The sequence below is a fragment of the Lepidochelys kempii genome, chromosome 7, assembly GCF_965140265.1.
Source record: "Lepidochelys kempii isolate rLepKem1 chromosome 7, rLepKem1.hap2, whole genome shotgun sequence".
Lineage (NCBI taxonomy): Eukaryota > Metazoa > Chordata > Testudines > Cheloniidae > Lepidochelys > Lepidochelys kempii.
Genome location: NC_133262.1, coordinates 65,563,955 through 65,852,312, shown reverse-complemented (window position 1 = coordinate 65,852,312; position 288,358 = coordinate 65,563,955). Strand labels below are relative to the sequence as shown.

The 288,358-nt window shown below is 41.2% G+C and overlaps 3 protein-coding genes across 10 annotated transcripts; 2 read left to right on the top strand and 1 right to left on the bottom strand.

Moving 5' to 3' along the window:
- Positions 1-6,637: 6,637 nt before the first annotated feature.
- On the bottom strand, positions 6,638-17,061 carry RPS24 (ribosomal protein S24). 2 transcript variants are annotated; one of them, XM_073353231.1, is made up of 7 exons: positions 16,962-17,061; positions 15,441-15,506; positions 14,563-14,772; positions 13,921-14,031; positions 12,649-12,666; positions 7,765-7,788; positions 6,638-6,723 (listed from the first exon to the last, which is right to left on the bottom strand). In XM_073353231.1, the coding sequence occupies exons 1-5, from the start codon at positions 16,962-16,964 to the stop codon at positions 12,661-12,663; spliced, it is 396 nt and encodes a 131-aa protein (XP_073209332.1). In that variant the 5' UTR covers positions 16,965-17,061; the 3' UTR covers positions 6,638-6,723; positions 7,765-7,788; positions 12,649-12,660. The 2 variants fall into 2 exon arrangements, with proteins under 2 accessions (XP_073209332.1, XP_073209333.1); XM_073353232.1 differs by lacking the exon at positions 12,649-12,666 and having other exon boundaries at positions 16,962-17,060.
- Positions 17,062-18,479: 1,418 nt separating this feature from the next.
- Positions 18,480-71,910, top strand: POLR3A (RNA polymerase III subunit A). 3 transcript variants are annotated; one of them, XM_073353229.1, is made up of 31 exons: positions 18,480-18,656; positions 20,290-20,425; positions 21,353-21,490; positions 26,206-26,377; positions 28,877-29,031; positions 30,265-30,504; positions 32,220-32,382; positions 32,625-32,761; positions 35,502-35,605; positions 36,272-36,413; positions 36,987-37,127; positions 38,818-38,887; positions 39,509-39,636; positions 41,544-41,682; positions 44,218-44,382; positions 44,679-44,851; positions 46,243-46,354; positions 47,516-47,634; positions 49,153-49,290; positions 52,059-52,229; positions 52,891-53,004; positions 57,666-57,752; positions 57,847-57,929; positions 60,005-60,175; positions 60,834-60,927; positions 61,061-61,153; positions 62,868-63,032; positions 63,770-63,934; positions 64,318-64,449; positions 65,889-66,021; positions 68,578-71,910. In XM_073353229.1, the coding sequence occupies exons 1-31, from the start codon at positions 18,613-18,615 to the stop codon at positions 68,721-68,723; spliced, it is 4,170 nt and encodes a 1,389-aa protein (XP_073209330.1). In that variant the 5' UTR covers positions 18,480-18,612; the 3' UTR covers positions 68,724-71,910. The 3 variants fall into 3 exon arrangements, with proteins under 3 accessions (XP_073209330.1, XP_073209329.1, XP_073209331.1); XM_073353228.1 differs by having other exon boundaries at positions 26,182-26,377; XM_073353230.1 differs by lacking the exon at positions 52,891-53,004 and having other exon boundaries at positions 26,182-26,377.
- Positions 71,911-106,466: 34,556 nt separating this feature from the next.
- On the top strand, positions 106,467-287,568 carry DLG5 (discs large MAGUK scaffold protein 5). Of its 5 annotated transcripts, XM_073353222.1 has the most exons (34): positions 106,469-107,647; positions 179,693-179,761; positions 204,243-204,408; positions 216,744-216,887; positions 220,573-220,756; positions 227,389-227,648; positions 232,815-233,127; positions 237,849-238,079; positions 241,395-241,579; positions 242,172-242,297; positions 243,376-243,508; positions 244,188-244,315; positions 245,784-245,959; positions 246,422-246,525; positions 247,523-247,615; positions 248,609-249,628; positions 253,307-253,445; positions 255,777-255,921; positions 257,325-257,446; positions 258,630-258,719; positions 260,154-260,322; positions 263,368-263,445; positions 264,099-264,261; positions 265,172-265,305; positions 266,797-266,961; positions 267,317-267,500; positions 270,200-270,348; positions 270,748-270,918; positions 272,167-272,363; positions 272,710-272,853; positions 273,088-273,215; positions 274,158-274,267; positions 283,010-283,119; positions 285,931-287,568. In XM_073353222.1, the coding sequence occupies exons 1-34, from the start codon at positions 107,332-107,334 to the stop codon at positions 286,032-286,034; spliced, it is 6,150 nt and encodes a 2,049-aa protein (XP_073209323.1). In that variant the 5' UTR covers positions 106,469-107,331; the 3' UTR covers positions 286,035-287,568. The 5 variants fall into 5 exon arrangements, with proteins under 5 accessions (XP_073209326.1, XP_073209328.1, XP_073209323.1 ...); XM_073353225.1 differs by lacking the exon at positions 237,849-238,079 and having other exon boundaries at positions 106,467-107,647; XM_073353224.1 differs by lacking the exon at positions 258,630-258,719.
- The last annotated feature ends 790 nt before the right edge of the window (positions 287,569-288,358 follow it).

The following is a 288,358-nucleotide window of genomic DNA, read 5'->3' as shown; positions in this document are numbered from 1 at the left end:
TCTACCCCATAAATCTCTCATTGGTTTTAATTTGGCCTCCATAAAGGTTATAAGAAAGATACTCATGGTTGAAGATGGCCTATTAAGGAAATCCCCTATCTTTAAAAAATACTAGGTAGATTATATTGAAGCCAGGGCAAAGGAGAGTCCAAAAGCAGGTAGCTATTGCTAAAACTGTGGCTTCTACAGAGGACAGGACACATTAAGATCAGCTGGAGCCACACAAAGGTGTCTTCAGTACACAGCAGGGATGGCATAAAGATTCCTCTCTCCCTCTATGCCTTCTATATAATTGTTTTACCTCCCATAGGAAAAGGAGTTATCTTAGAGTATCATCACAGCACAAAGTGTGTGCGCGCATGTGTGTTAAATTTCAAGTTACAGAACAGCTGCTACTCCTAGCTAAGATTGTGATGCAGGAAGGAAAAATGTTGCCAGCATAAAATATCACATTTTTTAAAAAAATGGGAGAGCGCTGCTTATTTCTGAAGAATTTAAAAGCAAAGTTTTCAGTTAACAAATCAGTTGCCTGCCATATTCCACCATGGGTGGCAGAGAACATCCCCACAGACCACATATTTTCAACTCAAAAAAGACCCTAAAAAATTGAAGATAAACTGAAGTAACAGTCTGATGGGTCATCAGTCTGATATGGTAAGTTCATTTCAAACTACCTGTACTTCAAAATGACCTGCTATATTTTCCCTAAAGGTGAGCCCATGGGAAATGCTTAGTGTCCCAAACCGATGGATAATTTTCAAATAATGATTATAAACGAAACCTTTAGATGGAAAAAATCTATTTCTCCCTTAATTCACTGGCCAGCTCATCTCTGTAGTGACAACTCAGAATATATCACACTGGCACATCACAGATACATACCACAAGGTATGCTGGAGGAATGGTGCTGGGCTATAGATAGAGCCCTACCAAATTCATGGTTGTGAAAAAAAATGCATCACAGACCATGAAATCTCATCTCCCCAGTGAAATCTGCTCTTTTGTGTACTTTTACCCTTAACTACACAGATTTCACAGGGGAGACCAACATTTCTCAAATTGGGGGTCCAGACCCAAAAAGGTGTTGTGGGGGGGGGGGGTCACAAGGTTATGAGGGGTCACAGTATTGCCACCCTTATTCCTGCTGTGCTCCCTTCAGAGCTAGTGGCCAGAGTGGCAGTTGCTGGCTAAGGGCCCAGCTCTGAAGGGAGCAGTGCAGAAATAAAGGTGGCAATACTGCACCTCCCCCCAGCTTCCTTTTGCGTCAGGACCCCTACAATTACGACACAGTGAAATTTCAGGTTTAAATATCTGAAATCATGAAATTTATTATTTTTTAAAGCTTAAGACCATGAAATTGACCAAAATGGACTGTGAATTTGGTAGGGCCCTAGCTTGCGGTAGACAAAGAAATGGCAATGTTTATACAGGGTTTTATATATATATATACATATACACATACACACACACTGCCCTGCTTTGAAATTTTATTTTTCATAAAAATGATTTCATAAAAAATCCTGGAATTTAACAACAAAAAATTACCAAACTGCTCTTTCAGTGAGAGATGCCATCCTAAAACTCTGGATTTAATCCTGCTGTGAACTATAGATGTATTCCTTCTGCAACTTCTGTTCTTCTAGAAAAGTCACAGGAGAATTTTTGCCACAATGACAGCTACACTACTGCAAAAGGGTTTTGTTTTTTTGTTAATAATTGTACAATCACCTTTATCAAAAAGCTTTTTTTTTTTCCCTTACAGCTAAAGTAAGGAGACAAAGGAGGAGTCAGAACAGGATAAGCAATATAGATTTACATCCTTGCTCTAGTGGTGTCTAACTATTTGGACTGCCTAGTACATTTCATTTTTTATATACTTCTCTTGAAACATGGTTAAGGCTGATTGCTGATTTATTACCCCTCACCCACAACTACTGCCTTCTCCTTTACTTCTATAAAGCTTCTATAAAGAGTTTGCACTCTTCTGTTCAGCAGATGTAGCTTCTCTTAGGTTTTTGTTTTAAGGAAATCTTTCAGGTATTTGTATTGCTGTGTTCACACTACCTTCTCGTGATGGTTCTAATGTATTTGATAGGAAGGCTCCTCTTTGCGCTTCATAGTGCTAAACAAGAGGCCAGGGGAGGAGGCTTAGGAAGGGAGCCTTACAGCTTTTACAATACATAATATAATATCCAATCCAAGCCCAATGAAGTTAATGGGTGTAATTCCATGACTGGAACAAGCTTTGGGTAAGGCTCCTTTACATTCCTTTGCTCTCCGATATTTCATCTTACAAAATTCACTAGGGCTAGGAAATTAATTAAATGTGTATGCAATACCATTCCCACAGCAAATCCCACACCTTTTATGGCACAGAGGTAGCTCCCACATCCACATGGATCCATGTTTCCTTCATTGCTACTCATGAAACTTTCCTCTCCCTCATATCCTGCTCATTCCTCTTTCCTTAAGAGGTTCTCTCACAGAAGTTTGCAACGGCTTGAGGTAGGGCACTCTTAATACTCACACAGGAGGTCTCCTACAAGGGGATACAGCTTAACAGGTGAGATGCATCCATCATTCAATAGTTCATTCTTAGACAAGCAGTGAAATAGAAAAAAAGGCATCCAGACTGATTGATTAAAGGCAACGCCCACTAACTTCAATTACATAGATTTTTTTCATATTATCTTAATGGCTTTATTTCTTATTAACAGCATTTATATTAGTGTGTGATATTATAAATGAGCCTAAAGCAAACATTTTTTTTTAAACAACCCTTTTCTGTGTATCTACCTAGGCAGGGGTGCCCAAGTAAAAATGGCATCTTACTTTGATGTGCACTCAGCTTTTAAAAAAAAAAAAAAAAAAAAAAAGTCTTCCCTGCTTTCCACTCACCTTAGTCTGATAGGTAGGGTGACCAGACATCAAATGTGAAAAATCAGGATTTTGGGGAGGAGGGGAGAAAGAAGAAATAGGAGCCTATATAAGACTGACCCAAAAATCAGGCCTGTCCCTATAAAATCGGGACATCTGGTCACCCTACCTGTAGAGAGGGTCACTCTCTCTCTCTCTGCTGCAAACACCATTGCATCAGCATAGTTTAGTATCAGTTATTCCTGCTGGCAAGGGCTTTTTAACAGGTGGTAGCAAAGAGAATAAAAGAGAATGATAATACAACTAATTTATACTACAGAAGCATTACTACTTATTTCCAATGAGGCTGATAAGCACAAGGCCCAGCTCCACAGAAGTGTTTGGGCACCCAGCTTTGCCTGAAATCCAAGGAAATTAAGAACTCAGATCAACTGGGAACCTGAGCCTAAAAATCTGACAAGGACCCCAACATTAATTTACAGAACTGGTAGTTAAAAAAAAAAAAAAAAAAAAGCTCTACATGTAAACTGAGTACATTTGACAGGGAAGTCACCAAGACACTGAATAGGAAACCACACAGTGCTACTTTTATGTATTAGGCACTGTTCAGTTAAGACGGTTTAGAGAAATCTTCAGAAGTTAACAAACAGGAGGATGCTGCTATCCTCTGGTCACCCAGCACCCGGGGATATAACATTGTGTTTGAATTCTAATATTCTAGGTAGTAGACGGCAAGATTTTAACACTGTAAGGCCAGGGCCTTCACCTCCATTTGGACAGCGTACTGCGCACACGCTCAGCACTCAAATGAAGTCTGAAAGTCTGTACCTAAGTATCTTAACTCCTGCTGTAGGCAAGCACTATTTCCAAATAGCTATTCACAATTAACTCCATGCAAGAAGAAGGAGGGCCTTATTCAAGTGACAAGCATCCACCCCTGGAGTTAATCAAGTTATTCTAGAATGCAGGTACAGAGGGAGTCAATCTCCCCCAGAAAGCCCCACCTCCTGTCACCTTCAATTTAAACCAGACAAATTGTCAGACCCCTCCAAATTTGAGGTCAGCTGACAAATACAGGAGATCACGGTGCAGCCTCGGACATCATTACCTTGACAACTCTTCGAATTGCATCTGGAAACAAGCCCTTAAAAATGAATCTGGATCCAAACTTTAAAGATATTGGGACCTAGAATCTTAGGTCACAGCACTGGAAACTGAGGGAGAGCAGCTCTATTTGCATTTATAGCTAAACTTCCCCAGTAGTCACGGTAGTGGGTATGGCTTTTTAAAATGGGACTACTGCTCCTTTGCACTCTACAAGTGAAAAACTGGCATTTATAAGGTACTTTATAAAGAAAAGCCCATATAAGCCCTATTTTATAATTGGGGAAACTGAGGCACAAAGGGTCCCTGTGACTTCAGCAAAATAGTGCCCAAAAAAACCAACCCACCCCATAGCCACTAACTGAAGCTGCCCACCTCCTGTTGCTACATAAACTAGTTTAGTGACATTCCTTCACCCTCATCCAAAATCTACACAGCAGCAGTCAGTGCAGATTGCATCAAGCATACAGAGGTTTTTCAAATAATTATAGGCGGGATATTTATCAATGTTTCTGAAGAATGACAAGTTTTTCGGGGGAGGGGAAGAAGAGAGGGAACCAAATGAATCATAACCCTCACATTCAAAGGTTTTAAGCAATAGTGGACCCTTTTAAAAAAAGCCAGCTACAATATTTTAATAAATCACACTAAAGACTATTAGCAGTACTAACAGAACAGAAAGCAGTGTTTTCAGTATGTAAAGTCATCAGCTTTTCCATTTGAAAGCACTGGCAAGAGATTTTAAAGACAGCTATTTAATATTAGGCTTGACTTACACTTATAGTGAATGGAACATGGGTTTAAAATTTCATCTCTAGCCTTTCAAAGAATAAAGCTTTTTTTGTCTTGCTCTGAATGAAGCGCATGGGCTGGAGCTATTGCAGAAAAGCATGAAGTCCTGTTTAAGAGACATGGCCACATTGAGACAGCAATCCCAATCAGTGTGGAGAAAGTGATGCGTACTACCAGCAGCAGCTTTAAGTGTTTCATGACCAGTTCTCAGAAATGAATAGATTTAGCTCTTTTAAAAACAGCCAGAGAGGAGTTACCCTGGATTAAATAAATGGTGCCAGCTAGTGTAGCAATGTGTTCTGTATTACCAGGTCAAGACGCATTTTTAAACAGAAGAGTATTTTTCATCATTACCAAAATATACTGAAAGCAAGACTTCATTTTTCCGGGGAAACCCAAAGCTTCTAAACTTCACTGCACGGAACTTGCTGTACTCAATAAAATCCACCCACCTTTGGAGCATGAGAAGGCAGTGACAGCACACCCCAAGCCTTCAGAGGAATGCTAGCTGGATGAATACATCTCACTGTATCTACAGACAGAATTCAGGCTAGCAGAAGAGAAATTTTGCTAACATGCAGCTACTTTGGGGAGACTACTCCCATTCTCCATCCTCAGCCTATGTAGGACTATTTCACTATGCAATTAAAGTTTAAGAGCAAGTTGGGAGCATATGGGTTAGACTTGCGAGCATGAAAACAGACCCTTTTTCCACGCTACAAGTTGTAGGAAATTTTGTTCCAAGTGTTCTTTCACTCATTTCCCCAAACCAGGGGGCTTGTTCTCTACTGTGGACTGGTGGGTGAGGGAGAAGAAAAAAAAGAGTACCATCTTCCAACTAACTTTAGCATTCATGTTTTCCTTGGAGAACCCTAGTCCAACTTTTGATCAGCCCTAAACATGCTTGGCACAGGAGAGCCAGTCACCACCTAAGTGCAATTACCAAAAAGAGATGTATCAAAATTTAACCTAAACGTTTGCTTACTTTCTAGATTTTACTTAGCCTTTAACAGCCACCTCTTCCTACACACCAGAACCCAATTTTATGCTTTTATTCCAATGTACATATTGTCTGAGCTCAGTGGGGTTACTGCAATATTCTTCAAGCCCCTCCAAATAGTGAAGTGTCTTCTCTGCAGCAACATGTTTGTTCCTCAGCTTTGTTGTGTGTTTCTTGGGATAGATACTCAAGTGTTGAATTTTCAAAGTCCATTATGTATTAATACAGGAGCTACAAGACAGTCTGGATAAGGTTTTGATAAAAGCTGGATCTGACCCGATTGATAGCCCGCACTCACACACACTTCTAGTCTGCTTGACAGGTAAGTCTAAAAATATGGCTGACTTCCATGAGGGGCAAGAATAGGTCATTATATGTCAATACAGTGATCTATACATTTATGCAAACACAGTAAACTCGGACCTGAGTATAAACAAAAGAATACTTAAACACCTATTAATAAAGGCCAGCAACTGGCTAGTAGATTAATCTTGCTTGCAAAGTTCTAGCCCAGGAATTAAGTTTTACCACTTATCAAACACCTGAAAAGAGAGCTTGGTAAAGTTTCACAGCTGTCAAAAGACCAGCTTTCAAAACATTTGAAGTATAAAAGACCACTTCATTAAGCATGTTGATCTAGTTCCTACTGTTTATGAATCAATAAAATATTTGGATGCGACTGTCTTGAAGTAAAAATACTGAGATGCTGAAACAATGCTTATACCAAAAGGGTTATTAATGCAGTGTAAACAATGCACCTGATCTGAACAATTCTGGATCTTTCAAATTCAGTTTATAAAATCTTTATTGTACATTTAAACCTGGGGGGGGGGGGGGGGGGAAGAGAGAAGAAAGAACAAAGCATTTCAGTTTATATAGTTTATTTGACAAGCTTCTGATAGACCATCATCATCATCTTCTCTTGTTACCTTTGCAGGATAATTTAGTCTCTGTAAAAGGAGGGTAGAAAAAAGTCAGCCCTGTAATATCTTTGCAATGGAATGTAGTCATCTTATTTTACATTGCAGGATAAGGGCCTTTAGAAAAGTAACAATTAGTCCTGTGCAGAAAAAGGCCACAGCAAGATCAGGGCTTCAGACACTCTATTCTTTAGAAATGCTATGAACAATTATTAAACCATAAGATGAGAAGCAACTGCTTTGTTAGCCAGCTAAGTAAGATTATCAGAATATTCAAGCCGTATAAAGACCAAGGATAGCAGATGTCTTGTTTTAGTTAAATTCTGCTTTGTTTTAAATACATACTGCTCAGGCTGCTTTTAAAAAGTTGCTCCAGTAGCTATAGCAGAGGGTTGGGTTTGCTCTGCACCAGCTACCACAACAAAGCACATTCATTTAAGTAGCCTTGGTACTGAAATGAGAACAAACAGCAGGACTTAAAGTATGTTTGATGGCCTTTTAGTTAAGTCTCATCAGTCCACTTGAGAGACTTCTTGCTGGTATTAAGATAGAAATTGACTGCTTTATAATTGTAACTTCTATCAGTGAAACAAACATACTGCTTTGTAATTTGAGATACATTCTGATAAATATTTTTGTCATTTAAGCAGTAGTAAAAACACTCATCCCATTATATTAGTTATTAATGAAATGTAAAGGACAATTTTTGAGAAGTCACAATTTTTCTATTATGAGAGATTAAAAGAAATCTACATTTTCAGTGTTACTCTAAGCATTAGAGTCTTTGTTTATGGTAGGTTACATGAGTTCCTTGTTATTTGGGTCTTCCACACAGCAGAGGTGTGGGTGAGGCCACAGGGAACATGTCCACAAAAACTGGCAGTTGATACCATATGCAAAAACAGAGTGTTCCCTTAAAATTAAAAAAAACTGTGTTAAAACTTACTTGTCCTGACTTTGAACATAAGGCCACAGCATGATAAAATGTTAAAGTCATTTCATTAAGATTAATTCTTAGAGAAAAGCCAAATCACCAGCATAGCAGAACGCCAAACATTTAAGAAGTTATACCTGTTATTTCCATTTGCCAGCTCACTGAAACAAGAAAACAGAAAGTCAGTAAATGCTTAAGAAAAAACAAAAACACCACCCACAAATTACAGTCATTATTACACATAGTCATGTTACGCTAGAAAATCCAACCTGTTTGGTGTGAGTGTGTCCTAAAGAGTGCTAATGGCACTGTTGGGTTTCATGCTTATTTTCAGTAACTTTCCTAAAAAGCCCATATAGCTAATCAAAGCCAAACTTGTCAAAGATACAATCAGATATAACTTTGAATACAAACAATCAAAGGGGAAAGGAGGTAACTAAAGTGTCCATTTTTACATGCTTTATTTCTTGAGTGCATCTGCACTTAAAAGCAAACACCAGGGTTTACATACCTGGTAGGATTAGGTATAGCAAAATAAGGTTACGGCAGGCTTAAAACCATGATCCTGCAAGCCCTCCACATTCAGAGCTACTGCAGTCAACTAGAGTGCCACATATAAAGGACTTACAAGACTTGTGTATTGCCACGGCCCAAATAACGTTTAATATTTATTTATTCCAATAGCAAACAATATGCTAGGTGCTGTCCATATATAAAAGCAGCTCCTATCATGGACAGCTAATAAGAATACAAGTAACAGAAATAAAAGGTGGAGTGTGTAAGAAAAAGGAATATCACAAAAGACTTTCAAAATTGTAATAGAAGAAATGGATCTTGGAGGGTTCTGCAGAAGGATAGTGGCTGCAAAAGAGTGGGACAAATTTCTTGGAGGGGGAAAGGAGAGTTACGGCTGAATGCCAACTCCTTAAAAAATAGTCAAAGGTGTGATGAGGCAGGGTGATAAGGCTTCTTACCAGAGTCTTCTGCACTTTATTAGTTACAAACATCAGGGGACCAATTTTCACAATTATAAACTGAGTATTTCCACAGATGGCTAGTTAGGCCATTCATGTGTTTGAATGTGAGTGCTAATTTACATATGTTATAAAAAATCAAGCTAATATCTTTAAACATAATGAAAGCTGTCAATGTAAAAAAAGCACTCAAATCAGATACAAGAGAGTGGTTAATGCAGTTTAACTATAAGGGTAGCTTTTTGGTACCCAGAGATGGGGTAGATTTATGTGCCGTAAGGAGCAGTAAAAATAGCCATGTGACAATGCAAGGAAAGGCACATTGCTATTAAGATTTTAGATGTTCAGAGGTTATGTGTACAACTGTCAAGACACGAAAAGTGAGGAGTTAAGTGACCATCAAGGGAAAGCAGGCTACGTTGTCAGTTACTTAGCTTTCTGCCTTAGTCACGTAGAAACAAGAGTACGGCCATGTCTACATTAGCACTTATGTCAGCAAAACTTTTTTCACACCCTTGAGTAACGTAAGTTTTAGCAGCATAATTGCTTGTGTGCACACAAGCAATGTTGGCAGGAGATGCTTTCCCACCAACACAGCTACCGCCACTTGTTTAGCTGATTTTATGAAGTCAACAGGAGAGCTCTCTCCCATCGGCATAACACGGCTACACGAGTGATCTTACAGTAGCACAGCTGTATTGGTACAGCTGTACAAGCTTATAGCAGTAAGTATAGACATGGTCTGAAAGACTTGAAGTGAAGATGGCACAGCCTTCCCCTAACTCCAGGCAACAGTTGCCATCCACATATAGATGCACCAGAGCCAACAGGATCAGCTGTAAGTTTACAATAGTGGATGCAACTTACCCCATTTTCAAGGGGTAAACTCCATATCTGCAAATGGCAGTTTTCCCCCGTGCAGCCACACCAGTGTCCGATCACCAAAGTCTGAAACCTAGACTATTTCCCAGTGTAAACAAGGCCTTACAATGGATGTATAAAGGTATAGCCCAAAAAAACACAGACGCCCCAATTCAAACAACCAAAAGTGAGAGAAAGTGGTATGGTATGAACCCTACGTTCACAACAAGAAGGGCTAACGAAAGTAATTCAATGTGTATATGATTTACTTCATATATAATATATTTCAGATATACTTCACACACTTCAGACATGCATTTTCAAAATGGAAATGTAAAGTATATACAAAGGCAAAGAACGGATTTAGCAACAACTCTATTTCCATGCAAGTTAAGACTATTACAAGTGACGAGACTTAATCAGAAATAGGAGTTTCCTTTAGTTACCAATGCACCTATAGTAATTAATGTTTCAATTATAGTGATTATTCCGCTCTGCTTTTTGTTCCTCCTAAGAACTCTGCAGCCAAATGAAGATGTGGACATCTACTTCTCTACCCAATGCTTCATTTCTTGTTATTCCTTCATCCATAAGCCTCCTCAAAAGAAGTTATACAGAAATATCACAACACTTCAGTTTTTCTAGGAGTTAATTTAAAAGATTTATGTCTGTCTATTTCAGGGGTGGGCAAACTTTTTGGCCCGAGGGCCACATCTGGGTATGGAAATTGTATGGCAGGCCATGAATGCTCACGAAATTGGGAGTTCAGGGTGTGGGAGGGGGCTCCAGACTGGGACAGGGGGGTTTGAAGGCTCCAGCTGAGGGTATGGGCTCTGGGGTTGGGATGCGGGGTTTGGGATGCAGGAGGGTGTTCTGGGCTGAGACTGAAGAGCTCAGAGGGCAGGAGGGGGATCAGGGCTAGGACAGGAGGTCAGGAGTGCAGGCTCCAGGCAGCGCTTACCTCAAGTAACTCCCGGTAGCAGTGGCATGTTTCCCCCCCCCCAGCTCCTACATGGAGGCACAGCCAGGCTGTTTTGCACACTGCCCCATCCTTAGGCACCTCCCCTGCAGCTCCCATTGGCGCGCAGTTCCTGGCCAATGGGAGCTGTGGGGGGAGTGCTTGAGGCAGGGGCAGCATGCAGTGCCCCTTAGCCCCCCCTACGCATAGGAGCTGGAAGTGGGACATGCCACTGCTTTGAGAGCCATGCAGAGCCATAGCATGAGTGGAAGCAGGGCAAGTCTTGGACCCTGCTCCCCAGCAGGAGCTCTAGGGCCAGCTTAAAACGTCTGAAGGGCCAGATGGGGCCCCCATCTATTTAAATTATGTAAACTTTAAGTAATATAGTACACTTCAAACCGATCCCTTAATTGAGAAGTCATTACATTATTTTGAGTAGAGTGTATGCATAACCACCGTGGGGCCTTGATCATGGCCTCTAGAGACACCATAGTAATAAAAATTGGCCATGTGTTTTATAAGTTAGAAAGACTAATCCATGTGGACTAGGATGTTAAATTAGTCAGACCTAGATCCTTTAAGTCAGGGGTGCCCAACCTATGGCCCACTAGAGCATTCTGTAAGGCCCAGGGCCTGCTTCAACACTATATACTAAAGGCAGATTCATTAGCATTTTGCCATCATGTTTATATATTCTTAATTTAATGATGTGTTCTTTACTTTTTCCCCCCATTTTCTATCATTCTGACATAGATTTTATGCACTAATCTCTTGGTTTTTAACTAGGAAATACTGTACCTAACCTGTTTGGCCCTCACAAGGCGGTGCTTAGGTTTGTGTGGCCCTCCTGTATAGCTTAGTGGTTTTGAGTATTGGCCTGCTAAATCCAGGGTTCCGAGTTCAATCCTTGAGGGGGCCATTTAGGGATCTGGGGCAAAAATTGGGGATTGGTCCTGCTTTGAGCAGGAGGTTGGACTAGATGGCCCTCTTGAGGTCCCCTCCAACCCTGATATTCTATGAATAAGGTTGATCACTGCTGTTAAATGATGCCCCCTAGCCAATTTTTAACACTGGTCAACCTCAAATGAGAACAAAATCAGTCAAGAGAACAATTACTTCATTTCAAGGATTATACACCACATCACAGAACTATTCAGACAGGTAGCATATCTGTCAAAAGAGTAGCATTAAACTATTTTATCCTCTACTTGTCCTACCTAGACTGAGATGCATTATAAGTAGGGCCCTGTGTAAATCATGAGGTTTGGGGGTTTTGAGGAAACTCATGAGGGTAAATGGCAAAGTAGAGACTTTCACAGAGCTTGCAGGGAATGAATTTAGTCAGCAAATTTGATCAATGAGTATACAACAAATACACTGATTAAGCTTGCAGATTCAATTCATTCCGCCCTTGAAACTAAGTTTGCACACAAAGTGGTGAGGTAATATCTTATTGGACCAACTTCTGTTGGTTAAAGACATGCTTTCAAACTACAAACCACTAAGAGCTCTTGTTAAATTGCCTTCATCTTTACTATTATGCAGTTAATATTTGCAGGGCTTCATCTTTATTAACCAGCATATTACAGTGTTTAAACAAAAAGAATGGCTTAAATCCAGAAAAGCATGGTGCATTTGTGGTAAGCACAAGTTACACATGCAGCTGTTTTTTTTAATCAATACACCGGACCCTTTCTAGAACACAGGATTTGGTATCCATACGCAATACCATGTTAAAATGAATTGTAATTAAAATAATTAAATTGGGGATCCATGGCCATGACCGCATTATATGCGAATTTGTGCTCTATAGACACGCGTTCTAGAGAGGGTTCGTTGTATGCAGTTTTTAAAAAAAACTGGGCCAATGTTTCTCTCTTCATGCCTCAATACATACTGTTGAGGCATTATCCTTCACCCCATTTATTGGTATTTCATAACAATATGCACAAGAGCTTGTCAAGATCCACTGGGTGTATTTGGATGAGCAGTGTCAGAAAACCAGATTTCACTTCTGCACTAGTTTTAAGTTAGCCACCCTCTGTTTCTGTAGCAGTATTTGGACTGTAGCAGAATACTGTCTACTGAAGGGCAGAAATGAATTCAGGTTCAAAGTGAGAGCATAGGCATGCAAAGCAATACACAAGGTGTTTCTATTAAACACGTCTCAAGCATGTAAGTGATGCATAATTCATACAGCCACCACCACATCCATGCTCACTCAGTACCTGCTAGTCACTTCACTTCTGTTGAAGAATTCCAAGAAAGAAAGAAAGGTTAAAGTAAAGAAAGGTTACTAAGAGATTCAAGAAAGGATATTTGGTTATTTATAGCATTTTAGCAACTACAACTATTTACCAGAAAAATCAGCTTTTTCTATTACCCACCACCTTCACTCTACCTCCAAAACAGTGCAAAAATCAGATTTTACTGTTTTTAAGTATGCTTAGTATATTTTGCACCTCTCAAATCCCTTGAGTACCACTGATCTGTCTTTAAGCTTTCATTTCTACACTGTACCTCAGTTTTTCATTCTGCTTGAGAACATCCCAAGACCCCCTCCAACCTTCACATCAGGATGGCTTGCCCTCCCCTCTGAGGGATGACACAGCTCCCACCAGAAGTCGAGCATCAGTAACTGACTAGGTAGAAGAGACCAGCAGTGCCAGATAAACATCCTACCTCCCCATAGCCTGCAGAGGTGGAGGGCACTGCCTCAAACACATGACTCCTAACTCTAAAGTTCCTTTGTGGGAGGGAGCATATTACAATACCAGCAGCCCACCAGGCTGGCTGGAGTTCTCTATCATGTTGGGGGGAATCTAATGAACAAAACTCAAGTCCGGGGAGAACTTAAAGTTTTATTGTCCATCATCGGAGTTATCTAGTAATTCAAGTGAGGTATCCATACGTTGATGGGAACAAAGTACAGTTTTTACAAGACTTAAAAAAGAAACAGAATACATACCACTTAAATCTTCACATTAAGCTACCTACCAAACAGCAACCAGGAGAGCAAAACTACATTAGAAACTCAGAGTTACAAACATCTTGGGAACGGAGGCTGTTCATTACTCTGAAATGTTCATAACTCTAAACAAAACATTAGGGCTGTTCTTCCAAAAGCTTGTAACTGAACATTGATTTAATGCAGTATTGAAACTTTACTATGCAGAAGAAAAAAACCTGCGCTTTCCTTTTTGTAAGTACTTCATATTTAACACAGTATTTGGTGTGGGGGTTTTTTGGTCTCTGTTCCTGCCTGATTTCATACTTCTAGTTCAAAACGATGCGTGTGGTTGACTGGTCAGTTTGTAACACTGAGGTTCTACTGTAAACTACTGAGTTAAAACTACACAGGATCTCATAAGTTAACTTCTGTTATCCAGTAGGAAAGGTAAAAAAATTAAAGAAAATATTATTTTGTTGAGGAAGAAAACTGTCTAGCAAAGAAACTAAAATCCAGCATCTATGCTCTAGCCTGCAGGTTTCCATCATACCTTCTTGCCAGCACCAACGTTTGCCTTGGCTGTGCCCCTGACTTTCTTCATTCTGTTCTTACGCTCCTTCCGCTGTTTTCTCGAAGTCTTCTTCTTTTCATACAAGCCATGCTAGTAGTAAGAGAATTATGCCCACAATTATTAAAGTGAACTCAATATCTAAAAAGTGTTTCTATATTAAATATTTCAAATGCTTTAATAACTAAAAGTATTATTACTAATGTAAGCCCTAAAAAGTTATTTAAAAGTTCTGTAGGCAACCGCTAATATAAAAGTGAGGCAACTTTATGTGCTGAAAGTGTAGAGAGGAAGTGGAGTATATTTTTAAGAACATATATACTACGCATGCTCATCCCATGATCTTGTGCCCCTTCCATTAACCATTACATTGTACTGCTAAAACCCACAGCTGATCATAAATCATTTCATCCTCCTTCATCTGCATTACAACAAAAAGCTTGTTTCCACGCTGTAAATTCATGAATATAGAGAAGGGATTTCTATTTATAGATCTCATTTTTGTACCAATAGTTTAACTTTGCTGCAATGTTTTAAGTTTTGGACCCTAACTATATGCAAGATACCTTTTAGAACAAACAGCAACCTTCTTAGCACTGTAAAAACTGCAAGCAAGAAACTTACCCTGGCCAGTCTGTGCTTTGGTTCATTCTTCTTTGCATAGTCCAGGGAATCATAAATCATGCCAAAGCCTGTTGTCTTGCCACCACCAAAATGGGTTCTGAAGCCAAAGACGAAAATTACATCTGGCGTTGTTTTGTACATTTTTGCCAGCTTTTCCCTGATTTCAGTTTTGGGAACTGTGGCCTTTCCAGGATGAAGAACATCAATGACCTACAGATGCAAGTTTTTCCCGTTAGAAATATCCGTACTTTATAATAGTATAAAGATATTCCATACATAACGATGATATCTAAACAGCCTTATAACAGCTAATAAGGAAAATATCACTACCCACACTTGGCATCTAAATTAACACACATCACAGCAACAACGGAGGCCAGCAGTTCCTATTTGATGTACATCTCACTATATAGAGACTCAAGCAAAAATTAAAGAGTCAAAGATCAAGTTAAAGCTACTATCATTGAAGAGTTCTCATAAGCTCTCCGCCCCTATTATTCTCCCCATATCACTCACAGTAGCTTTGGCTACATCTTTAGAAGTAAAGTAAAGCAAAGCAATTAGTGGGCAGTTTAGTATTTTCAAGTTTTAACAAGGATCATAGAGAATACTTACGTCCTATTCCCTAACTAGAATCTTCGTGCACATCTAATGGTCTAGCAAATCATTACAAATTAATTTAAATGGCAACCATAGACAGCCTACCCACTAGGAAGCAGTATCTTGAAAAAAATCTACCCTATCTAGAAGTCTTTTAGCTAGGGTCATTCTAAAGAGTAAAAGTTACAAGCTTTAAAAATGAAAAATACAGTAATATAAAACACATAACCCAACATAAGCAGATACAGAAAACCAAGGTAGTACCCAATATATCTTACCATCTGCTTACGCTGAAGCAGTCTATTAGTCATGAACTTCCTGGTTCTGATGGTCACCGTGTCATTCTATAAGATAATTCAGAAAAACAATTAATATGCATTTAAGTTCTTCCATGAGCTTTCACACCATCTACACAATTCCTCAAATAACTCATCAGCTGGTTTGCAAAAACTGATTAAAAACCTGGTCTGAAACTCATGGCAAGATGCTGCTACAATACAACCCCAACCTGTGCTAGGAGAGCTATTCCAAGGATGAAGAAAAAAAACTGTCATGATAATAGTTATGGAATTCATGCAGTTTGCAGCCCACAGAATAGAAGATTTTTTATATAAATAAAGAATGAATGGATTCAAAACAATAGGGACTTTATTTCCTGTTACAGCTGTGGTCAAAAGTGGGAGGTCAAAAGTGGGAGGTGGGGATTGGTTTACACGGAAGTACATTCACCAAAGGGGGAAGCTTTGCATCAAGGACAAACACACACAACTGTCACACCATGGCCTGGTCAATCATGAAACTGTTTTTCAAAGCCTCTCTGATGCACAGTGCACCTCCGTGTGCTCTTCTAATTGCCCTGGTGTCTGGCTGCTCAAAATTGGTCACCAGGCAATTTGCCTCAATCTCACCCCACCATAAATGTCTCCTCCTTACTCTCATAGATATTATGTCCACTCGCTGTCCAACACTGAGCATCCACCAATATGCAATATTATTTGTCAAAAAATGGGAAACTGGACCTGGGTTATGGGGCACTAACTGGGATGCAAGTCATGTTTGTAACATGACCAGTTCAGATTTGACCCATCTGTAAATCAAGAATTTTTTGTACCAAAGTCTAATTTAAACCTCGTGTGTAAAGCGAATACAATCCCTAAATATGAAAGGAAAGTGCATCCACCAGTTACACGGCAACACTTGGCGTGAAGCCTGTGGACAAACATGCCTCGGCAGCAGAAGCTGGCTACTAACTCCTATGCTAGGGTGCAAAGGGAAACCATCACTTGCCTGAGCACACCCGGCCGCTGTAATTGTGCCCAGTTCCAGCCCCCGGGAAGCGCTGGGTTTGGGGCAGAGCCGCAGCGGAAGGCGAAATGGGACTGAATGCACGTGCAGGGGCGATGCGCAGAGCCCAGGGCGGCTCCAGCCGAGCTGCTAGCGGGCGGCTTGTCACATTCCCGCCCGCCCCCCACGCACACACACACGCCGCGCCGGCCAGGCTGGGGAAAGCCCGCAGCCGCGCCGGAAAGAGCCGAGCAGTGCGGGGAGCCAGAGCCCAGCGCTGCCTGGGGAGCTCAGGGAGTCGCATCCCAGAGGCCTGGGGGGGGGGGGAGGGAGGGAGGGAGGGGGCGCCGTGAAGAGGCCCCACCACTACCCTGACTCCCGCCCGGGCTCCCCAATGCCCGCGCAGGCGCCCCAACCAATGGGCCCGGAGAGGCCACAGGGTCCCGCGAGCCCGGCGGCAGCAGGATGGCAGCGGCGCAAGGCGGATAGAAACGGGCCGCTCTGCGGACACTCACCATCTCGGCGGTTAGCTCTACTCCAAGGGAGCGAGGAAAGGAAGAAGGACCCCGCCGCAGCCAACCATATCCCGGCGCCCGGGGGCTTAGTGAGGGGGCGGAGCAGAACGCGAAGGCGCCCTATCAGAGCCTGAGTAAAAGTGCAGGAGAGAGGCGACTTGCCCAGCGCCTGACTGAAAATACACGGTTGGGGCATCCTGCTTGGCCGGACTTTGCCAACCTGGGGGCTGGAGGGGGAAGAAACTTAATCATTTATTCATTTATGTTGGATGCAGTGGTGATTATAAACAGGAAATTCTCGGAGTTTCCACGCCCCCCCCCGCATTATATTATACATTCCCCATTAAAGTATTAGTTATTTCTTATTTAATTGTATTATGGTAGCACCAACAAGCCCCAGTCATGGACCAGGACCCCACCGTGCAGAGCACTGTACAAACACACACCAAAAAGATTGTCAAGTACAGGGAGGTAGGTGATGGAACCTTGCAGTATTGTTTTTTCTCTGAAAGACACGTGATAATACACTCTGAGTTTACATATCCATTTTCTGCACAACCTGAAAACCTTTACTCGGTTAAATAATAATTATTGTAGAAAAAATTACTTCATTCAATAAGAGTTAGGCACTGTGTAAACTAGGGTATTGGTTTTGTTCCATATGTCCTGACTTATTCCACCATCGGGTGGTGGGGGCCCTTGGAGCTTCAAACCGGGCCCCAGCAGCTGCTGCGGGCACTGTGGAAACTCCACAGCTCCCCATTTTGTCACACATATTTTAGTAAAAGTCACGGACAGGTCACAGGCTTTTGTGAATTTTTCTTTATAGCCCTGTCCGTGACTTTTACTAAAAACATGTGTGACAAAATCTTAGCTTTAACCATTACATATAATTATGTAGGCGTACCATTGGCTATTAGTGGCATTTTAAACACCATTGATGAGACCTTCTCAGAGCAACTAAGTATGTGAGTTGGGAGGGGGAGAGAGGAATTATGAGAGACTGTACTAAGCAGAAATGGTAAATAAGTTATTTGGAAGGAGTGCACTGGCGGTAGGTGATGGGGGTTATTCTGGGGTGCTCCATTTGAGCAACAATGTTGTGGGTTATTCTCGGGGCTGCACTAGAGGGAGATGCGGAAGTTATTGGGGAAAGCACTGGGGATGTTGGGGGTTATCCTGGGAGATGCACTAGAGAGGGTTTGGGGAGTTATCCTGGGGAATGCGGATACATTAGAGGGGTGTGTTGAGGATTATCTTGGGGAATGCAGTAGGGGGCCGTTGGGGATTATTCTGGGGCCTGCACTGCGAGGGGTGCTGTGGGTTTTCCTTGGGCTGCACTAGGGATTGAGGTGAGGTGAGGGGATTGTTTCGGGGTCTACAGTAGTTGACCCCATCGCAGCCCGCCCCGAGCGGCCTGGGCGGGGCTGCCCCTTTTAGCCGGCAGGTGTCGCTGCAGGGAGCGGCCGCAGCGCTGCGACTCGCTCTGTGCCGGTCCCCAGCTCCCCGCGCGGCTCTGGCGGTGGGCGGGGCGAGGAGGAGGACGCTGAGCGGCCGGTGCCGTGAGTTCTGCAGTGCGGCGCGGCGCGGCGCGCGGCCCCGGCTCCCCTCTCTCCTCCGTGCGGGCAGCGCCCCGCGCCCCGCCGCCATCATGGTGAAGGAGCAGTTCAGGGAGACCGACGTGGCCAAGAAAATGTGAGTGGCGGGGGCTGTGCGGCCTTGGCGAGAGCCCCGCTGCCGGGGGCCCCTGTGCCCCTGAGGGGGAGAGTTGGTGGCGGGGGTCTGTGCCCCTGGAGGGGATGCTGGATTGGGGGGCGGTGTCCAGCCTTGGGGTCAGACCCAGATAGGAGCGGGGCCCTGTGCCCCTGGGGCTGGGGGGGGAGGCTGGATGAGAGGCTGAATGAGGGGGTTCAGCCCCAGGGACGTGGGTCAGACCCAAGGAGGGGACCCCGCTGGGATGGAAGGATTCAACCCCCCCCCCCAGCGATTCCGGGGGAATGTTTAGGTGACGGAGGGGAGTCAGCCCACCTGCAAATACAATCTGCAAATACAGATTTATGTCTGGACGCTCTCTAAAGGGCACCTGTCTTTGTGCTCCAAGTACATTTGACGGTGCTTAAGAAATACAGCAACATTAATGCATAATTGAAAGAAACCAGCCCCCACAATGGAGACGTGGTTAATCTCGTTAACTTTTGTGTTTTATATCTGTATTTTAAAAAAAGTTGATCATATCGGGTACCTAACAGTGTTGGTACATTGGTATACGTGTCTAGTCTGACATTGGGATCAGCTTCATGAAAGTTAGAATCAGCTCTCCTGACCCTTTGGTTCTTGTTGACCATGGTGGTTTCTAAATTATTTTATATAATGTATCTGCACTTAATCTGGTTTATAGAGGTGGTCTTGTTTAGTTAGAAAAGAAACCAAACACTGGTTGACGTAACATTTCTTTTGTCACTCCTTCTGTGACAGATAATGTTAGCTAATGGGAAAGGCTAAGGGTTTTATCTAAAATTGACTATAGTATCAGTTTAATGTAAAACCTCCTTCTTTGGAAGCAGAATTCAGCTGCTTTTGCAATGGAATAGATGGACTCAATCTAATCAACCTTTCCCTTTTCTAACTGTTAGAATCCCCCCCATGTTTCCTGCAAGCTAACCTTATATGGACTTGGTAATTCCTTTTCACTAATACTGCTGGAAAAAGCTAGTATTTAGTGTCTGCATTTGGAGTATATCCATGTGATAAACTCTGTAGCAGTGGTCCCCAAAGTTTTTCTGTCTCCCCCCCCCACCAGTAATGGAATCTGTCCCCCACCCCACAGGAGCTGCAGTCCAGGGCTGGGGCTGCGGTTGGAGCAGGGCCTGGAGCCGGGGCGGTTGCAGAGCCATGACAGGATGAGCGGGAGCCAGAGCGGAGCAGGGGGCAGAACAGGGCTGAGTTGGCACTGCTTCCTCGCCACTCTGAGAGCTGGCCCGGGCCCTATCATGACCCCCTGAATGATCTTATGGGTGCCTCACAGTTTGGGAACTGCTGCTCTATATTCTGATGATCCTTAAATAACCTTTAGTTGCATCTGAAGAAGTGGGTTTTTTACTCACGAAAACTTATGCCCAAATAAATCTGTTGGTCTTTAAGGTGCCACCGGACTTCTTGTTTTTGTTTTTTTAAATAATTATTAGCTGTAATGCAAAAATCTAATACATAGATTCATGCTTTTTTCCCAGAGAGGGAAGTATAATTTTGCTTTGGCTTTATTGTAACTCAGATCGGCTTCTTGTGTATCTTTTTTAAAATCAAGTTTTGTAATTTTTCCCTTTGCTAGAAGCCACATCTGCTTTGGCATGAAATCTCCAGAAGAGATGCGCCAGCAAGCTCACATTCAGGTGGTTAGTAAGAACTTGTATAGCCAGGACAACCACCACGCTCCACTGCAGTATGGAGTGCTGGACCATCGTATGGTAAGGATCCTATTTCCTGTTGTTGTTGGGGTTTTTTTTAGTGGAAATATTTTTAATGCGTATCAACAATGCTGAAATGAAAACTGAATTCCACTATACAGCCACAGCACAGGTGTGCCTATGGAATGTTCAGCTTAAACTACATGAGCTGAAGAGAAATAAGGTAATTATGTGTCCTTGGCTCTTCTGCTGAAATTGCCAGTTGCAATGGTGTCTTGTGATACAAGCAGCTCTTTAATTGGAACGTGACTTGTGCCATCAACCATTTCACACTGTTGGACAGATCAGTCTGACTCGCTTTTGAGGTTGAACACACATTTCTCCTCATGCTTTTCACATGACCATAAAATAGCTACCCTCGCTGGGTATGTCTGCCCTGTATCTGGGGGCGGGGGCGTGATTTGTTGCTTGTGTAGACAGCAGCATGGGTTTCAGCATGTGCTGTCACTGCAAGTATGTACTCAAGGGGATCAGGTGGGGTTGTGCAAGCTGCATTGAAACCCATGCTGGTGTGTCCTCACTCTGCCGTTAGCGAGCTAACTACATTAAAGCCAGTGTGGGTACAGCTACACAAGCTTTAAATCACATTAGCTGTAGTGTGGACATACAGTTAGTACCACGTCACTATAGTAGTCTTTCCAGGTGAATAGGGCTGAATGAATTAACAGCACTTGCATCAGCAGGAGCAATGCAAGATGCTCTGTTTCTATGGGGATTGGGTTTTGAGTATGATGCTTTCAGAGTGTTACCAGCTCTTACTGACTGAGAACAAGTGTTCAGAGTTGAAATAATCTAGAAGTCTTTCATGCGAGTGTACAGTGTACTGTCCACAGGCATGCTGACTAATTTAAGAGCAGCTGTGGTAGCTTCTTTTGTTTCCCACAATTTGGTAATTGTTGCTATAATGTTTTTGTGTCCTTTTCAAAGGGTACCAGTGAAAAGGACCGTCCATGTGAAACCTGTGGGAAGAATCTAGCTGACTGTTTAGGGCATTATGGCTACATTGACTTGGAGCTGCCGTGTTTCCATGTTGGGTACTTTAAAGCTGTCATAGGCATCTTACAGGTAAAATAATTTTCCTTAATTGCGAGAGACAGCAATTATTATACCCAGCCTAAGGAGGGGGAAGAGGTCAGAAAAGCTAAAATGTCACTTCATTTGGATTATCCGTCTGGGACCATGAAAGAGATGGTGGTGGTTTATGCAGAACACTTTATATTGTATGGCTTTATGTATTACATCAGGATTCTATCAAAGGGGAAGGGTTAGTAAACATAAGAATGGCCATTCTGGGTCGGACCAAAGGTCCATCTAGCTCCGTATCCTGTCTTCCGACAGCGGCCAATGCCAGGTGTCCCAGAGGGAATGAATAGAACACGTAATGATCAAGTGATCCATTTCCTGTCGCCCATTCCTAACTTCTGGCAAACAGAGGCTAGGGACGCCATCCCTGCCAATCCTGGCTAATAGCCACTGATAGACAAGTTCATGGAGGATAGTTCTTGTTCCTTTTGAACCCTATTATAGTCTTGGCCTTCACAACATCCTTTGGCAAGGAATTCCACAAACTGGCTGTGAGGTGTGTGAAGAAACCTGCTGCCTATTAATTTCATTTGATGACCCCTAGTTCTTGTCTTATGAGAAGGAGTAAATAACCCTTCTTTATTTACTTTCTCCACACCAGTCATGATTTTATAGACCTCTGTCATATCCCCCCTTAGTCATCTTTTTTCCAAGCTGAAAAGTCCCAGTCTTATTAATCTCTCCTCATATGGTAGCCATTCCATATCCCTAATAATTTTTGTTGCCCTTTTCTGAATCTTTTCCAATTCCAATATATCTTTTTTGAGATGGGGTGACCACATCTGCACGCAGTAATGAAGATGTGGGTGCACCGTGGATTTATACAGAGGAAATATGTTATTCGTGGCCACGTAAAATGCATCACGGCCTATGCGTCTCCCCCTGTGAAATAGTCTTTTGTGTGCTTTTACACTATACTATATAGAGTTGATGGGGGACACCAGCGTTTCTCATATTGGGGTCCTGACCCAAGAGAGACTTGCAGGGGGTCACAAGGTTATTTTAGGGGGCTCGTGGTGTTGCTACCCTCACTTCTGCAGTGCCTTCAGAGCTGGCTGGCCAGAGAGTGGCAACTGTTGGCTGGGTGTCCAGCTGTGAAGGCAGTGCCCCGCCAGCAGTAGTGTAGAAGTAAGGGTGACAATACCATACTATGCCACCCTTACTTCTGCGCTGCTGTCTTCAGAGCTGGGTGGCCAGGGAGTGGTGGCTGCTGACTGAGGACCCAGCTCTGCAGTCAGCAGCAGAGACATAAGGGTGGCAGTACCATACCATGGCATCCTTACTTCTGCGCTCCTGCTGGCGGCAACTCTGCCTTCAGAGCTGGGCTCCCAACCAGCAGCCACCCATCTCTGAAAGCTATGCTGCCGCCAGCAGCAGTGTGAAGTAAAGATGCCATGGTATAGTCCTGTTGCAGTACTGTAACCACCTCCACAATAACCTTGCCCCACCCCACCCCCATAACTCCTTTTGGGTCAGGACCCCTACAATTACAACACCACGAAATTTCAGATTTAAATAGCTGAAATCATGACATTTATGATTTTTAAAATCACATGACCATGAAATTGACCAAATGGACTGTGCATTTGGTAGGGCCCTACTTATTATCTTTCTTAACGATTCCCAACATTGTTTGCTTTTTTGACTGCCAGTGCACATTGAGTGGATGTTTTCAGAGAACTATCCACAGTGACTCCAAGATTTATTTAAGTGGTAACAGCTAATTTAGACCCCATTATTTTGTATGTATAGTTGGGATTATGTTTTCCAATGTGCATTACTTTGCAATTATCAACATTGAATTTCATCTGCTATTTTGTTGCCCAGTCACCCAGTTTTGAGAGATCCTTTTGTAGCTGTTCTCAGTCTGCTTTGGGCTTAACTATCTTGAGTAGTTTTGTATCATCTGCAAATTTTGCCACCTCACTGTTATATCCCATTTTCCAGATCATTTGTGAATATATTGAATAGGACTGGGCCCAGTACAGACTCCTGGGGGACACCACTATTTACCTCTCTCCATTCTGAAAACTGACCATTTATTTCCACCCTTTGTTTCCTATCTTTTAACCAGTTACCAATCCATGAGAGGACCTTCCCTCGTGTCCCATGACAGCTTACTTTGCTTAAGAGCCTTTGGTGAGGGACCTTGTCAAAGGCTTTTTGAAAATCTAAGTACGCTATATCCACTGGATCCCCGTTGTCCAAATGCTTGTTGACACTCTCAAAGAATTCTAGTAGATTGGTGAGGTTGATTTCCCTTTCGAAAAAACAGGTTGACTCTTCCCCAACAAATTATATTCATCTGTGTGTCTGACAATTTTGTTCTTTGCTATGGTTTCAACCAGTTTGCCCAGTACTGAAGTCACACTTTGTGGCCTGTAATTGCCGACGTCACTTCTGGAGCCCTTTTTAAAAATTGGCATCACACTAGCTGTTCTCCAGTCATTTGGTTTAGAAGCTGATTTAAATGATAGGTTACAAACCACAGTTGTTAGTTCTGCATTTTCACATTTGAATTCCTTCAGAACTCTTTGGTGAATATCATCTGGTCTTGGGGATTTATTACTGTTTAGTTGAGCAACTCGTTCCAAAATCTCCTCGAATGATACCTCAATCTGGGACAGTTCCTCAGACTTGTCACCTAAAAAGAATGGCTCAAGTTTGGGAATCTCCCTCACATCCTCAGCCGTGAAGACCGATGCAAAGAATTCATTTAGTTTCTCCCAATGGCCTTATCATCCTTGAGTGCTCCTTTACAATCTCAGTCGTCTTGTGGCCCTACTGGTTGTTTAGCAGGCTTTCTGCTTTTGATGACTTTGGTTAGCTGTTCTTCAAATTCTCTTTTGGCCCTCCTAATTATATTTTTACACTTCATTTGCCAGAATGTATGCTCCTTTCTATTTTCATCATTAGGATTTAACTTCTACTTTTTAAAGGATGCCTTTTTTGTCTCTCAGTGCTTCATTTACTTTGTTTAGCCATGATGGCATTTTTTTTTCCGTTCTCTTATGCTGTGTTTTTAATTTGGGGTATACGTTTAAGTTGAGCCTCTATTATGGTGTCTTTAAAAAGTTTCCATGCAGCTTGCAGGGATTTTACTTTTGGTACTGTACTTTTTATTTTTTGTTTAACTAACTTCCTCATTTTTGTGTAGTCCCCCTTTCTGAAATTAAATGCTACACTGCTGTAGTGTTTTGCCACCATAGGGATATTAAATTTTAATATATTATGATCACTATTACCAAGTGGTCCAGCTACGTTCACCTCTTGGACCATTCAGGATTAAATCAAGAATTGCCTCTCCTCTCATGGGTTCCAGGACTAGCTGCTCCAAGAAGCAGTCATTTAGTGTGTCAAGAAACTTTATCTCTGCATCGTGTCCGGAGGTGACATGTACCCAGTTGTTGAAATCCCCCATTATTATTGAGGGTTTTTTTATTTTTATAGCCTCCCTAATCTCCCTGAGCATTTCACAGTCACTGTCACCATCTTGGTCAGGTGGTCAGTAATGTATCCCTGATATTCTTATTAGAGCAAGCAATTACTATCCATAGAGATTGTATGGTACAGTTTGGTTCATTTAAGATTTTTACTTCATTTGATTCTACGCTTTCTTTCACATATGGTGCTACTCCCCCACCAGCACGACCTGTTCTGTCCTTCCGATATATTTTGTACCCTGGTATTACTGTGTCCCATTGATTATCCTCATTGCACCAAGTTTCTGTGATGCCTATTATATCAATAACCTCATTTAATATGAGGCACTCTAGTTCACCCATTTTATTATTTAGATTTATAGCATTTGTATGTAAGCACTTTAAAAACTTGTCACTTTTTAGCTGTCTGCCATTACATGATGTAATTGAATGGGACTCTTTTTCATTTGACTGCTTCTTATCCGATCCTACCTGTATTTTATCATCTTCTATCCTCTCCTCCTTACTAGGAGATAGAGAATCTCCCTTCATAGATACTCCCCAAAGGAATATCTCTGTCCAAACCACGTGCTCCTTCACATCTGTCAGCTTTCCCCCAGCCCTTAGTTTAAAAACTGCTCTATGATCTTTTTAATTTTAAGTGTCAGCAATCTGGTTCCATTTTGTTCCGGTGGAGCCCATCCTTCCTGTATAGGCTACCCCTTTCCCAAAAGTTTCCCCACTTCCGAATAAATCTAAACCTCTCATCCATGCATTGAGACCCTGCAGTTCTGCCTGTCTAACTAGCCCTGTGCATGGAACTGGAAGCATTCCACAGAATGCTACCCTGGAGGTCCTAGACTTCACTCTCTTACCTAGCAGCCTAAATTTGGCCTCTAGGACCTCTAAGTAGCAGTGATCTAAGTACCAGATTTGCAATGCTAATAGTCACCTCATTCCAAGTTGCAAAATTTATTCCAAGTTTGTCTTTAGTGATGCCAGTAAACCTAAGTTGTCTCTTTGCATGGATATTTAATTTCCTGCTGAACTTTTCTTAAGAAGAGCAAAGATTTGTCCTGTTGGCCAGAGTTTCCCAACTTGCTCATATTTGTTGGGCAGTGTGCTGTGTAATAATTGGGTTCCCCCACTAAGGCAGTAGTATTTCATTCATGAAACTCCATGTGTGTGAAGAACTGTGGTATCCCTTATCATAATTTGTCCCTAATGACATTTATTTCTCATTAACAAAAGAACAATCAATTGTTTATGTTTAAGATGATCTGCAAGACCTGTTGCCGTATCCTGTTGTCTTCAGAGGAGAGGAAACAGTTTTTGGATTATCTGAAGAGGCCTGGTCTGACCTACCTGCAGAAACGGGGATTGAAAAAGAAAGTCTCTGAAAAATGCAGAAAGAAAAACACCTGTCCTTATTGTGGTGCTTTCAATGGTGAGTGTGGAAATTAGCAGATGGTGGTTGGTATTTAGCATGACTCTTTTTTTTTTTTTTTTTTTTTCACTAGTGCCCAGCCCGTGAAGAGCATCACAATGTTGTGTTGTCTTTTCATCATTCAACAATCACTGATGTTTTTTCTAGATCTTAACCTATAGCTGACACATAAACATAGGCTAAAAACCAAAAACCCTCTTGAGTGTACTAGACAATTGTTCAAAGCTTTGTTACAAGGAGTGGCGTGAATGTACCTGATGATTATCCTCTTCCTGCAAATATGAGGATTGATAGGTCAAAATTGGGACTAACTGAAGATCCTGTTGTTCATAATTGTGCTTAATCATCTTTGTGAAGAGTAATATGCTATTGACCATTTCCTGCAGTCATGAGTTAGACAAATCAGTAATACTTAGCATATAAGTGTTCCAGATGGAGTTGCGATAATTGCGGATCATACTGATATTTGATTGTTTGGTCAGTTATTGGCCAGAAAACCTTATGTGATAGACTTTTTGATTCTTTTAGAAAAAAATGAATTGTGATTACTCTTACTCATTATTTTGTGTTAACATTGCTGTTAACTATCTTGTTAATATTGCTATAGTATTATAGCTTTGCAATTTTATAGTGACAATCTGGATTAGAATAGTCAGCGTACATATTCTCTTTAATGTAATGTGTCCAGCAACCCTCACTATTTGCATTGTGGTAATAACTGAAGGTCTCACTTAGAGGACTGGGCTTGATAATACTAGGAACTGTACAAATGCATAGGAAGGCAGAGATTTAATAAGAGCACTCCAATCCATGCATTTAGTTCTGTATTTTTTTTTGTCATGAATGCATTCATGTTTGTGAATGTGTTACCAGTAGTGGCAGCTACAAGACATTAAAATCATGTTTTTGTGACTATCTTTTTTTTTTTAAATTTCACTTCAGATCCAGTATGGTTTTTGGAAGCTAATATTTCATGACTGTCTAAAGTTAGAAGTTACTTACATGAATTAAAAGCTATGTCTCTAAGCCAAGCTTTCAGATGATACAAAGCTCTCTGAGGACCTGCTAAAACCAAGGCTTTTAAAAGTTGTTTTGGAAATAACTTGGGAAGGGAGGGAGCAAGGTAGTAATCAGAATGTGATTTTTATTTCTTTAAGGTCTAGTGTGTCTCAGCTTTCTAGGGTAGAAATGAATACCCTGTGCTATTGGAAAAACAAAATATTTGCTTTCCAGCAGTATAAAGCATTCAATTTCAGCCATAGCAGTTTATGCAATGTCAGACTTAATGTTATTACTAGTCCCTCATTTTAGCAGTATTTAAGTCCCACACCTTGTGCAAGTAAAAATCAGTCCCTGAAATTGTACTTAAACTCTAGAGCCTCTATTTTCCCATCTCTAAAAAGAAGGTAATATTTGCCTCAAGGGTGTTGTAAGGAATGTTTTTACAACATTTCAAAAACATCAGGCCATATTCTGGTTTCAGGTGTGTATATGTGGGGTTTCCTATATAAGTCAATATGTAGAGTCTGTTACAGTTTTTGAAGCTAGATATGGCCCTAAAAAAACCCTCAAAAACTTGAGGAAATCTTTTAAATTTCTTTGTGTTGTGTATTCTATCATCCAGAGACACAATACATTGCTGCTCATCTTGCAGAACCACCTATTTCCTTTAACACATACACAGTAACAGGTTCTGAAAAGATGAAATGGTCATCAAATGAGCATCTCAATCTGCTGGACATGCAAAAACATTTTAAAAAGAAAAGAAAAACCGTATCTGCATTGTGAAGGTTTGGAGAGGTTAATTGAAGTGTTGGGGAAATAGGTTAATATGATGTCCTTTCCCTTGTGGGATCAAATGCTCATGAGTCAGAAGTAGAAATTGGCTTTTGGGGGGATTTCTTGTTCTTTGAACTTATTCCAGCTAATGCAGCATCTAACTGATTTGGTGGTTATTTTTGGTATTTTTCTGTTTTGTTTTCTAAATCAGTTTATCCACATTTTCAATGAGCGCGGTAGAACACAATTTGAGAGGACTAGCTGGTTCAAGGACAAATAATGGTTATAATGTCCTGCACAGTTAGGTCACTGGCTAAAATCCACTCTGGGTTAGTAATGATCAAAAGTTACTATCTGAATGACTTATGAATGAAATGAGTTGGTGCACTCTGGTCCAGTTCCTAGTGCAAGAGCATCTACGTTGCAAAAATCCTGTACCACTGTTGAGAAGAGATTGAATGGACATGTAGAATGAGCCACCCTCTCATCCTTAGAAGTAGTCCAGGTCACAGCTGAGGTGCACTGAACAGGCAACATGGGCAAACTTTCATTGCTGTGGCTGCTGCTCCTCCTGTTCTGTGAACAGAGGCATCTGGTATCTAAAGGTGACCAGAGCCAGCACCTTTCCCTAATACTACATTCACAAAAAAGTGTTTTTTAAAAATTTAGAAGAATAGCTCAAGAGTTGAGGTTTATTTAACAAAATTTGTCATCTTGTAGGTACTGTAAAGAAGTGTGGCTTATTGAAGATAATCCATGAGAAGTACAAGACCAATAAGAAAGTGGTGGATCCAATAGTATCAAGTTTTCTTCAGTCCTTTGAAACTGCCATAGAACATAACAAAGAAGTAGAATCCTTGCTGGGGAGAGCTCAGGTGAATTAGTGTGTCTACCAGTGCTTGTTTTGCCAGTGCTTGAATTTTCTGCTAATTTTGATGCATAAATTCCTGAATGATGAGCTGAAGTATTTAGTATAGGGGTAAAGGGTGGGTGCTGGTCCAGCCTTTGAATATGTGGAGAGGAGAATTTGAAGAACAATTATACTACCTGGCTGAGGGAGATGTTAATGGTTTCTGCAAAAAGCAGCATCTTTACTCTAACCAGTCAATAAATTGTGGTACACAGTTTTCTGCATGCAAAGGATAGGGATACCCCTGGTATAGGATCAGTGGTGGTCAGTGAAGAAAGCTTAGTGGTGAAATCATGGGGACAGGAAGCAGAGAAGAAATTTAGGCTACTGGAGGCTATCTCTGGGGACAGTTACCTTCAGTCACTGTCTTGAATATTTGTAATACTCATAAACCCCACCTATGATTGGAAGAGCTGAGAACTGGACAGGAAGGAGTGACCAAAGTGTAGTACAAGAATATATATAGTTTTTGTGGTTTTGCTGAGCTTTGCATTTTTGTATGGAGATTTTTCCTTGGATTTTAACAGATCAGTCAGTTCTTAGTATAGATGTTTGGAAAATGCAATAGAAAACATTTGATGCAGATTTTGTGTCTCTCTTCAATTGCGTTAGATCAGCTTTATAAAGACAGGCACTTCTTGCAAACTTTGGATTTATTGATGAATCATGATATGTCAGCAATATATTCATCATTCAGGAAAAAAAGGTTAAATTTTAAAACAACTTGCTAAACCTAATGAAATTATGTAGGATATAATGCTGTAATCTATGTGAGCTCTTGTAAATGAAATTGGTGGTAATTATACCTTACTGCAAGCACCTTATAAGCTGTTTACGTTGCTTTGGCAAGTAATTATGAAATATCCATATTGCTATAAAAAACAGACAACTGTAACAGCTAATCTAAAGAGACAAATCTAAACTGAAAATAGTGTAAGAGGAGAAGCTTGGGGGAAAGCATCAATGAGCCAGAGTTTACGGGGACTGTTATTCTAAATAAATCAAAAGACACATTTGTTTTTGTTTGCCTTAAGAATAACTTCCTCTACATATGCTTTTTTGTTTTAAATCCGTCTTTTTACTTGAACAATTGGCAGAGAAGGGTGGCAAATGAAGTAAACAGTATTAAGATGTAGCCAAAAATGAGCTGTTATGCCCTTGAAGGTTGCAGTATGACTTTCTTCATTTAATTTTTTAGGAGAACTTGACTCCTTTAATGGTGTTGAACCTCTTTAAAAGGATCCCAGCGGAAGATATACCTCTGCTTCTGATGAATCCAGAAGCAGGAAAGCCTTCAGACTTGATCCTGACACGACTCCTGGTACCTCCATTGTGCATCAGACCCTCTGTTGTGAGCGACTTGAAGTCTGGCACCAACGAAGATGACTTGACGATGAAGCTTACAGAGATAATTTTCCTCAATGATGTAATCAAAAAGGTGAGCCTGCCTGCCTGAAACTGCTGCTCTATTTAAAAATAAATAAATAAAAGGCTGGATTAAACTTTGGGGGGGTAATTGGTTTTACTTATTGCTGCAAGGCCTGATGTTGCATTCATTCTGACTTCAGCTGCAATATTTGGCCTTATGTGAAATGGCATAGGAATGGTGGACTCAGCTTGAGCTCTCTATTTGGCTCTTGGTGTTACACCAGTGTGTTAGCGACCTGCTAAACGTGGACTGGACTAACTGCTTTTCCTGAAGTATTTCTCAATTTCAGTTCATATTATGCTACATTTAGCATGTTTTGGGATGACTGTTGCACTTGATGGAAGCACAAGAACATAATAGTTCATGGGCCCAGAAATTCACACACCCCTCTTTACCCATCTGGTTTCTTATTTTATCTCTCTGTCTGTCTCTGCCAAGAGGCCCTTCCAACTCTTCCATGTAGTCTTAAAAGCCTACCCAAAATGAGCAGCTTATTGGGCTTGTCTGCATGTAGAGTTGCACCAATTTAATTTTTTTTAAACCGCTGCAAAAGATTGTGCGCACATTCTTTTTTGGGTTAAACCAGATTTACTTGGGTTTAGCTTAAATTGATTAGGAACAGGTTTAAGTTAAATGGGAAGAAGTGATTTAACCCAATGCAACTATATCTGTTAAGAAAACTGCATAGATAAAGGGAGTTAGCACCCATTGAAATCAATGGGGCACTTCCCAGCTCAGAGCTATTTCAGCTCTCTGCAAACTCAGACACTAGTTACATTCAGGTCATGCTTTCAAGGTTGTAGTTGCAACAGTAACCACTAGAAACTTTTTTTTAAACAAAAACTGAAACTGAAGAACAATTGAGAAGGCTTGTTCGCCACCCCAAAAGCTAGTCCTTTGTATCTCCTATTTTTCTTCCACATTGGGAAATGCTGCTCTAGGTTGTGTGTGCTGTCTCCTGGGAAGCAGAGAAACTAGCACTGGGTTTATAACCTGCTTCTCTGCAAGATGTTGTGCAACAGAACTATATCCTCAGCTTGGCTTAACCTGTTCCGTTTTAGTTCCTGCCACAGAGATGCAGGAGTGAAACCTTGAGTGATGGAGAAGGCTAAACACAATGGAATTTTGTATGCCACCACTCTGATAAGTTAATGAATGTTTAATGAATCATATGTTTAAAGATATGTTTAATGAATCATAATGTGTCTCCACAGCATGGTCATTGTATTATACATTCAGGTATTAAAATGGTCAGAAAATCAAACAAGCACACATCCTGTAGTTTGCAAAAAGAAAAGGAGTACTTGTGGCACCTTAGAGACTAACCAATTTATTTGAGCATGAGCTTTCGTGAGCTCATGCTCACTAAACTAATAAATAAATAAACTAATAAACTAATAAATTGGTTAGTCTCTAAGGTGCCACAAGTACTCCTTTTCTTTTTGCGAATACAGACTAACACGGCTGTTCCTCTGAATCCTGTAGTTTGTCATTAATCAGAAGCTGATCTTTCAGAAGGAAAATGTGTTTTGCTAGGTTCTGCTCGGTTACATCCATGCATGAACAGAATGTGCCTCCCTTATGGCTGTTACTTATGGTGAAGGTGCCAATCTCTTGTTGCCTTTGCGATTTAGTGTGGTGCACAGCTTTCTGAAAAAATTGCTCCGTGCCAATTTTGTGTGTCACTGCATTTGTTTTCTGAAATCGGTAATTGTCTTGTTTAGCATAGGATATCGGGAGCCAAAACACAGATGATTATGGAAGACTGGGACTTCCTACAGCTACAGTGTGCCCTCTACATTAACAGTGAGCTCTCTGGAATTCCTCTTAACATGGCACCCAAGAAATGGACCAGAGGTTTTGTTCAAAGACTCAAAGGGAAGCAGGGTATGTCTAAACTCTTCCTTTTCCACCTCCCCAAAGTGTGTGTTTTTTTTTCATTTGTTTGGCTTTTTTAGCCATGTTTGCCATTGCATAGTGACCAGATCAGTGTTTGTAGATCAAGCTAGCAAGGCTTTCCCTGTATGATGTGCGTACTATGCTATATTAACACTTTACTATTTTCTGAAGTACCATTTTGTATAATGGTATCCTTTTCCCAAATAGTTTTAACTTGCTTTATTTGTTAGGTCGGTTTAGAGGCAATCTGTCTGGAAAGCGAGTGGACTTCTCGGGCAGAACAGTCATTTCACCTGATCCCAACTTACGAATAGATGAAGTGGCTGTGCCTGTTCATGTTGCCAAAATATTAACATTCCCTGAAAAAGTAAGTAGTGTAAGACTGAAATTCTTTACATGCATTTTTCTCCAGACACCTGCATTGTGGTGTTCAAATCACTGGAGAAAAAGGGCGTCAATAGTGTGTGTGTGTGTGTGTGCACGTGGGCGTACGTATGTACGTACATACAAGGGAAGAATGGCATGCAGCTTGAGGTGCTCAGTGCCCTCAGTCAGCACCAGAAGGTCATAGTGGCATAGGTTCATTGTCCATTGTAAAGCTGACTTGTTTCACAGAGCAAGACAATAGGAATGCTTGATGTAGACTGTGAGGGGGGAGGCCTGAAGGGACAATCATGAAAAACAGTTAGTTTTGCCCAACCCATTTTAAATGACATAAATTTCATATATGTTACTGTGTGTCACAGTGAAAACTGGATTTATAATGTATTTCTAAAAAATCACGCCTTTCACATCTTACTCTTTCTGTGATCCTGTCTGTACTTTTTCTCATTGCTCTGGTTCCTTGTGTACCACAAAATAGACCAGTTGTGTAATGAGGTTGAGTCAGCTTTGCTAAAGAAAACTCTTCGTTTCTTCTTTAAAATTCTAATTTTATTACTTTACTTTTGTGTTTAACATAGACTTTTGCATTTTAACTAGGGCTGTGTTGATTAATCACAGTTAACTCACGCTATTAATTCAAAAGAATTAATCTCAATTTAAAAAATTAATCACGATTAATTGCACTGTTAAACAATAGACTACCAATTGAAATGTATTAAATATTTTGGATGGTTTTCCTACATTTTCAAATATATTGATTTCTAGTGCAACACAGAATACAAAAAGAAAAGGAGGACTTGTGGCACCTTAGAGACTAACCAATTTATTAGAGCATAAGCTTTCGTGAGCTACAGCTCACTTCTTCAGATGCATATCGTGGAAACTGCAGCAGGCTTTATATATACACAGAGAAGGTGCCACAAGTCCTCCTTTTCTTTTTGCGAATACAGACTAACACGGCTGTTACACAGAATACAAAGTGTACAAGGCTCACTTTATATTTTTATTACAAATATTTTCACTATAAAAATAATAAACAAGAAATACTATTTTTCAATTCACCTCATACAAGTAATGTAGTGCAATCTCTTTATTGTAAAAGTGTAACTTACAAATGTAAATTTTTTTTGTTACATAACTGTACTCAAAAACAAAACAATATCTAACTTTAGAGCCTACAAGTCCACTCAGTCCTCCTTTTTATTCTGCCAGTCGCTAAAACAAACAAGTTTGTTCACATTTACGTGAGATACTGTTGCCTGCTTCTTATTTACAGTGTCACTTGAAAGTGAGAATAAGTGTTCACATGGCACTTTTGTAGCTGGCATTGCAAGGTATTTACGTGCCAGATATGCTAAACACTCGTATGCCCCTTCATACTTCGGCCACCATTCCAGAGGACATGCTTCCATGCTGATGATGCTCGTTAAAAAAGTGCGTTAATTAAATTTGTGACTTAACTCCTTGGGGGATAATTGTGTCTCTTGTTCTGTTTTACCCACATTCTGCCATATATTTCATGTTATAGCAGTTTCGGAGGATGACCCAGCACATGTTTGTTTTAAGAACACTTTCACTATAAAAACTTTTCTTTCACAAAAGATTTGACAAAACACAAAGAAGGTACCAAGGTGACATTTCTAAAAATAGCTACAGTGCTCGACCCAAGGTTTAAGAATCTGAAGTGCTGTCCCAAAATCTGAGAAGGACAAGGTGTGGAGCATGCTTTCAGAAGTCTTAAAAGAGCAACACTCAGATGTGGAAACTGCAGAACCCAAACCACCAAAAAAGAAAATCAGCCATCTGCTGGTGGCATCTGACTCAGACGATGAAAATGAACATGCATCAGTCTGCTCTGCTTTGGATCGTTATTGAGCAGAACCGATCATCAGCGTGGACGCCTGTCCTCTGGAATGGTGGATGAAACATGAATGGACATATGAATCTTTAGTGCATCTGGCACATAAATATCTTGCGATGCTGGGTACGAGGTGACAGGCGAACGCCTGTGTTCATTTTCAGGTGACGTAAACAAGAAGCGGGCAGCATTATCTCCTGCAAATGTAAACAAATTTGTTTACGTGATTGGCAGAATAAGAAGTAGGACTGAATGGACTTGTAGGCTTTACAATTTTACATTTATTTTTGAATGCGGTTATTTTTTTGTACATAATTCTACATTTGTAAGTTCAATGTTCATGATAGAGATTGCACTACAGTACTTCTATTAGGTGAATTGAAAAATACTTTTTTTTCACAGTCCAAATATTTGTAATAAAAAAAAATAACGTGAGCACTGTACACTTCGTATCCTGTGTTGTAACTGAAATCAATATATTTGAAAATGTAGAAAACATCCAAAAAATTAAATGGTATTCTGTTACTGTTTAACAGTGCGATTAATCGTGGTTAATTTTTTTAATCGCTTGACGGCCCTAATTTTATCATGGGGGATCCCAGTATTTTTAGAGAGCTTCTCAAGCTTCCCTCTATGTGTGAATTTGGCCAGCAAGCTATTCATTCCAGTTCTGTCAACAGTCTTACCTCCATAAGGTCAAGATTGGCTTGTATTTTTCTTCTCTTCCCCTTTCTCCAGCAGCTTAAAATAAGAGGGGATAACCACCATTGAAATTGAGCCTGAAAATCCCAAAGCACAAACCCAAGGAATAGTGAGTGGTGTTAAAATGTCTCACTTTTTTCTAACTGATACAGTCATGTTGCAGGTGAATAAAGCTAACCTAAATTTTATGAGGAAACTTGTACGGAATGGTCCCGAAGTTCACCCTGGAGCCAATTTCATTCAACAGAGGCACACACAAATGAAAAGGTACTTATCTGTAAAGGTTCACTTTCCACCTACCACCACTACCTGGTCTTATTGCTGAAGTGAAATCCAGCAGATTATTCATCATAGGGACTCCTCTGGGGTTTTTTGTTTTATGTAATCTTCAATAAAGGATAAAAACAATATTCCATGACCTAAAGGTAGCTTGTGCAAGCAAACATGAACATAGATAAATCCTTCTGTTAGAACATTTTGGTAGGCATAGATGCAATGTCATTGCTAGTAAGCTACAGTTGGATGACATACCCATATTTCCTGATAACTTAAAACTAATTCACATTTTTTCTTTAAGAACCTTGATTTTCACGAATGTGCGGTGTTTGCTGACTGCTCTACATTTGCTGTGGAGAATGATGTAGCTATTTGCTAATTGTTTGGTTAACATAACTCTATCTTTTGATATTAAACTGACCTCAGTCCTTATCTAAAACTTTTGTGAAAAACATTGTCCCTCAGTTCCACTCAGTGACAGAGACACTCTGTTAATATTTAATAAATTTGCAGAATGCATGTCTCGTTCGAAGTGGCTGTGTCACTGGAGGCTCTTTAAGAAATCAGAGTACAAATAAGAGGATGCTCTTTAGTTGTCTATTTTTCTGTTTTTATTTTCCATGAAATTTTGACTCTATTGACGTGTTTTATTTCAAGGTTTTTGAAATATGGAAACCGTGAGAAGATGGCTCAGGAGCTCAAGTATGGTGACATTGTAGAGAGGCATCTCATAGATGGGGATATAGTTCTGTTCAACCGACAGCCCTCTCTGCACAAGCTGAGCATCATGGCTCACATAGTGAGTATACACATAGCCTAACATCTGGCTATCATGCAACTTTAACCTTTAGTTTTGTTTGTTAATCTCTCACTCACTGTGTTGATCTTTTTTGCGTCTTAAAACAACACTACATGGAAATGATCCAAACAAAATAGTTCTACGCTTGTGCATAGAAATCAAGGTGGAAACTGAGCAGTCTTTTGTTCAAATTCCACCTATTTTACATTTGTGCATGTATATATGCATATCGATAGATGTAAAAATAAAAAAAATTGCAGTGTTAGTAAGAACCCGGATGCCTAAGAATATGCTGCATCTTGTACTGTGCAAGTAATGTTGCAAGGTTAAGGGGTTAGTAAATAAATTCACTCAACTTTGGTTGAGTGACTTGGTGAGCCTCCACCAATTATACAATTCTGTGTAAATTAAAATAAGTAATTTAGATGTAGCGTCTCAAGTGTCTTTTTATTTTTTAAAAATGTAAAAGCACAGTTTGCAAGGAAACCACTCTCAAAACTTGTAGATTCTGGAACCTCGTAAATTCGATGTGATACTTTGTGTCTGCGGCATCACTTCTTATCTCTTTTGCAGGCGAGAGTAAAGCCCCACAGGACCTTCAGGTTTAATGAATGTGTCTGTACACCATACAATGCTGATTTCGATGGAGATGAAATGAACCTTCATCTTCCTCAAACAGAGGAGGCCAAAGCAGAAGCACTGATTCTCATGGGGGTAAATGGAGTATCTTACTGTCCGGCTTGTGGTAATGTGATATTGCATTTCTGTATGAACAGCACCCTGTATTTTTCAGTTGCTGGTGAGATCTGCATCCTTCAGATAGGCCGCTTGACTGTTTCAAGAGACCAATGCTAAATGCTGCATCCAGCTGAATGTTTGGTGCTAGTGTTATGGCATGTTCAGAAAACAAGGTTTTGTTTTGTTTTTAACAGAATTAGAGGCATCACAGTGATACCTACTTAATATTCTGTGAAAATGTGGTTTGTTCTGGGTACATGTCTTCCTATAGTGACATGCTGCAGAAATGAGGGGCTTTTGCTGTGCAACGTAGGGTATTTTATCTTATGCCGCCACACATAATCTCCCCTCCCAACTCATAAGGCAACAGTGGGGCAGTAAGTTCCCTTTTCAAAAGTAAGTTGGGACTTCACACCCGTAGTGTAGACATGGCCTACAGCACCATTGCTTTGCTGCTGTAACCCCCAGTGTAGATGCAGACTATAGCAGTGTGGGAGGGTTTTCAGTCACTCGGAACTCCATATCTCTGAGTGACTGTTGATGGATGTATTCTTCCATCTACTTATCTATGTCTACACTGGGGATTAGCTTGGCATAGCTGTGGTGCTCAGGTGTGGATTTTTCACCCCAAGGGCTGTTGGTATCTCCACCAAATTTTGAGTGTAGACCAGACCTCAGGAGCTGATTGAGTTTTATGTAAAGCAGTGGTAGGTCATCTGATAAGACCCTACTGGGAGGATTCACGCTGTACCCTGACACTGGCTCCAGATATATGGGAGACCACTGGCATCTACTTCACCTCCAGGCTAGCAGTTACTCATACTAGGGGATTGAAGGTATAGGTGTCCAGTATCTCCAGGCTGCCAAGACTACAGTCAGACAGGACCCAGGTCAGATTTAAGAAGTGAGGAGGTAACCAATATAAGCACTTGATGAAAGTCAGATCAATGGCGGATCACCAAACTCACAACTTCACAAGAGCCACCAGCAATCCTATCCCTTGTACTTGTAACATGACTAACAACTTGACCAATCAATTCAACTACTACATCAGTAGAAACTCCTCCTCCCCTTCTGACCAAAGATGTATTACGGTTAGACTCAACAGTTTTGCTAAACAGCCTTGTGATATAGGTTTGTTATTAATGTTACTCTCTCTCTGAGGTTTTACTTGTGTGTTTTGGAATCTACCTTTCCAGCATCTGTTGGTTTTCCCCCTGTCCCACAAATGATTGGAAAGTAATCTCCCAAACGTGCCAGGTTCAGTTGCCATTTTTCTTTTACGAGTAAAACTTGTTTGTATATATGCCATCCCTCGGGTTCCCCAGATCTGGTGGCTGGTGCTGAGCACACAGCTTGCAAGGGAGTACGTATCTCCCCACATCTTTTCCTTACCTAATCCATAGCTTAGATGTGTAGGTGCATTAGCTGTAGGGATAGGATAGGGTCTAGAACTAGGGTTTCCTCCAGTTTACAGGATTTGTCCTACATACGAGAGTAAATCCTAACACGTAAACTATGGGATTGGGCCCTTAATGTCTGTGTTGCAAGCTCTGTCTTAAAAGGTTTGTTCTTTCAAATGTATTGCAATAGTAAGGTATGTTAAGTTAATCTTCTCTACAGAATATTTCAAGTAATATTCATTTTTCATTCTTACGTTTTACAGACCAAAGCGAACTTGGTAACACCAAGAAATGGAGAGCCTTTGATTGCTGCTATTCAAGATTTTCTTACAGGTCTGTATGTAAAGCTCGTTTTAGAGATGTGTGTGTTTGACTTAAAAATTATTTCCTTTTTTTTTAAATCGATAATATCCCATGCTAATATATAAATGAACTTTGTGTTTTTGTTTTTCTTTTGCTCTGTTGCAATACGTATCAAAATGGATTCCCTGACTATGAAGCAATTAAATTGATGCTACACAGTGCTTTTCAGTTATGATTTGGCCTAAAGGGGTTAATTGTAATAATAGTAGGGTTAAAAATATATTATCTTTAAATTGATGGTGTCATTTGTGACTGCAAGGTTATTTAATGTTATAGGAAATGTTCAGTGAGTATATCAGTGGCCAGAGACTTCATAAGGAAGAGGATGTTTGATAGCAATACTCAGATGGTCTTTTAGACTTTAAATCTAATAGGAGAAAAAATAATTTTTCTCCTTTTTATAAATTGCTGGTACAGGCTTTCATTTAAAAAATCATAAGTGCAGGGAAAGAACTTAAAGCTAATATTACATCTGCATTGCTGTCATCTGTATCAAGTGGATAGCACGTTTTCAGAGTAATACTTAACATGCAATCATTTTTAAATTTTACTTCAGGTTTACTGTCAGGTTAACCTTTTTTCACGTTCCAGGTGCCTATCTTCTCACACTAAAAGACACCTTTTTTGACCGAGCCAAGGCCTGTCAAATTATTGCTTCTATCCTGGTTGGCAAGGATGAGAAGATTAAAGTTCGCCTTCCACCCCCAGCAATCCTAAAGGTGTGTGGTCCTATTTAGTTTTTTTTAACTGTTGTAAAGATTTTTGGCCGTGATTTCTCTTGGATGTCATGCATACTTGACCCATTCTCATAGCCACCAAAAGACAGAATTTTAGCGACATTTGTTCTTAGAGTGGTTACTTGTGCTGTAAACCTATTGTGCATGGGGATGGAGACAGAAGCCGGGCTTGATGCTGATGCTGCTTTAACTTCGCAATGGATCAGACAGCAGTGCTGTGTGAGGGTCATAAGTCAGGGCCATGGGGAGAGAAAAGTAGTGGAATCTAGGGAGGGTAACTAGAGCACTGCAGACGACCTGTCATAGCACAGTGTGCAGTCCATCTGCCCCAAACCATCAGTGCTTTGGCTCTCCACTACGCTGAGTCAGCTATGCATATTGGCATGATGAAGGTTCCTTATGGTCCTGCTGCCTCCACATATCTACTGTGGTTTGGAAGAGGGGAAACCTAATCTGATATACCTGAGCAATCTTCTTAAACCAGGAATATAGATGCTGGTGAAGTTCTCCACAGATATGAGGGGTTGGAATGCAGGTGATTGTCACCTCAGAGCCTGTACTTTCCAATATTCACTGACCCCAGTCCTGATGGGATTTGACGCAGGAGTTGGTGGGGGCTGCATATTGGTGCATCAGAACTTGAATGGGCATCTAGTACTGATGCTTTAGTTGCTGCCACCTCTGTGCATTGAGGAGTCCTGTGGGTTCAACACAGATGGTTTAGTGAAAAGGAACTTTATTCTCAACTTTCCCATTCAATCTCCTGCCTCCCTCCTCACATTTCTACTGACTTGTCCTCAGCTCCTACACCACAATACACAGAAGTACCATGGGGAGTCTAGAGCATTTAAAGCCGAGAAAATGTCCTAGGGATCATGGGGGATTATTGAGGGTAGTGGAGCTTGAGCTTGGGGAGCAGGATCTGGGATGGAAGAAATGGAGCAGGGAAGAGCTCTGCTCCATAGCTGCCTATAGTCCTATTTCATATTCTGCTGCACAATCTTCATTCTGATGACATAATTTAAATTTATAACATGGTGTTTATACATAACCAGTGTACATGTGTCCGGAGAAAATAGTTGTGCACTTTTTATTGTGATGTAGAGGAATTAGATGTATGCATTGTGGTTATCTTCTGAATCAAATATTAAGTAAATGACTTGCAAATGAACATGTGTACTGATACCTAGAGTGATCTTAAAACTGATAAATATCCATGTGCTGGAGAGTGTAATTATTAATGTGTTCAGAGGATAGTGGAATTGGAGCATCAAAGGATAATAGTCATCTAAAGCAAAGGCCAAAGCATTTATGGGCAGTCAACCTTTACCTCACCTCAAAACTTTCCTTTGTAACAAGAAACTGAGTATGACAATAACAGTTTTCATTTTGCCAAATGACAGTAGATTTAGTAGTTTGTGTCAACTGCTTATATTGGCTAGCTGTGTTTTTCATGTGGCTGAAGTACACAATAATGTGATCTCTAAGCCAAATGCACACTTATTTACAAAAGCACTGTATATTGAACAAGAGAAACTAGATTCATAGCAAAGTAAATGTGGGGAATGAAGTGGAGATAGCAGTCATCTACATTTTAACTTTTTTACTTTTATTTCAACCAGTGTCTGAGAGAAGTGGCAGCGTGGAGGGACGTCTGCCCTCTATCCTTCATCCAAAAATATTGAAGTTCCGATTCCTCGGGTAATGGGGTTTCTGGTCTCACTTAAGTGAATAATGGCAGCCATCTCAGCAAGCTGACTGTCACAGGTGGTTCCACCAAGATATTAACCACAGTTTTAGAGCAGCATATTGAAGTTGGCTGTTTTGGTACTATAATCCTATCGAAAACATTCTGATTGTTTCTGATTCTTTCCCTTTGTTGCCTTCAGCCTGTAACCCTGTGGACAGGAAAGCAGGTCTTCAGCATCATTCTCAAACCTAGTGATGACTGTGCTGTGAAAGCCAATCTCCGAACCAAAGGAAAACAATACTGTGGCAGAGGAGAGGATCTGTGTGTCAATGATTCTTGTGAGTGACCTTGCCTGCTCAACTGCTCCTCAATTACGAGTTCATAACAAATCTGCGCCAGTGACTGTTTCTATTCCTAGTCCGTAATTGAGTTCACAGCAGGGAAATGTGACTGAAGAAAATGCTGTTAAATGCTATTTTTCACTGTTAAACATGAAAATGCGAGTAAAAAATGCAAGAATGTGATGAATATTTGATTCACATACAAAATAGGCAATTTCTCAAAAATTGGTGTTTTCTCAGACATAAACACGACAGAAAAATCATGATCTTTATTAGTAAAACATTTATATAACACTTAACTTGTCATGACACCTTACAGAGATTTAAAAAAAACAGTCTCTGCCCCAAAAAACTTAGCATTTTAAATTTGACAAATGTAGAACTTGAAGCTAGACAAAGGAAGGTGATGGTGCAAAAACAGAGTTGCTATACAGGGAGCATATTACACATTCTCTGATATTTTTAAAATTGGGATCAAGGTAGAAGGCAGTGGAGAAAAGTGGTCTTTGAAGTGACAGTGCATTGATAGAGAGCAGTGGGGTGGAAGGCACAGCAAGTGTGGGTGGAGAATGACAAAGCACCAAGGTGAAGGGGCTGGTGGGAGATAGGAGCAGGGCTTGAGGAGCCTTGAAATTGCGGAGAGGGAATTGAATACCTTGTGGTAACACAGAGCTGGCAAAGGGGCTTTAGCAGAAAGGGAAGATGGGTTTGGCTGCTCATCTTACCCAAAAGGGAGAGTCATGGAAGCTAGAAAGGAGGAGATGGCTGTAGGAGCCCAGGCAGAGAGGATCTTGGTGTGAAAGGGCTTCGGCAGTGGGGACTGAGATCTATTGGATGTGTAGGGACACTGACAAAACTTGATGAAACCATGGTAGTGAGAAGGCAAGAGAGGAGTCAAAGATTCGATTCAAGATTGCAACACTGGGTGACTAGGTATAAGCATTGTGAGTTTTTGGAAGGAGTAATCAGCTCGCTATGGTCCTTAGAGGTACAGAAACTCTCCATCCTTATCCTCTTTGGCTTCTGTAAAAGCTTGGGACTCGGGTGAGTGGGGGATCAATTCTTTATCCTCCTCAGGACCTAGTATATCTGTCTAGCTGCAAGGGGGTGCTATTAAACCAGCAGTCCATAGCTAACCATTTCTGTAACCAGAAAAATCCTTCCTCAGTTTTAGTGAGGTTTTTATCCCTTGCCCCTGCCACCTTTTTCTTCAGCATGAACTAGCTGCAGGGGAGCAGAGCAGTGTAAACCCAAGAAATATGAAGACATTGCAGAGGGATGTGACAGGTCTCAGAAGGTGCTGGTGGAAACCCCAGTTTCTCGGTGTCGGCAGCCTCAGTGGAAGTGACAATTCCTCTGAGTTTCTCTGAAATTAGTGTTGCAGTCTCTGGCATACTTGCTCTTTTGTGAAGCAATAACAGTCTCAACTGGAAAAGGTCTTCTGCAAGATCTCATGAAATCCCAACATGGCTTTTACAGTGTATTCAGCCATTTAATGAATATCAATGGTTATTACCTACTGTTCAGCAAGTAGGTTTTTGCATCCTTTTAAAAAATAAATAAATCATTAAGTCAGGTCTGCTGGTAGAGCTATGTCAGTTGGGGAAAGAGAAGTGTGGTACCTGACCCACAAAGTTGTGCTGGCTTAAGCCCTAATAAAGATGTAGTTATGCCAGCAAAACTGCTTTCACTGGTATAGCTTGTTTGATGGGGGGGAAGACAGTTACTATAGGGGGTTACTATATCAGTACAGAGCACAGCTTTGCAGATATAGCTGTGTCCACACTAGGAGCACTTAATAGACCAGCTTACCAATTCCTACTGTACATGTAACTATGGTGTACCTTTAGGGAGCAAAGACAGTGCAGTGATTTAAGTCCATCTATATACCCAAGCCTTCCTTGAATGGAGCATATTGGAGTTTGAGTGCTCACACATTAAGTTGCTTACTTTCTAGTGCTATTATGCCCAATTACTGACTTGTTCCTAAATAAAATAACTCATCAATGATTCTTTGCTTACTATAGTCACTTAACATTTTTATCAAAGTTAAGTGTGGCTTTTGGCTGGGAAACTGCTTGCACTGATTTGCCCTACTGTGTTTTAAACTATGTGAACAAAAATGGACTAATTTAAGATATTCAGAAGACCTAAAATTGCTTTTTATCACATTTAATTCTTCCGTGGGAGTTAGAAAATTAAAATTTGCAGTGTTAAGGTTGCTTTGAGTTATGGGCTACAGCTGTTTCTTAAAAGAAAATCTGGCAATTGAAGCATTTGCCTGGGGAAAGGATGGGAAATAGACTTAAAAGTGTTTGGGAAATGGAGTTGTGGGGGAGGATTGTTTTGGAGACACTTTCACTGCATCCTCTTTATTCAGTGTTCCGCTTCTACAGGCATAACGTGTGTGTTTTGGAGCTTTTTTGTTTTGACAGCCCGCACTCTTAGGTTACTAGTAATTTAATAGAGTTTAAGTTAAGCTCTTGGTCTCTTCGGGTATCAGGCTTTCAGTATTTTTCTTTGTGCCTCCAGATGTTACAATCCAGAATAGCCAGTTGATGAGTGGCAGTATGGACAAAGGAACCTTAGGATCTGGATCCAAGAACAATATCTTTTACATTCTGCTGAGAGACTGGGGGCAGGTAGAGGCTGCGGATGCTATGTCACGGCTAGCCAGACTTGCTCCTGTTTACCTCTGTAAGTAACCAGGGAGGTGCCTTTTGTTGTAGAATGATATTTTAATGTAAAAATGTAACCTAAATCCAGGAATGTTTCTATTAAAAATGTAGCCTATTTAGACAAGGAAAAATCAATAAGATACAAAATTGATGGAAATGGAGAAAAGTGCATCTGTTCACAGCTTTGTCTTGAATTTCAGAGATGCATTTGCAAATGTCATATAATGGAAAGAAATTCTGTGATGGTTACCTGAATAGAACTCAATGAACTGAACTTCTTTATATGTCAATATATTTTTTGTAATTTTACTGTAGCTAACCGTGGGTTCTCAATTGGGATTGGTGATGTAACTCCGGGACAGGGGCTGCTAAAGGCTAAATATGAACTTCTGAATGATGGCTATAAGAAATGTGATGAGTACATTGAAGCTTTGAACACTGGTAAGCTGCAGCAGCAGCCTGGCTGTACTGCAGAAGAGACATTAGAGGTGAGCGGTGCTTCGCGTGTTGAATATGAGTGCCATTCACTCAGGCCAAGACACTCAGGTTTATTAAATTAAACCTTTATTTTAACTAAAAGCATACCTTGCTGTTACAAATACTATTCAAGTACAAAACAGCAGACATACAGAAAAACGCCATGGATAGTTGCCTTCTCCTGGGGCTTAGGATGTCATAGTGGATTTTTTCTGTGAAGCTCTGGCTGCCCCTTACAACCTATCACATTTTATTACACATACATATTCATTACTTATTTCCAATCACCGTTGTGTCCTGAATGTTAAGTATCTTATGTAACTCATACAATACTCGTGTGAACTTTCATTGGCATGTAACTTTCTGCTGTCATTTTTGTGGTGGTCTCTTCTCTGGTTGATTGTGCGCTATTGTGCATATTTTGGCCAGGTTACTTTGACCTGTTTCTCTGCATAGGGGTTTTTTGCGACCTTCCAGTCCATTTTTCTAACTGCTTTTGACAACAGAATTTATAGATACATTATTCTTCAATTTAAGCACATCCTGTTTTAAAAATGTCATCCTCTGTCCTATATAGTTGTTGGAAACAAGTTTACTTGATGACAAGATCATTTAAAGCAACATTTCGCTCATGTCAGACAAGCTGCAAACTAGGCCAAAGGCAGCCTTACTTACAGACAGAACTGCTAAAAATAAGTCAAATACTAGCCTATTACAAGGTAGTTATCAGTGATATTTGATTAAAAGATTGTAAAATATGCAGTGGATTCTAAATATGACTGTGTCTGAAAACTATGGGGAATGAATCGTTGTACTTAAATATGTGCCTAACATGAAGAACCTGGATAGTCGTGTAGACATCATCTCTTTAACAGTTTCAAGCCTTTATCCTCTTATCTAGTATATTTCTAGAAATGCTCAATCACTGTTTTTCTTAAGATCTATAAAACTAAAATAAGATCTCACTTTGGTAGTCATCAAGTCTGATGCTGGTCACAAAAAGCAGTAGTTTCGCCATACTTCTCAAAGTAGAGAGTAGTAGTAAGATCTCTTGTTACTACATCTAATGCTTGCACCAAATACATTTATAGAACATACATAAATAGACTTGACACATGAACAAAGTACATTTTGTGGTGCAATATCTTTTAAATACATTTGCTTACTGTCTTGACAATTTGCCAGTCTATAGTGGGTCTCCCATTCTTAGTTCATTTCACGAAGATTCTCATGCATTTCAAAAAGCAGATTTTCTTTTTTACTCTTAACTATGTTCTTGTTGGCCTTCCTGATGCTATTTTAGACTTCATATTACTGAAGGTTTTTGGTGGCTAGCCTTAGTATATTGCTGTGTGCATATTATCTGTTACTAATGCTAAATATCTAAACTCTCTGGTTCTAGGCCTTAATCCTTAAAGAACTCTCTGTGATCAGAGACCATGCTGGCAGTGCCTGTCTCAGAGAACTAGATAAGAGTAACAGTCCACTTATCATGGCTCTCTGTGGTTCTAAAGGTAAGATTAGTCAAGTTTTGGAATTGTGTGAAGTTGCTGCCTACATCATTTGCTCTTAATTACTTGTTCTGCCTTTGTGCTAATCATTATGTAGTCTGTTTTGTGTAAAACATGCCGTTGTGTAAGCATTGGATTTATAGCATGTATCATGGCTATCAATTCCTTTTGAGAGGGTAAAGCTAGCTTCTTTTTAAATTGACTTGTAAATAATCACACTTTGTTTTATTTATTTAGATGTTTATTGCTCTACAATAAGAGCATCCATCCAGCACTCCAGGTGTCCTGGGGAATCTTGTAGAAATACACAAATAAAGACATGTTAATTACCCCAAGGTCAAATAACCCAGCAAAAATATAAGTATGTCAGAAAAAGTAATAATTGGGAAGACTTTCCACTTCCATTATCAAGTCATTCCATGTCATGTTCTGTGTTCCTGGTCTCTACTTCTACAAGATCAATTGAATAATTGTTTTTCTTTTTTTGTTTGGAGGTTGTCTGATCTTTGCCATTAATTTCCTGTGTGACCTTGGGCAAGTCAGTTGCACTCTCTGCTTACATTTCTCCATCTGTACTGGATAGGGGTAATACTTCACAGAGGTGAAGTTTTTTTTAATATTTGTAAAACACTTTGGGATCCTGAAGTGAAAGCTATAGCAAGTGTGTGGTGTTCTGCTTGTTTTCAGAAGGAGTTAATCAAATGATGCTATGTCTGTTGAGAAACTAAAGATTCTAAATTCAAGATGGGTTTTTAAAGCAGTTGATATTGCATCTGTCAACAGCAAAAGACATATTGAGCAATGAAATAATAACAAATGGCATTAACAGACATGGATTATGTGCTGTAGATAATATGATAAAAATACCAAACAAGTTAACTTAAGGTCTGTAATCAAATAATAATGTCACAAAGATCCATGATCCACAGAAAACTAGACTGATTGATTGACAGAGGGGGAGTTCCTTGCAGGGATTATTTACTTAATTTTGATTGGTATCTCCAGCCTGTGAATGTAAGTTTGACTGAATAGGAGAAATAACTGAAGAGTTTAATTAATTGACTAATTTTTTTATGACTTAGTAAGTGGTGCACCATTCATCTCCAGTTTGAACAAGCATCCTTCACAGAGGATTACTAATTTTAATGTCTCCTGTTTCTCCAGGTTCCTTCATCAACATATCCCAGATGATTGCCTGTGTAGGACAGCAGGCTATCAGTGGGTCACGCGTGCCTGATGGATTTGAAAATAGGTCTCTGCCTCACTTCGAGAAGCACTGTAAGGTCAGTAGCCTTGCACTCAACAGGATTTAATGAAATCAATCCATGAACTGGGAATAAGTTCAGATGAGTCACTACTAGGTCCTTCACTAATGGATCTAAGGATCAGGGTAACACCATAAAGTTCAAGTACAACATTTTGAATGGGGAAGTAGGGACAAGGAGCTGATTCTCTTTGCCTTCATTTGTTTTTAGGAATCTTCATTAGCCTGAACCTTAACCGCTAAACTTTTAACTTCTGGTTGCCCTTTTCTGCCAAATAGTCCCTTCCTTTATTTAAACAATACTTTAATATGTTAAATTAATATTTGTTGAAATAACATTAAGATAACACTGAGGATACATTCATAGTTCTTATATTGCTTACAAACAATAAGATTTTCTTAATCTTTGCCTTTTTTCCTTTCTTTTGAATACTTATTCACTGCACTAAGGTGTCTCATGGGTGCTGTGCTGCTGGTTTTGTTTTTATGATGGATTTCAAGAATTTTAGTGCTTGTAAAATATATCCGCTGGGTCACTCTGGAGTCTGAAATTCTCTATGGAACAGATACAGCATGACAAATAGTATTGCTAACTTCATATCAATGTTTCTCAATTTTGTTGTGCAGGGACAAGTTTCCAGGGTCAATAGACTAGAACTGTCTCCATGTTAATACAGTCCTATCTGTTAAAAAATGGTATTCATTTCCTAGTAAAAAAAGTGTCAATATAGCCACCCTCAAACACCGCCCTAAGCTCACCAGATCATGTCATTCAGGTCACTGAAGACCTGTCTAGTGGTAATTCTCAATCACTACCTGCCAGGACTCCGCTGCAATTTCTGAACTAATGGAGAAAGTTGCTTACTGCTGTTCAGTAGCCTAAACCTGCACTTCCCTTTTTATTAAGAAAATGCTCCAGGTAATTTTTGTTTATGGGAGAAATACACACGATGACATAAATTCCATGAACTTTACCAAGAGAAAATGTCCTAACTTTAATTCCCCAACCTTGTCCATCTTGTCTGTTACTAGTTAAATGATGGTACAAAGTAGCCTGCTTTAAGGGTCAGTGCCTTTTACCCTCTCCATCCACTGTTCTGCTTCACCGAACATGGGAATGACTTTTCAGTTGGATGCTAGTGACGGGATTAGGAATAGTATAGAGAAGGTTTCAGTCAATCCTCTAGTTACTCAGTTGGCTTAATAAACTTGTAAATTGGCTTTGAGCAGTTTGTTTAAAGTCTATTGAGCAGACACTCATCAATGGCCAAAACAAGCTATTCAAAAGAACTTAGAAGCTCCAGCCATGTACCATACTCCATGTTCCATAGGCCCAGGTTTGGAAGATTCCAGTAGAAGTAATGTCTCTGTCATTCTTCCTCCTCCCCACTCAGAAATGAGTATTCATTGTCCTCCAACCAGGTTGCAACTCAGAAGAGTGTGCATAGACTGAATGTTCTTCTGTATGTAAATGTTTTTCTATTGCAGACTTACAGAATGTGTAGTATATCTTTAGAATTTTTTCCCTTCCCTCTAGCTTCCAGCTGCAAAAGGTTTTGTTGCCAATAGCTTCTATTCTGGCTTGACTCCAACTGAGTTCTTCTTCCATACAATGGCTGGTCGGGAAGGTCTAGTGGATACAGCTGTAAAAACAGCCGAAACTGGATATATGCAGGTAATGCTCAACAGGAGTATAAAGATGTATAACAATCTTGCTGTTGCAAGAGGGTTATGGTTGTCAGTCATATCGTTTAATGTGAGATGCTGTTAGACCTCATCGATCTAGTGCTGGATGTTGAAAAGTATAATCATTCATCTTTTAAAGTGGGCTTTCATTAAGTGACACAGGAGTGTAACTGTCTTTGTATCTTCTGAGTACAGTGACCAATCCTTGTTCATACGTGTCCCGATTTGCTGAGCACCTCCTGCAATGTGGCAAGTGCCTTCAATTTCTCTTGAAGTTAATGAAGGTCTGAGGGCATGGAACATCTGAGTGGATCCGGCTGACAGTGTCTTTTAATCACACGCCTGTGATGATGCTTTGGTCACTTAGCCTTCATTCCAGTAAAAAACAAAGACGATACCGGTGAAACTTTAAACACTTGGTTTGAACCATCAAAACAAAAGGGACGTTGTCTCCATTACCCATATGTAAGCATGGACTGTCCTGGGGCAAACCTGCTTGCCCTACTTGTGTGAGCAATCTCAGGGTCTTCAGTGGGACTACTCAAGTAAGGCAAGCAGAATTTTGCCCCTTCTTCAAGAATGAAAACGTATTTTAAGGTGGTGTGATCTTATTCAAAAGTAGCTTAAGGCTGGCCTAACTTTTTGCTCTATTTAGGTAAACAGGAATTTTCCCATTGATTTTAATCAGAGGGCAGGCCCAATGTGAGTGTTCTTGAAATTCACATACTTAAATACTTAATATCGTATTGATGTTCTTATGTAGAGGCTTTATTTAATATATTTGGGTGCAATCTCTGACCCCATTTAGACGTTTTAACATTCTGGGGTGCAGTCCAGACCAGTGAGGGGCTGTGTCACCACTGGCCCTCTAACCTTGGGTGCCTCACAATGCTTTGCTGCTGTAGCTCCCACCGAGGCCACTCACAAACAGCATGCAGGTTACCCTCTGAATGTCTGTGTCTTGCCATAGCCCAAGTCCAGCAACTCTGACCCCGGAAGCCTGGCAGCAAACCAGCCACACTCTGGCTTCCAGCAGCCTTGGTAACTACTTGCGGTGTGACCCCCAACACACTTCCAGTCCCAGATTAAGCATGTTCTGCACTGTCCAGCCCTCTCCTGGACAGTCAAGCTACATTAGGTCCATTGCCCCTCCAGGGGCTTAGTATACAACAGTTTGCTACCATAAATGGAATTACCCACACAGTTCAGTTTCAAGACAACACTTGATTGTAAAACTACAAAAAGAGATTTTTAAGTCAGTACAAATGTAAGGCATTAAAGTTAGAAATGGTTACAAGAGAAATAAAGATAAAACGCTTTCTAAACTTAGAATCATAGAATATCAGGGTTAGATGACCTCCTTCCTGTCCCTTCCTGTCCAACCCCCCGCTCAAAGCAGGACCAGTCCCCAACTAAATCATCCCAGCCAGGGCTTTGTCAAGCCTGACCTTAAAAGCCTCTAAGAAAGGAGATTCCACCACCTCCCTAGGTAACCCATTCCAGTGCTTCACCACCCTCCTAGTGAAAAAGTTATTTCTAATATCCAACCTAAACCTCCCCCACTGCAACTTGAGACCATTACTCCTTGTTCTGTCATCTGCTACCACTGAGAACAGTCTAGAGCCATCCTCTTTGGAACCCCCTTCCAGGTAATTGAAAGCAGCTATCAAATCCCCCTCCTTCTTCTCTTCTGCAGACTAAATAAACCCAGTTCCCTCAGCCTCTCCTCATAAGTCATGTGCTCCAGCCCCCTAATCATTTTTGTTGCCTTCCGCTGGACTCTTTCCAATTTGTCCACATCCTCCTTGTGGTGTGAGGCCCAAAACTGGACACAGTACTCCAGATGACGCTTCACCAATGTCGAATAGAGGGGAACGATCACGTCCCTCGATCTGCTGGCAATGCTCCTACTTACACAGCCCAAAATGCCATTAGCCTTCTTGGCAGCAAGGGCACACTGTTAACTCATATCCAGCTTCTCGTCCACTGTAACCCTTAGGTCCTTTTCTGCAGAACTGCTGCCTAGCCACTCGGTCCCTAGTCTGCTGCTGTTTGCTTAAAATGCCGATTTGTGTTTTCAAGGACCTTGTTACTATTTCTAAATTGAAGTAAACACATGTTCCTTTGAGACCTGTTTGTCCAGTCCTGCCTAATCGCAGCTATGTGGGTTGAACATGTGCCCCACACACCTTGAAAGCTAACTCATAAATTTAGAAAACTATATTTTTTTTAAAAGGTCAGCTTCAGAGGCTGATGTTCAGTGGTGATATTTTTAACTGTCTCTGCTCTTTTCTTCTCCTCCCTACAAGACAGTATACGTGGTAATGTGTCTCCTGTGTTCTTGCTTTTTTAAAAAAAAATACCAGGAAGCAAAGCTGGTTAGAGAAACCATATGATTGAAAAGGCATTTCCTTGAAAACATGTTTGTATTTTTAAAATCCAGATAAATTGGGCTGTATCAGGTTCTAATGGTGGTAAATTTGTGTGTGTGTGTGCGCGCGAGCCAAAATTAAATGATATGAGGTGCAGGAAGGAAAGCTTGCAGACCTTCATGTTGCTTTGAATTTTTTATTGCTGCTGAGGTTGATTTTTTTTTTTTTTTTGGTCCTCTCAGGGGAATATAAAATGAAATCTTATGGATGGTGTATGAATTAAAAAGTTCTATTTTCTCAGTCCACATTCCATAGGTTTTTGTAACTCAAATGCATGGATATTCCTAAAAACCAGTTGTCTTTACTTTCCCCTCCTTTGTTTCAGAGACGGCTGGTGAAATCTCTTGAAGATCTTTGCTCTCAATATGATCTCACTGTCAGAAGTTCTACTGGTGACATTATACAGTTCATTTATGGGGGAGATGGCTTAGATCCTGCTGCGATGGAAGGGAAAGATGAACCTTTGGAATTCAAGCGAGTCCTGGACAACATCAGGGTAAGATTTTTCTGAAATCATCTGTTTTGAAATACATTTAGGCTCTCTAGTTGTCAGAGGCATGAAATACTATTTGGGACATGAAGAAAAGTGTCATGATACAACATGGAGCATCATTCTAATGTAAGGATTTATTTGAAATTGAGTGACTAGTTTATCATTTGGGGTTTTTTAAGATGTTCATGCCTGATCCAGAGCCCATTGAAGTCAGTGGCTGGACTACTGTTGATTTAATTGGATGATTGACTGGGCCCTTATTGCACACAGTAATGTTTGGAAAATTATTCTTCTGCTGGATTTCTCAGCTCAGGAAGAGAGCCTGGTTTGCTGTCTCTAAGCCTAGCATGGTATTGTGAAACACTTGAATGCTAAACATGCTGAACATCTCTTTTCAGAATGTTCATATGTTATCTTGCCTAAGACTAATGGTTTTCTGTGGAAGTGGCAATTTGGACTTAAGTGACTGGCTCTGATTTGATTTGTATAATCAAAAACATATGGATTGATTTTCCAAGTACATATATTTGGGACACTATTCAGTGAAGTGTTAAGGGACTCTGTTGTCCATGTGGAACACAGAACTAATCTCTAAAGTGTTTAATGTCATGGCCCTGTGGTCTCTATATATGTAGAAGTATAACTCTTTATGTTGTTGCTTAAGGCGGTATATCCATGTCAAAGTGAACCAGCTCTTAGTAAAAATGAATTGGTGTTAACTGCTGAGTCCATCATGAAGAAAGTTGAATTCCTTTGCTGTCAAGACAGTTTCCTACAGGTAATACTTTAATCTTAATAATCATGAAATATCACTTCCCTCATAAATCAAGGATACTAAACACATTGAGAGAGCTTTTATTTAAAAACTGATGCAGAGCTTTTCCAAAGGAAAGTTTTATCCGCTACGAGCAGCAACACCTACTGTACTACTGTCTTTAAGATATTTCTGATTATTGCGTTCACAGTGGGGTGATACTAGCACTTCAGTGTGGATAATTAATTTCTTCCTTTGTTGTCTTGTGTAAATCTGTGTTTGCTACAATCACTTTATAAAGGAAAGAAAGTCTACTGGTTTGAGCAGGGGCCAACCATAGGCCTGCTGAGACACCTTCATCAAATCTCTTAGTAAAAATGAGGTCTAGAGCAACCATCTGCAAAATAGTTCTAGTAATTCGCTATCTCTGAGGAGTGTTAAGGAATAATGTGATATTTGACATATAACTGTGAAAGTACTAATATCAAGAGCTCTTCCCTTTTATCCATCTTTTGTGTAACTATCTTTTATCATTTTCCCTGCTCCCTTCGTAAACACTCATTTTCTTATGGTTCCCAATCCAACAAAGCACTTCAAGTACATGCTTTGCTATATTGGGGCCTGTTTCCTGAGGCTTATCCACACTCCTAAAAAAAAAATGGTGTGACTGCTTGCAAAAGGATTTCACAAAATATAATGTACAAGTTTTACGAAAGTACTAGGTAACTTAAATATTGAGAGAGATGAGTAGATGTACACTGTCTCCTAATTTGAGTTTTATCCTTCGGTGACAAATGCTAATGTCTACACTTCCCTGCAGTTTGGACTATTCGGGTGTATATAGCAGTGCACACCGAAGTACTGCATTGTCACTCCCCCCGTGTGGATGCTGCAGGCATGAACTAAAAGGTTCTTAGTTCACATTAACATAATCCTGAAGAGAGACCTTTTCGTTCATGCCTGCGACATTCGCAAAGGGGAGTGACAGCACAGCACTTTGGTGCGTGTTGCTGTTCACACCCCCTTAGACCAAACTGCAGGGCAATATAGATGAGTCCTAAGAAAATGAAGAATTAACCTGGACTGATAAGCTTGAAATGGCCTCTGGGTTATCAGTGATGAGACTATGAATTTCAGTGACTGGCTCTAGTGGCTCTTTGCTATTTATGATGGATCACTATGCTCCAGAGCAGAAGGTGACAAGATTTGTAAACAGTTCTTTATATACATGACTTGCTATCCAAATGCCAGTGCTGAGTCAGTAGACTACTGTGGATACAAATAGAAATGTATACAAATCTTAACTTCATGGGCTGGTAAACAGTTTCTTCACAGCTCCTAGAAATAAATTCTGATCTGATAGCGTCATAAAGTTCAAAGTTAATTTTCTTTATTTTATAACTGCGCTAAATTTTAATGTTCCTTTCAGAAGTCAAACTAAGATGTATAGATATAGCTACATCATCTTAGCATTAACTTTTTTGAAAGATTTCTTTCTGACCAGTAAATTGCAAACATTGTTACTTTTTCTTCTGTCCTTTTACCTTCCCCCCCCCCATTCATTCTTGAAGGCATTAACTGAGACAGGTTATGAAAAGTATAATGAGGTAATTATAGCATGCGTGTGCACTGTATGAGCATTAATGTTAGTGCTATTTAACTTAAGATACTTGTGCAAGATCTTACAGTAACAAATGGGACAATATACTACTGTCTGGCAAATTATAATTAAGATTTCTCCTGCCTTAATCCACTGCATCTTTTTTAATTTTTGGATGAAAACAAAGCTCAGATGCGATGAGAAGGTTCCTGCTAACTAAATTCCAAGAATTAGTCACCTAAGGTTTTATTTCGGCACACCGCTTTTTTCTCTCCTCTCTCATATCGGTCATCTTAACCACTAAGGTTATTAACTCAGTCTAATAGCTTGAAACTCCAGCTTGTTTCAGAAGTACTAGTATATGGCAATTGGAAGTAACTTAGCATCATTTCCCATTGACACTTGGAAAGGTCTTGGGAACTTTGGTTGTCATTTTCCCTTCTCATGCATGTGGAAGACCCTTGAAAAGAATAAATCTCTCTCCAGTGCTTCACTTTGCATTCTGTACCAACATTTCTTTGTTATGATAGTTAAAACTAGCTTTTAATTGAGAATATTAGAAATGTAGGTGTGGAAGGGACCTCAAGAGGTCACCAAGTCTAGCTTCCTGCACTGAGGCTAGACCAAGTAAACCTAGACCATTCTTGGCAGATTTGTCCAACATGTTAAAAACTTCCAGTGATGGGGATTTTACAATCTCCCTCGGAAGCCTATTCCAGTGCATGATTTGCCTTCTAGTTAGAACGTTTTTCCTAATATCTAACCTAATTGTTCTTGCTGCTGATTATGCCCATTACTACTTCTCCTACCTTCAGTAGACATGGGGAACAGTTCATCACAGTCCTCTTTATAATGGTACTTAACATTTTTGAAGACAGTTATCAGGTTCTCTTCCTCCCCCCCTCTTCTTCCTCTCCCACCCCCCCCCCCAGGTTGTTTTTTCTCAAAACTACATATGCCTCGTTCTTTTAACCTTTCCTCAAAGGTCGGGTTTTCTAAGCCTTTTATCATTTTTGTTGCTCTCCTTTGGACTCTCTCTCCAGTTTGTCCATGTCTGTCCTAAAGTGTGGCACCTAAAACTGGACATAGTATCCAGCTGAGGCCTCCCCAGTGATGAATAGAGTAGAACAGTTACCTCCCATGTCTGACATACAATGTTCCTGTTAATACACCCCAGAGTGATATTAGCATTTTTCACAACTGCATCACATTGTTGGTATTCAGTTGATGATCCATTGCAGCAGCCAGATCCTTTACGGTATTATTACCTCCAAATCAGTTATTCATTCATCAGTTTTGTGGTTGTGCATTTGATTTTTTTTTCCTTCCTAAGTGAAGTACTTTGCACTTCTCATACTGAATTTCATCTTGTTGAGTTCAGACTAATTCTCCAGTTGAATCACCTAGGATTTGCAGCTCAGATGCCTGTATACAGAAGCATTCCAATTCCTGTTTTGAAAGCTGTTTAGGTATTCAGGAACAGTTAAAGCAAACGGATTGTCAGTAAATGAGTTTGCTTGTCTGGGTCCTAATCCTGTCTCTGTCAAAGACTCTCACTGTTGCTAACTCTTGCCATTTCATTGCAAGTCTTAGAATGCTTGATTTATTTTCAAATAGCCCAGCTCTGGGAGGCATGTGCTTAGGTAAAAATCTAGGCTTTCATTTTTTAATAAGTAAATTTCTAGCCCTCCTGGTTAGAGTAGCAATTGAAATGTGGCTCAAAAAGTTCACAAAGTTGTATAGTTAAAAACCATCTCATGATTTTTGGTACCTTAGGGTTGGAAGTACTGTTTCCTTTGTAACCTTACCAAATCATTTAACCTCCCTTTCCATTTGCTCATCTGTAGTAGGGAGATGATGCTTACTTATCATGTGGTTATTTAATACTTCGCTGTTAAGGAGTAACATATGCTTGAGGTTTGAGATGCTCTGGTGGAAGAATCTGTAAAAGTGAAAAGAATACTTTTCAGTGAACCTGATTAAAGGGAGAAAAGTATATTGCAAGGTGAAACTAGGCAGAAATAACTTATTACATTTGTAATCTTGTAAATGGGGATAAACTGAAGCACCAATTCCTGTGGCATACTTTTATTATCTAAGTCTTCCGTTTTGACCTTGTCTGCAAATTCTGATTTACAGTAGTGGACTGTTGTTAAACTAAAAATGTCTTGAATGTTGAACAAAACATCCACATCTAGGATTCAACCTGCAGAGTCTGCTGTGACAAATATACTCTGTTGACAGTGTTTTATTAATGGTGAGTGCTGTGGTTATGAAATGGCTAGGAATTTATTTATCCTGATATTTATGTAGTGGATGGAGTAACTTTTAAATGCCCAGTTACTGAGGACATTGGATGGCTCTGCAGATTTTGATCACCTCAGAGAGTTGGTGGGATTAGTGCTGTACCTAGTGGATAAGTGTCCACATCACACAGTCACCACAACAATTGGCTGCCTCAGCAAAGAGGCCATGGATTTGAATGGACTCTGAAAACTGAATTGTCCTCTGCTGTAGAAATAGTTCTCCCAAGTCACTGTTGAGGTACATTGACATAGTAGCAGAGTTTGGAGAAGGTTTCTTTGTTGCTGCTTATGCTGATCCTGTCTGTGTGCAAATGGAGGACTTAACTCTGCAGGAACCATTAACTTTTAAAATATAACCAGGCGAGCCTGTCACTAATATTGGCATTGCATAACTAAAACGCAACAGCTGGGGAGCAGGAAAAAGAGGGTAAGTGGGAAGCAGAAGGATCCTCCAAAGTGGAAAATCTTAGGTCAGCAAAGTCAAAACTATTTTTGTCAGTTTCTAGGAGAATGCTGAGGAAGGATACTTTATATGTATTGGTACAAATTCCTGATGTACTGTGGTTGGGTTTTTTTCAGTTACGCCAAGGGTGAATTTGGTTTGTGGTACCCACATACTGTGTGTCTAGGTTTTGCTGTCTTCCTTCTCATAGTGTGCATTTCTGATTTAGTATTGTAAAAAAGTTCTTCCAGATCTGTAACCAAATAGCATTTACCATAGTAAGGCTGGAGTATGAGACTCAGATATTGCATAATTACATTTATTTTTTTAATTTCAGGAGATTAAAAAGTTCATCAAAAGCGTTTCTGAAAAGATCAAAAAAACCAGGGACAAGTATGGCATTAATGACAATGGCACAACAGAGGTAACTGCCTTCAGAGGGGTAACAACAAATGCACTTACAGTAAAGCTCCATAGCCCATTGGATATCTAACATTTCTGTCTCATTGTCTCTTCAGCCACGTGTCTTGTACCAATTGGATCGAATTACCCCAACGCAGCTAGAGAAGTTTCTAGAGACCTGTAGGGACAAATACATGAGGTACAAGTTTCAGGTCTTGTTTTCTTCTAATTGGCTTATATCAATCTAGTGTTCACCATTTATTATACAAACTAGGGGTAGGGCTTGTAACTGATTGACTTAAATCTGAGAATGTAATTGTTGCTACAATAGTGCTTTCTGTCGCTTCTGTTGGTGTGACTTATGTCGCTCTGGGGTGTGGGGTTTTTTTCCAAACCTCTGAGCAACATAAGTTATACTGACAAAAGTGTTAGTGTAGACATGGCCTTAGTGTTGGGATACTGTTCAAGTTAGGTCAATTTGAAGGCCATTACAACCTTGACTGTTACTCTTGATCTATAAACAGACTGTAGACAATCATTATCTTTAGTTTCACACAACATTGGTCCACAGTCTGACCCTCATTTCTGGGAGACCGCTTCTGTGCTGTAAGAAAACGCTGATAGTCTGGAGGCTCTTCTCTCTCTGTTATTCATTGTGAGTTGATTCATATATACAGAAAAGGTTCATAATGCCTTGGGATTGGTTCATTGGGATATAAATGAGGGTGATAGCTATCCTCTGGTCTCCTACGTGCACTCACTGCATTGGTTATTTGCTAAGCTTATTGCTGCTGTCGCTTAATGCTTCTAGAACAGTGGTTTTCAACCTTTTTTCATTTGCTGACCCCTAAAAAATTTCAAATGGAGGTGCAGACCTCTTTGGAAATCTTAGATATAGTCTGTGGACCCCCAGTTGAAAACCACTGTTCTAAAAGCACTAGATTTATGTTGAAGATAATTAACAAGTCTGCTGTAAATTAACTGACTTGTTGGTTTTCTTTGCTTACACTCACATGGGTAATATTTTTCAGTGCAAAGCATATTACCTGTTACCTGTTCCACAGCTTCCTTTTTGGTGTTAACATGTTTGTATAGCCTTGGATGGTGTTCGAGATACACTGGTAAATTCTGGTTTTAATTAAGGTTTTGATGTAGTAATCTTCTCCTTGTGATTTTTGGAAGGGACTTACTTGCTGTGAAACATTTCTTTGCTTAGTTACATTGTAGTTTGAGCAGGAGTGGCACCACCGAGAACTCCTACCAAGACTGAGGTACTCTCTCTGTCAGAGAGAGACGTAGCTATACCAGTGTAAGTTTTGAGTGTAGACCAGCCCTAATTTAAATAACTGTTGTTTGCTGCCATACAACCTAGTTGTTGATTGCATCAGATCTCACAGGCTAACGTCTGTAAGGCCTGGTTGTATTGGAAAGGATGTTCTCCAAGGAAAACCCAGGGTTATGCTGAAGGTTGCACTGCTGATTTAGCAGGTGGCATTCTCCCTTGACTTTGGTGTTAGGGGAAGATGTGTTCCTGGAGTGCTGATCCCATTTCACTCTTTGCAAAAATAGAAGTGTTAATTCCAATGTCCTGACAAAACTGCAGTTTAAAATGTAACTTCTGATCAGAACCTCTCTTCTTCTTTGTAGCTTCATGTTGCATATGGTGGGATACTTCACTTCCTGTGCTGTTGCTGTTATCTGTTTGATTAGCTGATTTATTGATGCTATAATAAAGCAATAACATGATCTGATTTTATTCTCATTAGAGGCTCTCCCTCTCTCAAAAATTAGACTTCTCTAAGGTGACCCATGATACAGAACTTTTTCTCTTGAAAAGCCAAAAAAAGAGCTGCTATAATGTACTGAAATCCAGTATGGAGAATTTGTATTTGGAAAATGAGAATTGCCAGTGTGTTGGTTCACAATAGTCCATCTGATGACAAATTCTGAGCAATGACCAGTACCTAATACTTCAGAAGAAGATGAACTTTTTTAGTTGACCTGACCAGTTGTGGAATGTTTTACACCTGGGGCAGAGGAATTTCTCTATGCCCCTGGCAGTCGTTCAGATTGCATGAGATTGGTGTTTGTCTCTTTTCCTGCCAGCCCCAGTGCTGGCAAAGAAAATACAGTTTAAAAACTCTTATTAGCACTCCTGGAATAATGCTTAACTTTGCTCAGCCTAGATTTAGTGTCTTAATGAGCAATTTGTTTTATACGTGTTTTTGATCAGAAGTTTGTTTGGTTTTTTTTAACCCCTGGCTTTCTTCTTAGGGCACAGATGGAGCCTGGCTCTGCAGTAGGAGCTCTGTGTGCTCAGAGTATTGGTGAGCCTGGCACACAGATGACTCTGAAAACCTTCCACTTTGCTGGTGTTGCCTCAATGAACATCACTCTGGGTGTTCCTAGAATCAAAGAAATTATTAATGCCTCCAAAGCAATCAGGTACTGAAACCTTTTTTTTATTTCTCTCCTTTAGTGAGAAGTGATTAACCTGCAGCCCAAAGTAGGATCTGTCTTACAGGAATATGAGAGGCTTACACTGTCAGATAGCCAAACAAGATGAACTAGGTTACTCATCAAATTTATATCTTAATTGGCAGAAAATCACATATTTCATTCCATCCAAATAATGACTTTTCTAGTGGCCAAAACACAAGGTTAGGTGTTCATTTCCTTTGAAACATTCACTTAAAGACTACAGACTGTCAAGAGATTAGTCTACATCAGATGAGTCTAGCTCAAGCAGTAGTTAAAGCACTTGAATATTTCTGATGTGCAACTGGAGCCATATTTAAGCACTGCTCAGTAAACTAAGCCATAAAAACTTACTATAACCTCTTGGAGTATGTGTACGTTGGAGTTTGAATTCCAATAACTGTCTTATTCCTTCAAGCTTGAGTTATTTAAAGAATAATTTTCTTAGAGATTGTCAATTTTGGGGTACTATTATTTCCTAGCAAGCAGCAGTCTTTTACAGCCTGTCCTATTTGTCCCTGTAGTGAATGGTAGTTGAGACAGTCCACAGAAGCTAGGATGTACAGAAAGCTGCTATTTTATAATCTAGCTAGTAAATTTTATAGCTGTGTCTTATTCTGCGTAGCACACCTATTATCACAGCACACTTGGACAAGGATGATGATTCTGATTTTGCCCGTCTGGTTAAGGGAAGAATTGAGAAAACCCTATTAGGAGAGGTAGGAAAATCTTCACTGTTGGTACTAGATTAAATTTAAAAACTCTAGTCTGTATTATTGCAGACTCTTTGTAGTGGACAGTAACCATTCTGAGGGAGATTCTAACTATTCCATATTGATCTGTAACTTACAGATTTCCGAGTACATTGAAGAAGTGTTTCTTCCTGATGATTGCTTTATACTGGTCAAACTCTCTCTGGAGCGGATTAGACTGCTGAGACTAGAGGTGAGTTTTTCAGATCTTGCTGACTGTACTACTTGGAAAACCCAGAACAAGCAGTGGTCCCTTCCTCCACACCAGTTGATGCCCTTTTCAGAGATGTCAATGAAACAAGGTAGTTAAAGAGCAAATGGAAAGTGCCATCCACAGGACGTCCATATAAGGTTTACAACTCCATTTAGTACTCAAAGTTGACATTTCAGAACATTGCCTAGAGCTGGGAATAGCACAGGCAAGCAGTGTTGAGGTTTCCTGACCTATTTAACTTCAGGATTTATTCAATAGACCAACTAAGTTTTTCACAGATTTATGGTCATCTTGTAAGTAGACCATTGCTAAAATTATTTTCTCTTGAGCTTTTCGCTAGGAACAAATCTTCTGAGGTGAATGGCTGTTGTGCTATGTGGCCTTCAGAATGCAAGTTTAATTTTGTGAGACAAGGTGCGTGAGGTAGTTGTCATGCTGTCTGTGAGAGTCTATCTCAGGGCAGACGATCGAAAACAGGGCGGACAACCCAAACTGGTGGTATGCTCTATAATTAGATTTTACAAGCTGGACTTAGTGATTAAATGGTCACGTACACCAAAAATCACACACTGTTCAGGTTGCTTCCAACTGCAAGAGACCAGTCACTTACCCCAGATCTTACACAAAAGACAGCATATGTAGCCAGTCCTGTAACAAACTATCTAAAGGTTTATTAACTAGAAAAAGAAATAAAAGTTGTTTACAAGTTAAAGCAAGCAAACCTACACAAATGAGTTCCTAAACATGATTCCTAAAGATGATACAGATGTGATAATCTGTCATTTCAAAATGTCTTTCAGGGTGGACCCTGGGGATCTCTGCCTCTGTATAATGTTTCTGCCCCTGTGGTTAAAACAGCAAAGAGATGACAAATTTTTATGTGACCATGTTTTATCTCTTACATTTGGCCTTCCAGTCCATGAGACGAACCCCCTTGTACATAGCATTTCCAAGACCATAGAACCATTGACCAATCCTTTGTACTATGATGATTCTTAATGGCCTGTTTAATCTTGATAGGCCTCCTTACTGTGTGTGGGAGATGATTCCCGTGCGTGGGTTCACAAGTTCAGAGCAAACATTTTCAAAGTTATAAAGCAATATGTACATATTTCTTTACAGCATGGGGTACAGACATTACAAGTGAGACTATGAAATGCTTGCAAGTTGCTGCATGCATTAGAGTCTAAACACTAAATATATTCTGGTAAGACTAAGACCTGTTTTGAACAAAACTAACATACAGGTGAGCTGGTTTGGTTTCCAGCTATGAGTTTGTCAGTTCTTAGCTAATGCCTACAGCCTTGGCCAGAGCTGGCAGGTGGTTTACCAGCATCACAGTAATATCTTCATTATTCACCCACCTTGTGTGTCTAATATCCTGGGACCGACACAACTGCAGTAACACGGCAAATAGTTTAGTTCTGTGTCCTATTCAATAAAAGTTCACCCTTATACAACACTTCAGTGAGACTGAAGTGGCATCTGAGCCCGTGTGGACCATCTGCACAGGGGCACATGTCACTCTGAGAGCCATTTTGTGATAATCTGCAAGCATTCCGTTTGTTAGCCCCATGCAGCTGTGATAGTATCCTGATTGATTAGTGGAGCAGAAATCTGATTTCTGCATGGCTGAAAGATTTAAAATAGTTAAAGGACATATTTTAATATTCAAGGAATCATTTTGCCACAGGTGAATGCAGAGACTGTGCGATATTCTATCTGCACTTCTAAGCTAAGAGTGAAGCCTGGGGATGTTGCCGTTCATGGAGAGGCAGTTGTTTGTGTGACCCCTCGTGAGAATAGTAAGAGTTCAATGTATTATGTCTTGCAATCCCTGAAAGAAGAGCTACCAAAGGTAAGTAAATCTCTTCCTTTTGCAATTGGTAACTGCTTCAATTTGTATGAGGGAAATACTTGTGTTCTAGATTGTATTGAGTGTCAATATGGTCTAGCTGTCTGAGTCCAGAACTCCTCGGTTTTAATGCCAGCAATGCTTAACATTTCCTGTCTCTCTCCCCCTATATAAAATGGAGATTGTAATATTTTTCTTACAACATTCTTACAAAGTATGTTTGATCATAAGACATTTAGAAGCTGGAAAGTGCTATTTGAGTACCAAATTTTCTACCACTTAAAAATAGGGCAGGTTTTGAAAGGAGCCCATAATAAAATCTGTCAAATGCATTGCCAAGCTTATGTGTGAGGATCAAGTCTAGTTTAGGTTTAAATGTAATTGCAAACAAAAACCTGTAACTGACAGGGTGCATGCTGAGTGTCATATAGAGGAAGAGGCAGAGATCTGTGGTACGTCTGATTTTCTGGACCCCCTAGATGTGGGGGCAGAGAAGACTAGTTATAAAACAGTAATGTGGTGAATGCCCCTCTTACATGTCTCTCTGGAGCATTCAACACATAATAGAAATCAGACACTAATATTTATTTTTGAATGTTCAGACCACTGTATGAAAGTGGAGTTTTTAGATAGCTTTGAGGACTTGATTTAAAGCCTTAGATGTAAGTGTTCTCACGTTGTCTATTTAAAGCTGCATGGACAGGACAAGTTGAGTTTATACAACTTCTTATTTTGAAAAGATTGTAGTGCAAGGTATCCCAGAGGTATCTCGAGCTGTCATTCACATTGATGAGCAGAGTGGCAAGGAGAAATACAAACTTCTGGTGGAAGGAGATAACCTACGAGCTGTCATGGCCACCCATGGAGTCAAAGGAACTAAGACCACTTCTAACAACACTTATGAGGTAATGCTCAAGTGTGTGTTATCACTACTTCTGGCTGCATCTTGATTCCTACTTATGCTCATTTACAGACAGTTAATGCAATTTACAACTGATCACTTCTACTTTCACAAGTAACCTGTCAGTGTGTGTATTATCATAAAAGGCTAATTCAGCTGCCAACTGCAATTACTTTTAATGAGCAAATGTTTTTATTAATTCAGGATCTTTTAAAAAAAAAAAAAAAAAAAAAGTGGTGGGTTGGTAGAATGTGCATCCCAGGAAAATCACTTCAGATTTTTCTAGTTAGATCACTAAGAAAATCTTCGGTCCCATGTGCAAGCAAAGAAATGTTTCAGCGGTCCAAGCACTTCACCTCTTCATTTTATCCGTGATCTCTCTCCTAGGTAGAGAAAACACTAGGGATTGAAGCTGCTCGAACAACCATTATCAATGAGATTCAGTACACTATGGTAAACCATGGTATGAGCATTGACAGGAGGCATGTTATGCTGCTATCAGATCTGATGACATACAAGGTTTGTGCTGCGTTCTTTTTGGTCTCTTTACCCAAACTAACTTTATAGAGTCAATAGAAGAGCTTTCAGCTGAGGAGTATTAATAGGCTATATACTGAAGTAACTGCTAATCACACTAATTAAGCCCCATGACTGAGTTGATACCTAAAATTTAAATGGTGACTTAATCCATAATTGGAGAACAGCATGTTTGAAGAGCTTCATTTAGAGGTTGTGGGTGTCTTTATTTCACCCTGGAGGTCAACTCATTGGCACTTTACAATAAAGAGCCTAGGGTTCGTGTGGGCACCCAAGCATGTACACCGCTGTGTATATCTGTTCATATATTTGAAAGCACAGCAGCTGTGCTTCATAGCAGAGGGCAGGGTAGAGTCCTTGCAAATGGAAGCAGATTACATAATGGACTAGGGTTCTAGCACTTGCCATTTTGATGCAATGTCAGTACTCCTCAGGGAAGGAAAATAGCTATTCACCTCCATGATAATGTATATTGACTATAACCGAGCTGTATTTCTGTTAATGTACATAATGGAGCAAATCCTTTCCCATGTGTCAAGCTAGAGGACAGGAGTTTAACGCAGGGGAACTTTGCCCTTAGGGAAAGCAGCTAAGGAATTGTAGCTTTTCCTTGTTTCCTGAAGCTGCAGGGCAGTTACTGTTGCACCTTTGGGACTGCAATAGCTTCTGTGCTGATTGTGGCACCTTTCCAAAATTTTGTCTGCAGCAAGCTCACAGCCCCACTTTCCACTTCATTGGAGAAGGGGCACAGACTACAGTGTTGGTAAGCTTGTCAGGTTTCCAACATCCACTTCTTTCCCTTACCCTTCTGTCCCATGTATCAGAACTGTACTAGCTCCATTACATCAAGGTGTGTTGTAGCAACATGAGTTAGAAACAGGATTAGATCTAATATGTTTACCCTCAGGTGGATTTTTCTAAAGTGACTAAAATCGAGGATTTGCATTATCCAGTCATTTTACACTTGGAGTCAGATTTATTGGCCAACAATAATTGACAGTCTCCGCTAAGTTCTTTATAGCAGCCTTCTAATAGCCTCCACAAAGATGGGGTTTGTTTTGCTTTGAAGTGGTTGATTAATAGTTGAACATTTTTCTGTCATCCATATGCCTTTTTTGATTCACATCTTTTCCAGTTTCATTGACAACATAAAGTTTCAAGCGATTTATAGCTGATCCTACAGCCTGTGAATAAATGCTTTTTGGTTTTATTTAAACTTTCATTACTACCAAAGCTTTAACCTTCAAAAGACTTAAGCATGAAGCAGCAGAACAGAGGCTTCACTTCAGACTGTAGACTTTTGTTCAATACTGTTAAAATAAACTATATATTTTGTCGTATCCACTTACTTTGATTCTTCAGTAAATTTAACTGAACCCCTGGAACCATTACTGTCTTTTTATGTTTCTGCATTGATGTAGGGTGAAGTCCTGGGCATTACTAGGTTTGGGCTGGCAAAAATGAAGGAAAGTGTGTTAATGCTGGCTTCTTTTGAAAAGACTGCAGACCATCTGTTTGATGCTGCCTACTTTGGGCAGAAGGATTCTGTGTGTGGTAGGTATTGTCGGTTAGACTGAAGCATGCAGTATTCGCTTATCTGCAACACACCCTTAAAGCGCGTGTGTGTGTGTGTGTGTTGCCTGCCTGCCTGCCAAAGCTTTCAGTGTGCCTCCGAAAATACTAAAATGAATCTAGGTCATATGCTAGATGCTTCAGAAATGGGGCTGGATAAAACAACTTGTTCCCAGAAGTCTGACAGACACTACCCTGGGGACCACATCCAGTTCCCATCCAAAGGTGTTAATCAGTTGGAGCCCTGCCTGTGCTGCTGGGGATTAAATTTGTCCCTTGGGATTTTTTCCCCTTAACTAAATGAAATAGCAGGAAATTAGTCTCTCTCCTTAATTACCTATCAAGAGCAGTGTTTTTTGTATTCACTCTACAAGTTTTGTTCACTATTACTAAGACCTAAAGCAGATTAAGGGAAATAGTTCCCTGTTTTGTTTTTAGGCTCGCTTTTTGTTTGTACTTTAAAGTGCTGAACATATCTGTGGTACTTAGAATAATGAATAATTATGATGGGTTTTATCAACTGCAACAAGAAAACCCAGAAGGCCAAGGGGCTTGAACTCTTAGGCCATGGGGATAAACAAGGTATAAAATTCTAGCGAGAGCTGTTGTTCAAACTGATAGTTCATCTTCAGAATGTACATGCATATTTCTAGGCTTATAAATTACTGAACTAATATCAGTTGCAGCTTTCTCTTATTCCACTGAACAGATGAAAGGCACAAACTGACTAAAACTAAAATGTAAAAAAGCTGATGCAGTTTTCTAGATCAACTGTATCTTGGTAGTTAAATATTTGAGTTTTGTCATTTGATTGTATATCCTTTTCAACCCTACATTTTAAATTCTCATGCATACTCTGTACATGATTAGAAATCTGTTTATTCCCGTTTGTTTTCCCCATCCAATTTTAGTTCACATTAAAAAAAAAAAATTTTTTTTTTTAATGGACAGTTATCTACTCAGTTAAGCTGAGGAGTTGGGGAGGCAGGCAGATTTCATTACAACTCTAGTTATCTTGACTACATGTTAGTTCAGAGCCTAGCATAGTGGAGCTGTTATCCTTCATTGGGGTTTCTGGGTGCTACTGAAATATAAAAATACTAATATAACAGAGGCTTCATTTGGGATGTGTTGAAAATATAGAGCTGAATCCATTGCTTTGTGGATAGAAATGCTTGTGAATAGATAGAGATCGTTTGGAAAGCTTGGCATGGGTCGTACATATTTTAAGATCTGTGTCTCTTTCTAGCCATCTGTGCCTCCCTTGTGATTGACTTTTATTAATGTTTGTTTGTCTTTGCTTTGATTGTGGTTAAAGGAAAGGTCTTAAGATGAACTTGCTCCGTCCTGAATGATATGGAAAAGGAAATGTTTGCTCCAATTCCCCTCTGTGACTGAGTTGGTTGCCCTCTCCCTCAGTCAAGACTGTACTAAGGTCCTTTTCACGCTACCCTCTTCATGTAACAGTTTAGTTCAAATAAGGAAATGGGATGGACAAACATAGAATTGTCTTATTTCCAAATGTAAAGAGGTAGTATTGTCAGTTTTTCTTACAGGCAGGCTGTGCACAATCACATGTCCATAAGAGTAGGAAATATAGATACATCGTCATTTTGGTTCGAAGGGCACATGTTATTGCTCTTCATTATTACTTACTTGAATTATTGTAGTGTGTTGGGTCTCCAGTCATAAGCCAGGATCCCATAGTGTTAGGCTGTAGAAACTCAGAACAAAAATAAACAAAAATACAGTCCCTGCTCCAAGGAGCCAACAATCCAAGTAGAGACAAAACACTTTTTATTTTCATGTGTAGTAGCTGAAATCTTTGAACATATAGTAATTGAAGAGCAGTGTTCTAGGGGTACATATCTAAAACACAGTAATACAGCACATTGCTGAAAAGGTAGGAAATAACCTTTTGCATGTACACATCTATTGCATGCATTGCATGGACTTCCAAACCATATATTAACTGACACATCAAAGGCACTGGGGCTCACTTCATGGGCTAAATCCATGGCAAGATTGATAACTTTCAACACATGCACTTCTGAGTCATCAAAATGCAAAAAAAATTAATCAAAACAGCTAAAGTGGTGAGAAACTCCAGACTTCATTTCATTTGAAAATCTGTCAGCCAAAGAGAACTTTACCAGACTGCACAAAAGCCTTGCCGCTGTGACGAGTCAACATGCAGGATATATTCCCAGCAGAGTTTGGTTCATACCTAACAATAGGCAGTGCCTTGTCCACTGTAAATTCCAGTGTCAGACAGAAAGCTATAAATCCATTTTATAACTGAAGCTTCTTCACTGCTGATGGTTGGCAAACGTGTTTAGCAAGGGGGAAAAAAATGCATTGGTTGTGATGAGTATCTTGCTTAACTGTGTCTGGTGGAGAGAGCTTTTGACATGTTTGGGTTTATATGTAAAGGTTCGAACAAGGTTTTGCTGTGGGGACGTCTACAGAGGGGAATCAGCAGAACAAGTAATTTTGGAAACCTTTTAGTCACTTAACCCTGTTTTTTTTCTCTTCTAGGTGTTTCTGAGTGTATCATCATGGGAATTCCGATGAACATTGGAACAGGACTCTTCAAACTGCTGCACAAAGCAGACAAGGAGTCGACCCCTCCTAGGAGGCCCCTTATTTTTGATAACGAATTTCATATTCCACTTATCACATAGGAGCTAGGGGCACCAATGGTATAAAGCTTAGTGTTTTTACTACACTCATCTCAAAATAAGTGTGAGCTGTGACTTGGTAAGTGAAATATTGTCACAGGAGTTGGGCAGTTGTTCACTAGTTGCTGATACAGACTTTTAAAGGAGATACTCGTCTATACATTGAAGTAGAAATTGGTCTAAAATGAATGTCGGTTAACTATGCTTAGTTGCTAATATGCAAGGATTTTCCATGCTACAAATATGAAAAGATGCAACACACTGGCTGGAAGACAACTGGAGGAATTGTTACATTACTTAAAATAAATACTCCCAAAGCTTGGTGGATGCGGTGTAGTAGGAATTGACTTTCTATTTCCTATGTCATCTCAAATAAAAACATCTATTTTCTGACAGATACACTCAATTTCTTGGTGTTGAGAGTTGAGGTGTTTTGAATACAAAGCACAGGTGCAGTGACATTGGTGCCTTTAGAACTGGAAGTTTTTGGACTGCTACCACTAGAGGGTCACTAGTAGAACTGGTTAAATGACTACAAAAGACGCATATAAGGCGGTTACAGCTAAGAATTAGATGTTAAAACATTAGGATACCAGAGGAAGGCAAGCTTTCAGTACCAGAGGAAGGCAAGCTTTCAATCTAATAATTTCTTTACAAAAGAAATATAATTGCTATTAGGTTTTACAAGATGTGTTGGTCCATGCAACATGAAAAAGCAGTGTAAGCCATTTACAAGAAAAGAGCTTTTTGCTCAAGGAGACAATATGTCCTTTGTGCTGAACCTACTAATTGAGATTGGCAAAATGCTGAAGTAAGACATTATTAAATAGTGGCAGAAATATACTGCCTTTTTGCCTGAAAATCATCTCTGCAGTCTCTTTCCCTTAAGGTTTATCGCTGCATTACGGAGCTTGACAAGAGATGTAACCTTGTTTCAGGTGTTCTCATGACAAGGCTAAAGAAAAGTCAAGTAGCATGTGATGGTTTGTCAGTAGATGTTGATTGCAGTGCAGGATAGTAGAAGGTACTACTTTTATCAGGGATTTTTTGCCCCCCAAAGAGCGGGTGATTATTGCTGTATATCCATGGTCTGCTAGTCTGTAGACATGAAGACTTCCTGTAAGCAAAATCCTGGTAACACCACTGAGTAGTCAGAAAAATGAATATAAACTGAATAACTTCTCTGGGTTTACACTAACTAAACTTTCGAAAGGGGGGCAGCTGAACATGAGAGAGGGGTGTATAAAACACATGCACTGTGTGTGAGGTTGTAGTACTAGATCTAGAAGATAAGTTATACAGTGTGCATCTTAGAAATCTGATGCTTTGTAGTATATGAATAACCATTTGGATTCTTGCAGTGTGGCAGGCTATTGTACCTTGAATGTTCTCGCAGTGCTGTCTAAGGTTTTAGTTTGCTTTTATCAGTACGACTGAGCTATTTACTCTGTTCAGATTTGACAAAGATTTGTTCAACACACTGATCTCTGAATATGGGCAGGGTGTATGTGGAAATGGCCTTTTAATGGGAGCTGCAGAAGTCACATCTGCAGTTCCTAAAGATGAGGAATGAGCACTCCAAGGTTGCATTGAATGCCCAATTCACGCCACCTTGTTCCTCACCCAAACGCACAGATACGTATTAGTAAAAGTATAAGAGGACCAGACTTTGGGAGGCATATACCAGAAGACCAACTCACTTATATTTTGCTTGTGTAATGTCAGTGACTGAATATTGCCATTGTTAATAGAAAACAATGCTGTCAGATTTCTGCGCAAAACTGTGCCTTTTGTATTATCATTTCCATAAACTCTCCTTCTACTATATTATTATTTGGTGCTGTACTTTCCTCCTAAAGATTCTGTTCCAGTGAGATTTAATGGAGGTTACAAAATGTGAAGCAAAGCTGGCATTAAAGTTTGAGAGAAGGCTTTTGTGTACAAGGATGGTACACAGCTAACTTTTTTCATGGTATAGCAAGTGTTATAGTGCTGAAATTGTAAGCATGTGGCAGCCTTATTTTTGTAAATGTCTCATAAGTCACCCAAGGTTCTTTGAACTTTTTTTTTTAATGAGTGAAGTAGAAAAGTCATCTTTCATGTTTGATAGTGAAAACTGAAATATTATTGTTTAATATTTAAATATTATTGTTTATTGTTAGAACAATGCCTTACTCTCCCTTTAACTCATTGGAGTAATCTTCAGTCTGAAAATACACGAAAACCGTTCAATATAAATACAATATTCCTGAATGTACACCGGTGATATGCGGGGAAAAATTAACTTTTAAGAACTGTTTTTTGCGTTTGGTTTTTGTTTGTTTGGTAAGCAATATTGCCTGGAAGCAAGCACAGCAAATTTGCTTCAAATAGCTTCATAACTTGGGTCAGAATGGAAAGGAACAGGATAGCCTTCAGAGCAGTCTCCTTAACTTCTAAGGTTAAGATTGTACAATCATGAACTGAAGCCAGCTCAATGTCTAACCTGCTGCGTGCCTGGGTGCATCCAAATGTGACTTGGTCTCTGGGACGGGGTGCATGTGCACTTGGATTTTTATTACATTTCATGGCCAATAGAAAGATACAGTGCTGTGTTAAGAGAAGATAAGCCCTTTTGTCTGTAGAGTCTGAGATGAAGCAGTGATTTCTGTATTTGGAGGAGGATGTATTAAAAAAAGAGAAGACCTAGATGAAATGTTATATATTGCTACCCTAAAATATGAATCTGTGGTTTTTGAGTGAGCTACTGAGACATATCTTATGTAGGTTCAGGCAAGGTAAAAAGAGGACAGATTTGGAGGCCTACAAATCACTAGTGTGGAAATTGGTACTAAACTCATTACAAGCCACTCTTAAATATTTTTGGGAAGCAGTAGCAAAATGCAACCTGCAGAGTAAACTTACATACTTCAGTTGGATGGCCCTCTTGCAGACCAGTAGATCTATATCAAATTATTTGGGGGGGAGGGGTATTATTTTAAGGATGTGATTAAGACACAAATTGAGGGATAATAAACTTCTCCTTGCTACAGATAAATACTTGAGTGTAGCATGGAAGATTCTTTTAGTACTGTACTGTGTTGCTATGTATAAAGATTTTTCTAAAGATGTAATTTTGGTGGGCCTTGTATTGGAGCAAGTGACTGCTTCAATTTTTTGTAAATATACATAATAAAACATTTAACAAAAACTTTTCTCTGTTCTGCTCTGTTCTAAGCATGCTTTAATGGTCTTCACTAAATTAAATCTATTAGTTGCTTATCCTGACAAGAGGAAAAAGGAACAAAGGAAAAGTAGAAATTTTAGGTCTGCTTGCTGATGCATTGGTTGTTACGTTCAAATGAATTTGGGAGCAAATTACTGATGATGACCTGGCCTCTTTCTCCTTCATTTATTTAAAGTAATTCAGGCATCTTAGCCCTGGTCTACACTACAAGGTTAGGTCAAATTTAGCCGCTTTAGGTCATTTTATAAGCAGTGCGTCTACACAACCAACCCTGTTCCGTCGACATAAAGGACTCTTAAAATTGACTGCTGTACTCCTCCCCGGCGAGGGGAGTAGTGCCAAAATTGACCTTGCTGGGTCCAATTTGGGGTAGTGCAGACACAGCATTGTGCAATTCGACGGAATTGGCCTCCGGGAGCTATCCCAGAGTGCTTCAATGTGACCACTCTTGACAGCACTTCCTTTGCACTAGCCAGGTACACAGGAAAATCCCCGGGAACTTTTGAATTTCATTTCTTGTTTAGTCAGCATGGCAAGCTCAGCAGCACAGGTGACCATGCAGTCCCCCCAGAGTCGCAAATGAGCTCCAGCATGGACCGAACGGGAGACACTGGATCTGATTGCTGTATGGGGAGAAGAATCTGTGCAGGCAGAACTCCGATCAAAAAGAAGAAATGCTAATATATATATTATGCCAAAATAGCACAGGGCACGGTGGAGAGAGGCTACACCAGGGGAACACAGCAGTGCTGTGTGAAAGTTAAGGAGCTCAGGCAAGCCTACCAAAAGACGAACAGTCACTCCGGGTCAGAGCCCCATACATGCTGCTTCTATGATCAGCTCATGGCATTCCAGCGGGGGACCCTACCACTACCCCACCACTGTCCATGGACATCTGCAAGGGGGGAGTCTCACGCAACACGAAGGAGGATTTTGTGGATGAGGAAGAGGAGGAGCATGAGCAGCAGACAAGCGGTGAATCCATTCTCCCTGGCAGCTAGGACCTTTTCATCACCCTGGAGCCAATACCATCCCAAGGCGGGTTCCCGGATCCTGAAGCCAGAGAAGGCACCTCTGGTGAGTGCACATTTGTAACTACAGTACAGGGGTTAAAAGCAATTGTGTTTAATGTTTGATTTGCCCTGAAGAATTGGGATGCATTTGTGGCCAGCACAGCTACTGGAAAAGTCTGTTAACGTGTCTGGGGATGGAGCGGAAATCCTCCAGGGACATCTCCAAGAAGCGCTTCTGGAGGCTCCAGAAGCCTTTGCAGAAGGTTTCTGGGGAGGGCTGCCTTATTTTGTGCTCCACAGTAGGATACTTTACCATGCCAAGCCCAGTAGCAAGAAGTCTGGAATCATTGCAGCACAAAGCATGGCAGCTAATGGTCCTGGGTTTTGGTCGCATTCATGCAATATTTCTGTGTTAGCCTCAGGAGAGTGATATCATTCATGGTCACCTGGTTGAAATAGGGGAATTTTTGAAAGGGAACAGTAAAAGGATCCTGTTCATGCTGGGCTGTTTGTGCTTGGCTAAAAGAGATCATCCCGGAGAATAGCCACGCAGTGGGGTTGGGGGAGGGGTGTGCTGCACATCGACCCCAAAAGAGCAGTCCCTCCTTTCAAACCCAACCGGCACTGCTTGCTGTGGGAAAGGAGGGTGCTGCAGTTTGAAACCATTCCCACATGTTATGAAGGCATAAGAAGCTAACCCCGCAGACCCTTTGGCTTACTATGGCTGCCAGGAAACTGAATTCTGTTGCCCAGCCGTTTGTGATGTGTCACCATACCAGCAGGCGCTCAATATAAAAGGCAAAATGCGACCTTGTCCCTAAAGCACATGTGCTGTCTGCTGTGAATTGCTTGATTCACTGTGAAAAAGTCTTTTGTTCTCAGAAATGTATCTTCTTAAATTTTACTCTCCCTTTTTATCCCCCCTGCAGGTGCAAATGTTTCTATGCTCCCTGTGTCATCTCCGTCCCTGAGGTTATCGCAGATTAGAAGGTGAAAAAAATGCACTCACGATGACATGTTTTCCGAGCTCATGCAGTCCTCCCCCACTGATAGGGTACAGCTGAATGCATGGAGGCGTTCAGGGGCAGAGGCCAGGAAAGCATTCAGTGAGCGTGATCAGAATACGCAGGAGGTGATGCTGCGGTTAATGGGGGAGCAAACGGACATGATCAGGCGTCTGGTGGAGCTGCAGGAAAGGCAACAAGAGCACAGAGTGCCGCTGCATCCACTGTGTAACCGCCTACCCTCCTCGCCAAGTTCCATATCCTCCTCACCCAGATGCCCAAGAACGTAAGGGGGGGAGGCTCCAGGACCCAGCTAGCCATTCCACTCCAGAAGATGGCCCAAGCAACAGAAGGCTGTCATTAAAACAGCTTTGATTTTAGTGTGGCCACAATAAGCAATGTGGCCTTGTCCTTCCCTCCTCCCCCACCCACCTGGACAGCCTTGTCGGTGATCTCCCTTTATTTAAAAAAAAAAAAAAAATGCGTGCATTCAAAACAGGGCGGGGAAAGCAACTTGGTATTCATGTGCTTCAGGGCGGGGAAAGCAACTCACAAAGTTCCAGGAAAGTGGCCTTACGCATGCAAAAGTTCTGTAGTCACTGGGAATCATCCCATATCCACAACACTATGCAATCCCACCAGTCTCTGTGCTTGTTTGCCAGGCCCAGAATTGGCGTTCCACTGTATCAACCTGCCCTACTGCTGCCAGGATGTCCCAATTGCCACATCTCATGCGTTCAGGAACGTCAGTCTCCATGTCCTCTTCACAATCATCCCCGTGCTGGCATCTCCTAGCCAGGTTCTGCCGGATAATGCAGCAGGTGTTTACAATGCTCACAACAGCAGTGCTGAGCTGGCGTCTGCATGGGTAACCCAGGATGAAAGGCCTGAAATTGTCTGCCATTGCTTTCACGGAGGGAGGGGAGACTGAGGACATGTACCCAAAACCACCCATGGCAATGTTTTTGCCCTATCAGGCATTGGGAGCTTAACCCAGAATTCCAATGGGCAGTGGAGACTGCAGGGACTGGGGGATAGCTACCTACAGTGCACCACTCCGTGAGTCAATGCAAGCCACAGTACTGAGGACGCACTCCACCGATTTAATGCACTTAGTGGGGACATACACAACTGACTGTATAAAATCACTTTCTAAAGATCGACTTCTATAAAATTGACCTAATTTTGTAGTGTAGACATATCCTTACAATTATCTCATATTTTTTTAATCAGTTTCCAATAACTGGAAACAGATCATTTTGAAGACTTAACACAATGTTTCAATACTAGAAAAATACTTGCATCGACAAAAAATTAGTTGATGTTGAATATGTAGTGCTCCATACATTAAAACATGAATGGACTCATTCAACTCACTGTACTATACATACAGTATGATGGGGGCTAATTTAGCTACAGCTAATCAGGAAAAAGATCTTGGAGTCATCATGGAAAGTTCTCTGAAGATGACCACATGGGGTGCAGCGGCAGTCAAAAAAGCAAACAGGATGTTAGGAATCATTAAAAAAGGGATAGAGAATAAGATGGACAATATCTTATTGCCCTTATATAAATCCATGGTACGCCCACATCTTGAATACTGCATACAGATGTGGCCTCCTCATCTCAGAAAAGATATACTGGCATTAGAAAAGGTTCAGAGAAGAGCAACTAAAGTGATTAGGGGTTTGGAAGGGTCCCATATGAGGAGAGGCTAGGACTTTTCAGCTTGGAAAAGAGGAGACTAAGGGGGTATATGATAGAGGTCTATAAAATCATGAGTGTTGTGGAGAAAGTGAATAAGGAAAAGTTATTTACTTGTTTCCATCATATAAGAACTAGGGGCCACCAAATGAACTTAATGGGCAGCAGGTTTAAAACAAAACTAAGTTCTTTACACAGTGCACAGTCAACCTGGGGAACTCCTTGCCTGAGGAGGTTGTGAAGGCTAGGACTACAACAGGGTTTAAAAGAGAGCTGGATAAATTCATGGAGGTTACGTCCATTAATGGCTATTAGCCAGGATGGGTAAGGAATGGTGTCCCTAGCCTCTGTTTGTCAGAGGGTGGAGATGGATGGCAGGAGAGAGATCACTTGATCAGTACCTGTTAGGTTCACTCCCTATGGCATTGGCCACTGTCGGCAAACAGGACACTGGGCTGGAGGGACCTTTGGTCTGGCCCAGTGTGGCCGCTCTTCTGTTCTTATGACTCCTTGCAATTGATTCATGGCTGGAAAAAATGTGTTGGCGCTGCAGGCATTTCCGCAGCTCCTCTTCCTTGTCCAATCGTATCGCATTTTTGCACGGTGCCCCTGAACAAAGCTCTCTCTGTGATACCTTGCAAGCACACTCCGTGGGAATTCATGTCTGCAACGCAAAACTTGTAAGTCAGTTCCTGAATACTAAAGAGAAACTAACCCTGCAAAAGCCGCCTCAAGTAATCTGGCTTTAGACAGTGATCAAAGTGGATCTGTCGTGCAAGATCCAGATGTTTCCTGCTCTGTAAAGCAGATACAAACTGAGTTAAAACACAAATTTGTGTTGACTGCTCCTCCTAACCAGACTGTGTACTTGACAATCTGTTCAACCAAAAAATATTTAATATTTGATATAAATAAAAATAGCAAAGGGAAATCCAAAATATTAAACTTGCTAATCAATCTTATACTTATACTATATATTTCTAGCTTGTCAAGTAAACAAAATAAAGCTAATGGTATTGGCTTTGCTCCTAGGCAGTTACTTGGGGGGGTTTTTAATGGTCAGTTCAATAAAACCAAACTAAGTTTCAAAATACTTCATGAGATTCTGATTCAACTCAATCATATTTCTCACTTCATTTTTTTAAACCAAGTTGATGTTGCAGGATCTTTCTTCTCAACTTACATCAGACCCATCTGGTTGCAGCTAATAAGGAATTGTTTCAAATGCTGACTTAATTGTCCAGTGAAAGTCCCAACAATGGGACCCATCTGATCATTGTTAAATGTTCAAAAATTATTTCCTTTTGTGATATGGTTTTAGGAGTTCCTGGTTAACAAATAATCCAGAACATAACATTTTAGATTGCAGAAGTATCGTTGCAATTGATGGTATTTGTGATACCCAGGAATTGGTTATGTGCAGATTAAGTAAGGACACCTGCGAAAACAGTGCTCCAATACTATAGCTTCCAGCCCAGAGCCAGGGGGCTCATTAGATATACAGCCTTGCAGAATCTTGTTCACCAGAGATGCATAGGAAGCTTTCCTGTGTGTGTATGACTAATGCATCCAGCTTCTGCAGAGTACAAGCACTTAAGGTCGATGATTACAAAAGAATCTCAAATATGATACAAGTAACCAATGCTGCCATTGAGAGCAACTGCAGCTGTTGTTCTGTCAGGCTGAAGAGGGAACTCTCCTCCCTCAGTATTGCCAACCTCAAGCATGAAAAAGCATGAGACTGTCTTTAAAATCTGTTGTTTTTTTTAAATGGGTTTCTTACGTTTGCCTTCTAGTTTTTAGCCTTTAGGATTCATGTTTAAAAAAAAAAAATTCTCCACAACTATAACTAGAATATTTCCTTGGTGGGTTTTTGAAAGTGGAGTCCCACGTAATGACCGGTCTCCAGGAGTTGGGACATTAAGGAAAACACCAAATATTGCAAGACCTGTAGTAAAACTGTGACACTTTGGACCCATGTGGGCCAATGCCTTGCAACTGAGTAAATGGAGAAGCAGCTGCAATGGTCCACTTCTGGACTCTTCCGAACTCTGGGCCAGTTTACAGGGGTACTGAAGACTAGCAGTTGCCCTGGGCTGCACGTTTTCTGGGTCAGGTTTCTCTCCCATCATTTACCTTTGGCCGAAAACTGGGTTTTTTGACGAAAAGTTTCTGCACCAAGTGTCTGTTCTGCAAAAATGTTCTTTATTTTTTTATCGTAAAACATTTTGGTCAAACTAAATTGTTCATTTTGGAAACCCTGCTACTCTGCTTCATGGAGACTGTAGCTGAGTTATTTCATGTCCATATTGCCTTGTGGGTTGGGCTCCCCATCCAGACTACATCTTCTATGAAGCCTGTCACTTCCAGTCTTTCCCAAATCCGTGCCCTCTGTGCTGCAAGTGGGAGATGTAATCTGACCAGGCAGCCTGACCTAAAGAGGAGAATGGGAGCATGAAGCACTGTAATTTCCAAATCAATGTTTCATTGAAAAATTAGACAAAGATAATATTCATTTTAATTTAAAGTTTGGGGAGGCGGGGATGGAAAACATTTCCCAACCTGCTCTACTGTAGAGGCCTGTCCCGGAGTACCTCTCCTCTGCCGTCCTGCCCCGTTCTCCCACAGCCAGTCCCAGACTGTCCCCACCCATCTGCCTCCCTAGGGAAAGAAACCTGCTTTCTTTATCACCTACACAGTTGGGGACAAAGACCCCAGCTGCTCCAGGGACCCTTCCTTAGGTAGGGCTTTAGGTAGAGCAGAATCACTGGGCCCTCTGTGGCTGGAAAAGTGGGCTTCACACAGCAGAGAGATAAGGCAGCTGATGAGAAGATTGGGGTCTAAAGAGATGTGAAGGTGCTCAGGCCTCACTTGCAGGGGCTGCAGGGTGACTGAGTGGAGGGGGTGATGGGACAAGTAAAGTGGAGGAGCTGAGCAGAATGGTGTAGGCATGGAGAGTTGAGGGCTTGCTGTGAGGTGTGCTGCTATGACATCTGTGCAAATGGGTTGAAGGAGTGGACTAAGAATATGCAGAGGGATGTGACTAAATCTCCTGTGTGTGTGGTTGTATGGGTGGAGTGTGCAGGGTTGCAGGTGTTTGGTGTTAAGGGTTGGCCTGGTGAGTGTTCCTGACAGTCTTGCAAGCCTGTATTACGTTACTCTCTTTAATAATGTATGTACCCCAGATAGTTCTGACAGATGTGTATATAAACCTGATAAGATTATCACGGTTACAGAAGAGGCTCATAACTTAAACCAGTGGAATAAGACTTCATAATCTTTATTCTTGACAAATATGCCTTAACTGTCTGTTCCCTGAGTTGTGCTTTTAATACAAAAAATATTTAGGGTGAAAATATTGTGCAAAGAAAAAAGAACTTGTGTGCCACAATAGACTACTGAAGAGAGAGCCAAACTTTCTGGGGAAGGTGCTATGTAATAAGTATAATCTTTAAAACATTACACTTTTTTTCTGGAAATTGTTTCACAAATGTATCATTCACATTTTGCAGATGGAAAAACCAAAGCACATAAGAGACTTTTCTGAGATGTCAGTGAGTTGGCAAAGCTTGGAATAAACCTAGAGCTAAGTCATCTTGCCTACATTAAGTTAAAGAAAACTAATGTAATATGATACGATCTTCCTCATAATTAATACAAAATCAATTTAACAAACAGATACTGTATTATAATGTGCAACTGCAAATTAAAATACAGCAAAGTATTTCCTGATTTTTTCCAGGTATTACTTACAATTCCCAAGCACCCATCAACCTTTTAGACTAAGTTAAGGGAACAAGACTGTATGCTTTTTCCATGAGTTTAATAGCTGATTGTGAAGCAATGTACTTATGATCAGGGACATCCTCAGAACCTACAGCAGGTGAGCTACAGTTCTGTATAGGATATGCATGTAAGTTGTAATGAAATGACCTGACATGTACTTGATAAATAATAATTTCCATCTTCAAAGCACTTAGCTAACAGTCTTATATATTCAACTCCTAGTCAGTGTAGCCAGTAGGTAAAGTTGTAGAGAGAAAACCCAACCTGCTCAATTCCTGCAGTACAATCTGAATCAAAGGACTGGAAGCAGAGATGAGCTGTGCTTGACGGTGGGGGAGGGGGTTCAGAGTGAGCGCAGCCGGCTTTAGCAATGTCGTTGAATATGCTCAGTCTGTGTGAGCATGCTCATTACAAGCGAACAGCAAATGGGGGGGGAGGGGGAACATGACCCCATATGCCCCTCACCCACCCACACAGCGCCTCCCATGGGAAGCAACCTTGAGATGTCTTTAAGGCAGTCCTCTGCACTCAAGGCAGGACTAAGTATTATCGAGACCAAGGGTGGACAAACTTTTAGGAGTGAGGGCCACATCAGGGTTCTGAAACTGTATGGAGGGCTGGATAGGGAAGGCTGTGCCTCCCCAAACAGCCTGGGCCTTGCCCCCATCCGCCCCCTCCCACTTCCTACCCCCTAACTGCCCCCTCAGAACTCCTGACTCATCCAACCCCCCCTTCTCTTTGTCCCCTGACCGCCTCCTCCCAGGACCCCCTGCCCCTAACAGCCGCCCTGGGACCCCACCCCCTATCCTGTCCCCTGACTGCCCTGTCCCCTGACTGCCCTGCCCCCTATCCACACCCCCACCTCCTGATAGGCTCCCCGGAACTCCCACGCCTATCCACCCCCCCACACCATTCCCTGTCCCCTGACTGCCCCCCCCCCCGAACTTCCGCCCCATCATAGAATCATAGACTTTAAGGTCAGAAGGGACCGTTATGATTGTCTAGTCCGACCTCCTGCACAACGCAGGCCACAGAATCTCACCCACCCACTCCTGTAACAAACCCCTAACCTATGTCTGAGCTATTAAAGTCCTCAAATCATGGTTTAAAGACTTCAAGGTGCAGAGAATCCTCCAGCAAGTGACCCGTGCCCCACACTGCAGAGGAAGGCAAAAAACCGCCAGGGCCTCTGCCAATCTGCCCTGGAGGAAAATTCCTTCCTAACCCCAAATATGGTGATCAGCTAAAGCCTGAGTATGTGGGCATGACTCACCAGCCAAACACCCAGGAAAGAATTCTCTGTAGTAACTCAGATCCCACCCCATCTAACATCCCATCACAGGCCATTGGGCATATTTACTGCTAATAGTCAAAGATCAATTAATTGCCAAAATTAGGCTATCCCATCATACCATCCCCTCCATAAACTTATCAAGCTTAGTTTTGAAGCTAGCTATGTCTTTTGCCCGCACTGCTCCCCTTGGAAGGCTGTTCCAGAACTTCACTTCTCTGATGGTTAGAAACCTTAATCTAATTTCAAGTCTAAACTTCCTGGTGGGCAGTTTATATTCATTTGTTCTTGTGTCCACTTTGGTACTGAGCTTAAATAATTGCTCTCCCTCCCCTGGTATTTATCCCTCTGATACATTTATAGAGAGTAATCCTATCTCCCCTCAACCTTCTTTTGGTTAGGCTATACAAGCCAAGCTCTTTGAGTCTCTTTTCATAAGACAGGTTTTCCATTCCTCGGATCATCCTAGTAGCCCTTCTCTATACCTGTTCCAGTTTGAGTTCATCCTTAAACATGGGAGACCAGAACTGCACACAATATTCCAGATGAGGTCTCACAATCGTCCCCTGTCCCCTGACTGCCCTCCGGGACCCATTCCCCCTCCCCCTCTGTCCCCCCCCCTCCCCTACCATGCTGCTCAGAGCACCAGGACTGGCTGCTGCGCTGCCCAGCAGGAGCTTGCAGTCCCACCGCCCAGAGCGCTAGCAACACGGCGAGCTAAGGCTGCGGGGAAAGGGGGACAGCAGGGGAGGGACCGGGGGCTAGCCTCCCCGGCCAGGAGCTCAAGGGCCAGCCAGGACGATCCCGTGGGCCAGATGTGGCCCACGGGCCAAAGTTTGCCCACCTCTGATCTAGACCATCCCTGACAGATGTTTGTCTAACCTGCTCTTAAAAATCTTCAGTGATGGAGTTTCCACAGCCTCCCTAGGCAATTTATTCCCGTGCTTAACCACCCTGACAGGAAGTTTTTCCTAATGTCCAACCTAAACCATCCTTGCTGCAATTTAAGCCCATTGCTTCTTGTCCTATCCTCAGAGGTTAAGGTGAACCATTTTTCTCCCTCCTGCTTTTATGAACTTGAAAACTGTTATCATGTTCCTCTCCGTCTTCTCTTTTCCAGACTAAACAAACCCAATATTTTCAATCATCCCTCATAGGTCATGTTTTCTAGACCTTTAATCATTTTTGTTGCTCTTCTCTGGACTTTCTCCAAATTGTCCACATCTTTCCTGAAATGTGCACCCAGAACTGGACACAATATTCCAGATGAGGCCTAATCAGCGCGGAGTAGAGTGGAAGAATTATTTCATGTCTTGCTTACAACACTCCTACTAATTCATCCCAGAATGACATTTGGTTTTTTTTGCAACAGTTACACTGTTGACTCATATTTAGCTTGTGATCCACGATGACCCCCTCCCCGTCGGCCCAGATCTCTTTCCACAGTACTCCTTCCTAAGCAGTCATTTCCCATTTTGTATGTGTGCATCTGATTGTTCTTTCCTAAGTGGGCTACTTTGCATTTGTACAATGCATGAATAGAATCAATTAGAACCATTAGCCGTCTGAGCAAATATCCAGAAAGCTATTATATAACCTACAAATATATAGGCGTGTTCTTCAGCTGTGACCACAGCATTGATTTTGCCACTTTAGGGATTAATCTTGAAGAATACACATTTAAAATTAGAGGGGTAAATTGAAAGAATAAGGCATTGTCCTTCAGTTTTAAAGAACTGCGGTACTCCATTGTGGGAGTGCTCATGAAAATAAGCAAAGGTCTGCTGCACCTGATTGACCTTGTACGGTAATACAAACTGATCGAAAGAAAGTTTTGCCATATATCCTCATGAACCCAAGGAAAGCATTCCTCCAATGATTGCTCTCCATTTAGTACAACAAGTAGGTTAGATACTCAATTACCACTAGAGGGCAGCATTCAGTTTTTAGAAGAAAGAGATTGAGATAGTTATCAGGTGTTATATAGAAGGAATTGTCGTGTGTATGATGCTTTGATTGCATTTGCAATGTCGAAGCAGAAGCATATCCATGAGAAGAAAAATAACAAGGTAAAATTATTCACATTACAAAGAATATTAAGATGATGGGAGCACTTTGGGGAAAACCCAAATCACGAAGTGTAGAGTCTCCAGCTCCAGTGAGTCTTGAAGAAACAATATGCTTGTTCCTTCTGGCCAGAAAATCGGCACTGATTTTACGGCCGACTGGGTGGGAGCAAGGGTGAGCAAAGAGATGGCTCCAAGACTGAAGGGATGTGGTCATTCCCCAGGATCCATAGTGGATTATACTTTGCAAGGGGGAGACCAATTTCCAAGGAAATAAGAGACTGTGTTTAGAGTACCCCTGCTTGCCCCCCAACCCCCAGCTAATCGAAAGTAACAAACTTGCTTATTCTTAGTAGCAAGCACTTAAATAATTGCTCCAAGAACTTTGCCAAAGCATGAGGTTTTGCCACCCAGCCGAGTAACCATCATGATATTTGAGCTGCTTCCGTAACATAAAGGTAATTATTAGAAGAGCCATGGATGTTTAAAGACCATGTTGCTGTGACTGACTGTTTGGACTGAAAATAATATGAAGCAGGTAGTCTTCTGTGAGTGCAGACAACTGAAAACACAGAGAAGTAAATAAGAGATTAATTCTGCTTGATTGCCTTAAAGCTAGCACAAGTTCAATGAATGCTTGCAAGTCAGTTAATTCCTTTCAAGCACTTATTTCACAGTGCTCTTTTGAAGAAGGATCCATGTTGACTGATCATGGCCAGGGATACTATTGACCTTAACCTCAGAATGATTCAGATCTCATCTCATGTTAAACACCACAAGCTGTTCAGATGCCTGTGTTATGTCTGACCTCTTTTTGAGAATAGACTTAACAGTGTTAGGCCATTACCTCATGAACACAACTTGTCAAACTTGTAAATGGAGATTTTGAACAGAGTCTGTATAGTTTGAAGTAGAGAAATGTGATGAGGTGATAGGAAAAGCAGCTCGAGATAAAGGCTTTTCATAAACTGGAACTGTTTAAGATGTTGAAATCCCCATATGTAATGCACTAAATTTACACAATGCTTAACAAACAGGGTAAGAGATGTTTCCCACCCCAAAGAGTTTACAGTCTATGGGCCCAAGCCTGCAAGGTGTTGAGCATCCACTATTCCCACTGCACTCAATGGCAGCTGAGGGTGCGCCACATCCCAGGACTGGCCTCCAAACTCAACCAGACAAATACAAGGAGACACTAGATGACAGGCTAGCAGCAGAGAGATGGAGAGATTATTAAGATAAAACTGATCGTGAGAAGTGAGATGTGGGGGAGAATAAAGGGGAGGGTTTGCACAAGAATAAGATGTTTTTTCTAGGTGGAGGGGGCAGGGTTGCTGAGGGAACTACGTTGTGAGGGTAGAAAAGAAGTAGTAAAGTGAAAAGTAGGGCTGTCAATTAATTGCAGTTAATGCAAAACAAATTAACAATTAAAAAGTCAAGATTACTCACAGTTTTAATCACTCTGTTGTTAATAGAATACCAATTTAAATTTATTGTAAATATTTTTTGATGTTTTTCTACATTTTCAAATATATTGATTTCAATTATAACACAAGGGATTATTTTGGGCTCAGCCAGCTCCCCACCACCACACACACACCTGCAGCAAATGCTCCATCTGCTGGAGGAATTAAAAGACAGGGAATTAGCTCATTTGGGTGGCAGAGCTGGAGGTGAGCAGACCTTTGCAGCTCGAGCAGAGCAGAGGGAAGCCTAAAGGCCCTCAGAGACACACCCCAAAGACAACCAGAGAGGGAAGTATCCTGTGGACCTTGAACATTGATAACTTCCTCTTACTTATTGTGGTTTGGATTTTCCCACCAGGGGAAGGCCTTGGATTAAGCATTGGCCCGGGGAGGGCAGCCTTAAGCAGCCTTGGTTACCAGACTACTGGTAGCCCAAAGGGCCCTGGGTCAGAGCCCAGTAGAGTGAGAGGGCCCGGACTCCCCTCCCCACAACCCCCTTGGCAGTCAGGGGTTGCAGCTATTCCACTCGGCCATGCTCCCCAACCAAACCCCGAGTGAGGACCATTACAGAGTCCCAGTGACACAGTGGCATAGCTGGGAATGGAACACAGGCATCTGATACCTAGGACCCTGCTCTTATCATTTGACCACTCTCTCACTGGTACTTAATATTCTGAGACTATGGTCTGATCACTGGTTCTTAAAAACACAAATGCTGTGACAAGGTGGCAATCAATATCATTTGCTATAGGGCAAGGGGGTCAGCTGTCCATACCCCCCCCCCCCCCCCGACTTGTCATAGGTCAACATGCTCCATTATAGAAAAATATACTTTTCCACTTTTTGCCCCCAACCCAGATTTTTGGACGCAGTCAATAGGAAAGCAATAATTGCCTAGTTCTTATCATTGGTGATGCTGTTGGGGTCAGAGAACGTTCTATGTGCTGACACAACTGGGCCACCCCCAGAATTTTTCTGAAACAATGCTGTTAGGATATAGATATTCAGGCCTGTCTGCAAAGGCCTGTACTTTAAGAATTTAGGTGTATTCTTATTACTTGGCTAGTTCTAGAGGTATAAAAGAAAGAAAGAATCAAAATCACTGTCTGCTGGTGTAAGGACCTTCTCTTACTGTGACAGTCTGAGGCCCTGTTCTTGGGCTAAGGCCTTTGGCTAAGCAGCAGAGGCAGCCATAAGCTAGGAAGCGAACAGTCACATCCTCACATTCCAAACTAGTCACATTGAAATAAGGTGCTATTGGGCTGTTAGGCACTATCAGGACAGGATTGTATTCCTATCACCTCCAGAGAAAGGGAAGTGCCTAGAAAATGTAAAAGGAAACTTAGTTTGATAGCATCCTGTCTGGCAAGAACTCACTTATCAATAGCAAGGATGTGAAATCCTCACTTCTGTATTGTCTTGTCGTTATAGTTCCCACTTTGCTATTGTTTGTCTGTATAATCTCTGTCTGGTTCTGTGATTGTTCCTGTCTGCTGTATAATTAATTTTGCTGGGTGTAAACTAATTAAGGTGGTGGGATATAATTGGTAACATAATCATGTTACAATATGTTAGGATTGGTTAGTTAAATTTCAGGAAAATGATTGGTTAAGGTATAGCTAAGCAGAACTCAAGTTTTACTATAGGTTTCAGAGTAACAGCCGTGTTAGTCTGTATTCGCAAAAAGAAAAGGAGTACTTGTGGCACCTTAGAGACTAACCAATTTATTAGAGCATAAGCTTTCGTGAGCTACAGCTTATGCTCTAATAAATTGGTTAGTCTCTAAGTTTTACTATATAATCTGTAGTCAATAAGGAAGTTAGTGGGAGGGGGTGGGTGAGATGGGAATGGGGGTAAGGAAATTAGAATAATGTTTGGCTAAGGGCAGGAATGGGAACAGGGACACAAGTGTAAGGCTCTGTGGTTTCAGAGCTGGGAAGGAGGATACTAAGGAAGGAAACTGGAATCATGGTTGCTGGAAGTTCACCCCAATAAACATCGAATTGTTTGCACCTTTGGACTTCAGGTATTGTTGCTCTCTGTTCATGCAAGAAGGACCAGGGAAGTAAGTGGGTGAAGGAATAAGCCCCCTAACATCTTGGTGCTGTGACTCGGATTCGGCTTATTAAATTTAACTAACCAATCCTAACATATTGTAACATGATTATGTAACCAATTATATCCCACCACCTTAATTAGTTTACACCCAGCAAAATTAATTATACAGCAGACAGGAACAATCACAGAACCAGACAGAAATTATACAGACAAACAATAGCAAAGTGGGAACTATAATGACAAGACAATACAGAAGTGAGGATTTCACATCCCTGCTATTGATAAGTGAGTTCTTGCCAGACAGGATGCTATCAAACTAAGTTTCCTTTTACATTTTCTAGGCACTTCCCTTTCTCTGGAGGTGATAAGAATACAATCCTGTCCTGATAGTGCCTAACAGCCCAATAGTACCTTATTTCAATGTGACTAGTTTGGAATGTGAGGCTGTGACTGTTCGCTTCCTAGCTTATGGCTGCCTCTGCTGCTTAGCCAAAGGCCTTAGCCTAAGAACAGGGCCTCAAACTGTCACAATAAGAGAAGGCCCTTACACCAGCAGACAGTGATTTTGATTCTTATACCTCTAGAACTAGCCAAATGATAAGAATACACCTAAATTCTTAAAGTACAGGCCTTTGCAGACAGGCCTGAATATCTATATCCTAACAAATGCCTCTGGTGGCGAATATTGGTGAATAACAGAGTTGAATTGTTTGCGTCGGTCATCAAATAAACGATTTGTCTGTAATCTTTATTCAACCAGCTGTACGAAAACCAAAACAAAAAATGATTTGCTATGTTTGACGGTCTAGTGCAGGGCAAAAACTGCTGCTTCTGTTGGATTTTAGCATAGTCCACATTTCCATCTGCTAAATGAGAGGCTGGGGGATAATGTAGACAACTGTGAGGGTGAATCAGAAGCAGCCTGGTAGTGTTGACGCACACAGACAAATGATGAGCAATCTTGGAAAATCCTTACTGCAAGGAATCTTTATCTTAATGTAAATCTTGCTGCTGGGGCAGCATATAGAAATGAATTAGAACAAGGTAAGCTGGAATTTATCTCCCATTAAATAAAAAGGCCTAACTGGAACATTTCATATTAGGATTAGATCAAGAATCCATTTAATGGTTTTCATGGTTGCAGAGAAAAGCTTGAAACATGAACAGAGTGCCCTGTAAAGACTCAGAAAGAAGAAGGTTAAAAAAAAAAATACATCCATACATATTACTTACCAAAATGATTTTTAAGCTTCTTGTGATTTGAGGTGCTGATCCATGATTTTTTTAACACAGTACTGTTGCTTATTCTCTGAGTGTCCAAAAATGTGCTAGGTACCATGCAGAATAATATAAATGCGTGGTCCCTGCCTTGAGAGAACTTACATTCTAAAGTTTAAACAAAACACAATGAAACAGTGGGGAGCAAACGAAGTGAGGAGAGATCTAGGCCGTACAGAAGCTTAGGTAAGTCATGCTCATGCCTTGAAGGTTAAGGGTGCGTATTTCACAATCTTGCAAAAATATTTTTGCATTTTAAAACACACTTTGACCTGGTTTGTTTCTACACCAATATATTTGGTCAGCAATAAAGAACTGATGAGATTGGAGGAGGGAGTGAAAGTGAGAGCAGAGAGGATGCAAGGAGGTGAGGTTATGGTAAGTGGAGAGAGGAGGCAAGGTGGAGGGGGACAGAAATAAAATTGCTTAGGACCAGAAGAACAAAGATGATGACATGGCGAGGTGGGAGTGTGTGTGTGTGTGTGTGTGTGTCTAAAAACAGTTGGCATTAGAGACAATTGCAGATTGGTGGTGGTACTCAGTCAGGTCCTGGAATGGAAGCAGTGATGTCAAGATGATGAGGCAAAAAATGTCAAGGGGCCTTGAATGGATGCTGTTGCTGGCTGTGACAACCTCTAGGAGTCTGGTTGGGCAGTGTTGCTTTTTCAGCTAATCTCTTCTACCCCAGCAGTGGTTGTAAAAGTAGGAAACTGTTAAGCAACCTTCAGGTGCTCACCTGATTAGATACAGGTATTTTATTCTCTTTTTACAAAATATAAGGATCTTTTGTTAACTGTGCCTTCCTCTTTTTTTGTGGAGGTGTTTCTATTAATTGTTGCATCTTTTATTAGTGATGGCTAGTTTATCCATGTACATGCTTTTAAAAAGTCATACTGATTGTATAGTTTTCACCAAGCTGTAAATAAAGACAAGGAAATGAAATGCTAAAAGCTTTATAAATTCAACTTCAGGATTGCACAGTTAAACTCACTGAATGCCAGAAAACACAAAAAATAAGCAGAAATGAGTTTAAAAAATGCTAGTGTCCTGCTTTGATATTCTCATTCTTTTGCTAGCTGCTGTCTGAGAAACATGGTGTAGCAGCATGAACTGACCTATATTTTTAAACTATTGTTACATCTGTAATAGTAATTTCTTCATTTCTCAAAGTAGTTCATCCTGCAGGCCAGTTTGAAAAGCTGTGCAACCACTGGTAGTTCATGAACTTGGATTAACAACCTCTTACCTAGGTAAATTTAGCAGCATTTCTATTGTACTCTTCAGTGTTCTCTGGCCTTTTACAGTCGAATGCATTAAGGCAAGTCTAGTCGTGCAGGCTGATGTTCTCTCTTTGGATCCATAGAACACTAGAGTTCAGGTAAGATGGCTTGTCTCTAAAGGGAGTACTCGGTATGGTGCCCTTGTCACGCAAAGGTGCACTGGGGTGGAGAAAAAGGCACCCTACCTTGCATCCTCCCCCACACTTTCCAGTGTAAACGCTTTTGGCTTGTGTGTTTTTTATCTGGACATCCTTTAGGGTTGTTTTCTCCTTCCCTCCCCTCCCCCCCCCCCGCTGCTTCCATTAGCCATACTTAAAGAGATTTGCTGCTTAAACAAATGTTGCCCTTAATGCTTTCATTTTAAGGAGGGGGATATATTTGTTCTAATCCTTCTGTCTGAATCTGCTGCTACTCATCTTGTGTGATTTTGTTATATTTAGTTTCTTCTCCCTGTCCTCATTCCTCATATAGACATTCCACCCTCTGGGCCTGCAGTGACCGTCACTGGTGGTCAGAATGCTTCCCTGTAACAGGCTGCGTAAACCATATTGTGCCACTGACTTGCTTTAACTCAGCTATGCAAGGTTACTCTGAACCCTTCCCCTGGGGGCAACTAAACCACTGAAGGAAAAAACACTTCACTGGCACATCTAGATGTGGAAATTTATTGCCATCAAAATTACAACTCTGGACTTCAGTGACTTCTGGAGAAATAACGATTACATAGAGAAGTGAGTTTGTACTTTGTGCGTCAACTTTTTGTGTTGCTTTTCTCTTCATTGATGATTGTATCTCATTCTTACCAAAATGCACACATTTTCTTCCCTACTTGTCAGTGTTCTTCCCCTTTAACTGATTCTACAGTTCTTTCACATACTGAACTCTGATGTCAATAGGAGCTAAGCACAATAGGAAGGAAGAGTAGTCTGGTGGTTAGTGCACTAGCCTAGGACTTGAGAGACCAAGCTTGAGGTCCCTGCTCTTGCCAGAGACTTCCTGTATGAGCCTGAGAAAGTCACTTAGCCTCTTTGTGCCTCAGTTCCCCATCTGTCAAACGGTGATCATAGTACTTCTTCATAGGGTTAGTGTAAAGATTATGGAGTGATCACATATTTTGCGATTGGCATCAAGTGAGTACGTAAGATAAATGAGATGTAGGATTGATAGGAGCATATCCTTTTTTATTTAGATTCTTATCATGTCCATCATCATGGGCTGAGCAGCTTCCAGAAGTGCATAAACGGTGCGACTAACATTTGTCCTGTGCAGTTCTTCTTTTTACCCCTCCCCAAGAAAGAGGCATAGGGCCTGCTCCTGCTCCTGTTGAAGTCATTTGCAAGACTCCATCAATGTCAGGGGGACTAGGTCAGGGCCAAAGCTGGCAGTGGAGTGCTTTGCTATAATCATGTATTAGAGAAAAGGTGTCATGGAGGATGTGACAGAAAAAAATCTCTGCTTGTATGAATGGTTTGTGAGTGTATGGCTTTGCTACTGAGATGGATTGATTCTTTTATAGACCTATCCCTAGGACTCTTGGAGACTTCATCATTCAGTTGTGTTGTGCATCATTTTTATTACAAAGTTGGGGTTTGATCTAAAGCCCGGTGTCAATGAAAGGGCTCTCACTGACTTGCGGGAGGTGAAGGATTGGGGAGAATTGGTAACATCAGTACTAATTTATTTATCTGGCTTTTAGCATCATTTGTAAAAATCATACAAAATCAAGGTACTATTTTATAAATACAAAGAGCAAAACAAAAGTATGATTTCAGAATCCTGAAACAACTCAATATACAGCAAAGTAATTGCTGCCTTAAAATTCATGAGTTTGCATCCACATTTCATGAAACAAGTGCTTCTGTAGATCTGCATATATTTCATCCCTAATTTTTCCCCACACCTAAGTGTCTTAATACTCAACAGTAAAGATTATATGCTCTATCAAAGCAGCCTCCCTATCTCTCGCTGTATATTTCTTTTAAAACATATGCTCCATCCATTTTTTTAAAATGGTAGAATAAAATTCATAAGCTGATAGATAATGTGCTACAGGCTTGGTTCAAAGTCTATCAGAACCACTGACAGGACTGCCATTGACTTCAAGGGGCTTTGGATCTAGCCCAACATCCTTCCATTGTCCCACATGTTCAGTGACTTGGAGTCAGGGGGATAAATTATGCTGCTACGCGGGAGAGCAGGGGGACTAGTCACAGTGCGTAAAATTGAAAGCACGTGGCTAAGTCTTTGCAGGAGCGATACTTCAAATGTGAAAAGGAATTGAGGAAAAAATAATAAACTATCTCTGTCTTCAGCACTCCTTAGACTTAAATCTAATTTGAATACACATATTGCTATGGCAACCAAAAAAAAAGCCTTTTCATAAAATAAAATGAAGCATGGCAGGTCAACAAATATAATTTTTTTTTAAATGTCAGGGCATGCTATTTAAAGAGTTCCCTGTAAGAAAAATGTCAATATATATATATAAAAAAATTCAAGTAGGCCATGTCCTTAGTCACTAGTTTATAGTATAGACTTAATTATCTTGTGTTTTGGCAATAAATATATACTAGGATGTTAACGCAATTAAAAAATGAAGTTCAAATGCTTTTATTTTTACTTGCTGCCCACGTTTTGAACCTTCCTAAGATCTAGCCTCAAAGAAACAGTATGTCCTGTTCTGAATATGACCTGTGGGTGCTCCATACATGTATTGGGTTCTGTTCTTCCCTAGATATATGGATATCTTTCAGCATCATAATTAATTAATTATGCTGGTATATTCACTTGAGCATATAAATTACTAAGAGGAAAACATACTGCCAAGGGACTTGGTTTGCACATCAGCTAAATTTTTTTATCAGTAGACTGTTAGGCTATACATTTTCATCTGCCTTGTAGATTTAAATCTTCCATCTGATCTCTAGCATTTAAGCAGAATCTATTAAACATGGGAGACAGAATCTTATTTCAGAACATTTGTCGCTGAGCAGGCGCACACAGGAAAAGTAGTGGTTGCAGAGCAAAGTTTGCATATCAGCAATTACCTTGAGGACTGATTTTGCTCCCAGTAATTTCAATAGGAGCAAGATTGGGCCTTGAATCATTAGATTCAAATTTCTGCAAAGCTTTATATACTTAACTTTGCAAACTATTATTAGTCTCATTGAAGTCAAGGGACTGCTGGTAGTGCGTCTAGTTAAGCACATACATGACATACCTAAGACTTTGTAAGATCAGAGCCTGACACTTCTATCCTGCAAACTACCAATTTTTAATATGGTGTTTAATGCGTCATCCCAGAGCATTTTGCAGGACAAAAGCTTAAAAACTACTTTACAATAATGTTGACCATTGACCCCCCCCCAACCTAATCATAGAGCATTTATAATTTTGGGTAAAATTATAATTTATTCGCTAAACATGCGTATAGGAATATTAATGAAAGTTATAAAGTTGTAACAGCAGATAGGAGACAGGCTGTTTTATCAGTATGAGGACTTGTGGGAGTGGTCGTGCTAAAAGGTTGAATTTTAGCTAAAACTTGCAGGCCCAAGAAAATAACCGCAGATAATAAATTCTGCACTCTCACTTGGACAGACAAACAACTACAAACAGTACAGTACACCGCAGAACTCTTCAAAAAAATCCAAAAACAGGGTGTGGTTTTTTTGGAGTCGGCTTTAGGAATCTGGTTACTAGGCACTTAAACATCGGAATGATTAAGAAATAACTGATATTAATTATTAGAGGCATGGCTGTGGACCCCAGAATGTCAATTATGGATGATGGGCAGGTATTATCTGTTATGGTCACGGAAGATGATTAAATATGGTTGTGTAGCTAACTGGTTACATAAAGCTGGGGATGTAAAAGATGAGGTTTGTTGAGTCCCTGAGATGGTGTAAACTGAATTAGGACCTTGCTTCTGATACACTCCAATTACTTTTCCTTTCACCTTTGTTTCCAGTGGTCTCCAGAAAGTTGTAAGTATGCACAATGCAAGGTTGTGTGTATGCATAATGCAGGAAAACACTTTACTGTACTGATCTTATACTTAGGTATATTATAATTGAAATCCTAGAATAAACATATTTGCCTATATTAACTAAAGATCATAAAGTTTCTGTGTGTGCTTCACCAGACTCCGTCTTCTCAATTTACTCTAAGTAGCAGCCTGTAAAAGAACCTGTCATTTGTGACAAATGCATGTTGTACTCCAATAAATAATCGCATAATTAATAATCAGGCTACAATAATCTCTGTTAAATCCCCCCCCTTGTATTTTCAAAGGCACAAATGGTAATTAAGGGTCTTGCAATAATTTTCAAACTGTAAATTGTGTCTTTGAAAATCTCTCCCAAAGCCCTTCACAATTTCTTTTTAATTGTGATCCCTTAACCCTTTATTTCACATCCAGCGACCACAGTTTGAGGAGCTTCATAAATATCTAGATAGAAACATTAGTGTAACCTTTTATTTTTTCTTCGGAAAAAGGAAAACACGAAAAAAGCCAACCCAAGAAAATCATTGTTCCAGAGCACCACAAATTGCTCCAGGTTGTTAGAGAGACAAGAAAACCATGATTATTATCCCCTTTTTATTAAGGGAGCCTGACACTTCCTATTATAAGATCTTGTTTTCAGATGCTTATGACTGTCAAATTCTAACCATTTGGGCTGAAATTTTACATACTGGGTATCTGCATCAGCTCTTTCCTTTTTTGGTCGGGGGGAGGAGGACGGGGGATTTCAGCCAAAATGATCCAGCTGTTTCCAAGAACGAGTATGTTCTTCTGTCCATGTTAAAAGAATTCTGCTGATCTTTTTCTTTGAGAAGCTCTAGTGCCCCGATGCTTTGAAGCAGGGACCTGAATTTGGCAGATGTGGAATGGCCTTTCTGTCAGGGACACGCTTCAGTTGTCCCTGTGAAAATACAACCACATTGTAGTTTGCACGTGCTCAGTTGGGACTTGCTAGAGCTTTGCGGTTTAATTCTGCAGAGTGTCAATTCACATTGGGCCTGTTCCAGCCCGGGGCTTAGCAGGATTTCCCCTGCATTTACTATTCCAGGCTGTGCTGGGTCCAGGTCAGACTGGGCACCAGAACTGAGAGCAATGAGCCTGTCTTTCCTGTGCTCTTAATGATCCCCTGCTGGTCCAGGCAGCATGGAGGAGGAAGCAGAGGGGATAAGAGCCAAGACAGGGGAGACTGGCACAGGGAGAGAAGGATTGGGAGTTGGTGGCAGAAGAGATTGGGACTGGTTGGGCGAGGGGATTGAGTCAGGTATGTGGAGACGGGCTGGGAGCCCTTCTTCCCCCTCCCCTCCAATTCCTCACATCCAAATGATGACCTGTAAAACTAATCATGGGGATGAACACAAGGAGGCCACTGAAGAAATATCCCTGGAAAGCTTGGATCTCTTTGGGACTGAGCACCCTTATGCTGGCCAGGTAGAAGGCAAGCCCAATTCCTGCCCTGTAGCAACCAGCCCTGCACATGTAAATTTTATTATTTGCTTAATATAGGCTGTTTGTTGTTCTCATGCTGTACTGCCTTCTGTTCCAGTTGCCCCAATGCTGCAGACATTGTAGATGGATGTGAACTAGACACCTGTCAGAGTCCATGGTCCCTGCCTTTCTCCTTCCATTGATGCATGCTGTCTGTTTGCGTCCCCTCTCTTCCCCGTACACCTTTCCAAAATGGTGGCTGCTCTGGCAGGGCAATCAAGGACTAAATTCCTTGCTGCCAACTGCTTTCAGGCACAGGCCCATGTGCCTGCATGCTTTCCTTTCCCCTTCCCTCACCGTTCCTGCCCAGTAAACACCACCACCCTGACCCCACTCCAAATCCTGGTTCACCACCTCAGAATGGTGGTTAGCAGCATGGTGTAGCCACAGCCTCTACCCTCCCCTTCCCTCAGTAGATTCAAATAAGGAAAACATTCTTTTGTACAAAAGGTTAGTGAGACAGCGGTTATGAGAAAAGTGTGGTTGGTGTTCTCACTGCACACATGCGGACATGGAAATTGCATGATTGTAAACGAATACAGCTTCCCTGTAAATGTCCTGTAGTATGCACACTTAAAAACTGGTAACAGGGAATGCTCCAGGCTATCATTACAGACCCTTATCTATTTCTCTTTGCACTTTCAACATGGCTGAGGGGGAGATAAAGCAAAATATAAAGTTGAGAAGTGGCTCAGTTTTTGTTTGGAGGTTATGAGGACAAGCTGTATGGCTTTTGGCACCAGTGTAGCTAGTAACTCCCTTCCACTCCTGCTGAACTTATGGAAGGACTATCTTGAGGGATAATTTGACAGTGTATCTTGCTGGTCCATGCTTTTCCTTGTTGAATAAGGCCCTTCTTTGCCTCCTGGTCACCAGCCTCAGTATAACAGAACAGTCTAACAGGGATGCAGAGGGGATTACTATCCACCTTGTCCGCAGATTCACCCCACAAACCCCTCTGACACCTTATGAGCACCTCCAAGGCACAGTAAAACTGCAAAACCAGACCGGGAACATAATTCCCAGCACCATCCCCCCTGGCTTCCAAGGTATGATGGCAAAGCCACACAACACAGACTGCACAGACAAAAACCCCAGTGTATCCACCACTTACCATCTGCGAGAGTACCCCAAGACTGGGAAGAATCTCAGGAAGGTAAAGACAGAAATGTATGTACAAAAATGCTGTCACAGCCTTCCTAGAACATAAACAATATCTGTTTGTAATTTTTTTTAATACCCCCCCTACAGCTACACCATCTGCACTGGCCAGACCCTCAAGGACAGGGCCCTTCAATGGTGGAGTGGCTGGCTATCCTGAGGGGTAGAAAATGGAAAACTTGGACGAAATGTTCATGGAAATCATTAAAGTCTAGCCTGCCCCCTCAAAAAAACAAAAACAAACAAAAAAAACCCAACAACTCAAATATAGAGAAGTGGAGGCAATATCTGACAGAGGGAATTTGAGAAGGAGCTTTCCATGGAGATGCTTGCAATGGCAAAGAACAGCATGGCCATTGCCTGGGAAAGCATTGCCATGGCCAAAGACAGTTTGGAAAAAGACAGGGAAATGCACAGGCAACTCCTGGAGCCAGTACAAAGCCAAAATGCCTTGTTGCAACAGATGGTGCTATTAGGGCTATAGGCAATGCAGTACTGCAAACCAGTCCCCAGCAATGTTACGCAGTCCCTGGGCAATATAGACTACTGCAAACAACAGCAACTCCTCCCTGTGGTAACCCCTGCTCCCAGAAGTCATTCTCCTCCCAGACTCCAGCAATCTCCACACTATTAATGTCTCTGGTGTTCCCAGGGGCAAACAGTCCTTTCTCTGCTAATTAAATAGAGCTGAATTGCATGGACCCTTCCAAACCATCCAGCATTTATGTCTGTAAGTCTGCTACAGTGGATGACAAAGCCTTGGAGCGCTGTAGAGAAATACCCCTTTCTCTTTATGAATTCTGAGCCCTGATGCGGGAAGCAAATAAGAGGCACATGGTCTTATCAGTTGCCCCAATACAGTTTGGGAACCCCATGTATGCAAAGCCATCAGTAATCTCCTGAGCATTATCCAGCTTTATTACCCAGTGCAACAGTACCTTTTCCATGGTAGCACACATCTGCATGACAATGGTCCCAATAGTCAATTTCCCTATGCCAAGTTGATTTGCTACAGATGGCAGCATTCGGGGTGGCTAGCTTCCAGATGGCAACTGCAACCCACTTGTCCATGGGTATGGGACACCACATGTTGGTACTCTGCCACTGTGGCTCAGGGGTCAGTTCAGCACAGTCTCCAAAAAGGTTATCTTCCCCATCCTGAAATTCTCTTGCCACTGCTGGTCATTCCAGGACTGCAGAACAAGCCTTTCCCACCAGTCGGTGCTGGTTTCCCAAGCCCAGAAACAGCTCTGCATGCTGTGACACTGCTTCAGGACCTGGTCTTTCACTACCAGTTGCTCAGTTTGTTCCTCTTCTTCCTTGCCTATGTCCTAGTTCCACCGAAGTCCCTCCTGCTGCGGGAGGAACTGCTGCCGCCGCCATGTCATCTGCTTGGTGGTGCTGCAGGTGAAGTCTCAACCCAAATTCATCTGGCTTCGAGTACAAAAACACAACCCAAGTAGCCTATGGGTATCTGAGGTTGTCAGCACAGTGGTGCAGAGCATTGCTGGGTCCAGGCTGGCCAACAGCAATTTGAAAATGGTGCTCGCTTGCCCATACAGGATATACAGCATGGAGATAGATGAATCATGGGATTTTTAAAAAAAATTTGAACTAGTCTGTCTTCTACTATCCACAGTGCACAGCAAGAAAATCCCAGAATGCACACTGCTCAGCAGTCAAGCAAAGGAGTATGGGATACTGCCAAGAACGCCATGCCCTCAGTTCACAGCAAATTACAGCCGTGTGTACACAGAGATGCACGTTGATGGCCGGCACCCCATCCTGTGTGAATGCTCTTATTGCCGCTTTCATAATGAGTGTTATCTGATGCACAGCCAAAAGCTGTGGATTAACCCTCTCCTCCCTTGTTGATAAACCCCAGACTGGGACAAGAGAGAAGGGGTTGCTTCTGGCTCGGGGCAATCAGCTAACAGAGAAGGCGTGGTGTGGGGTAGGATTTAAAGGTGTGAGATAGCCCTGTCTAATTAACACCTTCTAAGCAAGACAAAGCAATTGTACTTCTCAACATGCTAATCTGATCAGGCTAAATCCTGGTTTTTCCCCTGTAACATGCTGCTGGGGACAAACAGAGTTCTGAGCCACTGTGTTACCTCTCAGCCTCAGCAAGACTGAGGGCATGGCTACACTTGCAGATGTAGAGCGCTTTGAATTAAACCAGCCTTTGCAGAGGGCAGTAGGGAAAGCGCTGCAGTCTGTTCACACTGACAACTACAAGTGCACTGGTGTGGCCACATTAGCAGCTCTTGCCACAGCCACAGAGAGCAGTGCATTGTGGTAGCTATACCAGCATGCAAGTGGCTGCAACATGCTTTTCAAATGTGGGGGTGGGGTGGAGTGTGACAGGGAGTGTGTTGTGTGTGGGGGGGAGAGAGAGTGGGTTTTTGGGGGGGCTGAGAGCATGTCAGCAAGCAGTCTTGTAAGTTCAGACAGCAGCAGACTCCCCCCTCGCCCCCGCCTCTCTCTTGCTCACACAGCATTCAACAGTAATGGTTGCTTTGTCTTGGAGCAGATAAGCATGCCGGCTGTCAGACACGGAGCTTTCAAAGGGCATATCCACTGTCCTGCAGTGATTCCAAAACAATGAGAAGTGTGGCCACTTGACTTAAGGGGATTATGGGATGTTTCTGGAGGCTGATCAGAGTGCAATAATGCAGCACCTCGTTCACACTGATGCCTGGGCGTTTCAGCCACTATGCAACAAGCGTTAATCTTCTTGCCAAGGTGGAATCCAAACACTCTATGTGCCTTGACTGTGTGGATGGGTAGTGAGCTAGGGCGCCCGGGGCTACTTTAATGTGCTTTAACTCGCAAGTGTAGCCAAGCCCTGAGTTTTGCTGGCAATTAGACTGTGTATCCGCTCCCTCCACACCAGTCTGTCTTCCTCCCCCAGCAAACTCCTCAAGGCTCCTTCTGCCAAAACCTAGCCTAGCAGGTAGCAATCAGTGAACTCGAGCCCCTGAGCTCCTCAGAGATGTTTCTGTAGAATGCACAGCCTCTATCACTGTACATTCACAGAAGAGATTAAGGCTATGTCTACACAGCACACCTTACAACGGCACAGCTGTGTATATGCCAGAACCAGAAGCAATTTAACATCCCAAATTCCTACTGACGTCACTCAGGTAACACAAGTGGAATAACTACAGGCTCCAGTTAAATCCTAATTCTAATACTCCATAATGGCATATTTGGTGCCTTTTGGTTCGAACTTTCTTGAACCAATGTACCCAAACTGAAAATCAAAGCACCCTATTATCGTTTTCTTCTATCCCAGATCCACCCTTTAATCTCTCCCTCCCCCTAATTATCTCCATCCCTTCCACTGCCAGGCAGATTCTCCCACCCTTTCCGGTAAATGCTTCCCCTGTCTCCAACAGGCCTTTCCATTTTAGCCATTTATCTTTCTCCCTTTCCCCACAGCCCCAGGTACAAACTACCTGATTTCCTGCTCCTCTCCTTCTGTCTATAGCCCTGATCTAAACTCCTATGAAGTCAGTGGAAAGACCCACTGATTTCAGTGGACTTTGGATCAGACCCTATATCTCCTGTACTCTTGTGCTTTCTGTCCTTTTTTCTCTCTTCCTATCCCAGATCTCACACCCATCCCCTTCTTACTTCCCTTGCCACATCACAAAGTTGAAGAATCTGTTCCTGAAATCTTGGCCTCACAGAAGTCAATGGCAAAACTCCCATTGACTTCAATAGCTCCAGGATTTCACCCTAGGTTTAACTGCAGTCCTTATGCCTTTCTGCTGTAGCCAGGAGTAGGTGTGATTTCCGTGCAGTTAGTGGTGACTGGTAATCAATGTAAATGAGCAGCCTGGAGGCTTATCCTATTGGGTTCCCCGTGGCCCCCACCCCCTCAGCCTAAGGGGAGGATCCACAGGACCTGGAAACCAAATGATTCCGGGGGGCAACAAATAAAATAACAGGAACAGGAGTGTGGTCAAAGGGTCAAACGAAGGGAACCTGTTGGGGACACTGAACAGAGAACCCCAGACAGTGACCCTCAAAGGCGTCACGGGAGTCAGTGGATGCTGCCCAGAGGAACGCTGCCCAGATGCGTGAACGGATGGAGGATCGGAAATAGGCCTCACAGTCACAGGAGTCTCCATCGGCCAACCTCCTCTCCCTGGTTTTATAGATGGCCATTATGTAAGGCATGCACACAAGCACTAATTGAAGAGACAAGTGGGTGATCCTTGGAATGACAAGACACCATGGAGTTCACTTAAATGTGGACAGAATACCAGATTCAATCCAATGGGCTGGGAACCCTCCATCTTCAACAACAGCATCATCATCATGGCAAATCTCAAAGGTATGTAGCCTCCTTGCAGATTAAGTGCCACCCAGATTGGTGGGCCAAGACACTGGCATTCCCCTTCTAAGGTGAAACAAGCCTGGCAAATTTGGTCTTCCAGTAACCCTAAGTATGGCAGATTCTATAAATTGCAAAAAGAAAAACATCAGGAAATTAATCACCTACAAATATTGACAGAGTAATGTTAAAGGTCTGATTGACATTCACAAAAGGTTTCAGAATAACAGCCGTGTTAGTCTGTATTTGCAAAAAGAAAAGGAGTACTTGTGGCACCTTAGAGACTAACCAATTTATTTGAGCATAAGCTTTCGTGAGCTACAGCTCACTTCATCGGATGCATACTGTGGAAAGTACAGAAGATCTTTTTATACACACAAACCATGAAAAAATGGGTGTTTACCACTACAAAAGGTTTTCTATCCCCCCACCCCACTCTCCTGCTGGTAATAGCTTATCTAAAGGGATCACTCTCCTTACAATGTATATGATAATCAAGTTGGGCCATTTCCAGCACAAATCCAGGTTTTCTCCCCCCCTCCCCCATAAACCCACTCTCCTATTGGTAATAGCTTATCTAAAGCGATTTAGATAAGATATAAATCTGAGATCATGACCTCCTTTGCATCCGATGAAGTGAAAGCTTATGCTCAAATAAATTGGTTAGTCTCTAAGGTGCCACAAGTACTCTTTTTCTTTTTGCGAATACAGACTAACACAGCTGCTACTCTGAAACCTGACCTCCTTTGGCTTTTAGAGATTCTATGGTGTGTTCATAAGAGCAGACATGTTAGCCATGGTCAAAGTCCAACTTTTATACAAATGGATCAAGTAACTTTTTACTGTATGAATATCACTTAAAGAATTTGAGTAACAAATTTAAGACGAAACCATCACAGATAATGTCTTAGCTCCATCTATTGTTCCTAATGAAAGGGAGATAGAAGCATGGGAGTGGTAAAACCTTTTTAAAATGCCAAGGATTAAGGAAGGATATATTTTGTAGGCTGGCATCATTACTGGGACAGAGTTAAGGTTGTTTTGCTTTTATAGCAGGGGGTAGCCGTGTTAGTCTGTATCTACGAAAACAACAAGGAGTCCAGTGGCATCTTAAAGACTAACAGATTTATTTGGGCATAAGCTTTCGTGGGTAAAAAACTCACTTCCTCTGAAGAAGTGGGGTTTTTACCCACGAAAGCTTACGCCCAAATAAATCTGTTATTCTTTAGGGTACCACCAGACTCCTTGTTGTTTTTTGTTTTTATACGGATGGAAATTTGCAGTTTGTGTGTTTAATGAATGAAGTTATTAGGTTTGGTGTCAGAATTGCATGTTTAACCTTATTGGGCAACTTCCCATAGCTTTTAATTTTGTTTTCTTTTAAATAATATGTGTAATTGTACATGTTTGGAGTAGCACTTAACAACCTTAATTGTTAGCAAACAAAGATTTTTATTTGGGGATTAACACCGTTATCAGGGATGATTCAAGATGTTGAAGTATAAACAAGGAAGTAAACAAAATCAACCATGTGCATTTCCATTTGCTAAGCATAGATATGTTTGCTAAGAATGAAAACTAAATCAGAAAAGAAAAACATTTTATTTTCAAACTCCTAAATGTAGATTACAAACAATGGCGCAAACATGAATGGAAACTATTTAAAAGCACATGGATGTCCTTTTAAATACTGCAAGATTACATTGTCACTTTTAAGTCAAGACAAATGTCACAATCTCTGATTCCATTTCTATCTGCACTAATTCAAGTATAGGAAAGGGCAGTACAAGTTATACCATTTTTATATAACAAGACAATACTCCCATTTGCTAAACTACATAAAATGTCATGGCATGCTGTCAGGGGCACTACACTGGGGAAGGTGCTGTCTTTCAGATAAAATATAAATCTGAGGTTGTGACCACTCACGGTCATTCGAGTTCCCATGACATGTTTTACCAGGTTTTTGCAAAGTAAGTATCAGAGAGGTAGCCGTGTTAGTCTGGATCTGTAAAAGCGGCAAAGAGTCCTGTGGCACCTTATAGACTAACAGACATATTGAGCATAAGTTTTCGTGGGTGAATACCCACTTCATCAGATGCAGCGGGTATTACCCACAAAAGCTTATGCTCCAATACGTCTGTTAGTCTTTTATGTGCCACAGGACTCTTTGCTGCTTTTGCAAAGTAAGGTACTATTAGTTCAAGTGATGGTATCAGAATCTAGTCCTAAATAACTAATAATATTCTGCCTGACTTCCACTGGAAATGTTATTATTTCTTCACCTTTTGGGCTAAAGTATTGTGTACTATTGCTGTTACACAGCTGCTATGTTTCATCCGACAGCAAGCAGCATTTTATGGAAGACTGAAGTGATCCCTATGGATACATCTACAGTGCAAACCCCTCCCCCAGCAGTGAATCTCAAAGTCCAGATCAACTGGGCTCATATTACAGGACTTAAAATAGCAGTGTAGGTGTTCCTGCTCGGGCTGTGAGACTCACCTCCCTCTCCAGGTTTCAGAGCCCAAGCAGCAATATTTACACTTCTATTTTTAGCCCTGTAGCCCGATTCCAAGTCTGTTGACCTGGGCTCTGAGACTTGCTGCCACAGGTTGGTTTTTTTTTTCCTGCAGTGTGGATGTTACTGATAACAACATTGGGTTGAAAGATAATATGTAAATGTAAGGTATTAATTAGAGCTGGTTGAAAATTTTGTGATGGAAAGCTTTTCCCTTTGAAAATGCAGATTCATCTACATCTAAATGCTCCCCAGGAATGTCATAAATGCAATGAAATTTCATTTTGGGGAAAAAAATATATCGGTGAGGTCAGAACAAGACCTTTAGAGCTTCAGTTTGAAACAACTTTTTGTTTTAATTATTTTACATGATAAGCTATAATATAAAATTAATAAAATAAAATAAAAATAAAATGATTGAACAATGTTATCAAAACAGAATGTTTTGATTGACCAAACATTAACTTTTTATAGAAAATTTTGGTTTGCAGGAAGGTCACAGGAAGCCTGGCCCTTTAAGAGAAGCCAGGCTCAGCTTACCAGCTAGCCCCCAGCTGATGGCAATATGTAGGGCCCTACCAAATTCACGGCCATGAAAAATGCGTCATGCACTGTGAAATCTGGTCCCCCACCATGAAATCTGGTCTTTTGTGTGCTTTTACCCTATACTATACAGATTTCACGGGGGAGATTAGTGTTTCTCAAATTGGGGGTCCTGACCCAAAAGGGAATTGCAGGGGGGAGGGTCGCAAGGTTATTTTAGGGATTTGAGATATTGTCACCCTTACTTCTGCGTTGCCTTCAGAGCTGGGTAGCTGGAGAACGGCAGCTGGTGGCTGGGCGCCCAGCTCTGAAGGCAGCACTCTGCCAGCAGCAGCACAGAAGTAAGGGTGGCAATACCATACCATGACAGCCTTACTGCTGCACCGTTGCTGCACAGCTCTGAAGGAACAGTACTGCAGCCACCCCTACAATAACTTTGCGACCCCCCCCCCCCCACTCCTTTTTGGGTCCAGACCCCTACAATTACAACACTGTGAAATTTCAGATTTAAATAGATGAAATCATGAAATTTACAATTTTTAAAATCCTGTGACCGTGAAATTTACTAAAATGGATCCTGAATTGGGTAGGGCCCTAGTCAGTGGTGAGCTGGAGCTGGTTCGCACCTGTTTGCTGGAACCGGTTGTTAAATTTAGAAGCCCTTTTAGAACCGGTTGTTCCACGAGCACCCATGGAGTCGGCGCCTAAGGTGCCACTTTTTTGATGTGATCAGTGGGGGGAGCAGCGGCTCCCCCTACTCCCCCCCTGCTACGCTCCCCCACCCCTAGGAGCCAGAGGGCCCTGCCGGATGCTTCCTGGGAGCTGCCCCAGGTAAGCACAGCCGGGACTCCCCACTTTGCCCCCCGGCAGGTCCCTCTGGCTCTTGGGGTGGGGTGGGCCACGAGACCCTCCTGCCCAGTTCTGGGGCAGTCAGGGGACAGGGGAGTGGGGTGGATGGAGCACGGGTCCTGGGGGAGGCGTCAAGGAACGCAGGGGGTTGGATGGGGCAGGAGTCCCGGGGGGCGGGGGTGGACAATGACCCACTCGTGGGGCGAGGAGGGAACCACTTGTTAAGATTTTGGCGGCTCATCGCTGGCCCTAGTGATATGGCAACTTAATGATGAACAGTAATCCAACCACTGGGAATCAGGAAGGACTACTTATATAGTAAAGTGGAGAATTCAATCTGGAGGAAAAGAAATTGCAGAGAAGGAAGGACTCTTTTGCCGGTTGGTATACTCACAAAGACCAGGGTCAGAGTCCTGTGGGGAAGGCCTTGAGGTAGGGCCAATAAAAGCACTTTTGTGGAGCCTGAGAGGGTGGAAGACGACTTAGTTCAGAGATGAAGGGGGAAGCCAGAGGCCTGAGAACCAAAAGGAGGCTGTGTTAAGTACAGGCTGCACGTAAGCAGTACAAGTGAGCTTAGAGATAGGAAGTGGCCTAGGGAAACAGCACCACATCTGAAGAAGCAGACCTAGCTGCTTAATCAGGGACCCTGGGATAGAACTCAGAGCAGCTGGTGGAGCTGGGTTCCCATATCAGCCCCTGAGGAAGGAGAATGCAAGCCCAACTGCAGGAGCAGACAAGGCTCCTGTGGGGAGCCCCTGAGGGAAGGCAGGTAAGAACACTGCAGTAGAGCCCGAGGAGGGTGGAAGAGTTATTTGGAAGTTTCGCTGGGAACTTTTCTTACCTGGGAACTTTATATCACTTGGCCAGAAGGCCAGAAGACATGATGGAGGGAGATGGCCTGCAGGAGGTGCCAGAGGCAAGGGCCCCTTGTACCATTGCACGCTGACAGAAGGGGGCGCGATGGGTGATGAGTATGCTATCTTACAAGGAAACGTCAACAATCTTTGGTTTTATTCTGACTTGGAGCAACAACAAATCCTGTAATCACAGTATTTCTTTCACAATAGACATTCCAGTTCCTGCACTTCTCAGTATTAATAGTGTCACCAAATAGGCTAATAAATCGGGTCAGTTATGCCTATGACCAGGTGTGACATAGCCTTTCCAGTAGATGGCAGTGGCATATCCACACAATCTCATACATTGTCCTGTGAGTGCCTCAATCAGCTTTGCTCTGTCATTCGTTTTTGAAATGTATTCACTGCAGGATGTAGGACTACACTCCTTTTTCTTTTTCAAATCAAATCCTTTCTTTCATCTTTGGCTCAAGTATATGGACAGTTCATTTCACTGTATCGTTTTACTTTGGTATTGTCCCCCATCTTCTCTATGCATCCTTTTTTTTTGTAGGGTGTGGGGGGGGGGAAGAGGAGGAAATGAATTGGAAGAATTTTTTCTCCACCCAAATGTAATCTTTCTGATTCCTTCTCGATGAAGGACCAAACAAAAAGCAAGAATTATACTGTAATGAAGGGGTGGGCATGTGCACACCATGACTCTCTACTATGTAGAGTAAGAACTGGTCAGTTGCTAATGGAGTTTCTTCTTTACTGTAAGGTGGAGCTTAGCCTGTTGGAGCAGTTTGCTCTGTCACTGTGAAGTTCTGAGTGGCCAAGGCATACTGTAATATACCAGCTGGCCATGTGGATCTGTCCAGATGATATTAACTAATACACATTACAAAAAAAATTATTTATCTGTTTGTATTTAGCTCCAGCATGGGGAAAAACAATAAAATATGAGGGCCCTCCCACCCCAATCTCTCAGGCAGGGAGACAGAATTCCCTGCTTCTGAAGAAGTGGGTCTTTTACCCACAAAAGCTTATGCCCAAAGAAATCTGTTAGTCTTTAAGGTGCCACCAGGCTCCTTGTTGTTTTTGTGGATACAGACTAACACGGCTACTTCCTGATACTTCCTGCTTATGTAAGCCATGCCTGCTATCCGATCCCTGGGCAAGGGGATGAAGAGAGAACCCACCATCCCTTCAGCTGACTGCTTTTCCCCTCTCCGCCCATGAGAGGAGATCCCAGCGGTGTGGGGGGTGCATTGTGGGTCTGTGGAGCAGATCCTCTTTCCCTGGTGATAGATTTCAGAGTAGCAGCTCTGTTACCCTGTAGCCGCAAATAGAAAAGGAGGACTTGTGGCACTTTAGCGACTAACAAATTTATCTGAGCATAAGTATTCGTGAGCTACAGCTCACTTCATCGGATGCAATCAGTGGAAAATAGGCTTGAATCTCCCTGGTGAGGTGGTCTCCTCTCTCTCAGGAACTGGTCTCCCAGCCAGAGGGGAGGTGTCTAGTTCCCCTTCCTCTGGAACCGATGTCCCAGCCAGAGAGGAGGAAAGGGGGGAAGAGCTCAATGTCTCCCGTCCCCGAGGCTGGGGCACTCTCTCAGCAGGGGGGAGCGAGGCTCCCCAGCATCTGGGCTCCTGGCGGTGGGGAAGGAGAGGAGTTAGGAGCACGACTCCTCCCTTTCCCCGGCGCTAGGTGCCCCGCCCCGGGGAGAGGCAGAAGCTGCCGCCGGAGCCCCGCCTCCTCTGCCCGTACATGGCCTGGCGGGGAGCCCCTGATTGACAGCCGGGTGGAGGCCGCGGAGCGGAGGCGAGCGCAGCCGCTGCCGCCGGGCTATGGCGGAGGAGGCTGCGGGGAGCAGAGGCGGGGAAACTTAGCCGGGGAGCCCAGCATAGGGCTGGGAGGAGCGCAGCAGGGAGCAGCCGCCGCTGAGGAGCGGGCGCTGGCCTGGCCGGCCTCAGGCCCCCTGGCGCTGGGCGGGCCCCGGGGGCGCGTTCTCCTGCGGCGGCGGGGGCGGCGAGGAGCATGAGCTGGGGGGAGCGGGGAGAGGCATGGCTGCAGCCTTGCCGTGGGGCGGCCAGCGGCCCCGCGCAACCAACATGGCTGCGGGTGCGAGGAGGCGCTCGGCGCTGAAGCCGCCTGGCCCCCGGCAGTCCCCTCCTTGCCCCACGGCCCCCAGCCTGTAGCCAGGGAGAGGGGAAGTGGTTCGAGCCGCGGCTCGGGACTCGGGGGTGGCAACTGCAAGGGGAGCGGCCGCCTTTATCCCCAGCGCCTGCCCCAGGCGGCGTCTGCCCGGCGGAGAGCGGGGAGGCGGCCGCGGGTAAGTTGGGCGGCCGGGCGGCGCTGCGGGTGTCAGCTGTAGCGGGGGGAAGAAGAGCCACAGCCCCTGCGTGAGCCCGGCTCTGTCCCGGGGGAGAGGAGCCTGCAGCCTCTGTCCGGCGCTCAGCCCCCGGAGCAGTCAGAGGCGGGGGAGACGCGGAGCTGCCCGGGGGGTGCCCGCTGGGGCAGGAAGGGGGAGGCGCCGCCGCAGCATCTCCCCGGGCGCACCGAGCCGCGGGTGGCTTTGCCCGCCTGCAGTGCGGGGGAGGGCAGCCCGGTGCTCCCCGGGGGGAGGACAAAGTTTGGCGGCTGGCTGCCCTGCCTCGCCCGCAGCGGCCATGGAGCCCAAGCACAAGGAGCTGCTCGCTCAGTGCCGCCAGAGCCTGGCCCACTCCATGACCGAGGTGGACAAAGTGATCGAGCTGCTGGAGGCTGCTGGCACCTTGAGCCCCCGCGACCTGCTCGAGCTGCAGGAAGCCGCCGGAGGGGGAACGGGGGTCGCCAGCAAGGCCGACCTGCTCATCCAGCTGCTGCTGGCCAAGGATCGGGATCATTTCCAAGACCTGCGGGTGGCCCTGGAGAAAACGCAGCCTCACCTGCTCTCGATCCTCTACCTGAACGGGGTGGCGGGGGCGCCGCCCGGGGAGACTGCCGGTGAGTGTCCGGTGGTAGGGGACAGGGACCGGCATTGGCACCGGGGAGCGGTTGCTGCCTCGCTGCACTTCCGCGGGGCGAGGGAGCGGAGCTTCCCGCCTGTGTGCCGGACGGTGCCCAGGTGTACTCTTCGGGGCCAGGGGGTAAGGGACTCGCTGCCTAGGTGCCTTTTGGGGTGGGGGTGTTTTCTGGATGCCCTCTTAGGGCTGGGGCGGGGGGTTGCTACCAAGATGACAATTGTTTTTTTTGGCTGGGGATAGGCGAATGGTTTGGGTGGAAACCAGTCTCTGTCTTTCACCATCCTGACTTTCTTAAGGCAGGAGGAAGAACATTCGGGATGAGATGTAGGCAGATGCCCAGTATTGGCTTAGTTTTACCACCCCTTTAAGTCAATAGTAATAATCCTGTGGTGCTGTTCATCCGGAGACCTCGGAGTTCTTATCCCCGTTTTACAGATAGGGAAATGGACAGGGAGATCGAGTGACTTGCCCAGCAGGTCAGTGGCAGAGCAGGAAATCAAACCCAAGTCTCCTGAAGCCCAGCCCAATTCTTGGCCACAAGGCCACACTGCTAATATTAAGAAATGGGAGAAGAAGGAGGTCTGCAAGGAGCACTTTTGGAGAGACCACTCTAAATTAAACGGTGAAAACACCTAAGCCTGGATACTTAAAGGTAGTTAGGATCAATGGGAGCTAAGTGCCTAAATACCTTTGAGTGTCTGGGTCCTAGCCTTTTATTGCTTATATTTTCTTCAGGCTTTAGGTTTTAGGGTTTATTTTGGTCTGCCTTTTTGCTCCCAACCTTTTTCCCCATCTTTAGGAAGATGTGCTGCTGCTTGTTCCCAAGTAACAGTAACAGCGTTAGCATTTACAGTACCTTGCATTACCTTCCCAAAGCAGTTATATAATTATTTCATTCATGCTTTCATTATTACTATTCCAGTCTCTGGAAACCTGGGATCAGTGAAGACTAAGCTGTTTCCATAGTGTTGTTTTGTACACTGTATGTTGTTTGTAAACTCCACTGAAGTTAATGTTGTTAAACAGTTAAAGTTTTGTGACTAGTTGCAGCTGTGAAATTGTTTCTGTTGCAGATTGATTGAACTGTGTTGGCCTAATAAAAACATGGAGATTTTTTTGTATTTACCTGTTTGAAGAGAATGGCAAATGTTTTAACTAGTGGTCCTATTTGAATACAGATTAGTTTGGGTCTATATTATAGTAACTTGTATTTGTTGGGAGAGAGGAGAGAGAGAACTTGTTTTATTGTTCAGCCAGGTGGAGATGAGAATTTTGAGAGTAAACTTCCTAGTTTATCAAAAAGAAAAGGAGTACTTGTGGCACCTTAGAGACTAACCAATTTATTTGAGCATAAGCTTTCGTGAGCTACAGCTCACTTCATCGGATGCATACTGTGGAAAGTGTAGAAGATCTTTTTATACACACAAAGCATGAAAAAATGGGTGTTTACCACTTCAAAAGGTTTTCTCTCCCCCCACCCCACTCTCCTTACAATGTGTATGATAATCAAGGCGGGCCATTTCCAGCACAAATCCAGGGTTTAACAAGAATGTCTTGGGGGGGGGGGGGGAACAAGGGGAAATAGGTTACCTTGCATAATGACTTAGCCACTCCCAGTCTCTATTCAAGCCTAAGTTAATTGTATCCAATTTGCAAATGAATTCCAATTCAACAGTCTCTCACTGGAGTCTGGTTTTGAAGTTTTTTGTTGTAATATCGCAACTTTCATGTCTGTAATCGCATGACCAGAGAGATTGAAGTGTTCTCCGACTGGTTTATGAATGTTATAATTCTTGACATCTGATTTGTGTCCATTTATTCTTTTACGTAGAGACTGTCCAGTTTGACCAATGTACATGGCAGAGAGGCATTGCTGGCACATGATGGCATATATCACATTGGTGGATGTGCAGGTGAACGAGCCTCTGATAGTGTGGCTGATGTTATTAGGCCCTGTGATGGTGTCCCCTGAATAGATATGTGGGCACAGTTGGCAACGGGCTTTGTTGCAAGGATAGGTTCCTGGGTTAGTGGTTCTGTTGTGTGGTATGTGGTTGCTGGTGAGTATTTGCTTCAGGTTGGGGAGCTGTTATCAAAGCCACCAACAAAACCCAATTAGGACTATATCAGAGATTCTTTTTAAAAAAAAAAAAAAGAAAGAAAAGGAGAAAAAAAAAAGATGAAGTTGGCACTATTGAGGCCTTATGAATGCAGCTATTCCTCCAAATTAACACTACTACAGTTTATCTAAATTTCAAGGCTGTATTGTAGATTGGCTTTAAAGCATATGCATGTGTTAGAGTAATGTGCTGGGGCTGTTTTATATCAGAGGTGGATTTTGCCAGGGTGACTTACCTGTTTACAGTGAGGAAACTAGCCGTGGGAGGTGCTTCCTGGCTCATGTAAACAATATGATTTTCTTAGGAAAATTGAAGCAAACTGTCTTCAAATCAGACTTTTAAACTTGCCTGTTTCACCTGGAAAATATTTATGGATGTGCTTTTATAATATACACAGTCATACTTTATAATATGCACCGCACTTTTATTTTAATTCCGTCAGCCATAAGAGTTTATAATAAACATAGAAAATGTGATTTCTTTTTTTAACATCACTATATATTATGTCTCCTCTAATAAATGTATATCATTGTTCACAGGAACAATGGACCTCAGGACTTATAATATTGTGTGGTCTGACATCAGTGGGAGTTGAGGGCACGCAGTGCTTTGCAGAAAAGGACCCATAATATTTTATATGATTAATGCTCAATATGGTCTTGTTTGGCAGCTCCATTTACTGAACTGATGGTACTGGACTATTGGAATTCCTTAGACTTAAGAACAAAATTTTAAAATGGAGTGGATGTATCCACTCTGTGTGATGATACTGTGTTTAATAAACTGAAAGTAAGATCTAGGAAGTGTCAATACTGAGATCCCAAGGGAGGAGGCATTTGAAATTAATGGGCAAAATTAATTAGTTTCTTTCTACGTGAACTCATGAGGCTAATATTAGTAAGAATATACCCCTGGTACACCTAGTATGTAAAATTAGATTTTCAGGTTCACAGATACATTTCAAAACTTTTTAGTTTTTAGTTTTTGAATTAAAATTTTCATCTAATTGAAACTGACATGTTTTTACAAGTTAGTACAGAAGAGATTATTAAAGTAACTTTAACAGAGACAGTTGTAGTGTGTGTTAAAAGATTAAGGTCCTGATCCTGGAGTGTGCTTAACTGTGCATGCCTGAAGAGTTTTATTGGAGTCAGTGGGACTAACTCATGCATAAAGTTAAGCGCTTAGAAACATTTTTGCAGGATCAGGACCTAAATTTTCACTTGCATACTGAATATATTACAGAAAAGGACTTAATCTTTAATAGCGGCCACCTGGCCACCTTTTTGCACTTCTGCTGCTGTGGACAATGAAAATAGTCTAGTCAGTTTCATTTTCTTGTTCTTATGTAGGTTGAGTTGCTGCACTGTTTGGGTAGCAAATACTGAAGGAGGCATGGTTTATATCTGAACAAAAGTGTACAAAATTTAAGAAGTAATTAGTGAAAACAGTTCTATTAATCCATTTTGTAAAATGCTAATATTTAAAAGTGAGGTAAAAACTAATTACTGGGCCTAAGCTAAGTGTTCATTTAATTTTAATCTAAGGCCTGAATTAGTTTTTGAAGTTACTATTTAGAATTTGGTTAATGAAGGAATTTAGGACAAGCACAATTAAATTATAGGCTTGTTTGGCAGAGGCAAGATTTATCTGCAGTATATATCTTGAATGCTTGTTGGAGGTTAAAGTAATATGCAGCAGACTGCTTACATTATCAAATTTGGGGGGGGTCTATTTTTCTTTGTGAGGAGAGTGTCTAAAGCAAGTAAGGCATATCAATATTGATAGAAGTTCTAGACATATCTGTCCTACTCAGGGCCAGATTAACCTTTTGTGGGCCCCCATGAAGGCAGTGGAGCATGGCATGGGGAGGTCAGTCCCCAGAGTGAGGGGCTAGCCAGGGACAATGGGGCATGGCATGGCAGGGGCGGCCCTGCTCCATCCACCCAGTACAAGGGTATTGTTTACAAACAGAACGTTGACAGATGCATTGCGGCCCATCTGGCCCTGTGCTGCCAGCATGCCCCTTCCCCTTGGGGATGGAGGTCCCATGCCACACCACACAGCAGCCCGCCCCCCCACCCAACACGAACGCCCCTCCCCAACACCCTATGTCCATAGCCCTCTGGACCTGCTATGTGAAGTGCCCCCCGTGAGACCCTCTCCACAAATGCACAGCACCCCACACTGCACTACCCCTGCCCAGCGCCCCCCTGCCCACAACCGCACCACAACAGCCCAGCACCCCACACAGAACCCCCACTCCCTGGTGCCCCAACACATACATCTTCCCTGCCCCTTCACAGCCCACTCCCCCATGCCATGCCTCCTGGCCACACTCACCAGCCCTGCTGGGAGGTGACTGTGTCTTCCAGCCTGAGCTAGCAGTGCAGCCAGGGCTGGTCCTGGGGGCGGGGCGGGGGGGAATTGCTCCAGCCCCTCGGGAGTGGCGCGATCTGCCAGGCCAGGGTCTGCCCCAGCCAGGTTCCCTCAGGACCCACTTGCCTGAAGGGGCCCAACTGAGGCCCCCACACTGTCCATCCCCCCAACTGGCCATGACTGTCCAGGCTTCTGCACCAGTCCCAGACAGCTCAGCTCCGGGGAGACCGGTGGGGCCCCACAGGTGGTGGGAAGCAGAGACTGCCTGGAGCGGGAGGTGCACTGGGTCCAGCCAGGGCCAGAGAGGAGCTGGCGGGTGGGGCCGGGGGTGGAGAAGAGCCCTTGACCTGCCTGTGGGTGGGCTGGGGGGAGCCAGCAGGCTGGTGGGATCTTAGGGCGCAGTGCAAGTGGAGCAGGCTGGGGCCACTTCTGAGCATGGGCCCAGTACCATGGTGCCACTGGCACCATTGTAAACCTGGCACTGGTCCCACTTGCCCGGTGTCAGTGAGATTACCAATCTATTGGTGTATTGCAGTGGCTTTCAACATTTTTTCATTTGTGAAACCCTAAAATATTTCAAATGGAGGTGTGGACACCTTTGGAAATCTTAGGCATGGTCTGTGGACCTCCAGAGGTCCACAGATGGAAAACCACCATTCTATGGTAACGATGGCCTTTTGTGGTCCCCTTAGATATAGACTGCAGACCAGTAAACAGCTGTTCTGAATGCTTCAGGGAGAGATTGGGAGTTCTAGTAATTGCTAAAGGACTTTTAACATGGATCATGATGTATTTGCTTTACAGGGAGCTTGCTTTTCTTTATAGCATTTTTCCTAGCTCAGCAGTTGTTAAGATTTGAATACATGTTGCACATGTATATCTTACATTGTGAATGATGATGGGTCATTCTAATTTTTTTAAAAGTTCCCTGTGCATATTCTTTTAAATTTAATATTGTGATATTGTGTTATATTAGGACATGGTTTTAATTTTAGAGCATTGTGCATGACAACGTTAATAAACTGACTGCAAACTGACAAGAAATAATATTCTGACAAAGCAAAATCAACACAAACTCAGTGCTACATGTTTTATTTTGCTTAGTGATAATACAGGCACCATATAGTTCTTATGGTATCTCCCTTTAGAAATTCATTTAAGATAATAAAGGAAGAAAATTACATTAAGATATGCTAATAAATTATTTCAATTAATACTTCTACATTATATTATAAATTTTAATGTACCTCCCAAGACTGGAGAGGATAATTAAAAGATCTGGGCAGATGGATCCTTGCTATACAAATTATTTACATTAACTTTTTGAAAATGTCCATTTGAAAATCAATTTTTTTTCATTTTAAAATCAAACTGAACTTTGAGTGCTAATTCTTTCTTTTAAGCTATTTATCAGTTGTTCTGCCTATATTTTTGCACATTTTTATCTGCCTCTATGAACTTATGAGTTTTAATTAAGTAGCTGACTTGGCAAGGTACTTTTAATCATTTAGTAGTTGCATATCTTAATAGTATAGATTTCTCCCTTTTAATGGTGTATTAAATGGCTTAATAAGTGCAAGACTACTTGCATGCTTAAGTATCTTAGTGAATTGGGGCAATATTAATGTTGCGAAATCAGATAAACTTCAAAAAGTTTATTTAACAATATTCTTGGATATGTTACACATCCATATGTATTTTATGTTATTAGCAAACAGTATATGAAAGTTTGAGTCTAACAAGCAAAACAGAAATAAAAACACTACAAATAATGTAGCTGCTAAGTTAGCACTGAGGGAGAAAGGATACCTTGTGAAACTTCTTGGCTTTGGAGTGCTTGATATATAAATGCCAGTTTTTTGTGCTTCATTTCCATGGTTTTCTAGGGGGGAAAAGGAAACAGTCCGGATCTATTTAGGTTGCTCAGCTTGTAAGTTCTTTGCTGCTGAGTTAATGGGCTTGTAGAGTTAAAAGGTGCCCTAATCTCCATATTACAGAGCTAAAACAGCTTGCTGAACTTAAAAGCCCCAGTACACCTGGCTTTAAAGCTGTTAAGCTTGCCACGTTCACAGTTTCCTTTTCCTTTAGCAGCTGGACTGGTAAATTCTTGTAACCAAACAACTGCTTTAGGTGGTGAAGTGTGTATGCATCTATCTTTACCTTTGCAGCTAATAACATATGGAAGTTTTTAGTACACAGTTTCAGTACTGTGTTTCATACTACTGATTAAGGCCTGTACGTAACAAGTCTTGAGACCAGCAAGCACTGAAAGCCAGTGGGACTAGTAAAGTTACACATGTGCTTAATGAAAGGATGTGCTTAAGTGTTTTCAGGACTGGGGTGAAATTCAACCATTCACTCATTTGTGAGTTTCTCTGAGGTGATAGGGGATAATTTTGTAAACCTAATTCAAAAAACAACTGAAGAGAGTTGAATGTTGAATTATTAAATTTTTTTAACCATCTTTGGGCAGAGACCAAGTGTTACCTCCAATCCAACAGGTAAAATTTAGAAATCTATAAGTGTACAAAAAATGGAGGTAAAATGGAAACTTCTTGTTTTAGCTTTAGAGGGACATTGTCAACTTAATGCAGTCAATTTCAAAAAATGAGTAAATAACTTCTCACCGTGAGCCACCCAGTGATCTTTTTGTGGATTACTGTAATTTATTTTTTTAATGTCTTTCCACTCTCTTGCTGCTTTGTGAATAGAGTTAGTGAGCAGAGGGGCTGTGAGCCACTTCTCCAGAGGGTAGTGGTAAACGAGAGGACAGAGTAGCTCTGAAGTGATTGACTCCTTCTCCAAAGGGATGCTGGAGATAGACCCCCAAGTCAGCGTTCTTTATCCAGAAGCAGAGTGGGGAGCAGAGAGCCAGAGGAACCAGTGAATGAGTAAGTAAATATGTGGATGGAAGATTTGAGAGGAAGTGACTGAGAGAGAGATTTGGGAGGATAGGCAAAAGAAGTGGTGGAGGACATACTGTAGGGGAAGGAGGAGGAAGAGATAAGATGGGTGGACTGAGAGAGAAGGAAAGACGCATCAGATGATGAAAACATGCACTGTGACAATGAAGAGAGGTGGAGAAGTGAAGAGATAAATTTGAGAAGAATATGTTGCAAATAAATACAGTTGAGTGTAACAATAAACAGTGCATAATGTTTTTATTCCCTGGAAATGGAAGGAGTGGGATATGTGGGGCAGCACAGGTATTTTTCCATCTAGTTAGTAGGTATCAGATAAACTTCACAAACCCTATTGCAGAATTCTTTAAACTACGTAGCTCAGAAGTCATGCAGTTACTCCTACAGTTGCTTAGGCAGCATTCAGAAAAGACTGCTTTGTGGTGGGCACTGAGAGCCTTTGCTCTTTTGGGGGGTGGTGAGTGAGACTGGCCAGGTATTTCCCAGCCAGCTTGGTAGCAACCTTCTGGTTTCTTGCTGTTCTCAAATTCTGAATGCCTGCTCAGATTACACAGATATTTTGAGAGAAGCAAGAAGTATGTCCAAAGGGGTATCCCCAAAGAAATATAAAGTTGTAGCTGCTTGGAAGTGGTCTCCCAAGCTCAAAGAAGGAAATTTGCTACTTAGTAGCTTACAAATACCTAGGGAACTACTAAGTAAAAGTACAGTTAATAAGTTTAATAAGATTGTTGAAAGCTTCTTTTCAGCTGGGCATTTGCTGTGATGCTTATCCAGCAGTGACCATCCTAGAATGCATAGTGAAAATTCACTGTTTCTAAAAAGAATGCTCCAAATCAGTAAGGGAAATGAATCACCCGTGGAACCATTTGTGGTGGTTCTGTTGCAAGTAAGGATTGCCTTCCTCGGTTTTCAGTCAGTAATGTAGATATTAGAATGTCTTCGCTCCTCTGGGTTACATTGTGTTTTCATGTGAACTTATTAAAGGCTGCAGTGACCCCTCCTGCAGACCGACCTAGACTCTGGCAGGCGACTCTCATTCCAGAGGTATCAGACTATAGTTCTAGCCTCTTTCCCGGTCTTCTGGACTTAATGGAGAACAGTATGGGGTCAGAACAAGCCCCTGGGAGTAGTGGCTATACAAGGGATGTCAGCAGACTGGGTTCTGCAGTTTGAACTCTGAGTATTCTTTTCTCTCCGCTGTCTGCTCTGACCTCTTCCAGCTACTATCCAGCCTAAAGCTCCCTTCCCCTCCAGTTTCTTTCTTCCCTTTACAGCCATTAATCTTCCTACTCCCTTGCTCCTATTTTCATCTTTCCCCTCACTCTGTTTTTGCTTCTTGATGTTGTTATGACATACTTAAAAAATCCCCAACTTACCCAAAAGCTAACTAGACATGGCAGTAATCCTGAGCATTTGCTTGTATGTTGTATCCCTCTTTCCCCTTCCTTCTTACACCTGTTATACTGTAAGCGCTTGGGGACGTGGATTTTGTCTCTTCCTATATGTTCACACAGTGCCTATCGCATTTTGGCCGCTAAAGTAAAATAGTAATCTGTTGCCAAGCTTTTCTCTAAATGCTCTCTTGATAATTACTGTGCATGCTTTATTATGAATCTTCTCCTTGTACAGATTTTCTGCAGCATTGATGATAAAACCTATGGGGATTACTCATGTTAAAAATAGTTGTGAAAGCTTCAGTAATAAATTAAGATGGAGCATTATTTTAGGCTGCTCTGGGATTTTCCATGATGACTAATCGTAATCATTTGGAAGCACGAGCTGTGACCCACTTTTCAAAATCAAAATACAGCTGGCAGGGTGGGGGGGCGGATGTTTTGGTAAATGCCCTTGATAATAGGCCTGAATCTTTCTGATGCAGGGGAGAAGAAGTCAGCAAGTTTGTGCTGATTGAGCTTCTCCATCTGAGGTAGTACAATGCTCTTCCTCTCCCTCTCTCACTTTTCTTCCTTCCCACCTGCCTCCTCCCAAGCCCTCTCATGTAACTGCAAGTGGGGGTTTGGCTCCTGAAAACCACAGCTTTTTGGAAGCTAGAGCTATTTGTGCAAAGGCCTGGTGTATCTAAACTGTTCCTAAGCCTAAAGACAGCTATACACTGATCCCAGGTCCCACCCTCGGGTGGTATTAGTTACTGCTAACCCTTCTCAGCATCAACTTCATGATGGGAATTACTACAAGCTAGGGATGGTTTACAATATTGTGGCCATGGTCATACCCTGTGCTGGGAGAAAAGGAACATTTTCAGAATTGGAAAGAAGTTGGCAATAGGCTGCAGAGCCAGCAGCATCTCTTATTCCTGCAACCCTTCTCCCATACAGATGTGCTGCTTTTTGCAGAGGGGCCTATCGAGTGGAGGGGCCAATAATTGGGGTGGAAGTTCTTGCAGGCTTTGTCTCTTGTAAATGAATGTTTAAGATACAGTAGGCAAAGGATAAAGTATTACATCTGAAAGGCCCTTTCCATTTCCAGTTGATGAGTGAGGGCAAGAACAGACCCTATACATTTAAATTATATAAGTATTTTAAGAAGTTAATGAAATGGACCCAGGCTTGACTTCTGCTGTAACTCACTCATGTGTAGCATAATTGGCTTCCTCTAGATAATTATGATTGTTTTAGAAAATCTTGACTTGTTTTTAAAAAGTCAGCTGATAAGGAGCTGAATTTGAAATGAGACATTATGGTCTAATTCAGCAGGCTTTCCATGCATGTAACTAGGCCTGTAGCTAGGGAAACAAAGCAGGGGAGAATGTAAAGACAATACAGATTTTTGTTGGCAGGGCAGCAGAGGGAGAGGTTCCGGGGTCCTACTCTGGTAAATTTTGACATACCTGCTGTAAATTCCTATTTGTTAGATTTATAGAAAGAGATTTCTTTTGTAGGTAAGATGACAAAAACTGAAAATCCCCAAATGGGCCTTCTGAAGCCATATTCTAACTGGCTCTTTCATAGTTAGCCAGTTGAGAATGTTCACCATATTTATTAGTCTATTTTTTTATACAAACTTAATATAAAAACCTTAACTGAACCACCATGAGTTGTTAATCTGAACAGCAATATGAATTGGATACTCTAACCCCTCCTGTCTGTCCACTCTCTCCTGTTCACCAGCCTGGCTTATTGGCTCATATAAACTTAACCCCTTATCCTGCAGACACTAATGCATGCACTTAACCTCACTCATGTCAGTAGTTCCAATTTATTCATGTGCACAAGTGTTTTCAGGATCAGGTTGCTGCTTTTAACCATCTTAATTTAAATGAACCAAGCACAGACGCAGTTTCCTTAATTTGTCAATTTTTTAAAACTTTCCCTTTATTTTTTTTTTAGTAGTTTACGTTTAACACCATACTGTACTGTATTTGCTGCTGCTTTTTTTTCTTTTTTCTTTTTCTTTTTTTTGTCTCTGATGCTGCCTGATTGCATACTTCCCATTCCAAATGAGGTGTGTGGTTGGTGGGTCGCTTCATATAACTGTGAAGTTCTACTGTAGTTCTCAAAATATGCTAGGCACTTTTTGAACACAGCGGAAGACCCAGGCCCTACCCAAAAGGGTGTACAATCTAAATAGTAGTAAAAATTTAGTTGGAATTCTAGAATCATTGGTAAACTGTTCTATTAAAATATCAATGCACTAAAATCCCAGAGCCCTTCAATGTCGATGTTTTCCACTTACGGTTTTGTTTTTGTCAGTAAAGATGTTGTCACTGCTCATAAACGCTAACATATACAAATGTTTGCTTACTATATATGTGATCACCACACTTTAACAATCCAAACTGAAAATTACTATTCCCTTGCTGCTTCTGTTCTCTTAAGTCAACTTTCCTTCCATGTCTGCCTATCACTTACCTGTGTCTGTTTTCCTATGTACAGCTTTCTTTCTCCCATTTTCTCTAAATCTTTCAGTTTTCCTCTTGGTGAAATAAAAATGAAAGTCCTTAAGAACAAGTAGTTATGAAAAACCTGAATGCACCATCTGCCTTTGCATTCTCTTGGGGTTCTGGTCTTTTGGCCTTATTTTTGTGATTCCAGGTCCCCTTTGCCTCTTGCATCTTCTCACAGAAAGAGGGGCATGGTCATATGTCAGTGACTTCTCTAAATGGAGCTTATTGGGATGCTCACAGATTTTCTTTCGTTAGTTTTGTTTTTCCTCCTTTCTCCCCTAGTCAGGTAAAAGCCTCTCTTCTACGTTGTTTTTGACCTGTTAACCTTTTTGTTTGAATCGCTTTGTATTTTTCAGTGACTCTTCGAGAAAGACTAATGAACAGTTAGGCCTGGTCTATACTGAGTGGGGGGAATCAATCTAAGTTATGTAACATCAGCGACGTGAACAATGTAGCTGAAGTCGACGTACTTAGATCTACTTACCGCTGTGTTTTCACTGCGGTAGGTGGACTGCTGACACTCCCATGTCGACTCTTCTCGGTCTGGTACTCCACCAGAGTCGACGGGAGAGCGGTTGATTTATCTAAATCGATCCCCGCTGGATCGATCACTCTGGAGGTAAGTGTAGACACGCCCGAAGATCCTACAGAGCGGAATGCTGTGTCTTAGAGGTTGTCAAAGTTCCTTCCCCACTCTGAACTCTAGGGTAGAGATGTGGGGACCTGCATGAAAACCCCCTTAAGCTTATTTTTACCAGCTTAGGTTAAAACTTCCCCAAGGTACAAACTATTTTACCTTTTGCCCCTGGACTTTATTGCTGCCAACACAAAGCATCTAACAAATATATAAAAGGGAAAGAGCCCGCTTGGAAACGTCTTTCCCCCCAAAATCCTCCCAAACCCTTCACCCCCTTTCCTGGGGAAGGCTTGATAAAAATCTTCACCAATTTGCACAGGTGAACACAGACCCAAACCCTTGGATCTTAAGAACAATGAAAAAGCAATCAGGTTCTTAAAAGAAGAATTTTAATTGAAGAAAAAGTAAAAGCATCACCTCTGTAAAATCAGGATGGTAAATACCTTCCAGGGTAATCAGATTCAAACCAGAGAGAATCCCTCTAGGCAAAACCTTAAGTTACAAAAAGACACACAAACTGGAATACATTCCATTCAGCACAGCTTATTTTATCAGCCATTTAAACAAAACAGAATCTAATGTACATCTAACTAGATTGCTTATTAGCCCTTTACAGGAGTCCTGACCTGCATTCCTGCTCTGGTCCCGGCAAAAGCAACACACAGACAGAGAACCTTTGTTTCTCCGCCCCTCCAGCTTTGAAAGTATCTTGTCTCCTCATTGGTCATTTTGGTCAGGTGCCAGCGAGGTTATCCTAGCTTCTTAACCCTTTACAGGTGAAAGGGTTTTTTCCTCTGGCCAGGAGGTATTTAAAGGTGGTTAGCCTTCCCTTTATGTTTATGACAGAGGTGATGTGCAAAAGTCTGTGTGTGGTGGTGTGGAAAATGGAGTTGTATATCCTTTTTTATTTTTTTCTTTCTTGCTGCTTACTTTGGGAGTTAAAGAAGGCCTGAAGTTTTTATTGTTGTAAAGCCACTTGTTTACCTTAAAATATCAGGAATGTCCAGGCTGGTCTTCCCTCCTGGGCATTTTCAGGGAGGACGATGATGTGGTTTGGGAGCTTGCTCAACTCTTAATTGAAGAAGCAGGGCGTTTCATTTTTAACAAACAGATTAACTCTTCCAACTGCTTATAGGGCATTTGATTTAGATAGGAGTGGGTTGAAATACAAAAACAAACCCAAAGCTTTTTATTGTCTGAATGAAAAAGGAAAAACAATTTCACTCTCAATTGATCAACTGCTTGATACTGACTGGGTCACAGTCCAGTTCTCCAATCACTAGAGTAAACAGGGTAGACAAGACAAGAATTTTGTGTGTTTCGTTGGTTTTTTTGTTTTGTTTTTGTTTTTTGAATTGCTCTCCTCTTTGGGAGGAGGGAGACACATACAAAGGAAAACACCTTTAGACTTGTCTTTTACCTTTACTGATTCTTTTTAAGAGCTATGATCTTTTATTTTTAAAGACATAGTCTTGATTTTGTGTGTGTGTGCGCGTTTTATATACGTGTGTGTGTCATTATGCGTGTGTGTGTATAAATAAGAAAATACTTTTGGCAATGACTGAAGATAGCATTCCCTACCTGTTTTTGTTCCTTTACTATTGTGCTACAATTTCTTTGTTGCTCTGTCTGTGCACAAGCATCCTTGATGTTGGCTGGGACGTACATATTTCTGAGACGAGTGTTTGTGGCAGAGCAGGGATGGATACCCAAAATAAAGTATGTCTGGCCAAAATTATTGCTGTTTTGGGGATTTGGGTATTCACTTTTTTTTTTTTTTTTTTTTTTGGGCAAAGAAACAGAATTCCAGAAATTAAGGGTCTGGGACTGTTCCTTCAGCCCTTAATTCGGCAAAAATCACAATAATATCCATGAGAAGTTGGCTTGAGTTTGTACTCTAGGAGTGAGCCCCAAGTTATGTGCTGAGGTTTATTTTCCAAATTTCTGGTCTTGAAAATATCTAGGCCAATGTTTTAAAGATGTATGGCATTATCTCACAATCCAAGCTTATTCTTCTATTGTTTCACGAACCTCACTTGACTTTTTGGGATCTCTACAGCAGTCTGGAGTACTTTGTTCTGCGGTATAGATTAAAATGACACAGACACAACAGTGTTTTGACTGAGAGGGAGAATGTTGGTTGATAATAGTAGGAAGCAGTGTCTCATTTTCACGTTAAAGATAATTTTCCCCTAAATCCATGTGGCTTAAAATGCTTTGCTCCTTTTGTTTTTTTGTTTTTTGTTCAACTGCGGCCCTTCATTGGCCTTCTGTATTCTTTAGAGCATAGCAGGGTATTGAAGGTACTGATATGTACTTAATATGAAACTCAGTAATTACATATTGAGAAACTATCATTAGGCAAACAAGTTTATCAGCAGTTCTTTTGTATTGAGTATTGTTAGGATGAAATTTAAAATATGAATCCATCTTTCTGTGGTGGCTCTTTCCTCCTGTAAATTTAAGTGAGAAAGCTTTGTGCAAATGACTTATGCAATGTTCCACTTGCCAGGTGGCTCTCTCCTTATCTTCTTTTCCCAGGTGTTAAGTGCCAGTTTAGCATAGATCCAGAAGTACACTCCCCAGATATTGTGAAAAGAGCAAGGATGTTGAAAAATAAGATTATAGCATAAAATTGGTTTCAACTCATATAAGGATCCTTATTTACTTGTTTACTAGGATTCCAGTAAGGCAGAGTTGTGAAGACCATTATTTAAATGTTACCTGGCTATCTTGAGCGCACTGTGTGCTATTTCATAAGGAGATTCATTATATAGGAATGGGTGTATCATTCAGTGCGTGGGAGAGTTAAATTCTCTTCATTTTCCTGGAAGTCTGTAACACAAGGCTACGGTGTTTACATTTTTTTTTTTAAAACTGAATATGTTTGGATTTCTCATGGGCATGTGAGATCACATCTGAGGCTTGAAGTAGCTGATGTAGTGGATCTCTGAATCCACCTCATTAAATGTGTGGTTTTATATATTTAAAAAAAAAAAAAAAAGTTTGGCAGTAAGAGACTCAAAGTAAGGTGTCCTTACACTGAAAGTGAGATTTTAATTTACTTATTCCTTCTTTTTTGGGGGGAAATAGATTATTTTTATACACTGTAGAAACAACTTTAATCAAATCATTGAAAAATATCCCATGAAGTTTACTTACACAGGTACACACGAGAGAGAATTAAAAAAGAAAAGCCAAATGTTGCATGGGAACAAATAGCCAATTCCCCATTCTGCATGAGAGTAGCAGAGCAATAGAAACCTGAGGATCACTGAAAAAAGAGCTGTCATGTTATCTATGATGTCTAATACCTAGCTAGCCTTCATAATATAGTACAGTGTGATTTAAGATCATATTTGATAACTCATGAAATGAAATAGTGTCGTCGCTCAAGATTATTCAGTGTTTTAGTTTGAGTAGAAAAATTAGTATAATTCACAAATCTAGAACAATAAGTGGAGAACCCTCAGATATTGCTGTTTTTATGTTCTCTTTTTTGGCCACTGATATGCATTTACTGCAATTTACATCTCTTTAAAACAGTAGTCAATTTGGCACAGTGTTTTGAGAGTGCATATGCTTCTCTGGTGTCTGAGCACATAGTAGGGCTAGTCAAAAATTTTCTGACATTTACTTTCATCAGAAAATTGGGCTTTTGACTACTTAACTTGAAAAACATTTATAAGTATTTTTGGAAAAGCAGTAATGTTCTGTGAATCAGAAAACTGGAAAGCCAATTTTTTTTCTTCTGGGGAATTTCAATGAAAATTTATTTGTAATCAAATTTTTGTGGGGAGAGGGGGATGGAGACAACACTCCATTTTCCAGCTAGCTCTAGTAGATGCACATTCTCATCTTGTGCTTATGTAGTGGGAGTTTATGGCCCAAATTTCCAAAAGTGCAAACACCTGACTTGGGCATGAATCTGCTTCATAAGAGCGGTAAGACTAGATCTTCTCATTCAGGAAATGGCATTTTAATCATTCTGTCCTAATTAAGGATGACAATGGAAAAGCAGCAGTCTACATGAGATGAATTAATGTAACATGTAACATCTGATGAAGTGGGTTTTAGCCCATGAAAGCTTATGCTCAAATGAATTGGTTAGTCTCTAAGGTGCCACAAGTACTCATTTTCTTTTTGGGATTACTTAGTTTCTCTTTCAGTTCACCAGCCAAAATCTGACTTTTTAAGGTTCAGTGTCCCTTGCTGGTGTGACTAGCACATAAGCTGTGCAGAGAGGATATCTCCATGCAAGCTCTCCAATGCTAGCAGCGATATCTTGTTTTGCAGAAGAAATGACCTTTTGATTTTGGCAAATTTAAAAAAAATAATCTTGATTGATGTGGCTGCAAGGAGGACCCTCCAGCAAAAGTTTTTGATTCTCCTAGCATTGCTGAGGTTATGCCACATCCTCAGCTAGCAAGCTTCTGGCAAAGTAGCTGCAAAGTCATCATTGAGGTAGCTTTCAGAACTGCATAGAAACATTTGTTTGCTCACAAAAAAGTCTTTTTTCCATCTTTCATGCACATCTCTCTGTGGGCAATGGGTAGCTGAAATTACAGTTTTAAACAGGTTTCAGAGCAGTTGAAAAAAATGTGAAGGTTTTGTTGTGTGGTGGCTTTTGTTTTTGAGGGGTCAATGGGGAAAACTCCCACAAATGAATAATATGAACTGTGCAAACAGGTATAGTGCGTAAAGGAAGGTTAATTTTGAACCTTAACAGAGTCTGTTTGAATGAGTGTATCTAGCGAGAGAGCTACATGGGAATGGGATCAACGCCAGAAGATGGCCATTTGATGACGGCCATTTGGCATCAATCCACTGCAAGTTTGTTGATCTCAGAGGAGAATGAGAAAACTGGGTACTTGTTGCAGTGACTAGAGTTCAGTAGCTAGATATGAAAAAGAGCCTAGGAGTTCACAAAGCCCAGCCTCATATAGTTTTGTGTATTAGGGTTTTCTTCACTCAGCTTCTGTATTTACTCAAAACCCAAGGTGATCAAAGAAAGCCAAAGTTGCACTGTTGGCCTCCCTCTAGTCCAGGATGTCATGTTTTGTCGACTTATGCATTTGAGTGCTTCCCGCAGCCTGAAAACTGCATGATGGTCTAATGTACTGAACTCAAGTTTTGTATCATACATCTAGATCCAACCTTAAGATTGTCAGCTTGGCCAGTGGAGAGATGGTAAAGAAAGCCAGGGGCAGGGAGGGGTTAGGAGAAAAGTATGTGTATTCCACACTATAGGGGAGTGCTCCCCTACTAAAATGTATTATAACATTTTTGACCTGCTACAAGCATGTAAATAACTTACATGAATAACTCCTTAGTAGTTTACTTTCCTGTATTATTATGAGACTGGGTCACAAATAGAGTCAAGGCAACATTTTTTGGTTGCATTTTTGGCAAATTTACTATTCAGTTTTATGGTGACCAAAACGATTGAATTTGAGTCAAATTCTGCAAATAGCTTTGGCCAAATAAAATATTAGGAATTATTTTTTCAAAAATGTCAAAATGGTGGGGTTGAACATTTTCTAAATTAAATCAATAGAAAACGTTTCATTTAAAAATGAAATGTTGATTCAAATTGACACTTAATTTTGAAAATGTTGAATTGACCTGGCTGAATTTTTTTGTTTCATTTTGTTGAGAAAAAACACAAAAATTGAGTTTTTGATTGGATCTTTTGTTCAGCCACTGAACCAAAAAAATAAATTATTCACTCAGCTGTAGTCACAAATACCTTTTAGAACGGATGCTTCAGCCATTTTGACCTTGGAAGTCAGTGATGAAATCTTGTCAGTTGTTTTAATCCTATCTAATATCAGGCGTTGGGTGATTCCAATATTTCTAAGTAGGAATCTTATTTTAGTATTAAAGATTTCTGGTATTCCCTTTCCAGGATTCGATTCAGGAAAGCATTTTAATGCATACCTAACTTTAAAGTGAGCTGTAGCTCACGAAAGCTCATGCTCAAATAAATTGGTTAGTCTCTAAGGTGCCACAAGTCCTCCTTTTCTTTTTAAGTACTGTGTGTTTCTAAGTCTGATTTGAACTCAATAGGATTTAATTACGTTCTTAAATTAAACACACTTTTTCTGAAAGGGTTCTCCATCACTTTGTTCTGCTTTTCTCTCTATTTTCACAATGTCAAGATGACTTTTTCAAGTAACAGTGAGCTTGTTGTGCAGATGTCATCTTAGCTTCCCTGATTTAAATTTCCATAAAGGTATAGTGCTTCAGACTTGTAAGAGTTCTTCCTTAGGTGAACTCTCAGGGTCTTTGGTGGCAGGAGACTTCTTTTGTAGCTTCTTGCATTAATTTAAAAAGAATATGGAATGGAGTTTTGGGTTTGTAACCCAAAAATGTGATTTAAAATTTCTTGTTTGTTCTGGACAAAACTACAGGGTTTTAATAAAAAATCACCCTCTTCCCTTTATCCTCCCAAAACTTAGCATTAAGGACCAAAGCAGAGTCTCCAGGTACCTAAGTCTTATGTTGCTTAGTAGATTAAAGTATTTACTAGGCACTTACTTTATATGGCATCCTTTATATAAGCACCCCAGAGTGCTTTACAATAACAGTAAAATAAGTACAGAGGAAAAACTGAATTAAACGTAAAAAATTGACTTCAATTTAAAAACTACAGAACCTGCACTTCTGTACTTGATAAGTAATCTTGCAAAGCGGGGAGCAGAGAAATTAAAAGGTACATGAGGAAACATTTGTAGGGCAGGTCATTGTTTCACTCAATATCTTTACGATATTTAGTTAACAATATGTGTAAAGCTCCTAGTTTAGGTCATGAAACATATTAATAGTTCAGGTGAATGCGTAGTAGACGTTTACTTTCAAAAGTCTAATGACTTGTGGGATCGAAGGTATAGAACATGATACAAGTGTGAAAGTTGTAGCTGTTCTTGCATTATTTTGGATAAATAGGTCTGCATGCATCTGTAACCTTTTTTTAAAAGGCATTTGTTTGTTTTGAACATTCAGAGATGCCTAAGGAAATAGAGCATGTATTAAGAAACACTAATGCCAAGGTTGTTTACGGGTCATGGGATAGTTATTGAGCTGTGGGCTATGTGTAAAATGTCTTTGAACCAGCAATGGATGTAATTTCACTTGCTGATTGTCACACATGTATTGTGAAATTGTAACAAAACATTTTTCTAACTAGGATTATCCAGCCAAGTAATGGTTGAATGCTTAAATATCTTTAGCATCACTCTTTTGACGAGGTTTCTGATTGTGGCAAAAGAAATTCTCAGTTTTTGAGCATGTAAGGAACATGACTGATGTAGGCGGATTAACCCTGTCTCCCCCAGCTTTTTTTTATTAGGGATCTCAAATAGCTTGACATAAGTATATGGGGCTAGAATCATGGGAAATACATACTTGTATCTTTTTTGAAGATAAAATTGTCTGAGCTGTTTATTGAAATTACTAACTGTTTAATAGTGGTTTTAGAAATTTTCCCAACTTACTTAAACTCTCATTTTAAAAACAAGATTTTTATCTTAAACTCTGATAACAAAATTTGGGAGAAACCAGCACAAATACTGAGAAACTTGACAACTTCTTTCGGGGGGATTTCATTAAGTATGGGTGAACTGCCTTGGCCAAAATAACAAAATTGTTCCTAAACATTTGCTCATGTCAGGAGTGGTGCTTAAAGAATAAAATTTTTCATGTTCTGAAATTTTATACAGGTGTGTTCACCTTGTACCAGTACACCTTCCCATTTCTGGCCAGAAATTACACCACAGTGCCAATGTAGTCTATCTGGTGGTTATCCTGAGGTTTTCAACTCATTCGTGCATCCTCAAGCGTTTCATTATATTTGGAGTGTAAGGTGTGTTGAACTAAATACGTCCTATAAAAATTGGTCCAGGTACAAACATGTATACACACACGGATAATATTATATGTATATATCTATGTATGCATACCAACTATTGACAATACCCAATATTATCATTTATCACAAGTAATATATCGAGTGTCCTTGTTTAAATGTTATTACTACTTTAACAGTCTTAAGAGGTTGTGACTCTGGCTGAGTCAGAATTAAATGTGCTGCATTATTTTTATTCAGACATGGGAATGAAAAGGTTTTCTTAAAAATGTATGTGTACATATATCAACGGTGATCATTTCTTTGCACAACCAAAAGCTATCATTAGGTGGAAAAGTTTCCTGTCCCACTTTCCAAAGATTGTCAAAATTGTAAGATGATAACAACTCTTCTAAAATGCATTTATCTAGAGTAAAAACATGTGCACATGAGATGATGAAGCAAATGTTGTGGGTGTGAAACAGGCCAGAATTTACCTTTGTAAAGCATGTATGGGTTAGCATGTTCCATTTCTTTATTCTGATGTATAGTTTTGTGTCATTGTTTTTAAATTCAATAAGTGTTTTTGTTTAAAAAGGGGTCTAATGTGAAAGGATTTTAAAGATATACAGAAAATAAGCTAAAATCAGAAAGTTTTGAAGGGCTGTTGCCAAATAATCTGAACCTTCCTAATGAATTTCTCCAAAAACAATCCAGAGCAAATATTAATCACGAAAGTCTTTAGCCACTGCTAGTGGGATACTGCTGTCGGACTTGGTCATTATAAACTTCTTTGTCGAACTCCTTCTGTATCCTATGCTGCGAAAGAGATGAGTTAAAATTAACTGTATGAAACAGAGGTGGTGCTTATAGCAATATCTTAATTAGAAAGTAAAATCTACTTTACAGAGAAAGTTTTATGTTTGAAAAATCTGGGTCCTAGTTCAGTGATTACAGGGCAAAACAAAACATTTTGATCTTCATTTTTCAGAAGTTAGAAATGAATTTTATTAAAAAAATGCACTTGACATCGCATCTTATTTCCCTTTTCATCTTGCTAGCAGCTTCTGTCATCTTGCAAACCTATCATTGTCATTCCATTTTCTCCTTTCTGGTAATTAAAGTTACATTTCTGTGATCGCAGTTAAATTTCAAAGGTTTGAATGTTGGGGAAAATACTGTGCTGTTGAGTTTTGGTTCTGAGTTCTTAACTAGGCAAAACTCTGATGTTGGTGAAACTGCCTGAGTAAAGCCGATAGAATTGGGCTCATAGTGTTTTACTTAATATTATTAAACTGCAGATATTCTTTTAAAAAGTATCTTTCATTTTTACCAAAAAGCTTCAAAAGTCCTGAATCTGCATATGCATGTGTTAATCTGGCTGTGATTAGATAGTGTTTTTAGAAGCAGTGGCATGATAACTTGATTATTGATGTATAAAGGGATCATTCCTTCCCTATTTAAGAAATTCAGGATATATAGTGTACTTGGGAATGATTGCCTGCTATTTTTTAATTTTTTGGAACTTGCACAAATTCCATCTAATGTAAGTGTGGTAGTGGTCGGGTGTGGAAGAAGGACATGGGTACTTCGTATCTTAGTTCATTTATCTTTAAAAATTGCTGTTTGCAGAACTGACCAGCATTTTTAGTCCCTTAAGTCAAATGCTTTGGGCGAAATGCAGACATGGTTTTAGTTCTTAGTACAGTGAAGTACTAAGTCAAACTTTGTAGAACGCTGATGTGTTTAAATAATATACCCTCACCCCTGAAAAATACCTTCACCTGCAAAGAGAATTCCTTACTATGTAATGAACCCTTTTAAAGCTCCAATTCAGCAAAGTACTTAAGTATGTGCCCAACTTTAAAGGCATAAGTAGTTCTTTTGACTTCAGTAGGACTGCTCATGTGCTTAAAATTGGGCATATGCCTAAGCACCTTGTTAATTTTTTTTTCAGTTGTCAATTTTAACAACTGATTTAACTTTACACCATTTTTGCTATGTCTTTTCACTTTACCTTGCACGTTGAAAATAGACCCTTCGAGTTTTATGGCCTGATGTTTGGATGGTAAGCGCTACAGGCAAATGGTTTTAAATTCAAACGTTTTCATTGCATTAAGAAAGTTCTGAAAACATATTTCTCCAATTACAGGTTTTGTGAAAAGTTTAGTTAAACAAAACCCCAACGTTTTGGGCCTCAATCGTTGAACCCTTTTCCCCTTTTGAAAAGCACTGCTTGAAAGTTAGAAAAGATGCTTGTTTTCCTTAAATTAGTGCAGATGAGTTTCACTACATTGATTTTTGTTGATAAAATGAACACTTTTCTACGTTTGAAGTAGCAGACCTGTGGAAAATTTGCATGTGAAGACTGAATCATGATGCGCACATACAAGGGAGCCAAATTAAGGTTACCCAGGTATTAGCTACTTGGGAAGAGCAATTGCAGGAGAAGTTCTGCTTAGCCCCTAGAGCTGTGGGATGGAACATGCGCAGTCACTGTGTGGACATAGTTCATGAGCAGTCCAGTTGGCATGGAGGAGCTGTGTAGGGATGGAGCATAGCCAATTCAGATTAAATCTTTGGGGGAAATTAGCTGCCAAACTCAAGTTCCTGACCATTTACAAAATAAGATTTTTTTTTCAGGGGTTTATAAATAGTCCAGATTTTGAGCGAATTCTTAGGGGGATGATGAAAAACAAATCCCAGACATTAATGTGACTCCTGGGCCAATTTTCAGTTCCCTCTTTCAAAGCAGGGAAGTCCTAGAGATTCTTGGTGAAATGGTTGAAATACATTATTTTGCCCATGTTAAAATTTTTTTTCCATGACCTCATTCTCCGAAATGGCTGAACCATTTTTGCTGCTACATTCCAAAAATTTCAGCCACAGGCAGACATGGTATGGAAAAACTTCATCCCAAACAGTTAAAGTTTGGCTAAGTTGTTATAACTAACTGAAAACAGGATCTTATTATGAGAAGTGTAGGGCAACCTTAACTTTAGGCAGAGCTATGGGCTCCACCTATAATTAAAAAATGTGTGAAATATTTAAAAGCATGTTGTTGTGATCTATTAAATTTTTAAAAATGCAGATGCTTGCTCATTAAAATTAGAATATCTGATCAGTGCTTAACTCTTTTCTTCTCATCTTGAGTTTAATATGTAAATATTACAGCTGTATAGCAGCAAGACGTTTGTAATACTGGAGTTATAGCTGACAAATGACAGTTTATATTTTAAATTTCTTCTGTATAATCAACTTGGCTATTTTTTCTCTGCACATTGAGAACTTCAGTGAATGGGGGGGGGGAAGCCCACTTCAACTCTTACACACTAATTAGGGGGAAAATAAATATATATATAATATTTCAAATTTATTAAAGCATGTAAAGTTATCACAGGCCTGAAAATATTCTTGATTGTAGGTAAACTATAGTTAAATGCTCTCACTGAAAGGAAATGGGTAAAACTATCATTTATTTCAAAATAAATAATATAAACTTAAATGCATACAAAACCTTATGATAAGGTTGATATTATTATATAGGCTACCCTCACTTCATTTTAAGTTATTGAAAAAAAAAAAGCATTATGTACATGCATAAGCCCGTAATATTTATAACAGAGTTTTTAAAAAGTCAGATGTCAGAGGGAATACTGCTGTAATTTATTCTTTAAAAAATTCCTATATAAATGGTGTGGTTGAAAGCTACTGTAAATCTTGATGAGAGGAAAATAGGAAAGAGTAGGGTCATTCTTCGCACCTGAGAACTGGAATATATTACATTTTCTAATGTATTAAAATAGCACAATATTTAGATTTTAGAATTTTATGTGGTAAAACATGCAAACATCCTTAACTTCTAACCTTTAACATACGTCTTATTTTTTTAATGCAGTGTAACACATCTGTGGCAATCACTGCCATGTGGAGGCAAGGAATTATATATATATTCCACAGAGATTTAGTATGCATAGAATAACACCCCCCTTCCTCCCCCCCCACCATTCTATTAGGCAAAATTAGGGAGCCTTTCTCCAATTCCTCTTCTTGCTTCAGGCTTTAAACTGATTACTAGCTGGGCAAAAACAAATTACTTCTGTGTTTCGGTATTACACAACTGGCCACAGGTCACCTGTTCTATGAAGCATTTGGTACTCTGTCCTCCTGTATGGAATCCTACTATCAGATTAGATAGATCAGTGATTTGTTTCATGAAGGCAGATCTTCTGTTCCTAATGTTATCTGTCAGGATAGTGTGACTGGTGTATAGAAGCTCTAATTGATTGACACTTTGTTTGCCTAGTCACTATATGGTGAATGCTTCTAATAACTCGTTGCAGGGGTGCTAGCAGCAAATTGAGAACTAGGGCATCTAAAATGAGCTGTGCACCCTCATCACCTATGAATCAGGAACTTTCCCCCTCTTGCAATTAAAAGACTGTCACACTTTTGAAAATCTTAGTGTTTGGTTCCGTCCAGTTTCTTTGCTTCATGTCTTGTCCTACTATTGAGTATGCTTCCAAAGCTGCCTTAATAAATGATGGTTGAATGAGGAAACTCAGCTGGTTTAAATAGGCAGTGGTGATGTTATTGTGTTGGTCTCAGGAGATGAGACAAGGTGCATGAGGTAATAACTTTTATTGGACCAACTTCTGTTGGTGAGAGAGACAAGTTTTTGAGCTACACAGAGCTCTACTTCAGGACTAGGAAGGGTACTAAGGCCTTATCTACACTACATAGTTCTGTCGACAAGAGCGAACTCTCTTCGACCGAACATTGGAGATGTACACACTGAAGTGCTCCTCCTGCTGATGTAACTCCCCTGCTATCCTGACATAATAAAACCACCTCAACAAGCAGCATAGAGCTTTTAGCGACTTGGTTAGAGCAATGCAGTGTCAGTCTAGATGCTGTGCTTGGCTATGTTGCTGTAATTGGCCTCCAGGAAGTTTCCCACAATGCCCATCCTGTCTGCTCTGGTCAGCAGTTTGAACTCTGCTCTCCTAAAGGTAAACAGATATGCACTCCTCTGCCATTTTAAGGCCTGGGAATTTTTGAAATTCCTTTTCCTGTTTGCTTGGCATGCATAGTTCACACAACCTCTTCCCAGCTGACTATACCGGCTTTTCGCACCAGACGCTCTCCACGTGGAGCACACGGGAGCTGTTGGATCTTCTGAGTCTATGGGGAGAGGAGGCTGTGTAGTTGCAGCTTGGCTCTAGCGATAGCAACTTTGATATCTACGGGCTGATTGCTAGGAGAAAAGGTAGGAGAGGAACACACAGCAGTGCTGCGTCAAGATCAAGGAGTTGAGGGAGGCAGGCATACCAGAAGGCAAGAGATGCCAACAGTTGCTTTGATGCGGCGCCGAAGTCATGCTGCTTCTATGAGGACCTGCACGTCATCCTCGGTGGCGACTCCACCTCCGCTGCCAAGAGCCATAGGGGGACTGGAAGCAGCGGACTCAAACTTGATGAGGAAGTGGAGCTGGAGGATGATTTGGAGCAAACGGCAGGGTCATCTGGTGATGTGGTGAGTCATGACCTCTTTTCCACTCTGGAGGGGTCTAGCCAATCTCAGCATTCTTACTCTCTGGCAGGAAGCAGGAGAGGGAAGCTCTGGTAAGTCCTCATTTTGCTTTGATACTGCACAGTGAGAAGAAATTGAGCTCTCATGTGCTTTGTTATATGGTAGAGGAGGGATAAGGGACAGAAGTTAACCATGGAGCCTGTCCATCTATGCAGTGAGTCCATGGCAAATAAGTTTGTTAATGTACACGGGAGATCCTGAGAATCCTCCATAGTGATCTCTAGGAAACTTTTCTGTAGGTATTCTGTAATCCTCTGCTGAAGTTTCCTTGGCAGAGTGGCTTTGTTTCTCGCCCCTGCTATAGGAAACTTTGCTGTACCGCCCAGCAATTATTTCTGCAGGAACCAGAGTGGCACACGTGAGGAGCATACAGAACTGGTCTGGAAGCCACATGGATGCAGGAGATGTACCCTTCCATCCTGGGTTACCGTTCGGAGTGAGATTTTTGGTTCGACTACCCCACCTGTGAAAAAGAGTACCAATGTTCAGAAGTCTCCCTAGCCACCTGTAATCCCTTCACAAACTGCCCTTTGTCCCTTCTTGCCCATTCCCCCTTGGCAGCCCTCCCCCTCCTCTCCCCCCCCTTAAGTCACCATATTTGGGACTCGCGCAGACCCTATGTGCTAGCCCAGGGATAGTGAGAAAACGGTGTGCGTAACTTTTGTGATTGATGGCTGTGAGTGTACTCACACAATACTGTCTCTATTCATTGTTCCTTTGGCTTCTGCAGATGTCTCCTGGAGGACCCACACCTTCACACTGGCAGAATGCCTCTGTCAGATAAGGCAGCAAACCAGTAGGAGTAAGGAGGATTTGTTTCGTGAAGTGCTGCAGTCAACAGGTGCAGCACATAGCAAAACAAGCATGGAGGGAGACAATAAATGAAAGACTGAGGCTGGGTAGCCTGGAAATGACTCGGGGGAAGGAGTGGGATGATCAAGCTCCTGGAGGGCCAGACAGAGATGAGATTATTCTGCAATCTGAGCACATCCATGCATGGCTCCCCCTATAGCCACTACAGAACTCCGGTCCATGCCCTCCCCAAATTCCCCTACTGCAGTCCTTGTGTGTTCCCGGTCCTGCTCAGTATGCTGTGCACTCCATGCCCAGGGACTGGTTTCCCAAAGAAAGCTGGAGTTACACATAGCTGTGAGACTGTTCCTCATTATGTCCCGTTTGAACAAAACTTTGTGTTTTTGTCCTGTTGTTAAACTTGAGTCTTTGAAATAAAATGAGTCTTTATTTGTGGTTAGTGCTAACATTGAGAAACAGTGGCTGTAGGTAGGCATGTTTGTTTACTACAATTAACGCTCAAGAAACAAACTCTACGGGGTAATTCAGGGCAGGAAGTAATCATTGCCTGGCCGAATGTATCACATAAAGACACATTACTGGGAATCGTTGTCAGAATGCTCCTTCAAAGCCTTCCTGATTTTGAAGAGCCCCCTGCTGTGCCCCTATAATTGCCCTTGTATCTGGCTGCTCAAAATCAGTAGCCAGCCAATCAGTGTCAGCGGTCCATCCCTGGGGAAACTTTTCCCCCTTTGCTTTGCAAATATTTTTCAGAGTACAGCAGGCCCCAGTGATCATTGGATTACTTTCCTCATTGTGGTCTAACTGGCCAAAAAGACAGTGTCGTCAGCCTTTTAATTGGCCAAAGGCACATTCAGTGGTCATTCAGCACGTGCTGAGCCTACTGTTGAAGTCCTCTTTGCTGCTGTCTTGGTTCCCGGTGTACGGCTTCATGAGCCAAGGGAAAAAGAGGTAGGTGGGATCTCCAAGGATCATGATGGTCATTTGCACATCTGCCATTGCAATCTTCTGGTCTGGAAAGAAAGTCCCAGTGTGCAGCTTTCTGTACAGTCCAATGTTCCAAAAGATGCGTGCATCATGCACCTTCCCTGACTACCCCGCATTGATGTCAGTGAAATGGCCCTGGTGATCCACCAGTGTTTGCAAGACCAGGGAGAAGTAACCCTTTTGGTTGATGTACGCTGTTGTAAGATGGTCTGGGGCTAAACTTGTTACCTGCTGCAGTTAGGGAATCCCATTGCCTCAAAGCCATCAATTATTTCCTGCACATTACCAAAAGTCACAGTCCTTTGTAGCAGGAGGTGATTAATGGCCCTACACATTTGCATCACTGCAGTCTCCACTTTCCAACTCCAAACTGATTCGCGACTTGCTGGTAGCCATGTGGAGTTGCCAGTTTCCTGGCAGTGACTGCCAGTTGCTTTTCCATAATAAAGGCAGGTCTCATTCTGGTGTCCTTGCACCAAAATGCTGGTGTGAGCTCTGCACACAATTCCATGAAGGTGGATCTTTGCATCCAAAAGTTCTGTGGCCGCTGCTCATCATCCCATACATGCCTCACGATGCGATCCCACCACTCAGTGCTTGTTTCCTTAGTCCAGTACTGATGCTCTACCGTGGCCAGCTGGTCCGTGAATGCCAGCAGCAGTCTTGAATTATTTGTCTGGCAGACAGCAGGGCAGGCATCACTGATTCATGCTCTGTTTCGCAACTCATAAAATACTGGAGGGCCAACTGAGTTGTGTTCCTATGGCTCATCCCCAGACTGGTCAGCAGCTCAGGATCCATGCTGTCAGGCAGAGATGGCAGGCGCACAGTTAACAAGGGCAGTTGAAAAACCCTGTGAATCGAAGTAGGGAGCCCATGGAGTGATGGGATGGCACATCCCCATGATGCATTGCGATCCGTTCCCAGTGGCAGAGTGTGACAGCAGGTGGTGAATTATGCAGTGGGATAGCTACCCACAATGCAGTGCTCTCTGTCAATGCAAGAGTGACAGCTGTGGACGTGCTTCACCGACACAAGGAGATTGTGTGGACATGCAGAATCGATGTTATTAAAGTGACTTAGATCGTCGACATAACTCTAGCTGTGACTCTTAGGCCATTTCCACACTAAATACAAGATGGAACAGATACTTTAGCATAAGTAGTTAGCACATATTCTAAGGGACCATTCAAGGCCAGTGTACCTTACTATGTAATAACTATTTATACTAAAGTATCTGTTTGATCTTATATTTAGCTGTGATATTCTTAGTACTGTTACCAGATCTGAAGAAAAACTCTGTGTAGCCCAAAAGCTTGTGTCTCTCACCAACAGATGTTGGTCCAATAAAATATATTACCTCACCTACCTTCTCTCTATTTAAATATAACATTACTGAGACAGGTTTCAGAGTAGCAGCCGTGTTAGTCTGTATCCGCAAAAAGAAAAGGAGGACTTGTGGCACCTTAGAGACTAACAAATGTATTTGAGCATAAGCTTTCGTGAGCTACAGCTCACTTCATCGGATGTCTTCGGGAGACAGTATATCATTTGGGGAGGATCAGTATTGTAGAGTAAAGCATCTGCTAGATAGCATGATAATGCCTAAAAATCTTCTGTTGGTGCATCTGATGCAGGTGAATCTGTGTGTGAGATCACACAGTAGCTCTGCTTAGGTGAGGTGTGAGTCTTAGGTGTTTTTTGAGGACGTTCAAGAATCTTTTTACAGGTTCTTCTTTTTATTTCAATCTCTCCTCTCTCAGCCCTATGGCTGTTGCGCCTTCCCCTTCCCATGAGTTTACCGTTCTCACCCTTCCTATCTTCTTCCTGTTTAAAGAGATATTTTATTGCCAGTGGTCCCAGCAGCTTTGACAACTAAAGGTTTATTTTCTTTGCTTCTCTCATCCTGCGCTGTCCCCACTCTTTCTTGCTAATATTGGCTTGGCCAACAAATTTAACGCCAGCTTTAAGGTAGACATTTGTGGGAGATGGACATGTTGTTTTTCATTGTCATTGTACATGCATGCTGTCATGTGCAGACCATTATGTCTCTATTGTAAACTATGTTTACTATATAACGTTAAAAAATCAATCAGACTTTCACATGGTATAGGAAGTATAATTTATGCTCCTACAAATGTAGCATAACTAGTTCCTCAGAATTTTCTTTTCCTGAAAGTTACTTTGTAAAGGAACTAATCATAAGTCTTTAAAACAAACAAAAACAGAACAACTAGTTGCATTGCAGGACTAAAATTCATCTGTGAATGACCTCTTAGAACTTTGTAATTCTACACTAACGTACTAATTGTCTGGTAAGGTCACAGCAAGTCTTTGTTGTAACTTAGACCAGCATACAGTAGTGGGCCAACTGGTTCAGCCACTGTGCTGGTGCTAGCTTAGAACAATAGCCTTTTGTTGTGTGCTTGGCTGTCCAAAGTGCATTGTCAGCAGGTTGCTGTGTCTGATTGTAGAACCTGTCAGTTAGTGTCCCAGTGACTTAGGCTTCAATAAATCATGCTGTTTGTATTATGCTGCGCTAGTAGCACAAAATACAGTCGATATATAGAATCCATTGTGAGGATTTTAAACAGTGAATAATTGTTCTGTATACTATTTCTCTCTCTGTGTGTGTGTGTGTGTAAAACCAATGTTTGAGTGCCTTTTTGTAAGAATATTTCTTGCAAGAGGTAGTACCAAGCAGGCATTCATTTGTGCAGTCTGCACTGACTTTTTCTTATTTCAGATAAGACTACTTGTATAAGGACTAGGGCTGTCAATCGCAGTTAATTCATGCGATTAACTCAAAAATTGTGATTAAAAATATTAATCACAATTTTAATCGTGCTGTTAAACAATAGACTATCAAGTGAAATTAAATAATTTTGGATGTTTTTCTACTTTTTCAAATATATTGATTTAAATTACAACACAGAATACAAAGTGTACAGTGCTCACTTTATATTATTTTTATTACAAATAATATACTACTTCTTATTCAGCCAATCACTAAGACAAACAAGTTTGTTTACATTTACGGGAGATAATGCTGCCCACTTCTTATTTACAATGTCCCCTGAAAGTGAGAACAGGCGTTTGCATGGTACTTTTGTAGCTGGTATTGCAAGGTATTTACATGCCAGATAGGCTAAACATTCATATACCCCTTCGTGCTTCGGCCCCCATTCCAGAGGACATGATGCATGCTGATGACACTTGTTTATTAAAAAACAAAACATTAATTAAATTTTGACTGAACTCCTTGGGGGAGAATAGTATGTCTCCTGCTGTTTTATGCACGTTCTGCCATGTATTTCATGTTTATAGCAGTCTCAGATGATGGCCCAGCACATCTTCGTTTTAAGAACACTTTCATGCAGACTTGACAAAAGGCAAAAAATGTACCAGTGTAAGATTTCTAAGGATAGCTACAGCACTTGACCCAAGGTTTAAGACTCTGAAGTGCCTTCCAAAATCTGAGAGGGCCGAGGTGTGGAGCATGCTTTCAGAAATCCTTAAAAGAGCAACACTCAGATGTGGAAACTACAGAACCCAAACCACCAAAAAAGAAAATCAACCTTCTGCCGGTGGCATCTGACTCATGATGATGAAACATGCTTTAGTCTGCCCTGCTTTGGATTGTTATTGAGGAGAACCATCAGCATGGATGCATGTCCACTGGAATGGTGGTTGAAGCATGAAGGGATGTATGAATCTTGAGCGCATCTGGCATGTAAATATGTTGCGATGCCAGCTACAATAGTGCCATGCGAACACCTGTTCTCACTTTCAGGTGACGCTGTAAATAGGAAGTGGGCAGCAGTATCTCCTGTAAATGTAAACAAACTTGTTTGTCTTAGTGATTGGCTGAACAAGAAATAGGACTGAGTGGACTTGTAGGCTCTAAAGTTTTACATTATGTTTTTGAATGCAGTTATTTTTTTAATACAAAATTCTACATCTGTACATTCAACTTTTATGATGGAGATTGCATTACAGTACTTTATGAGGTGAATCGAAAAATACTATTTCTTTTGTTTTTTACAGCACAAATATTTGTCATAAAAATAAATATAAGGTGAGCACTGTAAATTTTGTATTTGTTACTGAAATCAGTATATTTTGAAAATGTAGAAAACACCCAAAAATATTTAAATAAATGGTTTTCTATTATTTAACAATGCAATTAATTTTTATTCGTGCGATTAATCACGATTAGTTTTTAGTTGCTTGACAGCCCTAATAAGGGCTAATCACATGAGTAAAACTTAGCTGTTTTAATGTCCAATATTTTTAGTATTGTAGCCACTTTGCAATAAAACTGTGTATACAGTTAGATATAATTTCAGATGCACAGACAAATGCTGATGTACTGAGAAGATATTTATTTTTATGGGCAAATCATTTAACTCAGAGGTGGGCAAACTGTGGCCCGCGGGCCCATCCTGCCTGGCCCTTGAGCTCCCAACCGGGGAGGCGAGCCCCCATCCTTCCCTGCTGTTTCCCCCTCCCCCACAGCCTCAGCTTGCTGTGCCGCCAGCACTCTGGCCTGCTGCTCCTGCCGGGTGGTGCAGCGGCGTGGTTGGCTCCAGCATGGTAAGGGGGCGGGGAGCGGGGGGGATTAGATAAGGGGCGGGGGGTCCCAGGGGGTAGTCAGGGAACAGGGGGCGGTTGCACGGGGCGGAGGTTCTGGGGGGGAGGGCAGTCAGGGGACAGGGAAGGGGGGGTTGGATCGGTGTGGGAGTTCCGGGGGGGGCCTGTCAGGGGATGGGATGTGTGAATAGGAGTTGGGGCAGTCATGGGACAGGGAGCAGGTGGGGTTGGATGCGGGGTGGGCTCCTGGGGGGTGGTTACGGGCGCGGGATTCTGAGGGGGGCAGTCAGAGGTAGGGAGTGGGAGGGGACGGGGCCCAGGCTGTTTGGCTAAGCACAGTCTTTCGTACCCGATCTCCACACAGTTTTGCAGCCCTGATGTGGCCCTTGGGCCAAAAAGTTTGCCCACCCCGACTTAACTGTTTTCTAGCTGACATATTCCAGTTCAGTTGCAAGACTTCTTCATTGTGAGGAAGTGGAAACCTTTTAAGGCTAAAACTAGGCTTTTCTGTGGCTTGATTGTATGTGTGCTAACCTACTTCCCTTTGATAGTGCTCTGTGGCACATGAAGTCTTTCAGTGAAAGTCCCAACCACAAGGACTTCCTGTGGTTGGTTAGAGACTACTTAAGAGCTTTGCAAAGAGAAACAGAGTTGATTTAGTTGGATAGGTGTTTTTGTTTGCGGGAGGAAGTTATTGTATGAGGATAAAGTAAATGACTTTTCCTGTATACTTTTATGGAGTATCTTGTCTTCAATGGGCCATTTACCAGGCTTAATATATGAGTCTGTTTTCTGTAGTCTGTTATATTGCAGGTGATAGTTAGATCCTACATTAATCACATGTAATTTACAAATGATTTCCAGTGACAATTTGCTAATAAATAAAAAAAAGTCTCATTGAGAAGACATGTTATGAATTTTTAACCACCTGCCGGTGATGCTAATCACATATAAATGAGGCCTTCATGGATCTGATGTTGAATTTTTCATGGTATTGATTTTTTGTTTTTTCTTGTGGTGATAGCCTTTTCTTGCTTTTTCATACAGAGACTGTAGTCTTTCCCTAGTTGGGACTGAGACTGTGAGTACCTGTTACCAATCTGAATTTTGACCTCCTATGTACTTCACAGTCAAGAATGAGTTTTCTGGTTAGGGAAGTTTGCTAATGGATGAGAACTTTAACGACATGAAGAAAAAAAATTTTCACTTTCATTTTTGAAATACCCATGAATGTTTTGTTTTTGTAATATCGTATTCAGCTAACTTCATAGGTGAGTGATTGAGGTCTTGAGCTTGCGGCCTTGGAATCATTTGGACCAAACACAGAGCCAAGTGAAACTTGTTCTGCGTTGGTTTTCCTATCCTCTGTCTGTCTAACCTTCCTGTTCTAAACAGATGCACAGTTGTTTCTGGTCTGCAGGCTCAATACAATGTCCTTGAGATGTGAGCTGTTCCTGGTTCTTCTTAGTGGGATTGTCATAAATATAAAGGGACGGGTAAAAACCTTTAAAATCCCTCCTGGCCAGAGGAAAAACCCTTTCATCTGTAAAGGGTTAAGAAGCTAGGATAACCTCGCTGGCACCTGACTAAAATGACCAATGAGGAGACACAATACTTTCAAAGCTGGAGGGGGGAGAAACAAAGCTTCTCTCTTTCTGTGTGAGGCTTTTGCCGGGAACAGAAAAGGAATGGAGTCTTAGAACTTAGTAAATAATCTAGCTAGATATGCGTTAGATGCTGTTTAGTTTAAATGGCTGATAAAATAAGCTGTGCTGATTGGAATGTATATTCCTGTTTTTGTGTGTCTTTGTAATTTTAAGGTTTTGCCTAGAGGGATTCTCTCTGGTTTGAATCCGATTACCCTGTAAGGTATTTACCATCCTGATTTTACAGAGGTGATGCTTTTACTTTTTTTCAATTAAAATTCTTCTTTTAAGAACCTGATTGCTTTTTCATTGTTCTTAAGATCCAAGGGTTTGGGTCTGTGTTCACCTGTGCAAATTGGTGAAGATTTTTATCAAGCCTTCCCCAGGAAAGGGGATGTAGGGTTTGGGAGGATTTTGGGGGGAAAGACGTTTCCAAGCGGGCTCTTTCCTTGTTATATATTTGTTAGACGCGTGGTGGTGGCAGGAATAAAGTCCAACGGCAAAAGGTAAAATAGTTTGTACTTTGGGGAAGTTTTAACCTAAGCTGGTAAAAATAAGCTTAGGGGGTTTTTCATGCAGGTCCCCACATCTATACCCTAGAGTTCAGAGTGGGGAAGGAACTTTGACAGGGATATTAACTCTAAAACCTATTTTCACATGTGTATTGGTCTGTAAATTCACATGCTCAGAAGAAACCCTTCCCTTTTAGAATTCGGAATTGAATGTGTAAGTGGGGCATTCTTGAAATTGTTGTTTTTGGCCCTTGTCTTGCTCATTAATGAAGCCAGAGGTGGAATTAAAAGCTGCAGCTGCCAAAGTTGTATTTTTTAAAGCATATGTTGGTGTGCTTAGAATACATGCTGCTCATAATACCATTGCAGAGCTTATCTTGGAAAATATTAAAAAATAAAATAAACAAAATACATAACTTGATACAAAAACAAATTTCAGTGATTTATTTCCAAATTCCTTGAGTTATGCATCTATATTAGCATCACCAGGCATTTAGGTAGAGAAAAGTTCTTTTAAATCATTTTAATTTTTTTTAAATTTAATTAATAGTTATTAATCAGCAATCCAGTCTGTAGCTGAAATTCACTGTACAAGTCGTGAGAACAGATTCCATAAGTGCCACATCACAATATTACAGTAAATATTATTCAACATTTAAAAAAAAATGCTTAATCTCACCCTGCATATCCATTTCTCTGTCCACAAAGGGAAAAATGATTTAGGATGAAATTCACCAGTAGTGTGGAGTGCGAGATTGCAAGATAATCTATGCTTAAGTATTGCATGAAGAGGGGAGGAAGTTCAATGGGATGAGAAGCAGGCAGACAGTAATGCCTGTGTGTCGCTTGCGTGTCATGAACGGGGTGCCTACGCCAGCCCTGCAGAGGACAGTGGAGGGGCAATGATAGCAACACTTACGTAGAGCTAGTGGCTTGGAGGGTCTGCAGCCTCTGCTTCAGTCCATAGGTTGGAATAATGTCAGACAGGGGAGCGGGTTGGTGCTGGGAATGGGATGGTGTTCACCACTCACAGTATTTAATTATTCAGGATCTGTGTTTTATGAGTGAAGTAGATTTCATCCTTGATGTGTACCAAATTAATTGCATTTGTGGAGTGCAGTAGCATAGGGGTGTGTGTGCAGGTATATGAATATATGTGGGTATATATAATTTTTAAAAATGATTTTTTCCATTACTGCTGAATTATGATTGAAACATCAGTGCTGCTGCAAAGCACATGCTATGTGTGCAGACATTTAACATAAATATGTTTAGTTGTAGAGCTACAGTTTGCGTTGTTACTGGTCCCATTAGGCAGCACTGGTTTTACTTAAATTTGGAGGAGGTATGAGAATCTCCAGTTTCTTATATGCATTCTTTTCTCCCCCAACCCAGTGCTCGTTCCTCTTGCTAGCAAAGCTCCTGTCTCTTTCATCCCCTCTGTCTTTGTCCTATTTTAAAGAAGAAAGCAATGATAGCAGGCTGTCCCAGACCCATTTCTTTAATTACCAAGAGGGTGCCACATCGAACTAGCTGTCTCCCTAGGTATAGTGCATGCCATGGATATGCAGGTTTGCTCGTTCTAATTTTGTTTTCGCTATTTGCCTTTAAGTAACAATGGGGAAGTCAGGCAGCTTTTCTGACTATTATAGCTACAAGCTGAAGCGGCAGGCCTTTTAAAATTTTGCTTCTGGTGGTTGTTTAGGATTTCTTCTAGTCCAGAGGTTTATTCCTCTTTTAAAATGTTCTCTCTACTTGACAGCTGCAATGTCACTTAAACACATCTGCAAACATTCTCCAAATATAAAGACTTTCATCCCTTCTACTTTGGAGGGGGGTTTTTTATTTTAGAAATTCCCTTCCTTTTTCTAATGGAAATGCCATTAGTCTAATGATTTTTTTTTTTTTTTTTTTCCCCACACAGCTAGTCCTGGCTGGGCTGGGGGTGGTGGTAAAGTGCACTTCTCCTGCATGGAGTGGCTGGGCTGGATCAGACCCACCCCCAGAAACCTCCCCCAGCTCTACACCCCCTCCCCCACTTCCTGCCCCCATTGCTCCTCAGCTGTGGGGGGAGGGGTCACTGTACAGGAAGCTGCTCCCCTGTCTGCCCAATCCCTGTGCACCTGGACCTCCCTGCACCCAAACCCCCAACCTGCTGAGCCCCACCCCCTGCCTCTGGACCCCTGCTGAGCCCCACCCACTTGCACCCAGATTGCCAGCCCTGCACATGGATCACCGCGCCCCCCCCCCTCGGTGAGACCACTCCCTGCTGAGCCTCCAGCACTCAAATCCCCTCCCATGCACCTGGACCCCTACCCCACTGAGTCCCACTCTCACAGCACCTGGACCCTGCTGCCAGGCCCCTCGCACCCAAACCCTCTCTGTTGAGCTCCAGCCACCTTCATCTAGAATAGATCTTCCCCTGCAGAGGCCTTTGCCCCTGCACCCAGAAGCCTCCAACCAGTCGCTGTACATCCAGATCTCCCCCTGAGCTGCCCGCATCCAGATTGCCCCACATAGAACCCTCACATCTGGATCATTCCACACTAAATCCCTCCACACTTGGATCCTGCTGCTCTGAGCCTGCCTGCCTACACCTGGTGCTCCATGTGCGGAGGGGCAGATCCGGGGGCAGGTTCAGCCCTTGAGCTGTGTCAGGATTGGGTGCAGTCTCACTGCTGAGACCCTGTCCAGAGGGTGTGTGTGTGTGGGGGGGTAGTCTTCCACCTCCGTGCAGCCAGTGGCCTATGCTCCCCACTGCCATGCTGGAGCCTCCACATCTATTTATTGACCAATGAAATTGGCAGAATTTTAAAATATTGTGCACAGAATGTTAAATTTTTTGATGTTGAATTCTGAGGAGTACTATTTCTGAGCGGTTCAACTGTAGTTACCTTTTGGACCAGATCCTGTGCTCCACCAAGGATTAAAACAAGAATTGCCTCTCCCCTTGTGGGTTCCAGGAATAGCTTCTCCAAGTAGTCATGGTGTCTAGATCTTTTATCTCTGCATTATTCCCTGAGATGACGTTTACCCAGCCAATATGAGGATAGTTAAAATCCCCCCATCATTATTGTGCTTTCTGCTTTGTAGCTTCTTTAAACTCCCCTAGCATTTTGCAGTCACTGTCACCATCCTGGTCAGATGGTCAGTAGTATAAACCTACTGCTATACGCCTTTTATTTGAGCATGGAATTTCTATCCATAAAGTTTCTATGGTAGTGTGTTTCATGTCAGATTTTTACATTATTTGAGTTTTATTCTTTCTTTAACATATGATGCTCCCGGACCAGCACGACCTGTCCCGTCATTCCTATATATTTTGTACCCTGGTATTATGGTGTCCCATTGATTATCCTCATTCCACCAAGTGTTCCCGATGCCTATTATATCAATATCCTCATTTAATGCCAGACACTCTATTAGTGTATTCAGTGGCTTGCCATCCTGTGTTCTATTTAAATTGGACACTAATGCATTTGACTGGTCGTCACGATCTCCTGGTTGTACTTTACAAACTTCTTTCCTGTCCTCTTTACTAGGTTAGAGTTCCTCCTTTTAATAAATTCATCCTTAAAGGATGTCACTTCTCTAACTGCATGTTCCTCTGCACCTGTCTGCTCTCCCCTAGCCCTAGGTTTAAAAAATCTTCTATGACCTTTTAAATTTTACGTGCCAGCAGTCTGGTTCTAGTTGGTTTAGGTGGAGCCCATCCATCCTCTATAGGTCATTCCTTCCCACAAAAGGTTGCCCAGTTCCTAATAAACTTAAATCCCTCTTTCCTACATCATCTCATCCATACATTGAAATCTTGCAGTTCTGCCTTTCTTACTGGTTCTGCGTGTGAGAATGCTACCAAGGAGGTTCTGGTCTTCAATCTCTTATCCTGCAGCCTAAATTTGGCTTCCAGGACCTCTCCTGTCTTTCCCTATGTCATTGGTATGTACATATACTATGATCACTGGCTCTTCCACAGCAGTACCTGTAAGGCTGTCTAAATATCATGTGAGATCTGCTGCCTTTGCACCCAGCAGGCAATTCACCATGCAGTGCTCCCCATCATCACAAGCCGAACTATCTCCCACTACTATTGCCTATGTTATCCTAATAACTGAGGTGCCTGCCTCAGAGGGATATCCTCAGTGTGAGAAGATACCATAACCTCTCCTGGAAGGTGGGTCCCAACTATGGGATCATTGCCCTTTGTGCCATCTTGATGCTCTCCTGCCCTGAGGCATTCATTCTCCTCAACAGCACAGAGGCTCTCAGATAGGAGGTGGGACCACACCACTGTGTCCCTGAAAGCCTCCTCTGTATTCCCTTTTCTCCTCCAGTTCAGCCACTCTTGCCTCAAGAGCCTGTATTCACTCTGCGGGGCGTGATTTGCTTGCACCTCCTGCACATGAAAGCTATGCCCCTCATGGACAGGTAATTACATGTTACACTTGTTTGTTGTTCACTGTGGTGGAAATGCCAAGTCAAAGCGCTGGGTTTTATGTGAAGATTGTATGGTGGCTAGATCTGTGTTCCAAAGGGTGTTCTAGAGCTCTGAGCTTTCATGACAATGTGTCCTTCTGCTCTTTGTGATGAGCACAGCTGTGGTGGTACATCCTGATTCTGGAGATAAGTGGTCTCTGAGGTAACTGGAGTCAGTCCCATTCTAGTCCTAGAAGATGAAAATCAAGGCCTTGACACCGATTTGGGAAGCAAGTATGGAGAGCAGAGCACTGGCAGGGGGGATGCATTCATCTCAACTGGTACCGCTTAATAGACGGTCTTTATGAGCTGGAGTTCCTTCAAGGTCCTTTGAGTTCTCACTAAGTATACTGTGTTGCAGGTAGTTCCTTCCTTGGAGAGTTCTTCAAGCATTTCCCGCTGCTGCCAGGTTCACATCTTTAAGGATAGAGTAAAACCTCTTATGCTACTGCCTGTAGTGACAGAAAACGTTCTCGGCCACTCTAGGATTTTCTACATGCAAAGGGTAGTCTCTGGAAGATTTTGAGACTTAGAATCATCTATAGGGAAATGCCATCCATGTATGGCAGTGGTACCACGTTCGGCATAGGCTGCAGAATGCTTTCTATTTGCTGTTCAGCCAGTATTCTTCCTTCTCCAGAACATTATTTCAAATTGACTACTATATTAAAGGAAAATGCACAGATAACCAAACAGCCTATTTCTACTTAATGCAACTTTCTGATAGTTAAAATTACAGTTTACTCTATCCTCTTAAATTCCATTGTTCATTTATGGAAAGGGCAACAGACTTGGTACACAGTGAATGGACAGTACTGGGTGCTCACAGAAATCTTCCCATGAGTTGAGAAAAATGAAATAATGCTTCCAGCTCCCACCACCTCCAACACTCTCACACATGTGCTTTATATAATATAAGCTACTGTTTTTACTTAGTGTTGGCTTTGTGTATAGAAGATTGTAGAATGGGGACAGTGATCATATTTGGCTGTTCTATGGTACGGTGAAAACAAGCGCACATGAGCTATTTAGTTTAATCAACAGTGACACCGAGGTGTGTTACCTTTGGGACTAAGAAATTAATTCAGCCACCTTTGCAGTTTTGCCGTGAGCCTTGCTAGAGAAAAATGAAGGTATGTGGAACTAAATAGAATCTTTTAATTCATGACACCGAGTGCACTCTCAGAAGTTGAATCAAATAAGAACCCTCCTGTCTCTTAATTGAGTTATTTAAGTACTCACTATCTTTTAAGAATTCCATTATTTCTCTGGAGTTGTATGCCCTTGAGTGATATTATTAAATAAATCAAAAGAGCTAAGCAGAGAGTCGAAGGGCTGTTGCTAGATGGGTTATTTCCCAGAAAGTTGATGTGATCAATTGAATATTTTAAGGTGGTTGGCAAGGGTTTCTTGTCTTTATTAGCTGAAACTGGTGTTTCAGTCTGAATGCTGGTTGTAAAGTTCTTCTTAATTAGTGTCTTCCAAGAACAGGTAATATTACTTTTATCCAAAAGTAAAAGGTATTACCCATAACTACAGCATTGGACAATGGAGCATTTCTTTCTTGCATGAAAGATAATAGTTTTCTGCAGATGCACATATTTAACAGATTACCATGCTTTGGTTCAAATATGGGCTTGTCTGGGACTCCTTGCCTCAAAATTTGAGGGGTGTGTTTTCAGAGAACACCAGTTAAAGGGATTTTGTTTTGAAAGACACCCAGTCGACACATTATTACTCTTGGATGCTAACATCTCTTGAGATGCCCTAGAAAGGGAGGGGGAGAGAGAGCGGGGAGAAAAAAAAAAAAGCTGTGTGCAGTAGGGAAGGTAAACAGATTCCAAAATAAAATACCTGGAGGGCAGGAGAATCAGGGCAAAGTTGATTTAGGAGTAGACTTGGTTCTGTGCAGTGAGCTGTAACCAGACCCTATGCCTGATGTCAGATGGTGGTGGCATCAAATTTGTCTTGGACAATAGAGGGCTGTTAGGCTCACTGAGCCTTTCACTTCTCTTCTGAGCGTGGTTGGTAACTTTGCTCCGAGGAAGGTAAATGAATTTTGTCAGTGGCTGATGAGGATGAGAGTCTGGTGCCCTCTCCTCAAAGGTGAGATCCATTTCCCTATTGGGCCAGGGGTCACTTGTGTGATACCAGTGTACATTTTCATGGGCAGTCTATAGCCGTTTCTTTCTAGCTAGGTAGGTAAGTAGTTGCTCAGAGTGTCTAGTGGGATGTTGCTGAATTGCAGACCTGCAGGGCTTCCCAAAGCACAAGAGCAAATTCTGGCGGTTCTGTGTGTTTTATATAGAATATGGTGGCCTGATTGCTTGAACCAGAGAGCCTCTTGTTGAACATCTTTGAACATCCTCAGATTATTCAGGTCTACATTCATATTCAGCTGCTGTTCTTACAAGACTATGTTCCTTGGATGTTACTTTGAAACCTGAAAGCTTATTAGGAATATTTCTGCTGTTGAAGTGAGGGTTCATCTTTTACTTCCAGTATCTGGGTTTTGCTTCCTTGATTTTACATTTATTTCCATTCTGTGCTATAAAGCTACATTGTCTTCCTTTCTGGGACTAGATCAGAGCATGTTAATGAGTTGTTAAATAGAAGTAAATAGAAATGAAGAAATCCCCCCTGTAAAATCAGGATGGTAGATATCTTACAGGGTAATTAGATTCAAAAACATAGAGAACCCCTCTAGGCAAAACCTTAAGTTACAAAAAAGATACACAGACAGAAATAGTTATTCTATTCAGCACAATTCTTTTCTCAGCCATTTAAAGAAATCATAATCTAACACATACCGAGCTAGATTACTTACTAAAAGTTCTAAGACTCCATTCCTGGTCTATCCCCGGTAAAGACCAGCATATAGACAGACACACAGACCCTTTGTTTCTCTCCCTCCTCCCAGCTTTTGAAAGTATCTTGTCTCCTCATTGGTCATTTTGGTCAGGTGCCAGCGAGGCTACCTTTAGCTTCTTAACCCTTTACAGGTGAGAGGAGCTTTCCCCTGGCCAGGAGGGATTTCAAAGGGGTTTACCCTTCCCTTTATATTTATGACAGCACGTCAGCAGGTTCCATGTAGACAGTTAGTCCACAGCAGACAAGTGTGGGGTGGATTCGCATGCCAGCTTGTTGTGGAATAATCATGGATGAAGAGAAGCCATCCATGTACTAACAGTTTTTACAGTTTAACAGTGTACTAACAGTTTTTACTTCCACAGAATCATATCGAGCACTGATTTAATAAATCTCTCTCAAAAATTCCCCAAAATTTATTCTAAATTTTAATAGCTTTGGTGCATATTTTACTAGTTTCACATCAACTCTTGTTTCTGTGGTTTGTAAGATGTTGTTTTAAAGTGTTAGTGGTGAAGAGCGGGAATCTTTTTATTTTTTTCCTGCAGGGTAAAAAGCAGTACACATGAGGGAAGCAAAAATTCAGAAGATCTACCTTGTGCCAGCTCCCTTTTCAACATAGCCTGTTCTCGACCAAAACTTTTCCAAAGGTTTTGGCTGTTTCCTCTGAGGTCTTTCAGCCTCCGAAGCATCCTACCAATATAATAGATAATTTTCAAAAAACTCTTTAAGAAGTGATACATGTTCACATTTACCACATTTTTATAAAATTCATAACGCAGCAGTAAGATTGTCCTGCAATATGCACAATTTTCAAATGGATCCACATTAATCTTTTCCTGACTAAGCCAACTGACTCAGATTATTATATTATTATTATTATTTAAATTTTTGATAGCACTCTGTGTGATAGGCACTCTGAAAGCAGAGAGAAGGTGCATTTTGTCCCAAGAGGTTTCTGTTAAAGCAGCACAGGCTAAACTCAAAGAACCAGAGATGTAGGATCCACTCTGACTTTGGCCCTGATCCTACGAACACTTTTGCACATGCATAACTTTACATACGTGAATAATCCCATTGCTTCCAATGAGACTACCATGGTGCATATCTAAATATTGTAGGATGGGGGCTAAGGTTATTGGGTAAATTTTAAGGTTTTAACATTTATTTTTCACTAAATTTAAGACTCGATGATGCATGTTTAAAAAGATTTGTTTTGGCATTAACAGGAATCAATACAGTGCTACACTGAGGTAAATGAAGAGTAAAATTCTCATGCAGGAAGGATCAGCACTACATGAGATTGAAATAAATCGCGACAGCCAAGGAGTATATTTGACTTTTCACTTCTAAACTCTGATCCATCTTAAGCTACGTCATAGTTACACAAGCACATTTTAAAATCCTTTCCTGTATAATTGACTAGATGAACTCAGTCTTCCATTAAAACTCACTTCACACACTTTGTAACTGAAGTACTGTGACTCATTGGTGCTGCAGCCACATCTCTGGGGGAGAAGTACTTCTCTCCATATATTTGAAGATTCGTAGCTTTGACATAACTTGATCAGTTCTTAATTCTGCGTTAAAGCATTTTGCACTGTGTTGCCAGTAATATGAACATGAATGGAACAATGGATGTCTTTATTTTTTTTTAATGCACTGGCATTCTGCTCGTGCTGTTTGCTGCATCTCTCTCTCTCTGTCCCCCCTCGCCCTCATTGTTGCAACTACTAGTGAAAGGGGATGCATACAAGAACAGATCGCTGCTCCCAATGACATCACCTTCAGTAGGAGAAAAAACTGTATATCTCCAAAACCTATTTAAAACTAAAAATGTAACCAAAATTGAAATCCATTTATTCTTGGAAGTGAAATTTGTACCATTGTTTTCGGGTTGACAACCGAGACAGATACCATATTATGGTTAAAAGAAGTGGCTGCAACTTTATTAAAAACTATCACCTAACTGGGGTAACCCCCAGGAGAATTACTGCCCAAATCTCAATGGGAGCCAGTTGCCCCAGTGTACTGTAAACCTGGAAGTGAAGTCTATGTCCTTTCTGCATCTCACAATGGCTAGGCAGCAAATGGTGTCAGCCCCGCTCACGTTCCGCCATCACCAAACAGGAGCAAGTTACCTAGTCCCAGTGCTGCCCGGTGGCAGAGGGAGGGACAAGCTCCAGAGCCTTACCCGCTTCCCTGTGCTCCTCCCTCCCCTTCTCTGCCAACACCTGTATAGGCCCTGAGAATACAGAAGGAAGGGGAGGGAAGGAAGAAGGGAAGAATCAGCCCCCACATGCTGAAGGCAAGGGGAGAGAGAAGAGACGGGAGCATATGATGCATTGCCTTTGCTGCTCCCAGTTGAAATTTCTCCCATACCCTAGAAGGAATCTCCTCTGCCCCAGGCCCTGTCAAAGTCATTCCTCAGGCAGTAGAGTGAGCGTTTGTGTAGAAAATAATTTTTGTGTTCCCGGTAAATGCCCCACTGCTGACAGTGTGTTGGGGTGTGTTGGTACATAGTGATTCATGTTACTTTCTCCGCTGTGGTGGAAGACAATGAGTTCACTTGATTCAGTGATTTTGTCAATTTTCTCTCTTTCAACCTTAACACTTTTCCACAAATTCTTGTAGAATTTTCATGAACAGATTGATTTCTGCAGTAAGACCCCTATTCTGTAAAGCACATAGGCACACATTTAACTACTTTTCTAAATCAGGGCTTAGGTATATTCTTTTCAGACCTTTAAACTTGAGATATGACTGCCATGTCTCATCCTCCATTTGACTGTCAAGATTGAAAAATTCTGGTCCATGATACCAGACATTTCAGTATGTTCCTAGTTGATGACTGTTACTACCTTTACCTCTGAGTTTGGCGATTTTACTTGTTTGGTTAAAAGTGTCATTTTTATGAAAAGTTTGTATCTATTTTTGGAAAGTTTCTTAAAACTTAACATTTTTTTAAAAAAATTGGTTCCAAATTGTCTAATTTTAAAGAAGTGTCTCAGTTGTTTTTATGACAGAGCCTGGTGTTACTTAGGCCTGGTCTACAGTACACTGTTACGTCAGTGGCTATATTACAGTCTTGTCCCCGAGATGTAAGTGCCCTACTTTAGTGGCTCTCAACCTTTCCAGACTACTGTACCCCTTTCTGGAGTCTGATTTGTCTTGTGTACCCACAAGTTTCACCTCACTTAAAAACAAGTTGCTTACAAAATCAGACCTAAAAATTCAACTGTTTAGCACACTGTTACTGAAAAATTGCTTAGTTTCTCATTGTTTACCATATAAAATAAATCAATTGGAATATAAATATTGTAGTTACATTTCAGTGTCTAGTATATAGAGTGGTATGAAGTTACTGTCTATATGAAATTTTCGTTTGTACTGACTTTGCTCATGCGTTTTATGTAGCCTGTTGTAAAACTAGTTTGTACTTGATGAATTGATGCACTCCGTGGAAGACCTCTGTGTACCCATGGCTGAGAACCACTGCCCTACTACACCAACATAACTCCACGTAGGGCTTATGCTGGTGTAGTTAGGGCCATGCAGTGTCATGAAGTTGACAAGAAAGCGGGTCAGCTGGGCTCTAGCTTCCCGCCCCACCCCCAACTCCTGTGGCCCACCCTCCTTCCCCCGCAGTTCTAACTAGAAAAGGGAGAAATGCGGGGGTAGGGCTCAAGCCCCTGCTCAGCAAAACTCATCCTTGCTGTCATTGCTGAAGTTGTGGGGGAGGGAGGCACTGGGGAAAATGGACTCAAATCCAAACATGCCTCTACTCACCGCAGGAGCATCTAACCAGAGGCCTCAGTTCCAGTCCCCACTCACACATTCAACTACTGCTCTTTCCAGCCCTGAAATCCTAGGACAGGCCCTGGGGAGCCTGCAAAAAATCTCAGGCGGTGATGGGAAAAGAAGTAAGAGGGGGAAAATACTAATTCTGTGGTATGGATTATATCAAAATCTTTATAATGCTACTAGTTCAATTTAAATACTACTAGTTCAAAAAAATACTAGTTCAATTAATTTGGATTAGTAGGTGGAAGAGAACATATTCTCTATTTTAATGTGTCTGTAGATTTCCTCACCACCAGTAGACAAAAATAAAATGTAAAGGCCAACTTTTATGTATTTAAATGAAGGTGATCATTCCTGGGAATAGTTCCCTGTTTAAGCGTGCAGTGGGCTGAATGTTACGCTATAGGGAATTCTTTTATCAGGTCTTAGTTGATGGCATCTGCAGGTCATTTTAAGGTTGAAAGAAATTACTTCAGTTTTATGCCAGGAAATGTGAATCACTTTCTTTCAGAAGTGCCGACTTTGATGGAAAGAGTAGGTTTTTAAGAAGAGTACAGTCTGGTCATGTCACTTAAATTTCAAAAGAGGTATCTGGTATGTTAACTCCCACTTAATTTGAACTTGGGTGACTCTATTGGTACCTCTTCTGAAGTGGTCTTTATGAGCAGTGGGACTGAAATTTATTTGTAAGTCGTATAGGAAATGATTAGAAAAGTTGAATGTATAATGCTCCCAGCTCATAAAAAGAGAGCCCTATGAGATCTTTTGATATTTGTAGGATTTCATATTAGTGTGGAATTGATTTAAATCACTAGTCAGGAAGACTCAGTTTAATCATGGATTTCTACATAAAAGTGTGGTGTTGTTGGTTATGACCTTAATACATATTCTTCACAACTCAGAGATAGATGTAGATTTCATTTTTAGAAGGTACACACTATACATTTTAAAAATTATATATTTTGAAAACTTTTCAGATTAATTTTACAGCTGTATCACAAAATGAATGGTTGTTTGGTAATTTACCAAAGGTAATTGAAGCAGATAATCATGAAGTGGATGGGAGGTGAACTATCTCCAGTTCAACAGGTTAATCATTAATATTTGGAGGATTTTCTTCCCATGCTGTATTAGGAGGAGAACATCACAAGACAGACATTTAAATTGTTTTATTTAACAAGAACAACAGCGTTATATATTCTGGATTTTTTTCTTCAACAGCAAACACAGACTATTTTAACAAAACAACCATATGAATTTTTGAATTTAGATAAACATTCAAGTTTTTTAAAATCAGGTTTGTTTTTTTCAGATTGTGTTTAACTAAAATAGTTAAATGAAATATTTTAAAAAAACAAATTAAATCTACTGTGTCAGCCAGGTCAACATGAGAAACTTAAAATACTGGCTTCTGCAGCTAACTCAGTCGTCTTCGCCTTCATTTTCCTGTTGGTTTAGGAAATCTGGAAAAGAAAACAAGCTTTCCTGCTTTTTCAGCTCCCAAACGATTTCTCAATTTGAAATGAATTAGTCCAAAGGAAGAAAATATTCTTTCTACACCGGTAGAAGAAGCTACTGCTGTTAAAAGTGAGATGATCACTTCAACAGTCTCTGAATCCAAATGCTTAAGTGACTTCCACCAGTTCACTGGTGTGATTTTCTTTAAAACCTCATCAGCAAACATATTTCTTGAATGGTTCGCCCTTAGCTCTGAAGTTTATTATAGTTGGCATTATGGAGGGATGATTGCTGGATGTCCATGTCCTAGCCAACTCCTCCTCTTCAGCAGCTAAGATTTGAACCTGATACCGAATATTGAGAATATTTGCAAGAAAATGAGCTGGAGATAGTGCTTGTTCCATTTGTTTTTTTTAATGCTTGTAATTTAACTCTGTCATTGCATATTTCTCTTTTTAAGATCTCTCAGTTCCTTCCAAATTTCAACAGTGTCAGCAATAAAACAGCTATTTCCCTGCCTTTTGTTCAAGGCTACAGAAATAGGCTTCAGGGTACTCAGCATGTGTTCAACATTTCTCTTAAGCCCAATGTTGAGAACTTTGGCTGTGACGGCGCCATCTATTGATTTTTTTCATGATTTTGTTCACAACTGTGATCAGTTAGAGGCCAGTTCTTGATACAGTGCTCAAAACAGTCCACTAGTGAGTTCCATCGCACGTCTTGTGGGAGAGTTAGCTTGGTTCCTCCCACTTTTTTCAGAGCAGCTGCTGCAAAGCGGTTGTTAAGGAAGTATTTTGCAATTTCAACAACATTAGCCTTTATTTCTGGAACAGTGAAGTCTTTAGCTAGGAGATGCTTCAAATGAGCACTGCAACTGTATGCTATTAGCTTGGGACTCTCTTCTAAATTTCTTCTCATCTTAAATACATTTGCAGCATTGACTGTGACCAAGCTGCGTACTAGACATTTGAGTTTTTTTTCACCATTTGTAATAGCTTTGCTACTACTTCTTTTAAGTATTCTGCTGTGTGTGCATTTCCTGATGTATCAATTGTTTCTGTAAGGAAGACATTCCTATCTTCTGTTGTCACACAAGCATGTACAACAGGATCATTGTGGACATTGCTCCACCCATCAAGACTCAGGTTAACAATTTCACCTTCTAGACCAGGGGTCTCAAACATGCGGCATGCGACCCACGGAGTTACTTCCTGTGGCCTGCCAAGCTCCCCTCACCCGCTGCCCCCCTTGCAACATCTGCTCTGTTGGGTGGACTGTATTCTGGTCTTAATGACTGAACCATATTAATGAAGTGTGGGTTCTCAATCATACAGAAAGAGTTTGTTGCATAAACAAACCAGGCAATTTTTCCATCAATTACCTCTTTTTGTAATCTGCTGGTTCTTATCACAAACTTATCTATAGTTTCAGAGTAGCAGCTGTGCTTTTCTTTTTGTGGATACAGACAAAGAGTACTTGTGTCACCTTAGAGACTGACAAATTTATTTGAGCATAAACTTTCGTGAGCTACAGCTCACTTCATTGGATGCTCACGAAAGCTTATGCTCAAATATGTTAGTCTCTAAACTTATCTAGGGTTGTTTCTGGATGATGGAGTTTTTTTGTTCTGTTTTTGCCACGGGTGATATACTGTGGTTATGTGACGGTACATGATGTGACTGAAACACTATCACTGGCAGGTAACTCTGAAACTATAGAAAATGATGGTGATCTTGAAGGTGGATAGTCTTCAGACTCTTGTATATTGAGAATGGATTCTTCTAAACAAAATAAGTCAATGCAGTTATTTAATTATTATTACCAAACTGTTCATTTAATATTACTCATTGCGTTCACTGACACTCAGTACTACTTTAAAGGTGAAATTGTAAAAGGAAGATCTGCCTATTTCAGCTATTTATTTTTTATCACAACTGCAACTAAAGTGATAGTACCATAGAGTAACAACTATATTTTTTTGCTCAAACATGAGAATTCAAGAATAGTCCGAGGAAGATGGGCAGTCCTTAAGAAAAGTATGAAATAAAAAAGTTTACCAACCTGAAGATCCTGCATGTTCAGCTATGTTCCTTTAATCATCGTCAATGCAGCTTCCTTATGAGAAGGAACACTTCTCATGATGTTGTTTCATTTGGGCAACCAGGCCTTGCATTTCTTTGTTGCACTTTTTGTATTTTGCACACATGCCTGTCTTACCCACAGGTAGAGGAATGTCATTAAAATATTGCCAAACTGGGTGTCTCTTACAGCCTGCTGCCATTATAGGTTTTCCCTTCTAGTGAGAGAATGGTATGGTAGATCTCAAATCAATGAAGGCTACACTCAGAAAGACCTCAAGACTTCCGGAATATGCTGATCAAACAGTTTCACTTTTGTTTCTACTGCCTGTCCCTCCCTTCTCACATTTATCTCCAGACTTCTTTTCCTTGTCCACATCTATTCTGCCCCAACAATCTTCTATTTATTGAACTTTCTGAAACTTTGCACTTTTAGAGAGAGGTAAGGGATTAACTCTGTGTATACAGATTTGCAGAGGGACAATAGGGTTGAGGTCTGTTATTTCTCACCTCTGTATATTTATTTATTTATTTTAAAACATTTTTGCTGTTAACAAGCATGTTATCTCTGGAGACACACATCCACAGTTTGAGAATTGCAAAACTAAGCATCTCTGATGGTATCTTCTAGACTGAGCACGGAATCCCATTGCGTAGATAGAAAGATAAATTTAAATAATCTATACAGAAGCCTCTGGAACCCCATAAGATTGGGTCCCTAATCCATGAACTATTGCATCTCATTTACAAAACTTTTCTTAAACATTACATTCTTAAACATGAATATATTGTCGCATACTATAGAACTGGGATTTATAATCCCTATTCCATGATGAGATATCTTTGAGCTATAATGTATCTTAATTAAAACTATCTTTAGATAGGGTTTTCCCTCAAAAAGCATTTTATCAAAAAAATCTGATTTAAATAAAAAAAAGAAACATTTTTTATTTTATTTTTTTTTAAATCATTGATTTTTATCCACCTTGTTTCATATGGAGAACAGCCGTGCACGGGAATTAATCCTATTTTTCAAACGGAAGCTGTTCTTTATTTGTTGTGTAATTAAGGTAGTTTTCTCTGTAATTCATTTGTTCAAATGAGTTGTTTATGCTATTAATAGAAGTCTGATAGGTCTATCAAGTTACTGGATCTATGAATGTCTATCCAAGGCGTGGTCATGGCGATTGACATATGTCTTAACATATATCCAAAATTCCTTGCATGCAGTCATGCTAGGCCATCCTAACAAGGACTTGGACTTCAGGATGTTAACCAATAGTTTCTACTCTACTTCTGATCACTCAGGTCTGGTCATTACTGGTATGGCTAAATTGGGCACGTGTGTAATTAGTTTCAGTCAAAAAAAAAAAAGTTATACCAATACAACCCTTAGTGTTGATGCAGTTATACTGGTATAAATGTGCCTTATACCAGTACTGCTTATTCCCATTCCTGTATGGGAATAAACTGTACCGATATTAAGCACCTTGAAACTGGTGTATAACTGTCCCTACAAAAGGCGATTGTACTGCTTTAACTGTGCCAATATAGTTAAAGCAGCATAGCTTGTATGTGTAGACGGTGACTAAGAACATGTGGATGTAGAAACTTGCTTGGTTGATATGTACATCTGAGTGAGTGACCTGGCAAGGTTTGAATTGTAACGTTCCTTCCTTCAGTAGGGACTTCGATTTGCTAGAAAATATCTGGTTAGATGTGTGATAAATCTCCTGTTGCCAGCAGTTACAGCATGCCCTTTGTGTGTTTTGCAGTGGGAAATGCCCGGTTCCAAGCATTAGTGAGTTAATGAAAGGATGGGATGCCTTAAAAGGCTAATCTCATGGAATTAATGCTCGCTCTCTCTGCTAACGTAGTAGAGTTCTGAGCACCTGAATATCAGTGTCTGCAGTTTCAATGCCAGGGTCGCCTCTTTCATTTGTTCATCTATCTAGTTTATACGTTGTAGCATGGCAACCCAACAAACAGGATAAACTGCTATTATGACTTAATTTTAGTCTAATTTTTGTATTAAGATTTAAAACTAAATGTTTTTATTTTTATAGTTAGCACGAAGTGAAATTAAGAGCAAACTTGTTATTTGATTTGAAATTCTCATTAACTCAATGTAGTTTCTCAGTGAAGCAACATACTATGAAACACTGTTGGTGTGAACATATATTAAACTAAGTAGGTGAATCTAGATATATTGGTTTATGAATTTTTTACACCTACATGTTTTCTAAACCTCATGTCAGTGGATTGAAAACACATGTATAAGGCCAAAATATTGTTGCTCCTTAATATCACAAGCGGACGTTTAAACTTAAATTATTAGACATTAAATTTAACATCCCAGTGAGATGAATGGGGAGAGTTTACACCTCTCGGAGCTGCTGCTTACAGACTAAGGAAGAAACTATTGCATTGGTTCACATTTGGCAGGGTTTTTTTGTGTGTGTCGGTACCACTATGAGGGCTAGAAACTTAATTTTTCTTTTACATGAAAGCTTAGCTTCTGCAGAAGCTGTATGTAATGCATGTTACATAAAGACAGATGCAGCCCAAGTGGTAAGGTTGTGTTGTCTTCTGGTTGGTGATAGCTTTTAGTGATCAAAAATGTGTCATTGGCAACCAATGGGAACATCCTTGTTTCCTGCATAGTGACTTCTTAGACCCATATCAACTTGACAAAGCACCCTTGCTCATAAATTACTTGCCTGGCAACAGAAATCAAAGGAGTGGTTAGATTCAGGTTCCTTTGGTGGCTTCTGCTACTGGGTGGGGAGAAAGGAAGATGAGGAGACTTGCTTGGGTCAGGTGGAATGAGGCAACATTAGTACACAAGCATGCTGTCTCGTTGGTACTGCTAGGCTGCTTGTCAAATTTTCATTTCCACGTTCCTGCTCCAAAAGTAGTGAGCACTGCAGTCCTTCACTTATGACCCAGGAGGAAGCTGTGTTCAGAAGCTGCATCTGTGATTCCTTAGGGTCTGCTGCCCAAGTCCTCCCATTCAGGTCTCGAAGAAATTCGATGCTGCCTCTTTGTAATACAGTCTGGTGCTGAACCTTGGTGGGTTAGAAGTGCTTACTGTTGGAAATAGAGATCATTCTTGTAATGATAGCAGCCATTTTTCTTGGGCAATTTTCTTACTAACTTGTCTTTCAAGGATGTTCATCTACATATTCAAGACACCAGAGGCTTCTGAGGTTCACTGTGGGTCCCTTAACTTCCTGTTCCACACTACGCTTTGGCCTGGTGACAGAACCCAAGTTCAGGCACTTTGGCCTGATGACATATACCCAAGTCATCAAGGTGACAAGTAGTTGCCTCAAGAAAGGCACTCTTGGTGTGATGTTTGGTTTCATTGATTGACCAGGGCCTAGTCACTCTAAGCAGAAAAGTCTGTGAGCATGCTGTTCGGCATGCTGGTTTGGTCATTTAGTCTCAAAAAGAGCTAATTGAAAACTCTTTCCCCCGACTCAGCGTTCAACTGGAAAAAGAGATTTCCCTTTGACAATGGTGTGAGAAGGTTGTAGGCTATAATTCAAGTCCTCAACAGAAAGTATCTCTTGCTTAGGTCCTCTGTGGACCATTTGGCCAGGGTGGTTTTATGTTAAGACCTAGAACACTGGTTTTAATAATTTTATTAAGATAATGTTGAAGTAAAAAGAAAACGGTACAGAGTTTAAGCATAGAAGTTTCTGGTTATCCAGGAATAAGGTACAGATTATCAAGGGGTGCGAAATCTGGTTTAGGAACTGGTGGTGTAAGGAATACATAATCTGCAATCTCCCCAATTTGGGGGTAAAAGTTTAACGGGTCAAAGTACAGACATTGAGATATGGGGGTGTGTTGTCCATATAATGGCTATGTTCAGGTGTGGAGTATGAGTGGATACGGTGATGAGGATGGATCTACCCTCATTTGGTGGGATTTAATGTTCAGTGAGTTTATGGTTCCAGTTCATATGGTCTAATGGAAAAAGTCTCTCCATCCCTTTCCCATAGTTGATGCATGATGTTGTACTGGCTCACACCTCCTGGTACTGTAGGTGGCCGGTGATGTGTTCGATGTAGATGTCCCTGGACCATCGGATGGTGTCCGAGACCATGAGGTGCCGCATGAGCCGTGCGTAGCATCAACTGATCCCACAGGTCTGCAGCACATGCTTGTTGCAGGGGTCCCAAGCGCCCAGGGCTCTGACCATCAGGGCATCCATCTGCACCTTGTAGCCCTTCGTTCTCCGGGTGTTGGCCAGGGGGGTGTATTTTTCCAGCTTACGAGCTCGGGCTTTGCGGAAGTCCGGGGTCCTGTTCTCGAAGGAGACTGTGATGTCGACGAGGATATCTTTTTCTGGGCCTCGTTGGTGACTACCACGTCAGGTCGTAACTGGCTGTCAGTACCGGGGATGGCACAGTTCACGGCGAGCGAGCTCCCCCAGGCATGGTGCGATGGCTTTCACCAGGCGGTTCTGGATGGCGTTGTGGCGCAGCTGCCAGGCTCTGGAGTGGGGCTTGCAGCTGCACAGGACGTGGGGCAGGGTCTCATTGGAATAGCTGCACGTCCTGCAATGCTTGTCTCGGTTCCCGTGGCGGACGGCTCCGCTGAGTGGGACACAGTTGAGCTGGGGGCGGTGGATGAACCGCCAGTCGGCAAGACGGGTGAAGCCACCCCCAGCGAGGAAGCGGTTGCTGGCGTCCTACTTGCTGGTCTGTTCAAAGGCTTTACCCTGGTCTGGCTTACGCTTCAGGGTTTCCATGTACCAGGGTTTCCAGTGGATGGCTGCCTTCAGGGTCCTCTCCAGCATGCCCCTGGCGCTCAGGGTGACGATGGTGTTGTCGTCGGATCTGATCTGTGGCACCAGGACGCCCAACTCCTGGCGCTCCTCGCACCACTCCCAGCGGCAGCCGATGCGCTTCTCCAGGTGATGCGTGGCATTGCGAGCGTGGGACCACAGTGAAGTGATGTCGCTCCCGTCCGAATTTGCCATCCAGGGAACTGCTCAGGAAGCTGGCGGTGTCTTAGTTGGAGGGGGCTCAGCCAGTCCACTTCCTTGTTGCGTCATGGAGGGTGTTTGCTGCGATGTTCCTTACCATGGCGTCGGGACATGTCAGCCGGCGGAAGGCGTGGGTGATCACCGCGATGTCACACAGGTCACCCATGCGGGGGACATTGGCACTGCCATGCCTGTGGGCAGTATAGATCAGCTCCTTGCTGGCTCTCTGGGGAAGGAACAGCCACTTCTTCACCAGCTGCCGGACGATCTTGTCCGCCTTTGTTGAGGGGTACCTTCGCCACGGTGGATCCCCTTAGGACGAACGAGATGCGGGGGATCAGGAAGGTGTTCAGGGCTTTATCTTCTGCCACGGTGCTAGCAGGGAGGCGTCGATCTTGGCGGTGTCGATCTTGGTGGCATCCTGCAAGATCTCCTGGATGGTGTCCTCGGGTGTCTGCCGGACACGGAAACCCGTCAGCATGCTGAGGTGCTGGTATGCCTGCCTCTCTGCCAGGGGATGACGGACTCGCACTGGATCTGGATCTCCCTTTTGCTACTGTCAATGTGGAGAGTTGTGCGCACACTTTGCCTTGAAGCGGAGCCCCATCCAATCAGCAGCTCGACTGGTGGCATCTAGCATATGTTGGAGGTTCTCTGGGTCATCTGTGGTCAGGATCAGGTCGTCCGCGTAAGCCAGGACGCTCACCCTCTCACCGTGGAGGTTGAAGCCATCTGTGCCATTGGAGATCGCTCGCAGCAACGGCTCCATGGCAAGGTTAAAGATGATGGGGCTGAGGGGACAGCCCTGCTTAACTCCGCTCCGGATTGGGATCTCGGCGGTCTCCCCTTCGACTGAGCGAATGGTGGTGCTGCATCCCTCGTACACCTCTCGGATCACACGAAGGAGGTTCTCTGGCATCCCGAACTCCTGGAGCGTGGCAAAGATGTGGTGGTGGGGCATGGACCCATGGACCCAGCCAGGTCGAGCTACAGTCTTGTCCCCTCTAACCTTGAGAGAAAGGGGTGCTCCAGGAGTCTGTTTGGAGGAAGTCCCTTTTTACTTAGCAGCATTAAGTTAAAGGACATGGGTTAAGTCTCCAGCTCCACCAGTTTGGAACAAACACAATGGGGTGTTGAAGGGTTGGCTCTCCATTGCCCCAGGATTTCAGCTGCTTATAATATATTGAGAGGAAGGATCCCCTCCTCCACCCCCCAGGGATTACATTTATTATAACAGTAGTACCTGGGAAGCTTAGTCAAGGATTAGGGCCCCATTGTGTCTAATGCTGCACAAACAAATAACAGACCGGGTCAGACCCAATGTTCCTTCTAATATTTTACATCCATATGTGGAATGAATTTTGTTATGTGCACCAATATGGAGGTGATGTGAGGCGGTGGGGGGCTGAGAGGTTCAAAGTGTGGGAGGGGGCTCAGGGCTAGGGCAGAGGGTTGGAATGCAGAGGGGGTGTGGGCTCTGGGGTTGGATCAGGGATGAGGGGTTTGGAGTGTGGGGGTGGGGGGGCTCAGGGCTGGGATGCAAGGGGGTGAGGGCTCTGGCTGGGAGTGCGGGCTCTGGGGTGGGGCCAGGGATGAAGAGTTTGGGGTGCAGGCTGTCCTGGGGCTGCGGCGGGGAGAGAGGACTCCTCTAGCCATCTCTCACCACAGTAGCCTGGGGCTGGGGAAGAGGAGCATCTCCCCCAGCCGCAGCAGCTCTGGTGGAGCCGGAGCCTGCGCCTGGCGAGAGGAGTCTCTCCCTGCTGCGCACCTGCACTGGCCTTAATAGCCTGCTACGCAGTTTAGAGGGATCTTCGGTCAGACCCTGCCCCGGAGAGTTGACAGTGAATGTTATCTCATCTGTGTAGCTAAGAAACAGACTTGCAAATATCTTTTTTTACTTTTCATCTTGTTGAAAGCCTGGGGGGATCACTGTTACTTTGGTCCTTAATGCATGAGAAGTTACTTTAACGCCATTTTATATCCTAGATTTTTATTGCCTAGATTAAGAGGGCATTTTTGGAACAGATCATAGAAGCTCTGAAGCTAAGGTTCATGAAGCTGGTTTAAAAAAAAAAAGTTTTACTTTCTTTGCTTTGGCTTATCATGCGTTATCCAGCAAATAAACATAATGGTTCTTTATAGGTTGTATTGTACAAGACCTCATTTCTTAAGCTTTCCAGAAAATGATCGCTACTTGTATGTACCAGGCAAGCAGTGTTTGCTACTCTGGTAAATTGAATGCAATATGATTCATGTTAAGAGCAGTTCTTGCAGCATGCTAGGAGGATTAGTTTTCCCAGCCTCCTGTGGGAGCTAAGGAGGCTTTCCCGTTAAGAATACTGGAAAGCTTTCAAAGAAATCCTCACTTGTTTTTTTTGTCATTGTAATGTTCTGTAAGCTCACATGGTGAAACACATTCTTGCCCTGAATAAACTCTGAGTTGTATTTGAAAATAAAGACAACACTTAAATCAGCATCCCCCCATATGTCTGAGTGACCTGATACTGTTTTAAAATATCATGCTTTGTAATGTACCTCTCTATGTCTACAGTTTAATGCCAAGAAGTTAGAATATGGTAATCGTTGAGACATTTTAGCATTTATTTAAACACTGATTTAGTCAGATCCTTGCTCCTTACAGCAATTTAAAAGCATGAATGAGTTGGGAGTGCATTTGATGTGACGTTGGACCACCTCCATAATTACCAGTATTGCAAATGTTCTGTTTTTGGTAATATGGTGGCTGCCAAACTTAAAATTGATCTTAATTAAACATTTTAGGTTGTGGTAATGAACATTGAAAATCAAGGGTGCTGTGATGAAAATTATGATAAGTGTATGTAGGACTGAAATCCTGCCAGACACTTTACAAGCAGGCAGGAGATTAAGATTTCCCATAATAAGATGACTAGTAGTATTTAAAACTTAATTTATTCTTCAAAATCACTAGGGAATCACCAGGGAGAATGATTGGATATTTTTCTGATATATTAACTTCCAATGTTGCAATATTTTGCGGCACAGAAGGGCAGTAGTGATTTTCCAAGGACCACACTTAACTTCCATATGCATTTACATAAATTGCATTCTGTGTCAATTCGTAGTTCATGGCATTTGTATATCATAACACATGTTACATCTATACATGTAGCTTTCAGTGGAACCCCCCTCCCCCCCGCCCCGTTAATCAATCATTAAGGTTAAAGAATCAACATTCAAAGGCTAGGATATGGTTGAAAATTTTACTTAATTTCTTCCCTTTTGAGTTTATACCTATAAAATATGGTTTCTTAATATAAGAAATTATCCAGTTAAGGCAGCACATTCTGTAAATCATATGGGAATTAGTTATATAACCATACATGAGGTAGATTACAGCACAGCATGTACGCCAATATTTTCATGTTGGGAATCAGCCTTAAAGGATTTTCAGAAAGGTCAGCTCACCCACACTTGGGAAATCAGACTCCTGATGGAAAGCTGTCTTGTCATAAAGGTAGGATCTCATCTGTTGAAATGTTACGGTAGTGTAAAGTTCTACGGCTTGTCAAGTAGAAAATAAACTGAGTAAAGTAGACAATAAAAGGTCACAAACCAAGAGCAAGTAGGCAAAGGTAAAAGCAGTTGCTTTTCAGTGTTGTACTCCATTCTAAACCTGGAATGTTGCAGGATTTTTTCTTCTCGCACAAGTAATAACTACGTAGGTTATTGTTGCTTGAAATACTAACTTCTCCCTTTCCCTTTGTGAAGCCCCATCACGAGGAGCACTGAGTACTGACACAGTCAGAGAACAAGGCTGATCACTGAGTCATTCTATCAATTGTCCAGGGAATGGAAAGAAAAGTGGTGGAGAACCATGGCAACTGTGGACTTCATTGATGTGTGGAGGCCTTGATGTATGTTTGTCTAGTGATCATAAATGTAAGATACTCCGTCCCCTGGCATGAACGGTGCTTGAAATGAATGCAGGTAAAACGGTGGCATGTCTACAAAATTTATAGTAACTTAAGCTTTTTACAAAAAATTTCCCCACCCACCCGTCTAAGCCAGACTACAAAGTAACAAGACTATGGCAGGTTTCAGAGTAGCAGCCGTGTTAGTCTGTATTCGCAAAAAGAAAAGGAGTACTTGTGGCACCTTAGCGACTAACCAATTTATTTGAGCATGAGCTTTCGTGAGCTACAGCTCACTTCATCGGACTGCTTGTATGCTCTCAATCTAAGCAATGGCACCAACCTCCTACCCTGTGGACAGGAGGTGCCAGAAACTTGGTAAATTTTAACTTGTGGACCTTTTTACATAATTTCTCCATGCATCTTTTGTATGAAAAGGGGATGGTTTGGCCCAGTGTTCTGAATGCAACAAACAAGGACAAATAATAAGAAAATATGTGGGTAATAGCAAGCATATCCTAATGACAGAGTTCATGTTACACAAAAGGCAAAGGAAGCAATCTTTCCCCCTTATTCCCCCCTTCCCCCCGCTTTTTTTCTCTCCTATTCTCTCTTCTTGCTTTTTATTGCCTTCTGGTCTTCAGATGATTCTCAAGAATATTCCAGTGACCCAGATCCTCTGAAAAGCTTTTTTGTAAAATCTTTTCAATATAACTCACTACCAGCAACTAATCTTTCTGAAAAGTCCATAGAACTAGCACAGTTGTTGCTATGGAGAGGTGAGAGGTTCCTGGGTTTTTTTCCTTGTACCTGCCTGATTCAATCTGCAATTGATTGCTTCCCATCCTCCACCCCACTACATCAATGAAAAGTGACTAGGAAATTAACACTTTCCCGGATATAAATGTTGAGTGTTTTACCACTTACTATCTCACAATCAGATGCTGTGTCTGTGTACACGATGGGGTGCTAGGAACTCCAGAATCTGAATCCTGGCTCTTGCACTAATCTCTCTGGCCTTGTGCAAGTTCCTTAACCCTTCTGTGTCCTAGGTTACATAGGAATTGCGATATCGAATCAGACCAGAAGTCACCAGTAGCAATCTCTACTAACTGGTTTCAGAGGAACTGCCGTGTTAGTCTGTATTCGCAAAAAGAAAAGGAGTACTTGTGGCACCTTAGAGACTAACCAATTTATTTGAGCATGAGCTTTCGTGAGCTACAGCTCACTTCATCAGATGTTTACCGTGGAAACTGCAGCAGACTTTATATACACACAGAAATCATGAAACAATACCTCCTCCCACCCCACTGTCCTGCTGGTAATAGCTTATCTAAAGTGATCAACAGGTGGGCCATTTCCAGCACAAATCCAGGTTTTCTCACCCTCTACTAACTGTTTCTGAGGAAGGTGCAAGAAACCTTGGAGTTACGGAAATTCCTGACCCCAGGAAAAGTTTACTTTTTAACCTCCAATAATTAAAGAATGTTGTCGGCCCTAAAGCAGCTAGCCTATATTTTTACAGTATTATAATGTAACTTGTAAAAGGGAAATCATGTTCTTAACAACCTCGCAGAAACACTGAGGGTTAAAGTCTATAAAGCACTTGAAAGGTAATTCTAGTCATTTGGTGCTTTATAAAGTAATTTAGTGTTCTATTTTGCATTAGAATTTTAGACTGTGGGGTAAAATATTAAGAATCTAAATTTAAAATCTAAAATTCTAAGAATCTAAAATTGTTTTACATACTAAAATTTTGGGTAAAAGTGTTTTTAAAAGTGTGAGGGGTAGGGGAGGAGGAAAGTTAGGTTCACTTGCATAATTAAACCTGATTTTTCTTTCCTTCATTGGCAAGTTCTAGCCTTTGTATTAGGAATCCCAGTCAGCCTTAAAGTGAAGTGATTGTGAAACACCTGAAATAAAGATGGCACAGACAGAAGCCAACTTCCTGTTGAACTAGTGCAGTACATTCAGAGCTTTGTGTAAGCATCACATGACTTACAAGAAGAACTTAGCACTTGAATGACTATGTATTTTACGGCTTCTGACAAACCTTACCACACAGGCTTCTAAGGAAAGAATAGCCTCAGAGATAAAGCATGGCAGATCCATGTGATTCTTCAGCTCCTTGGTCAGTTTTTCCTGTGATGTGAAAGGCAAAGGGAACGTGGTAATCTGGGTCATTTCCAGTTTCAGTCAAACTTTTTAACTCCCCCACAGCAAGTGGGAGTCCTGCCAAAGTCAGTTTAGTTTTGTGCACTGAGATGTGGATAAACAAATGTTTGTCACACTGCCTTCTCATCCTGCATATTGGGCCTCCGTCAGAAAGTGTTTGCTGACAAGAAGTTGAATTAGCTGGTGCCTGTGGGGAATTGGGCAGCAGACAAAGTGCAGGGAAAAGTGGAGTTTAATCATGGAAATTCGCAGTAGAAGGGTAGGAAGAGAGAGTTGCTTGATGTCACTGTAGTTCGGAGGTGTAGTGAAAGGAGTATATGAAAAGTAAAGGAGTACTTGTGGCACCTTAGAGACTAACCAATTTATTAGAGCATAAGCTTTCGTGAGCTACAGCTCATTTTGGGCTCAGTCCTGTAAAGTGTTAAGTTCTCTGGTTTCAGTTCAGTAAAGCAGTTAATCACATGCTTAACTTTAAACCTGAGACTACTTATGTGCTTAAAGTTAGGTGTGTGCCTAAGGATTGGAGGACTGGGCCCAGAGTGCTCAGTACCTTGCAGGATTGACCTCCTAGAATCTCTGAAGTTAAACTAGAGCTCTGAAGATGTTTGTGCGTATCTGGTTGTTCAAAATTCCTACATCTGAAGCAAACAGATTCATTCAAACAGAATCTCTTCTCATTGTTAAAGGAGCATGCCACAGTAAATGTTCATTTCATCAAGCAAAGTTTACTAATTGAGAATGCTTGCCCTCTTACGTTCTAAATAACTGTCAGATGCTACAGCAGATTTTAGGAAATTGGAGAGGGTGAGAGTTAATAGGTGGTTTGAATTTAATTTGGAGGTTCTGAATTGAATTACAGGTTTAAACCTATTTTAATTTGAGTTTTAATGTGCTTTTGTGAACGAATGTTTAAGACTAAAAAAGCATGTGGCAATAAATTCCTTCAACAGGAATGACATTAGCAGCATACGTAGAATTGACAGAGTTTGGGCAGTTTACTTAAGCTCTCTGTATCTTAAGTTACAAGTCTGTATAATGGAGATACCTACTTGTGAGCGTGGCCCAGTTCAATATGACATTGGTATGTGTGCGAGAAGATGGTAGTTTGAGTTGTAGTTATGACAGGTGGCCTGGTGTGTGTGGGGGGGTGAGGGGGCTAGTAGCCCTGAAATCCTCCTTATTTCAAAATTGTGTAATATGGATAGACTTTTGGTCAACTGGCTACTTGGCAGCAAGTCAGCAGTCAGTTGCAGGGGTACCCTGGTTGGGCTCTGTGCGCTCACTTTCTTGCAGAAGGAGCTAATCATGTCTGTTTGGGCATAGCAAAATGTTGGTTTGTCTTTTTTTTTTTTTTTTAATTTTATTTTAATGTCTATTCCAAATGCAGCTGATGCCCAGTATTGTGTTGTGCTTGATGATTTGTGGTTAGAGAGACAGAAGAAGAGAAATGTTTTCATTTAATTACTGTGGGATCCATCTTTTAATCTCATCCCTGTCCTTCCCCCCACCCCCTTCAACTGCCTCCATTGATCTCCCATATGGAGTTTTGTGGCATCAGCTGCTTGTACTAAGTACTTGCATGCCAGAACTGCATTGCCTGGTGGCTAGGTCTGTGACTTGGCATTGTTAATGAGGAATTAGCAGCATTTGACAGTTGGCATTCTCTTTGGATGTTTTACTCTTCTCCCATCCGCCCACATTATCTTTCCTAAACTGGGAGAATGAGTCATACTAAACTCAAATGGAAATGAATGGCTCAATGTTGTAGGTCTATGGAGGGGAAGGAAGGAAATGGGAGTCCACTACCTCTCAGGTTTGCTCTCTGAGGATAATAAATCATGGTATAATCCTGTTCTGTGTTGGCTCAGAGTTCTGGGATTAAATCCAGAGCTGCATTTGAGGTACTTAAGTGGCTGCTTTATTGCCAGGCCAATAAATACAAGAGTTGTTCAAGGAAATCTGATGATCGGAGCAAGTTGTAAATGAACATTTTAAAATTCTTAATAAAATAGGAAGTGCAGTGAATGTTGGTACAGGCTGACATTGCAGGATTAGGACCTAAATCATGAAATAGCAAATAAGAATTGCCCCATATATCATTCTGCTGTGCAACAGAGGAAAAAATGGCTGATGTTTTGTCTTCGTCTTTGTGTTTTTCTTTATACAGCTACGAAAACTACAAGTGAGAGATTTCAGAGTAGCAGCCATGTTAGTCTGTATCTGCAAAAAGAAAAGGAGTACTTGTGGTGCCTTAGAGACCAATAAATTTATTTGAACATAAGGTTTCGTGAGCTACAGCTCACTTCATCGGATGCATGAGAGAGTGTGCATATAAAAGTCACTGTTCGTTTCGAACTGTGACTGTAATGCACTGTGTGTTTATCAAAATCTGATTATTTCATATTGTAATCTTGAAATTTGTTGAAAGGGAAGGTTATTGTTCTGAGTCAGTGGCTTGAAATGAAGTGTAACAAAGTTTTGTACTAAGGGACTGTGTCTTGGAATACAAGGAAACAAAATGACCTGTTGAAAGACAAGTAGCAGAGTGTGGAGTACAGTACTTCTTTATTATAGCATAAACTTCTTTAATCACCACTTTATTTCATTAATTTTTTTACATTATATACTTAACTCTTAACGCCACAGAGTTGCTTTGGGTAATAATCCACCTTTTTGCCATGTTGATGACTCCAGAAGTGCAAATGTCAATTAAAATTTTGTTTCAATTTTGTTAGTATAATGCTTCCCATCTTTATTGAAAAAACAAAACAAATATTCGCATAGGAATCAGAACAGTATTTGCATCCACCTGATCTGTCTGTGTGAAAATGGAACTGCACGAGCCAACCTGTTGAAAAATATAGTGATCTTTTTAATTAAATGTTCCCTGTTCCCAGTTGGGTGACTTTTGTGTTCCTCTAATTTAAGATTTTCTGTGAAATTTGATGAAGTGGCCATTTCCATTTTTTAAAATCTAAAAATTGTAATTTTGAAATTGCTATGGAAAACGAACCACTTTTGTCAAATACTTTACAAAACATCTATTAGAGGTAGTGATAAAATGCCAAAAAATTCAGCGTCTGTGTAGTTTTGCCTTTTGTTATATTTCCCACCCCTTTCCAGTACAACTCAATTCCCAGGCTAATTAAATAGGAACAGGTTAGAACAATAGTTTAAACGCTGGATCACTTTGACTAGTCTCAGGCAGTGGTAGCTGACAGGAGTGCAGTATTTCACATAAGACACTATTTTGCCAATATGTAAACACTGGTATGGGGTAATTCCAACACCATGAAGCACTTATCAAACAAGCAATTATTGATAATATTAAGATGACATAAGTTCCAGACAATGGCCTAATTTCCCCTCCAGTACATTAAAACAAAACCAAACCCATCAGGTATGCATGCTGCAGGTGAGCAGACACTAAGGCCATGTCTCCACTACAAAGTTAAGTTAACTTCATGTAAGTCAACGTTGAGCCTCCCATTTCAGCAAGTCGATCATGCGTGTCCACACTATGCTCCTTGTGTTGGCAGTCCTCACTAGCAGGGCTTGCATCGATGCACAGAGTACTGCACTGTGGGTAGTTATCCCACAGTGCACATAGCCGAGTAGAATTTTGGGTTGGGCTTGCAATGCCTTATGGGACCAAAATATTGGCATGGGTGGTTATGGGAACATGGAGTTAGCTTTCCATGATGCAATTACCTCCGTCCCTGAAATCAACAGCAAACAAGCCAAGCTTTTTTGTGTGCCTTTTTTTGTAAGCCTGGGTTACCTGCACGGATGTCATAGCACCATAAGCATGGACCCCGCTCAACTGTACACTGTCGTCTTGAGCATTACGAACACCTCGCACCTTATCCTGCAATATTTACACAGCCGATACAGGAGCCACCACATGGAACAATGTAATGCCATGCAAACAGCCCAGCTGGAAAACATATAGAGCGGAGCAGTTAGGAGTTGCTGATGACTGACATGCATCACCTTGACACAGTTGAGCGTCATTTCTGGGTCTGGGAACAAGCACTGATTGGTGGGACGGCATTGTTATGTAGCTATGGGATGACAAGCAGTGGATGCAGAACTTTCATATGCATAGGGCCACTTCCCAGGAACTGTGTAAAGAGTTTTCCCTACCCTGAAGCGCAGCAAAACTAAAATGAAAGCTGCTCTGACCAGTCTGCTACAGGTCAGTGGGGCATCAGTTTGGAGTGGGTAAATCTACCAGGGGATCTGTTGTGATCCAAGTTTGCAGGGCCATTAACAGACTTCTGCTAAGAAGAGTAGTGACTCTGCACAATGTGCATGACACAGTGGATGATTTTGCTACGATGGGGTTCCCTAACTGAGGTGGGGCAATAGATGGAACACATATCCCTACCTTGGCATCATACCAAAAGAGTACATAAACCAAAAGGGGTACTTCTCAATAATGTTGCAAGCGCTGGTGGATCACAGGGGCTGTTTCACCGACATCAACATGGGATTGTTGGGAAAAGTGCATGAAGCATGCATCCTTAGGAACACAGGTCTGTTCAGAAAGCTGCAAGCAGAAACTTTCTTTCCAGATTGCAAAATAACCATTGGTGATGTTGAAATGCCAATCGTGATCCTGGGAGATCCAGCATATCCCTTGCTGCCATGGCTCATGAAGCCGTACACGGCAGCCTGGACAGCAGTAAAGACCGGTTCAACCATAGGCTGACCAAGTGCAGAATGGTGGTGGAACATGCCTTTGCATGTTTTAAAGGTCGCTGGTGGTGTTTGCTTTCTACGTTAGACCTCAGTGAAAGCAATAACCCCATTGTTGTTGCTGCCTGCTGTGTGCTCCATAATATCTGCGAAATAAAGGGAGAAAAATTTCCGGCAGGGATGAGGAGTTTAGGCAGATTGCCTGGCAGCCAATTTTGAACAGCCAGACACCAGGGCAATAAGAGCACATCAAGGAGCTCTGTGTCTCCATGAGGCTTTGAAAACCAGTTTCAGCAATGAGCCAGAGTAATGTGACACTTATCTATGTTGTTCCTTACTAAACTGTCCCCTCCTTTGCATTTTCTCCCCTGTAAACTCCACCCTCATCAACCATTGTGTGGTGAATGAATAAAGAGCCTTTTCTCCTCAATCCGTTAAGTTTTATTATGCACACAAATAGAGACGGCAAAGAAAAGTAAAATAACCTGGGGCAAAAGGGCTGATAACACTCTTGGGGGGCGGGGGGAGGAGAAACTAAGAAAGCTTGCTTACAGATGCACTGCAATAACAATCAAATAACAATGGGAATGGGTGCCTTCTGGTCCTTGTACCCTCCCCTGGTGTTGAGTGCAAGGGATACTGAACTTTTCCGCCCCACCTTATAGGATGTTTTGGGGAGGCAGATGTAGAACTGGGCGGTGATGGCAGCAGGTTCAGCATAGGCTGTGGAGGGACTCTGGCATCCAGCTTCCTTTCTTGAACCTGAACCAGACGCCTCAACATATCTGGTTGCTCCTTCATAATCTGCAGCATCTCTTCGTGCATGGCATGTTCTTGTTCCTTGCATGCTCTCCTGTCCTCCCAGTCCAGGTTCTCAGACAGTGTAATACTCCATGCTGTGATCTCAGTCTTGTCACTCTCGGAGGCATGCATCAACTCACTGAACATGTGCTCTCGAGTCTTCTTTTTCCACCTTCTACTCTGTGAAAGTCTCTGTCCCGGTGTAGAGAATGTGCTGATGGACAAGGTCTCAGCTGCAAGGAATGCAAAGCACAAGGGTAGCATTGACAGTGCATACGTTGTTTCTGGTGCAAGGTTAATTTTTTTATAACCCTCCCTCTCCCCACCCCTCAATACACTTCACTGCAAGCCACAACATAATCACAACCATTGGCTATTGCAAGAGTCGGTTTGCTGCTCAAGCCATGGTAAGGCCACAATGCATGGACGAGAGGTCTTGTGCTGTTGCTGCTTTTGTGAAAGACATACATGGGATTGCAGGTTGGAACTTGAGAAAAGCCTTCTTTTCCCCCAGCAACCTGGGTGGTGCTTGAGGACAGGCACCAGTGTTCAAAGCCCCGCGGCACCAAGTTGTGTGTGTGTGTGGAGACCAACAGGAAGCTGCCACCCCCCCTTTTTTCAATGCTGCTTGTAATACACTGTGATCTCTTCCAACCACAGCACTTTTGGGAAAGCATGGTTGTGTGACCCAGAAATTCCCAAATGGGGGGCGGATTACTTGTTGAATTGTTTGCAGTTTAAGGGCTAGCTTTCAAAACTTCCCCCCCATTTCCCCTAGGTGACCCTATGCTATATCACTTTCCTGAGGGTAACAGAGGCAGCAAGGTAGCAGATGCTGCAAGCATCTGAGTACAGACCTGGTCCTTATGCTGCTATGCAGAGTTAATACTGGAGGGGCGCGGGAAAGTGTCCTACCGTGGTGGACGAAATAAGGCAGCCCTCCCCAGAAACTATTTGCAAAGGATTGCAGAGTACTTTCATGAAAGCTTCTTACAGATCTCCATGGAGGATTCCAGGGCCATCCCCATGCACATAAACAGTCTTTCTTTCTTGGTGAGCACCCTCTGTGTAGCTGGAGTGGCCACCGGCACCCACTACCGCTACTTTTTTGTTCAGATTAAACATAAGAAAATAACAGCATGTAACCCCTACAGTTTGATTGCAAATGTGTACTCACCAGAGGTGCCTTCCCTGGCATCATGCTTCGCTGCCTTTGAAGGGGTGGGCTCCAGGGTTAAAAATAGTTCTTGGCTGTCAGGGATAATGGATCCTCTGCTTGCCTGCCTCATATTCTTTTCCTCTTCCTCATCAACAATGTCCTCCTGGTTGTTGCTTGAGGTCACTGGGGGCTTCTGGCAGGTACCCACAGAGCATTTAGGGATAATGGTGAGGTCACCACTGAAAATTGCATGCTTCTCCTCATAAAAGCAGCATGTCTGTGGGACAGAACCAGAATGACTGTTCGCCCCCCTTGTCTTCTGGTATGCTTGCCGAAGCTCTTTTATTTTCACGTGGCGCTGCTGGGTGTCCCTGGAGTAGCCCTTCTCCCCCATGCCCTGCACGATCTTGGGATAGATGCCAGATGCTGCTGGATCGGAGCTCTGTCTGGACAGACTTTTCTCCCCACACAGCAATCCAGTCCACCACGTCCTATGTACTCCGTGCTGGAGCATGTTTGCGGCTTTGAGTCTCCATGATCAGCTGTGCTGGTGAGCTCTCTGTGCTGATCAAACAGCAAATAAAAATTCAAAAGTTCTCAGGGGCTTTAACAGAGGAGCGGCTATTTCCTGTGTACTTGGCTGATGTGCAGTGGAGTTGAAAGTGTTCTCTAGAGTGGTCATAGCAGAGCACTGTGGGACACCTCCTGGAGGCCAATTCATTCGAATTACACAACACAGTGTCTACATTATCCCCATGTCAACCCGTGGATGTGAAATCAAGCACTACGCCGCTTGCGGAGGTGGAGTATAGAAGTCCACTTCACAGGCCACTTAGGTCGGCGGAAGGGACTCGGTTGTGCACAAACATTATTAGATAGACTTAATGTGACTTATGTCAACCCAAGTTTGTAGTGTAGACTAGGCCTAACTTTTCCATAGGTATTGTCATGAAGAACCGGAAAAGCAAGGGTGTGTGTGATGAGAGCTATGAATGGATAGATACTTATCCCTTCCTCTTGGATGTAGGTGTTCAGGTGGCAGTATGCCGTCTGTCAGATTTTTGCCCCTATAATTTTCACCAGCAGCTATACTGCACCTTCTCACTGTCTCTAGGAAGAAGTTATGCTTTTCTTATCTAGACCATCTTGGTGTATTTCACAAAATGAAATTCTAATTCTATTACAGAGAGTTTGTCTCCTTTTTAAATACTGGGCTTGTTTTGAGCAAATTCAACCCTTTTGAAGATGAATAAAAACAGTGATCTAACAAAATGAGATTTTATCCATTCTTGAAGAATCTACTGTGGATTTTGAGAGACAACCTGTACTGTGTTATTGAAAACGTTTAAAATCAGGTCAACAAGAGCAGACCAAATTTTTCACTCTTTTTGGTCACATTCTTCTTACAATACCAAAAGTAAGAGCTTTACTTCTGTGTTAGTTGTACATTCCTATAAAACCTACTGTGACGGGTTGGATCCCAGAAACCCCCTGGGGAGCTGCCACCTGATGTGCCAAGACTACTACTGCTCCTGCTTTCCTGCCCTGCCATCTTAGGACTCCAGCACCCTGCTTGGTTTGAGCCAGACCCGCTAGCCTGCTGTAAACCCAGACCCAGGTCTGAACCACGTCCCCTAACAGCTGTAGGCTCAATTAAAAGTAGCTTACAGAAGTGTTCCTATCCTTGACACTCAGATGCCCAACTCCCAATGGGGTCCAAACCCTGAATAAATCCGTTTTACCCTGTATAAAGCTTATACAGGGTAAACTCATAAATTGTTCGCCCTCTATAACAGTGATAGAGAAATATGCACAGCTGTTTGCTGCCTCTCCCCCCCCCCCCCCCCCCAAAGTGTTCATACATACTCTGGGTTAATAAGTAAAAAGTGATTTTATTAAATACAGAAAGTAGGATTTAAGTAGTTCCAAGTAGTAACAGACAGAACAAAACGAATTACCAAGCAAAATAAAATAAAACCTGCAAGCCTATGTCTAATAAAACTGAATACAGACAAAACCTCAGCAGTTCCAGTAATTTTCCTTTAGACTAATCTCCATCTAGTCTGGGTCCAGCAATCACTCTCGCCCCCTGTAGTTACTGCCTTTTGTTCTAGTTTCTTACTGGTATCCCTGGGGGTGGAGAGGCCATCTCCTTAGCCAGCTGAAGACAAAATGGAGGGGGTCTCCATAGACTTGCTCTTGTGGGTGGAGACCCGTCCTCTCTCCTATGCAAAGTCCAGCTCCATGCTACCTTGAACGTCTTCAAGTCGACTTCTTATGTGGATTGGAGCATTCCAAGATCCATTGTACTTTAAGTGCTTCTTGATTTGCACATTCCTTTCTCAAGAAGCTGACCAAATGCTTTACAAAGGTTACTTGAAAATCAAGCCAGTACACAGCCAATATTCAGAACATCGAATACAAAAATGACACATGCATACTAATAGGATTAATAGATTTGGTAGATCATAACCTCTACAGAGATATGTCACATGGCATATGTAGCATAAAACATATTCTAGTTATGTCATATATACGTTCATAAGCATATCTCCATAAAGCCTTATGGGGGGCACTGTCACAGCTACCAAGGGGGACCTCTTGAAAAATGCCCATCTTTTAAAGATTGCACTTTGAGAGAGAGAGAGCGAGAGAGAGAGATTGCAGCAGATGGATGGGATGCAGAACAAAATTTCTATTGCTGAAAAAATATTGGTTGGGCCAACTGGGCATGTGGGGATGGGGAGATTGATGATGATCTTGGACCCGCAAGATATGTACCAAACATCACCTTGATAGGATACCAGGGTACAAACATTTTTCCCATGTATGGTTTTTTTTCTTTACTTAAGCCCTGGTACTACATGTGCATAAGCAGAATCTCATGCTCGTGCAGTACCATGGTGCATTTGCAGGCTTGGGGCCTTACATTATCAACTGGTTAAGGAAGGAGCCTGTCTCATCACGTGTCATAAATTCCCTAACATGCTTTTAGCACTATCTAAGTGGTGATAAATGCTATACCTATAATCCATTTTTTGACTGCTGCTTGAAGGTATGTTCCCACAGCATATCCATTGTATGCGAATCTGTCAGCCATCCTTAGCTAGGAAAGATGGAGTGTTTGAATCTCAGCCAAAACCTAAAGGGGTCAGCTTTTTTTTTTTTTTTTTTTTTAAAGCTCAAGACAAGTGACATTCTGGACAATCATGGCGTCTTCGGTGTCTATTATTGTCTATTTCAGGCTGAGTATTAAGTGTGAGTGTTGATAGGATGTCTTGCTGAGGTGACAAGGAGAAAAGTCTGTGCTAATTTTTATTCTATCTTTCAACTTCTCTACAGTGCTCATGATTGTAATATCTGAGTGCCTCATGATCATCTATTAACTTATCCTATTAACTTTCCCGGGGAAATATTTATAGATTGGGAAATTGAGCTACAGAAAATAAAAGATTGCCATTGTTAGAGGTGGGAACAGAACCCTGATCTTGTGAGTCCAAGTCAGCAGCCTTAATCACAAGAACATCTTTTCTCTCCACTTATCAGTCAGTCCCTTGTGTCACTGTGACACCTTGCAGAGTAGTAAATTTAGCTATCTACAAATCCACAATGAAACGGTTTCTAGAGAAAAATCTGAATTTTAGGAGTTGGAGCACTCCTGGATTATAATTTATCAGGAGCTCTTGGAAAGGGCCAGAAGCCATTTTCAATGCCTGTGACAAAAGGTTTTTTTCTTGTACTCCTAAAAGGAAACAGGTGATGAGGGTAGGTGATTTTGTAAGGTGATTGATTAGCTTTCATTTTTAAAGACATGCATTCAGATTCTGCTCAAGTACTATGTTAGTTTGATCTCACCCTAGTATACATTGTCGGTTGTAAAATTTAATAAGGCGTTCGCCAATTTTTGTTCAAACCCCCCAGGTCTTAGCTACAAGACACGCTAAGGGTCATTATGGAGGTGTGGAAGAAGTTAATGCCGAGACACGCTGATTGATTGATTCTAGTGGGTGTTCAGAGTATCTTACTTTTAATGAGCAGTAACAAAGAAAACTCATTTTTCCAAATCTTAAACTTCGGAAGTGTGTGTGTGTGTGGGGGGAAAGGTAACTAATTTAGTGTCCTCTGAAACCGTTGTATCAAAGTGACATACTTGTCATGTGCTTTATAATATACAACTTATATAATCAATTAGAATTATTCAATAACCAGTGCATTTTGAAACTTTCTTTGCTAAAAGTTGTCAGGTAAAATAACCCAATTCCTTTTGTGTGTATTTTTTTTGTTAGTGAAGCTAGAGAGTCTGCTTCAAAGGATTGATTGTGGCAACACCATACTTTTCTGACATTGCTCTCATCTTTGTAGCATTTGCTCCTGTTTTATCAAATCCAGGGCCAGATCCTCAGCTAGTGTAAATTGGAACAGCTTCATTGAAATCCATGAAGCCACACCAATTTATTCCAGCTGAAGATCTGGGCCTCCGTTTTTGATAGTAATTTTATTTTGTACTGTGAGGTGGGGGTGGGGGCGCAGAGACGTGACAGAGGAAGCTTCTGTTATTTGTCATATGTCTTCTCTTTCCTCCTTCAAATAACCAATTGGTCTTTTTTGGGGAGTGGGGAGTAGGATGAGACCTATCTGAAAGGATGGAAAGCAAGAGAGACTTCCATTATTTCCTAGTCCTTTTTTTGCTTCCGGTACTGGAAACATAGACTCCAGTGTTTCAGCTGTTAATCCCAAGGAACCTGGAAGAAACAAACTTTAAAGCATGAGAGGAAAGAATTAGGAGAATAAAAGAGGAGAAGAGGCTTTCACAGCCACGTTCAGCCTAAGGGCAGGTTCCTGGAGGATGGACTTCATATCCCAGTGGAAATTCCCTTGTTGTGCCACTTATCTTATAGTTGATAACCCCCTTCCCTCACTCTTTTTTCTGTGGTGGATTTTTTTGTGGGGGTGAGTGGGGAGGAGATGGATTTCTGTTTGATAGCCAGCTCTTCAATTAAGACCTGTCTTTCTGTTCTTGTAAATAAATTTTAGCTTACTTTCTTCTTCATAATAATAATAATAAAAGATCCCAGCCTTCAGTATCTTCCAATATTAGCAAAATAGTGTTGAGGCTCTCCTCTTGTAAGAGTGGCTACTTGAAAGAAGCAAATGGAAGCAGCCTGGATTTATTGAAGCCCAGGCAGTGAAATTAGCCCTTTAAGCTTGGGAATGGCTTCTTGAGGGTCAGCATATCCTAATTAGGTGCCATGACCAGATAGAAGATCTGGTGTGTCTCAAAAACAGGAAAGCGCCTGTAGTGTAGGCCTCCTTCTGGAAGTCTTGAACTATGCTGGACATTACTGTCTCTTAAGTTCTGGGAGAAGTAATTGTTTGATTAGCGGTAATGCAGCTGAATAAGAATGGTTAATGAAAAAGGAAGCCAGTGACCACAGGTATTCCGATTACTGTGATACCATTCTAGTGATGTGCTGTAGAAGTGCCTCGGTAAATAACAAACTGTCTCCCAGATCTCAGCAGAGATGCCTCTGTTCTGTACCTCTTTGACCTGTTTTGACCTGTTAAGAGACTGGAACAGATGCTTTCTTGAGAAATTGAAGGGAAGCTGTGGGGTGGGGAGTGAAGCAAGAAAACTAACTTTTTGTTTTTTTTTTTTATTCCAGGGTCCACTTACAGTGTGCTGTCCATAATGCCATCTGATTCCGAAAGTAGCAGTTCTCTCAGTAGCATTGGTGAGTAAAGTATTATATTGAAGAGTTTAATATGTACACTTTTCAGTGGGGTATACATTTTAAATAGTCACTGTTGGAAGGATGAATGGATCCGTCTGGGTTTTGCATAGTAACAAATGTAAATGTAGGTTGAACTATGAGAGTGAAATGCATATGTCTGCACAGTGATAAAGTATATGCTTCGTTCGTATTGCAGGGCTAAACGTTTTTATAGCTAAATGTAATTGCTTAGCAATGAGCAGCCAATAAAATCTGTGCTTAAAGTGAGCTGAGTTACGTGACATAACTAAGTTTATATATATTAAATGACCATAATAACAGCAATATTGTTACAATGATACCTGTATATCTTAACTTGTAGGTCATAATCAGATACAAAAACCCTGAAAAAGAGAATGAAAAATAGTTTTCGTCAAATTTATCCAACTCTTTAAACTTTGTCCAGTTGCTGCAGAACTTCAGGAGTGACTTGTAATATTCCTTTTGTTCTTAATAAGATTGGTTACTTTACTTTCTCGTATGTTTTTAAGAGAATGGGGGTGAAAATGATATTTAGGAAGTTGGAGGGAGTGAGGTGTGGTTAAAAATGAGCTGAAATAGCAAGCTTGGCTACCAGTTTATTCAACTTTCCACGTATACAAATAACATTTTTGTGAAAATTGCATAAAAGTGATTAATCTTAAATAGAGGTCATGGACTCCTGCGTTTTAAAGTTCCAGTGTTGCTTCAGACATCTGTAGATTTCTCTGACAGCACAAGACAAGTCAGTTGCCTGTTAAAGGATGTCTTTAGACATCGGGTTGAACTTTAACTCCAACACGCAAGAACAAGATTTCAGTCTTGACTAAAACTATTTGCTGAAATAATGGAAAGATGTGACACTGCAGATTTTTTTCAAGACTAAACTTGTATGGTGGCTGCCAGCATATGGAGGATGCATACATGTTTATATTGAAAAAGAAAAACATATATTCAACCTGTTTCTTGGCAAAAAAAGACTTTTTAGTACTGTAGATGAACATACTAAATGGTTGGAATAGAGTTATTTAAATTTTGCAATTTTGATCATTGATAGAGAAGAGATAAGTGGATTAAATGTTGTCTTTTCATAAAAAAACATTTTACATTACTCCTTCTCCAGTAGTACACCCCTGCAAGCTATAGATAATGTGCGTTCCATTTTCCTACAACCTGTCTGTCAGGTGCGTATTTTCTGAAAATGCAGGGGGGAGACTTGTGTGACTGGCCTTTTTTTTTTTTTCTTTTCCTTTTTTCATTTCTGTTTTAAATAATTTTGTCATCTTGTGATTTATACTGTCATCCAAACCAGGCTATCATATGAAAGTGTTTTGTGAAATACAGCTATTTTCCTTTGGAATTACTGTTGTTCCAGCCACTAGCTCAGGGCCTACAATAAGAATAACAGTAAAGAGATCTCTGTGATCTTGTTGTAACTCAACACGAATTTTATTTGGATTTGACTAATGTCACTTTTAAAATGCATTTCAGAAATTCCAGGCTTTAGTGCAGATTTAGGGAATGTCTGTAGATTTCAGGTCTTTCCAATATTTTTTGCAGAACTCAGGCTTATGTTCACAAATATTTTGTTTTCTAGCTCTTCTGGATAGAAAGATATGGACCAATGTAGTCCTGTCATCTAGAGTCTGTAATTAACCACAAACAATAGTCCTGAGTCATGAACTGCCACATTTCAATTGTTGTTAACACTGAAACTTAATAGTGGCATCTCATATGCCAATATATTAATTATTTCACTGTTGCTTGCTTGCTTTTAACAGAAATAAGCAGCTGTTTTGTTTTATCCAATGTGGTTGGATTCATTTGCAAGACATTTCACAGGAAGTTTCACAAGAATGAGGCTGCAAATGTTAGATACAAATACTCATATTGTCTGTTAAATATTTTGTGTGCTCACCCTCCCACAGTGGGGGGAGTAGAACTGTAATGAATTAGGTAGGAACTGGTAAATCTTGGGGGGAAAGGGGAGTGAAAGAGGTCATTAGGTGGAAGAATTTAAAAAAAGGATAGGTAAATAAAGCTAATATGTAAAACAGCTCAGCAGCATAAATAATTAAGGACCCAATCCAAAGTCTGTCAAACTCAATGGGAGTTTTTCTTTTGAATTCAATGTACTTTGGAACAGAGCCTTACTTTTAAAAATACAGTGGATTGTTCCTAAATTCTGCAAAATCCAGAGGAAAATTCTTCAGAATGTGACAAGATCTTCCTTACCTATCCAGTGGTCCAAGATATGATCCAGGGTCTTGATGCAGAGTTCTTGCAAACTACTTTCATTATGACACTAAAGTCCATTTTGTTCTGTGACAATTTTACTTGTGTATTTAGTTAAAGGATACAAACCTCTTCAGGGGATGCCTCGATCCTGTTAAGAATTGGCAGTGATGGAACATCTCTTAACATGGACTGAAGGCGGTCTATTAAGGATGTTGAATGATCAATATTTGTAGTTTTAGGATTGTTCAGAGTTCAGCTCCCTTGAAATAATTTAGTAATAGTGTATATAGCGCCTGCACAGGTAAATGAACTCACTTTTTTGTTTGAAGCTCACATTTGTTAATTCTACAGCCAGACTGTAGGGCACAACATTCTGTTCATTTATGTAACTGTAATTTGTATCCAGTCACTTTTCCCACTCTAAGCAGGAAAAAATATTTCTAATATTTTCATTGTATTTTTATGGAACCCAGTAACTGGATATTTTTGCCTCTTATTAACCAGCATATAGGGGGGAAAAAGCACTGTTTGATTTGTTGAGTGTCAAGCCATCACAACTGAAACTGTTTGCATGCCAGCACCCTGAAGGCTTCATATGGCTTCCTTGAATGGAATCTTAGCGGTTACTAAGTTGCCACAATGTTTCAGAAATTACATGTAAAAATGTATACTGAAATAGATTTTCTGTAATAGAACATTCTGTGCAATGAAACTGACAATTTTTGCATGTGAAATGCACACAATATGGAAGAAAGGGAAAAGTAATCTGTTAGAAAGGTCCTCTGGATGAAATGTAAATATTCAAACAGATCCACTTTGGCATCCATTTGGGGGTGTGTGTGTCTGTCTGTCTGTCTGTCTCTCTCTCTCTTTCTCTGTGTGTATGTTTCTTCAATCCACCTGTTTCTGTTTCATGATGGGAAAGAGAGGTTCACCTAGGATCCATCTCATTTGTTCACCTGTGGATAATCTCAGGTGACACACCTGTTTCTATCAATGTTTTACAAAATTTTAATTTTTTTACAAGTCATGATGATAGTATAAATATTCTGCTTAAGCACTTTGCGGCAGGGATTGTCTTTTTTTGGTGAGAGTTCATACAGTGCCTTGCATATGGTCCTGGTTGATGGCTGGGGTTTATTGTAATATTAATTATGTGCATTGCAGTAGCACCAATCTGTGTGCAAATGGAACTGAGCTGGTAATTGCTGAGTCCTGCTGTATCTCTCTGCAGACTGCATGAACAGATTGTCCGGAAGTACCTGGTGGGGAGAAGGGAGAGAACCAAAAATAACTTGGTATATAAATGTGTATACTCTGCAATCTTGGTCACCAGTACTGACTGAAAATTTCAACCCTTCCTCCTTTTTGTCAGGAATATGGTAGCAAAGCTCTACAAATCAATTTTATGTCTCCTGAAAGAGCTGCCGCCTCTTTCTTCTCAGTTATTTATCTGCAGTTGCTGCCTGGTGGCTCTCTCCTGCCCATGGCAGATGTCCCTTCACTGAGAACATGTCTTTCCTCTACCACAGATTTCTGTTTTATTTCAGGTTTGTTGTTTAGCTGGGTTTTGGTTATTTTTTAAAATTTACTTAAGGGAGGAGAATAGTGTTTATTTCTTCCAGGAGACTTGGGGAAGGACAATGGGCATTCTGGATGGACAGTAACTGAGGGGAGGGGGAAGACATTTGGTGCTCTGTGAAGCAGCACTCCATAGGGTTTCAGAACAGGCTATTTCTGCTCAACCTGGTGCCCTAAACGATTTTCCATTCCATAATGATGCATGCAATGTCACTTTGTATCGAGGCCATGAGCAGCCTGTCAGGCACTGGGAATCCTCAGCAGAGGAGAGGCCTTCAGTGAGATTTTTCAGAGGAACAGCAGAACCTGGAGGAGAAGGAGAATTATCTATATTTATAAGATGCCTGTCACCTTGATATCTAAGTGCAGAACTAAGTTTGAAGGAGAAAAAAATATCCATTCCTCCGGTGTTACAGGGATGTGTGCATTTATATGTACAAGCCTTTTTTTAATTAGTTTTTATTTATGGGCATTGTTCCTGGGGAAAAGTCTACTGAAAAAGAACTTTGATCTGAGCATAGACTTAAACTGATCTATTTTGAGAAGGAGTCCAAAAGCCTGGGTCCTGCTGCCTTGAATGCTCTGCCTTCAGTTGCTGGTAGACTTACCCAGGGTGTCTCCTGCTGTGTCGTCTGCGAAGAGAATAGCTATATTGCAAGGTTATGAAGGATGAGGCAGCTAGATCCCAGTCTGTTAAGCGCTTTGGAGATAGGGACCAGGATTTTTAATTCCACAATTGAATGAATTGGAGGCAGGGAAGTTTAGGATGCACAGGTATGATGTGTCTCATAATGTGAACACAATATGACATGCTTTATCAACTTGAGCTGCTTTGGTTGCATTCAGCCCCAAGTAGAGTGAGCTGCAGTAAGCTAATCTGGAGGAGATGAAAGCAGGGATGGCTGTGGCTAGGTCATTGGCACTATGGGGGTCTGCATGTCTAGAAGTAGCAATGAGTCTAGCATGATCCTAAAGCTCGACAACTCTTTGACGATCTGGGGTCTGATGTTCTCAGGCTGTCAAGGTTCCTTCCCCACTCTGAACTCTAGGGTACAGATGTGGGGACCTGCATGAAAACCCCCGTAAGCTTATTTTTACCAGCTTAGGTTAAAATTTCCCCAAGGTACAAACTATTTTACCTTTTGCCCTTGGACTTTATTGCTGCCACCACCAAGCGTCTGACAAATATATAACAAGGAAAGAGCCCGCTTGGAAACGTCTTTCCCCCAAAAATCCTTCCAAGCCCTACACCCCCTTTCCTGGGGAAGGCTTGATAAAAATCCTCACCAATTTGCATAGGTGAACACAGACCCAAACCCTTGGATCTTAAGAACAATGAAAAAGCAATCAGGTTCTTAAAAGAAGAATTTTAATTGAAGAAAAAGTAAAAGCATCACCTCTGTAAAATCAGGACGGTAAATACCTTCCAGGGTAATCAGATTCAAAATAGAGAGAATCCCTCTAGGCAAAACCTTAAATTACAAAGACACACAAAAACAGGAATATACATTCCATTCAGCACAACTTATTTTATCAGCCATTTAAACAAAACAGAATCTAACTCATATCTAGCTAGATTACTTACTAAGTTCTAAGACTCCATTCCTTTTCTGTTCCCGGCAAAAGCCTCACACAGAAAGAGAGAAGCTTTGTTTCTCCCCCCTCCAGCTTTGAAAGTATTTTGTCTCCTCATTGGTCATTGTGGTCAGGTGCCAGCGAGGTTATCCTAGCTTCTTAACCCTTTACAAGTGAAAAAGTTTTTCCTCTGGCCAGGAGGGATTTTAAAGGTGTTTGCCCTTCCCTTTATATTTATGACACAAGCATTGGTGAGGAACAGAGCATTAGCAAATGGCCTTATTTCCCCACCCCTCCCTTCCTACTACATAACCTTTTCCTTCCCTACATTGTGCTTGAGCCAGTTGCTCTTCGCACAACTGTTGGTTTCTTCTAGGCATTGGGAGGTTTTGGTGATGCTGGCCAGGGATTTCATGGCCCTTAATGTGGCCATTTACACCAATGGCATGCCTGTAGGGCACAGAACAGTACAAACAAGGTGCTTCCTGTGAGAAAAAGCCATGCACATCAGTGCTATGGAGCCCAGGACAATTAAACTGACTCTCCTGACCATGAAAAAATCAGTGAACCATGAAATCAGGCAATGTAGCTGTTGTAGTTTGGGAATGGTAGGCCTGGCTTGTAAGTTACACATTAGCTTGTTCAGAAAGCTAGGAACCTGAGTACTCCTATTTTGATTTTTTACAAGGTTTGGACTATTTTCTGGAATTTGTCAAAATTGCCTTGATCTTTTCCATGTTAATTCTGTAATCCAGATTAGACAAATGCTTGATAACTGCTACCCTTTGGCAATAGACCTTTGACATCACTGGCCTTCAGGATAAAATGCAAAGAACATTAGCTTTTATCTGAGCAGCTTGGTCAATGGGTACCGGGGTTTCTGCTTCTCCACTGCAGCACATAAATAGCTGGGGCTTTGGAAAGAGCCAGTTTATGTATAATATTTCTGGGAAATAGTTCAAGAATTGTTTCCCCCCTTGCTTATGTTTATATATTGAGTTAAATTGCAGTTTTACAGTTTGCCTTGAGTGAAGGGCAGCACATCATTCTGCTGTCCCTGGAGCAGAGCATGGACTGAATTGTGACTCATAATAATTCAGGGCCTGCCTATCTCTAGCTCCATGATTAGCTGCTTCAGCCCTTTTCCTGGCACAGATTACCTTTCCTTCCATGCCGGCTTGCCTGTGCTGGTGGTGCCTTAGGAATGGGGCAGGAGCCAAGGCTCCAACTACTTGCTCGGACTCTTGCTAGAATGTGGGATTCGGGATCCATGCGCTGTACCACGTTAAAATGAATTGCAATTAAAGTAATTAAATTTGGGATCCATGGCCGCGACCGCGTTATATGCGAATTCGCGCTATATAGACACGCGTTATAGCGGTGTACTTCCCCACCTTGCCTGCATGTTCTCCTGCCAAGCTGTGCAGAGTGGGAATTAGCAAAGGGGCAGCTGCTTTTCTCCCATCTGCGCTGCTACCAGCAATATGGGTAGCACACTTAGGGGAGGAATAGGTGCTCTTTATTGCCCCTTTCCTTTCCCTGTGTGCAGCAAGGGTCACAGTCTGGCTGTGCGTGTGTGCGAATAAAATATATACAAAATTTACTTGTGCAGTTCTGCTACTGTCACTAATCCCTTGGACGTTTTACCCTATAAGTGCTCATTATAGCGCCAAACCTGTGCAAATGATTTTATTTCTTCTTTGTTTCTTTTTTGGTTTTTTGTGATAAAGCTCATGCTGTGCACATGAAAGGTGCTGTTTTGACAATATCTGTGGCAGAAATCCTCTGTTACCCACAGAATAGGTGTGATACAATCTGCAATAGTTCTTTTCCCTGCACCTCACCACTGTGCTTCAAACCTGTCCCCCCTCCCCCCCAAAGAACAACTCCTCATTAAACTGTCATACTCCTGCTGTATTTCCTTTCTCAGTAGTCTCTGCTAATCGCAAAGATATTTGTGTGTGAATAGAAGCTTCGTTCATTCATGCCAGGCAGAATCAATCAACGGAGCCACAATCCAGCTTCTGTGACATCAGAGTAATTTTTACGGAGATAAGTGCTTATGCACCAAGCACTGAGCAGCACTGTCACTGAAGAACTGGGTAGAAAAAAGTGTCAGAACATGTAGGTAACCGTTTCTGGTCACAGTCTCCCGTTTGCAGGTAGTAGTGATGGGGGAAGTAAACAGAGTAGCCACAACTAATTTTTAAGGGAGTATTGATGTAAATATTTTTCTGTTTGCTCTAGCATTTCTGTTGCGGGTAGAAGCTATGCATCCTTCTGGAATGGTTCTTGGATTGTGCCCTGTAATTCTGTTTGCTCATATCATTTTGAATGTTCAGAGTTTTTACTATAGTAATCATGGAACCACAGGGTTAGAAGGGACTGTAAGGGTGTCGTCTAACCCCCTGTCAAGATGCAGGATTTGTTGGGTCTAAACCATCTAACCTCCTTTTGAAAACCCCTAGGGTGAAGTGAAGGAACCTTTGCAGGGGAGGGGGTGCTGTGCAGCCTGGGCCAGCCCCCACAGGAGGTGGGGTGGGAGCACCACCCAGCCTCATTCCGTCCCAAGCTCTGCTTCGACCTTGGCAGCCCCTGTCCCCAGCCATGTTCCCTGTTCTTGGCCACAGCTCTGCTCCTGGCCCCAGCCTCAGCCTCCATTACCACCACTGCCTGCTCTCCCCCACCCCCAGGAGTTGTGGTCCATTCCCGGGGGCGGCGGGGGCAGACAGGGGTAACGGGCAGTACAACCATGAAAAGTTTGGGGACCACTGAACTAGGAAGTTATCCATTTTTGGATCAGGTTTTCACTATAACAAGGGTGAATTAGTTGCGGGCGTGAAGATGGTCGGGAAGTTGGGAGGAAGTGATCATGAACTGACATAATTAAAGATCCTAAGGAAAGGAGGACATGAGAACAGCAAAACAAGGACACTGGACTTCAGAAAAGCAGATTTCAACCAACTCAGAGAAATAGTAGGCAAGGTCCCATGGAAAGGTCAATTAGGAAGAACAGGAGTCAAAGGGGGATGGCAGTTCGTAAAAGATGTAATACTAGAGGCTCAGCATCAAATTATTCCGATGCGGAGGAAAGATAAGAGCCACAGGAAGCTACTGTGGCTGCGCAAGGAACTTTTTAGCTATCTAAAAACTAGAAGGGACACACACAGGGAATGGAAGGAAGGGCATGTTATATACGGGAATAGCCCAAGCATGTAGGGAGAAAATCAGGAAAGCCAAGGCAAAGGAGGACAACAAGAAGGGGTTCTTCAAATATGTCAGACAAAAAAGAAATACCAGGGATGGTGGGGTCTGTTGCTCAGTGGAGAAGGTGAGGTGGTTACGGAAGATGATAGGAAGGCAGAGCTCCTCAATGACTACTTGCTTCAGTCTTCTCACAAAAAATGTGACTGTACAACTAACAAAGTTACCATAGACAATGAAGGAGAAGGGATGCAGATCAGGATAAGTAATGAACGCATCAGAGATCTTCTGACCAATTTGAATGAATTCTGATGCTATTCACCTCAGGGTGCTGAAGAAATCTCAGAGCCTCTGGCAATAATATTTGCAAACTCATGGATGACAGAAGAGATCCCGGAAGACCGGAGAAGGGCTAATGTAGTGCCAATCTTTAAAAAGGGGGGAAAGGAGGAGCTGGGGAACTATAGACCAGTCAGCCTGATCTAGATACTTGGGAAGCTACTAGAGCAATGTACAAAACATTCAGTTTGCGAATACCTGGAGAATGAAGGGTTAATCACTAGCAGCCAGCACAGATTTACTAAGAATAAATAATGCCAAATCAGCTTGATTTCCTTCTTTGACAGAGTAACTGGTTTGGTGGATAGGGGGTGTGTGGTGGCCATAATGTACTTGGACGTCAGCAAGGCTTTTGACACAGTCCCACGTGGCATTCTGATAAGTAAGCTGGAGAAATGCGGGCTCAGTGGAACTACCATTAAGTGGATACCAGAGCAGTGAGCCAGAGCAGGCTCTGTGATGCCCCTACCGCTGCACTGGTGGGCATGCAGAGGTGAGAAATGGTTGGAGTCTTGGCTCCACACCCATCATCCGCTACGCCAGCTAGCAGAGTTGAGTCTGCACAAAAGGGTGAGTAATCTACTCCTTTTGGAAAGCCGCAGCAGATTTTCACCCTAGAGCGAAGGGGGTGGAGGGAAAACTAATAAGGGAATGTGTGTTTCTGAGGTGGTGCAGCTGTATGCTTCCGCTTACTCAGAGCAGGTTGTAAAATTAAAAGCTAGCCCTAAATTTGTTCTCATTATTACATTTTGAACATGTTAGTCTAAATATTTTTTTTCCCTTTACTGATTTGCAGCAGGAGGTTTTACATACTGTACTGTGTGGGTACATGGTTTGTAGTAGTGCCTGAAAATAAGTAAATCCAAAAAGCTAATACATGGTTTGGAGAAGGAGTTGTTGATTCTAAGAACAGCAAGTTTACCCAGCAACTTCAGAGGGAATTGTTTAGTATTCACAGTGAATGCTATTTTCTGCATATTTTTTTAGGCTCCAGATGAAAGATTTTAGAAATTTATAGGCAGCAGTTTCTCCAGATTATTAAAATAATTTTGTTTAGACAATTTAATTGCTTTGAGCACTTTGTCATGCAAATCAGATTATTTTTCAACTACAGGAGTAGTTTGCAGATGTTTGCACATGAAAACTGCTGGGGTATGCGTGTGTGTCTGTCTGTCTGTCTCTCTCTCTCGCATATACATATGTGTATTGGTTGTTTTTACTGGAATTGATTCTTTCTATGCTTGAAGAAAAAGTTCTGTTAACATTTAGCTGACCTGGTGTGGCATAGAAAGCTGAATAAAAGACTAAATAAAGATTAAGCATGTTTTTTTCTGGCATGTAATTTTGAAATGTTTTGAATATTTTGCTATATTGGGTGTTGATGCAGATTATGCCAATTAAGCATTATTTATACATTTACATGTGTTAATGAATATTTTAAAATAGCAATATAGCAAATCATATATGATCCTTAATGAGAAGGCAAGGAAGTCTTCCATGAAGAGTGAAACCCACTGACGTGATACATTAAGTTGTATTGTCGTGAACCCAGAAAAAAGGAAATACCTGTAAACTTTTGGTTCAGATTAGCAGTAAATTGAGAGCTCATAGAAATACTGTATTTTAATGGTAACTTTTCAAGAAGTAATTACAGCTCTATATAATTCTGGGTAGTTACAATGTGTGTTTAATCTGAGGATCATAGATTCCAAGGCCAAAAGGGATCTTTGTGATCACGTACTCCAGTGGTTCTCAACCAGGGGTACGCTTCCCCCTCGGGGTACACAGAGGTCTCCCAGGGGGTACATCAACTCACCTAGATATTTGCCTAGTTTTTCAACAGGCTACATAAAAAGCACTAGCGAAGTTGTACAAACTAAAATTTCATACAATGACTTGTTTATGCTGTTTTATATAGTATACTCTGAAATGTAAGTACAATATTTTTATTCCAATTGATTGATTTTTATAATTATAGGTAATACTGAGAAAGTATGTATTTTTCGGTCATAGTGTTTTGTGACACGTATATTTTTAGGTCTGATTCTGTAAGCAAGTAGTTTTTAAGTGAGGTGAAACTTGGGGGGGACACAAGATGTGTCAGACTCCTGAAAGGGGTACAATAGTCTGGAAAGGTTGAGAGCCACTCATGTAGTCTCATTTCTTGAATAACACAGGCCACAGAACTTCTCTTAAAAGAATAATTCCTAGAGCATAATTTTTCTGAAATGCTTTTTATTAATGTCCAGATAATGACCTTTTAAGCCGGGAGTGGAAGAACGTTGTCTGACTTGCAGAAGGAAAGGTAACAGTGTTTTGCTGATGCAGGGAGGGAGGCAGAGAGGTCAGAAGCTGCTGGAAAAATGGAGGTGTGGGTCTGTGTTGTGACACTGACTCATTGTCTGGGAACAGAAGGGTTGAAAAGGGGCACACTTGGGCATGAGAAGTCCTTTTTCCACCCTCCCTACCTTTGAGGTGGCAAAATGCCAGATTTGCTCAGGACCTGCGATGAGCTTTGTGATAGCCACCCCTTTCTAAGGGGGCTGGGAAGGAATTTTTCTCTCACCACCAGGTTGGCCTCGGTAGAGTGGTGCTGCTTTTTTTTTTTTTTCCTTTCCCACAGTGGGTTCAGGGAGGGCTTTAATTGAGATGAGAAGGCAGTTAGTCTAGAGGTTGCAGCTCATTCTGTAAGTGTGGGGTGGATGTCCCGTGCAGGTACGCCAAAGGGAAGGGATACAGTGACCAGAAAAATGACTTGGAAAAGGACTTAAAAATGCTGGTTCGAGGAATGAAATGTGGTGGTGGTGGTGGGGGAGAGAACGTATTTTAAAATACAGATTTTTAAAAGCAGCACAGAGTCCTATGGCACCTTATAGACTAACGGATGTATTGGAGCATGAACTTTTGTGGGATGCATCCAACGAAGTGGAAGCTCATGCGCTAATATGTCTTAGTCTATAAGGTGCCACAGAACTCTTTGCTGCTTTTACAGATCCAGACTAACACGGCTACCCCTCTGAAGATTTTTAAAAGCTATTTTTAAAGGTCAAGTTTAAAAAAAAAAGTGACCCTATTGAGAGATCCACTTAAGAATTTTTTTACGTTTTAATACTTACTTCAGTAAAGTGAAAGGAAATTTTCTTTAACTTGATCTGAAAGTTTCAAAATTAAGATCATCTTGGAGTGAATCTGTGTAGCCAGGCTAAAATCTAGGGGTGAAATCCTGGACCCATTCAAATCCATGTGACCCCTGGTGTCTGTCCTAAATGTTGAGACCATTAACTAGGTTTGTGAATGGTGCTCCTCTTATGGATTGTAACTCATCCATGGGCCCAATCCTGTAAACATGTGCACTTGAGGAACTTTACATAGAATCACAGTTTCACAGAGTTCACTGGGACTACTCCTGTGCATAAAGTTATACACAGTTGTGTTTACAGGATCAGGGTATAAATCAGCATTTGTGTGCTTTCCTCCTTATCCAGAGGATTAAAAATAGTTATTTCGTGTTGTTTCTCCCCTTCCCCCTTTACCATACGTGGAATGCTCCTTAATGGGGTACTATCTATTCTCCCACGTTTCCTCCCCGCATTGCTAGCCTCCTCTGCTGGACAACTGGAATAAGCTGCTGGGGAAGAACCAGGGCAGCACTCTTGCAGATAAATGTTTTTCCTCTGGAGCTAGCTGGGATCATGTGATACTATAATTCTCACTCATTAACAAGTGCTGTGGATAAAGCATTTCCTCTCCCAGTAGCTACCATTCTGGATCTGGAAGTAGGAGGAAAGGGGTGCATTCAAAAGAACGTGAAGCAACCACATCTGTGGCCAAAAGGGACTCCCTCCACCCCCACTAGCCTTGATAACCCACATAATTGTGGGGTTTAACAAAGTTATTGTGGTTTTTTTTTTTTAAGATGGAATTCCAGAACCTGTCTTTGTAGTAGCTCCCTGGAATGCTATGATATGCGTGTCTCCTTCTCAGATATTATATTGTGCTATCTGCATTGTCAAAATATTACTCTGTTCTAAGATGTATTACTTTTAAACCAACAGTGTTGTATCTTATTTCTCTGTTCTGGAAACAGAAGCACGGTGTCTCTGTTTTTCATTTCTCACTGGCTTCTTGTCTTCTGAGAATCACAGACTCTCTCTCCTCCCACCTTTCCTCTTTTTAGTCTCCACTTTGTTCTCAGTCTTTTTCCAAAATCAGATGTCTTTCTGTCTCTCCAAAATAGAGAGTAGATCTTTTGCCCTCCCCACACCCTCTGAAATAGTAATTCTTAATTAACTCTGACAGTTCACATTATGTCTCAAGACTTATCTGGTCACTGGCTTATGACTCCTTGCACTCTTCAATAACTTACTTGCCCGGCGCTCTTTCCCTCTGCCCAGATTATTATTTCTCCTCTATTCCACCCTGCTATAGTTACAGAACCTGCCTCTAGCTCTGTTATCTTGGCTGTATTTCAGGGTATAGAGAGATTGGTTTCCTCCTCCCCTCAGCATTGTATGGAAACTCCAGTTAACATAAGTCAGCATTTCATGTGCAGAGAGAGGGCAGTGACTGACTCTGAGGATAATCTGCTGGTAAGCATTTTAAGAGATTTCTGAATAAAAATAGACTCTGTTAACATGATGGTATTAAACACATTCTCCCATGCTTTTAACTCCATTTCTTCCTATTTTCAGATTCTTTCTTTACATGATATGCCAACTTTGACCTTGTCACTCTTCCACTGGGTCCCTTGTCGTTCCTTCTTGATGTAGTAGCAGTCAGGAAAGTAGCAAATACTTTCCTCATGGATTGTATTTTCTAAATGGACAACCTACCTAATTCTCAATTACTGATGGACAGTCTCCACTCATTGATATATTTTGCTTTCCACATATATTTTGCTCTATACAGCTTTTCATGAGTGATGTACCTGAGTATTCAGATTGTAATATCTAAACTGTATTGTTAATCTATTGACCTAAATTTGGGTTATTGCTGATTATGTATCATCTGACTTTTAAAAACAAACTCTATATTTGTGGATAATCTGAGCACTATACCCAGATGTACAGACACTCTTTTCTCAACCTATGTATTATATAATTTTTTTAACATTAGCTTTAATAAAATTTTTAAATCTTTGCTTCCTTCCTTTATCTTGAATGCTGACTTGTCTATAGTGTCACAGTTCCTTCATTCCACTTCCTGTTGTGTGGTCATCCTTATCTATCAATTAATTACATCCCATTATATTGCTCACATTCTCTAATTCCTTCACAACTGGCTCCATTTCCCTTAGCCACAGGTGCCTCCCTCCTCACTCTTTATTGTACTGGCTTTTCTCAGCACGATTGTCATTCCACTCTGTAACAACCACCACCACGACTGGAACTGTGATTTTAAGACTTTTCCCTTCTGGTGCCAGGCTTTTCCAAACTACATGACTTCCATCGTGAGTGCTACCCTGCCCACCATTTTGTGGACTTAACCAGCCTGCCACAGAATGTGCTTTGAGATAGTCTTTCATTGAGGCTGCTTAATTTTGGGCCCTTAAATCTTAGTTACTCCAAAGCAATAAATACTTTATTTCCAATAAAGATCAGATAATTTGTTTTTCACAATCTTAGTCTACATTTATCAGTGTCCAACTTATTTATGTTCTTATATGCATTATTTTTAACAATGATCTTTTAATCAATTTCATTTCACTTTGTTTCCTCAGTGTTTCTATATCTGTGCATAGTAGAGTGACTTGTTTCTACACTGGACCCGCGCTAGAACGCGGGATTTGGGATCCATGCGCGGTACTGCATTAACACGGGGACTGCATTAAAATGCATTGCAATTAAAGTAATTAAATTTGGGATCCATGGCCGTGACCGCATTACATGTGAATTCGTGGTATATAGATGCGCGTTCTAGCGAGGGTCCAGTGTATATCCATTGGAACATTCGATGTTAACAGATCCATAAACATGCTTTCAGTCGAGGGCAAACGTTCTTTGTTTCTGGCTTTTAGAATAACTATCCTTGTTCTTTCTCCAGGTCAGCCCCTGGGAATCTTTTTCCTTTATGGCAACACAAGCACAAAATGTACATTTGGTAAAGCTGTCTCACATTTGTCACTTGCTTCTTTGTCAACATATGTTAAGATTTACATTACTTGTTGAAAGCCCACAAATGAATGGGGAAACCATTTAGTCATTAAGAAAGCTAACAGTATACCACATCAGAATACTTTTTATATAGCCAAATACAATAACATCAGGTTGTTGGCCTTTCACTCTGGTACTTGACTAATTTACTAGAAAAGAGTTTTTTAACTTGTATAGTAACACTGTTTCCCCAGCCTCCAAGGAGTGTTTTGGTCTCTGCTGTGTCACAGACAATTGTGACCTCCCTGGGATGGGTTCTCTATTTCTTGGCCTCGTTCTCACTGTGTTCCTTAAAGGCCAGATTCAGCTGCCTTGGCCTGTCACATAAGTAGTACCTTGAGTGCCAATTATCCCCTTGTATAGTCCTATTAATTTCAGATCTATGTCTGTAGTGTATATCTCAGAACATACTCCAATCAGTATTGATGTCTCATCATCAGGGATCCTAGAAATTCATTTGCCACGGAAAAATGCAGAATTTAGTTTTTACAGATAATCTTTAATTTTTATATTTTGTGAAAAAATAAAAACCATATTAACTATTAACTAAATGTTACTGAAAATACCAGTGTCACTTACTCAGTGCACGCAACCTTTCCCTCTTGTGACTGATTTTTTTGAATGCGCTTTAAATTTACATTGCAAAACACACTTCAATAACCTGCTTCCAGCATATAGAGCAGTGGTGGGCAACCTGCGGCCCGTGGGCTGCATGCGGCCCATGAGGGTAATCTGATTGTGGGCTGCGAGACATTTTGCTGATGTTGACTGTTGGCAGGCATGGCCCCCCGTAGCTCCCTGTGGCTGCAGTTCGCCGTTCCAGGCCAATGGGAGCTGCGGGAAACAGCGTTTTGTTTTATTTACAGAAAAATGTAGATTTTTGTTTTTGTATCCGAGAATTTTGGTTTTTTATCCTGGAGAACTAGGATCCCTGCTCATTGCTTTCTGGTTCCTCCATTTTCCTTTCTCGTATTTAGTATCTTGGTGTTCTCTGGCAGCTCATCATTGGTGTCCCTGAAAGTCCAATCTGCAGGTCTAGGCAGAACTTCTGTACCTTGGTTTGAATAAAGGCAAGTGAGCCAAGGTCTTTGTGTGTCCATCTTTTTCACTTTTAGTGTTATTTCTGGAAGGCTTCTTTCCCCCAGACTTCTCCGCCAGCTTGACTATTCGCATGCCTAGTGACCGTTCTTGCTGTCAGCTGTTTTCTTGTAGATCAATCTATCTTAGTGCCCAGGGCTTTCTTGCTTTATGGCTCCCTGTTCCAAAGACTTTACAAAAGGAATCACTGATTCTCTTTGGTCTTGAATTCCTATGGGATACCTATGTATGTGCTCTGCTTGTTTCCCATGTGCGGGGCTGTAGGGTCAGGAAAATGCCACGCATTGTCTTCCCGTTCGGTCAGATCCCACAGAATCAGAAGCAGCAGTTTCAGCTGCACACATTCCAAAACAGCCTGCCTCTACTCTGTTTATTATAGCTAGCAAGGTTCCAGGAATTATTTCTGGACTGACAGACAGATCTATTTCTTCCTTATTCTGGCCTTTGTGGGCATGAGGTCAGTGAGCTGAGACAGTGTTTATCTTTGCATGGATCTTTCCAAAGCCCCTCCCCTCCCCTCCCTCCTTTTAGTCTTTCAGAAATGTTAAGTTTAGTTATTTTCAGTTGAGTGTAAAGGAATTTTTTACACATTGGTATTGTTGGTTCATTGCACTGTGCATTACAAGCACGGAGGTACCACACATTCTTTTGTCTTGTGCATAAACTACGTGATCCTCCTCGCTTTCACAGCTCATTATGGTCTGCCTGTCACAGTAAAAGGCCTCTACAGTTCAATATTGTACCTTTCACTTTTTTAATGGACTGTTGCTTGCCACTGATAATGTTTTACTTTACCTACATAGTAGTTTTCTATTGGAATATTTCTCACAGCTTGCCTGCTGTCATCTTGTTATACTACTACTAATATATGCATCCAAATGGTCCTTTGTCTTTTGGATATGGTCAGTTTCCTTTTGCTCTTGCTGAAGTGAGCTGCTGTTTTGTTGTTAACATTTTCTTAAAACAAATGCTATACAAATAAACGGCTACTAATAACTTCTGACTGTTGTCTTTTGTCTTCATTTGGCAAGAATCTTTGAAATGTTCTGAGTCATAATTCATAGGACCATAAAATATTTTGATATTCTGAGTTCCCCTGGTGGTTATTCAGGTAGTAGAGGATGCACAGCATGTGTAAAACTTGCTGAATAGGCTTTTTGTTTTGGTATCTGCATGTAACAGCTGGCACTTGTTTATAATAATTTTGTGGTAAACCCTGAAGTGTGCATTCTGTTAGAAGACCTCAGATTATATTTTAGCTAGATCACACAGTCCTCGTGATATCACAAATGTGCAATACAGATATGTAACCTCCATCGAGTGAATGACTGGTTTGTCCTATTTTGTAATAAGTTGATGATATATTTGCAGGAACACTTAGGTTTACTCTTCCTCACCCATCAATTACATTCAGAATTGCACAGCAAAATGATCCAGTACTATGGTGTTTCTTGGCCAGTTTGTTTTCCAATCCTTCACTCATGCAATTGGCCTCCTTTTGATTTAAAAACTGTGATCAGAGACTGTCATTTTAGGAAATATCAAAGTATGCAATCTATGGAGCAACTTTGAGCAATAGTTTTGAGGGTCAGCATGCACTACTCTCATTTGATCAATCATTGGGGATTGTATGTTCTGCATGTAAAAGGAAAGGATTTTTGCAGATTTTTGTAAACTCAAACATTTGACGTCTGATTACTTACAGTATGAGTACTTCAACTCTCTTTGTAAAACAATTTATGAAGGATACCCTGCAAAATCTGATTTTTGTTTTTCCTGCTCAAATACTAATGTTAAAAGGTGGGTGAGGTAATATCTTTTATTGGACCGACTTCTGTTTGTAAGCTCGAACGGGCTTGTCTCATTCACCGAGTTCTTTGGGTGTCACAACTAAATAAAAGGTGGAACAGTTTGTTTAGCATAAGGAGTTCACATGTTAACATGTGAAGTGTGCAGTTGCTATGTTCGCAGTTGTAGGATGAAGTGGGTTATAGACTGGATTTACGGCTCGTTACAGCAGTGTCTTTACTGAGTCCATGATTTTTAGTGTCTAACAAGCTTATGCATGTAAGCTCCCGGGCTCATCTTTTGAATGTGTTGTGCAGGTTTCCTTTGAGGATGAGGACTGAGAGGTGAGATATGGAGTGATCGTTTTGTGAAAATGTAATGTTGATGGTGTTAGTGTTTAATATGTCATGTAGATTTTATGTATGTAGTATAACGTAAGCAAAATTAATTTTGCTTACGAACTATTCCCTAGTAGAACAATATGGCTATTTCACTGGTAAGAATGGAACACGGTTTACCTGGAGATAGGCCAAAAAAGGTGACCAGCATATTCATTGGTTCTTGAGGCCAGATGTGAGGCTTATGTAAGCAGACAAACAAGTTGCACTTGGCTGCAATTGTATAAATATTTTTTGACAAATCTGGTTAGTCTGAAAAAGCAGGTAAGTTACTGAAAGGCAACATTATTTAGATAGGTTTCAGAGTAATAGCCATGTTAGTCTGTATTCGCAAAAAGAAAAGGAGTGCTTGTGGCACCTTAGAGACTAACCAATTTATTTGAGCATAAGCTTTCGTGAGCTAGAGCTCACGAAAGCTTATGCTCAAATAAATTGGTTAGTTTCTAAGATGCCACAAGTACTCCTTTTCTTATTATTTAGATAATAGAGCTTTAGTCTTTAAACTTGTGTATGTTAAAACCAATTCGATTGGCTAATTTGATTGGTTTTTACTACTTTGTACGGATGGGAGGGGGATGTATGCATTATAAATATGCATTTACCCAAGGCAAAGGGCATACATTTTTTTGATCTAGACTTTCAGTAATGATAATTTTTCCTTTATTTTATCAATACTTCTGACAAAATTAATGACGTTACTTGAGCCATAAATGTTGAAAACCATAATAGTTTTTATTCTGTATATTTAATTTTAAAACACTAAGATCAAAACTCTTATTCTGAAGGTATTTGTAGAAGTGGCCAATTACTAAATTGAAAATAGTAATTGCTTTCCAATTTTGAGGCTGCATATCATGAGAACTTGTCATATAAGGCTAGCTACCATACCACATTACTTAGATGAAACTTGTGTTCCTTGGCTTAGATTTTTGACTCTGCATAAGGACATTCTTCTAGTCAAAGGAGACTGGCACAGGGACATTGATTGCTGTGTCACAAAGGGGGCAAGAAAAATGAGGTGAAGAAATGGAGAACTCAACATTTCATAAGCTTAAGTCCCCAGAGCAGTCTTCCTGGGCTTGCTCAGAGATTGCACAGTTGATATCCAAAGCAAAAATTGGCTGTGGAAGTAGGAGAGGGGTTAATGTTAACTTAACGATGGACTGTTCTTGACCAACAGGCTTTTCATCAACATCAAGCTCTCAGGTTTTCCCTTTTTTCGCCTCTGGAGTAAGCATTTGTCACCAAGCAGTTCAAGGACCATCACATTATTATAGTAGATAGATAGATCTTCTAATATTCCAGTGCAAGTGTGGAGACGGATATGTAGGCTGCTGTAGAAAGAGTGAGTTGCCTAAAAACCATGCAGCAAGTCAGTAGCAGAGCAGGTTTGTTCTAGGTCTGTGCTTATCCATTAAACAGTGCTGCTTCTCAGCATAGGTCCACATAATTACAAAGAAGAAATAGGTCCTGATCTTTTTTTTTCCTCCTTTCCTCCTTATCTCTATTTATCCCATCTAGATCATTGTGTGTATCCGCTGCTAGTTAAAGCAAACCACCAACCTGAAATACTGTTCCCCACCGTTTCTTTGTATTACAAACCATCAGTATGCATGTAGTTTACAACTGTTATTTTATATGTGTTTGCAGTATTGTTGTAGCCATGTTGGTCCCAGGATATGAGAGAGAAGGTTGGTGAGATATCTTTTATTGGACCAACTTTTGCTGGTGGACAGTACAAGCTTTTTAGGTAGAGCTCTGTTTAGCTTGGACGCTTGCACCTTCCATCACAGAAGTTGGTCCAGTAAAAAAATATTGTGTATGAGTAGTTATCTTCACCAAAATGATGAACTTTTCATCGGATTGGAAAAACCATCTCAAGGAGATGGGCCTTACTTTTACTTAGTGGTGACATCTGTGAATTTATCGAAGAGGAATTGGGGGAACCTTATGGGTTGAGGTAGGGACATGAAGCAGGCTCATTTGCAAATCAGGTTGAAGATACCCCTAAACTGAATGCTCATTAGATTGTCTGTTTCTGCCCTAGATTGACTTCAGAACAGTTCTCGTGGTTACTAGTTCTTCCATTTTTGTTGTGATAATACTAAATCGTTACCTGAAATATTTAGACCGAAAAACTAGCTGTATATTAATAAACATGCAGTGGCATTAACATCTAGACACTCCAGTAATAACAGGAACCCAATTGAGCAAGGTGCTGTACAAACGTAGGCCCTGATCCAGGAAGTTCCTTCTCTATGCATAATTCAAAGCGTAAGTTGTCACACTGTAGTAAAGTCACACATGTATTTAGGTACCTTTCTCTATCTGGGCCACAGAATAGAAGGGTGATCTCTGCCTCAGAGAGTTCACAGTCCAGTGAAATTAGTTGACTGGTTTATTACAATATTTTAAAAACCTAGTTGGAATGACCCATGAAGCGGGTACTTGCATATTACTTGTGTTGCCACTCCCCATGATGTAGCTGTCTGGTAGTCAAAGAACAAGGGATCAGATACTCAATATACAGGGACAATGGGTGAAGTCCTAGCAGTATAGGAATATGGGCCACAATGACATGCATTCAGTTCAGTCGATTTGCCTAGGGCAGCAGTTCTCAAACTGTGGGCTGGAACTCCAAAGTGGGACATGACCATGTTTTAAAGGGGTTGCCAAGGCTGGGTTAGATTTGTTGGGGCCCGAGGCAGAAGCCCGAGCCCCACCTTCTAGGGCCAAAGCTGAAGCCTGAGGACTTTAGCACTGGGTAGCGGTGCTCAAGTTACAGACCCCCTGCCTGGGACTGAAGCCATTGGTTTTGGCTTTGGTCCCCCTGCCCAAGGCAGTGGGGTTCGGGCTTTGGCTTTGGCTCTCCCCAACTCAGGGTGGTAGGGCTCAGGCGGGCTTAGGCTTCAGTCCCCCTTTTTGGGGTCGTGTAGTAATTTTTGTTTTCAGAAGGGGATCGCAGTGCAACGAAATTTGAGAACGCCTGGCCTAGAATATGTAGCCTCTGTACCACAGGCAAACCATGGAGAACTTCGGAAAGTTTATAAAGTAAAACTATGGGACAGCAGAGATGCTGCCACAGCTATCTTCGGTATCTAGATTGTTCAGTGCCTTGAAATCAATAGGAGTTGGGAGTGTACCTTAGGAAATAATGTGGTTCTGAATCTCCAACCTAAAAATATCAGAGAAAGAAGACACAGTGGGTTCATGTCGAGCCAAACACATCTGCCTTTTATTATCTCTAACCTAGCAAAACTGTACAGTGCATTGGATTTCTTCTTACACTTTTTTTTTTTTTAAATTAATGGTTTATCTTGTGGTAGGTACAGGCTTTCTTACTGAACACCAAAAGGGACTGTTCTTTATGTATAAGCCTGTATTGATTCTGCTCTCAACTGTTTCTTATGTTGTGTTGGGTAAGTCACCTAAGCCAGTGGTTTTCAAACTTTTTTTTTCTGGCGCCACAGTTGAAGAAAATTGGTTGATGCCTGCGACCCAACAGAGCTGAGGATGCGGGGTTTGGGGTGTGGGAGGAGGTCAGGGTCGAGGGTTAGGATGTGGGGGTGAGGGCTGCGGGGTGGGGACGGAATGAGGGGTTCAGGGTATGGGAGGGGGCTCTGGGCTGGGCAGGGGGTTGGGGTGCGGGAGGGGGTTAGGGCTCTGGGCAGGAGGTGCAGGCTCTGTGGTGGGGCTGGGGATGAGGGGCTTGGGGTGCAGGAGGGGGCAGGGGGTTGGGGTGCAAGAGGGAGTCAGGTCTCTGGGGGTGCAGGTTCTGGGGTGGGGCTGGTGATGAGGGGTTTGGGATGGAGGCGGGGGCTCTGTGTTTGGGGGGGGTGCTCAGGGCTGGGGCAGGGATTTGGGGTGTGAGCTTACCTCAGACAGCTCCCCATCAGCAGTGCAGTGGGGGTGCTAAGGCAGGCTTCCTGCCTGTCCTGGCGCTGTGGACTGCGCTGCATCCCGGAAGCGGCCAGCAGCAGGTCTGGCTCTTAGGTGGAGGCGCGCAAGCATCTCCACACACCTCTTGCCCACAGGCACTGCCCCCCGAGCTCCCATTGGCTGGTTCCTGGCCAGTGGGAGTGCGGAGCCGGTTCTCTGGGCAGGGACAGCATGTGGAGCTGCCCTCACCTAGGAGCTGGACCTGCTGCTGGATTAACCTGCCTTAGCCAGGCAGCACTGCTGACGGGACTTTAAATGGCACAGTTGGTGGTGCTGACCAGATCTGCCATGACTTACTGCTGACTAGATCCACCACAACCCACTGCGAACCACAGTTTGAAAACCACTGCCCTAAACCAACATTTTCAAATTGCCGTTGATTTTGGTTACCTCAGTTTTTGTGCGCCTTATCTGAGAGACGTTGTGTATAATTTTAAGAAGTACTGGGAGTCCGTTGATTCATTTGAAATTATGTGTGGTTAGCTCTTCTGAAAATTTGGAAATCTAATGTCTCAAGTAATGCACCCAAAATCAGTAACATTTTTGAAATTTTTGAACCTCAGGTTACCTATCCTTGTGCCTCAGGTTGCCTGTCCTAAAATAGAGATAACTACCGACCTTGGTAGTGTGCTTTGAGGGCCTCAGATGAAAGCAGGTGTGATTATAATAAAATTACATCTTAACAAGGCTTCACTTTAAAATCCTTCATCTTTATGTTGTTTTTTTTTAAAAATTATACCTCAGGCAAATTGTCAGTTTTTTTTTCTTGTGGAAAACTGCATTAGAAAATTACAGAATTACAAATCTCAGCATAGATCTAGATTATAACTTCTGTTCTGTGACCTGCATCTAAGATTAGAATCTGACAGTTAGCTGGCAGAACTAAAATTACAACTGGATTTAATGCCAGGATGTTTTGAAACAAAATACTTCAAATTAACAAGTCTTGGCTGGAAGTTAACCTCTTCTTACAGTGACCTGATGAATGGATGTTTATAGCTGTCTGAGGGAATGTGCACCATTAGTCACTGCTGAAATTTAAAAAACAACAACAGTGATTCAGTCACGTAAACCTCATGTGTGACAACCCATTCGGGAGACTGTCGTGTAATTCAGCTCGATAAATGTGATTAACTCATTTTAGAAAATAATATTCAAAATGTAATGCAAGATACTTTTCATATGTACCTTTGATTTTTTTTTTAAAAGGCATATTTCAAATGTATTGGATTGATCTGTTGTGATGTATCAAGGGGTATTGAATTGTTTTGTCACTCAGTACAGGTATTACATTCCAGATTCTTTTTGAATGTCAAAGCTGTTACATGATGTTTAATGTCTTCATGAATTTTTGTACCATCTTGATCCACAATGTTTGGGCATGGATTCTATCCTGGCAGCTGATTTAGTGAAGCTTGAGAGACTGTCTCAAAATGTCTCAGGCTTTCCATGTTTTATTTTGGGCTTATCCTGCATCATCAGTGGTGGCAAATAGTTAACTAAAGGTCAAGTTATTTTAAAAAGAGAGTCAATTGTAATACTTTGCAAAACAGTGAATGTATATAGTTAGGGGGTGTGTGTGTGTGTGTGTGTTGGGGAAAGCGGGGCGGAATTCTGAAGCAGCTGCATTGTTGTTCCCGGTGTAGACTAGCAAAGCTGCTACGTGCACTGATGGATCTTATTCCAGTTTCATCCATGCAATAAGCTCCACCATTGTCAATAACAGCTTTGCCCATAGTAGGGATTTGCAACACTGAAGCCACACTAGGAGCTGGCAACCAGTGTCTGTAATTGGGACAAATATCCAGTGTAGACAAAGGCCTCTCTATCTGCTGCTACTTATTTCCCATAAAATGTCTTCCACTTCTAGCACCTTGACTTGTTGGTGACTCTGTTGACAAGTATGTAAGGGCCTCGATCTTACAAACCAGTCTGCATTGTCAGATCCCTGCACCCTGTCAGTCTGAGTGAATTCATTGGAGCCTCATGAGGCAGCATGCAGGACTGCAGCTTGGGTGTTTTTTTTTTTTTTTTTAAACAAAATTCTTATGCATGGTTTTTATCCATTTAGCCTGGATAATTACAATGAACATATATTATTTGTTCAAGTCTTGAGAAGTTATCTGACAATCTAATTTATATTCTTATTAGGTACGACAGGCAAAGCATCATCCCCACCACCTGTCTTAGACACAAGGCAGATGAATGAGAAACTAGAGACTATTTTATTCCAGCTCCGCCAGGTTACACGTGAGAGGGATGAGTTACGCAAGCGCCTTGCACTTTCATCTCCTGGATCAACCTTCGATGACTGCAGGTAAAAAAAAAATATATATTATATTTGAATATGTCTTTAAGGGGTGTTGTATGTATTTTGGTTTTCATGAGTTACATGGACTGCCACTCATAGCTAAAGCAGTTAGCAAATAGATTGCAAAATGTGTTTATACCACTCCCAGAATGTATACACCTGGCACTAATATTTGTTGCTGACTCATGTGGATGATGAAAAGATATAGCTTTGTAGTTCCTGGGTGTTACCTCAACAGAAGACAAATGTCTCCTATAGTAGGGCATTTTTCAAACCCACTTTGCTGTTGGGCTCAAATGAGGGTTGGCAGCGCTCCAGTCCATGGAAATTCATTTGTCATTGGGTATGAGTCCATTCTCCACAGACCTGAGTCTCCTCTTACCTTTAGAGTTTTTGGAGGGACTGAGACCTACCACAGGGTCCTATGTCTTCTGGGTAACAGTGTTCTCCTAACTTCTTCCTGGGATCCGCAGGGGAAACTGGGTAACCACATGTAGGATTAAGAGCCACTTATTACTGCCCATTGCTTCTGAGCTAATGATTAGCAAGAGAGGGGTGAACAGCTCTTCCACTCCAAGAGTTCTGGTGCGAGAGTATATAAAACACTTGCAAAACCCACTTGTCCACAGTGAATGGGCAACTTAGGGCTGGAAAGTTACTGCCTTCTTCCTTGGAGAGGACGGGTGGAGAAGTCATGACTAGTGTTATTGAGGAGGGGAGGGGAAAGGAAAGGCAGTGAGCAGAATGGATAGAGCTGCTTCTCTTTACAAAGGAGAGGAAGCTAAGGAGCAGAGCAAGCTCCGAACTACTTCTCTTTGGGAGTAAGAGAGGAGGCCAGCAGCTTTCTGTGTGAGAGCAGGGCAAATGGACTAGCAGCAGCAATAGAGCCCTGCATAGAGAGATGGCCCGGCATAAAATGTCTTGTAGGAAAAGGGGGCTCCCCAGCACTAACTTACTGGGGATACAGCATATACTGATTGTGGGGGCTGCACACTGTTAATGTGCAACTCTCCACTGAGCAATGCTGGGCACCCACAAATTTAAATAATTAGTGCCGCCCCCAATAAACTAAGCCTGGGCGACCCCAATATTCATTGTTTTAATTGGAAGAGGGGGCTGCCTTGCAATCTGCTGTTAGGTGGGAAGCATTAATTCAGAGTGCGGAGGCCTCCAAGGTAGGTGAGGGAGATGGGGAAAGGGTTGGTTTATTTTGGAGGAATGAGAATGTGATCCTATAGAAACATGGGTTTGAGGGGCTATGCTAGTACAGGTATTTTCTACTAATGCTAGTAGACTCAGTCGTTGGCATAGAACTTGTCAGGGAAATATGTTGAGCCCTGGAGTAAATTAGTCCCACGGCCACTGGATGCTGAAATGCATTTACAAAACACAGACTTCTTGGGGAGGCCTGAGGCAAATCTTGGTCTGCGCCTCAGTTTCCCCATTTGTCAGTTGTGCCTTTTGTAATGGGGTCTCTGCTAACCTGAGTATTAGAAGCAAGACTGTTAACTATGAACTTTCAGACCTTCTGAACATTTTCAGGATTTGAACCCGTGAACTAGAGTTGAAAGACTGTGTTTGCCATTATCAGTCCCTGAGCCAGCCATTCTACCTACCTCACAGGGGTGCTGTGAGACTTACTTAACGAGCATTAAACCCTTTGAACTTCTGTCACATATTCTATCAAAGGATCTCCAAAGCATTTTTGTGTATCATTTGACCCAATCCTGAAGCTGTTGTTAAGTTTTCACTTAGGCAGAACTCCCATTTGAAGCAGACGGAGTTTGCCTGACTTAAGGATTTGGCTGCCTGACTACCAGTATTTTATAATAATAATTTCTTGTAACATAAGTCAGGATATTATTATAAGGTTCTGCTTTTAGGGTGCCAAGTTTTTTTTTTTTTTTTTTTTTTGAACAAGAGATCAATCCACTGCTATAGCTGCAGGAAATGTGTGCAATGGAAAATATATTTATAAGCTTTTTACAGTTTTAAGAACAACTTTTTAAAAATAAATATTGTGGTTGACCAATGTTTAAACAGCCTATATTAAAGAGGGATAGGTACTAGTTTCCAAACAATTAGAGAGATTTCAGAAATAGAAAATGAATAGATTGAGTTGACTTCACTTTCATTCTTTAAAAAATAAATAAATCTCCTTTATAGTACTTTTTCATATTGCTTTTAATTTCCATTTTGCAGTCCTTCCCCATTGATCTCTGTAGGACCATAGGGTTGGGCCCAGGTATTGTAAGTAGAGCTGTGTGTATATACATATCTCTCCTCTTCCCCCCCCCCGGGCTTCAGTGCCCAAACCAAAAAGAAAAAGTAAAAAATTATAACATTTTGTTTGACCCAGAAGGACATATTTTTGTTTTGTTTTTGTGGTTTTGCCTCTTTTCGATTTTGTTAAAAAATTTGAAGTACAATTCATATGAACAGTTGTTTCAAATGAAAAAGTTAAAACATTTTGTTTTAAAAATGTTGAAACAAAACATTTTATTTTTCAGATTTTTTTTTTTTACAGAAATAATTTGTCAAATTCTTTAAATGTTTTGGTCAACCCAAATCTGTGTGTGTTTGATGAAAAAATGTTTTGTACTTCAACTTTCCCCCAGCTCTAAATGTAAGCTTTTTTTGTTAGCTTTTTGTTCTACCTAAAGGCTTGTGCTTTTCCTTCTGTTTGTGGGTGTACACAAGTAGTATTGGCAAACTGAGATCCTGGCCTGTCATGATGCGGGGGATTAAAAACACTTCTATCAGAGTGGAGTATGCTGGGAAAGAGGAGTGGTTTGTTTCCAAAGTAGGGTACATGCTGCTATGCCAGCGAGTGCTAGCTGAACTTAGTTTGTATTTCCTTGCTAATGTGACCAGATTCCAGTCTTGCCCTGATGTATACTGAAGGCAATCCAATTGGAATCCAAAGGGAGTTTCAGTGGGAGTTATTTAGTAGAACCTCAAAGTTATGAACACCTCGGGAATGGAGGTTGTTTGTAACTCTAAAATGTTCGTAACTCTCAACAAAATGTTATGGCTGTTCTTTCTAAGGTTTACAACGGGACATTGATTTAATACAGCTTTGATACTTGTGCAGAAGAAAAATGCTACTTTTAACCATCTTAATTTAAATGGAACAAGCACAGAAACAGTTTCCTTACCTTGTCAAATCTTTTTTTAAACTTTCACTTTATTTTTTTTAGTATTTTACTTGTAACACTACTGTACTGTACTTGCTTTCCACCCCGTCTCTGCAGCTGCCTGATTGTGTACTTCCGGTTCCAAATGAAGTGTGTGGTTGACCGGTCAGTTTGTAACTCTGAGGTTCTACTGTATATGAGTCAAAGCAGGATTTGACCTGTAATTCTTACGCTTTGGATTTATAGATTTGTTTATATGCTTTGAAACTGACATTTCTATAAAATATAACACATCTCTTTAATTAAAATAATCTCCTTGCTCTAGGGAACATAGTTCTGCAACTTGGGGCAAAGTAAAATTGCCCAGATCTGAACTCTGATCTGACTGCTGTATAGTTTTAAAAGGATGTGTATTGCTGTAACAGTTTGATCTTTGATTTTTTGATCTATAATATAATTCCATCTGCATTTCCACATTGCCTTCGGTTGGTGGGGCTTAAACCTCTAAAATGGCAATATAGAACATTCTTCTGTTTACATCTGGTCCAGCTATCTAGGATACAAGTACCAGCATCATTGCAGTTAGCAGAGTAGCAGCCGTGTTAGTCTGTGTCCGCAAAAAGAAAAGGAGGACTTGTGGCACCCTAGAGACTAACAAATTTGCCACAATTCCTCCTTTTCTTATTGCGGTTAGCGCCACCTTTGGGTAGGTAGGTTAGATTGTGTACACCTGCAGTATTTCTGTGTGTTTATTTCCAGCTGAGTCTTTGTAAGGTAAGGATTCTAAATATTAACTTCAGCGGAGTTGGAGACATTGGACATTCTTTCTTCACTTTACAGGAAAAAAAAATGTTGTTTGCCTTTGAGACAAGCTTATCAGTTGCCTTTTTGTTGAATCTCTCACACTGAAATATTTTGCCGAATGTACATTTCTGATTACAAGCTTAATATGAGCATGTGTTTATTAGACTCAATAAGCATAGTGTATTCACTGGGATTTAAACTGCGGTTCAATTAACATCATTTTAATTACTCTGTTGGACAGATGGTGTCTGCTTTCAATAATTTCACCCTAAAGCCTCATTTAAGTCATACTTGGGTTCTGAATGCTTCTGTCAGGGGCATGGATAAATGTAGAATGACATTTATTTTTGGTAACTTGGATTAACATTTTGAAAAGGAAATACTCTCTAACAGTTGATAATGCTGATAACTCATACAGCACTATTAATATAGGGGTATTCTGCTGCTTGGCATTCTTGATGGGAGAACATGTAAAAATAGTGTACATGAAAGTCTGGCTTCGTTACTGGAAGTTCATCTGTAATGTGAAGTTCAGTTTTAAATGCTGTTCTGATTTGTCAGGCAAGACGGTTGTTCCCAAGACCAGTTTCATGTTGGGAGAGGGGAGTTAAATGCTGAGACACAATTGCTCCCTTTGAGTTCTTCAGTCAAAATATAGCTCTATTCCTAAAGTAAACAAATAAAATAAAAAGGCACGTTAGTATTGCTCACATACTCCTTGTTAGTCTGTGAATCTTATGTGATCAGTATTTTATTTTTACTACTCTCACCACTGCAGCTGTGCAAAGACCACTTCCATTCTTCCTCATCAATTGAACTGCCAGCTAGATTTCAGTTCCAGAATCCTTACTGCTGTTTATATCTGAAGCAGAAAGAATCCTGATTACTTTTCAGGCTGAGCTTGCAGTGCTGCCATTTCGGGGGTGGGGAAACGTGATCTAAACTGGCAACTGAACAAATTTGATAGGAAACTAAATGGGTTCAAAAGAATCAGTGAGTTTCACTCAGCTCTCTTCATTGCCTACTGCAGCGTTTCCCAAACTTTTTTGGCCACGGAACGTTTATAATATTATTTTGTAGTCATTTGGTTTTCAAATTAAAAATTGTGTTATTTATGCTCAAATATATTTTATTTTATAAAACAAAGCAAAAATACAAATTTAAAATAATTTGAACTAACAATTTCTAACTGGAAAGCGCGTATAAAGTAGTACAAAAATCAAGTGCAAGAGTCAAAATTAAATTCTAGATTCTTTCACGGAACACCTATTCACATCGTGTGGAACACCAGTGTTCTGCGGAACACAGTTTGGGAAACGCTGGCCTACTTGTTAGTTTCATTTTTAGGGGACCCAGGAGACAGGTCATGTGACTATCAAATGTTTCATTGTGAAACCAGAAAACTCAGTCTTGGAAAAACATTGTGACGATCCAGAGATAGCAAAGAGTTTAATTTAGAGTTTCTACGGAAGTTTAATGGGCCAAAAACACGTTAGGACAAAATACTGCTAGTTTGGTTTGTTACCAACACTAAAATTAGTAGTTTCACACAACTAGAGGGTTTCCTAACAAAAACTTCCCATTGCCCCTTAGCTCAGTAAATGAGTTGTGTGAGAGTTCATGATAAATTAGTCCAACAGCCAGCCAAGGTAGATGTTTTTAGTTGTTTTCATCTAGTCATTCTGATATCATTTTAAATTCCGGTCTCTGAAGTAATCCTTGATTTAGAGTGGCTTGTAATTTGCACATCTCATTAAAGGCTATTAGGGGTGTGGTGTTCTTCGAGTGATTACCCATATGTATTCCACAATAGGTGTGTGTGCTTGCCACATGCACCGGTGCTGGAAGTTTTTCCCCCAGCAGTACCTGTAGGGGGAGCACCCCAGCGACCTCTGGAGTGGTGCCTCCATGGCGCGGTATAAGGGGAGCTGCCTGCTCCCCCCACCCTCAGTTCCTTCTTGCTGCCGAGTGAAGGTGCATCGGAACTGTGCTGCTCCAGCTTTGCTGTAGCTCATCCCCAGAACTTTTTAGTTTGTTCAGTGCTAGTACCTATAGTTAGTTAGCTGTTACAGTTAGTTCATTTAGTTAGAGTACCTGGGCTGGGGCATGCCACGTGCCCCGGGTTTTAAGGCGTGCGACACTTGTAGGCAATCTATGCCAAGGAGTGATCCACACGCGGACTGTCTACACTGTTTGGGTGAGACCCATATCAGTGATTGTTGGAAAATTTGAAAGTCGTTTAAACCTCGGACTAAGAGAGAGAGAGACATTAGGCTCCGGGCCATTCTCATGGAGTCGGTGCTGGTCTCGGCTCCGGTGTGCTGCTCCGAGTCGGTATGAAGCACCGCAGCATTGGTACGTGGCGACCTTCCAGTGCCTTCGACTAGTCGGCACCGCGCACCGTCTATGGGGCATAAGAAGGCTAAAAAAGTGCCTTCTTCGCAGCGGCACTGAGGTAACCGGGGGCAGAGACTAGACCCATGTCAGGCAGTCCTCGATCCCCTTTGGCCTCTAGATCTCCAACTCACGTTGAGTGGAGTAACCCAGCCACATAGGACCAGGCCTCCCCGGATGTCTGGATGCCATCCACGCTGGAGGCCCTGCAGGTGGCCAAAGACGGCATGACCATGCTGGTACCAGGAGCACCGCCGGTGTCGGTCCCCGCTCCAGAGGTAAGCCACCTCTGGGTTCTCAACAGTCGCCCCCGGCGCAGCACCTGTCTCGGTCATGGGAATGTTCCCGACTCGTTCTCCACCCAGCGACCGTTTGGGATGCAGTCCACGTGGCTCGTCCTTGACTCCCACCAGACTGTCTGGTTGGGTACCGTCTGACTGGGACTCCTGGCACCGCTCCACGCCATGGAGCGATTACCGTCGGGACCGAGGCAGACATCGCCAGAGGCCCTCGTCTCACAGGGGTCACTGCAACCGGTCGCGGCATGGATGTCTTCGCCGTTCCTGCTTGGAATCCCACTCCAAGTCTCCGCCAAGGCACAGTGCCGCAGCCCAGGGCGTAGATCGCCAGCACCGCGCTGTCATGGGTCCGCCCGTTGGAGCAGTTCGCAGAGCAGCAGATACAGGCAGTACTGGTCCTCCACATCGAGATCGCGGTCCTGTGGGCGACGCCCCTCCCGGCACCGCTGTTCCTCCCGGTCCCGTGACAGTGGTAGGTCATTCATTTGCCCGGGCTCCACTCGTAGTTGCCCTTCCATGAGGCAGGCCAGCCAGGCCGAGCACCTGGGGCCGTCGGTGCCACAGCAGATGCAGAGGCACCGGGCCCAATGGCCGGCACAGGCCGGTGAGGGCCTGCTTGGTAGCCAGAGCCTCAGAGGCGCCGTTGGTCTCTCTCTCCAGGCCCCCAAGGAGAGGGTTGGTGGGACGTATGTCCTCGGCACCATGCCCGGAGACCAACCAAGTGGTGGACCCTCCATTGCCGGTGGATATCCAGAGCACCATACTGGCTTCCTCTCCCTCCCCGGATGAGGCGATAGCAGCCCTGCCCCGCTCCATCCCGCAGGAGGACTTCAAGAACTTTTAAAATGGGTGGCATCGAGCCTTCACCTCCAGGCAGAGGAGCTGGAGGAGTCCTTGGACTCCCTGTTCAGTGTACTGTCATCTTCGGCACCAGGCAGAGTGGCTTTGCCCCTCCATGAGGGGGTGGCAAGGATTTCAAATGCCCTGTGGCAAACGCTGTCTGCCCTGGCCCCCATCTCAAAGAAGGCAGAATGCAAGTACTTTGTACCCACCAAGGGGCACGAGTACCTCTACACCCACCCAACACCCAACTGCCTGGTGGTCAAGTCGGTCAACCACAGGGAGTGGCAGGGCCAACCAGCCCCCATTCTGAAAAATAAAGACTCAGGGAGGCTGGACTCTTTTGGCAGAAAGGTTTATTCATCCTGGAGTTTCTAGTTGCGGGTGGCAAACCATCAGGCTCTCCTGGGCAGGTACAAATTCAACTTGTGGGGTTCGCTGCCCAAATTCGAGGACTCCCTCCAGGAGCACAATAAGAAAGAGATCAAGGAGCTGGTGGAGGAGGGTGCAGCTGCTGCCAGGGCGTCCCTGTAGTCGGCGTCAAATGTGGCAGACACGGCAGTTCGATCCATGGCCTCGGTGGTGGCTTCTGCTCTCCGGGCTGTCCAGTGAGGCGCAGTCGGCCATGCAGCAGCTCCCGTTTGACGGCAAGGCTCTGTTTGCTGAACAAATGGGTACACAGCTGCATGGCATGAAGGACTCCCACATGACTCTGCAGACTCTGGATCTTTGTGTTCCAGCTCCGGCCAAAACTAAGTTTAAGCCACAGCAGGCCACTGCTCCGGCTGCCCTGCCTAAGTACGAGGCCGTCTACAAAAAGTCGAGAGACTATAAGAGTATGTCTACACTTCGAAATTATGTTGCATTTTTGAAGTCGATTTTTTTAGAAAGCGATTTTATACAGTCGATTGTGTGTGTCCCCACTTAAGACCATTAAGTCAGTGGAGTGCGTCCACAGTACCAAGGATAGCGTCAACTTCCGGAGCATTGCACTGTGGGTAGCTATCCCACAATCTCCGCCACCCATTAGAATTCTGGGTTGAGATCCCAATACCTGATGGGGCAAAAAACATTGTCGCGGGTGGTTCTGGGTACATGTCAGGCCTCCGTGAAAGCAACAGCAGACAATTGTTTCGTGCCTTTTTTCCTGGGTTACCCATGCAGACGCCATACCATGGCAAGCATGGAGCCCACTCAGCTCACCGTATGTCTCCTGGGTGTTGGCAGATGCGGGACTGCATTGCTACACAGCAGCAACTTATTGCCTTGTGGCAGCAGATGGTGCATTAAGGCTAGTAGCCGTCCTTGTCTCCTGAGTGCTCTTGGCCGGCCTCGGTGAAGTCAGTCAGGGCGCCTGGGCAGACATGGGTGCTCCTGGCAAATCTTGGTGAGGTCTGTTGGGGCACCTGGACATAAATGGGAGTGACTCAGGTCATTCTCTTCTTTAAGTTTTGTCTAATGGAGATTCAGTCCTGCCTGGAATATTGGCAGAGGCATATTGAGCCTTCCCCCCTTCCCTCTCATCAGCAGGGTCCTGGAGAAAGTAAAAATGGACAAAGCACGGGTTCTTCTGATTGCCCCAGCAGCATTGGTACGGGATCCTCATGGGCCTGGCAGTGGCTTCACCGCAGCCTTTGCTGCTCCGCCTGGACCTGTTCTCCCAGGACCAGGGCTGCCTCCTCCATCCCAACCTAGCAGCTCTCCGCCTCACGGTGTGGCTGCTCAATGGCTAGGCGGGGAGGAGTGGATGTGTTCGGAGGGGGTCCAGCACATCCTTCTGGAAAGTAGGCGGTCCTTCACATGCCGCGCCTACTTGGTGAAGTGGTCCCAGGTCTCCAGATGGGCTGCCAAGCAGGTTTCCCCAGTGGCCGCCCTGATCCAGCTTATCCTGGACTTCCTCCTTCACTTTAGAGCCCAGGGCCTGGCGCCCTCGTCGGTCAGGGTGCACCTGGCGGCCATATTAGCCTTCCATCCGCCAGTGCAGGGACACACGATGTTCTCCCATGGTATTCCTTGAGGGATTGGACCATCTTTTTCCATATGCTAGGCCTCTGTCCCACCGTGAGACCTGAACTTGGTATTATGGGGGTGTCTCACGGGGGGTCTCACGAAGCCCTCGTTTGAAACTCTGGTCACGTGCTCCTGGTCTCACCTCTCGTGGCCTTCCTGGTTGCTATCACGTCGGCCAGGCAGGTCTCGGAACTCAGGGCCCTGACCTCCTAACCCCCGTACACAGGTTTTCATAAGGATAAGGTTCAGCTCCGCCCACACCCCACGTTCCTCCCTAATGTGGTCTCTGCCTGTCACTTGGGCCAGGACATTTTCCTACCTGTCCTCTGCACCAAGCCACATGCGTCCAGCGCTTGATGTGCGTAGGGCACTGGCCTTCTATCTGGAATGAACTAAGCTGTTCAGGAAGTCCTCTCAACTGTTTGTTGCCTCAGCTGAATGCGTGCGGGGTCGGTTGATTTCCACCCAGCGCCTCTCCCACTGAATCACCTCGTGCATTTGCACTGGTTATGATCTGGCGGGTGTTCCCCCGCCACCAACTGTAAAGGCACACTCGACTCTGGCCCAGGCTTCGTCGGCTGCCTTTGTGGCCCACGTCCCTATCCAGGATATTTGGTCTTTGATTCACACGTTTACCTCACGCTATGCGATTGTCTCCCAAACCAGGGATGACGCCGGGTTCAGCAGAGCCATACTTCGTCCCGGGGATCTGTGAACTCATCCCACCTCCAACAGATATAGTTTGGAATCGCCTATTGTGGAATACCCATGAGCAATCACTCGAAGAAGAAAAGACAGTTACCTTTTCCATAACTGGTGTTCTTCGAGATGTTTCTCATGTTTATTCCATATCCCGTCCTCCTTCCCCTCTGTTGGAGTTGTCTGGCAAGAAGGAACTGAGGGTGGGGGGAGCACACAGTTCCTCTTATACCATGCCGTGGAGGCGCCATTCCAGGGATCGTTAGGGTGCTCCCCCTACGGGTACTGCTAGGGGAAAAATTTCCGGCACTGGTGCACGTGGTGAGCACGCATACCTATTGTGGAATAGACATGAGCATCTCGTAGAACACCAGTTACGGAGAAGGTAACTGTCTTTTTCTTAAAAATGATCGTGGATATTTTATGTGAATAAAATAAAACTCCTGGAGTATTTAGTAGAAGCATGTCTGATGTACACACTTTGACATCTTTATATCCTTCATTTGTAATATCATAAAATATGATCATAGCACTTCGACAGATGTTGAATTTAGCAGCATGAAGTGGATAAATTATGCTTTCACAGATGCATGCACTTGTTACCCATTTGAAATTCACTGAGGAGATCAGGGCTGGCAGGCTAACCCAGGAAAGCAGAGTCAACTGAGACTGACTGAATTATGTAGCAGGAAAGTTTTTTTTGTTTTTTTTATTCTGTAAAATAATGATGTTGTCTCTGGGAGAGGTATCTGGGTTGTTAATATAACTTTTGAGTTCTTGTTAAAGAAAATAATCTGTTTGTAATAGTTACATCTTTTTACTCTGTGTGTGTGTGTGTGTGTATGCGTGCACATGCGTGCACACTCACACTGTTTTATAGAGAGGAAAGATTGTGTAGTAGTTAGGGTGCCAGTCTGAGAGTCTACAGAGCCAAGTTCAGGTCCCTGTTCTGCCACAGAGCCTGTGAGACTTTGGGCAAGTCACTTGGCCCTGGTCTACACTATGAACTTACGTTCGTATAACTATGTCGCTATAGGGTGTGGAAAATGCACGCCCCGAGCAATGCAATTATACCGACCCAACTCCCAGTGTAGATATTGCTACAGTGTTGATAGAAGGGCTTCTCCCGTCGCCATAGCTACCACCTCTTAGGGAGCTGCAGCCCTGTAAGTGTACATAAGCCCTTGGTATCTCTTTGTTTCCATTTCCTATCTGTAAAACCGAGATAAGTATTTCTACCTCGCAGGGGTATTGAGGATAAATAAATTCAAGACTGAGAGGTGTTTAAATATTATAGTAAAAGTGCCATTATAAGTACTTAAGAGCCTCCTTTCTTCTAGGGTGTAGATCTTGCTGCGGTTCTTCATAGGACCTCAAAACCATAAACCCTCCCAAAAATACAGCTTGTGCCAAATGTGATTGTTGGCTTTCTAAGTGGGATATTCCATAACAAGCTCACTAAACCTGTCCTCTGTGATCCATACTGACTACCACTTGCTTTCTGGGCAAAATTTTAACCATGTTAACATTGTAGCTTAGAAAGTCTAAGTTGTTTTAATTCTTTCCTATGTTCTTGAGGCTGCCTCTTTCCTCACGTTTCCACAGTATTTGAGATATTTGAACTCTGGTTTACATGGGGCTGCTAGAGCGTGTTTTAACTGAGGGGCGCTCCAGTCCCAAATGTACACCTCACCCTCTAGTGCACCAAACCGTAGAGGTGGTGGCTTTCAGGGTAAGTTGCTATCCTATTTTTTTCAAGGGCAGGGGCTTGGCTGGGTGGGGTTTTAGAAGTGACCTGCTGCAAGAAGCATTGAATGAATTTGTAATTGTGTTCAATTAAAAAAAAACAAACTTTATGCATGTCCGAAGGGACTTCTGATAGCACACTTTCAAAATCTAAACGTGTAATGGTATTCTGTATGCAGAAATTAATGGTGCAGAAGGAGAATTGCCTTTTTTTCAGTTGCAGCATATTGACCCAGGGTCAGTCTTGAATAATTGATTTGTCACTGTAATAGATTCTAAATAGTGTAACTTCTTAAAGCAATATCTCAAGATTTGGAGTGATTGCTTGCTAATAGTAACTGGACAGTCACTTCACAATATTTCTGCTGATGTAATAATTGAAGTCTGGTTTTATTTTTCCCTTCCATGGCAGGCCTAGTCCAAAACCAAGTCATGATTATGAACGATTGAAGATCCAGTGTATGAAAGCCATGTCGGACCTACAGTCTCTACAGAATCAACATACCAAGACACTAAAAAGATGTGAAGAAGCAGCCAAAGAGGCAGATTTTTATCAGTAAGTAACGCACAAAAGGTAGGGGTGAAAACTTTTTCTCTTCACTGGTTCAGGAGCAGTGCTTAGACAAGTTTACTAGTGCTGTAAGTATTAGTGCTGGTCTGCCAAAAGTGTTTCATTCTGGCTGATCGTGAGATATTTGCTCTTTTAAAATATGGCAGTTTTAAATTACATCATTCTTGTTACCATCTTGCTTTTCTTATTTTTTTAATGGCAACATTTTGTGAACTTCTACAGTCAAAGGTTTTTATTATTTTATTTCACCTATGTTGAAAGGTAAAGTTCCCGTGATTTCAGAAGGGGAAAAGCATTGGTTTTGATCTTTAGGGATCTTTTAGTAGCAACTTCTAAAGCCATGATGGAATTGTGGTTTAGTGGTGTGGAGCAAGGCAAACTAGTTACTAAAGTGTGATTGAGATTGGATATTTCATGACCTGGCCAGTCTAGAAATAAAAGGTGGGATTTTAAAATAGGTTCTGCATTGGCCTGACTCCGCTTCCATTGACATCAGTGGGTGTTTTAACACTTTGAGAGCAGAGTTAGACCATCAATGAGTACATGTGAAAATGTGGTGAAGTTGTGGGGAGAAGATGCCAGCATTTGCTTCTAGCACTGAGGATGATCAAGATATTGGGCTTGAAACCGGGTACTGGTGCAACAATGAACGTGACATGTACGTGATCTTAGACCACTCTAATTTTTATTAATTGGAAAGGTATTCAGCTTAGCAGAAAAAAATGAGGCAAATATAATATTGGAAGTAGCTTTAAGGCTACTGTTCTCTAATGGCACACAATGCACAATTGATAAGTGTGTAACAATCTGGGAACAACGTCTGATTTGGCTGGCTTAGTACTGTCGCTCTTACACCATCAGCAGGCAAAATTTGAAAAAAATGTTAGTAAGAAAATTCACCATGTGCAAACTAAGTGAGCTGCATGGCTATTTGCCGAGGAGATTTGTTGATCCTGTCTGTCCACTTGATTTTGCTATGGAGGAGCAATAGAAGATCCTTGCAACACACTATTTTACCCCTTTATACCTTTGTCGTTATCTAAGGATCCTTCAGAGGTGGTTTGTTTCTTATTTATTAGATGTCAGTTCCACGAGATCACAATCCTGAGACACTCTGTCCTTAGTGCTCTTTCCAAGTTGTTCTGCCTGCTAATAAATTCTAGACGAAGCTACAGATGTCTTTATTTTTAGTCAGATTCCTGTAGCTACTTTTTCTGTGCATGTGAAAGGCTAATGTAAAATGTTTGCACTCCTTGAATTGATAGTAGGGTTTTATTTCCCTTATTTGCAAACCACAGTTCTATAATCTGTGTGATTATAATGTTGTGTTGTTTTTGTTTTATATCTGTATGAAGGGATTTTAAGGATTTAAATTTTACTTGTTGGGGGCAAAAGGCTGTTGAGAGTGATTATTCTGTTGTAATTGCACACACATACACAAGTAACTAAGAATATTATTTTCTCTGAGGAACAGCAATTTTGGTTTTTACATAAGACAAATACAAGGCAATAGCAAACTTTTATGCTTGCACTAAGTACTCTATAAGACTAGGTACTCTGTGAGACTATCTGGCCAGTAAAAAAAAAAAGCATTTTTTATTGTCTCAGAGGTAAGCCCACTTTTCCCCAAAATGAACTTTTATTAAGATTTGGATAAGTAGACTCCTTACTTGCCACTTCAGATAGACCTGTGAGTTTCCCCTCCCTCCCCCCATAGAAGCTCAAATTAAAAACACATCCTTGGGCATGTTTCCTGCAATGTCATCTCTTCTTTTCCTCCCGCTCCATTCAGCGTCTTGCACGTCTCCTTCCTTTGAAGATATTAATACTGAAATAAGAATTGTGGGATCCACCAAATCCTGCGGTCTTTTTGCGTCCTGGTTTCTTTGCATTTAAAAATCTCACATTTCAGGATAGAGTATGCTCAGCAGTGTTTCCCAAGTGGGGAATGTGAGACATCTTGGGTGCAATGGCAGCTAAGGCCCAGCAGGAATCTTGTCTGCCATGTCTGTTAAGCACTTTTTGACTGGTTCCTCTAAGTTGAATGAAGACTAGTGGGGAGTTTGAGGCCTATTATTAGGGTGTTAGGGATAGGTGTTTCAGGGAACGACGGCTTGCCAAGGAATTTACTAAGTTTCGAACCAAGCCTTACTCAAGTATAGATACACCTGCTCTATGAATTTATCTTAGTATGTGTCCTGCAAACTCTGAGGTTTAGCAAGTTTTGGATGCTGAACCAAAACCTTGAAAGTTTGGCACTACCCTGGTTTCAACAAAACATTTATCCAAGTTGACTTGTGTTTTCAAGTGACCAGTAATTTTGGATGTCTAATCCGAGACACACAATTTTAAGCCGATTCATAAAATCATGTTTGTCCTATGAATTATTCTTGAAGCTATTTTGGAAGAGAGTAGGTGGAGCTCTCTAGTCGGGGTTGATTTTAACATTGTAATAATTGTGGTAGCATCTCAGAGCCGCAGTCATGGTCCAGGACCCCATTGTGCTAGATGGAGAACAAATACAGAAAAAAACCAAGCCTGCCCCAAATAACTTATTATCCAAGTAAAATCTGAATAGCAGATGCTGAGATCAGTCAGTCCCAGGTGTAAGGATTGCATATATTTAGTCTTGTAAAAATAATTTACCAAAGGCTTAATTTTTTGCCCAAGTTATTTTCAAATTTTTTTAATTTGATGATTTCTATAAGCTCTCCATTGGGTTATTTTGTACAGGAAATGTAGCTCACTTCTTAAGAAAGGAGTGGGAGTATAAGGTGTGCTTATAATATAGAAAAGTGTACAGATTTTTTTTAAAATTGTAAATTTGATTCCAATCACTTTTTTTTTTTAAAAGAGAAACGACAGACAGCAGCAGTTTTATTACAGGGACTTTGAACAGTTTCCTGGTAGGTGGGAGAGTTAGGTCTGAATCACTTTGTTTCAACAATAAAACCTGGCCACATCCTATTGTCCTTCTTTTCTCTAAACTGCAACTTAATACCATTTAATTATATCTCTTGGTCTGCTCCAACAGCAATCTGCTCTAAAGTTGGGCTGCTGCACTGAATTAGAGTTTGAATTATATCCTCAATAATGTGACTTAGTTGTGATTTTAAGTGTGAATATACACTTGTCAACTATTACAAGCAATATACCCAATTTGGTATAACAACTGGTAGCTTTACAACAAAAAACAAAAGCAAACAAGCAGAAAGCTTTTTCTACTCTATTGATGTTTTGTTCTATCATATTGTATTGTGTTGTTCAAGCGTTGTTCAAATATGCTGCTAATTTATTTTGCCTAGAAGATCTTGTATGCCCAGTGACACAATTTCTGTGCCTCTTGAGCAGTTTGCTTGTTGAAATGGTCTACAGGGTCGGGGGCTGCTTGTTCTGCATAAATCTATAATATATCTGTTTTAATGCTGCACAGGGCTTTCAAATCACTTAACTCCAGAAGGTCTCTGGTTGTGCTGCCTATCTTTCTTCAGTAGGATTTAGCTGGCACATGGCATTTGGAATATTCAGATCTGAGGAAATGAGTCAGTTAATTTCATCTGCCTTTTTTAATTTGAAACTTTGATTTGGTTTGATATGGATTAGTGCATCGGCATGAAGAGGGCTTCCTGGAAAGTTTGCATCTAAGTGCTCTTTCTTTGTGGCATTCTAGTACCTTGCATAGTCGACTGCTGAGTGACCAATCACAGCTGAAGGAGGACATGGATACCTTGAAGAGGAAGAATACACAACTGGTGCGAGAGCATAACCATCTCCAACAATCATGTGAGGAAATGAAGAGGCTTCATGATGAGGATCAGAAAGAGATAACAGACCTACGCAGTCAGCAACAGCAGGTAGGCTGTAGCTCTTGGCACGAATACTGTGAGCAACTGTTTAATGTTTTCATGGAATGTAAAGCATTGCATGGCTGGCCTACCACTTACCTTTCTTTTTACCTTTGCACCAATTGGAGTAATGTTCCCTATACACCATATATCTGACAGTGCAAGTCACAAAACTGCCATTTAAAACACAATGATAGTGTGTGCATTTAATTGTCGTTGTTCTCTGATAAGTGACTCTCTAAAATTGACCTTGTGTGGGGTTCCTTCTTCCTTGTGTTTTAGTGACTCTGGATCTCGTGTCTTTTAGTTGGAAAAATCTTTTTACTTTTAAAACCTGCTAGCCCTGCAAACTTGGATCTGCAATATGAAATGTCTTTCAGCATCTAGTAGGATGAGGAGTTGTACTACTTACCTCTCCCAAAAAAACAAAAAGGAGACTACTTATTCTCCAGTAGTTTAGCAGCATCAGCTGGGACTGACAGTGTGGGGGGGAATTTTGGCAGGGGGACATGCAAGGGGGAGAAAGGGTATGGATCGGTGTGGATTGAGGTTATATGTGGGTGGATTTGGGGGGAAGGAGAGAACGGTGTGTGTGAGAGGGGGAATAAGGACTGGAAGAGATGAATAGGCTCATAGACTTTAAAGTCAGAAGGGACAATCATGATCATATAGCCTGACCACCTGCACATTGCAGGCCACAGAACCTCACCCACTCACTTCTGAACTAGACCCCTAACCTCCGGTGGAACTACTGAAGTCCTCAAATCATGATTTAAAGACTTACACCAGTTTTTAAACCTGTAAGTGATCTGTGCTCCATGCTGCAGAGGTAAAAAAAAAAAAAAAAGAAAACAAAACCCCAGGATCTCTGCCAATCTGACCACAGGGGAAATTCCTTCCCGACCCCAAATCGGGAGATGAGTTAGATCCTGAGCATGTGGGCAAGACCCACCAGCCGGACACCTGGGAAAGAATTCTCTGTAGTAACTCCGAGCCTCCCCATCTAGTGTTCCATTACGGGCCATTGAAGATATTTGCTGTTAGCAGTTGCAGACTGGTACATGCCATTGTAGGCAGTCTCCTCGTGCCATCCCCTCCATAAACTTATCAAGCTCAGTCTTGAAGCCAGTTAGGTTTTTTGCCCCTAGTGCTCCCCTTTGGAGGCTGTTCCAGAACTTCACTCTGATGGTTAGAAACCTTAATCTTATTTCCAGCCTAAACTCGTTGATGGCCAATTTATATCCATTTGTTCCTGTGTCCACACTGGCGCTTAACTTAAACAACTCCTCTCCCTCCCTGGTATTTATTCTGTAATGGAGAGACTGTGAGGATAGGAAGGAGAAAACACTGTGCAAAGGGAGAAACAGGGAGAGTAGGAAAGCAAGGGAATCCATTATTAGACATTACAGACAAGTTAAATTCAGGGACAACTTAAGGAACATATGAAAAGACTTGCCAAGACATTCTTTTCATTTAATAGATATTTTCTCTCATATGCACAGATGATCTAGACATAGAATATATGGATTATTATCAGTTAAAAAAAGTCCACATTCTTTTAAACTCCCCTCAGTCAGCCAGAGGCAGATATTAAATATACCTTTGAGACATTACTCAAAGTGCCTGTGTTTGTCTGCACCTACCAGCCCAGCCTTGCTCTTACAGATTGGTTGCCCCTCACAGGTACCTTTCTTTGTGTAACCTTAGAATCCAGTGTAAAATCTGTTTACCAGTGAGTTGTGGATTACCTTGTTTATAATTGCTCTCTATGCTCCCCTCCTTGTTTGCCAGTAAAATAAAAGGGAGTTGTCCCTTAGGATCTTGGTAAAAAACCACTGGCTGTTAATTTATCTGTACTAGTAGGAAATTTTTTTGAAGCGTCAATTAATCGTAAAGAGGAATTGGGATTACATAAACTGTTAAATAAGGAGGAAGTTTGACATCAACAGACCCAAATGTCTGAGTTTAACACTGATTTATACATTGAAGGGACATGGTCATTTTAAAACTTCTATATTTTAAAAATGGGTGCCTAAACTTAGGCTCTTAAATTCGTATTTAAGCCCCTAAATACGAGGCCCAATTCTCAGAATTGCTGAGCGCTCAGCTCTGTGCATCTGTTCCAAAGCCCTTTGAGTCAGTGGAAATACTGATTGCAGCCTATCCTGAAAAGACAATGGATCTGACTACTTTTGGCTTCATGAGTACTTCGGGTGGAGGTGTTTTGGTTTGGTCTGTTTTTTTTTTTTGGAATAGGAATTTATATATAAATGTTACCGTAACCTCATTTCAACCCTTAGACAAAATTTCAGCCTTAAGAGACTTATTATTGAATTACATGCCTCTTACTTTAAGGGTTTACAATGAAAACGTAACACAAGTTTTTGCCAGAATAACAATGAATCAAAGCATATCTGCACTGACTTGATAATTTTGGGCACATTGTTAATAGTTAACTGTTGATTGTTTATTCATCGTTCTTGAACATCACATCATACTCATAGTAACAAAGTTGAGTGCTTTTTTAAATAAAACTGTTAAGAATTGACCCTTTCCTAATATGAAGAAAGAACTCTGGATAATTATAAGCTTTAGTCATGCTAAATCTAATTTAAAGGCTTATGATAATGAAAAAAGAATGGCTTTTGTCCCTTGATCGTTAGGTATTTCTTGGGACAGGAATAGCTGTGGGCATGCAAAAGTCCAGCCTGTGTTTATATTTGGAAAGTATCACAAAAAATGAGTGGCAGTTTTTCTTTCTCCCAGTAACACCTTTAAAGGTTAGGGGAATGATTGAACAAAGTTTGGTTATTTAGGTTCACAGACACTATTCAGTTAGAACAATGCTACAGATTGATTAATGCTTTTAAACTTCAAACTTAAAAAAAAAAGAGAGCTTTTCAAGGATGAAAGAATGGAAGAATGAATTAAGCAGTCTCAACACCAAGTTGGTTGGTGTTTTAATCGTAGTAAAGCTCACATGCTAGGGATAAAAATAGGCAAGAGGGCTGGCAGAAAAAAACAACCTGGAAGTGGCAGTGAGTCCACCGTTCATTTACAGAAAAGGGATCATTCAGTTGGAACAGTTACGGTAACTTGTGGAATGGCCAAATAGATGGCTTTGCCTAACTCTGTGGGCTGATTCACGAGACAAACTTTAAATTTAAATGGTTAAGCTTCAGAAGCAAAATCGATACAAACAAAAATAATTACTTGCCAGACTTGAAGGGTAAAAGTCAAAATAAGCTATAGAGACTGAGGTGTTAACAGTGTTTTTAGTTTTTGTTTTGTTTTTGTTTCTTTGTGGGGTTTTTGTTTTATTAACTTTGTATTTTGTCTTGCTCGTTTCCTCTGATATCAGGTTAACTTGAAGGGGTGCTCCTATATATCTGTATATGTGAAACAACTAGGACTGCAGAAGTTTGGATTTTTATTCCCTGCTCTGCTACACTACAGATTCGCTATGCGAGTTTGGTCAAGTCACTTACCCTTTCTGTGCCTTAGTTTCTCACTCTGTAAAATGGTAATGTGAAACCTAAGGTGCCACAAGTACTCCTTTTCTTTCTACCACAAAGTGCTATTCAGCTTTAATGTTTGTCCAGCAATTGGAGATTCTTTGATTGGAAGCACAGCATAAAGTCAGTGTTATTACTATTATCTGTTTTTTCAAAATAATTTAATATTGTGCAAACTTCATCATTACCCTTTTCAAGGAAATTTTGTTAAATTCAGACAATGAGGAACATGCATGGCTCCTTTTCTTGGTATGTCAGTGTGAATCATGTTGTCCTGAAGGAATGCCATCAGTCTTATCTTAGTCTTTGTCATTTTGAATCTGGATTAATCTAAATCTATTTTTGTTGGTCTCTCTGATGTGTCATGCCATCACCAGACTGTAGCAAAACACAGTAGCCCAACTGCTTGAGAAACAAAACTGTTAATCAAATGACTACTACTGTGTGGGACTGTCCTTGATTTCCTGAACAGCAGCTGACTGGCCTTTAAGTTTCTATTGTTCGCGTATGAGGTTTTCGTTGCCATGGCTGTATCCTTGGGTCCAGCTTGGACTATTTTCTCTTCCTCATATTGGGGCTTTGGATGGGAGATTTTCCTTATTACTATGATTCCTGTTTGTGGCATTTTCACTTTTCTTCCCTTCCTCCCTCCAAACCCCATTTGCATTTTAGAGTCTTTATTTTAAACTTAGTCAAACTCCTGCTATCTTTGGATTAGTCTTTTCTCTTTCTGCTTACTTAATCTGATAGTTGTTTAAGATTATTGTCAATGAGAAGGGGCCCCATACATTTTAGGCTGTGAGAAGATGTTTGCTTCTGTCTGAGAGTTTCAGATATTCAGCTCCTAAGTTTGGTTTCAGTACCATTTCTTTTTCTTTTTCAGTAAACTTTGTTTTTCTTAGACGGTTCAGTGATGGTCAAGGCCCCATCCCTACCCAGTAACGGCGCTTAAGCACATGCTTAATTTTAAACACATGCTGAAGTCTGCTATTTAAAAAGTGTGCTCCCCTAAATGTGGGTGGACAAAAGAACGTGCTGATGTTATTTCCTGAATCACATCCTAAGGTCTCAGTTCAGCAAGGCACTGAATCATGTGCCTACTTCAAGCATGAGTAGTGCCCCAGAAGTGAATGGGACAACACACAAGCTTGAAGTTTGGCACCTGATTAAGTCATTGCTAAATTGGGGCTCTGTTATGTCCAAATTGTCAAGTTGACTTGGAACCAAACAGCTCAGAGTTCTTGTCAGTTGGGTTTTTGTACCTCTAGGTTTGTTAAAGGGGACAGTGTCAGGATAAAAATCATACTGTTAGGAGCCTCACTTTCTGACCTGTGTGGTTGTGATGTATAAGATCAGCTTTATCAAGTTGCAGTCTGGGTTACTGGTGATCTATAGAGAACTGGCAGTCATATAAAGTTGGTAGCTGCTACTCATTTCCAGCTTCTTCTCCAAGCATCTAGGCTTTTCAGTGTAAAGAAGAGCCTGAGTGTGTGTAGAAGCAGCAGGAATTAAGGAGTCAGCAATGACTATAATTAGGGCTCCGTGTCTGTCACAGAGGTCACGGATTCCGTGACTTTCCGCAGCCTTCGTGACTTCTGCAGCGGCCAGTGTGGCTGACCCCAGGGCCTCCCAAGCAGCTGGCCCCAGGGACAGCCACACCGGCTGCTGCTGGAGCGGCTCTGCAGCCACTTGCTCAGGCTTGCCCATAGCCAACTGCTCCGGTCGCTGCTTAGGTGGCCCTGGGCAGCTGGCTCTGGGGACCGCTTAAGCAGCGGTCCCAGGGGAAGCTGGAATAGCCACTGCTCGTCAGCCCTGGCAGCTGGTGCCACTGCCCACCCCTGGGCAGCGACACCCCCCACCCCAAGATTTAGTCATGGGTATTTTTAGTAAAAGTAAAGGACAGGTCAAGGGCTGTGAATTTTTGTGTATTGCATACAACCTGTCCGTGACTTTTACTAAAAATACCCATGACTAAATCATAGCCTTAACTATAATTGCCAAGGGAGTGTTGGGCAATTGCAAATGGTATACTAGTAGTCTGTGTGATCATGAACAGGAGGGGAAGTGATCCACAAGGTTTCTCTCTGTATTTGTGGTCCTTGCAACGAAACTGTCAGCAATCTCTCAGAGCAGTGGTGGGCAACCTGCGGCCCACGGGTTGCACACAGCCCGTCAGGGTAATCCGCTGGCAGGCCGCCAGGCAGTTTGTTTACGTTTACACGGCTGCCCGCAGCTCCTAGTGGCCACGGTTCGCTGTTCCTAGCCAATGGGAGCTGTGGGAAGTATTTTATGAAAGTATTCCTTTTAAGTTTCTCTAGTACCCTCCTCAAATGCATCTAAACTTTAGGCTAGATTTGACCCTTTTAAACATAAAACTCACAATATTTTTGGGAGCAAAATAATCTAGCTATGGGTAGCTTTCTGAACAAATGCTTCTTTACTAGATGTTTTTAAGATGAAATAACTATGTATACTGAAATGCATGACTGCATGTAAATCTTACCCAGACTAGCCTTTCATCTTTTGAAATTTAAGTTATATGAGTTTGAATTGTTGTTGTGAGTGAGACTGGTAAAATGAGGTATTAATCACTATTATTACAGCTTCCAAAGTTATGTTTTGGGGTAGTGCTTTATAATTTGGCAGCTGAAATGTGGAAAAGTTATTATCAGTATTTGTTCAACTAGTAATAGTAAACTAAGTTAGATATTTCCTTGTCTAATGTTGTGGTTTTTTATTTTTTTTTAAGACCCATGTGTTAAGACTAACTACTGGTACCTTTTTTGCCCTTTTTATTTAGATTGCTTGTCTATAGCAAAGCAATTTTTATAGGACTATTGATACTGTCATGTTTTTCCATCTAAATGTATCGAATGTGAGTATTACCAGCCTGAAGCTAAGAATCTTGTATGTAGAGGTTTCCTTTTCAAAATGGCCTAATTCAATTTAAATGTTTTTTCATGGACATTGAGTTTGAGGAGAAAAGTAGCTAAGTAGTAAGCAAAAAACGTTAAGTAGTTTTCATATTTAACAGGTCTCCTAAGATATTCATACTATTTAAAAACAAGTGAAAAGTCTCTTTTACGTGTACCTCTTACTGAAATTATCCTTTTGTTTGTTTGTTAGGTTATGAAACAGAATGGATCCTCAGAGATACTAAATAAACTCTATGATACAGCAATGGACAAGCTAGAAGGTGTGAAAAAGGATTATGATGCGTTAAGGAAACGGTACAATGAGAAGATAGCAAGCCACAATACAGACCTTAGCCGGCTAGAACAGACTGAGGAGGAGAACAGGCGTCTTCAGAAGCAGATTGACATGTTAATGAAACAGAGGGACACAGCAATACATGTCCAGCAGCAGTATTCCTCCTCTCTTAGAAGGTATAGGCAGCTTTTGGTGACTTGCATGTACATTGTGTAGGCGATACCAATTCTGCTGCTGAGTGGCATTTTAAAGAGATGGTAACATAAACCAGTATTTTTCTAAACATTTGTGTATCTACAGTGGAAGGCACCTTAGTCAGTATGTAAAAAAAACAAAAAGAACTCCACCCCCCCCCCCCCAACTTCAGGGACTAAAAATCATTGAGAGGAAATTATTGTCCTGCCCAACCTTTCCCAGGATTATGTTTTTATGTATGTAAAATCCTGTAAAAACTGTCCTTCAGTTCATCTAAGAAAACTTGTGGTTCATAGGGGTTTATTCTTTCTTCTCAGCTGTACTTGACTCCTATCTAAGGGGAGTCAAATGTCCATTCAGGGGTACATTAGTTGTTGTCAAACCTGAAAGGTTTGGGGCTTTGTTTGCCAGGTTTAATGAACTCGACTCAATAGATGATGAATCCATTGTAGCATAAACATAGGCTGCCAGGTAGAGTTCTTGTTCCTGGAGTGGAGTTTTAGCTAATGAAGAGGGCCCCAGGCCTAGAGAAAACCTTCATGGTGCTGTAATGGTATCTCAGACTGTGTGCTGATCTCCAGTGATGCTGCAGCCTGACGGCATCATGGGTTAGAGTCTGCTGAACAGAAGTCAGTGAGGGTGTGTCTTCACTAGGAAACTTCTGACCTGTTCTTTAGCAGGGCTACCAGCTGGGTAAATGCCGGCACAGAGTGGGCACAGGCATTTTTAGCATCATGTCATCTAACTCGACCCTGCACGTGGCTTACGCTAGATCTTGAATGGCTTACACCACTGCTTAAAAGGGGGTAAGAAAAGTACAAGTGTAGAGAAGACCTGAAAAGGATGTGTGTAGGTGGGTTGGGGGTGCCCAGAGGTGGATTTACAGTGAAACACAGGGTGCCCTGGCACGGGGCCCGACTCAGTGAGGGCAGAAGCTTGGTCCTGCCAGCTTCTGGGGCTCCTGCTGCAGGCTCCACCCCCACCGGCACCCACGGAGCGTGCCATGTTCCCGCCCCTCCCAACACTTTCCCTGCTGCCAAACAGCTGTTTGCTAGCGCTCAGGTCGCTCCTGGAGGGAAGGGGAGGAGCGGGGCTGCAAAGCGCTCAGGGGAGGAGGCAGAGAAGAGGCGGGGGCGGGGCCTTGGGGAAGGGGGTAGAATTGGGGCAGGGCAGAGCAAAGGCGGGGCTCCTGCACCTCCACGGCACATATTTCTCCCCCCGTTACAATAGTTAGCTAATGGTACAAACAGTATTTGGAAAGATCATTAAGTGGTTTGCCGAGACCGTCAGTGATTTTCAAGTGGTCTGTGGAAAAATAAGTTAGACTACAAAAACAATCAAGGTACCTCACTTTATTTTCATTTACTTCCTATTACTTATAGGAGGAGGATGAAGAAAAAAAGAATGAAAAACAGGGGTGGAAGGGAGATAAGAGAGAATGTTCTTTTTCTTGGCTGAGTCCCAAGGAGGGGCCCCAAAAATGAAGCTGAGCACAGGGCCACACTAACTCTAAATCCGCCACTGGGGGTGCCATGGGTTTTTTCTGCCATAAGTTAGGGATAACCTTATGAGGGTCAGAGCTGAAAGTCTAAAATTCTCTCTCACTGTTTTCTGGTTTCCTCCCATCATCCCGTGAACACAGAACTCTGTTAGCTGGGATGAGGGCTGCAGCATGGACACATTTGCATTGCCATTTATGTATCTGTGATGCATCAGAAGGTTAAACTGGCAACGTTTTGTACCTGCTTTGTTGACTTCTGGACGTGTGCAAAAGCTTAATGTGCGGTCGTGAGCAGTGCGGGAACTCTGGCTATATTGACAAAGCCTTGGTGACCAATGTTATAGTCCTGTTCTATAGAGAGGAAGTAAATTTTATACGCAGACTTCTATTTAAATTCTAGAATCTACTTGCTTGGGGATTTGCATAATATACTGGCTCTTAACGAGGTATATGGAATACTCCGCTCAAGGTTAGTACTGTATAGTCACTGAAAGAGTCCTCATGAAGAAACGAAGTCTGTTAGAAAATCTATTGTGTTGTGTGGTATAATAGTGTAGCACTGGAATGTGAAGTCTGGGGAATTTGAGGAACTGCAGTCCTGTTTCTCAGTAGCATATGAGAAATCAAGTTAATTGAACTGAGGAACTTATTTCATTGAGTTTTATTCATTTTGTATGGGTGGTTTGTTGTTGTTGGGTGGTATTTTTGTTTTTTTTGTGAGTGCATAGTTATGGGGTTTTAACCTGTTAGCTCTTTGCTTGTGACTTCTTTTTCCCTCTTCATAACCATTCAATCAAAAATATATTTAACTGAATGGTAAATTTATAATTAAAAACAGCTTGAAAATAATCCTTGTGCATGGTCAGTATATTGTTTTTAAGCATGAAATATTGCTCTTTTCAAAATTCATTTTTCAGAGTATCAAATATACCAAATCTGCAGTTTAGGTTAAGGACTAACTCGCTACAAAACTTGAAAACTTCAGCACTTTTTAACTGCAATTTGGTTTAAAAACATATTTAAGCAGAGTCTAAATTGCATTTTGTTTTTGTTTAACAAAACATGGCTTGGTAGTACTGACCCTGTGGATAGAATAGGAAGCCTCTGAGCTGTGAAAGTGTGATGCCAGCTGTCTCTTGCTCTTTCCTCCTTGGAGGCAGAGAGCAGTCGGCTCAAGGTCAGTTCTGAAGCCAGGTTTTCCACGTAAAACTTCATTGTATATCTACTCAGCTATCCGTATTATGATAGTTTAACAGATAGAAGAATCCTCTACAGAAGATATGATTTTCCTCCCCCATTTAAATACTCCCTGATGGCTTAAGTGTTTTTTCTTCTGCTTAAAAAAACAATCTTTATATCATGTAGCCTCTTTATAGCTGATGCCCCGTTTCCGTTCGGCAGATACTGATTTAATTTTTTCCCCCCATTCCCTTCTCTGTGACCATAATGATGCTTGGAATGCACACGGCCACAAGGTTATATATCACGTATGTGTCTCTCACAGGCTTTTAATGTGTTATCTATGCCCGGTAAGGTGCAGTCTCATCCTCAGGTTTGCCCACAACTCCAAAAGAAAAATAAAATAAAGTACTTAACAGTAGATTTTTCTGTTGTCTACAGACTGGGGATCTGTAAGGAGATTCTTTAATCTGCACTAATGGCAGAGGAGACACTTGCAAATTACTGACAGATGTCTAATGGCATGGAGATGCTTTAAATTTGCAGGTGCCCTCAACTAAATATCTTAGGTAGCGTTCCCTGCTTACCTGATAGGCCCAGAGCCTGGCACAGCCTGACAATCAGGCTTACAGCTCTGGTTTCCAGGGTCAAAGCATCATATACTGGCTTGCACAAGAACCATGTCTCGATCATGCTAAGTGTTTGTGTGAGAACACAAAATATGCTAGAGGCCTATAGGAATTGCCATGCTGAATCAGACTAGATCTGTTAAGGCAGGTACACTGTTTCTGCCATTGGTAATAACCAGATGCTTCAGGAAAAAAGGTGCAAAGAAATCCCTTTGTGTAAAATTATGGAAGAATATGCTCCTAGGAGAAGTTTCTTCCGAACTCCCATCAGTTAGTGGTTGGCTTATGCTCTGAAGCATGAGGATTTATATCCTTCATTATTTTTTAAATTCTATCAACATAACTGTGGATGCTCTTATTATTCATATGGATATCTAAGTCTTTTCTGAATCTCACTAAGCTCTTGGCCTCTTACACCTTGTGGCAATAAACTTCACATATTAACTACATGTTGTGTTAAAAAGAAATACTTTTTTAAATCAAATTTAAATTTGTTGCCCTTAAGTTAGCTGATGACCCTTTGTTCTCTTATCAGAATAAGGCAAATGGGAGCATCCAATTTACTGTCCTTATCCCCCACATTTTCCACACCTCTAATTTATCTCCTTTCTAAACAATGGCACTGGTAATTTCCGATGCCCATTTCTCCCCCCACCCCCGCCTTTGCTATATCCTTTCCAGGATGGAGTGCCCAGAACAGAACACATTATTTCAGGCAAAAACAGATCATCAATTTCTGTAATGGTGTATTTTCAGAATTATTATTGATCACATTTTATATACATTATAAAAAAATTATTTGCTTTATTTTTACTGCTTCTGTGCATCAAGTGCATGTTTTTCCTATTTTAATTACAAATCTTCAGTTGCAACCACCCAGCCTTCTCATATCTCTAAATGGGTTCTGGCCAGGTGGGGCAGGAGTTCTGGAGATGGGGGTGGGGGGGCTTCTGGGACAGAAATGGTTGAAAAGGACTGCACTCGTACACTAAGGGCTTGTCTGCACGTACAGCACTGCTATAGCACTTTAGTGAAGATGCTACTATGCTGACGGGAGAGCTTCTCTCATTGGCGCAGTTAATCTATCTCCATGAGAGGCAGTGGCTAGGCTGATGGGAGAAGCTCTCCCTTCAATGTTCGCAGTTTACGCCAGGGTGAGGTTGATATAACTCTGTCACTCATGGGTGTGGATTTCTCACACCCTGAGTAATGTAGTTATACCGCTGTAAGTTTGTAGTGTGGATGGATGCCCTTTAAAAAAAGGTGTTCTGCAAAGTTTTGCTGTTTAATGGATACTCTTGAACATGTAGGAAGCATTTAGTTGTATAGATGTGCACTACAATAAGATTATCCGGAGGAGAGAAGCAAAAATGATAAAAGGTTTAGAAAACCTGACCTATGAAGAAAGGTTTAAAAAAAAAAAAAGGGCATGTTTAGTCCTGAGAGAGAGAAGCTGGTAAGTTTTCACATAAGTTAAGGGCTATTACAAAGCGGATAATAATTAATTGTTCCCCATGTCTGCTAAAAGTGGGACAAGAAGTAATAGGTTTAATCTGCAGCAAGAGAGATGTAAGCTAGACATTAGAAAAAACTTTTTAATGATAAGGTAGTTAAACTCTGGAATAACCTTTCGAGGGAGGTTGTGGAGTCCCCATCATTGGAAGTTTTTAAGAACAGGTTGAACAAACACCTGTCAAGGATGATCTAGGTTTACTTGGCCCTGCCTCAGTGCCAGGAGCTGGACTTGATTGAGTCCCTTCCAGCCCTACATTTCACCAGCTCTATAAAAGGAAAATGCAGAATGATGGAAGCGTCTTTGTTTCTTTTTTTTTGTTTAGGTTTGAGTCAATTCAGCAAGAGCTAAGCAAAGCAACTGCGCAGAACAAGGAGTTGCAGAGAGAGATGGAGCGGTTACAGTCAGAAGTGACGCGGTTCAAAACAATGCAGCTGAAGGCAGTGAAGGATGCAGAGAAGTACAAGGAAGAGAGAGACTCTGTTTTCAATGAGTATCGCCTCATAATGAGTGAGAGAGACCAAGTGATCAAAGAGGTGGATAAGCTTCAAACTGAGCTAGAGCTTGCAGAGTCCAAACTGAAAAACACTTCCTCAGAGAAAAGAGTGGCTAGTGAAGAGATGGAAGCTTTAAGACAGGTACCAAGGGACCATTTTGTTGTGGGTGGGAGGATAAAGCGGTTTTACCAGTGCCTTCTTGCAGCTGTGCAAAAAAAAATGTGTGCCCGATAGATGGGAAACATGGCTTCATTGTGAAAAGGAAAGTCCTGGCTGATGTTCTCCTGGCGGCACTCTTTATTGAATACAGTCGAGTACCTGTCAGCTGCAATCTGCTATGCACTTGACTTGTTCTGTTCAGTTCACTTCAAATTCCTCATTTTAACAAGCCAACCTTTTGTATCCAGCAAATGATGCACTGTATAACAATAGATAGAACTCAGATATATATTTTTTTTCTTTCATTTTTAACTTGTAGCTAAGAGACACACATCTGGGCATTATCTATTAAGAAAAAAGGCCTAGCATTATAAAATAGACTCTCAGCCTCATTTTAACATCTACTCAAAGACTACAATTATGCCCCCCTGTTCTTTGCCGTTTAGCCTCTCAAAATAGGAGATATTTGGCACTGTGATTTACAAAAATGCAGGCACTGCTTTATAAATCATATTAATCCCAAAGCAGTATTACTTCAGCAATATATTCTTAATGTTTAAAACACGAGTGCTGTTAGTAGGATTTACAAATGCAGCATGGTGCTAAATAGTAAAATAGTATTCAGTTGGTCATTCAATTTTCAAATATTTTGCTTAGGTGATTCACATATGACCAAATACTTTTCTAGTGCCCATAAATCCTTTTTTTTTTTTTTGGCTTTTCTTTCACATGCTTGTCATTGATCACAAATAATCCTTTACATAAAATTATCCAACTGCAGTTCTGAATACCAGATCTCTCTTATTTAGGTACATAAATATGGGTTAGGCTATGTAGCCAACACTCAAACAACCAAGTTAAAAAAACTTTGGCCTAACAGTTGAACTTGGTAGGTGCTAGCTGTCTGGAACCTAAATCAATAAGGCCTGGTCTACACTTAAAAACAAATAAAATAAATAATTGACCTAGCTATGTCACTCAGCTGTGAAAATGTTTGCACCCTGAGCACCATAGTTAGGTCAACCTAACCCCAGTGTGGATATGGCGAGGTAAATAGAAGGATTCTTCCGTTGACCACTGCCACTCAGAGAGGTGGATTAACTACATTGATAGAAAAACCCCTTCCATTGATATGGGAAGGGTCCGTATTATGGCTCTACAGAGGCAGAGCTGCAGCGCCATAGACATAGCTAAAAGGTGGGGTTTTCAGAAGCTCTCAGTGTTGGCCTAACTCCGATCCCATTGAAGACAATCGTAGTTTTACCATTAACTTCAGTGATAGCAGGGTAAAGGTAACTTCTGTAAATCTCACCCAAAGTTGACTGAACACTCATAATTTGTTTTAACAATCCACACAGTTCCTACAGCAATTTGCATGGGTGCTTATTAAGCATAAGATTAAAAAATAAAACAAATAAGCATTCCCGGAGAGTTAGCTCACAATCTTGAAAGCACTTGGATGAGTAGTTGAATAGGGACAGGAAGAAGGACATAATCCTGATGAACAAGATGCTAGTTGCTGACATATTTTTTTAAAATAAAATGTTATGAATTTTTTTTTAAGGTCAGATAGAATTTCTGTGTCTGTATAGTGAGGCTGCTGCCGTAGCTTTTGCTTGAACAACTCTTTTAATTATATAAATCAGGGGTTCTCAAACTGGGGGTCTGGACCCCTCGGGGTCACGAGGATATTACATGGGAGGCCGTGAGCTGTCAACCTCCACCCCAAACCCCGCTTTGTCTCCAGCATTTATTATAATGTTAAATAAATTAAAAACTATTTTTTATATATGGGGGAGGGGGATTGCACTCAGAGTCTTGCTATGTGAAAGGAGTCACCAGTAAAAAAAAAAGTTTCAGAACCACTAATATAAATTAACATTACTGTGCTGGCACTTCAGTTTTTCTTTATAATTATGGGGATATTCTGCCTCTGAGCAGGGTGTTCCTTTGTTATGTAATGCTGACCATCTGAACTTGTATTTATCTAGTTCTGACTGGATCTAGTACCTGGGCAGGAATTTGAGAGGGATATACAGGTGGTTTATTGATCAAGTGACACTTCCGCTTGGAGTACCATGCATGAGAATCCCACGTAAACGGGATTATCCTTTCAACGAGTTTGACTATATCTCGTACTACAATTGCTTCCTATTGTGTGTAGCTCCACCTAGTGATATGTTGCTGTTATGACGGTCATGTTATTATGGTCATAGCTATTTGTCTAAAACAGCACTGCATCAATTTAAGCTGTTTTAAATGTTCATCCTAGTACATCTGTGTATAGTGATGCAGTTTTTGTGCTATTCTAAAATGTAAAAGCTATCAAAGCTAGGGTTTTTTTAAATAATTTTAGCTTTTAAAGATTAATGAGCCATGAACTCTCAGACCTAGTGCTACTCCCTAGTTTCTAAATCTTCATGGGGTCCTGCTTGCTCAAACACAAATGGATTAAACCATATCCAGACACTTCTGAAATCTATGGCGCACACAGGTGATAGAACAAATCAAAAGTAGGAAAATGGAATTAAGCTTTCTTACTGCGGACAATTTCAGGCAAGAGTCCAATGATTTAAGCTATACACAGAGCTTTCGATAAGGGATTTTTGTCTGTTATTGCAGGCTCAGGTAGCCTGCCATACCATTTTACTTTTAGGATGGGGGTGCACAAGCAACTACCTGGGTATATAATATTTTATCTCAGCAATTCAGTTGGCTCTTTCCTTTGGCGAACAAGTTGTATTCACTCTTGTATCTTACAGGGCTCTTCATCACAAATGTATTCACATTTGAAAACTTCCTACAACAGAGAGAATTTTTATCACAGATGCAAAGAGCAGTTCACTTTCTGCCTGGGAACTATCTACATTCTCCATCTGATATATAACAATGAAACAGTGTAATTTGAGTTTTACATACCTGTAGGCAGAAGCAAATTGAGCAAGAAAGAGCAATACTTGCCTAATCATTATTAGCACTGTCCCACGCTAAAAGTTGTAGCAGTACCTTTTGTAAATAATAGCTGCAATATGGCAGTTCTTGTTTACCAAGAGAATAGTATAAACTCTTCAGCTGGGATTTGGGACTGAAGTCCCACAGTTTTTTTTTTTTTTTTTGTATTTACAGCATCCATTTCTGTTTGCTAAAGAGAAGAGAATTCTCTGGTGATCCATGTTAGCAATCTTCCCTGCCACACTGTAGTCTCTGTTTTCACCTACTTATATCCAGAAGTCTTGCTTTCCCAGCATTGTGTGGAATTTAACACTTCCACCGTATTCAGCCATCATGCTGGTGCCATGCAGAATGATTCTTCAGACCAGAGTGCTGCATTTTCTATCGGGAATTGTTTTGATGGGCATCAGATGATATTTGGTCTTGTACTGTCAGGTTGCTGTTCCATCTAAACCACATAAAACAAATAAAGCGGAGAGAAGGCCGTACTCTTGGTTAGAGAGAGGAGATGTCTGTTCTAAATCAGCCAGTTGCTTTATTTTATGTCCGCTTGAGCACCTCTGAGAAAACTATGGCAATGCCTAATTTTTCCAAAGGTTTTTAAAGTATGATTTTCTAATATTTAAAAGCCTTGTCAGGAATTATTCCTCTGCCACAGTGCTTTGTTGGCCTTTTGGCTCTGCTGAACACCGATGAAGCTTTATTACTTCTATATCACCTTTATCCAAGGATCTCAAAACACTTTCTGCAGAGGAATTATTCAAGCCAGGCGACAAACTGATGTGGTGGGCCTGATTTTTTTCCCCGAGGTTCTAAACAACCCCAGCTCCCACTGAAGTCAGCTCCTCAGAAAATCAGGACAAGTGGTTTGTTCGGGGTCACACAGACTGCATGAGTGCTGGGAATAGAACCCAGGAGCCCTGTGCAAGTCTCCTGCTCCAACTACAAGACAGAAATCTCTGGTATAATATAACAGCAGAATTGTTTTTAAGACCTTAACAGTTCTATTTAAAGTCTCCTAAGAATAACTTTGTCTTCATGGTGTTGCACAGGCCCATGAAATAGTATGTTCACACCTCGCAGGTGACTGGTATGCTACACTCGACATAATGTATTGTTCACAGTATTATGGCGCGTCATATTCTTATCTTACAATTGTAACATTTCACATGTACACACAATTGGTGCCTCACGCTGTAAGATTCTCAAGTCCCTTTAAAACGTCTGTGAAGCTTCAGGGCACTCATTCACTTAGGTTGGAAAATATTCTCTCAGCCATGCAATAATGAAGGAAATTGCTTTGAAATAACACGAAAGGGAAAGGTTTGTGCTCACATTGTGCAAAGGAGAGCTGTATAGTACTATGTAATTACAACATTGAAAAAATATGTTTAAAATATGTAATATGATTGTTTTGTGTTAAATCTGAGTGGCTGTCCAGGACTCCTGAGGACTTGCAACAAATGTACTCTCTCCAGGTTTCTCAGAGCCATGAGTGTTCTTAGATTATGTGCTTCATTATTCAGACAGCAGGGTGTTTAAAGGTGGTGGCATGGCAGTTTTAACACTTTGCTGAATGTTGTTAGCTATTCTTTCTCTGTATTTAATATGGGGACAGAGCTGTACAATTCTCCATTTTGCAGAATGTTCGTTATATACCCCCAGTTTTTAAGGTGTCAATGTGTATTCAACTGGAAAGAAGAAATATTGCTCTGTACCTAACACCTTGCAAACAATGGGTCTCGTTGTAGGAGCTAAACTCAGCTCTAGTGGAAAGAGATCGAGCAATTTGTGAGAGGAATGAGTTGCTGGAAAAGTACTGTCATGAAGTGAAGGACAAGGCTGAGGCCCAGAAGGAACTTGATCAAGCTTGCAAGGATATAGAGACAGTGAAGGAAGAAAGAGATGTTGCCAGGAAAGAGAGAACAGAAGCTATCATCCAGAGAGACCATCTGCTAAGGGAATATTACCAAGCTCGTCAGGTACTGGCTGTCTTTGTAGATGGCTTTTTCTTTTTAGGTCAAAGAGCGTAAATGCCATTCGGCATGCTTGTAAAAGACGTGGTATAAATTTATTATTTTTTTTTAATTTCAATGAAGAATGCTTCATATGCATGCGTGCATGCACTCCTTAAGAGGGGGAGTGACTAGCTACTTCTTTAAAATAAATCAATCAGTCACAGTGTTTAAGTTTTCATTTATAAAGGGTTAATAGATGGTTTTAATATATGGTTAACAGATTGTTATAGCCCAATATTTCAGCAGGTTACAGTAGTAGTGTGGCTGGAACATCGCCCCCTTGTGGATGTTCCAGGACACCATTTGAGGCAGGCTCCATCAGCTAGTTTTCCCATCAGTCTTATTCCATTTCTGGGTAGGATTGAGCGGCTCAAACCCCAAAATGTTCAATAACAAAAAAAAAAAAAAAAAGTCCCCAAACACTAGGCTGTCCCACAATCTTCTGGTGGGAAGAGGGGTAGAGAGGCGCATCCCTGTCCTTTCCTTTGGGCTTGGTTCCTCCACTAGTGTCTTATTTGAGTGTTGTTCACTCCTTGGGGTCTGGCTGTTTGCCTGTCAGCCCTGAACTGAGCCAGGTGGTCGTCTTTTATTCTCCCTCCTGTCTTGGCATTGTCTGTAGCAGGGTAGGGCTAGGTGGATCCAAAGGCACTCCTTAACCCCTTCTTTGCTGATATGGATCATCTCAGTCACTTAAAACAATCTGTAATACCTTCTGCTGGCGTGCTCGTATATATCTGTTACATAGCTACCTTATGTCTGTAACATGCTTATTATGTGTGCCAACAATTTAAACCTTTATAAAGCAATTTATAAATGAAACAATATGAAGTGTGACGAAAAAGATTGTTCTGCATAAATTCTTTACATTCAATCACACTAAGATATACATATCATTAAAGGGGATAGATGGAGCACATCAAGCTGTGGCTGTTAGTAATGATTATACAGAAGAGCTAAAATATTCTTGCAGTGTTGCATGTTTGTAGATCTATTGTATGTAATATATTACATACATAATTATACTGTAATGTAGTAATATGTAAAATCCTACATTATCCCTGCTTCTCATTCTTGAGAAAGAGCTATAGGATTTACAGTAATATTTATATTAGAGAAGATCCTTCAGAAGGGTTTTTCTGTGTGTGAGAGAGGCATATTTTCATTTGTCTAATTTCATTATAGTATCAATCCTTGATCATAACAGACTTTTTTTTTCACCACAAAAACTCCCCCATCTTCAGCTTTCTATGCCATGTATATTTGTCAATCTTGAAGTAGCATCCGAGTGAGCAATAAAACTCGGAATTCAACTGGACTGTGCAGAACCATTTTATTTTCATTTGGCTATCATATCTCCAACTCTGGTTGTGCAGAAAGCTTTCCTCCATCTCCCCACATCAAAAGCCACTGATATGGGGAGACCTTGGTTTGACTTGCAGCCTTCTTCAAAGAATCAGCATGAGTTTGGGAGTACCTCATGTAGGCAGGACCTGCAGTACCCGTCACTCAGCACTGTGCCCCCACGTCCCAGATAGGTAAAGAGATGCATTTGATGGACTCCAAAGGAGGAGCCCTACAAAATCCTCTGCTGAATGAGAGATGGCTGTGACAACGGATTTTAAGAATCTGTACAGCAGGGGAGATTTAGAGTATGTCTTCACTACCCGCCAGATCGGCGGGCAGTGATCGATCCAGCATGAACTGGTTTATCGCATCTAGTCTAGACACAATAAATCGACCCCTGAGTGCTCTCCCGTCAACTCCTGTACTCCAGCGCTGTGAGAGGCGCAGGCAGAGTCGATGGGGGAGCAGCAGCAGTTGACTCACCGCAGTGAAGACACCACGGTAAGTCGATCTAAGTACGTTGACTTTAGCTACGGTATTCACATAGCTGAAGTCAATGTAGATTGATTCCCCCCCCACCCTCCAAGTGTATACCAGGACACAGAGAAGGAACTGTAGGGCTCCAACACAAGATCCTCAAGAGTAGTGAAATGTGACTTCTTAGGATCTACCTTTGTTTTATGAAGGGGAGTGGAGGATCCTGAACAAGCAGAGTGGAGATCTCTGTGATATAATCACTGATGGATACATGGTACATAGGGTCAAATCTCACTTGTTGTGGGTTGATTTGAGGGTTTTGAGGGATGAGGTGGGGGGTGGGGTAGAAGAGCGGGAAAGGACAGCACAATGACAATGTGTGGGACAGCACAATGAAAGGAAAGATGTGAATTTTTGTGGCTTCTGTTAGTTGTCATGAATTAGTATTACACTTTTTGGAGTGGTGGGTTGGAATGTGGCTGGGGGTTTTAAGCATGAATGGCTACAATTAAAACCATTTGGGGAGGCATACAACCCTAAAAGTATGGTGTCCTGGGTATATTGACTCTCCTAGCATTGGTAGGACCCCTCTACATGTATTTAGACCCTGTTCCTGCAAACACACAGTTGCTTAACTTTACTCAAGAGAGTGGTCCCTTTGAGTTCATCAGGACTACTCACATATGTCAAGTTAAGCTCACTTGTAACTATCTGCAAGATTAGGGCTTGAATGTGGTTGTGTTAAAATAAGCTTGTTTCTCTTGTGTGCACACATGGAAGTGTTCTCTCTAAGTCAGCATTGTCTTTGTCATTATTTTCTTCGGTGTTCGAAATCTGCAATAGTGGAGAGGTGCGGATTTTTTTTTTTAAAGGAGAAATAAAATCTTTTCTGAAATGTTGAATTAAAACAAAAACTGCTTGGCGATCCATTATTCTCCTTTGGAGATTGGGGATTGTGAATCATAAGGGTAGGTGTACTGTAAATCAGTACGACTGATGTTTTTACTGCCTGTCACAGGATCAGTCGTAGACACTAAAACAGCCAGTCTGTGCCATGATTGTTCACTGTGTTTATCTTGTTTCTAGCTGTCCTTAGATATCTTCCGTCTGTGTGCTAAAACAGGTCAATGAATCAGCAAGGTGTCACTGAAATATGAAGTGTATATTGATTTTGCTCTAAGATGAAGAATCTTCTACCATAGATCACAGTCCTATGAGTTTTTGACTGGTCTCTGTTCCTATTGACTAAAATACTTGGAGCCAACCCTGAACCCTTTACACAGGCAAAGTTCCCACAGATTTTGGGATTCCCACTGAATGCTAGTTTAGTTTGTGGAAGGATTTCAGGACCGAGCCCTTCATATAACAAACCTGCAGTTCGGGTTACAAAACCTAGTGTGCATACTTATTCTATGAATTGTACATAAAATAAATATTTCTATATATTTGAACTCATAGATACAAGATTCTGCTACATTGGACATAGAAAGAGCTAACAAAGAAATTGAAATGCTTCGGAAGCAATATGAGGCCATGTCACAGGAGCTAAAGGAATCCGTCCAGGAAGCAGAAGTAGCCAAATGTCGGAGAGATTGGGCCTTTCAAGAACGGGACAAGATAGTTGCGGAAAGAGAGAGCATACGGTAAATATGTTAGATGACATGCTAGTGCTCTTCATAATCTCAATGGCTAAATGGCAATGGTGTTCTTGTTGTGCAGCTGACTCTTTCAGAGTTTGACGGTTTTTAATAGCACATCTTAACTTATTTGAGGCAATGCATGATTTTATCACAGTGTACTTAAGTAATAGGAGGGATACCCCGTTTTAACTTGGTAGGGTCTTCCAAGACATCCCTCTTAACTACCTACCCCTTCATCACCATACTAACTTCTCTCTGGTAAACCTCCCTCCAGAGCCCATCAGCACAGCAGTTGGAGTGGTAACAAGATACCTCTTTCTCCACACATAGTAGCCAACTCTGTAGTACCCATGGTCTAAAAAAGCAAGGGACCTGAAGCCTGATTTCAGAGGATCTAGTCATCATCTTACTGTCTTTAAAACACCTAATACCTCTTTTGTTCTAGATAAACACGAAGTACAAAAGTGGAATTTCTAACGGAAGGATTTTGTAGTGGTTAAAGGACAAGACTGGGTATAAGGATTCAGGGTTCTTTAAGTTAGTAAATGTAAATTGCAGCTTTAAAGTTTTACGTGAACATCTGTTATTTTCAAAGGACTTTGTGTGACAACTTGAGGAGAGAGCGAGACAGAGCTGTGAGTGACTTGGCAGAGGCTCTTCGCAATCTCGATGACATGAGAAAGCAAAAAAATGATGCTGTGCGTGAACTGAAGGAACTAAAGTATGTTATAAAATGATTTCATTGCATAGAATGCTTTTTATACTAGAAACCTTTAATTAACAGACTCTTCAGGCCTGTCTACTTAAGCGAAGTCTGCATCCGTGTTACTAAGATAACACTAGTACACAAACCCCTTAGTGTAGATGCACTGCCCCAACACAAAACAGGGCTCGTTCTGGTTCAGCTAACTTCGGTAACTTACTCAGCTTAAACCGTAATCAAAAGCTCTATTGCAGTTTGAGGTTTAAGAAACTATATTAGTTCTAATGCTTTTAAAAAAGCTATTCAGTTAGAAAAAGAGAAAATTTCAAGTGAACATCTACTGGTGAGATAGATTTCAAAATTATTACTATGTGCCCCCCCTTATCATAACCCTTTGCCTGCAATATACCCATCATTTCCGTTAAGATTAAAATGGATCTTAAACACCTATTGTACACAACAGGATTCATGTGTAGATGAATTTATAGATTGACAAAGGGCAAAAGGAGCTGGTTGGTTCGTCATGTTACCCTCCAGGAAATAAGAAAATAGAAAATCTCCATTCTGATTAGACTGTTCAGTCAGAAGTGTAATATGTTCTGAGCATGTCTACATACTAAATGTGTCTGTTGAAATTCACTGAAGCGACTCTTTCACTGCAGTCAGGCTTTCACAGAAGCTTTGTTCATTACATCCAGATTCTCACTGAATTATAAATGAGAGGAGAAAACATGCATCACATTTTTCAGAGTGGTGTAGGAGATCTTATCTTCAGTACGAAATCACATCCACTTCTCCCCTGGTATTAGGAGCAGCTTATCTGGGGGGAGAAATCTACTGCTATATTTCTTGAGAGGCATTTTCTATATGTTCATGTATGGAACTTGTTTGTAAGTTTCCTTCAGTTAATGTAAGAGAAGATAATTACAATATGAAGGAAATGAAGTTTTTAAAACTGAGTTCAGGTTTCTACTTACTGAGTAGAGATTGCATTGATAAATTAGAGAAGGAACTGTGAAGAACATAATCTCATTCATTCATTTCTTTACAAGAGAGCTGCTGAATCACCTATAAACACATGTCTTTCATTCCATAGAGAGAAGATGGAGAACCAGTTGGAAAAGGAAGCCAGGTTTCGGCAGTTGATAGCCCACAGTTCTCATGATTCAGCCATAGACACTGATTCTCTGGAATGGGAAACAGAAGTGGTGGAGTTTGAAAAAGACAGAGTAAGCCCAAGATAGATTGAAGACTTTAGTGTTTTATATGAATGAATTGCTTCATGTTTCATCATTACATCCCTTGTACAATGGGTTATAAAAATAATGCTGTTTGTTGAATATGTATTTTTAAACCTTATTAATTTTAATCGTGGTTACATACCATAAAGTGCAGTATCTACAACAAATATCATACCAGTCAGATATGAAAAGCTAACACATTTAAGGCACGATAGACCATTATCAAAATAGACCATTGTTCCAGGAAATCTATCCCTCTTGTGGAGTACAAACCATAGATAACTTTGCCATCTTATGTTGTAAACCACACAACTGTTATATAAAAATAACCTTTATATAAAAATGGGGGGTGTGGGTGTGTGTTTGCTTGTAAATATCTAAATAAATAAACAAAAAATATATGTAATATTTTTTAAAACAAGGAGATTAATTCCTAACACTAATGGTAAATAAGACCATGAACAAGGTTGTATTAATACATTTAATACCTGGGGGAGGAACTGAAATCTGTGTATATTAATTTATACATCTGAGATATTGTTAAAGCATCAAAGATATAAAATAAGGGCATAGTAAAAGCACTCAGTTTACAATTTCTATGTACATACAAATGCAAATTAGTTTGAATTCCAGTTGAATCACTTGTATCATTAACAATGTTTATTAGGAGGACATGGACTTGAAAGCACTTGGTTTTGATGTGGCAGAAGGTGTGAATGAACCATACCTCCCTGGAGACTGTGGGATTTTTGTCACCAAAGTAGACAAAGGAAGTATTGCAGATGGTCGATTAAGGTACAGTGTTAACTGGTAAATCATTTGCATGCCATGTGGAAACACTTTTATTTTAATTTGCTTTGGTTATAAAAGGGAAAAAAAATCAAAATATTATGGATGGTTGGTCACCTCTTCATACTTTAAATGGGTTCTGTTTTAGCTCCCTAATAACTTAGGCTTGGAAAATTTGGTTTGATCTGAAAATTGCCATAAGGTGTCTGCAAAGCATTATGGAAATCTAGCTATTCTTGATTTACAGGTCATTTAAAAAAAAAATCCCAATTTGCAATGTTGACATTTGTCTGTTGCTGCTTTGTCTGCCTCCAACACTTAACCTGTTTCTGTCGCTTCAAACTTTCCATATACTTAGATCTTCTTGAGAATTTGTGGGTAAGCTATAGTTGGGGAGGGGGGGAAAGATTATGGATAGTTTGTGACCCAGTCCTGATGCCAAAGTGTCAATTCAAGTTTTTTGCCTCTTACTTAAGTGGAAGTAGAATCATGGATTATGCAAGCATCTGGCTCTCTCTTGGTTGGTTAAGCTCACGGAAAATTGTGTTGTCTGTAACACAAAGCTAGAAGAGACCTTCCTTTTGCATAAGTGGTAGAGGCTTGTGTTTTGAAGCAGTAGAACCAGAGCTATTGTCCAGGCTCTGCAGATGTGTGTAGGGTTTATTATGGAAAGAAGCCTCTCCATAGTTAAAGTTGCAGCACCAGACCTATTATAAGGCTGGTTTCACCTGCCTTGTAACTCATGTTTTCAGATTTTTATAGTTGAGGTCTCAATAAAAGCTGGAACGTACTGTGACGTTTTTGTTTAACTTAAGGGAATACTCTCTGATATTAAAGGGCTCCCATTTGAAATTTTTTGCAAGTGTCTAATGAAATGCTATGTCTGCCCAACAAAATTACATCAGAATACTTGAAAGATAGGTAGATTTTGAGATTGGCTCATGCACAAGACAGTTTTCAAGAACAATGAAATATTTGCGGTAACAGAGGAAAGGCAAATTTAAGTGGCTTGCCAAAATCTGTGGTAGAGCCCTGACTATTGAGATAATAACCATGAGTTACTCACTTTACAAGAGTACCTACCTCTTATGAATATTGCTTGAAATATCTGTGTTTAGTTAGGCCAGCTCTAACATGGAGCTAATAATGCTTAATGTACCTGCGCAGCAGTTCCACTCAGCACATTTTTAGATACGAGGTGTCCAAGGATCAGTAACTTGACTAGGAGATGCTGAGGGCTAGTGGAGTAAGCAATGGCGGTGGAACAGGAAGACCTGGGTCTTACTCAATGTCAGTAAGAGATGCTGGGAAACATCATCCTTTTTCAGAATTTGAGACTGTTAGACAATTGAGGGTGACATATCAAGGTTGTGCTAGTGGTATTATGGTCCTTTTAATTAATTATTGCATATTTGCAATGTGCAGCAAAGTATTGTTATAACATGGACTTCCTTGCCTTTGTTTTAACTGCCAGAGTGAATGATTGGTTGCTGAAAATAAATGATGTGGATCTCGCTAATAAGGATAAGAAGCAAGTTATAAAAGCTGTACTTAATGGAGGAGGAGTTATTAATATGGTGGTTCGAAGAAGGAAGTCCTTAGGCGGGAAAGTGATAACACCTCTGCACATCAATCTTGCTGGGCATAAAGGTAATTATTTACATTTGAATGCTCAGGGCAAGCTATTAGTCCACTCGCTTGAATTGTTATGACTTCCTAGATAAGGGTTCTCATTAGCTGTTTTTTAACTGAACAAGTAGTAGTGACTTAAGGATAGATTTCTTGCATGAATACTGCTAATGTATCATTTCTCACCTCTAGTTTGTCCTCTATAAGGAAGTTTATAGGAGTTCAGCTGAATAAGCTTGCAAATCCCTACAATCTTTTTCTCCACTAGAAAGTGCTTGTAAGTCTATATTAAATTTTGGGTTATCTGTAACCCTTTTCCCATTGTATTTGTGTGTGTTTTTTTTAAACGTTATTACAAGTTAAGCTAATTTATTTCCAACTGCATTTTTATTACATGTGCTTCTTTTTCATGCAGGTAAGTCAGATACGTGCTAAATTATTTGAACTGCAGGAATGAACTTGTTTTATCTTTATGGATTTCAGATAGTGGAATTAGTTTAGAGAATGGAGTATTTGCTGCTGCTGTTGTGCCCGGTAGCCCTGCTGCCAAAGATGGGTCCCTTGCTGTGGGAGATAGAATAATTGCCGTAAGTCTAAAGAACAAATAGTATGAAAAAATAAATTTCCTTTTCTTTAAAACCTTTTTATTTGACTCATTTTACCACGTTTTCCTCTGTTTTAAATTTAATGATCTAATGAATAAACATGTTGGTGTTTGTAGGTTGGGTGAGTAATAGAAAATACGGTCCACGTTTAGTAGTTTCATTGGTGAAGTTTTGAAAGTATGGTTGCAGTAACTCATCCTTCAGACCTATTGTGGACAATCTCACTGCCTTCCCTTTTCACAGTAAACGATAGGTAAGACGACTTAATACAAGGACTGCAGTTCAAGGAATCTTCTTTAGACCTCCATTAGAGTTTAGAAATAGAAATGATCTGGGATGACCTTATGCCTATTCTTCCTTTAAAAGTGGACCTATGTCTCCATTCCATTTCTGGATGTGTTGATTAAACTACAAGTGCTCCTGCAATTTGCAAAATCCCATGAAGGCCTGTCTTTACCTTCAGACTTCCTCTGAACTTAAGAAGACTCTCCCTCTGATATACCTGCTCTTCCAGAACCAAGTTAAAGAAACTGGTTAGATTCTTGTCTCCTCCAGGATGCTACTTATCTCTTCTGGGAACTGCTGGCGGTCTGTGATCTGCTGAATAATATCTTTAAAAATAGTTACCTATTTTATTCAGAGGAACAGATCTCAGGGAGGGTAGATTCATGCAAATATATAAAGATAAATAGAGGTGTATGCAGTGGAGAAATCGTACATTAAATGTCAGCTCTAGTGAATTAGGAAGTCTGTAATTATAGTTCTGGTTAGAGCAAATCTCTCGTGTCTGAAAAAGACACATTCCCCTGATATGCAAAAAATAATCCAATTTACCAGGATACTGACATTTTCCTTTCTGCTTCAGTTTTTTTGTTTTTTTTGTTGGTGTAACCACCATTCGCCTGTCTCATAGAAGGTAAACTAAGACAATTGAATGCTGCTAGGTTTGTTTTGCTAATTTCCCCTTGTTTTTATGCAGATTAATGGCATTGCACTAGATAATAAATCACTGACTGAATGTGAAGCTTTGCTACGAAACTGTAGGGATTCCCTTACCCTCTCATTGATGAAGGTGAGTGTGGGGACAGGAAAGGAGGAAGTGAAGAAAAAGCTGCGAGTTTTTTTTCAGTTGATACATATTTTTGTAATTGTAAAGGGCAGAAGAGCACATTCATAAAATGAATACTGTAATGTGGAAACTCAGCTAAATGAAATGGCTTTGCCCTAGGTAGTAGTGGTTGGTCCCTGTGAAATTCAGTGGTTGCTCTCAGTTCAGTTCCCAGCAGATTGCTGTTCACATAAAAAAAAATAAACCTATCAACCGAACTGGTAATATAGCCCCCGCATTAGCATCAGCTGCAGGAAGTTTGCATGCACATGGAAACTGAACTGTCCTCTTGCCCCCAGAAAGGGTCCCCTCTGGGTCAGGACTGAGGGTCACTGGTGGGAAAGCAGACTCTGCCCCTGATAATGAATAAACAGAAGCCTTCATTCTGAAGGGCTGTCAGTAGAGAAACATTTATATTTCATACTGTGGTTGTTCCTAGAAACCCCAAATGAGGTTAGGGGCTGATTATGCTAGGTGTGCCACATACACACTGTAAGAGTCCCTGCCCCAGAGAGCTGACAGGCTAAATAGACAGGACAGACAAAAGGTGGGAGGGGAAAACAGAGACAATAAAGGTGACTTGCCTGGTGTCATTCAGCATGGTGGTAGAATCAGAACCAGAATCCAGATCTCTGGACTTATCCACTACACCATGCTGCCTCTGTGAAAGTATTTTTAAAAGAATGAGAAGGTTTGTTTTATCGATCGTCATTCAATCTGATTTTCTGTACCAGCAATCTGTGAAATTTTGTTAAACTGCCCCATGGTCTCCCCACCCACCCACATGCTGTCCGTCGTTTTCCCCAGAATATGGGCTTATTCCTTTATGTTCATCTTCATGTTACAGTCTCTGTGTAAATTGGGAGCTTGGGGGGGAGGAGAGGGAGGTGAGGCTGTCATGTGCAAAACCCAAGTTTGCCACAGTCTTGAGTTGATTAAATATTTTTCTCCTCCTAGGTTTTTCCTCAGAGCTCATCATGGAGTGGTCAGAACATATTTGAAAACCTGAAGGATTCAGAGAAAATATCGAACTGCAGGGTTCATACATCAGAGATACAAGTTCAGAATAAAAGAAACTTGAAACACAACAGTTCAACACAGACAGACATTTTCAGTCCAGACATCCTGGATGGCAAGAAGGACCAGAGCGACCAGGGGAGTGGTTCGTTCTGTGATCACAAGCCCCTTTCCAGCCGTGCTTTACGGGCAGACTCTCGCAGGAATGCTGTGCACAGCTACCACAGTAATTCAGAACACAGTCTTAGCTCCTTCAGTCCAGACACATATGGGGAACGAGGCTATGGACTGCTTGACTTGGACCGCAGGAGGCTGCCGTTTGAGCCCACGGTAGCCGACTGCATCATGGTTGAGACCACGCTAGACAAAGGTCATGGAGCTAAGCATAGTGGTGGTACGTGGCCTAAAGTGATGGTCAATATTTCAACAGCAGAAACTGAGAAGTTCTCTGTGTACAAAAAGCCAAAACAAAGGAAGTCCATCTTCGACCCTGACACTTTCAAAAGACCACAGACTCCTCCCAAAATGGACTATCTCTCCCCTAATCAGTTGTCAGCGCATTCACCTCAGCCCTCAAAAGCTGAAGTGGCTTCAACTCCTCCAACCCCTCCCAAGAGAAGTGACTCTATTAAATTTAAACATAAACAGCAGACGAGTTCTGCATCAGACTCTACTGTAATGACTGGATCCCCGCCTACCAGCCCAGCTACTGCCCAGCCCCCAGTGTCCTTAGCACTTAAGCAGGACTCAGATACTCACAAGGGGCGCAGCAGGAACGCTGGGCATTATTACAGGGAGGAGGGGATCGACTGCACTCATCTATCTTCAAGAAAATCTTGTGAAGATGACATTGGCTTTCAAAGAGTTGAAGAGCCAGAGATAAAAAGACCAAGACCAAAATCAGCACCTGCTTTGAGACATAAACTGACCCCTGTGCCCATTCCTAATCCTTCACTTCAGGTAGAAATTAAACATACGGAAGCACCAAAGCAGGGATGCTGGCCATTATTTTCAGAAGTGACTCAAGTTTGGGTGCCCAACTTGACTAACTTCAGAGGGGCATGATTTTCAGAGGATGGATACTCAGCACATTCTGAAAATCAGGGCCCTTCAGGGTGTCTCAGATTGGGTGCCCAAAATTGATAGTAATGAAAATATCGGCCCCTGACACCTTCATTAAAATTCTTTTGTGTCTTGAATTACAAAAGTAATTCTCAGAGTTACAGTATCAAAAAGGCACTGATGGTTACGAAGAGGGATAACGGTGTCTCGCTTGATGAACGTTGCGTGGTGTTTACGCTCTTTAGTGCCAGATGTTCTCAGTAATAATTCTAGGTTTTCTAGTGTATGTTGACTGAAAAATTGAATTATGATGAAGGTCAAGTTTATAAAGGTATTTAGGTGACCAAAGATGCAGATAAGCGACTAGTGGGATTCACAAAAGCAATTGAAAGTCAATGTGAGTTGGGCTCTTGAATTACGTTGGTGTTTTGTAAATCTCACTAGGTGCCTATCTACATCTTTAGGTGCCTAAATACCTTTGTAAACATGGTCTGAAGTTGATAGTGGTTAAAGTGCAGTTGTACTCTGTAAATGTTGACAGTATTTATTAGGAGGATATGGACCTGAAAACACTTGGTTTTGCTGTGGCAGAAGGCATGAATGAAAAATCCCTCCATGGAGATACTGGGAAATTTGTTACCAAAGTAGACAAAAGAAGGATTGCAGGTGGTTGATTAAGGTCGATAGAATGTTAACTGGGAGATAAAGTAAAAATGGCTGCAGAGTTAGTGTTCCCAAGGCCTACATATCAGTGGGTCACATTTTCCCTCCGTTACATATGAACAGCCCCACTGTCTTCAGTGGGTTTGCAAAGATGTAACTGAGAGCAGGCAATGGAGTAGAAGGTATAAGTGAGAACAGGATTTGGGGCCTGATTCTGCAAGGTGATCGGTATGAGAGCTGGTGGGAAAACTTTCATTAAAATTTTTCTCAATGAAAATTTAGCAATTTCTGCCAGTTTTGCTTCCTTCTGCTCCTACTTTGACTTCAGTGGGAGTTCGGTATTGGGCCTTTAATTAAACATTCTATCTGAACCAGAATAGAATCCAGCTAACTCTGCAGTGCTGACAGCATTAAAAAAGTAATAACAGCTTACTGTTGTAACTGAAGTCAGCAGATCATTACTGAATAAGCACAGGAAGCATATGTGGCCTATAAGAATGTGCCATTTTCAAAACAGAATTGCAGTGTAAGAGACTAATATATAGGCTCCTGCTGCCTTTTGGCACATACCCAACAAAATATAAGCAAACCATTCCACATTTGAGTGCAAAGAATTTGCTTTGAATAGAATGTCAAGTTGATCCATGTGCACTGTTACTCGTATGCTTATTCTTTGAACGGTAGTCATCAGTCACCATAAGCGCAGCACATTTATATTGTCCTTAACGTCTAGACAAATGTTGCCTGTCATCTTTATGCTAATACAAGAAATTTGAAGGGCTCTCATTTGTGACATGGGCATTTTCTGGATAGAAAGCCAATATCTTTGTTACCAATTAAGATAGGAACAGGTGAACCTTATCAGGATATGTCAGGGTTGGTCATTAATACTTTCCAATGGGTCTTGGAGTTACAATATAGATATAGATCTATAGTTTCTGCACCCCCAACAAATATTTTTCAGATAATGAAAACACCGCATAATTTTGCAACTTACTCATTTGCAACCTTAAAGAACATGTTGAATGAGTAATGCCCATGTCAGAGAGTTTCAGGCTTGGAGATGCAAGAGTGCACACATTTCTCTCTGGAATGTTTTGTAAATTGAGCTGTGAGGTTCAGAGCAGGGTTTAAAATAGGGTTTGTGTAGTGTCTTTTAAAAAGAATGGCATTCACACCAGTGCCTTTTATGCACTGTCATAGCTAAAATAATTGCAGGGGCTGTACTTAAGCTAAAATTGGGCTGTTTGAGGAGGGTTAGTGGTGGAAAATGAAGATATTTAAAATACAAAAAATTACATTGAAGTTACAAATTTATACACTTAACATAAGAAATGAAAATGTTCTGGTTTTCATAGTAATGCTAATAATAGCGGTATTGTAGAGGATGTTTTTCTGTTCTGATGGCTAGATTGGAAATTGAACTAGGTAGCTGTGCAGATGCTGTGTGCCTGCTACCTCCCCACAAGTGGGCAGAGCCTTGGAACCCATCAGCTGGTAAACGCCAAGGAGCAAGGGAGGCATTGTGAGCAAAGGAGTGCCACCAAGAACAATGTCTTCTGGAGCTACTCTTAGGTTGAGGCTGGTGCAGGCTATGAACTACCCCTTACTCTGGTTGAAAGACAGAGTCTTGCCCTACATGTAAATGTGAATCTATTAATGTTAAATTTGTGTAAAAAATATACAGGGTGTGCAATGTGGCACAGTTTATGGGTATATTTATTTGTCATGCTTTTTATTGTGGAATGTGCCCAGGTATCAAGGTGATTGAGTGTAACAGAGAATTTAATAAGACAGAGAAGAAAAAAAAAAGAGAGAGAGAGATGAACAAATGGCTTTTCTCATGGTTGGGTAACAATCATGTCTGCTGCTGATGCAGCAAGGAGGGCATGGCAGTAGGAATGTGTGCCTGTGTGTGTGGTTACATCTCTCTCACTATGTAACACAACTTTCCTGTCACATGAAGAAATATGAGTAGCCTTTAGTGATTCATATTCTGTATCTTATGTTTTTAATGTGGTGGCTTTTATGCTGTACTGTTTTTTATCTTGAAAATAGTATTGTGAGGGCTTGCAGCTGTCTAAAGTTACTGGCATTCTTGGCTAATGAAATCTCAGTGCACATCCGATTTCCTCACTCACCCACGCCTGTTCACTCTTTGTTAAAGCAGACAATGTAGAAATGTGTATCTACAGCCCAAACCGGCTCTTTCAGCTGGCCTGTTAAAGCAGCCAGGAAAGAAGTTGCTCCATCTGCACCGGAAAGCTGAGACTGAGTGCTACACCTTCAGGCCCAGCAGCCAGTCTTGCTTTAGGCAGCCATGTGCTCTGATGGCTGGGGAAAAGAAACAAGTGTAGAATTTGTTTTTAAACATCTGTTTTTGGAGGGGTTTATTGTTGAAACCGTGTGGGACCAACGGATTTTAAGAAAGAATTTGAATAGGGGGGCAGATGTTTTGCACGCCTGAAGAGGGAGTGAGTTCCAATGTAGGCCTCGATTAAGCAAGGTAATTTGCCAGGTGCATAACTTTTAAGCGTCTGAGCAAGCCCCTTGAAGTCACTGGGCCTGTTGACATGCTCGGAGTTACACACATGCCGAAATACCTTGCTGAATCAGGGCCGTAAAGGGGGAAGAAGGCATGAGGAGGACAGAGAGTCCACAAGAGGGACTGGAGGGCCATAGGTAATGGATTGGGAGAGTCCTATGGGAGAGAATGAGAGCTGAGATGTAGGCAGAGAGGAGCTTGAAGATGAAGACAACATGAAAGAACAGTGAAGAATAATGAAGGAGGGGGGTGATATCAGCGAAGTGGTGGGATCAAAGCATAATAATCAACCAGCAAGTTATTTTTGTACTAGTTTATACAAAGCTTTCTGGATTAGTTGCAGATTGAATTCTGCACTTTGCTTACAGGTACAGAAATACACTCCAGCCAGTGAAGAGCATCTCTCTCCGGAGCTCCAGGAGTGGGCCCCATATTCACCAAAACGTTCCACTAGGCACAGCGATGGTTTTGTGTCTTCCTCCTTGTACACTGGAGCCATGTCGGCAGGTTAGTGATGATGACCTGGATGGTAATGTCGGTAATGTCATGGTGATAATTTTTCCTCATTTTTAATGTTCTGACAACAAGCTAGACGTACTTGTTTTGTGCTCAAAGCAGAATTCTGTTTGTAGATGTGAAGGCCAAAAGTGACCATTATGATTGTCACGCTGTCTGGAGTGGTTCATGACCATGAGTGCCAACCTCAGGGCAGACTGTCGAAAAGCAGGTTAAAGCGGCAAAGAGTCCTGTGGCACCTTATAGACTAACAGACATATTGGAGCATAAACTTTCGTGGGTGAATACCCACTTCGTCGGATGCATGCAGTGGAAATTTCCAGAGGCAGGTATAAATATGCGAGCAAGAATCACGTTAGGGATAACGAGGTTAGCTCAATCAGTGAGGGCCTAAAAAGCAGGTTAGACACTTCGGTGTCTAAATTAGTGGTATGTTCTTTAATTAGATTTCACCAGTCCAGTAACAAATGTGAACTCCTAAAGCACTATAACAGTCTTACCATGGAGTCACAGACAATCTCTTGGGCATTCCTGTCTGTCTTGCCATTCCGTTAAGCTGCACTTCATTGTGGTGGGTGCTATACACCAAATATCACAAAAGATTCAAGTTGCACTGTTCAGACCTAACCAGAGACCTGGGGGTTTATTTTAAGAGAACTCATGAATTTAGAGACTCAGAAAGGTTATTCATGCTTCACAAGGATCTCGGAAAAGGTCTTCATGCTAAGTGGAGAGGCAGCGTAGTCTCATGGATACGGCGCTGGAGTGGGCATTTAATAGAACTGGATTCTAATCCTGTCACTGCCACTAACTTGCTGTATAGCTTTGAGCAAGTCACTTTCTGTGCCCCTTTCACCTCCCACCCTTTGTTCTGACAAATTATACTGTAAGGTCTTCAAGGCTCTTATTTGCCTAGCCCATGGGGGCCTCTGGGTGCAATTTTAATATAAATACTGTCTGCCTTCTCCAATCAGATGGAAACTGCTCATCCGAGAGGTTTACTTTAATTACGAAAAAAGCAGTGTGAGATGACTGTGTGAAATCAATGGCAAAAATGAGCGTTTTCTTGCAGGAAATGTTAGAAAGCAGCTATTTGAGTTTCATTGCCTACCTTTTTAACAAACAACAATAACAAAAACCACACTGTAGAATTGATGTAGAGGTACTGGCTGATGTGGTGACCAGCAGGAGCATCTCGCTGGCCATTGGTAGTTAGAAATATCTCCCCAGTGTCTTTCAAAATACTGGTTTAGTATGGTTTGCATTTGAACTGGCATAGAGGATCTCTGAGAAAAAAATGTATCAATATGTATTTGCCTGAGTTTAGTGAGCCAGGGTCTGAGGTATGTCCATTCAGCAATTCTCAAAGCCAAGGTCCAGCTCAAATAGGTGTGAAGTTTAATTTGAATATTGTTTACAGTTCTTGTTAGTGCCTCTTTGGTTATCATCCTGATGGTCACTGAATTACTGGCTGATAGCAGAAAACTCATTCAATCTCTGTGCCTCAAGTTACCCACCTGTAAATGAGGATATTATTTAATCAATATTAGTAAAACAGAGTTCTTTATCCCTATTGCATCTCTCATGCAAAGTATTATAAAATGTAATGATAAAACTATTATTAATTAATAACTGTGACTTTATTGGAAAGTATTTTCACTAAAAAAGCCCTTTCCTTATTTTTATATAATAGTGCCCTTAATTTTATAACAAAGCTCATCAAAGTATATCTGACGGTAAATATTCATTCTTTGTCTTGCAAAATGTTTCTGCAACTGTGAAATACGATACCAAAACTTCTGTTGAACAACATTTTGTCTGATAGTAAAGTATGAGTTTACTTTCAATAAAAATCCTAAATATTGAGATTCACATATAAATATCAGTTTCACAGAGTTGTGAATTGTTATCGTCTAAGGTCATAGGACACTATAGAAGTTGGAAGTGCACAAGCCCACCGAAGAGGAAAAAGAACAATTGTAGCTGCGATCAATTTTTTGTGTGCCACACTAAAATTGGACCTCTAGCTAATTATTATTCAGCTAAAAGTATAGAATTATTTCAGTTACATGTTTGACACTATCATGACTTTGAGAAGGGAGAGGACATCTTTTTAGTGGGCAAGTAGATTTTGTTCAATAAAACAGTCTGAATAATGGTTTGAGCCTTGGAGCTAGGTATTCAGCTTCCCACTTTACTACGGATTTGCATAAATGTTACAGGCAAATGACTTTATCCCAGCATCTTGAGTATGCCTAGAATATTTTTGTGAATTTAACTAGGAAAAACTCATACCATATATTTTTGTCCACTTTAAAATAGGTACTGTACCAAGAAGTTTAGCACCATGTCCTGCAGTAACTGCTGTCCTGAGAAATCCAGTTTATACTGCTTGGAGCCACAGAGTTCACACCAACAATTGCCCATCTGTTGCCAGCCAAATCTGCCATCAGCACCTGCATCCCAGGTATATATTCAGAACTTCACAACCTTAGATCTTTAATTTATTTATAAATAAAATCAATCAGAGAAAGCTGCTTCCTGCTGTGCACTTTGGTCCCCACAGAGGAGAACACTATACTAGTGCAGCATAATGTAAAATAATAGTTCTGTTGCACCTTTTATCTGAAAATCTCAAAGCACTTTACAAACATTATGTAAAGGCAGTGACTTCTTCCTATGTAATGTTACTATGGGCTTCCCTGAGAGAGCCCTGCAACTTTGGCTTGAACATTTTTGCCTGAAAATGATTTACTTTGAAAGTAAAGGAGGAAGTGACTGCAAAGACTGTAGAAAATTCAGCTGGCTCTTCAAGTTAAAGGTAATTAAAAACTTACCCTGATCAGAAACGTTTACTGATGTTTTGTTGTCTCCCACTGGCTCAACTCTTTGATCCATTTGGAATTTCCATAGTTAAATGGCTTTGTAAATTTGAACCCTACCTATGTTTGAAGACAACAAATTATAATTGAGCAAAGTTATTAACCGTTATTGTGGATTTTTTGGGCCCAACTCTGCTCTCGTTGGCAAAGTCAGAGATCAAACCCAATTCCTGTTTCTCTACTTTAATTATTAAACCAACACCTTATTCATGGTTAGGTTATATTAGTATATATTTTGCAAATATTTAAAATTGTACCCTTAAGCTTACTAGAAGAAGAGTGAATTTATCATGAAGTACATATTCTGTAGAAAGCATAGGGAGCTGAATTAAAGCCCACAGAAATTACTTCTGTTGAACTGAGAGTCAGTGCACTGTCTGTATAAGAATCTGATATATGAACACTGAACTCTGACTTTCAACTCAGTAATAATCTATTAGCATATTTCATGAAGAGGAGATATGTTTCTCATAATATACATAACTCAGTCTCAAGAACAATTTTTGGAGATTGCAGTCTATGTGGTGTACAGTAATATGCTAGGTAGCTGATACTCACATTGGCAAACATTTATTCAGTGTTATGTCAGGAAGTCCTAGGTATGTATTGTCTGGGACTGGCTTGTACAAATGTCTTCTCAAAACAAAATGTTTTCTCTGGGACTGAATAATAAAGTATCTTTATTGTGCTTCAATATGCTTCTTATGGAATACTTTGTAGAATATAGCTGTCTATGACTCAGCGATTTTAAGGATGTATTGCAGTGAAGTTAATGGATTAAATTGCTGTCCAAATAAGTATGAGAGAATTAAAGCAAAGTAGCAATGGCACTGAGCTACAATGTACGGCTGTAGATACACTTTTCAGGTAGTCTTTCACTGCTCGGCGGGGTTGGGTTTCTTCCTGTTCCTCTGGTTGGCTGGGGTAATGTTCGTTTTGAAGGGTGTGTTTTTTGAAGACACTATAACCTACTTTGTTTTTGATGCAGTGCTCAGCACCAAGGTCGCCTGAGTTTGGACCTAAGTCACAAACACTCCAGTGATTATTCTGAAAACTCACGGACGAGAGCATCACATGGTTCAAATTCATTACCATCCAGTGCAAGACTTGGTAATTAGCATTTCAAATTTGTTCATGCAAAGTACTCTGTTTACATCTAAGACAAAGCAGAGAAAATTCCACCCCACTCAAAGCGTCCGTCATAGCTGTCAGAACCTTAAGGGTCCATTGTTTTTCCTTGTTTCAAGTTTCTAGCTCTTACAATTTAAGCTTCCATTCTCCTCACTGAGAAGATTTCAGTGAAACTCCTTTTACAACCTGTCTGCCTCTCCTCAGTATGTCACAGTGGTGCAAGACACTTCTTTCAGCTGTTGCTGTATGGAAGGCAATTGTGTGGTGACTGTTGTCAGCAGCTAGAAGGATTTCACAAATATAATTTTGAGATTCGGAGGTGAGATGGGAAGAGAGAAAGGAGGTAGCTCCAGAAGGAAGGCATAGATATTACCACTGATCAAATACTTGTGTAGGGCTTACCTAACAAAGTATTACATTGTGGAAAGACAACAGAGTGTATTAAATTGTTTTATGTCCACCTTAGACAGTTCTGATATTTACATTTGTGTCTGTATCTATTCCAGCAAAAATAAAATATATGCATACTTCATGGCAATAGTCTTTAACATTACATAGACCTTTTAATTCTGAAATATTTTAAACTGTATAAACAAGAATCTCATGATCCATCACTGAAATACAACTACTTCTCTGGCAGAACATGGCAGCTGTTTAGCAGTACAACAAAAAACTACATGTCCGTTTAGGACAGGAAGTGAAATCTCTTATCCATTGAAACTAGTGTAGGTAATTGGAATACACCTGAATTCTTTCAAAATGTGCCAGTGGAAGTTCAATGACCACAGATGATCAGGACCTGTCTTACATCTCAGTCATGTAAATTGGCCAAAAAATATTTTAAAGAGTTCTTTGGTGCCCAAATAAGTATTAGATAGGTCAGTCATTTTGTAGTACCCAGTAATGGTGCATTTTAAGCAATGCCATAGCTGTACTAGCTGTTTGAACTAGGAAGTTTGCCAGCCATGAAAATGGTATTATAAAGGGTTTTTTTTTTTTTTTTTTTTTTTTTGGTAATGCCTTGATTCTGATAGGAGAACTGGACTCTTGCCCCTACATAGAGACCATTTAGCTTGTCTTTGAAGAATGAGAACCTAAATATGTTTTATCCGTTTGCATTTACATATGTCATAAATTGTGACATTTTCTTGTTATAAAATAGGTTCTTCCAGCAACTTGCAGTACAGGACGGAAAGAATTAAGATCCCTTTAACCCCAAGGTATCCGAGATCCATCCTGGGCTCTGACAGGGGTAAAGTCTTCTATTCTTAACTTTTTATTTGTTGCCAACCCAAAATTCATGAGACAGGTCCCCAAAAGAGAGTTTTAAAAATTATCGGATTTTAAAATTATTTTTTCAAGGATTTTCTCATAACTACAAGGAGTAGAAAGTTCCTTTTAACTTTTCCAAATGAAAGCACTTGATTCCAGGAGCTGGAGCTTCTTGGAAAACATCAATTATCACAAGTCTCCTGATAAAATAGTGTGTGTCAACACAGCACTCTGTAAGAGTTCTAGTCCCATATGAAGTCATTTCCTAATTTTATAATAGCGGTGAAATGACTCCATAAAAGGTGTATGCATAATTTTGTTCGCTCTAAAACACTGTATTCTTTGGCAAATTGAAGTCTTTCTAAACGAGACATGAATTTACAATTTAAAGGATTTTACATATTAATATTTTGCTTACATAAAGCATTCTTCATCAGAGGACTTAAACATTTTACAAATTTATTGAATTATTAGAAATATATAGAACTGTTCAAATTATTTTCAGGAAACAATTTATTCTTTTCATTTAGCCCTTTTTTTCTGTTAATGAACTGTACAGCAGAACAGATTTTAATTCTTCAGAGAATATTTTACACAAGTAGAACTCAGCCTGTAAATTGCTTGAAAGTTCTTGACTGCCATTATTGCTTTGAGTATTTTGTATCTATAATTAAATATTAAAGATGCTTTAATTGGACATATATAGGTCATGTGTTATGTTACTGTACCCTGACTGAAGGAACATAAGTCTTATAAACAAGTTTCTTTTGTGATTACTAACTTCAAATTTACTTTCTGCAACATTCCATGGTGCAGCAAACGATTGATTTGAACTTTTCTGCTGGTCAGCTTGTTCAGTCAAATATTCCTGGGGAGAAAAAACAGTCAAAGCAAATTTTATTTAAAACTGTAGATGTTCACAAATAATTTTTTTCACTATTTGACCTGTAGGTTATGTGCATGGACTTGTGCTGCTTACGCTCTGTTGTTGTTTTGAAACGTTTCATAAGGCATTCTGTAGCCAGAACCCAGGAGAGTGGATAAAGATCCTTTGAGACTATCCCTAACATTCAGATCTTTATTTCATTTTTACCTCGATTTTCTTTATTTCATTATGATGTCAGGACTTTCCATTACTCAAGTGCATTTATATATTCAGTTGAAGGAGCTTGCCTGTGACAGGTTCTCACTGTTATAGTTTCAAGCCAGTGCTCTCAAGTTCTAGAGCAGGAAAATCAACTCACATTTGAAAGGATATTGCATGTGTAAATATCTTCTCATGTTTATGTAAACTATGTATCACATTTGTATTGTGGGTGTGTGTCTTTTAATGTCTCTTCAGATTCCTCCATTGCAAGACGTTTACAATAAGCACTACATACAAAAAGTGAATCCCTTTCTTGTATTATTACAGGTTCACTGTCACATTCTGAATGTAGCAGTCCTAGCCTGATAACCCCTCCACAGTCACCACTGAACCTGGAAACATCATCTTTTGCCAGCAGCCAGTCACAGAACTCCCTTTCTACGTTACCTAGGATTTCTGTTAGCCCAGTATCAACTGGAGAGCGTAGAAAAGATAGGTAAGGTGATAGTTGTCATCTTTCATACAAATATACCTGAGATCATCTTGTTTGATAGAGTGAAGAAATGTAAACAATTGGCTGTGCAAAAATCAGGAGTATATTATACGTGTTGAGGTGTACTTTAAGTACTGTTACTTTTTTTTATTATTATTATGTATGTGTTGTGAAAAGCTTGTGTAACATACTCTTCCTTCAGAAGTTTTAGGGTAGCGGTACAGCTTCCAGAAACAAAATGAAGACCCTAAAAGAAGTTTGTGGTTAATAGTAAACTTTTTAATGTGACTGGCCACCAGGCCTAACTCTCATTTGTATTTGCTGTGATTTGGCAGGATTCAATCCAAGCAGATCTCTTCAACAAGGTTAAAATTCAGGACGCTGGCCCTGATCCTGCAAACATGTTTGTACACACTTAACTTTACTACCATGAGTAGTTCCAGTGATTTTAATGGGATTATTCACAGTAGTAAGATTAAGTGCTGCTGAGTGTTTGCAGGTTTGGAGCCTAAGTGTGATGTTGGGTTTTTAATATTATATAGGTTTTCTTTGATGTCACATCCCTGTATCTTATAATGCACATTCAGCTTGTGTTAATTAAATTTGGACTTCCGGTTTTACTTTTATTGTAAAAGTTGCTACCTCTGCATTTGTCAGAGTTTACATCAACTCAAAATATCAAACAAAAAACGGTTGACTCTAAGGGCCAGATTTTTATTTATACTGAGTCCTCTTTACACCATTTTTGGCAGAATAAAGAAACCTTGATGTGGGAGTAAATTACATTTGTATGCACTTTAAGACCCCTGACTGTATAAATAGCAACCTGGCGCTCAAAATGTAAATAATCCAATAACAGGGGCATTCTATATAAAATACTAAAATAATGCTTAAATCTTGCACAAAATTTTATCAGGTTTCATCACGGGGTAACTGAAGATATTTCAGCTATTTTTATTCCACTATGTATATATTGTACTGTACATTGCTGTTTTGAAAGTGACTGTAAAAAGCACATTGTGGAGCTTTATTTATTAATTCACGCTGATTAGCGCAACTGTATTCAGTTTTCAAGTAAAAAGATGCTTTCTGCTAATGGTCAGATTCAATGGTAAGCCTGTAGGGCTGAAGATCAAGCTGGGTTTTTCCCCTTCTTGCACATAACTAATGGAGAGAGTGGTTTGGCAGCACAAATGATGTGTTCAGTGACACCTGTGTGATCTCATATTCCTGTTAATGGGGCTACACAGGTACAAGTGCTTGGAATTTAAAGAATTCTGTTGATGTACAAGCAAAAGTAAAATCCTGCTCGCTTTTAGCCATTTTGACTTTGCTGGGCTTGTGTGGAAAAAGCAGACACATAGGGTAAGGATCTGCTGAGTAAGAAGGTGCAGTTTTTACTTTTCACAGTATGATCCCAGTTCATGAAAGCATCCCTACTGAGGACAGCTGATGTCCTGAATAAATGGGACTTTTCTAAAAGTTTTATGTGCTTTAGAAGACTTAGTCATCCCCCCAATCTCCCAAAAATTTTAACTCGCTGTAACTTTTTCAAGGTGAGATAATACGAATCAAAAATATCAACATTATTTACGATGATGTTAACGAAAAACAATTTAACTTCTAAAAGCAGACCAAAAAGAAGGGATCAGTTTAAAACATTCTTTTAACCTCATAAAGTGAACGTTACAGCAGAAATAAGTGTTACATTTGATTAATAACATTACTAATCAAGTTAGATACCTTTTAAACATTATAATTTTTCCATTATTATTATAGATGCTCTGCTAGCTGTGCATTACTAATTAATTTCCATCTGCTTTTAGTAGAATCCCAAGATAATGCTAGTTCTATCTGTTTGAAAATAGTATGCAGGAATAGAGGTGTTTAGATTTGATTTCCAAGAAAATGCACTCCAAATATATTTTAAAACATGGAATTTGGGCAAAACCATATGTTTTCAGCAACACTCCTTCCCCCACACAATGGAGAAATTCAAATAGACATGCAGTAACAGGTTAGAGAACAGGTTAAGGGGTAGTAAACAAAGGTGCCAAAGATATGACTGGAGCTTTAGGGGGAGAATCCAATTTACTAAATTTTGCATTGCCGTATTATATGTGATTGCATCCTATTCCTAAGAATGTGATATGAGATAAGCTGCATCTGTCTACAGAATGGATTAAGTGTCCTAAAGAAGTGGACATTTAAATGCTGTCTTTGAACAATTTTCAGGTTTCTGGCACTTAGCACATCTCAATTACTATAACAGCATATAAAAGAACATTTAGTTTTTGGTTTAAAGTAGATTAAGTGTGCTTATAGTAATACATGTTGAAAGAGAGAATACAACCATAAATGTTGTTTTTACAGTAATAAAGGGGAAAGAGGTCCACCTTGTTCTCCCACCTCCCCCTTTCCAAAGGTATCTGTCAGTCACTTGGGTGCTTTTGGAAATTTTACCCAGGGAGCTGGCAGCACCATTTTATAACCACCCTCTAGCACAGTGGTTCTCAACCTATTTACCACTGTGGACCACAAATGCAGCTCTCTGTGTTATGGGGGCCGCATCCACACACTGCTGATTGGGCTGTAAGCAGGCCGCAGGTTGAGAACCGCTGCTCTAGAAGGTTAATGTTTCTATTTGCATGTACCTTGAAAGCCCCCAGTGGTACAGGAGAGTGTGTCTTGATCTGCCATTTTGAAGGGGTTAGAATTGGGCACCACATTAAAAATTATAGGTCCCAGGCAGTTGTGATTTGTTCTGCCTTTTGGAGCAAGGAGTAGAAATTGCACCTTCTGCTAGGAAACTCACAGACTTACCTTACCTTACCTTACCTAACATTTTATAACACTGCTATTCAACAAGAAACAGACATATAAATCAGATAACAGTACTGTAAATGGAGGAAATGATGGGGAGAAAACTTCACCAGGCTTTCCTTCTAAAATAATGTGTATAGACTATTCTCTCATTATACGTATTAGTGTCTGTTACTATTGTGTGTCTAAGTCTTCTTTTCTTCTCAAATCTTCTGCATCTTTCAGATATCTGTTCCGTAATAGGTCTTTTCTGAGAATCCCTCTGGCTCCTAGGCCTAGGTTCTCATCACTAAGGAGTTTGAGGTTGGCCTGATATAAGGTTGTCCTTCTCAAGCAGCATTGCGCACCTTGTGCTATTTTACATGTTTGGATAATTTCCCTCAAGGAGAATTTGCATGGTAATTGTAATGCTACCATGCAAACTGCTGTCTTCAAGCTTGAGTTTGCAACTGCTTAATTTTCATTACTAATTTGCGTTTCCCTGTGTACAAGTATAAAACTGATATTGTGTATTGGCTTCTCTTGGTTCACCACCTTATTATTTACAATGTTTATTTTTACTGGATATTAAGATTTCTAGCATTTATAAACTGTAAGGCACCTTTCTGGAATATGGTTTGTAAATTGCATATTATATATAGTGGTTTACTTTTATATAATATGAATGTGCAGGTTTATTTCCTACCTATTTCACCATCTTAGTATTTATAATTCACGTTTTCCATAACTTTTTTTGCGCAGTCATGTATCTAGAATTGTGTGTCTGATATACATTTAGTTCCACCACTATACATTGCATGGTGTTTAAGGAATGCATAGGCCGTTTACAGTATTTTTAGTAGCTTTTTAAACCAGTCTTAATATTCCACTTCAGATACATAGTGCATGTCGCTTTTCAATATTATGCTTCAAGTGCCATTTTGTCCAAATCAATTTTTGATAATTTCCTCTTAAAGGCCGTACATGGAAGAACCACGCCATGTTAAAGTGCAAAAGGGTTCTGAGCCACTAGGGATTTCCATTGTGAGCGGAGAAAATGGTGGGATATTTGTGTCTAAAGTAACTGGTGGGAGCATTGCCCATCAAGCTGGCCTTGAATATGGTGATCAGTTACTGGAGGTAATTTTGTTTGCTTAACATTTCTACTACTTAGTAAACTAATGCAGTTGTGTGAATATAAAAATAATATGAAATATCTTGTGAATGAGAATCTGTCTCTCAAAATATAAATGATACAATAACAGGGATATTCCAGATCATAATTACAATTTTTTAATTCTATATGAAGTTTCATCACACATTATTCATCAGTTTTTACTTTACTAAGTGTGTTTTGTATAAAGGATAATGCTGCTTTGAAGGTGGCTGTGTAGAACGGACAAGTCTTCTGCTGCAGTGTTAGTGGAAGATAGAGTACCTGAAGCAAAACCATGGAGCCAAACAACCATAAACCTGGTGTTTGAAATTTGTAGCTGGATCCAAAGTTTGTGTCTTGAACCCATCTGTACTTAAAATCATTTCTCATTAGGGTTGCCAATTTTGGTTGGATATATTCCTGGAGATGTCATCACATGACATAATCTTAATTAAATATTAATCTTTAATTCCTGGAGACTCCAGGCCAATTCTGGTGGGTTGGCAACCCGATTTATCATGGTGTAATGTGAACTAGCAAATATTCAAACAAAAAACAACTTTAGGTGCTATTTCGCAATCTTTGCAGTACTTCAGTAGAATGCTATCTGTCATCCAAAAAGAAAAGCATTTCAGGATTGTCATCAAGCTGTCAAATTTTAAAGTTGTATTGATTCCTCCAAAGGAGTAATTAAATAATAAAAGAAAAATCAATAATTCTATAGCTGTTCTTTCTTCCCCTTCTTCAGACAACCGTCTCGCAGCAATCCCACAGATTGAGAGACTCGTGTTTCAAAAAACAGCATCCACAAATCAGGATGCTGCAAGTCTTATAATGATTTTGCTGGTTTTCCTTTGAAAATTGGATGTCTGATGTTTTATTTATTCATTCTAGTTTAATGGAATAAATCTGAGAAATGCTACAGAGCAGCAGGCTCGACTGATCATTGGACAGCAATGTGACACCATAACTATTCTGGCTCAGTACAACCCACATATGTATCAACTTGGCAATCACTCACGATCGAGGTAAAAGTAGCTAGACCTTGAAAATGCTATTGTCTGGTCTGTGTCATTTATCAAGATATTAAAAACATTCTAAACTGACACTATTAAAGATGTTTTGATTAAAAAATATGAGTGCTTAGAAAAAACAAAACAAGGTGAATAGCATCCATTTTAAAACCAAGGCATTTGTTTTATTTTGTTTAAGACTAAACAAGGAAAAAGTTACTTTTCAGAAACATGAAACTAAAAACAAAAAATGTGTTCTTTTCTACCACAGTAATCACACATTGGTTTGCTTTAGGAGCGCTAGTAGCAGTGACACTTTGTCAAAAGAGTACTGAAGTTGGTTTTGGTTTTTTTTTTGTTTTTGCAAAGTCTGTGCAATTATATATAGGCTTTTTTAGGAATTTTCTCAGAGTTGGGGGGGGGGGGGTGAAAGAAGAGCCTACTGGCCTTTCAAGAGGGGACTTTTATCTAAAATATACCTGACTACATATCAAAAAATAAGGGACTGTTTCTGTAAGAATCCACTTGGATCTTTAGAAACAGGCTGGTTCAAGCAAAAAAATCTATGCTCCGGAGAGACTACCTGGACATTCACAAAGGTGAACTGTAGTGCTCTTAAGAGGGAAAAAAACAAGTTAATGACACCATCAATATTTAAGCAGCCACATTCCTTGGTCAGCTTTAGTTGTTACTGATGTCCTCTGCTTGTAGTAGGCTCATACTGTGATAAGCTCAGGCCTTGTCTACGCTACAGGGAAAAGTCGATCTAAGCCGTGCAATTTGTGTTACATGAATAGCGTAACTCAAATCGATGTAGCTTAGATCTACTTACTGTGGGGTCCACACTACACTCTTCACTAGACCCGCTAAATTGACCGACCACCAATGCATCGATTGCCACACATCGATTCCCTGGTAAGTGTAGACAAACCTCAGTATAAATGCTAGCTAGGTAACTCCATGCCTGCAGACACTGCAGGTAAATAAAACATCCCAACCTGCCAGCAGCTTACCCTGACAAGCCGGGAGCCAAAGTTTGCCAACCCCTGAAATATAGGGTCAGCTTATGAAAGGGTCATACAGTTTTTATCTATCTATCTTGGGGGGCCGGCTTATAAACAAACGGGCTAATGAACAAGTATATACGGCATTTATTCAGAAATAGCAATAAAAAGCAAAAATATACTAGTGAGGCGTATAGTTCCCTACAGAAACCAAGGACCTAACTGGGAGATCTGCACAGAGAAGTCTTGCAAAACAGAACCCAAAGACATTAGCTATAACGGTAGTGCAAAGTTGCCTAGAAAGAAATTTAGAAGGCTTATACTGTTGCACTATTTTGAGATTTCTCATCTGATTTCAACTTGATTTTAGCCCAGATTGAGATTCCAGGGAAAACCAGTATCTGAATTATGAATGTTCCTTGATATCTGAAGTTAGTTTGGTATTTGTTGGACTGTTAACATTTATCAGTGTATTTTACACCCTCTCTCGCTCTCTGTTTAGTTCTCGTTTAGAACCAGTGAGCAATCATTCCACTCCTCAAGGCAGTGGAGCTGCAACCCCCGACAATCATTCCATAATTGATACTGTGAGTGAACAGGATGAAGGAACAATGACACCTCCATCCAAACAAACCACACCGACAACTAGTCCCCGGAATTCCATGAGGTAAGTAGTCTGACCATGTCATTTTCTGTTTTCCAAAATTGGCGGAGGACAAGACATGAAATGAAACGTGCTTCTTGAAGTGCACTGACATGTTTCAATAGACAGGAGCACATGGCTTGAAATAAAACAATTTCCTTGTTTCTTGCAGACCTATTTGAGAAGCACTTCAAATACAAATGGAGCAACAAGATTAGTTTAATTAAGAACCATATAGGAAGCATGAAGTTGAAGTTAAAAATGGGATGCTTATGCTCTAGAGATGTAATAAGGAGGGAAATAGACTGCTTTTCTTCTTGTTGCACTTGAATTGTAAATGAGAGCAGCTAATACACTTTTTTCAAATTGCTATCAAAAGGGTCCCTGTGGACACAAACAAGAGGACCCCTGAACCAAGAAATGTTGTCATTAAAAAATCCCAAGTGGAGCTTGGAATCCAGATATGTGGTGGAAACCTGCATGGAATATTTGTGTCTGATATAGAAGAGGACAGCCCAGCAAAAGGACCTGATGGACTAGTAACAGGAGACATAATACTTGAGGTAAACTGTGAAGATACAAAATATAGAAGACATATTCCCTTCTAACCTTTCAAATTTTAAAAAAAAGCATGTAGCTTGAGAGCATGCCTGATGGTAGTCCAACAAATTAGTTGTTGCTACTAGATTCCTTACAGCAGGGCACTTTCTGGCAGGTTTGACAGCTACATGCAGTTGCCCGTAGGAACTACGTTGTTCGCTTTTATGTTTCTGTTCTGAAGCATTCTTTTCTCTGCTTCATGTTAGGCCTTGCTTACACTAGGGGCACTCAGCAAAAGTCACCCCCCCCCCCCCCACTAAGACCAGTTCATTTTCACCAGTGTTAGTAACCCTGGAAAACCTAGTGCAGACTGATGGCCCTTCCAAGTGTGAAAAATGTCTAAGTGATGCTATGAGAACTCTGAGTCTGTCTGAAACAAGAGCTCTGAGATCTGTGAACTGTCCCCATCATTTCGATGGTGTGTTACGTTGCAAGTCTCTTAAGTGTTTAAATGCCAACAGGAACTATTTCACAGGTGATCGTTTTAGCAGAAATGTGCCTATTTTTCATTGTTGGCTGGAGTGGCAACTGGGACAGGTGTCGTGGGGCAACTACTTGCTGGGAAATGTGAAATTACCATTATCAGAAATTAATCTCTTTGTCAGCCATATGTATAATTCCTAGTGTAGACGTGGTAAACTGCTATGAGCCACAGTTAGCACAGTTTCATCTGTCTGCAGTAGGGGTTTGCAGTGGTTCAGCCACACAGATGGCTGTAATTAGGACAAACTCTCAGTGCAGAGAAGACCTTAGACTGCTCTGAGGAGAGTCATCCACTTCCCAGAACGAAAACTGTCCCATGACCTACTCTGCACTTACTCCTTGTCAGTACAAAAATCTGCAGCACGCTGCGAGAGTAACAACTGCAGCAGCATACGAAAAATTGGATTAGTATGAAAACCCTAAATTGCACAAAGAACTCTGTGCTGATTGGAACAGACTGTTGAGGAGGGGAGGGAGTACGCCATGATTCTGGAGTCCCTGCCCCATAGGTTGGGCCTAATATACCACTGGGGACTCAGGGCCTTGGTTTTAACTCTCACAGTTAAATAGTTGACAACAACTGACACTACACGGAGGCTTATCTTTGCTAAAGACAGGGAGTTTAGAGTACAAACTACACACAAGCTTGAAGTACCAGTGTTGGTGTACATGTACTAGGAGTTGAGAATTAGTGCTCTAGAGGGTAGTAGGCTCTAGATGAGAAACCTTGAGCCCTGACTCTGTAGATAGGATACAATAGCCCCTATGGACCGCAAGCCCTCTCCCCGTGTGGTGGAAGCAAGAAGAAGGGAGGTTCCATGTTACAGAGAAGTTTGGTCTTGTATCACAGATTTCCCTGGTGACCTTGGGCAACCCCTTAATCTTTCTGTGCCTTGTTTTTCCATCTGTGAAATGGGGATATTTCCCTACTTGACAGGGGTATTGGGAGGATAAATACATTGTTTGTGAGATGCCTAGATACTAATGTGATGGAGTGCAGGTGAGTACTTTGGTAGATGTTCCCATTGTACCTGCTTACTCCTTGATACTGGTCCACACGTAGGAGATGTGCAGGGTTTGTTTTTAAGTTTACGCCTTGATTCAGACCACTTGATCTGCCTATGAATCCTAAAATAAAAATCATGGACTGAACAGAGACACTGAATTTGTGGTTTATTACAACAATCTGTACCCCATTAACCCCCTCTTTTTGTCCTCTGACTGCAGAGGTGTTAACAGGCCACTCAACCTTGAATAGTACCTTACAATATGTGCTAAAAGAAATGCATGCATCCGATGCAGTGAGCTATAGCTCACGAAAACATATGCTCAAATAAATTTGTTAGTCTCTAAGGTGCCACAAGTCCTCCTTTTCTTTTTGCGGATACAGACTAACACGGCTGCCACTCTGAAACCTGTACTTACGCTAACAATCTGTTCCACCCTGCATTTTGCTGTGACTCTGGGAGTACCTTTCCCAGACCTGAAGAGCTCTGTGTGGTTCGAAAGCTTGTCTCTCTCACCAACCAAAGTTGGTGCAATAAAAGAGATTACTGCCTTGTCTACAAGATTATGTCAACCTGTACACAATCAGCCAGCGCATTGTGGGATGGCTCCTGAAAGCGATAACAGTCGACATAAGGAACACACTGTCTACACTGACACTGCGTCGACCTAATTACATCAACCATGACTCTATGCTGTTCGGGGAGGTGTTACAATCAGCGTAGAGATGCACTGGTGTCAGCGGGAGCCAAATTTAAGCGAAGATGTTTCCATAGCTAGGTCGATGTAAGGTGCACCTAACCCCTCACCCACTTTTTCTCTCTAGGAATCCTAAATAAGTTCTCCTTGGAATCTTGTGATTTCCTGCTTTTGTGTCCAGAATAGCTAAGGGAATACGGTGGCTTTTTCTCTTCTTGTGTATATCCACTGCATTTTCTTCAGGGATTTTTTTTAAATCCTCCTCTCTCTCTCAGTGCTGGACATTTTAACTGGTGCCTACACTAATGTTGTATCATGCTGTGGTGAGTTTTCCTTTTACACACGTACCTGCCTTTGGGAGAACCAAACTCCCACTTCAAATGCTTCCTCAGGCTCCACTCTAATCCTACAATGTATTAAGACACAGCGTCAGCTCTGAGACCTCATGAGTTTTGGGTTTTTCTGTATTTTACAGTATGGATCTGTTGATATGCGAAATAAAACAGCTGAGGAAGCCTACCTTGAAATGCTGAAGCCAGGAGAAAATATCAGAGTGAAGGCTCAGTACAGAATAGAAGAATTCAACAAGATTAAAGAGTTACCTGGAGATGGATTCTATATCAGGTATTCACATGTCCATTATATAGCTTAGATTTTTCCAGTAAGAATCACATGTAGTTGCAAATAGTTTCAAGGTAAAGGACCATACAAGGCTGCTAGAATAGTATGCTGACCATTGTATGCAAGGGATCAGAGAGGCAGCAAATCAGTCTTTTGGCGTATTTTGGAAATTCAAAGCACAATGCCGTATCTCAGTTAGCCCTTGATTCTTTGCAATTGCTGGAAGTGTGCAACCTGTATCCCAAGTTTAACTGCATACTGTACTGTGAGTACATGGGCATTTGGAATGTTAGAGACCAACTCCAGCGGAGTGTCATTTATTTTCCTAAATATCTACACCACTTGCTTCACTTGAGATGGTGGAGCTTCAGTTATAGAGTCTATTTATGTCTCTCTTTGCAGAGCACTTTATGATCGGCTGGCAGAGGTGGAGCAGGATTTAAACTTTAAGAAGGATGACATTTTGTATGTTGATGATACTCTACCACAGGGGAACTTTGGTTGCTGGATGGCTTGGCAGCTGGATGAGAATGCTCAAAAGCTAGAGAGAGGACAGATTCCCAGTAAATATATGTAAGTGACCTTAGTGAAAAATTGTTTCTTAAAGTTCCTGAATGATGAGCTATAAACAAAAAAGAATCGGGTTTCAGTCTTCAAAGCTGTGTGATTCCCGTGAGGTATTAGTTTCCTAGAAGTGTTTTAGGGGTGGCATGTTTTAATAACATCTAATTAAATAAGACGTTCTGTCAAGTCATTTTAGTGCTGCTAATAGTAACCTCCTAAAAGTAGAAATGACACACAGTGCTGTGCTGTGAAAGAAGATTCAGACAGTAACCAGAAATATCATTTAAATTGGGGGTGTAAGACCCATTTTTAGACAGCCATTCCCTTTTGAATTATGATATGTGTAGATTGAGGACTGTGTACCCAAAACAATCCACTATTACCAAAGGGAAATATTCACCAAGATCAAGGGCAGAATATAACCTTTATTCAGCCATTACATTTTTAGCTGTTTAGTGAAGTCGCATTCAGTATCATTCAGTAGGCAAATAGTCTCACCTTTTTAAGACCACTGCTATTTCTGCACTTCCGTTCTCTCCTTTCCTCATAAGAACTTGTAAGCAATTCTTGACCATAGAAGCTATGCTAATACGTAGGCTAGCTGTTACATAACATTTTGAAAACACAGTATAGACATAATTATCCTCACACTGTTCCTGTGAGCTAAGTAAGAAGGAACTGACCCTATTTTGCAGACATAAAGATACCTGCTATGTGTACAGTAAGTTTGCTTCCATTTTTAATACAACTGCATGATAGTAATTTTGTGTTAGACTGTTAAACAAAACTAACCACCTAGTTTGCAGAAACAATAATGGCAATACAACGTGCAGCATCTTATAACCAAAAGTGTGGCTATATGTCTATGTAGGGGGAGGTGGGCTTTCATTGGGAATTAGGGGCCTAATTACCTTTAAAAATCTTCCCCAAAATTCTCAGCCAGAACTTGTCAAGCTCTTTCCAGTGCTATTATGTTTACCCACATTCTAGTGTTCCTGAAGAAAGGCCCAGAAAGTCAGACTTAAGAGATATAATACATGGGATATATTCTTCCAATGTTGATCAATAGTAGTTTCAGCTATCTTTTCAGGTTATGGATATTCTGTTGATGCTGCTTGAGATCATTTGGCAATTGTCCTATACAAGTTTTCCTTAGTGATGTTAGATTTTTTTCTTTTCTTTTGTGAAGAATGGCTCTTAAAATCCCTATGTGTTGGTACTAACCTGAATACAATTACTCAATCCATTTCACTCTAGGATGGACCAGGAGTTCTATAGGAGACACAGTATGTCTGAGACTAAAGATGAAAACAGCTCCACTAAGACTTTGTCAGCAGCAGCTCGAAGATCATTCTTTAGAAGAAAGCATAAACACAAGCGTAGTGGTTCCAAAGATGGAAAAGATTTACTGGCTCTCGATACAATCAGTACAGACTCCATTCCTTTCTTAGATGGCAAGTGCCTTTGTTAGTTTTAGTTTTCTTAAGGCTATGAAAAACACCTGAGAGAAGTGTGGTTTTCTGGTTGGTCTGCATATAAACACTGGAGAATCATCTGTGTACTGTGACACTCATTGTCCTCAGGCACCAACATAGGCATTAAATAACAAACCAGATCATCATCTCAAATTAGTGCTTGTAATTTATTAACTTAAAAAGTCCATTTCCCGATGTATGAATAGTAAAATTTAACCTTTTGAGCAGGGTTGCCTCCCTCACCCCCCGCCCCTTTAATTATCTGAACGATACTGCAAAAACATTTTAAATTGTGCATAAGTGACTTTTTTGTTTCTCTTTTTAGATTCTGTGAGTCTGGCTTATCAGCGTGTACAGAAGGTGGATTGTACCTCTCCCAGGCCCGTACTCATTCTAGGACCATTACCTGATGCTGTGAAGGACATGCTAGTCAAAGAATCTCCTGGAAAATTTTGTAGATGTCCCCTTGGTAAGTGTACAAGGATTGAGAGCAACTTTGTGTGTTTTGCCATGTCATGTTTATTTGTACTTGTAGAAATAACACAATCATCTGACCTAACAACTGGATTAAAGGGTAGCACAAAGATTCTGGAAGGGGTAGGAAAAAGCAGGACCGTGAAATTCTATATAATATCCTGTAAATCTTGTTCTGTGGTTAAGAAATATAAATGAACGAAGTATCAATTTTTGTTCTTTGAAATAGAAGTGATGAAAGCTTCCCAACAAGCCATCGAACGGGGAGTGAAAGACTGTTTGTTTATAGATTACAAACGAAGGAGTGGACATTTTGATGTGACAACAGTAGCTTCAATAAAGGAGATAACAGAGAAGGTGATTGTCTCTCTATGGTATCTTCTCCAGCTCTCCAGTTCACTGTAAAATTTACAGATAATTATTATATACTGTGTTTCCTGAAAAAAATTGTACTAGTACTGATATTGTTCTGTTTCAAAAGATTACCAAAGAATTGTTCCCAGGGCATTTTCTTATTGAGAAAAACAAGGTAATTTAATATAAATGCTGTTACCTTGTTTTATCATGTCACTATTTAAAGACTCTCTTATAATCCTAGATGTAGAGAAATTGGTTGTGTTAGTGGTTCTTTTTTAAGTCATCTTAATATTAGTTAAAAATAGAAATTCTGTGCATTGCATAGTTTGAATTAAAAATATTTTGAAAAATAAAAAGTTAAGTACTTTGTTTCTTGACATTGCTCAGAGCATGAAATTTGCCAGTGCATAAACACTGCAAGAAAGAAACCTCTAAACTGACATTAACAGAATTAAAATGTGTTCTGTCAAACCGGATATATACTCTTACCGCTAAAGGAGTAGAGCTGCATATTTGGTCTCATTAGGAGATATGAAAGACTATTAATCTGTTCTTAAAGATGAAAATAAATGAATACCTAAATCCTTTTTTGCAATAGGTTTGAGATTAGTTGATTCCATCTGTTTTAAGCTAAATTTTCAATTTAATATCAATATCCTCAAATAAGTGTCTTTTTTATTAATAGATTTTTTTGTACTCTAAATGGGGTTTATTGTTTCAGGTATTTTTGTCATCCTGAGGATTGATAAATCCTTTACATACAATGCACGTTGTAGTTACTGCCACAACATATTTTATGTGTAAAAGGTGTTGAAAATATGCTTAATGGCCTGTTATATAAATGTAAAACAGAAATTCTGTTGAGTTACTGGGGTTTCACTGGGGAATTAATAGGGGCTTTGTAACTTTGCTTATGCTTTCTACCCCAATGTTTGTTTTTAGGACTGTCATTGTCTGTTGGACATTGCTCCTCATGCCATTGAACGGCTTCACAGTGTTCATATCTACCCTATTGTCATCTTCATTCGGTACAAAAATGCTAAGCAAATCAAGTAAGTGAGAAATATAGCTTACAGCCACTTGTTTTGTTATACAATAATAGTTTGTATAGCCAGTTTCATTGTAGTATCTCAGAAAACCTTTTTAAATGTGAATCAATTAAGCCTTGCAACTCTCTTGTGTGGTAGGAAGACTTATCAGCATGCAACAGAGGGATAAAATGAAGGGACGTCTGTAACTTACCATGTTTTGATAGGAAGTATATTAAGTAGTGCTGTTTATTAATCGCAGTTAACTCATGTGATTAACTCAAAAATTAATTGCAGTTTTGAAAATTAATTGTGATTAATTGCAGTTTTAATCACACTGTTAAACAATAGAATACCAATTTCCATTTATTAAAATATTTCTGGATGGTTTTTCTATGTTTTCAAATATATTGATTTCAATTACAACACAGAATACGAAGTGTACTGTGCTCACTTTATATTATTTTTATTATCATTTTACACTGCAAATATTTGTAAACAAAAGAAATAGTATTTTTCTGTTCACCACATACAAGTACCGTAGTGCGATCTCTTTAGCGCAAAATTGTAACTTACAAATGTAGATTTCTTTTTTGTTACACAACTGCATTAAAAAACAATGTAAAACTTTAGAGCCTACAAGTCTACTCAGTCCGACTTCTTGTTCTGCCAATCGCTAAGAGAAATAAAAGCGGCAAAGAGTCCTGTGGCACCTTATAGACTAACAGACGTATTGGAGCATAAGCTTTCGTGGGTCAATACCCACTTTGTCGGATGCATGTAGTAGAAATTTCCAGAGGCAGGTATAAATATACAAGTAAGAATCAGGCTAGGGATAACGAGGTTAGTTCCATCAGGGAGGATGAGGCCCTCTTCAGCAGTTGAGATGTGATCACCAAGGGAGGAGAAACTGTTTTTGTAGTTGGCTAGCCGTTCACAGTCTTTGTTTAATCCTGAGCTGATGGTGTCAAATTTGCAAATGAACTGAAGCTCAGCAATTTCTCTTTGAAGTCTGGTCCTGAAGTTTTTTTGCTCCAATACATCTGTTAGTCTATAAGGTGCCACAGGACACTTTTACAGATCCAGACTAACACGGCTACCCCTCTGATATAAGAGAAATAAGTTTGTTTACATTTACGGGAGATAATGCTGCCCACTTCTTATTTACATCACCTAAGGCCTGGTCTACACTACAAGTTTGTCTGATTTAGCAGCATTAAATCCGAATTAACCCTGCACCCGTCCACACAACGAAGCCATTTTTTTGACATAAAGGACTCTGAAAACTGATATCTGTACTCCTCCCCAACGAGGGGATTAGCGTTGAAATAGACATCGCCATTTCGAATTAGGGTTAGTGTGGACGCAAATCGAAGGTATTGGCCTCCGGAAGCTATCCCACAGTGCACCATTGTGACTGCTCTGGACAGCACTCTGAACTCAGATGCACTGGCCAGGTGTACAGGAAAAGCCCCGGGGACTTTTGAATCTCATTTCCTGTTTGGCCAGGCGAGCTCATCAGCACAGGTGACCATGCAGTCCCAGAATCGAAAAAGAGCTCCAGCATGGACCGAACGGGAGGTACTGGATCTGATTGCTGTGTGGGTAGAGGAATCCGTGCTATCAGAACTACGTTCCAAAAGACAAAATGCCAAAACATTTGAAAAAATCTCTGAGGCCATGCAGGACAGAGGCTACAGCAGGGGCTCAACACAGTGCTGCGTGAAACTTAAGGAGCTCAGACAAGCGTACTAGAAAACCAAAGAATCAAACGGATGCTATGGGACAGAGCCCCAGACATGCCGCTTCTTCGCTGAGCTGCATGCAATTCTGGGGGGGGCCGCCACCACTACCCCACCCCTGTCCGTGGACTCTGATGATGGGGTACTCTCCGCCATGGCTGAGGATTTTGCAGATGGGGAAGATGAGGAGGACGAGCTTAAGGAGAGCACACAGCACACGGTTCTCCCCGACAGCCAGGATCTTTATCACTTTGCCTGAAATACCCTCCCAACCCAACAAAGCTAGAAAAGGGACCTCTGGTGAGTGTACCTTTTTAAATATAATACATGTTATAAAAGGAAGCGTTTTTTAATGATTAAGTAGCCCTGAGGACTTGGGATGCATTTGTGGCCAGTACAGCTACTGGAAAAGTCTGTTAACGTGTCTGGGGATGGAGCGGAAATCCTCCAGGGTCATCTCCATGGCGCTCTCCTGGAGGTACTCTAAAAGCCTTTGCCGAAGGTTCCTGGGGAGAGCAGCCTTATTCCGTCCTCCATGGTAGGACACTTTACTACACCATGCTAGTAGCAAGTAATCTGGTATCATTGCATGACAAAGCCTGGCGGCGTATGGTCCTGGTGTTCGCTGGCATTCAAGCAACATCTGTTCTTTATCTCTCTGTGTTATCCTCAGGAGAGTAATATCGTTCATGGTAACCTGGTTGAAATAGGGGAATTTAATTAAGGGGGCATTCAGAGATGGCCACTCCCGCTGGGCTGTTTGCCTGTGGCTGAAAAGAAATCCTCCCCACAGTTAGCCACCCGGGGGAGGGTCATTGATGCTGAGCTGTTCACATTAGGCTAGCAGGGATCTTCCCTGATACCAGCCAGGCGGTTGGGGGAGAGGGAGAGCGATCATCCCAGAGAACTGGATGGGGCGAGGGGGTTTGTTTGGTTTCTGCTGCTGCACGTTAACAGGAAAACCGCAACACTAAATGGCCAACTCAATGGGCTTTGCTTGGTATGGGGAAGGAGGGGGCTGCTGTTATGAAGGTTGCAGAAGCCAAAAGACTATGGCTTACCATGGCTGCCTGCAAGCCCAATTCTGTTGCCCGGCCCTGCATGTGTGATCTCTAACACCAAAGCCGCAGGCACTCAATATAAGATGCAAAATGCGACCTTGTACCAAAATCACATGTGCTATGCTATGTAATGTGAATAGTGTTGTTCGCTGTGAAAGAGTATAGCCATTGTTCTGTAAAATGTATCTTTTTTTTAATACTTCACTCCCTTTTTTCCTCCAGCAGCTGCAAATGTTTCAAGCCTCCCTCCTCTGTCCCAAAGCCTATCTCAGATAAGGCGGCGAAAAAAACGCATGCGCGAGGAAATGTTCTCAGAGTTCATGCAGTCGTCTGGCACTGACAGAGTTGTGCAGAGGGACACAATAGCAGAGTACAGGATGGTGGCCGATGAACGTGAGGAGAGGTGGCGTCAGGAAGATCAGAGGAGGCATGAGGAAACACTGGGCCTACTGCAGGAGCAAACGGACATGCTCCGGCGTCTGGTGGAGGTCCATGAACGGCAGCAGGATCACAGACTGCCGCTGCAGCCCCTGCTTAACCGCCCTCCCTCCTCCCCAAGTTCCATAGCCTCCTCACCCAGATGCCCAAGAACGCGGAGGGGGAGGCTCTGGGCACCCAACCACTCCACCCCAGTGGACAGCCCAAGCAAGAGAAGGCTGGCATTCAACAAGTTTTAAAGTGGCCTTTTCCTTCCCTCCTACCCTCCTCCCACACCGCACCCAGGCTACCTTTTGAGTTATCTCTCTATTTTTCAGAGTAGCAGCCGTGTTCGTCTGTATCCTCAAAAAAGAAAAGGAGTACTTGTGGCACCTTAGAGACTAACAAATTTATTTGAGCATAAGCTGTAACTCACGAAAGCTGATGCTCAAATAAATTTGTTAGTCTCTAAGGTGCCACAAGTACTCCTTTTCTTTCTCCCTATTTTTATAATCAATTAATAAAGAATACATGTTTTTTAAATGACAGTGACTTTTTCCTTTGCAAGCAAGCTGTGATCGAAGGCGGGAGGGCGGGTGGCTTACAGGGAATTAGAGTTAACCAAGGGGGCAGGTTTTCATCAAGGAGAACAAACAGAAGTGTCACACAGTACCCTGGCCAGTCATGAAACTGGTTTTCAAAGCTTCTCTGATGCTCACCGCTTCCTTCTGTGCTCTTCTAACTGCCCCGGTGTCTGGCTGCGCGTATTCAGCGGCCAGGTGATTTGCATCAACTTCCCACCCCATCATAAAAGTCTCCCCCTTACTCACTCAGAGATTGTGGAGCACACAGCAAGCAGCAATAACAATGGGAATATTGATTTCGCTGAGGTCTGAGCGAGTCAGTAAACTGCGCCAGTGACCCTTTAAATGTCCAAATGCACATTCTACCACCATTCTGCACTTGCTCAGTCAGTAGCTGAACAGCTCCTGACTACTGTCCAGGGTGCCGGTGTACGCCTTCATGAGCCATGGCATTAAGGGGTAGGCTGAGTCTCCAAGGATAACTATAGGCATTTCAACATCCCCAACGATTATTTTCTGGTCTGGAAAGTAAGTTCCTTGCTGCAGCTGTTGAAACAGACCAGAGTTCCTGAAGGTGCGAGCGTCATGTACCTTTCCCGGCCATCCCACACTGATGTTGATGAAATGTCCCTTGTGATCCACCAGTGCTTGCAGCACCATTGAAAAGTACCCCTTGCAGTTTATATACTGGCTGCCCTGGTGGTCCGGTCCCAAGATAGAGATATGCGTTCCGTCTATAGCCCCACCATAGTTAGGGAATCCCATTGCAGCAAAGCCATCTAGTATGACTTGCACATTTCCCAGAGTCACTACCTTTGATAGCAGCAGCTCAATTATTGTGCTGGCTACTTGCATCACAGCAACCCCCACAGTAGATTTTCCCACTCCAAATTGATTACCGACTGACCGGTAGCTGTCTGGCGTTGCAAGCTTCCACAGGGCTATTGCCACTCGCTTGTGAACTGTGAGGGCTGCTCTAATCTTGGTATTCTTGCGCTTCAGGGCAGGGGAAAGCAAGTCACAAAGTTCCATGAAAGTGCCCTTACACGTGCAAAAGTTTCGGAGCCACTGGGAATCATCCCAGACCTGCAACACTATGCGGTCCCACCACGCTGTGCTTGTTTCCCGGGCCCAGAATCGGCGTTCCATGGCATGAGCCTGCCCCATTAACACCATGATCTCCAAATTGTGGGAGAACGCAGTTTTAGAGAAATCTGTGTTCATGTATTCCTCACCTGGTTTTTCAGGTGCTGGTTCTGCATACACGGCACGATAATGCGTGAGGTGTTTACAATGGTCATAACTGCTATGGTGAGCTAAACGGGCTCCGTGCTTGCTGTGCTATGGCATCTGCTCCTGCTCGGGCAATCCAGGGAAAAGGGCGTGAAACGATTGTTTGCCGTTGCTCTGGCGGAGGGAGGGGCGACTGACAACATGGTTTACAGGGTTGGCTTACAGGGAATTAAAATCAACAAAGGGGGTGGCTTTGCAAGAAACGGAATGGCCCCTTCAAGGATAGAACTCAAAACTGGGTTTAGCAGGCCGTTGATTTCACGGAGGGGGAGAGGAGAAAATGAATACAAAACAAATCTGATCTATTTCTTGTTTTGATTCACTTCATCTATCTTCAGACATCCTGGTGGCAGCAGACACTGCAGTACGACCACTAGCCATCGTCATCTCCTGGGTGCTCGGCAGAAGACGTGCAGTATGACTGCTGGCCATCGTCTTCTGTTGGCTGCAGATTAAAAGACAGTGCACTGCCGGTAGGACTGAATCGCCATGAGACGAAACTTAAAAGGGAAATGACCTGGCTGAGTCACTCCCTTGTTTGCCCAGGCGCCCCTGACCTCATCGAGGTCAGTTAAAAGAGCACCTTGGACTACGTCGACGATGGCTACCAGTCATACTGTACTGTCCGCTGCCAAAAGGCAATAAACTGCTGCAGTGTAGCAATGCAGTACCACGTCTGCCAGCACTCAGGAGACATACGGTGACGGTTAGCTGAGTGGGCTCCATGCTTGCCGTGGTATGGCGTCTGCACAGGTAACTGAAGAAAAAAGGCGCAAAACAATAGTCTGTCCCTGGAGGGAGGGAGGGAGGGAAGGGGGAGCCTGATGGTATGTACCCAGAACCACCTGCGACAATGTTTTAGCCCCATCAGGCACTTGGATTTCTACCCAGAATTCCAGTGGGCGGCAGAGACTCCGGGAACTGTGGGATAGCTACCCACAGTGAAACACTCCAGAAGTCGACAGTTGCCTCAGTACTGTGGACACACTCCGCTGACTACATGCACTTAGAGCATTTGTGTGGGGACACACACAATCGACTGTATAAAAACGCTTTCTACAAAACCGACTTATATAAATTCGACCTAATTTCGTAGTGTAGACAAGGCCTGAAAGTGAGAACAGGCTTTTGCACGGCACTTTTGTCGCTGGCATTGCAAGGCATTTACATGCCAGATATGCTAACTATTTGTATGCCCCTTCATGCTTCGGCCACCAGTCCAGAGGACATGCTTTTACGCTGATGACTCTCGTTAAAAAAATAATGCATTAATTAAATTTATGGCTAAACTCCTTGGGGGGAGAATTGTATATTTCTTAGCGTTTTACCTGCATTCTGCCATATATTTCATGTTATAGCAGTCTCCGATGATGACTCAGCATATGTTCATTTTAAGAACACTTTCACTGCAGATTTGACAAAATGCAAAGAAGGTACTAATATGAAATTTCTAAAGATAGCTCCAGCACTCATCCCAAGGTTTAAGAATCTGAAGTGCTTTCCAAAATCTGTGGAGCATGCATTTCAGAAGTCTTAAAAGCACAACACTCTAATGCAGAAATTACAGAACCCAAACCACCAAAAAGGAAAATCAGCCTTCTGCTGGTGGCATCTGACTCAAATGATGGAAATGAACGTGCGTCAGGACATACTAATCTTTAGCGTATTTAGCGCATAAATATCTTGCAACGCCAGCTATAACAATGCCATACGAATGCCTGTTCTCACTTTCAGATGACTTTGTAAACAAGAAGAGGGCAGCATTATCTCCTGCAAATGTAAACAAACTTGTTTGTCTGAGCAATTGGCTGTACAAGAAGTAGGACTGAGCGGACTTTCTAGGCTCTAAAGTTTTACATTGTTTTATTTTTGAATGCAGTTTTTTTTACATAATTCTACATTTGTAAGTTCAACTTTCATGATAACTTTCACTACTTGTATGAGATGAATTGAAAAACTATTTTTCATTGTTTACAATGCAAATATTTGTAATTAAAAATAAACAAAGTGAGCACTGTATGCTTCATATTCTCTGTAAAGCTGTACTAGCTATTGGCTAGATTTTCAAAATATAAAGCAACTGCTGCTGTTGAGCACTCTTACAGCTACTGTTTTTGAAAACCAACTTAAATATAATATTGTGAAAGATTGAACTGTTGACACAAGTCCTGATTTCTCAGTGCTCATCAAAATTAGGAGGAGTACTTGTGGCACTTTAGAGACTAACAAATTTATTTGGGCATAAGCTTTCGTGGGCTGAAACTCACTTCATCAGATGCATGCAGTGGAAAATGCAGTAGGAAGATATATAGATATACAGAGAACATGGAAAAAATGGGTGTTGCCATACCAACTTTAATGAGACTAATCAATTAAGGTGGGCTATTATCAGCAGGAGAAAAAAAACTTTTGTAGTGATAATCAGGATGGCCCATTTCAAAGTTTAATTATCACTACAAAAGTTTTTTTTCTCCTGCTGATAATAGCCCACCTTAATTGATTAGTCTAGTTAGAGTTGGTACGGCAACACCCATTTTTTCACGTTCTCTGTATGTATGTGTCTGTCTGTCTTCCTACTGTATTTTCCACCGCATACATCCACTGAAGTGGGTTTTAGCCTACGAAAGTTTATGCCCAAATAAATTTGTTAGTCTCTACGGTGCAACAAGTACTCCTCGTTCTTTTTGCTGATACAGACTAACACAGCTACCACTCTGAAACCTGTCATCAAAATTAGGTGTATTAGCATATTAGCATTGGGAATACCTGTCCTGGACATCAAAAGTTTAATAGTAGGATTTTCAAAAGCACCTAAGTAATTTAGCACAGGTGTCATTAATTTTCAGAGGGATCTGTGCTCCTAGGTCAATTAGATGCTTTTGAAAACCACCTTAATACTAGGACAGTATCTACAATAACACCAACACTGGCCCAGCTTGATGTATTAGCTCAGCATTGCAAAGGCAGGCTATCTGCTTTTCACCCTTTCAGACAGAAACTTGCCTTTACTCACTAACCCCTAGGAGAGCCTCTGTTTACGTTAGGGCTCTGTACCTACCTCGCCCAATTGCTCCGGTATCCAAAGTGTGATAGCTAAACATCGGATCTTGGTTTCATACTTATGAGAGTATTTTGTAGAGATGGGCTTGAACCAAATCCATGGATCTAAATGCTTCTGAGTGCTGGAGAAATGTTGATCTGGAGGAGGACTTTACAGCTTGTCCCTAGCTGCCCCTCCACCCCAATTTATATCATAAGATTCTCTGTTTATTTGTAAAGTTTAATAAATGCATTTACATTTTAAGTCCTTTGATAGAGCAGTTTCTTTAGTGTTGTTTTGATAAAGAAGTGTTTTTTTTCAAAGTGTAGGATGATCTGAGACTTCTGAACTGAACTTTAAAACTGGAGAAGTTGGAGGTTTTTTTCTTTGCTTTCACTGAGTGAATTTCTGCTAATGTTCTGCTGTGTTTCCTATTACAGCAATTCATATGCCTTGGCTATCACTTAAACCTGATATTACTGGTAATATTACACTGAATCACCAGACGGCGCTCTCTGTGTGCCTGAATATTAATCAGGGGCTTGGACATTACCATAACTGTATGTAGTTCATCTACAGTCTGTTGAAAGAATAACTGCTAAGCAGACATTTTATTTCTTTTCTTACAGAGAGCAAAAAGACCCAATCTTTCTGAGGGACAAAGTTACACAAAAACATTCCAAAGAACAATTTGAGACAGCTCAAAAAATAGAACAGGAATATAGCAAGTACTTCACAGGTTAGTATTTAATAATCATTTCAGTAAGAACACAGTTTCAGGTTGTTCCACCTAAACTATGTTTCAAAAGAGCCTTTCGTACATAGCAGGTTTTTTTGTGTTTTTTCTCTCCTTTGGTTCTGGTCATGTTTGTGCTCTTAAAGAGAATATAATCTTTTAAAAAAAAAAGTCACAACTGCTTAATCTATAACATGGAGTTTTAGTTTTAGTATTTAGAGTATCTTCTATATATAGTATAATGACACCTCTCAAAATGGCTTGGCACAAATGACCCAGTATTGGGAGCATTATGATGAAACTATATAAAGTGTAAGTGTTATTGATGTGACTGTTGTCATAACATTACAACATGCATTGATTTTTTTATTATTATTATTCCTCTAGAGTGTGGTGTATTTCGGAGTTCTAATGTAAGAAAGCTATACTGGGATTTAATGGATTTGGAATAATACATATTGATATGACATGTTATAGGGGTTTTTAAGAAGGCGAGTACACAGCTATTGGAATGGAACCATTATACATAATCATATCAGAGGTCTGTTTTGATGGCATAGTTCATAATATGAGCCACTGAACGTTTGAGGAATGTTTTTGAACATATTTTACCCGAGACAGTGCTGCAGTACTTAAAGGATACTTCAGTTCATTTCAGCACCAAACTCTTCTGCATAAGCTCATAACATTCAGGCTGAAATCTCTGTACTATAGAAGCAAATGGCCCCAACATTACACAAACGGTGCCTAGGAACACAGCATGAAGTCCTTATAACAATATTAATAATTCCTAGCCCTTATATAGAGCTATAGTCCTTAACGTTTCTTTTAATTTAGAAGAAATTCTGCTGTGATTTTTACAGAAGTGGTTTTACACACACACACACTCTCTCTCTCTCTCTCTCTCTCTCTAGGGACAGGTCTGTCTCTCCATAAGAAGGTATTACTATTACATGTTGAGAAAAGTCACAAATCATTAACAATGGCAGTTTTCCAGCTTAAATAAGAGAAGTACTCCATTTTCAAAGAAGTGACCATGAACCTTGTAAATGTGCACATAACTAGTTTTTATATAACCACATGCTATCCTCTGCTTCTTGTGTATGGATGTTGCACCCCTTTGTTGCATGTTGTCTTAATTGAGGCCAATCCTGCAACAAACCATGTGTGACCAGAGACTCATTGCATGATGAGGGGCCTTAAAGTGTAAGTTCTTTGAGGCATGGACTGTCTGTACGGTGCCTAGCAGTTTGCAGGCCCCAATTTGATGCTCCTGGATGCTACTGAGACAGACAGAACCAAAACAGCTGTGTTGAAACTGAATTATACTTTTGACATACTAAAAATTCCAAGCTAAGATTCAGTGCTTAACTGACATAGCAGGATTCTGAGAAAAGTGTGTAGTTTAAGCATAGAGTGATATGTAATCTTGCACGCAATAGCTTTTTCTCCCTGGTGTGCAGCAGACCTACAGATCTGAACCCTGGGGCTGCTTCAGTAACCAACCTTTTTTGGCTAATAGCCCATTTAGGCCATCTTCAGTTCAGAGACTGCACACTTCGTTTGATCTGTATTGCCTTTTAAATGCCCCTTTTTGTCCTTTTTTGAGTCCGTGCATTCTGCTTCCAAATTCTCATGGTGTTGGTGCGGCGCTGTGTGCATTAGAATACCTTTCTGTTGAAGTGGTATTCAAGTGTCTCGGTTCAGACGAGGAAAAGTCTGCCTCTTGCTATTTTTTCCTATTACTCGAGAGAATTGTTAGCTGTGGTCACAGGCTCTTTCAGGCACGGCTGTTAAGATATGCAAGGCACTCTTACGTTTTAAAGCTCCTATGGTCTGCTCTCCCTTGTCTACACGGATTTTTTTTCCTACATGAGTGCTGTTGCAGCTGAACAACTGCTAGAGCAAGGAATAGCAGGCAGACATTAAGAAGTGTCAGTACAGGCAAGGCCCAAGCTTTGGGGATGATTATTATTATTTTGGTTAAGTCCCATTACCTGTTCCTAACTGCCTGCACTAGTTACTTTGAATGGCTTGAGGGTCCTGGGCAAAGTTTATTTTAGTGGGTAACACCGTGATGCAAAACTCTCGCTGTTAATTCTTCAAACTGAGCACTCCAGGACAGATATATCAGGGATTTCTCAACAAAAGGCCCTTGCCTTTTGAACTTGTTCTGCTTGGCATTCCACCGTCATCTGAGTTTGGCATGCCTACGAACACTATGCAAGGTGTATTTATGGCTATTTGCTTCTCTTCCCCCCCCACCCCTCCCCAACATAGTTGTCTCAATAAATTTGTGGTAACAGCAATGGTGGTTTTATTTAGCTCATCCCTATACAATTAGTTTTAAATATTTGTAAACAGCACCTAGTTGCTACAGCTATAGTCTGTGTGTATTACTATATAAATATTAAACCTTGAACACCCCTTGCTCAACAGTGTGGGTTTATTATGATATTCTGGGGTTCTGGCCATTTTTAGGGGTAATGAACAAATTCTGCCACATGCTTCTGAAAATAGCAAGCAAAGGACTCAGTAACAAAACAGTTGTCTTAGTTGATTATAGCCAGGGCTCTGACTGCCTTCTTTTGTCATTTTAAGGGTTCGCAGGAGAGTCTGATATTAAATACTTAACCTCTCTGCTCTATTTATCCTTGTTATTGTTTTACTCACATTCTTGTATCTGCCAGATATCCAAGTGGTTAATTTATTCATGGTCTGTTGATAAATACTATGTAGGAAAATACCTGGCTATGAATTGCTTTTCCTGGTGCCTGATGTGTGTGATTGTGGTGTTTGTTTTTATTTTTGTAGGTATTGTCCAGGGAGGAGCCCTTTCAAGCATTTGCACTCAGATTATGACAACTGTTGATCAAGAACAAAATAAAGTCCTGTGGATTCCAGCTGGCCCGCTATAGATACTTGCTGTGAAACTCTTCTGCGGCTGTAACTAAACAGTGGGCTTTTCTTTTTGTCCAATGGACACTGTCCATTATATCTCTCTAGAGATGTAAAGATTGATTTTCATGAAGGGGATGGATACACTGAATAAAAAAACATCCACAAGGTGGGCTGGAAGAGAGAGATCACTTTATCAGAAAAACTTGTATTTTATGGTGTGCTTTTATACAAAACAGGATGGGATATAACGTAGGTGTACTTTTTCATAGGAGATTAATTTAGTGATGCTGCGAAACAAAAACCCTTTAGAATGACAAGTTTACAAAATCCTTTTCCAAGTATTTGGTTGTTGTTTACTTGAATGTCTTTTTTTAAGTTTTTCCTTTCCCCAAATGAGGCATATCTCCAAAATGGAGTGATGTTTTTACATATGAATGAATGGTTGTGGGCAGTGTGATTCTACCTTGCAATTCTAACCATTTCCGAGCACGCTGTTGACATGACTACCGGGTAATCACATGGGTTTTGTGAACGGTACATTTTGGGAGTGAGCTCAGAAGGAAGTGCACTCCTCTACAGGGCAGACCACTGTTGATAAAATACAAATGCTTGTCTGTCAAAGATACTGTTTTTTGTTTTTATGCATGGAGCAAATATTTAAACATCATAATATATCTGATCAATCTGAACTTAGTGTGTGTTGAGAAATAATTTTTGGTTGTTGGGCCTAGATTAAGTAGAGATGGGGAGAGTCCATAGCTAGGCCTAGCATGCTGTGTTTGTCACTTTTAGAGACTGTAAATATTGAAAGCTTATGTTGGTGCAATTTTGCAGGGTAATTCTTAAGCATTGTACTTCAGTGTGTAGCATTCACATAGATTTTTATTTAATATAAGAACAGTCACAGTTTTAGGGCTTTAATTAAAAGCCTGTAGGGAGGTACTATAATTGCTAGTGTTGTCACTGTCAACAAATAAGCAATCATTTAGTTTTGGTTCAAGACTTATGTACCCATTGTACCAAACTCCATTGCATCAATTCCTTTTTTGTTTTTGCACTTCTGAGTCTGTGTTCCTAACAAGTTTGTTTTTGTCTCTCTTTAACTGTATGTCATGTTTGTAGATACTGTACTTCAGTTGTTCTTTTGAAGAAGAACTGTTTCTCGGTGACTGTTCCTAACATTTCATTATGTAGCAAGAAGTATTTTTTAGTTTTACCCAACAGTGTGTAGTTTTGCTTTTATTTGCAGTTTTTTTAATTAAAAAAGGGATTCTTCTTGTACAGCTCTTTAAAGAAAAATTTGGTCCTAAATTTTAACTTCTGTTTTCCAGATACTGTTTTATCGTTCAAAATACTTAAAAAAATATAGGAAATGTATTGATGAATTACTGGTAAAAATATTTTACATGTTGTGGGACAGCAATTATATTTTTTTTAAGTTGAGGTCAGAGTTGGACTCCAATGGTACAGCTGAGACACAGGTACAGTTCTGACTTGGATTTTCTGTACTAAAAATAAAAATGTCAATTTGTATAAAAAAAGTTAAAGAAACTGATTACTGTGTTAAATAAGTCAATTTCTAGAACTTGACTTGTGCATAAGAACTATTTATGTATTGTATATTCTCACTTTTTACTTGACATATGGAGCCAATTTTAGTTCTTGTACTCATAACATTTGCACATATAAAATCTTCATTCTGTAGTCTGAAATTGACATGTGGGCTCTGTACACACAAGCTTTCTCCACAAAATAGATTCTGCAGGCATAATTTGTACACTTACCTCCAATTCTTTTTTCTTCACCTAAGGTCTATGGGTTTTCAGGGTGTTGGCAGAATTCAGACTTGTCAATAGATGTTTCAAGGACACATTCCTTTCTGAAGCGCCTGCCAATTGAGATAACTGATGAAAAACTGTCCCTTACCGATATTTTTATAAGGGCTTGGCTACACTTGCAGATGCAGAGCGCTGGAAGTTAAACCAGCCTTCGGAGACCGCAGCAGGGAAAATGCTGCTATGTTTTTACACTGTCAGCTGCAAGCACAGTGGTGTGGCCATGTTAGCAGCTCTTGAGAGCAGTGCATTGTGGTAGCTATCCCAGTGTGCAAATGGCTGCAGCATGCTTTTCAAAGGGCAGGGGACGACAGTGACAGGGAGTGTGTTGTGTGTATGGGGGGGAGAGACAGTGTGTTTTGGGGGGCAGAGTGTGTGTCAGCATGCTGTCTTGTAAGTTCAGGCAGCAGCAGACCCCTGCCCCCTGCCTCTCTCTCTCTCTCAGACTCTTGCACAAACGCCTGCCTTGGCGGCAGCAGCAACATTATTCCACAGTAATGGTTTGC

Bases quoted from the DNA above. Each gene is read 5' to 3' on its own strand.
- DLG5 (XM_073353222.1), top strand. From the start codon at position 107,332: ATGGAGCCCAAGCACAAGGAGCTGCTCGCTCAGTGCCGCCAGAGCCTG. The intron at 107,648-179,692 runs GTGAGTGTCCGG...TTTTTATTCCAG, and splicing joins GCCGCCCGGGGAGACTGCCG to GGTCCACTTACAGTGTGCTG. The intron at 265,306-266,796 runs GTAAAAGTAGCT...CTCTCTGTTTAG, and splicing joins GGCAATCACTCACGATCGAG to TTCTCGTTTAGAACCAGTGA.
- RPS24 (XM_073353231.1), bottom strand. The intron at 14,773-15,440 runs GTAAGATATATT...TTGCATCTGTAG, and splicing joins TGCTTCAGCGTAAGCAGATG to GTCATTGATGTTCTTCATCC. The intron at 14,032-14,562 runs GTAAGTTTCTTG...TCTTACTACTAG, and splicing joins CAAAGCACAGACTGGCCAGG to CATGGCTTGTATGAAAAGAA.
- POLR3A (XM_073353228.1), top strand. From the start codon at position 18,613: ATGGTGAAGGAGCAGTTCAGGGAGACCGACGTGGCCAAGAAAAT. The intron at 44,383-44,678 runs GTAAGTAACCAG...ATTTTACTGTAG, and splicing joins ACTTGCTCCTGTTTACCTCT to CTAACCGTGGGTTCTCAATT. The intron at 64,450-65,888 runs GTTTGTGCTGCG...GCATTGATGTAG, and splicing joins CAGATCTGATGACATACAAG to GGTGAAGTCCTGGGCATTAC.